Source organism: Falco rusticolus, chromosome 3 (assembly GCF_015220075.1).
Source record: "Falco rusticolus isolate bFalRus1 chromosome 3, bFalRus1.pri, whole genome shotgun sequence".
NCBI lineage: Eukaryota > Metazoa > Chordata > Aves > Falconiformes > Falconidae > Falco > Falco rusticolus.
This window is the reverse complement of record NC_051189.1, coordinates 90,290,845-90,579,202: the sequence shown is the minus strand read 5'-3', so window position 1 is coordinate 90,579,202 and position 288,358 is coordinate 90,290,845. Positions and strand designations below refer to the sequence as shown.

General features: G+C 41.8%; 8 protein-coding genes across 11 annotated transcripts; 1 reads left to right on the top strand and 7 right to left on the bottom strand.

Annotated features, from left to right (window-relative positions):
• Positions 1–87,075: 87,075 nt before the first annotated feature.
• MYLK4 (myosin light chain kinase family member 4) lies at positions 87,076–111,524 on the bottom strand. Its single transcript, XM_037380023.1, has 12 exons — positions 111,267–111,524; positions 99,677–99,743; positions 98,724–99,180; positions 97,879–97,898; positions 94,967–95,072; positions 94,044–94,137; positions 92,813–92,922; positions 91,549–91,690; positions 89,080–89,150; positions 88,206–88,334; positions 87,535–87,687; positions 87,076–87,181 (listed from the first exon to the last, which is right to left on the bottom strand). Exons 1-12 carry the CDS (start codon positions 111,522–111,524, stop codon positions 87,076–87,078), a joined length of 1,713 nt encoding a protein of 570 aa, XP_037235920.1.
• Positions 111,525–151,425: 39,901 nt separating this feature from the next.
• On the top strand, positions 151,426–175,973 carry WRNIP1 (WRN helicase interacting protein 1). Its single transcript, XM_037380291.1, has 7 exons — positions 151,426–152,023; positions 161,530–161,721; positions 162,756–163,000; positions 168,959–169,188; positions 173,582–173,737; positions 174,632–174,711; positions 175,197–175,973. Exons 1-7 carry the CDS (start codon positions 151,481–151,483, stop codon positions 175,470–175,472), a joined length of 1,722 nt encoding a protein of 573 aa, XP_037236188.1. The 5' UTR covers positions 151,426–151,480; the 3' UTR covers positions 175,473–175,973.
• A 9,795-nt stretch (positions 175,974–185,768) lies between these two features.
• On the bottom strand, positions 185,769–194,371 carry LOC119144670 (leukocyte elastase inhibitor-like). Of its 3 annotated transcripts, XM_037380294.1 has the most exons (8): positions 194,204–194,371; positions 192,799–192,974; positions 190,674–190,811; positions 189,763–189,880; positions 189,020–189,162; positions 188,084–188,251; positions 186,896–187,317; positions 185,769–186,624 (listed from the first exon to the last, which is right to left on the bottom strand). In XM_037380294.1, exons 2-7 carry the CDS (start codon positions 192,964–192,966, stop codon positions 186,916–186,918), a joined length of 1,137 nt encoding a protein of 378 aa, XP_037236191.1. In that variant the 5' UTR covers positions 192,967–192,974; positions 194,204–194,371; the 3' UTR covers positions 185,769–186,624; positions 186,896–186,915. The 3 variants fall into 3 exon arrangements, with proteins under 3 accessions (XP_037236191.1, XP_037236193.1, XP_037236194.1); XM_037380296.1 differs by lacking the exon at positions 194,204–194,371 and adding an exon at positions 193,830–194,180 and having other exon boundaries at positions 185,769–187,317; XM_037380297.1 differs by lacking the exon at positions 194,204–194,371 and adding an exon at positions 193,463–193,821 and having other exon boundaries at positions 185,769–187,317.
• Positions 194,372–195,189: 818 nt separating this feature from the next.
• On the bottom strand, positions 195,190–218,977 carry LOC119144522. The gene is made up of 15 exons (XM_037380021.1): positions 218,847–218,977; positions 216,778–217,001; positions 215,669–215,746; positions 214,002–214,139; positions 211,906–212,023; positions 211,180–211,322; positions 208,455–208,622; positions 207,160–207,560; positions 204,542–204,637; positions 202,810–202,987; positions 201,645–201,782; positions 200,480–200,597; positions 200,097–200,239; positions 197,426–197,593; positions 195,190–196,526 (listed from the first exon to the last, which is right to left on the bottom strand). Exons 2-15 carry the CDS (start codon positions 216,943–216,945, stop codon positions 196,122–196,124), a joined length of 2,460 nt encoding a protein of 819 aa, XP_037235918.1. The 5' UTR covers positions 216,946–217,001; positions 218,847–218,977; the 3' UTR covers positions 195,190–196,121.
• Positions 218,978–226,830: 7,853 nt separating this feature from the next.
• On the bottom strand, positions 226,831–235,355 carry LOC119144669 (heterochromatin-associated protein MENT-like). 2 transcript variants are annotated; one of them, XM_037380293.1, is made up of 9 exons: positions 235,254–235,355; positions 233,749–233,925; positions 232,740–232,826; positions 232,198–232,335; positions 231,531–231,648; positions 230,678–230,820; positions 229,450–229,617; positions 227,961–228,379; positions 226,831–227,891 (listed from the first exon to the last, which is right to left on the bottom strand). In XM_037380293.1, exons 1-8 carry the CDS (start codon positions 235,329–235,331, stop codon positions 227,969–227,971), a joined length of 1,320 nt encoding a protein of 439 aa, XP_037236190.1. In that variant the 5' UTR covers positions 235,332–235,355; the 3' UTR covers positions 226,831–227,891; positions 227,961–227,968. The 2 variants fall into 2 exon arrangements, with proteins under 2 accessions (XP_037236190.1, XP_037236189.1); XM_037380292.1 differs by having other exon boundaries at positions 226,831–228,379.
• Positions 235,356–237,907: 2,552 nt separating this feature from the next.
• LOC119144713 (serpin B10-like) lies at positions 237,908–244,562 on the bottom strand. Its single transcript, XM_037380404.1, has 7 exons — positions 244,391–244,562; positions 243,014–243,127; positions 241,253–241,387; positions 240,731–240,848; positions 240,208–240,350; positions 239,520–239,675; positions 237,908–238,651 (listed from the first exon to the last, which is right to left on the bottom strand). The coding sequence occupies exons 1-7, from the start codon at positions 244,556–244,558 to the stop codon at positions 238,247–238,249; spliced, it is 1,239 nt and encodes a 412-aa protein (XP_037236301.1). The 5' UTR covers positions 244,559–244,562; the 3' UTR covers positions 237,908–238,246.
• Positions 244,563–256,339: 11,777 nt separating this feature from the next.
• Positions 256,340–263,593, bottom strand: LOC119144682 (ovalbumin-like). Its single transcript, XM_037380314.1, has 8 exons — positions 263,557–263,593; positions 261,732–261,914; positions 261,086–261,136; positions 260,384–260,509; positions 259,572–259,689; positions 258,221–258,363; positions 257,892–258,047; positions 256,340–256,856 (listed from the first exon to the last, which is right to left on the bottom strand). Exons 2-8 carry the CDS (start codon positions 261,897–261,899, stop codon positions 256,461–256,463), a joined length of 1,158 nt encoding a protein of 385 aa, XP_037236211.1. The 5' UTR covers positions 261,900–261,914; positions 263,557–263,593; the 3' UTR covers positions 256,340–256,460.
• Positions 263,594–277,822: 14,229 nt separating this feature from the next.
• On the bottom strand, positions 277,823–282,418 carry LOC119144683 (ovalbumin-related protein Y-like). The gene is made up of 7 exons (XM_037380315.1): positions 282,227–282,418; positions 281,518–281,568; positions 280,780–280,908; positions 279,894–280,011; positions 279,515–279,657; positions 279,029–279,184; positions 277,823–278,224 (listed from the first exon to the last, which is right to left on the bottom strand). Exons 1-7 carry the CDS (start codon positions 282,392–282,394, stop codon positions 277,823–277,825), a joined length of 1,167 nt encoding a protein of 388 aa, XP_037236212.1. The 5' UTR covers positions 282,395–282,418.
• Positions 282,419–288,358: the final 5,940 nt, after the last annotated feature.

Genomic DNA, 288,358 nt, shown 5'->3' with positions numbered 1-288,358 from the left:
GGGAGTCAGGCTCTAAGCTGTTATTAAGCTCCCCTCCCCTCCTGCCCCAACCACTTCTTTAAAATCTCCTTCAGATCTCGAATGAAACTGCTCTCTGCTGGACTGGTGGCGCTGGGGCAGGGACTGTGCCACCAGCTGAGAAAACAAATTTGAGAAAGAGAGTGTGCACTCAGGTTAACAAGCCTTGGGCAAGTGAGTCCCCCCCCTGCTTTTCCCTGTTCTCACCTCCTATTCCCCAAAGCCCCTGGAAATAGTGCGCCTTGGTAGGAGAAGTTGTTAGGCATCGAGTGGTGGATGGGCTTCAGAGCAGCGAGCAGGGAGGAGAGGGGAGATTTACAATGTTCCAGTTTTGACTTTTTGCATAATGAAAACCAGAGGTCTAATAAAACACAGCAGCAGTGACACTGCAACGGGGGGAAAAAAGGAAAACAAACTTTTAGGATAAAATAAACATTGTGTACTCAAGTAAGGAGTCTATCTCTATTTCCATCTATGGATACGGACATAAACACATGCTTCTCTACTAATTCAAACTAAGAAGATTAAAACCTGGTAAACTGAACACAAAATAGGTAGGAACATTTCCCATCAGTAAATCAGTCCTCAGCAAGCTAGCCCAGAAAGGAATGCTGGCCACAGAACTGTGTCAGTGGCCCGAAGTTGTTTTCATACCTATTTGCCACTCATCCATGTTCTGACCCTGGTTATTGAGAAAGGGGCCAAAACTGTATTTTTGAAAAATTCTTGATTCATTCAGAATGATATTGGCAGGGGAGTTATTGCATTTACAGTTATATTACTTTTTAGGAAAAAAACTTTCTCCTTCGCAGGGCTGGAGCAGAAGAAATAACAGGGCATGTGAGTACCTCAGCGGGCTGGTTTACATCCTGTGGGATGAAAATTACATCATACAATAATTTCTATCATTGGTATACATGGTGCATCTCATTTTTAAAGCAATGTGGAAACATTATGATCAGGATATATTGGCCAGTTAGAGGAGCTGACAGACCTGTGCAGTACGCAGAGCAGCTTGCAACCTTCAGAGCTGCTGTGTAGTGCATTCACTTCAGGATGCAAAGCTAAAATTTCTCTGTGGTTGTAAGTGTGGAGCAAAACTGAGGGTCGAAAGAAAGGGGTTGTGGGCTGCACCCTCTGCCCCTTCCAGCTGATCTGGGAAGTTCAATTTCTGAGTTTAATTCACAGGTTGGTTTCATTCTCAGTCTGAGAATTTTGACTTCTCCAGTAACTCATCCATAAAACAGATAGTTTTATTTGAGCTGAGAAGCTGAAGTAGCATTTCTGCTTGAATTTTTTGCAGGAAAAGTAATATAAAGAGAGAACAATTGTCTGAACAGCCGTAGCAGCAAGTCATACTTGCAAATCACAAAGGGTTTCTTTGCCATGTATTTGTTAATTCTATGCTATTTACTCGGGGTTTGGCATGATACATCCTTTGACCACATGCCATATTATTAGTGATATATTCACTGATAAAGTGACAGTGTCCTGGTGACAATGAAATACAGCACTGGAAATTCACTCGCTGTATCCTGCATCCTGTTCAAGGACCGTGAGCAGACAGGCTGACTGGCTTTCTGAGCTCCTGCTCTTAGATCACATTTGGCTAATGCCAGCCGAGCCGAAGAGCACTGGTGCTGACTTTGGGTGACCTAATATAATCTCCCAAATTTGAGAGCAAGTCTTACCATCCATGGGTTTATCATGACTTCTTAACTTCTAGCCAGCACACTAAAGAAGATGTACTGCGCTCTGCCTAATTCAGAACACACTTTGGAAAAGCAGCGAGCGCTTAAGGGACCAGCTCTGAACTCTTCTGGCCAAAATACAGATTCCCCTGAACCCTCCTCTCCCTCCTCCCCCTTCTTGAGGAATTTAATACAAAATATCATCTGTGGACAAAAGGCGGTAAAACTGTTCGGGAACACGCAACATGGAAACCTGCGTTACTACGATGTTCAGTGCCCAGACAACTGAGCTGCTGCCTTGGTACCCTGAGCTGTGCGGGGTCCTGGTCCCTCGCTGGGATGCCCTGTCACCCCAGCAAAGGCAAAACTGGAAGCCTGTGCCTGCGAGCTCTAAGGAGCTGTGGGAGCAGCCGAGTAAGCTGCTTGTCCCTTCGTGTGACCACCTCAAATACAACAGCACCCTCCGCTGCCTGCTGAGGGGTAGCGAAGGCGACAAAGCCAGCCAGCCCAGCCAGCCGAGATCATCCCAATTACGACAGATTATCCAGCGGTTTGAAGAACAAGGATTACTATAAATGATGGTAAGGAAGTGATTGGAATGCGGCCATTCGTTTGAAAAAAATTATAAAAGGGAATGACACTTCAAAAAATGCAACCCACTTCAGAGTAAAATTAAAGATGAAATTGTAATTAGTCTACTGTATATATTCTGCTATGATATCATTCCAAAGAATGCAAGATTCTTTATGGTTAGTGTTTTTCCCTTATACTGTTATTTGAAGATACTTTTTCAGTCTCAAGGAAATCCAAGTCAGATGTGCTTTCTCACAGTAACACTCAGCCATTTTAGGTTAGAGCGGCTTACAGCTAGAGAGCTCTACACATATATGAGTCACAGCTCCTGTCAGTCACAAATGCAGGACACTAAACATGACCACCAGCTACTATTTCTAGGTTAGGAAGCCTTTCTGGAACAACAGTGGCAGGAATATCTGATGAAAAAGCACTGTACAAATAGACTCATTTACTAAATTTTTTTCTTTCCCTCCCATACGTGGTTTTTTTCCTTACTTCTTTTTGTTGCACATTATGTTTCTCCTCCTTAAAACACTCCTGACTGAGTTAAGTTTGCCATTAGCATTCACTGGTGTGAATGGGTGGAACAGAATTGCCACTGCGGGAGAGTCACCTCGTAAGCAGGGAATGAGGTGCATGTACCAAAAATGTTTGCAGGGGCAAGGAGAGGGCAGGAGAATGACAGGCAACCAGTGTAGCTGGAAGAAGAGGGAAATGATGGAGATGAAGGATACAGTAAGGAAAGCACAGGTTCCTCCTCCAGCTCTGTGGACAGTCTCTATCTCCTCCTGTCAGACCTGTAAGCTGCCCTTTCGGTTCCTGCGGCACTGCAACCATGTACTCCATTTCTTGTGCCACACATGCTGCAAACCAGCAGTACCTCAGTAGCTTCTCAGTCCATGTGGCCAAGGAGTGGGAGCATAACAAAGGTATTACAGCTTGGCCTGAATGCCCTCAGATGTTGCCTGACTTTCAGCACAAAGCATCAGTTCCCAGGAAGGCAGATATATCTCACTGGGGAGACTTCCTGCACCAGCGGCAGGGAAATAGAGGGAAAAGTCTGTACTGCCACACCTAGAAAATTGGTGCAGAGCCCAAATTAAAGAAGATTGTCCTGACTTGCTAGCTTCACTCACCGTGCCCGCCGTCACCCCCCCGCCGCCACCCCCCCCCCGCCCCCAAGGTGGCACTGCTGGAGCTGGTGACAGGAGCATGAAGAGGTAAAAGCAGGGATGTTGTTGAAGGTGGCAGACAAGGCAAAAGGAAGGGTCCGGTGGGCACAAAGAAAAGGAGGAGGAAGATGAGGCAGCAGTGGTGAGGCTTACTCCAAGAGGTTTGGTGGTCTGGACCAACCTTTCCCAACAGCAGAGAGCAGTGAGCCTCTTTGGGGAGCGGGTGCTTTGCTTGGGGGCTCTTGCTCCAGAAGGGTCATACCAACAGCTCCTTACAGCTGAGACATTGCTTTGCTCGCAGACTTTGGGAATGACTCTGGGAACAATTTCAGCTCTTTGCAAAGCAGAGCAAGAGGCAAGGTATGGTTGGGGTGGATGGGAGGGTAACAGCTCTTTGGCAGCCTTCCAGGAAAAGACCTGCTGCAGATGTAGCAAGTGTATGCAGGAGAACCTCTTTCCATAGCTCGGTGATCACTCATCTTGGTCCGCAGGGCTGGTGAATGAAGTTTGATTCCAGGGTAGGAGCAGCATAACTGTGACAGCCTCTAAGGATGCAGGGAGACACCTGACAGCAAGGGTGTGTGGCCATGGCAGGAGAACCAAGCAACTAAAAGCATATTCCTCCCCCCAGCTTGCCTTCATGAACTCTTGCTTGACGTGTGCTGCAGCCACTGGTATACTGGAGCATGCTGCAGAGAAACTGGGGCTGCTTTAGGGACTGACAGCTCTTCAGCTGTGCAACATATGGTTTTGTATGGTTGCTTTGTACCAGTGTGGTCAGAAGAGAAAGGGACTCTTAGTTCATGCCTCTGCGGTGACAATGCTTGGTTACTACTGATACTAAGGAGAAATAGCACATCCCTACACCAGACCACACTGTTTGCTCTTTATTTAGATTTCAGGATTGTTGTTTAAATGTCCATCATACACCCCATTTGTGATTAGAATTGGAATTACCAAAGGAAATCCAGCTCCCATGGAAAGCAGGAGAGAGTTGGGAATACAGTTCTGCTAAGCTCCTTCCAAAACCTTCAGCAAAAAGAATAAAGTGCCTCAATTAATATTCCAGAAGCTTTTAACAGAAACATGCATAAAGCATCCAAAATTTATTTCCTGCCGCACAAAAAGCAAAATACAGAACCAAGAAAACCCCGTGCTCAGCCTGAGTTTTCAAAATGCCATTGTGCAAATCTTTGGCAAGGTTTTATCCAGCTCAAGGCACCCACATTCAAGAATAAATTTATTCAGACTGGGACAGTTGAGGAAGACTTCAGGCTCAGGGTAAGAAAAGCTGTCTTTCTGGATGAGATAAAAAAAAAAAAAAAAGCCTGTCTTGTTTAGTCTAGCAAAAAGAAGGTTGAAATGTGTTCATTTTTTATAAATACATCAAGGCAGTAGACACCAGGAGGGCTGATGAGCTATTTAAGCTAAAGAATGATGTTGTAAGAGGAACAAATAGCAATATACTGGCCTTGAATACATTCCCACTGGAAATTATGACAGGTTTTCTAGCAGAAAGGGCAGCAGATTTCTGGTAAAACATTTGTAGTAGTTGAAACGTGAAGCTCGATCCGTTTATGAGAGAGGTTATGTGACACAATTGCCTATGTTAACAAGGGACTGAGTCAAAGATGACTACTCAGGAGGTCCTTTCCAGCCCAGGCTCCTCAGCTGGCCAGTGATTTGGATGCCTTCCTCATTAGGTTTCTATACTCAGATCTACTGGAAGAACATGGTTTCCAGAAAGTGTGGAGACTTCCTGATTATTTTGCCTGTATCAGCCTTAAAGACACACCCCAAAAAAGTCAATACCATGACTTAAAAATACCTCGTTTTTTACACACACACACACAAAATCTTTTCTTGAGAGCTATTCTTTGATCACAGACTCAGGATCAACATTCTCAGGTAGACAGTTGCTTGAAAGAGGAGTACCGGAGACACTATTAAGTAGATGTTGACTTGTTAACAGCAGTATGTTCTGGTGCTCATACCCTAAGGCTAATTTAATTGTCCTTCACGGTTAATTAACACCAGATACTATCTGATGGAAAGGGTAGTAATGAAACACTCCATTGCCTTGAGGAATATGAGAAGGGTCATTCAACTAGGTGAGGTAAGACATATTACAGAAGTATTTAGGTAGATTACAGTGATCAGTATAAATTCTGTGTTTCCTCTGGTCTACAATACCCAAAACCTATGAGAAGACAGCAATTTGCCTAAATATTTACAGACACTTGAGTGTGTGCACACATCATACACTGTGATTACTACACAGATCATTACAAAAAGCAAGACAGGCAATTTTCTTGCTAAAGGCAAGAAGTCTGACTTAGCTGTCTGAACACCACACACTATTAAATTTTCTCTCCAAACCAGCAGTATCAAAATACAATTTACAAAGTGAAGGATCTGCGGAAGAATCAATGAATAACCCAGCTGTTTGCAAGAACTGTATCAGTCTCAACAATATTAGTCAGCTACATATATTGATCTTGACATTCAAGAAGGAAGTTCCCCCCATGTAAGCATTCATCTTTATACTGGTTGCAGCATTAATTCGTACAGGAAAGCAACTGGTGAAGGTTGCCTATTAACTACGGGCAGCCTGGTAGTTATAAGGCACTAGAGACTTTTGGTAGGTTATGAGGCCCTGCAGTCAAGAGTTCAAGTATGGATGTGTTGTTAACCAGTACTGTGCAGTGATTTGCTCACTAAGAAACACATATGCAGAAATAGCATTAATTTTCAGTTATCACTTAGTAGCTTTGTCTGGAACAAAGCGAAATATAAAAGCATTTCCCGAACATGTAAATATTTGGGGACTTTATTTTCTTTTCAGAGTATTGTAGTTGAAATTTAATTAGCATCCAACTTAGGATCAACAAGGATAGGGTAATTAAATAAAAATATTTGCACCAGCATGAAAACCCTTTGGGCAGGTGGTATTCCTAGGGGAGCTGTTTAGATGGGGTTTATAACTTCCAGAAAAGCAGGCAGCTATCTTTCAAGTGATAGCTGCGTTGTTTCACCAAGTTGCTGCCCTAGCGGTGGTCACTGTGGCTCTGCGTTGTAGAAATGCTATGGTATCTTCTGTGTTGTTTTCATGCCATCTCTTTAAAAACTAAAAGTGAATCCAAGCAGGAGAGGGCGGGTCATTTTTTTCCCAGGTGTGGGAAAGACAACACCAAAATAAATAATGTACAGAAGAAGAAAGTAAGAAACCCCCACCCACCCCACCCCCCAAACCCCCCCCCCCACAACCCCCCAAAATATGCAGCCCGTGTAAATGAGCCACAGCTTCAACTGGTCATTTGGAAGGCCTTCCTCCATGGTCTGTATTTCAAGTGTCAATCCTACTCCAGTGAAGATGGTTGAATCAGGTGAGCTGCCAAAATGGAACTCCTCTGGGGCCTGTGGTGTGTCTGTCATTACATTTTGAAGGCAAGATAAAATGTCCCATCTTTTGAAAGGGTTTGACTTGCTGTCAAGTTGTCATTTTTATCTGTGGGAGGACTGATTAAACGGTCTCAGCTGAAGCCTATGCACAGCCAATGGATCCAAAGGGCTCATGTTTATATTAGTGCTGTCCTTTCCAACCCCCGTTTACCAGGTCTCTCCTCACCTGCCAAGATATGCAAGCATTCAGCAGCACAATAAATTCTCACTTTTCAGTCTTGAGAAAGATTCCGTAAGTCCAGCGCCGCATCATTCACTTGGAAAAAAGTAACCAAAGAAAAATAATTTGCATCCAGAAACAAAAATTAGATCACTGTAAAACCTAAACTATGTCTGAAGTTTTACGAACAGAGGGACTGGATTTGCTGTGAAAAAAAGACAGTGAAACTCCACTTCCATGTAAAAAAAAAAAATAAAAAATTTGGCAAGTCTGTGCTAAAACTGCCTTGACTTTACATATATTATGCTGCTTTCCTCAGAATGGTGGCTCGAACCAGATCAAAGCACAAAACAAGGTAGTCAGCAACCTAGGCTGGGCTCCAGCAACAATTTCTCTTGGCTGTTTTGCCCAACAGTGGACCTGTCCCTTCTTTAAGCTATTAGCATATCTCAAGAGTTAACATGAACAGGCAGTGGGATCATGTTCCCTGTGGTCTGCAGACCTAACATCAGGCATCAGCTCCATTTTTTCACATTTCATTTATTGTTTTCCTTGGTTATGGCTTCAATAATATTTAGAAAAAATAGGTTTAAAAGTGTATTTAAAAGGAGCATTTTGATTTCAGCTTTCCCTCAGGTGTGGGAATCAAAGCATCCAGAGCTTCCTAGAGTACAAGATTCAAGGTCATTTTTCCTTTATAATGATGGCTTTTATTCCTTCACTTTAAAAAAAGATACTGACTAGACAACGATCATAATCCTCAGTTTGTGCAATCTGAGGAAGCATATGACTTTCCCAATCTCTCTTGTGGAAAATGAGGGACCACACACTCAGTTTTACCTTTTTTCACTAAGTCATTTATTTCCCCCATGGTCTTTTATAACCCTTTTAGCTGACCACATAAAGACAAGATGATGTGGCAGAGTTCTCATAATGGAAAGTGCTGTGGAACAGATTTAAAGCTGCCTTGGTGATGGAGAGGGGCACAGCCTCGCCACTGAAGGCCAAGTTCAGGGCCAGCATTGGCACAGGGGCTTGTGCTGATGGCTTTAGAGCCGTGCCTGCTTTCTGGATTTGGCCCAGAGTCTCTTTGGCTAGGGAGTCAAACATCGAACGAAAACCCAGTGGTTATGAAACGGCGCAGTTATTACCGCCTCTAAGAACTCAGCTTGTAATGTATTATAGTTGTAACACACACACAAAAAAATAAAATAAAGATTTGCAATCTTTGCCTAAATTACTTCACTTGTTTGACAGCTGATTCCCATTAAGGGTTTGTATGGATCATACCAGTAATCTTGATAAACCTCTGATAAGGTGTCCAGATGTCCTGGTTTTGCCAGTTTCTAATTAGCAATCCTGGGGTCCTGTCAATTTAAGTTGGTGTTTGCTGCCCAGGGCCATAAAGTGAAAAGTTCTCTGCATCTGATGTCAATTCTTCAAAGAAGGACCCCCTCCTTACCGTTGGATATTGAGTCCCAGTTGGAGAGACTGCAAATTTGATCAGCCTAACAGAAATTACAAGCAAGCCTGGAAACAATATTCTTATGTGTATGTCCTAAGAAAGTGCCATTCTTCCTCCACGGTTTGCCTGTGCCGATGGACAGATGTGCCTCAGCCTTTCTAGAGAAAGACAGGGCTTCCTCTTGTCCTCTGCCCTGCACAGACAAAATCCCATGCCACTTCTCTCTATGTGATGCCAAGGGTTGTGTCTCAAATGTGACCAAAGGAGAAAAAAATAAAAATACCAAATCCTGGCTAGATAGGGCTCATTTCCTCACAGGTATTCAAGGGGAGCCAGAAACAAATGTGAATGGGGGGGGTAAACCTGTGTGTGAGGTTCTTCTGAAAGCCTCGTGTCCAAACAGTCCAAGTGACTCAGCTCTGAACTGCTGCTCCAAGGATGGCATTTTCTAGTCAAGGACAGGAAGCACAAGCCGTCTCCCAAGGAACTCGTGCTTTAGGGAAGCTTGGGGCTCTATATTTAGGCATGCTGCTGTCTCTTTTTTTTTTTGGCAATACGACAAGTTATGGAAACATGTGGCTAAAGAGGACTCCACCAGAGGAGAAAAAGTCCTCAGGTATCTCAAGTGAAAGAAACTGGTAGCTGATTTCTTGTCCCTTCCCTAGCACTGTTTCAGTAATGAATATTGCATGCTGCTAAGAACTTACACCAGGGGACAAAAACCTCCCCACCTTTGTCTTGCTGAAAGGCAGCCACTGGGGAAGAGGTAGAAGTTGAGGGGGCAGCCAAGTATTTAAAAAGTGAAAACCTGAAGGGTGGAAAGAGCAAGCAGTAGGTGTGCAGATAGAGTTGGTCTGATTAGTCCTTCAATAGTGTGAGTTACAGCATTTTGCTCCCTGCTGAAAAGTACCATTTATTTATACCCAGAAGGGTGAAGCAACACCAGCCACTTCCCTACCTACATGGATCTCAAGATAAAACCCCCTAAAAAGTGGAACCATGTAAATTTAAAAGTCCCCGGCCAAATAGATCCAGTTTAAAGACTGAAATGAAAAGTGCAGGTCATCTGCCACCTTTCAGACCAGTGCTGGGAAAGGGAATTATGTGTGACAGTTCTGGCAGCAAATTCAGCCAGATCTTTCTTTTCCTCTCAATGCCCTTTGACCCTGTAAAACCCTCATCCTTTTCTTCCGTAGATCCAAAGGATATCATTTCAAGAACAAGCAAACCATGAGGTGCTGGGGTGGGAGGCAATCTAAATGTTGCCATAGAAGTTAAAATATTGAGTTTAGCTTAAGATATTGAGATCTCTCAGTTTCTGTAATAAGAGAGGTAGAAAGCAGTGAATACAATCTTTTTCATGATGCACAACCGTGTAACACCACTGTTTTAGTGTCACCATTTGCTCATTCTCCAGTGCCTTTATTTTTTATCTCTTTTCTCCTGCCATTACATGTGTACGCACATTGGAGTTGCAAATTACAGGGCCACTAGAGTCTTCAGAAAATAAAAAAGCAGCTACAGAATCCTAAAAATATCAGCTCAGGCACTGCCTGTTCATCTGTATTCAGGAGGAGAGAGCTTTTTGCTGACAGTCCCCCTGTGTTTTCCATGTTAGGGGAAGGCGTGACCCCAGGAATCTGCCAGAGCAGTTCCACTGCCACCTTCTCCACCCTCTTTCCTTTTTACTCGTGGCTGCAAAAGAAAAACAGATATTAGAGAGCAGAGAGTCATCGCCGAGATTGTCAAGGGTCCACCCACGAAAGATTTCCCAGCCAAGGCCTTAACAAGGGTATTGCATTTTCGCGGTGAGAGGTAAATCCAGGCGCAGCAAAAGCTGTGCTGGGAGCCCGGACGGCCCGCAAGAGAGGAGCCGCCGCGGTGGCACAGGCATCGGCCGCTGCCGCGAGCACAGGCACAGCACTAGATACAGAGGCGCTCAGCTCAGGGGTTTGGTATGCTTCCCCGGTAGACCAGAGCTGTCCCTGTTTAGTTTCAGTGAAAACTCATCCAGCCGGCTCCACAGAGGAGAGCCTTCAATACGAAACGCAGCTTGCCAGGAAAGTTAGCCGGTCATGTGAAATCTCAAAAGGAAAATGAGGAACCCCATTTGTCAGAATTATAAACTGATGAAATTGGAACCTTGCCTCTTAAATAATATTAATGGTAAATAAAATGCAGCTTTTCACTGAGCAGACAAGCTAAGCAAAAAATAAAACAATTAAAGTAAGACTTCTGGATGTCAGTCCCATCACTGGCTCTGTGAAACATGTTGATGCAGGAAGCAGAAGCCCTGCTTTGTAGAGATGCAGTTTTTCACTCAGTGCCCACTAGACTTTATGCCCTTTATGTATACTTTATGCAGTGCCGGGACCTCACTGAGCAATTTCCACTCAAGCTGCTCCTGCCCGGTATCAACCTTGCCACAAGCTTTGCATTCTTGTTTCCTTTAAGTGCTGTGAACTATGGTAGTTAGACCACAAAAGGCTATTGTTAGATGTGTTAGAAAAAGAAGGATTTATATGCTGTGCCTTTTTTTTCTTTCAACAGATAAACACTAACACCAAAATTATAGCACAAACCCTTAAAGTCCAATAATTTAAAAAAAAAGAAGGTTAGTCCCTATGGCAAGAGGTAGTAAGGTCTGGAAGATGTCCTTCAAATTGAAACTGACTATGTAGCTCACAAATAATGAGGATACAAATTAGCTATATTGATCATCCGCTTCTGTTTATTCAAAGCATATTCTTTTCTTGTGATTTTTTTCATACATTGCATTTACAGTGTAAATGACCCACACATACCTACTGTTTACCATCCAGTATTTCACTTGGGGAAGGTGGCAATTAATGTTTTGGTTTAAATTCAAGAAAATCTTCCCTCCTTTCTGCGACCCAGTGGCTGGTTTGACTCTTAGGACAACTACAACTGCTTACCTTAGAGTGAAACAGAAAGAAACATCTATAAAACACAGTGCTTCTCTCCAAAAATATAATGCCCACTGAAGAGGAGCTACAAAAATTCACTAATGCAGTGCTGGAACAAAATCAATCATAGAAAGACTAAAACATGTATTTCAAAAATTTGTCCAGTGAACTGTCTCCTTTTGATATACAATAAGGCTACCCATCAAACAAGTCCCTGAGAAAATTTCTTGTACTTCCTGATTTCAACAACATGAGAAATAATTTTTTTCTAGCCATTTCTGAAGACGTAATTCATAATTCTAACAAAATGCTAAGGACCAGCCCAGCCCCTGGACAGGTTTACTTTTGCTGTGCTTTTGATGAGTTGCCCTCATGGTATATTAGTATTTTTATGTCACATCCTTGATGGAGTCAGGGAGCAGAGAGTAACAGCAGTTACCGAAAAGAGCTAAACAAAACCCAAGCAGGATCAACAAGTCTTTTGCAGAGTCCACAAGCATCTGAGTTTGGACTGTGCTGCATTCGTGGGGGAAGATTCTTGCTGATTTTTTTCTTGGCTGAACCCCCTTCCCAGTGTCTCTGGTCTGCAGGACGGCGTGGCGCACATACCAGGGCAGTCCAGTGCCTTGGCAGAGATTTCCATCGCTGGCAGCTGGAGCTCACACCCTGGCCAAGGTCAAAAGGGAGAGTGACGGTGGTGGTCTAGACCTATCCCCCAGAGGAATTTTGTCCACGTCATTCGCACGCACGCAAATATAGCCCCCACCATACATGTTGGGAAGTCAGGGCTTCAGAAAGCCCCCGAGCACTCCCCGCAGTGCTGGCGTGGCAGGGCTGCCGCCGGTCGGGGTGGTGTCACGTTAGCAGGGCTGCGTGGGAGGCTGGCACGCTCCCTGCTGATGCTCTGCCTGGTTTGGAGCCAGCCTGCGAGCCCCTCCTTTTCGCTAGCATTACTCGACCACAGAAGATTTTGCCATAATGAGACGTTTTGGCAAAGGCCCCCAGAAAGGTCCCCAGTCCCTTAGCGACAACAGGGAGATCGTGCGGAGGAGGTTCTCACCCAGGCGCCAGCAGCGGAGCTGCGCAGTGCAGGGATGGCAGCTCACAGGGAGCACCAGGCACCGAAAGCCCTCCCATCCATTACCACTTCTGTCTGATCCAACTCGTTCCCAAGGAGTCTTTCCCAGGGAAACACACTTAACACACTCGTACATATACACACCGGTTCTTCACGATTCCCTGTCTGCTAACAGCAAAATAAACGTGGCTGGTCTGCAAGGCCAACAGGGGTGCACTGAGCCCTGCAGTCACGTAGCTCCTGCAGAAGCATATGTCCCACTGCTGAGGGAATCAGACACCCCAGCTAAGATCCCTAACTTTCTCTAGCCCCCTTCATTCCCACCCTTTCCTCTTCCCCCTCCCCCAGATTTTATTTTTTCCCCTAAACATTCCCCTAAACAGCCAGGGCTTCTTTGGTCTGATTTCCCTCAGGAGCGCTACCAGCCCCATCTCCTTTATGAGCTACTGGACCTTGGCACCCCTCCAGCACTACAGAGTTAAGAAAGACATTTTCTATTCAGCAGTTCTGACTCCATCACATATGTCTCTGTAGAGTAGGTCAGAAGGCAAAGCCTGCAGAGTGCAATAATATTTGTACTGCTGTCTAATCCTAGAGGGAAATTCGTAGGAGGGAAGCAGAACCAGTTAAGAGAATGCCAAGTATCTCCAAACCGCAGGGCTCTGCAATAAAAGGGGAACAAAGAGAGATGGCTCTAACAATACCCACAGTGTTTCTTAATCTAATTATATTTTTACTCTTGAGTTTGTCATTGTAAGAATTGCCCTTCACAGGCTTTTGTTATTTTTTCCTCTTTCATAGGTAAAGTTGCTCACCTGGTTAAATAGGAAGCTGCCAGTAAAACAGTACAAATATATAGCAGATGCATAAGCATACCTTGAGAAATGATTGCTGAAGACGTAAAATCTGAGGTTTCCCCCCCTACACCCCATAGTTCTTTACTTTTCTTGCTCCTGCGGTGAAAATGCACCTTTCTCAGAAATGTCCCTGTTTTCTCTTGGACTGAGGCATGGTGGTCCTGCTTCAGGCTTGAATTATAGCATCACAGAAAGTATTTAAACTTACATTTTTAATGAGACAAGTATAATACAAAGGAGTGCTTTTCCTTGCTCCATGGAAGAAGCTTTGCCTTTTCCAATGCCCTGGGTGAGGAGACTTAACAACACGGCTCCCTTACCTATTAGAAATATCTCAGTTGACAAACTGTACTCTATTAAAAGGTTCAAAGTAGAGGAATGAGCCCCAGCCATCAACAACACCTCTACTACTACCTGTAGCTTTCTGTTCTTCCATATGAAGCTTAAAATCCTTTTGAATTCTTTCCAGGAGGATAAAAGTATCACCTCTAAGTAACAAAGATCCTGTGTTACAATGATCACTTTAATTATGTTGGTTTAAGGGAAGAGAATCCTGCAAGGAAGAAATAATACAAAACAATCTCTCTTGTGAGAAATTTCTGTAATCACTGCAAAAATGCTTACAACAAGGTATTGTCAGTAGTACCACCTCAGTTTAGAGTCGGTAAGCATACATGACATCGACTGTTGTCCTTCCATTACTCTTCCTTGGGAAAAGCAGTCAGAAATGCTGAAATGACACCTCTTTACTCTTCTTATTTCCTCCATAGAATTATTCTTTCAGTTGATCTGAGTAAGTCTTTTCCATCTAGAAAGAGCAGAGAAAGCTAGTTACCTTTCTTCCCCAAAACCAGTATGTAGTTTCCCATTTTCACTGGTTCTGATGAGGTGAAATACCCTGGGCTCAGCTCAGCTGCCAGAAAGTCTGCTGTTTGAGATGCCGCTGAGCATCCCGCTCAGCCTCCTGCTGCTGGAGGTCTCAGCCATGCTTTGGAGCTGTGTAGTTGCTTAAACTCTCTAATCCACTCAGCAGGGTCAAAAACCCTTGGGGCAGATTGCCAGTCCTGAACTATTGAAAATAGAACCTGTCATCCTTGGCTACCAACAGCACCAGAATCACACAACACTGTTCAAGAAAGGACAACCTTGACATGGTGGCAGATCTCTCAGGCTTTGTAGACAAAATGGCCTAAGTACTTGCGTACTTCATTTCTGCCTTTAATAATTACAGGAGGGCTACTGTTGGGTTACCTTTTGGGTCTTTCTTCAATAGATACAGCTTTATGGAACAAGACAAGAGGTCAGTTTTCACGGTGGATGCTGAAAATTAGCCACTGAAGTAGCAAGAATCATTGAAGTAACCATTTGGAGAAGCAGCTCCACCCCCTCCAGAGACGAGTACTTTATTTCAGAAATGCAGAGACATAAAAATTTTCCCCTCAGATCTGAGTCATTTCAAGTGTGCTTTGAGACACACAAAATAAGAGCAGGGAGAAAAATGCTATGCAACTAAAATTAAAACATCTTTTTCCCTTTCCTCCCCACTTTGTCTTTAACAAAATGCTCGATCTCAACACTTCTTAGGAAAATTACACTATCCTCTGCCTGTCATTAGAAAATGCTTGCGGGCTGGCCGAGAAAAAGTACCAAGACATGAAAAGTATGAGGGGTAAGAATACACAAAACAAACTGGGAGACAGAATCATCACCATTTCTTAATTAAAGAAAGGAGGGATGAAAGAACTGACTTATCATCTCCCTACTGAGGGTGAAAAGCTGGATACCCTGATCTGAGATTGTATTACTCTGGTGCCTGTGGCGATACGGGGGAGACAGGTACCAAGCTAGATGGTCCGTTAGGGTGCAATATGGGAAGAAACAATTTGGTCTGAAGATAATATGCAAAATAGAGCTGTGGTGAAATAAAGGGGGTTTTTTTGAGGATGGAGGTGAAAAAGAAATAAAATATTTGTAATTAATACATTTGCTTGCTTTTTCAAATGAATCTGTGAAGACTAGTTGTAAACTTTCCTCTCCTGCCAGTTCTGAGGAAGCTTGGCTTCCAAGAAAAAGAAGAAGAGGAAAAATAACACAGTAGACAACATTCTTTATGAAAGATGGGGATCAGGATGCCACGTCTTAACACTCGTTTGTAATGTCATTTGCATTCAAATGTAGCTTCATTTTTTATAAAACCCTGTTCTACTTTTATTGGTGCTGGCAGATTATGTGATATGAGATGTGCTGCCCCAGCCTGACAGATGGAGTGGAAAGCTTTTTACTGCTTGAAAATCAATCAAAATAGTAAATGTAAAACTTGTGGTGGATAGAAAAAAAATATTTTTTTTTTGTTTGTGGTTAGATACAGATCCAAGGCAGGTATCATACCTGTCCCACTGCAGGGTTTGTTCCTCAGCAGTATTCATGCTCTCCAGGGTTGCCCTTCCTTTTTGCTTGATGACAGTTTGACTAGAGACCTTTGACCACATGCCAGGGGAAAACTGACAGCTCAGAGCCATCCTAGTCTTGGTCAGATCTCTCCCAACAAGAGAAAGAATCTGCTTTCTTCTCGAGCCAGAAGAAGGAGGCTGCTCCCTGCTGCCTCCCTGACTTGGACCAGGAAAACGCTGTTGCAGGTGCCTTCTCAGCGCTCCACACAGCTCACGGAGTGCCAGCACAGCCAAAATAGCAAGCAGAATTTGTCACCAAAGGGAAATCTACGTGAGGATGGAGGACAGCTGTTGCCATGCTGTAACACAGCAGAGTTAAGGAATGAAGTCAGAGCTCTGCCCATCTACGCTGCTTTAGACTGAGCCAGACTCTGGGCTGCAGCCTGCCCTGTGGTGACCGCATAGAGAATTTCAGCTTGAGTTTTGGCCTGGTTCCAGGCAAGATCAATGGGACTAATTATTGACAGGCTTTTGCAATACTTCTAGGATTCAAGTATACAATTATGTCACAAGTCACCTAGGTCTTCTCAACTGATTTGATTTTCATGATTTTCTGATTAAATGTTAAGAAGGCTGGGTGCATGTATGGTTTGAGTTTTCAGAAGCGCTCTGTTTCTTACAAAAGAATTGCCCATAAAGCTAGAATAAACACAGAAGGAATAGCAGGCAAGAGAAAAGAGCCATCTTCGAGCTAGGAATTACAACACACAGCAATCAAACACAGCACGGGATGATTTAACGAGGTTTTCAGATGTGCTAGAGTGGCTACGCTTTGGAAAGTCCTCGCTATTTTTAGTGACCTGCTAGAACATCAGTATCACCACATAGGCTAGCACACTCCTTTCTCCTAAGAATAAACTCGTTTCCTACAGGTCTCAGGAAGACCTTTTCCTCCTGAGCGCTGTATCACGTGAGGGGTTGGGGTATTCACCATCTCTGCAGCAGGGTGCCAAGTAATACTTCTTTGCTGAGTCACTTCAGAGGGTTACACAGGAGGATTTTGCTCTGCTCTGCTAATGTCTGTGATCTCATTAGCTCTGCCCCTTTGCAAGCATCTCGTCCCCTCACAAAAGATGTACATGCAATCTAGTCATTATCCCATTGCAGTTGCCTGGGTTTTAAGCTCTGCTCCGTTCCTAGTTGTTCTGTGATGGGATCAGGCATAAAACAAATCTGCTCCTGATTCTTCCTGTCAACAAATGAACTAAAGGCTATAAACTATCCTCTTCCTAATCTACTATTTCAGCATATTAGCTAACATAAACCTGTTCCAGTGACCCATGTAATAGCCACACTGACATTTTATGCTTGGTTGCTCAGTCCCATGTGTGTATGATTAAAAACTACAAGGGATTTCTTTATACAAATCTATTAATAGCTTGGGGATTTTTTTGTTAGTTTTTAGGGTAACGTATTTGGAGTTTGAAGTGCGGCGTGCATAGCAGCGGCTGGCGTCAGAAGCCACTGCAATATACATTTCAGTTTCCTTCAGCCAGCCGCAGCAAGAAAATTGATGGCCTGTTCTCTGGGGCTCATGTGTTCTTCCTTGGCTGCTGTCTCCCACGCTGCTGGTGTATTACTCTGTTTTCACTGGAAAAGAATGCAGGACATTCAAGTTATTCCAAGCAGCATCCTTGATGTCTGGATTTCATGGGAATGTTTCACACCGCAGTTATTGCTAACTGTTAACTTTCATACCTCGGACTGTTTTTTTTGGCAACTCCCCCTGTTTTGCTAGCTGGACAGACATAAGCAGCCTTTGCTGCAAACACGAGGTGCATCACCATCTATCATATTGTTGCCAACAGGGAGACCCAGCTGATGGCACCCTCCTATGTGGAAAAAAAAAAAAAAAGGAGGGAAAGAAAAAGAAATAGAAAAGGACTTTAAAAAAAAAAATGAATCCACTTTTACCCTGATGTCCGGGAAAGGCTTTCAACTCATTCCATGGAATAACTTGGAATTGCAGCATCTTAGTGCAGTTAACGGGTATTTAGGCAAACGTGTCTGCATGTACAGGAGCAGGGAGACAGTGGTTGTGTCTGAGAAATTCTGCCCGTCTTCAAGATCTTCTCCATGTTATTGAAAATCTTTTTAAAGCAATTACTCTCTGAGGAATGACTGGGAAGGCTTGGAGGAGGTAGGGGGACCGTAATGCATATCTCACCATTTCTATCACTTGCACATCTCTTCTGTCACTAGTGCTGTTGGCTGTTAGGAGGTCACAAGCCAGGCTGGGTTAACCATTCTTTATGGTCTTACAGCTGGCAGCATGTCAAAACATCCTCGGCACTGGCTTGACATTGCAGGAATGAAGAAGGGGCATGGGAAGAGAGGGATTATGTTTGAAGCTGTTCCTGTAGTTGATTTGATTGATACCAGAGAGATAATACAAAGCTTGGACTCAGACCCAGAGTCTGTCAGAGTTCATGTGTCTTCAGATGGAGAGCTTGGTTCAACCCTTCAAGTTAGGGGCTAAAAAAAGTTCAGATGCCGATCTGGTTTGCAATTTTCCTCATGTAGAGTATGAAAAATTAGTGCTTTGGACTGAGTTCACATACCACACAAAGAATAAACTATTGTTTATGTCACTATGAAAAAACAGGGTAATTATTATTAGGAAGCTGGGGCTACGTACTACTGAAAAACTCTGAAAATCCCACAGACTGTGGTGAGTAAAAAAACAGAGCAAGACAGGAGTCTTTCATCAGATTATTGAACAGGCTTTTTATGCTGTTTTTCTTTTCACTTGGAGGGCTTCTCTATAGAGAGCTGGTTGCAAAGTGTCATAGAAAAATCTGCTAAGCACAAAGCATTTCCTCGAAGCATCTCGAACTCAACAGCAGTGCTGGGAGAGGGGAACCTGCCTCAAGCTCTGGCAGGTCCACTGCAGCCACAAGCCACTCGTCTGCCTTCCTCCCGTCAGGATTTGGAGAGCTGTCATCCTCATCTCCCTTGGCAGTCACTGGAGATAGGAGTGCACACTTCCAGAAGGCAAGACGGATGTTCGGCTCTGTCGGAGAGCGGTTCAGCACACAGTACTAACAGTTGGATTCAGAGGGTGTTTGCATTCCTTAGGAACTCAGTAAAGGCACCCCAAATGAAACACCATTGTTGTTCTGTTAAAACTGAATGGATTAGGCATCTTTGTTAGCTAACAATCGGTGTTAAGCCAAAGAATATCAAGCTGTAAGGAAACTAAAGATTTGAGAGGGAAAAAAAAAAAAAAAAAGAAAAAAGAATTGGGTTCAGTCCAGTTTAGATCTTTCCTGCTAGTATAATCATCATCTTACTGACAGAGAAGAAAAACACAAAGGCATTAATGGTTTGTTTGAGGCCACACAGGAAGCCTGAGAGAGGGATGGAAACTGAGACTGTATCTTCAGCATCCAAATCCTTAACCACAAGGCCATCCTCCTTTTCATAGCTGTCTGTCTTGGGGAAGAGAAATAGAGTAATTCTGAATCCCAGAGGCCAATAAATTATATTACCATGACATGCAGAATCAGTGCTTTGTGCTGGCGTATTCTTTGCTGCATGCAATTACCTTACCAGGGATCACTGGGCTGCATTTATTGGAAGACCAGTACATAATTTCGTGTAGATAATATGTCTTACTGTTTTGTTAGACCTATAAATGAGCTCGGTGGTGTCTAAATCTATTGTCCAGTGAGTAATGGCCCATATTGCAAAATCCCTCCACAATTTATCATCATCTGCAATAATACATTTTGAATCAACTTCTGACTGGAAAAGCAAAGGCTGCTGCAGATGAGGCTGGATGGTACTAGAGGAAGCTCAGACATAGTGCCCATATGTCTATCTGGCAATACTTCTGCATGTTTCTTATCACTCCTTGTGCTTTTAAAGATTATGATGGGGGGAAGAAAGGAGTGAGGTTTTAGTCATTTTTAAAAAACATGGTGAAACAAGGCTGGTAGAGAGAGGCAGTGCATTATTTTAAGCACAAAAAATAAAAACCTCTACCTTAAGAAAAGATACTAGCTCTGCCCTGTAGGCTGGCTGGAGGTCAGTAACAGAGTGCTGCTCTGGTGTGGCATACCGCCTTCGCTCGCTGGTGTTGCAGTCATGCACACACCGCTTCACAAAACTGGCCCTTGCACAGCTCAGAGATGGAAATAAATAGCTTACTGTTTCCTTCACTCTTAACAGAAAATATTGAGCCTTCCTGTGTAAGATGTCTGAGATGTTAAAGTGAATCAATGTGCTGTGAAGGGAGGATACAGAACAAAGAGATCATGTGTCTTACTCTGGACTTTTAAGTGGTGGAGATTTGGGAATTGCTCTTCATGGCAAAGAGCAGGAATGGCCATTTAAAAGTTGCTCCATCATTCAAAAGTAGTAGATGTAAGAGGAGATGGGAGGGAAAGAACACAGTACTTCATTATTATGAATGGGAGCCACAGTGGGTTTTAGTATGGGTGATCTTCCTTTCCTTTCCAGAGGACAAATGACCAGGTGGTTTGCACTCTTCTGAAGGGGCTTCAATGGGAGAACAGTAACATCCCCTCGCTCAGGGCATGCCCCTTGCAGTTTTTCCACAAGTGCAGGATGAACCAGGTGAGGCAGCTGCAACTGGGCTCCTCATGCCACTACAAGAGCTGCTTACAAACAGCAGAGGGTCTGAGTCCACTCCTTTCCACAGGTGCCAATTCCACCAAGACATTGTTGACTAAGCCTGGGTATAGTCATCCTGCCAAGCTGCTCCATGCAACCCAACAGACCATAGTATAATGAATAAAGGAAGGAAGTCAACCTTGGGAGCAATTTAGGATACCAGAAAATGTTAATTACCTTGCTACCCTGACTCAGTCCTTCCCCTGTGGCTCCCACAGCAATCCTACAGCGTTTTGGAAAGCAGTGCTGTGGCTAAATGGATATTCTCAGAAAAGGCAGGGTGAAGCCCTATCCACACATTTCAACACATAGGTCGAGACGTGGAATTTCATCAGCCTGTACTGAAAACTAAGCATGTCAGCACCACTCATGAGAATGGTATCCCTTCTTCAACACCCACCTGTGGAGTCTGAGGTCTTGCAAGGCATTGTCCCCCAGTTTTAGACAGGGACACATACTGATGAGGTGCTGTCCAGATACCCTTTCCTATTAGCTCATGACCTTGACCTACAGTAATGCATAGGCATATCAGAACCTTCTGAAAATTGTAGAGTTGCTGAGACTAGTTTTCATGCAAACACATGTGACTCTTGGAGACCACATGTTGATATTGGGCTAGCTGATAGCTTACGACTGTGTCTGCTTACCGGTGAGAGAGAAAATAATTTAACTCCATCATAAACCCTTCCTCTATGTTTGAAGCACTATAGGAAACCACGTTAATGCAATGAGAGAGACAGTGTCAAACTTCACACACAGGAAGCATCTTATACTCATTTTAGAGTCAAAAAGCTGACCTTCATATCTTCCGAGGCATGCAGGGGGTGTACTCAATTTTTGTAGCCTTCACCTCTCTGCTCTTATGCCTGTTTCAGGCTCAGGCTTCAAAGCTGCTCAGGAAGGACATGGCCAGATGCAAAGATTATTTGCTAAACATCCTGAAAATATGCAGGTTTGTGAAAGTTGTGCCTGGCAGCTACTTCCACACTCCCTCGCCAATGGAAAACAAATCTAGGTGCCAGAGGCTGTTCAGTAAAAGTTCACTTATAAACTCTGAACTGCATGTTATAGGTATTCTTGTTAGCCAGTGTGTGTTATGTTTGGCTGTAGAAGTACCTCAGCTTTCATTTTATGCAAATGAACCAGTCAGAGACATCTGACAAAATCTTGGATGGCCGGGCTGTATGGCTTTCTGGACTCTGCTGCACTCTGGAGAGAGGGAGCATGCATATATACCCAAAGTAAATTAAGCAGAGGTTGGTTTCTCTGCTGACGTGAGCTTCATGGAAATGGAAGGCTCCTCCATGTAGGCTCCCAGAAAGGAGACACAATGACACCTGCTCTGCTCCCAGGTTAAGAACGTGTAAAGTTAAAGAGAAGCCACCTCACTGCCAGCCTACTGCAAGTTTAACATCCATATTTCCCATTAACTGTATGATATTGAGGAAAACCTTATAAATCTGAAGCAATCTATAAAGGGACGGTGCCTTAAATAGTTGTAAAATTTACATCAGCATAAAAAACCTTAATCCAGATGTTTGTGACTGGATTAATTACTTGTAAGTGTTCAGGCAGTGCAAGTCAACAATTTCTGGCTTGTAAGTTGTTCACAAGGGAACTACTTTCTTCATGCACCATTTCTGCTGTGTAATTCATCACTTAGGCCCCATAATCATATTTCTGATTCCTGGCTGAGTAGCTAAACGCTTTTAGTCCTGTGGACACATTTAAACAGGAGCATAACGAAGAAACAAGTGAATAAGTAGTGAACAGACAAAAAACACTTCTCGAACACACTAACATCCTAAGTTAAAACAGTTGTGGCCCAGATATTTAATGCAAATAAAGTCTTTGTGCAATCATTGACATCTGTGTCATCAGTTAATTACAAGTTTGATGGAGCTAGACAGGAACACAAAGAAATTGGTTGCAAATGCCAGTCTTACTAAAATCAACACACCCGGGTGTCAAACTTATACTACTTCAGCACAGGACGGTCAGCATAGATATCTTTAGGCAAAGAGAGAGAATAAAATCATTGCCTTTCTCCTGTGTAATTCTCTCTCCCATTAGACTGAGGCAGTTTTTGTTACGTTGATTGAAAGGTGTACTTAAGAAAGGTACTGCTTAGGTCTTGTTTCACTATAAAAAGTCCCTGGCATAAGACTAGCTATAACTCTTCTAAACTATCCATTTTGAATGACTGTCATTAGGAAAGAATTTAGTGGCTTTGCGTTTCATATAAGGTAATAGTTTCTAGAGGATTTTGGGGCAGCAAATAATAACTTTAAACGGTCTCAGGAGAAGTCTGGATGACGTACAGCATTCAAAGCACCTGAGAGAGTCTGTCTTTTACCACCAAGTTTAAAGCATCTATTACTTACCTTCTTGTTCTTGTCTAAAGCAGCTCCTCCAATATAGGTAGGAACAACTCTACCGTTGCCCTCTCAGTTACAGCTCATACTAATCCTACCCAATTTACCACCTAAGAGATGTAGGAGCTGCAAAGCGATATAGTAGACACTCTTGTAGAAGTCCAGGGGACATTCTGAAAGAAAGCCAATTTTCTTTATAGTATTACATCTTCAGTGGACCCCTCATGAATCAGCTGCTGTGGTGAACAGAGGGAACACTGTCAGATTTGAATCCTGCTCTTGTGATGATGTAAATCAGGATAGATCCATCCACTGCCAGTTTACACAGCCCGTAGACTTGCCCCATAGTCTCCTGTTGAGGAAAAAAAATACTTCATGCTGCATGCTGCTAATGGAAGTGCTGCATAGCTTTATTGCATGCTACCATTGGGCATTTGTAGAGAGATTACAGAAGCATCCAGTGCTCTGCACATATGGGCACGTGCGGCTTTCCTTGAATCAATGGAAATCACATTTAGATGAAAGCTCCTGGGAATAAAATCTTGTCAACTCAAGAAGATTTGAGTTTTCTAGATTAGTTCAGTTTTTCCCTTGAGACAGAAGGAAAGAAAGGCAAGGGGCAGTAGACAGGTTTAAGGGGCCAAGTTCTGTAGCATTCAGCTCCAGCAAGTCTGTGTAGGTTGAAAGTGAGGGCAGAATTTGTCGCATGGATGAAATCTCGGTAGTACTTCCATCATTTCACAGCTCTGGACACAATGAAGCAAGTAGGAAGCACTGAGGATCTTTCTTCACTTTGCATTGCTTGAATTGTTTGTAGTAGAGAAAACTCATGATAAGGCAGCAGATTTTTAGCGTTTCCAGGTTGGCTAAGCAAGTTTCTTCTTTGGGACAGACAGAGGAATGAGGAGTGAAATAAAAAATAAGAAAAGAAAAGAAAAGTAAAAGCTTATGTTCAAAAACTCTCTATACAAAACCACTTAATCTTAGTTGTACTTGGAAGATGGATAAAAATAAGGAAGAAAATAACTGGGTTTGGAAGTGCTAACATGTTATTTTACTAGTTTTCAGTTACTTTAACTAACATAACTGGATTCCAAAAGCACTCTAGCGCAGGCCACAAAACCAGAATAGGCTACACACAGTTTCTACTTAGAGACAGATAAATAGATCCTGCTATAGTACACACTAGAATTTTGATGAAAACAGTATCTCCCCCTCACTCCATTGTGAGAGTCACAGCCAGAATAAGTCTGCTCATTCTGTATTTTTATGATTCGATCATGTAAATCCTCATACAACATGGAGTAGCTTCAAGAGGACAAGACAAGGAAAGGAAGACTGGAATTCAATGTAACATTTCTCAAGGAAGAAAGTCTGCTCTCAATCAGGTAAAGACATGATATGAACTTCGTTCCTCTCAATTCCCTGATAAGTAACCACGGCCCATTCTGTAGGACATAGATTACAACTCAAGTTTCTACTTTCTGTTTTGCCAACAATTCCAAAAATGCACATTCATTTTTAGGTCAGCCCAAGATCATTTATTTCTTTTTCTCCAGTTGGCCAGCACACCAAACCCTCCAAACCTCAAATTATTTATATTTTCCTCGTTCCAACACTGTATCCCACCAGAGTGAGCAATACATCTCTTGGGATTACACTGTTGCAGTGACTTGATCTTCACCCATGCTTTATCTAACAGAGTTCAGGAGAGCAATTTCTAAGAGAAATAAATTTTAGGTCCTACCAAATTATTTTAAAGGGAACTTGAATGCAAAATCAAAGTATTTATCATACCCAAGAAGCTCCAAAATAACCAGAATCACTTTAAATATGGCTATTTCTATTGTGTTTTTTATTAAACTGGATCATAAAAGTGGAAGAGAAGGAATAAACAATGAAGTCAGCAAGGGGGGAGGTAAGGAAGCTTTTCACTAATGATACCATCTGTGTTTGAACTGCCTGCAAAGGAGGCTTTAAAGTAGAGGGAAGATGCGTAGGGGAAGAGGAGAGGAGCAGATGACAAGAACAGGCAGCTGTGGATAGAAAAATGCTTTTGATATGGTTTTCTTCTCATTCTTGGCCACAGACCTCTCAGGTGATTCAAGATGGCTCTAGAGCTCCATAAGGTAATATGCTGTTGTACTAGGGATAACATAGTTATGGTTGAACAGGTAGGGTTTTTTTTACCCTTGGAGATGTTCTACTCTATTTCCCCTTGACTAAAGTTTTCTCTATCTTGCTTTGAAACTCAGAATGTGGTTTAGAAATTTGATTTGACCTGGTATGGTTTTGCTTTTGCTTTTGCTCCAAAATCTTCAGCTTGCTGCCTGTTTTGGGTCCAATTTTAACAAAGCACAGAAACACATACTTCAGTACAGCTGAGATGAAAGCAAGCTATTTAAAGACATTTTGCCACTTAAGGGCTTTGTTGATTGAGGCCATAAGCATATATACCATTAACAGAACCATGCCATGTGCATAGTTGAAGAAGAAACAAGAAAGACTGAAATTAAAAAATCATTGTAAAGAAAGAAAAAAAAAAAAAAGCTGTACTTATTCTAAGTAACTGTACTTCAGAGCAAAAAGCTACTCTTAGCATTGCAGAAGACAGATTTGCACACCAATGCCATGTGCCTGAAGCTCTTCATCAGCAGGTGTGCGTTCCATCCCCAGAGGAGATTCCTTTCCAAAGTGTCCCTCAGTCCCCCAGCTTGAAGAGGACCAACACTCCTAACTCAGAGGATTTTTCACACTTCAGGGTGTCTCCCCATGATTGCACTTACTTTGCACTGCTTTCAGGGTTCATGAACCATCTTTGCAGCAATTTTTCAACCGGATGGTTGTCCTCAAATACTATCGCTGAATGGCACACTCAGGAGTTCACCACAGAATATGTACTGCATGTATAAACTTAACATGAGGAACGGCTAGGGATGGAGCCAGAAGGAAGCAATACTGCAGCTGAAGGGGACGGTCCCACTTCAAAACCTCATTTCTTCCCCCTCCCTACCTCCATTTCAAGGGGTGAGAAAGAAACTTAAATATGGAGACAGAATGTTAATCTTTATGTGAAGCACTTATTATTTTTTATTATTATTTTAAAGTTCAATCCTCTAGACTGTAGCCAACTCTTGTTAATTTTTATTTGTAACGAAATTCATATATGACAGAATAAATAAAAAAAAAATGGAAAGCTATGAAGATGTGAATAATTACAGCTGAGTCTTACTGACATCATAAATCATGAAAGACCCTAGAAGTACTTGTAACTATGTCACCCTAAATTTCCCTTTGGGTATTCTGTGCATTATTACACACGCTCTCTCTATAAAGGCAGATTTAAAAACCCCATGAGTTTCAAATGGCACTTTATTATGGAGCATTTAAGTCATTTCTGAGAGCAAGATCAATTTAAGCATGCAGAATTTTTATTAGTAGCACAAAAGAGGAGTCCAGCTGTTCCTATGGAGCAAACGTGTGTGAACCAGGCTTCAGAGCAATTTCTGCTTTGCCAGCCACAGTGTTAAATGTTGGCCAAGAGGGACTTCCGCAGAACAGAGTGAACTGAGTCTGCAGCACAGCTGAGGCAACACTGCCCCACATTTTGCATTTCTTACTAGAATGACCTAGTCCCTGATTCACTCAAACAAGCCTGTCAGAGATCTTGATCTCACAGCAGCAGGCGCCGTGCAAAACAACGTAAGGAGCAACTCAGGCTCTCAGAATATGAGAGAAAGGGAAGGGGGTTGGAAGGTGTCAAGTCTAAAATATTTGTCCATCTAAGATCATCATCTACGTTCTGGGAACCAATGAGTTTGGCCATTGCAGCCGTATTATAAATGGGCACATTACCTGTTTTAAACAAAGATGTAAACATTGGATTAAGTTGATTCTCTCAGTCAAACTCATGAGCTCACTTTTAACCACTAGCAAGATATCTCCTAATTTGGGACTCACTGTCACAGTATAGGTAGCTACTAGTACAAGTCACCACAGGGCACCCACTGGAGCTACTAGACTTTACACCACTTATGAATTTATCTACCTCTGGAGCCGTTTTTTATTTCCAATAGAGCACTCTTCTGCCAATGAAGTATATGTCTTTTTAAACACATAAGTAACATTTACCAGAATAATTGATCTTTTTTCTCTGAATGCTTAAAAAAAAAAAAAAAAGTCAGACAGAAAAATGAACTAGGTCTGCCCCAGTTGGCCCCTGATGGCAATTGCAGAGAGAAATGTTTTAATTGCCAAAAAAAGTCCCTTTTGCCAAAAATCATGTCTTTATGGAGCTTGTCAGAAGTTTTCGGTTTCTGTCCAAAAAGCTGCCAGACTGAAATCCAATCATTAATGACAGCAGGATTAAAAGCGCACAGACTGGCTGGCTGAATAGCAGTTTATAATAGAACAAAAATGTTGTGGATTTTACACAGTTGATTCACAGCAAACTTTTTGAGAGGACATAGATTTTAATATCAAATGCCTATCATTTTATTCTGTGGCATTTCTTGAATACATAGAACACATTGGACTGGAATAGTGAAAAACAGAAGTATTACTTAAAGCACATTCCCTTTTCTCTAGTGACAATTGAACAGTTAATAAAATTAATTAGAAGTGGGTACTATTGGAAATACAACGATGTTTGAATCCTTCCCAGTCTGGAATACTGACTGTGATTTATACATTTACCAAGAATTCTTTACACTGTAAAGGGGCTTTCTCTGCAATAGGGGAACAACGCAAAAGGACTGCAGCAGTGCCCCACCATACATTAGCCCACGCCTCTAACCACTGGATGGATTTGCGGTGGCAACTCAAAGTAATTAGTTAAGTATTGTATGATATTAGCTTACAGCATTTAAAAGTGGAATGCGCTGTATGAAGAATTCATAAATATGATCTATAGGAGGTGGTATGGACAGCAAATAGGAGCTTTGTTTCTTGCATCTTTAAACCCAGGCGTCTGTGACCAGCAGAGGAATTGAGATTTTGAGCATGTGAAAGAAATCTACACCTCAACAGAGTATTAAACCTTCTCCCTCTCTTTGATCACTAGATTAGCTTGAGTTAACTAGACTCAGGTTACCAGTACACCTGTCTGTGCAGCATTTATACCCAGTCCACCGCACATGCATGTACATGTGTGCACACAAACGCTCTGAGCAGCTTTTAGCTCCCTGGCCCTTCAGCACGAACACTTGGGGCCAGGAAGAGCACCCATGCAAGCTTTGGAAAAAAGATGTGAACCCTTCACTACTGTTAGAAGCTGATCAGTTAAGAAAAGCGCTATTTCAGAATCTGGGTCAGAGCTGTCAGGAAATGGGGAAGAATAAATTCCAACCTGAACCACTGTAATAGAACTGCCCTCAGATAAATCAGGACCAGTCAGGTGCATTTTGACATTTTATAAACTCACAGCTTAATGCAAGAATGTAAATCGCATGTCTCCTTCATTCATCTACTGAGCAGTGTATTTAGCTGCATGTACACTGAAGTCAACTATTTGGCTGAAATACAAGATTAATTTTAGCCATCATTTTAATTCTTATTGTAATACACAACTCAAGTATGAGACTGCCCTGAAGAGAGAAAGCTATACTGTAAGATGGTAGTACATCAAAGAGTTTGGGAATGAAAACATCTGCTCTTCATCTGTTTTACTGAAATCATTTGATGCTTATCTTGTCCCAGTCAAATCAGAGTTAACACCTACGGATTTTATTAAATTTATTCCTTTCATGTGAATATTCAGATCACACTTTTGGGATGTCTCATTGTATATTATATATGCATATAATACAATGAGACACAGAGACTATTATTTTGTATTTATACAAGAACAATGGGAAAAAGCTCCTGAAGTAGCTACACTGTCCCTTAACACTCTTGGGAGTGTTTTATGTCTTTAATGATGCATTTGTGTTCTCTATAACCCTAGATTAAAGAAAAGCACAGTTTGAATAGACATAGCAGTGGTTTTGCCATAGAAGTATTAAAAACTAAGAACTAGAATGAAAAATTCTGCAATTAGTACATTTGGACCTCATTATGCCTGCATTTATTAAGCATCCTACTTTCGATGAAACATTAAGCAGAGAAGATTGGCAAGCTTCCCCCCCTCCCCACCCCCCACCCCTGATATAGATAGTAAAATTATGAGGATCAGAAATAAGACCCATTTGGTGCAGAACAGCAAGAAAATCACTAAACCCAAGAATATTAATAAGGCCTTATCTTCAAAAACAAACAAACATCTCCCCCCCTCCACCCCAAACCCAACAACCAAGAGCTCCGTTTTCCTCAGAAGCAGATTTTGGAGAGATAACATTGATTAGTGTGGGAAATAATTGCATAGGTTGATGAAGCTCTATATAAACATAAAAGGTCCTCTGGGCTCGATTAAGAAGAATCTTAGCTGCTATGGAAAGTTAAAAAGAAAAAAAAGACAAAGCTCTGGCTCCCTTCAAGTCAATTGGACTGGACTTACAGCACAAAAAGCTATGATGTGCTATACTGTGGGGACACCAGAGCTTTGGGCCCTGGATTTCAAAGCACAGAAGACAACAAGGAAAAATAGTCTTCCTAAAGGCTGAAAGAATATATTCTTTTAAAACTACAAAGAGATGGAGGGTAACTTTAAATTTCTCCAAGGGAGATATATAAGTACCAAGCAACAGCGACAACACTCTTACAGTACTTTCACTTTTTTTTGAAATTTGTATCCAGCAGCTGAGCTGTTTCCAACCCAGTAGGCAGTTTCGTCTTTTGTCTGTGTTTATTACTGTGATTACTGCAAAGGAAAAGACAGAGGTTCCTTATTTTTGTTTTTAAATGGGAAAAAAGTCATCACAGAGATTTCACGTAAGAATCTCCAGCGCCTTAAGAACTGAGGTGGTTTTAAGTAAATAATCGATATTAAATAGTAACATTTTAAATAAATTAGAAGAACACTCCACCCCACCACCACTACCACCACCCCAAATTTGCAACACCCAGTAAATTCAATTTAGATGTGTGATACAAATCCTTTTTTTTTTAGATTTATCTGGTCTAAACGAGCACCATATACTTTCAATACAGGACTTTGGTTTTTCCCTCACTCATGTACTACTTGTTTTAATGACAAATACCCATTCCACCTCAGTGCAAACCTCGGTGAATGATGATTTTGCTTAAAAGTGCCATAATGCCAACGTCCTATGCTCTTTAGGTGATGGTTGCTGTTACTTCTTGTTATTTTACATTATACTTCTCAAAATAATTTGGCCAATCACACACCTTCTTGTGCAGGCTTGTTCAGTCTAATAATACTGGGTGAATAATTACTGTCAATAGATTTCTTTTTCTAGGCCTGTCAAATGAGTCAGTTGATTGGTTTTGGGACTTGCCAAATACATGATTTATGTTCCTTGGTTTGGGGAAAAGTGATTAAAAAAAATAGAAGTGACAACGTGATCTAGTTACTTTGCTGTTATAAAAGAACAGGTAATAATAATTCTTAACAGAACTTGCTCCCAGCAATCCTGTTCAAGTGAAGCATTTTCTATTCATCTCCTTATTTCAATACCATGAAAGAATAACGCGATACATGAGAGTCATCATGCATAAACAGTACTGCTCTTCTGCATGTCTCTTAGATTGTTGATGTCTCAACTCTACTACTTTTTTGATGGAAAACACCTTCCTTCTCCACCTTTCAAGGATGCATACTAGAAATGAAGACCAAATAATAAGTATTGTTTTAAAAATACAAATGAAAGCCCATCAACACAAGATTTTAAGCATTTACCAAAGACTGATCTTCTTAAAACCAAGTGTGTAGGGCAGTGCAAAAGACAACATTACCTTGATTCAGCGAAGAATTTAATTGTTTTCTTACGTTGAAGTGGCTGGCTGTCATTATTGGCTGATTAGCCATTAGCTTAGCTGTTATTAGATGATTAGCATCTTCTAACTCCTCTCTTCCAAAACTATTCAGAGCTGTTTAATTAAAAATTCCTGGTTTATACATCTGAACTGCCCCAAAATTACTCATAGGAAAAACTATTCCTGGAAGTATGTAGTTGAAAATATCTTTCTTCCCTTGCCCCTTATCCCACCCCCTTTACTTAGGGGGATTTAAGTCCCACTTTAGTCAACATGAGCTTTGGCATAGGCCTTGGTGGACCGAGAATTTCACCCCTAAAGGGTCAGGAAAGGAAACTAAAGAATATTAACCTCATAATTCTTATTCTGAAAGACAGCCAAGAAAATAGACTGATGGATTCTCAGTTTGCAATATACCAAGATAACATATTAAGCAAAAAGAGAGACAATTATGTGCATAGTATTTTACATTACTAGTCAAAAGATGAACCACCATATGAAAATCAGTGCAAATTTAAGTTAAAGGGGAGAAAAAAGAACAACATTGAATTTAGTTTAGTTATTATCCTTTATCCATTGAGGAAAGGTATTGGTAAGTTTATTTCAGTCTGGGCTATTTATTCCTTGCCCTCTCAGTTTTTCTTCACAGGGCTTATCCTTACAATTACAACTCATACATAAAGCAGAAAAAAATCATAGTGATTGTACCAAATCTTATTGCCTTATTTTTTCACATCTCATTCAGTTCTCTTGCCCATTTTCTCCCATTCTGTACTATGCCTTTGTGGTTTTCCTCACAGCACATTTGAAGATAAAAGTAATTGGAAAGGTAACATTCTTTTTTTTTCCTCTCTGTGAAGTTCTCTGAAGTGTATGGGAAACCATCTTTGCTAGCTACAAATTTAGTTATTTCTGTATCTAGGGAAAATCCCAAAGCAAATTCTCAGAATGTTTCTAAAAGGATTTAGAAATAAGCATAATGAACAGTCTAATTGGCATTTCACTTGCAGAATTAGTAATGTGCTATAGACTCAAACCTGCCAAACCCTCACTGATTAAAAATAATACTTCTCATTCAAACTAGCAGAGAAAGCTCTTGAAAGGGTGGACCGTTTGTTAGTACTTAAACAAATCCGGTTGATTTTCAGACTCTGCTGTACCTAATGGCAATTAAAAAGACCAATCAGTCTCTTGTCATTCAGTGACTGACCCTTTGCAGGCACAAAACATTTAGCTATTTGTAATATTTTCAGGGGACTCATCAAGGTAAAAAGAGATGACTTTATAAAAGGCTTCTTCTCCGTAATATGACTCTCAAGGATGCACAAATTCACTAAAGAAAAATGGTACTAGGAACAACAGGCATTTTAGAAGGGAATGCATCAGTCTCCACTTCTTTTCTATGACAGTGGAAACATTATCAGAGATATGTAATCATGTCTGCCACGTCATTCTATCAAGACCAAACAATCTTCTTTTCTAAGGACATAAATCCAGCTCCTCACAGTACTCCAGTCAAGTGCAAGTCATGCAGTTCATCACAAGAAGTTTCCTTTACTACAGCCAGCACACAACTTCTTCCAGCAGACTCCACCACAGACCTATAGATTTACACTGGTCTCTTTCCTATGGCAACGACCTCGATACCTCATCAGCATAACTATGCACACTTTCAGTCTTGCTACATCCATTACTACAGCTGAGGAACAGATGGTCTCTCTATTTATTTTTTAAGGATGTGATAGACCCCTTCTAAATTCAAGGCACTTCAAATGAACTAAGGTAGTACTGATGCACAGAGTGGGTTAACACCTTCATTAAGGCTTTGCAACATGAAGAATACAGAGCCACAAGAGTCATTCAGGTAGAAAGCAAATGTTTATCCCAGGTAAACCGGTTCTTCTGCTGTACTCCACTGACTGTATTGATGAGCTCTCCCCTATTTTAGTTTACACAGCTACATGCAGAAACCTTAATTTGTGTTTTAACATGGAGCTGGATCCCACACAGTTTCCATCCTGAGGTAGCTGAGCACCACTTCAGCTGTGCACTGCAGTGACCAAATCCCTCTCTTGCCTCCCCACGCAGGCCAGGTCCTCAGCACATCCCTCCTATACCTTTCCAGGGAAGGGCTGGCACAGGGCCTCCTGGCTTATCAAACCCAAGCTCTGGTTGAGCAAGTGTCACATCCAAGCCCCAGGGGCTCTAGGAGTACCGCAGCTGGCAGTTATGGTTGCAGCAGTGTTGTGCAAGGGTAAGGATAATCACAGGCAGACAGTCTGGTTGCAAGCCAGGCGTACCTCTTTCCTGAAAATGCTTGAGCAGTCTCTAAGGCACTGAGCAGTATTTCAGTAGGCCCTCAACATGATCTAGTGCTCAGTAAACGTGTTGCCACCTTTTTCACGATGTTCTCAACACCTGACCACTGTGAAAAGCCAGTTCTCTCCGTCACACATGAGCTAGATCCTCCTGGAGTCAGCCATCATCGCTGCATCCAAGCACAAGATATTTCAGGAGACCTTTTGAGATGACAATCCCTTTGGGCGTTTGTACTACTATTTGGCATAACAGCACTGTTTAAGTGAGAGACAGGTCAGAACAGCCTGGAGACCAGACCTTGGACTGCATGATAAATAACATCATGATGCCAAGGGAAAAAGGATGACACCAATAAGTCTCAGTAGACCTAAGCACCAATGTGTAGCAGCTTAAGGGACTGATCATCCTGTATACCCCAAGCCTTACAAAAAGCAAGGGCCTGCTGTCATGGCGGTGATGCAGCCCACATGGAGCAACGGATCTGAAATCACCCGGTTCATATTTCATTGCTTTTGGTGCAATATACAGTCATCTAGCTTGCTCCGTCACGCCACTCATCATACCCTGAAATAGGGTCCTTGTTGAGCTTTTTTTGGTTTCAGCTGTTTCATTGCAATAATATGACCCTATGAGACATTTTTTAAAAATGTTTTCATATATGAACCATATTTTTTCATTTCTGCTTTCAGTCTCCAAACAAAGAATGGTTATTCTGTAATATAATAAGAGCTATTTACTGGTATTGAAACCACAGACTTACTGTAAGTTTTACAGCATTCAAAATCCAGTGTAATTCTTCTCCTTTTCTTAAGCTCATAATAATTTATTGTCATAATCACATCAGCACTGTCTCACTGTTTATAAAAAAAAAAGTTCATTGAAAAGCAGACTGTGAAATACTTGTATGTTACTATTTAAATTGCTATTTAAGAGATCAACAACAAGCTAGTGGCTACAAGCAACTTAAGTCTGACTAGCAGTCTAATTTTGCTTTTCTTTTTTACTGCTCTCTTTACCTTCTCTCTTCTGGCTCAGGTTCCCCCAAACACACATACACAGCACTCTTGCTGGTTCACATGATGGTACTGACTGCTGAAGCTCAAAACTTCGGCTCCGTACCTTGACTGCAGCAAGAGGCACGGTCCTTCTTTTTCTCCCACTTCTGTTTAGAAAGTTTACCCACCTGGCTTTCCCTTGTGCAGTGATGTAAGGTTTGGGAAGTAAAAAACAACAACCACACAACAACAACAAAAGAGAAAAAATAATCCTCACACCCCAAAGAAACCCAAGAAAACCCAGATCTCAAAATCCAAACCATTCAATTCCTAAGCACAAAGGAGGCATACTTATTGCCTGGGCATGCTGTTCTCTAGGTAGGACTAAATGAGACAAACTTTGTTTTACAGTACATACCTGAAGCCTGATCCAAAGCTCTTTAATATCCATGGGTTCACCCCCACTGCCAGTCTCACCAGGATTTGAACCAAAGCTTTGCTGTGCTTCCCAAGCCAATCTTGTACAAGCCAATCTTGCTGGCTCCATCTGGACCCAAACCTGTACAGTTTAGCCCACCCTCTGCAGCTCTGTAGATGCCACTGGGGGAACCTGACTCCTTTAAATAAAATTTGTTTAACATCTTGAAAACCTGATCTGGGGTCATAATTTGGTCTGATAGACACATCTCCAAATTGGCAATTTGCTGTAGGACCCCACATTGCTCCCTGTGCCACTTATTCAGGAGTGACGGAAGATTAAGGAGACTTATTTATACCACTCAAGTTACACACCGTACCCACCCCAAAGTCTCTGCATTACGCAAGAAGTGATATCCAGAGATGCATATTGGTATAGAGGCCCTCCTGTCTGGCACAAATTACTGTTCTTTAATTATGATGCAGGAGGCAGGCTGGTGATTATCAATCTACTCATCGCAGAAGTCAGCATTGGTCATTAAAGCATTTAGCAATTTAAAACAAATAATCTGGGTATAACACTGAACCAACATGACAGAGAAATTAACTTTGAATGTCACTCTGTATCATTTACTTAGTTTTAAATTTACCTGGCCTTACTGTTGAAGTAGTGTTTTTTGCGCATGTTGTGTGACAGGATCAGAGGACAGAAATTTATTTTTATTTATTTTACACTACAAAGGGGATGCTTTTCATATATTCATCAGCCCAACCTCTTTCAACATATTTGACACAAGAAGATCCTAAGGAAACTGGGATTTCCAGAAGTGAATAGAGTCTCCTAAAGAAGACTTACTGACAGAGAACACTTCAAGTCAGTTAGTTGCTAATGTATTTTAGAGTTTATTTTCCTCCAACAATTAATTTCAGCTTCTTTTCTCCCTTCTTACCTTATTCCTTCCCTCTCTCCCCCAAAGTTCCCATCCTCTCAGTTGCAGCAAATGTTAAGCCAATTGTTTGAGTGACTGCACACTAAGGGAGGAGAAAGTATCTAGGGAAGGCTGATACAAGGGAGAAGGGATGTTGGCAGTGGGGGAGAAAAAGAGAGTGGAACTTCTCAATGTGATTCTAAAGAGTTACATTTATTGCCTGTGAAACTAATCTATGATTTTTTTAAAAAATAGATACACATAACAGGATCAAACAAACTGAGTTTAAACTAATTGTAACCAGTCAGATTTTGTTCCCTTTATGTGGCTTGTTTTGGTTAGGACATGTACATATAAGACTGAATTTGCATTTTTCACACTGGAATTTTCAAGAAATGTCTTTGTTCAGTCTCTAAACTTGCAATATTCTGATGGCATGGTAGGGACTGTCTTTTATAGTTTGTTGTTGCGCAATCAGAAAAGTTTCCAGTTATCCTTCAGTTTTACACTGTAGAATGTAAAGTCCCTTTAGGATCCTTGATTTTTCCACCACCTAACACCTTGGCGAGCATTCCACATTTTCTTGAAAGCTATTTCCTTTCTGAAGCAGTCAACCTAAATTTAGTAAAAGTTGGGATGCTGATGACCTCTACTCTTATTTATCCACAATTAGGTCATTCCACAATCACTCTCAGGGCTCTTTCACCAAGTTATTTGTCTTGGTGTCACTGTGTTATACACTGAGAATGAACTGTTGTGTGCTTGACTACCCAGATCTTATTTGGAAGAACAGACCTATCAGACCTTTTAACATCAACATTATTCAATCCTGAGTCAGACAAGCTGGCTATTAGAAAGAGGCCTTACAACATTTTAACCTCATAACGTGAGCACAGTTTGATTTTGAGATGGTTCAACCTTTTTTCCCACCCAACTCTCTTTTTCCTCAATATATAAACACAGACCCCAGAATTTGGCACCGCAGTGCTCAACCAAAAGCCAGAAAGATTTTGCTACACCTATTGCTATAGTCACATCATAACAGACATAGCGATCATGGGGGAAAAAATAAAAGAAATCAAGAAAAAATTGAAGTAAATGAGGGGAAAAAAAGAAATCAGAAGAGGAGTCTTTATAATGGATATGGCTTTCTTATTTAACTCCTTTCCTCAGCTTAAGCAAAGGGAATTTTCACCATAATCCTTTCTTTCTCTGATTTTTAGGCTTATAGGAATAAAATTTCTTTTAGAGGACAGGACTTCACCTTTAATTCTTTCCTTACGATGAGTCAGTTTGACAGCCCTGCCTATTGTTTTGTGTTGGTGGCAAAGCCTGGCCAAGTCCATAGGGCAGCTGGAGGCAGAGACACATTTCAGAGCCTCAGCCCTATCCTGACCTGAATTAAATCAACCTTGGCAGCTTTATTTCAGCCCACACATCGCGTGCCACATGACTCCTACTAGCATTTCACATCTATTGCTGTAGGAGATACACAACAGTGTTTTTAAACTTTCATTCTCAAACCTGGGGTTCTTCTTTGGCATCTCCCCTGGGGCAGGATTGGCAGGGTGGCAGCTCAGAAAGTCATAGGTGAAGAACTAGCACAAAATGAGGGGAAATCATGCAGAAGCACACAGATAGACATGTGAAGCACCTACCCTCAGGAGAGGATGGGCAGAGCCACTGCAACCTCAGCCCTTCCTGCAAGGAAGCGAAACTGGGGAAAGCTGAAGGAGGAAGGAGGGAGAAATGTAAAGGGAACTTTCTTTCCTGAAATGAACCTAGAGGGTTTAATTTTTTAGCGTGTGCAGGCTTAAAACCGTTTGACTCTAATGCAGTTTTGTCCAAGAGGACTTCAGGACTTGACTGTACAGTCTGAGAGCAGAGAAGCTGTCTAAGGGAGAATTTGTAAACTATACTCAAGACACACAAATATGATGGTGATGCACATTCTACCCTAACATTACAGATCACAGCTGCCAAATATGTATCTTGTAGGACTGGTATATTCTACACCAGTGATTCTCAGTGGTTTGGTAATACAAGGCAGCCAAAATGCACCAATTGCTTGACTATTAATTTCCAGCAAGGATTTCTACCAACCTTGAAGATTACACTCCTGAAATGTTCTTTAGAGCAAGAAATAGATATTTTAACTTCACAGGATCTCCAGAATCGATCACATCAGTATCATAATAAAGAGCATATAAAATGGCACAGCAGACAACATTCATGTGATTTATCCAAATGGAGCTTACAGTCAATTGATATTGATGCCTAGAAAGACCACCAAAAAATGCATAGGAATCTCATTCTGCTGGGAACAGAGAGAAGAGCTTCCATTTAGATTTTATGGCTGAAAATACAGTAATGGAAAACTAGTTGCATTTATTGTACTGATGTTTTAGTGAAGTTGCTATGTTTTCTCTTTAGCTGGGAAATAGTTTTCAGTCCACCTAGATACACACAATCCATCCCTTTTGGGAAGGACTCCAGGTTCTGAACGAGTTCAAATGTAAGTTTTATTTACCCTGCAGGACATATAAGCAGTAAAATAAATTACATGAACCCTTCATTTCCAAAGCCAAGTGAAGCCAGTGGAGTCTTTGACTTCATATCAACAGCCTCTGCTCTTCTTTCCCTTGACATTTCTCAGCCCAACAGGGGTTATATGCTACCCTCAATAGGGCTTCAGGGATCCTGGTCTTCACCAGAGGCTCATGACTCTATCAGGTATCAAGTGACAGAAGCGAAAGCTTGTGCCCAGTGTAGCGACATGTGACAACAGACAGGTGGCTTCAGAATAAAGGGGATTATTTCAGCAGTGGAAGATGACTGATGAAAGTAGAAAGTCTTAAAGAGCAGCCAGGTGGGGAAAACCCTAAACGCTGAAACTTTCTTCTGCACCAGTTATATTTACAAACAAGTACGTGCCCACACTAGCCATTTAAAATTGGACTGTTAAGTATTTAAAGCTAAATTAACCTTTGCTTGGCTGAAACAGAGGTACAAGGAGCTCAACAGCAGCCGCTTCTGCTCAATGCCCTGTTGCAATGACCACAAAAAACCTGCTAATGCCTCTTTCCTACACCCCCAACAGTCAAAGTGCTGGACATGGAGTGGGGCAGGGGGACCACAGGCCCCTCAAACCCACCTGTGCCAAACACTGCTTGGCTGCCCCTGTCCCCCAGCAGTTGTTTGAAGGGCTCCAGTTCCCCAGGAGGCCCAAAGACCCCTTATTCTGGGTAAAGGAAAAAGCCAAAATAAAACAGACTCTTGATTGCCAGCTGAGCACAAGGGCTTGCTGCAGGAGGAATGGAAATAATTCCTTGTCAAGTTGCTTCTAACAGGGAGGTGGCTGAGAAATAACACTTGGGTGTACTGTACTCAGTTCCTGGAGCTGGGCTCCCTTGGGAAGCTATAACTATTGCACCCACACTTGAAGCATCCAAAGCTTTGAATCTGTTACTAGTGTAAAGCTCACTGTAAGTTGTAAAATTGCAACAGACATTTTGAGAGGTCTACGCTGACCCATGTACTTGTATGAATGGGATTTCCAAAAGCAGTCAACACCCAGAGCTCTCATGCAATCTTTCCTTACAAAAGTGCCTCAGCACCTTGTTATCCTTAAAAAGAGAAATGTTCGTATAATAGCCCTACATAGAATTGCTGAGTGGCAAGGAGAAACACAGGAAGATTAAGGACAAAATCCAGAGACGGGGCAGTGGAGGGAAATTTCACCGTGTAAGAACATAAAGAAACAACCTTGCCTGGAAAGAAATGCTGATGGTGCCTACCTCAGGAGAAGGCTCCAGGCGGCAGCTCCAAAGCAGGTTAAGGCACCTCCAGTGCCCAGGAGAACGGAGCAGGGCTGAAGGGCTGACCCCACTCCATCTCAGACCCTACCAGCCAGCTGCAGGCATTTCTCTGCTCATCAGGGGGTGAGAGGAAGGGGGAATGAACTCCTTTTGGAAGGGCCATACTGTTCCCACACACCAGATTGGGAGCACTGGTTCCTAATATACCATTCTGGACTTCACTTTTGCCAAAAGCTAAGCTTTTCAGCACCTGACTTTCAGACACTTAGGTAGTTTTTTGGATCTATCTTTACAAGGTCTGCCAAAGATTGCATAGGAAGCCTGCAGCAGTCCAAGGTCTTGAACATGTGGTCTCCTGTAGTCCATATTGAGGCGTTAATCACTGTGTCATTCTTCCTCCCCAGCAGGTTCTTTTTAAGAGTTACAGTCACTGAAAGAGAGGAGAGTTATATCCCATTATAAAATACACGTCCAATCATATAGCTCAAATTTAATGCATAGCAGCCACTTACATCAGCCTGCCAGCAAGCTTGTGACAAAGAATTATTCACGAAATGGCAACTGGCCCAAACTGGCAAATGCTTTTGAAAACAGAAGCTGTCATTACACATAGCTTGGTTTGGGATAATTAGCTAAATACCAGTCTCTTCTTGGAGAGGTACTTTCCAGCAAACAGTGTATCTGACCTAAACAACAACTATGAAACACAGTAGAACACAGAAAAATTGTGGCCTCTCCTCTTCTTCCTGCACCCAGCTCTCAGCTCCAGCCCTTGCCCTGCACTGGGGAGGACAGCAGCGATCCTGCCTGGCTCCATACATACATTGCCGTCCTGCCTGGCTCCATACATATACATTGCCATCCTGCCTGGCTCCATACATATACATTGCCGTCCTGCCTGGCTCCATACATATACATTGCCATCCTGCCTGGCTCCATACATATACATTGCCATCCTGCCTGGCTCCATACATACATCGCCATCCTGCCTGGCTCCATACATACATTGCCATCCCGCCTGGCTCCATACATACATTGCCGTCCTGCCTGGCTCCATACATATACATTGCCATCCTGCCTGGTTCCATACATACATTGTCGTCCTGCCTGGCTCCGTACATACATTGCCATCCTGCCTGGTTCCATACATACATTGCCATCCTGCCTGGCTCCATACATATACATTGCCATCCTGCCTGGCTCCATACATACATTGCCATCCCGCCTGGCTCCATACATACATTGCCGTCCTGCCTGGCTCCATACATACATTGCCATCCTGCGGCCACATTCTGCCATCACAAGTGACTGCTGAAAGGAGGCGAAAATGACTGCAGCGACCCGAGTGCTGCTACTTCTGCAGAAGCAAGGTACCACATAGCCCAAGTAGAGCAGGGCTTTATAGTAGTCGTGGGCTGGAGCTAGAAAATGCAAATCCAGCCACGTTTTTGAACCTTTGCTGTTCAAGCTGCAGCTGGATTTATGATTCTGCGGACTGTTGAAAAGTATCTGAATAATATTGTGATGCAGGTAAGGAGAAAAGGAGCTTGAGAGAGAGGTGAAGGGAACATCAGGCTTTGAAATCTGCAGGAAAACCAAAAGTTTTTTGGACACCTATGACTTGAGCCGCACGTGGAGCATCAGGGAACAAAAACTGACCGGGAAGTGTATACAGAAAGGAAAAGCCTCGACATGACAGATGACCCAAAAGCCTCTGGATACTTGACCCCCCTACCAAGAGGCAGTCGGAAGGAGGGCATGACTTGATTAGGGTGAGTGGTAGGAGAAAGAAAGCAGAAGCTGGGTGGGAGCCTGAGGGTTGCTGGCCCAGTTCAGAACGTTGCCCTGAATGTTGTACCCGTGGTCAAGGCAAGGGGGACGTGCAATTCTAGTAAGGCTGTGTTTTGGTTGCCTAATTCTTTTGGCCTCCATGAAGGAGGCAATATTCCCCTGGCAACTGCTTAGGAAGGCAAAAGGAAAATGTTGATTAGCACTTTGCAGAGGAAGTGGCTTATTTGGCCTGATTATAATCATGGGAACTTTGTTCTCTCTGCTCCAGTGACCACATTGGTAGTGTTAACTGGAAAGCCAAGTAACTGGTAAAGAAATTGCTGAATCAAGCTTAGTCTTATACTGCTTGCATAATTTTCCTTGAACAGACATACAAAGAACCTTAAATTTCTTCATATATTGGGCCCTTGGTGGCTTTCTCCCCAAAAAGCCATATCACAGCTCCTTATTGGGTCAAAATCTGCCTCTTTTTCCCCTGGGTGGCTGCTTGGGCAGTGATAAAGTTTCAACAGGGATACCAGAGAGCAAAATCTGGGCCTGGGATGTACTGTAGCTATCAGTCTATCACTGTTAAATATGCTGAACCTGAGAATTATGTCTTGAGAGCCTTTTCTAGGCAAGGGTTTTTCATGTGTGTGTTTAAAACAGAATTTTACAGTGCCACAGACATTCATTTCAATTCAGGGTCATGCAGGTCAGAAGGAATAATGAAAAGGTATTTTCATAACAGACATATTTTATGGTTGTACTATTAAGTGCTGGAAAGCCAAAGTGAGATTTTCCTTAGTTCTGTTAAATTAACAGCTTAAGTCAATGTATTTATCAATTAATAGGCATTCATCTCAGCACAGGCTGGAAAGCCTTCAACACAGGCAGGCATCTAGAGCTTTTCCAGGGCCTGCTTACATATCAGTGTAGAACTGCCCAAAAACTGGTTTAGGTCACACTTTACACTTCATTCTATTGCATTTTAGCTATGCTGCCTCCCTGCCTCACCATGTGGCATCTCCCCCAGGCTAGCACATGCCCTGTGAGACCCCTGAGGCTGGGTCTCTGTGGGCCATAGAGGATGTCTGGTGTGGGCAATTCCCCAGTTTCTGAGATCTTACTAGTTTTCAGATTATTAGGTTATTAGGCCCACTGGATCCGAACACCAAAAGCAAAACCCAGGAGAAAGACTGGATTTCCCTTTCATAACAGAGCATTGCTGTTATCCTGCGTGACTGCAGAATACGTTTCTTTTTTCCCTGTTGCCCTCAAAGGCAAAGCAAGAAGAAGAAAGGTACAATTCAGCAATTTTTAACTAACAGAACAAGCAAAAAAAAAAAAAAAGAAGAAATCTTGTGACATAATTTTCAAGGCCTGTTTTGCACAGTGGAGACTACTAAAGCTTATTAGAACACCATGTGGGAAAATGATTTTGTTTGGAAGATGCAAATAGAAAAGAATAATTAAAAGGTAACAGAAGACTGGTCCACTTAGTGCTGAAACAGACACCCTGGGCTTAGAAGCACCAAATAAAATTACCCTGAAAAATATCCACATAATCCTCCCATCTTCTCTTTCTCTTTAGATAAGAGCGGGGCAGAATATTCCAGGGATTTAAGGCATCATTTGTTTACATGGTCATATTTTAATCATCTGCAAGAAGCTAAGGTTACACAACCCCAGCGTTCAAATGATCCCCTACCTTGCTGTTTATAAGAAGTGGGGCCTGACATTCATAACGTTCCCGGGCTGCTCCGAGGGGACAGGAGGAGAAGGATGGGGAGGGAGGAGGAGGAGGGAAGAGAGGAGAGAAAGGTCAGCTCCCTTTTTAAGCGTTTCTGAGCTTGCTGGAAGCTTTCAGCGTGTGGGTGGTAGGTGTATCGGCTGACACGGGGAAGTGTAAGCGTGAAGCTGGCCACCCAAGACCTCAGGGTCACTGCTGACACTCCAGATCTCTGAGCTGGGGAAGGCACCTGCTCCCTTGCCAAAACAAACCATCTCCTGCTATGGGCATACTTGAAAAGACCTGCTTTTGTCAGCCTGGGGGAAGAGGGAAGGGGAGGGGGCGAGGGGGGAGGAATTAGAGGGATGTGGGGGCTTTTGGTTTTACTTAAACAGTCTCAAATAACCAGTTTACAATGCAGCGATGTTCTTCAGAATTTATTAAAGGGGGAGGAAAAAAAGGAGCCGAGGAGACTTGACTCCAGATCTGGTGAGCATTAATATGCATCGTGCTAGAATTTCATGAGGCAAGCGAGTTTTGTAGCCCTTGCTCTGGTGGTCCTCTGCTGACAGGATCTCAAGCCGCTATTTGTTATCTTTAGGCCTGATAAGTACATCTGGTTTTGATTCAGGTGGCCGCGAGCTTGTCTCAGAGTTGAAAAGAGTGCTTTGCTCAAATTGAATTTTCTCACAAATTTCAAACTGGGATGAGAACCAGAAGAAGCTGGGCCCTGTCACACAAAACTCCCGTTTTGCTTGCTCGGCCCTTGGGCTCGTAAAAACCTGGCACAAATCAGTTTCACCTGTTTGGCTAAGTGAGTACATGCTAAAAGTAATAAAGCTATTAGTGCAATCAGATATTTCTCCACATGTGTTCTGATGTAGAAAGAAAAAGAAAAAAAAAAAGAAAAGAGAAAGAGAGCGGGGAGGTGAACTCTTCTCAACCCTGCCTGTCACATATCTTCCTGTGTCCCTGTAAATTAGTTGCAGAGAGGCTGCTGCTGCTGCTCCACGCCTTTTTGCCTGCATTGTAGGCTGGCAAGGATGCCTGGCTGCACAGAGCTATTTAACTCCCTCGCCCTCCTTAGAAAAGCAACCTAAGTCACTGTCCGAGGTGAAGGGGGGGAGGGATTATTTTTGTCATTCACCATCTCATGCGTTCCAGCTCTCTTTGTACCAGACTTGCCCCCACTTTTAGACAGCAAAGCCCCACCTGGCTCTCCAGCAAGGACTGCTTCAGCGCCTGAGCAACCCAAGTCCTCCTGCTCCAGATACAGTCACTTCCAGTGGCAGGACAGCCCTGGCTGATTAGCTCCTAGGATGCTATGAAGCTGGAACCAACACATGCTTCTGACACCATTTCCCGGCGCAGTGTATCATGTCCTCACAGCCAGCATCTTTTGTGGCTTATGAGAAAGACTCTTGGGCGAACACAGAAGTGAAAGAACTTAAGAGGCTTCTGGCCCCAAACGAAGACACCAGTGACATCTCTAATTAACTCCACTCTGTCCACACATTTTATGACCGATAAATTCGTGGCATTCCAGTGGTGTCTTCTGCTCATGCGAAATGCTCTGTAAAACGCTCTAGGAACCTGCTGGGCAGAAGATACCATAAAAATGTACTCTGTCACTTTTCACCCTGTCATTTGCCTATGCTCTGCTTGAGGAACCTTTAGGACAAAACATGGAGCATTTTCTTTTTGATCTGTTACATGTTTTCCACGTCCCTTTTTTCCATTGCGTTATATTTTGCTTTGTTGTGCATTTTTCCTTGCAGTGGCTTCTCTTGTGTCTCATAAGAAGCTTCACCTGCTATGGAGATTAAGAAATCATATTTGTGATACATACTTGTCATACCATCTAAATGTATATAGTCTTTACCTTAACAAAATGAATAAAACAAGCCCCTTTGTATACAATAATAATCCTCACAGAGATATTTGAAAATTGCATCAAAGCAGACTCTCTAACCTAGTTCTGACTGAAGGAATAAAAAGAATGATACCATTGGCATTTTTCATAAGTATTTCTCCATATTTTCCAAAACTAAAATGCTGTAAAAATATAAAACATCTGTATAGCTTCTTGCAGACAAGGGTGTCATTCTCGAGGAAAAAATGACTGAATTTCCCTTAGAATGTTTTATATGTTAACATCTTCTAAAAAAAAATTTGACTGGCTGTACCAGTTCCCTCTCCTAAACCTGCAATGTAAGAAAACTAGCTGCTTTCTGATAGGAAAGATCAAGAAAGTGCAAAAAGCTATGTGATACCCATTTCCTCCAATATTTAATAGCCAATATTGAACACGTTAATTCATGCAGTCTTTGGGGTCTTCAGAAAAGGTACCCTATTTGCATGCTCCATCTGTGTACCAGTCTGAGAGGAATTTATTATTCAAAATTGTCCTCACAATTTATCATGGTCCCTTTTATTTAAAGTACTAGGTAATGGAGATATCATACCTTGCTATTATGGGTGCTCCCATGGGGCGAGCATTTCTGCATAGCACACAAATGACGCAGTTTCCAGTTGCATGGCTGAGCTCTGAACAAAGAAGAGATGGGAAGGATGCTGAAGGGACCACAGGCCATAAACTAAAGGAAGTTTATGCTAGAGACAAAGTATTTCTATCCATCAAGACCAATCTTATCTGGAGACAATTTTTGTGAATGTCACATTAGACAGACTGATGGAGATGGAAAGCCGTGGAATATTTGGGTGTCTCCTTCAGCCTATTCTAGGCCCTCCAGGTGCTTGAGAACCTTCATGATTGTCGTCATGGCTGTATGGGGTTTCCTACAACAGCTTTCTACCAGATGGAGACTCTGCCATCTTTGTGGGATCCCCAGCCTCATGAATGCAATACATGCAATACATGCAAGACATCTTTGTTGGCATTTGGGGAGGACTGTGGAAATTAATTTCTGTGACTGTTCTGATATGAGTAGGAAGGTCAGTGACCTATTCATTCACACAAACACAGAGAGCTTTCAATGTCTGCTCCATCTCTTCAGGCTCTAGCTTTCCTTTAAAAAAACCCCTAAAGCTGCTCTTAGCCATTTATCTATTTATATTGCTGGGGCTGTCACTTGGAGCCTGTTATCAGGCTGACTGAGTCCATGGCATTATGCAGGTCATGGTTCTCCTCCACTCACCTTCATTTACTTGGCAGAGTCACCAGGTCTGGGACACAGAGGCAACACGTGGGTGATTGCATGCCCACAGCACACACACTTAGGAAGTGGTTCTGGCATCCCTCTTCACACCGGTCTGCGCTTCTAGCAGCTCATCACTCGCATTTCCTACAGATGGGAGTAAGGCACTGGTCACCATAATGGCAAGAGTCACAACAGCAGCCTTCATGACTGGGTGCTACAAAACCAATTGCTGATTTCCATGCTTGCTACCTTGAATGCCTCTGCCTAATTGTTCCTCAAACTGCCAGTCCGACTTTCCCAAACTCTAAGCGAATGTGACTTCTTATCATAGAATCATAAAATCATACAATGGGTTGGGTTGGGTTGGGTTGGGAGGGGCCTTAAAGAGCATCTAGTTCCAGCCCCCCGGCCATGGGCAGGGACACCTTCCACTCGACCAAGTTGTCCAAAGCCCCATCCAGCCTGGCCTTGAGCACTTCCAGGGATGGGGTAGCCGCAGCTTCTCTGGACAATCTGTTACAGTACTTTGCCACCCTCACAGTAAAGGATTTCTTCCTAATATCTAACATCTAATATCTTTCTTCCACTTCTTCCACATCTGACATCCTGCCTTGCCTTTGCACCCGACCTACCAAAATTCTCCTCATTCTTGCGGTGTTTCTCTAGGCTACGAATCACAGAAAAGAATGGGAACAATCAAAAAAGAAAACACGCTTAATTTCTACCGGTGGGATGCTTCCCTCCACCCACCCCAGCCTTCTTTAGGTGGCTGTGCACATAGCATGGCCCTTTCTAAGCTGACAAAGTTCATGCAAGGGCAGCAAAGCCAGCTCACCACTAGGTCACCATCAAATTAACATCTTCAGTGTTTCTTGGCCCCTCCATAAGGTCTTAAGGGAAGACAAATCAAAGGGAAATCCATTGAGTTCAGCGATTTGTGCCTTTTAAGTCAGGGGGACAAAATATCACTGGCTGAAGAGCAGAAGTGCCAACACCAGAGCGTCATTCACAGCGGGCAGGCTGAGGAAACAAGGAAAGGGTAAAGCCCTGGAAGCAAGCTGATGTCCCTATGCCTGCAGGAGCTGGGGACCACGGTAGCAGAGTAACATGAGGTGGCTCATTTGTTCTTTGTACTGCAGCTGACACAACTCCACCAACCACAATTTGTCACCTGCCCTCTCCCAAAACCCACCCTAACGCTCACACCAGTTCAGAATAATTTTTCCTAGCTCCTTTCTATTCTCTCAGCTAAAATATAAGAAGGCAGAATTCATTTAAAACCCAAAATCTCAGTACTTTGTTGTTTTTTCAGTAAGCTATTTTACAATGATGTATGCTTTTCCTCTTTACCTTTCTCATCTTTCTTTCCACCAAATATTTTCCAACAGCCGCAGCCTAACAATAAAAGCAAAATATTTAAAGTACCAAGAAAAAAAAAAAAAAAGATTTAAACTAGTTGAAATAGATCACAGCCACAGAAAGCACACAGAAGCAGCAAGAATGTCAAAACTTCAGAAGAAACATACTTTAAAAATGAAGTTGAACAAAACAGGTTGAAATACGTGGGTTTTTTTAGAGGTCCTGGTTTCTAGGTTTTCTCTCTACAAAATCTTGTGTTGCTTGTCTTCTGCTCTTTATATATCACACAATTATTATGTGGAATTCTGTGAATTAGAGCTATAAATATATATCTTATATTCTGTAACATTTTTTTGTTTAATAACATAAAAAATAGGTAAAGGAAAAATTTGGTTTAATTCAGTATGTTAGGTGCTGGAAATGGCAGGATACATGATAAGAGCAGAAAAGACAAACATATTTACTTATTCTGTGGAGGGATACATGTAGTCAATAGTATTATACTGATGGTTTTTTATGAGTTTTAATTCCAGAAAGTGCTTAGAAAATTTACTTTAATTCTGCTCCCACCCCCCTTCCCCAGCCCCCAACCCACAGGGGTTTTACTTTTCTTCATTTTTTCAAAGTAGATCTTTAAAGGTAACCACAAACATAATTACTTTTTGAAATAGGATTAGTGTTTGAGTAATTTGTAATACTTGAAAGACATGAAATAAATCAGAAGTGATTTTGGGAAGAAATTACCCATTTGTACAACTCTAGATATCCAGAAAGTCAAAATATAGTCAACCTTTGTTTATCACATCTCTTTCTGTAGCAAAAGGGCAATGGGTAATTTAATATTTCTAAGTTAGAGAACAATATTACAACTTTTTTGCAAAGTCAACAGATTTTAAGTTGTGAAAGAGAAGAAAATGTAGAAAGAAATGGATTTCAAAATTTGTTTCTTCAAGGATGAGTGTTCTTGGTGCAATCTTGAGATCTTAGGAATTTCAGCTTCTATCTTTCAGTTTAATTTTCTATATCCTTTTCTCAGCCTACAAATAACCCATACACAGACTGTGATTCAGTATGTATTTTGTTCACTGATTGTAGTAGAAAATACCGTCTTATCACTTCTAGAGTTTATTTATTATAGTTATTTATAGTTATTTATTATAATGTATATCCTTCTTTCCTCAACAACAGTTGATTTTCACTAACGTTTCATTCTCTCCATTGACTTGGATAAACTGCAAAACCAAACAGCAACCTCGTTCTCCTGGTTATGTGGGAACATGCTCAGAAACAGCTGTTTCGTTGTAGAGCTCTGTGAAACAATTGTGCAGATTATCCAAGAATTTAACTGCTTTATCCATATGAATATATTAAATCAGACTATGTTTGGGTGAGATACTGAGCTATTTATCTCCATTTTGCAGGAAGGGAAACAGCCTCATCGGCAGCCCCCTGAGACACGCAGACGGGAGTGAAACCAGAGCATCCCAACCTCACCTACATTCTTTGTGAACGGTACAGGAAAGATGTGCAATAGATGAACAAATTTTATTTCATTCCTAACCCTTACCCAAGGTTCAGACCATTCTTCTTGTTGCTTTGACTTAAAAAAACATATATGTATGTATTTTTTTTCCTTACCTTTTCCTTTGCATCCCCTCTCTCCTACCTGTGCTGAGGTTTTACGTGAAAGCACCAAACAAAAACTAGGCTTTCTCTTTGAGTACTCCCAGCTTGCCTGGAGTTACCTACTACTGGGTATTGTGTAAGTGATTTTTTTGCACACTCAGGGATGGGTACCACTCAGAGAAACTGTCAAGGAACACCTATATATTTACCCTGCAGGCTACACCTGAAAATTTCGTTAGCCTTGGGGCTCTGATTTATGAAGGGCTGGCACGGCTGTTGCAGCTGAGTAGTCCCTGCATGTATTCCCCATCCTATGTGTGGGGTGGTTCATCTTCATGTGAGCAAACCCCTGCAATTTCTATAGAGGCATTGAAAGGCAAAGTGAGATTGGTGAGGGTTTACCTTAAAATACCGTGTAGTAAAGCTCGCCTGTTCAGCAGCTCCTCCACAAGCAGCTTAGCAATCTGCACAGTAAAGGGCAAATGGGGGCTGCAGCATCTCCAGCCCAACAAATCCCACCTGCACTTTGTGAACTGGAGCACAGACACATCTATACATCACAGATTTTAAAGCCAGAAGGGAACACTATTGCCATTTTAGCATGACCTCCTATGTGCATTATAAGGCAACCTGACCTGGCAGTCTCATTACAATTAAATAATGACTTTTTTTCATTACTTCTCACTTTCCCCCACAGAAGAAAGTCAGGCACACTGGAAAAGCTGCTGCTCCCACATACACTGAGGTCATGGGCTGCAGTGCAGTACGGGCTGGGGCAGGATATTGATGCAGGAGTTTCTTATTATTCCTATAGTCAAACAAAAACAATTTGCTGATGTTTTTTTATGGTGCTGAGCTCTTTCTATTGTCATATTTGCATCGTCAAAATGCTACAAAAATTAAGTATAGAAAGACCTATAACGAAAAGAGTGTAGGAGGTACATAATTTGAAGCAATAAAGAGGTCCTTAATGTTAGTGGCCGTTGTGGCCTCCGTGTGCCCAAAGGCAGGGCATTTGAGGGGTTAAGGTTAAAACCTTTGGTCCTAAGAAAGTTTGGAAGATTTTAAATCCAAACCAGTTCCAACCAGTTCCCCACTAACCAGTTCTTTCAGGAGGTGTGCAGGAACCTGACTGTCATTTTGGGGCGGCCGGAAGAGAAGCAGTGGAACAGTATAACTTGCGCACTATAAACCTGTCTGGGTATTTCTGGCATTATTGTTAAATTAAAGTTATATTAAAATGAAACACTTCACTATTTAGCTTTCTGTCTGCCTGGCAGGTTTTGCTACATAAATCTAGTTGGAGAAAATTGGCCCATTTGAATTGGACATTGGATATGGCATTCCTGCACCATCAAGAAAATGGCTGCACATTTTTTTAATTGTTTCCCTCACATATGATTTTTAAGCAGCCTTATAAAAATGTTTTCCTTGTTTCACTCCCCGCTGAATTAAGAATGCACGTGAATAGTTGCCAGTTGGCCTATGCGATAGTCATTCCAGCAGGCAGCAATGAGCAAGTATGAAGTGGGTTTTGGAAGAACTATCTTTCTTTGCAAAATGCACTAGACTTTGCATAGCTTGAAAGAGATGCCTTTTATTCCCTGCAGACCACTTCCTTCAGCTTGAGAAGAAAGAAGAATTTCCTAACCAGTGAACATAAAGGATAAGCACAAGAAGTCTTGCGTGTACTACTTGCAGTCTGCTTTGCAAGGAAACAAACTTTTGCTATTTCATTGAAATTTAAGTGACTTATATCATCCAAAGATCTTGACTGTGTGCTAAGACAGAAGTTCTCTCGCTGCTGTATGCCCGTTCTCTCCCTGTCCCCTCCAAATTCTGCCTGCCTTTCTCACCAACACACATTTGCATACATATCCATTAACAAACTGACGATTGCTATGTAGTTGCTCAGCTATAGTTCTTTTTTAGGAGGTTGGAGGGGAGTCACAGTAACCTGGAAAACACTGGCATGCTGACATACAAAATGACATTTGAGAGGTATGGAAAGTAAGGGCACCGACCAAAATATTTTGTGCCGCCAGCTTATCAGCCAAAAGCCATATGAAAAGGTGCAAGTGGTGCTTCTGTTCTGTTGCTGGAAGAGAAAGAGAAGTAAATTCCCACTAGGGCCACACTTACCCCCGATGTTTCTAGAGCTGTTCAAAGTGAATAGATAAGAAGACAGTTATTTGATTTTATTGTATTAAAACCAAAAGTCAAACAGTTTTCAAAAGCAAAGTAAAAAAAGAAAAAAAAAAGAAAAAGAAAAAAAAGAGGAAAAAAAGGAAAAAAGAGAAAAAAGAAAAAAAAAGGAAAAAAAAAAAAAGGGAAAAAAGAGAGGTTGATTAGAAATGAGCGCAGGCAGGATGGTTACATGGTGTGACTGAAGGCACCAGCATTAGCCCAGGCTGCAGGAGCTCCCTGCCCTGCTGCACGGACCCCTGCCTGGGGGGCACGGAGGCTCCCCGGAGCCCCCAGGGCCACCAAACAATCGCTGGCTTGTTACAGGGACTGGCTGCCCAGGGCCGCCAGGCCCAGCTGGAACAACACTCTCTGCTCCCAGACTGGCCTGGGGAGCTCCTCCGCCGGGTAACACCAGGCAAACCTGCAGGAAGCATGAATAATTGAAGGGTTTTAGGGGAAAAAAAAAAAAAAAAAAAGCCTTACAACTGATTTTCCACTCCGGCGCTCGCTTGATGCTTTCAGCTCTTGGGTAGTTGCAAAAGACATTCACATCCTGGGACCAAAGCTTGCTCCCAGCCCCAGCAGAAGAGCAGGGACCTCAAACTGATTTTTTGAATCCCTACCCCGTAAAAGCATCTCCCTGCTCTGCCCAGCTCCTTACCCAGTGGAGCAGATTTACTTGTGAGCACCAGGACAGGGCGAACGCAGCACCTGCAGGGCTTTGCTTGGGAGCTCCCATACAGGCGCTGCCATTTCGCTCTATCTCCCATGAAGCTCCGCATGGCAGTTGCAATAGCTCCCAGAGAACTGCAAGGGAAGCCTGGAAAAGACACCTTTTATAATGATCTTTTCTCGTTTCTGCTCATGAGGATTTGGTTTCTTTCAGCGTGCTCTGGACTGTGTCATCTGGCAAGAGCTGGCTTTATCTAGATCTAATTGTTTTCTCAATTAAGCCTAGAGAGACAGATTTTCCCTCTTGGATTACTAGGCTCATTTTAAGAAGATCATTTAGTGGCTTAATTTAGTGACATTAAAATTAAATTTTAACTTCAGTTTTTCCCTCCATGCTGAGGCATGTAATGAATAGGTTGCCTCCTGGGGGGGGGGTAAATCTCTCTCCTGTTTTTGCTTAGAGAAGAAGACACTGGGGAGGAAGGAAGTAAGAGGTGAGTCAAGAAAAATTAATCTTTTCATGTTTGGATCCTAATTCAGAGAATTAAAACAAGGCTAAGAAAAATACAGGTTAATCTTGACACCCCAGCATGTAATCACAAGCAAGATCTGCCTGCTCCCACCAGGATGCTTCTACCCAGATCAAGTTGTGAGGAATGAAACAAATGTTGAAGCTATCTCTTACCAGTTTGGGGAACACAGCACCCTGTGCCCTCCTGTAGCATTAAGTTGGGTAGACAGAGGCATGGGTAGGACATTCCCCTCTTTCCTGGCTTCACCTGTGAAGGTAATGGGGTTGTGAAAGGCCAGGTGGATCTACTTGTTCCCTGCCACACCAATGGCCTCCAAAAGCAGAAGAATAACACTGGTTAGCTGACTTGGGCTAGTTAATTTTACCTCTGCTGTCTTTAGGTCCTGTCTCCTGTTCTCCCTTCACCAAATTTTTCCTCCATCCCTTTCCACCACCCTCTGCCCTGCCAGCTCCCCAGCAAGCCTCCATGCAGCAGACAATAGAGAGGTCCCAGCCCCACCGTCCCCCCCAGCCCAGAGGAATCCTGTGGGTAACGGATCATCCTTGTATAAATCCTGCTCCTCCAGACAGTCCTGGTCACTAATCATTTGAAGTTAGCAATTTCACTGGGATGTGCACAATGTCCTGGAAGTTTCCAGTCTGGAGGTGCTGCTGAGTGCCCAAATCTTGTGCTAATTTCTGCTGTGATTAATGTTTTTAATGTCTTTGAAAATCAGGGTCTGTGGGGCAGGGCACAGGTGTGGAGGAGCAAGCAAAGAGAGCAGTGAAGCCAGCCATCCACTGCTTCTTCACAGAAAGACTGGAGTTTTAAGGGGATTTATACTATGATAAGTTACTTTTCTGGATCCTATTCAGATCCTCTTTCTTATACTTTGCAGAGACAAATCTGTTGGCTGCAGCTGAGGTCAATGTGAACTTTGTCTCACAAGGATGTTAGGAACACTGAATAGAGCCTTTCGTTCCCATACTAATTTTTGTTTTTCAAAACATACAGTGATACTTCGTAAGTAAATGATAATACAGCTTTAGAAAAAGCTGATGAAGGATTAATGTGCCAAAAAAAACTGTTAAAATCTGTTAAAGAATGGCTATTACATTAGAAAAACCAGCACCTGAGAGTTGAAATTAAGTGATGTGGTTCTACTAATACTGCTATCAAAGGACTGGAAAACACTGAAGTGGCAGCTGTATTATAAAGCATATATATTGATCTCCAAATTTGTAAACTAGAAGATTTAAGTTTGTTGGACAAGGATTTATTTTTTTTTTTAAATGCAATTCAGAAAGCGTAGATGATACATTCCCTTCCTTACCTCAGTCTTTATACATATTTTCAAAATATTAATGCCACTACTAGCACCCGCCTTACAGAATTACTAGGCATTTGTCTTCCTAGGAAACTTTACTTTTTAAACATGTTCCTCATCTCATATCCTTTTATTTTTCTCTCCCCATTGTACACAAAAGTTCCTTTTCACACCTCACCTCTCCCACACACAACCCCTAGCTTGTACCTCACACATCAATGTAAAGAACAACAGAGAAATAGCAAAGCAGGCTTTTTCTTGATGTCAAGGGTAAAAACATTTTTTAAATTCTCACTAAAGAATGTGATTCATTTGATCATTTAAATGTCCTAATATTTTAGAAATAAAGGCATTTAAATTACTCACATTTAAGCACAAACCCTATTTCATATTTGAGTACTGACTGAAATTATTAATGTTTTCTAGAGAACTCGAATGCGGATAATTCACAATGAAACCTTTCAGTAGTTAATCAGGAGGGGGGGTTTACTAAGAAAAAAAAGTAGTTGCCTCAAGAAAAATCTGTAAGACTATTCCTTCATAATTCTGTTTGTCAATCTTGCCTGACCCTACTTAGGACCAGTTGTACCTTATCTCTAGGCGTGCTTCTAGAAATGATACCCAGAAACATAAAAGCTAGACTTGAAAATTGAAAGTGTAATGCTCTCTGCTAATTGCAGACTTCACTGCGTAGGCTAAGCCCATTTCGCGTTGAGTGCTGCAGAAAACTCCTCTCTGGTGTGACCCTTCAGAGGAGCCCCCGGGATGACTCTGCCCCGTAAGCATGGCTGTTGGATCAGTAGTGGTGGATTCAGAGGTGCCGTGAGGCCTCTGAAATGCTTTTCAAATATTTTTACAAGAAACGGAGAGATTTTGTCCTTGAGACTTCCATGTGCCTTGCAGAAGGCTCATAAATAAACAGCTTTCAGGATAATGTTTCACACTTCAGCAAACTCAAGAAAGGAGAATATGTTACTCCAACGATTTCTAAGGAAAAGAGTTCCTCACAGAGCCTCATAAAATACAGACGTGCTCTCTGTCAAGCTTTGCTTCCATATGGCTGTGTTTCCTTCAGTGTGAATTAATTACCTATATTCTTTGGCCTCTTAAATTGGCCTAGTTCATGTATGTACCTATGATTTTATTACCGAGTTTTCAGTGTTTGCCGGTTCCACCCTCACCCCCTTCCCAAAGTGTTTCTCAAAACCCTCAAAGCTTTTCTGGTTTTTGCTAGGTTTGGGTTTTGTTGGGGTTGGGGATTGCATTTTTTTTTGGAACATTTCCTGTTTCTCTCAATTTTGAATTTGCAGCTCCATCAGAACAGCAGAGCATGCATTGTAGTCACAGATCACACATACGTCTGTCCTCACTGAGCATGAACAGGAATATACGGAGCAAAAAGGTCCCTTCCCATGAACTTACAGTTTAAGCAACAGTTACAGGGAACACTACAGAAAATCCCTACTGCAATAACTTCTGATTGCCCGCTTAGGCTTTAATTTTGTCCAAGCTATTTGATCTATCTTGTTACAAGAGAAAAAGGTTTTACATCTCACCTTTGCTATTTAAATTAAGAAACCTCTGTGCCACACGTCGCGATCCCTTCCAGTGTACTGTGGGTCTTTGCTCAGGGGTCTGAGCTACAGCTTCCAAGCGACTTCTATCCACTGTATCAGATTCTAAACCAGGCTGAAGTTATGAGCACTGTGTTTTTCTTTGCTGCATACTGCTGCTTCTAGTGGGGTTTCTTGACAGCTTCTCAGCTCCTAATTCAGGCTACCTGTGAAATGCAGAAGTGTGCTGTATGGATCAACTGGCCACTCTTTTTCCCTAGGATGAAAATTAGCAAAACACATGAAGATTTCTCACTGAAACCAAATGTTTCATCTAAGAATAAGAAAAGTCCAGGGCAAATAAATGTGACATTGTGTTGTTTTGTCTTGCTCCCTTCTCTTCTGCTGCTTCCAGTTTTACTTCCCAGAAATTTAAAATCTATTCAAACGATGTTGTCCCATTCCTGTGCCTGTGTCATAGGATGATAACTGCATACTACAAGCAGTAACGTCACTTCTTTACATTATGGTATAAATTGTTGATTCATGTCTATGTTAGTGCAGATATCGCAATCCTAATTAATGTGTAACCATAAAACTATTTGATTTTTCAGGTCATTGGTAAAAACATAATATTTATTTCATCATTTTCACCTCATCCCACAAATAATATTTTTCCACCCTATTGAGATAAAAATTTTGTTGTGAACCAAATATTTTATTCGAGACATTTCATTTCCTAGATTGTCTCATCAATTAAAATTTGATTTCAGTAAATTAATCTTGAAATATTTTTATTTTCAGAAGACAAACTGAACTGGTTTAGTTTGAGAGTGTCGAATCAGTATGGGGAAGCTCCCTCACGTTCTGTGGAGGGTATTTTTTTCCTGGTCAAGATCCTTTGCTAACATCAGGAAACAGAACACCAAGGATGTAGACAATGGCCACAGCAAATACTTTTAAGCTGTAGTTAAATCTTTCTGCAGGATTTTTTGAACTACCCTTGCCCTTACAATTTTTAGTGCAGGTGAGCTAAAAGAGCGATATTTAATGGAAAAAAATGTCAAATTGAAGAACAAAATTGACAAAACCAGTGGCATCTCATAGGGACAGAGCAGGGTTTTGCAAGGGTGATCCCAATGACAGTGATGTTTGAAAGAGAAATGTGGTTTTTCAGTAACTTGTCAGCTTGCCCAGCTGTTTTCTAAATGATGGCTATATCCCTATGCTGTTTTGCAGGGGGGCATAGGGTGGCTTACAAACATGAGCCCACAGGAAAATTTGGAAAACCCACCTGAAGCTCCTTTTCTCCCTGAACCCACAGCTGGGACACAAGAGAGGGAGAGGGGTGACGGGGGCTGTCGTGGTGGGAGATGTCACCGTCCTTTCACCCAAGGCTGGGCAAAGAACCGTCGGTGCGGTGGTGGCCTCAGCTGGCTGGCTGACCTCCCCCTGACTTGGGGCAGGCAGAAACAGAAAGATTTTGTGCTCCGGCAAAGCTGGGCCTTCCCGTGACCCGGGCGAAACCCTCCAGCCGCTTTCCCACAACGCCGCACCGAAGCCTGGCTGCAGCTCTCCGTTTATTTTTTCAGGTGAGTAAAGGCTGTATCAAGTACTGGTTTCTCAGTTGCTTTTAATTAGGCTTCTGGAAGCCGCTCTTTCATCTTGGGCGAAGCCTGCGTCACTTCACTCCAGCTATTTTCAGTCCTAAAGCCACGGGTTTGCTTTCATGCGGCTAATTGAAGGCACACGGGAAAGCAGAAAAGGGCTAATCCCAACGATTTGAGATATTTTACGGTTAGGGTAAAACCACACGTTTTTTAGCTGCAAAGAACCACTTTCTAAATTTTAACCTCACAACCGCTTCCCTGAGGGGAGCAGGGTAGCTCATGGGAGCAATGGGCTGTAATGACACGAGACCCCCATGGGGTCCCACGCACTGTATGGGAAGGTCGAGCAGGTGATGGAGACCTGATGGGATATAATAGACTATTTTTGGTTTTAAACTCCGGCCCTTCTGGTCAGCTCCTCCTTATCTCCCAGGTAAGCAGGTGAAGAAAGCCAAGGGAAGTCCAACTAAACTTTCAAGCACTGTTGTAGGGATGTTCAAGGCATATGAGTGCCATTAACATCAGCTGGACTCCTGCAATGGGAATTGCCTTTTGGGGTTTGAAAATGAAGCAATAAAAGGCATTTCACCAGCTTAAAGGCGACATTCATAGTTACTGTCCAGATTTTCAGCTATAACGGCTGTGCCATGTGTGGCCTTGGCATCCGTCAGTCTGTCCTGGTCAAATCTGCCTCATGACCATGTCATCTCGATGTGCAGCAGGACATCAGCAGTGTGCTGCTGGGTGCGCTGCCTGCGTGTTGCACGTTGCTGGTGCTCCCACGCACACGCCTGCCTGCTCCCTCAGGCAGACACACGCATCTGTGCTGCGGCTCAGCTGCGCATGGCACAGCTTATGGGCAGTCGTCATTAACAAGATGTGTTATCACCCCCGTGTTTCTCAACACATGAAGAAATCACTGTAATGACAGCTTTGGAGCTATGCTTACAGACACATGCACTTTAGAGGCAACTGGGTGAAAGCTGGTGATGCAAATTTACTGAAAATGCGTGAGTTCCTATCTGTTGTGAACTCAGCCTGTGGTCCATAAACCTGAAACACCTTCTCATACCACCTGTTTTCTGTCAGTCTGTCGCCCCATAGTCGCTCATTTTCTCAGTAGTGCCACCGAAGTGCAAGGGTTTCTCCTGTAACATCAGTGCCTGACACTTAATAACTGGCATTTCTTATTGAACTTTGAGGTAAATAACCCAGAGCAATGCTCTTGTACTGAATTTTAAACACACACACATATGTATATTAATATACACGCATACATACCTGTATATATAAATATATATACCAGTTTGCAGCCATCTGTTCCTGAATGTGTAGCAGTATGTTTTAGGTAGTGGTTGAATGAATAGCACAAGCAGTTAGGAGCAGAAATACCTCCACCTCAAAATGTGACAGTGCTGCAAATTGCCAGAAAAGGCCCACAAAATGTTGAAGAAACAGACGTTGTCTGCCCTGGCTGTTCCACAGGCCTGTGATAGCTTCTGTCTTTTATGTTGTTGGATTCATATTTTCTTTATCTGGCTAGCCAGTGTACTGCGCAACACATCAAGCATGTGAGCATCAGTGAAGAAGTGTGATGAACCTGGGATCAGGGTTAGTATAGGGATGCTGAGCACATGAAAGTTTGAGCACTTCCTCTGGCATTTCAGAGACCCTTAGAAATTCAGGAAAGATCCAGGTTTATGCTCACTGCACTTTGATTAAGTTATCTAGGTGAGTGAACAAAGTTTTGCTGCTGTTTAATTCATCCCTGCACTCCCTACGTACCATGAGACAAACTTTTCCTCTCCAGAACATGGATGCAAACTCTTGACTCAGTGCTGTATGCCTGTAGCTGGGGGAAAACCTGCTCTCGGTTCGGGCATTGGTGGTGGGAATAACCAGAGTGATGGCTATGCTCCAGGTTATCATAACCAGCATAAGCCCAAAGGCCTGTGATTCAAAGGATGTAAATGGGTGGGTGGTGCAGGATAGAAAGATCATAAGGAGGCAGAGGGGTCAGAGTAATAGCAGCAAACACAGGGCTTTATTTTTGGTCTTTTCTTTCTTCTGCTGAACAATAAATTAGCTAAAAAAAATGCATTTCTGGGACAAGAATTTTTGCAAATTTGGAGCAAAAAATAACATGCTTATGGGAAGATTTTAAATTGTTGAAGGAGTTTGTCCTGATAGCCTTATAAAGCAGTAAGTTTCCGGAAACCGCACCTCTCTGTTTGAAGGCTGAAGTGACACCATGACTTTTCACTCTGAAATGAAGTTTTTCACTTCACAGGCAATCTACAGCTTCTAAAGCATTTTAAAAGGATTAAGTAATTTGAAACAGAAAATAAATAATTCCTGTCTTTTACATTTCAAGAAAATCTGAAAAAAATCTGCTTTGGTTTAAACCAAATGTTTTTTCCTCTGATAATTCTGCTCAGCAACTGAACTGAAAACCCACTATTCATCCAGTCACTACATAGGTAATTGCAGCTTGAAAATGGGAAAGGTTACATAAATTATTCTCAACAGTCTTTCTACTTCATTATTTGCTGGCTATTTTCTTGTAGCTTCAAAGCACAAGTGGCTCTCAAAAGTAGGATTTGAACGATGTAAGGGTACTAGCTTACAGTGGTTATGGGTTCATATTTTGCATATGGAGCCATTATTCCGACTAATAGATCACCACCAAGAGAAGCCATTTAAAATATCTTTATAGCCTATATCCTGACAGGGAAGGAGTTGTAAAAAGGTCATAAACTGTGCCAAGAACCATAAAAAGAAGTTGGTGTTCTGCATTACAAGAAATGCAAGATAAGGTACTTGCACGTTCCAGGCATGGTGGGTGGGTGGGCAGGGGGCCTAACAATATCCAGATGGGCCCCGGAGCATGGGCTGGAGGTAGGCTCTGGAGAGCCGACCCCTTTTGTCTGCCGTTTCTTATCCACATCACTACCACCTCACCCCTGAGCTGCAGCCTTTGCCTTGTGTAGCCTGCCCGCTCTTCAGCCCTTGCTGGGCTTGCTGCCTTGTGTCCCTGCAACCTCCTTCCTTCAGTGCCTGGGCTTCTCCCTTGGATTCCCAGCTAGACAGGAGGCTGTACCTTCCAGAGCTTTGCTCCTCCTGCCATGCTTTGCTATGAAGGAGATCACAAGCCCTCTCCTCAGCCCCTGCCAGAGCAGGTGCCTGCTGTCTCAGGGGTTGCGTCAGGACTGGTGTAGGGGTAGAGGGAGCCAAATGGGTGAGCTGGTTCTGCAGGAGTTTCCAGTTGCTGGTCTTGTCCCCTGACAGTAGTGAGGTTGGAAATTCAGTAACTGTCGAAATCCTGCGCCTACATCCTCTCCCAGATTCCCCAGGGAGCTTTTAATGAAAACACTGTGGTGGCTGGTGGCTGCATGGGGTTTGTCTACTTTTGCAGCACCAGAGATTTCCAGGCAGAACACACTTATGTCCCCACAGGATTTAACCCTTATGCATACTGCCTTGTGCATTCCTGCTTTGGATTTTGCTCCCTCTCTTTCAAGCAGAATCTGAATTTTGAGTTTCTGAGCTGACTAATATTTGGATGTTTTGAGAAAGCTCCAGTGCCCTTAAAATGATTTGGTTTTTGCCTGAAGGAATATGCTTTTCCCAGTCTTCTTAACTAAATCTATCAATGGAAACTGCAAAAGGACAGATCCCCATTTATGCTAGGACTGTTTTACCTTATGCTGCCAGTTTAGATGGACCATATGCCGAGTAAGTTGGGTCCCAGGCTCTTTTCAGATATCACAACTTTGCAAAAGAACATTAGTGTAAATAAGAAACAGGCTGTAATGACCGAACGTTTGGGTATTAATTCAGTCTTTACTTTGGCAAAAGTCTCCCATTGCCTTCAATGAGAATTTCCATACATGAGAACACAGCAAATGCTATACGCTAGTTTTCATAACCTTTGTACATGCTTGCGGGCACTTATGCAGATGCTTAGTCACACTGGGATAAATTTGGTGAGTAGCTGCTCACCTATCTTGCTGTAGGTTGCACAGTCCACTTCTGAGTAAAACCCATGAAAACTTTTGACTCAGAAGGAACAACATATCTATGCTTGGGACACTCAGGGCTTCCCTGTCAAATTCAATCTTCTATAGATAGCAACAGCAAAAGTCTGATTATAGCTGTGCTTGCATAACTCCTGCAACTGAGATTCACTGAATCCAAAGTGGGAGAGTCAGCGTTATGCCATGATTTGCTGGCATATCGCATGTTAACCCTCTGCTGCAGACACTCACCAACCTACTGGCACTAATCAATCGCTCCTTTCAATCTCTTCACTTGCACTGCTCTGTGCCAGATCCCAGTAGAGGTGCCTTAGCCAGCACCAAACTCTGCAGGAGAGTGTGAGTCTCAATACCTACATTTGTTTCTGACAGACCTCATCCAACATGCCTCTCTTCTTCCAGCAAGAGGGAAAAAACATACTTTTACCATTTCTAGCTCTGCTCCCTGCTATGCCGTCTTATGACCAATATATTATACAGGTATCATACTTATGTAATGACTCTACTGAAGCCAGGGCCAGAGGAAGCTAATCCAGGGATTTAGGTTCGTTATGGTATGAGATCACCTGGAGCTTCTCCTTCCACTTGCAGTAGAGATGGCCAGAAAACTCCCTTACTCTAGTAAAGGCAGGCATTGTAGCCAGTAACACACTCTTTCCAAATGCACACTGAGCACCGAGGAAACGTGTGTGGGACTGGAGAAGAGGGTGGACTCATTTTGGATAGCACTGGAATTGCAGCTGGCAATGAGGATTTAGCTTTGCATGATAAAGCCTCTGGTGAAATCCTGGGGCTCAATCTCCAAAGGCTTTGCCTGAGGAAAACACACTGGTCTCAATTTCAAAAGGCTCCAGAGGCTTAAATAACCCAAGAGTGCCTAAAGCCCTTGCTAAGCTACCCCTGATTCTAGAGGTGTGTGAAGTCCCTCATCACATGTGTTTACAACACTGCCATCTTCTACCCACCTAAAGCTCAGGCTGTTAGTCTCAGCATCGTTTATCTCTCATTTATCGCTCCCGGTTGCAAAGCAAGTCCTCCGCACCTGCGGTTTGCCATGATCCACAAAAATCTTGTCCTTTGCCCATTTCACTTGTGAAGTTGATCTTGGATACTCCAACTGGATTGGTGCCTACAGAAAACACAGCCATGGAAGGTGGTCCCCCCTCACCGACTTCCCCCAAGGGCTGAAAGGTTAAAGCATTCCCCGAGGAGCTGGGAGACCCTGGTTCGGATCTTTCCTCTGTCTGCAGTAATTTGAACCTGCATAAATAGCCAGTGTGCCAGAGAGAAAGTGAGTGATGATGTCACGGGCCACACACAAAGCCTCCCCTTGGGATGAATGACACACATCTCCCTATTCCCACATAAATGCCCTGACCTCTCTACCTCACCTTCTTCAGTCTGGTGAAGAGTTATTACCAACACAGTGACATAGCTTCAGTGCTGGGAAAGGCCAGCAATGGAAGAGCTCATACAGCCTGATCATGGCTCACATGCACCTTCAGTGGAAGCAGAAGACATGCATTCAGATCCTCTCAAACAGAATCAAGAATTAAGACCTGACACACTGCAGAGTACTTTCCAGTGATCCCATCTGTGCCTCAAGGCCATGGTTAGTAGACTCGTCAGAACTTCTAGTGTTAAGGATGGTTGTAAGTGCCCTGTAGGAAATGCCCTAGCACCTTACAGACAAGTGCACTTACTACCCAACAAGCAAGCAGGTACTGCCACCCTCACCAGCGTTTTTCTTAAAAAAACCCTATGGTCATGAAAAATATATGATTATGGTCAGAGCTCCAAATCCCCTTCTCTGAAAGTGCATGAAATGTAAATGTCACTGTCCTGAACACTATGGCAATGAAATATTTTTTGAGGATCCTTTGGGTGTGCTGGGGCAAGAGAGGCAAAATCAGTTTCTGCAATGGCCTCTTATGGGACAGGAATGATGAAACAGAAGGATGGAGCCATGCAAATTTCCAATCTGCTTCAAATTTTCCTCTTTTGTATCTGCGATGCTAGGATCACTGTTCGCACAGTCTGAGTCTGCCGGGCATGCCTACGCACAGGTCCTCACGCAGGCTTGTTGCGTCCCTTGTAGATACATCTAGCTACACCCATATTGTGTGAACATCCAGCACCTCCTGGTGAGGGTCAGACACAGTTAAAGTCCTTCTTGATTATGAAGAAAACTCTGTAGTTCAAAGGGTTTTGTGCATTAATGAAGATATAGACAAACTCTTTTAAAAGTATAATCCCTTTGCAGATGGATGTTCTTCTGCTGACCAGTGCGTTGTGAGGACAGCTAATGCTCAAATGATACTAAAGGGGACAGTCTTTTTTTCATTTTTGGACCATGGTGGGTGATAGATTTTGACCTTAATGCTTAAAGTTCTGTGTGTTGGGTTTTTTGTATGATATCATTTCACAGACTAATGTAAAATGACAACCAAATCTGCATGGCAGAAAAGCTAACCAGGGGTGAACTACTTCATCAAACTGAAATCCTGTGGCTTGGGTTTTACATGTAATGTTGCTCCTAATGAGCTTTTGTGTTTTCTGTGTTCACTGCCTCTGGTAAATTAGGTAGCTCACAGCAAATAGGAAAGGTTCATGGCTTCCCTGGACTAATCACCAGCTGTGAGTTTTAACCTGAGAATCCTTCATTTTCTTCTAATTTAACCATGGTATCTTCAGAGCAAGAAGACTATGCCAGCAAGAGAACTGAAACTTCATTTTCTACCCCTCATCTACTTACCCAGCCTTCTAAAGAACTGATTTTTAGGCAAGACTCCCTGGAACACGGCCCCAGAGACTGTAGTCAGTGAAAAAAGAGATCAAGCAAACGTTAAGAATGACCTTCAGGAATAATCCATTGAGTCACAAGACACAGTTGTATCAGTGACTACATTTGTGCTCTCCAGGTGAAAGTACACTCCTTTGCAGCAAGATGTGGAAGGGAAAAAAGGAACCAGGTCTTTGTCCCTGCCTTCATACATGCACGATTCTTGAAGAGGGTGTCTATGCCAAGTACATACGTAAAAAAGCACCCTAATATACGGTATTGCTAAAGCAGCACAGTCAGAGCCCTGGGAAGTTAGATTGTGGATGAGCAGTAACAGTATGTTAAACTGCTTTTGGACATGGAGAGTTAATCTAATGTCTCATCAATAATTTGTGACTACTTTCTATTCCTGATAATATTCCCAAGATGTCGTGCACCTCCAGAAGAGTGACCTACAGTCTATTCCAGTTCTTACATGAGCAACAGAATTTCTAAGTTCAGGCAAAAAGACCAAACTGCTCCTTCAGTTATACCTGAAACTGGAGGACATGACAGAAAACAGAGTGCAGGGTCTGATTTTCAGAATCTTTATTATTAATAATGTCTCAGAAGCCAGCAAGAGCTTAGTTTGATTTTTTTAGATCCAGTGGTGAAGCTAGAGCAAATTAGTTTCCTATTTGTTAATCAGTATGTTTAATTCCGCATTTATTTCAGTTTTTAGAGTACAAGGGCATGTCCTATTTTTCACAATAAATTGTGCTGTCCAAATTGTTAGAAAAGTGCTTTTCTTCTACTGTCACTACAGTCCATTAAGTAACAGTTTGCAGGCAGAGAGCATGCCATAAAATCTAGCATTCTGTTCTGCTAAATACTTCGGTGATTATCTCAGATCTAACAGCAGCATCAGCTTTGACCTTTGGTTATAGACTTCTGTGTTGTAGAAGCATAATTTGCCCTGTTCCCTTGAAAAACAGTTTTCTACATTTTTTTCCCCTTGCATTTTGATTTTTTGTTACAGAGTTAGCAGAAATGACTGAGGAAGGAACATTTCTTAAGAACTTCTTGTGTGATAGACTGGGAAAATAAGCATTCACATGCTGGCAAGATTGGAAAGTAAGGAGAGAAAGGGCATGTTTTGGGCAAGCTTGTTTGGCAGGATGGGGATATTTTGTGGTAAACTCTCATTCTAATCTGAGGTATTTAAAACCAGACAACTACAGCTGCTGTCAAAGAGAAAAGCTCCTCATTTCTGCTGATCTTGCAACTTTGGATAACATGTGTATTTGCTGCTGCCAGTAAAACAAAGGGTTCTTCCAGAGGGCACTGCTGATCTAGAGGGCAAAGCTATATATAATATTTTTTGGTATACCATGATATGTTGGTCCTAAGGGAACTCAAGCATCCAGGAAGGATTGAAGTTAGAAATGTGGGTGGAAGCTTTGCAGCCCACAGATATTTTCTAAATCCAAATGACATCCTGAGGAAGTGAGTCTGGAAAGGGACTTTCTCATGCTGTATTCTTTCCCAGCTATTAACAGCTTTACAGCACCATTCATGCACCAGAAATGCAAGCGCTTATCAGAGATGAAGGCTATTTCATCTACGAAGAAATTCAGCCTTCGGGTTAATGCATGGCATGCTGCTGATACTCCCTCTCCAAACATAATGTATTGCAGCCATAAATGGTGAAATTAGGCATGACAGATTGAGACGTGCAGCCTAACTGCCTGCCAGGCGGGTTGGAGCTTTGCATAGCCACCCCCACTGAGAAGAGCGTCCTTGGCCCCTCAGATGTTTTAGGTACAGTTGAAGCAGTCAAATCTTTAATGAAGAAGTCTATTTGCCAGACGTACTGGTCGAATCTGGCACTTATAGTGAGATATGTAAATGTATAAGGAAGATGGTTCCGCAGTGTCCTGTGCATGCACTGCATGTACTTATTTTTTGAAATTATGACCCAAGCCTACATTACTAGCAATTGGGCGGCCCAAAATACATGATAGGAACCTAGTTGCAGTAGTAACGTTTTCTTCATTTGAGTCTTGGTGACAATTTCTTTGGGACTCGTTCTTTAGACCACACCTGTCTATCAAAATGACAATGTCTCTGTTCCATATATCCTAAAAATGAGGCAGTTTACAGTTTCTGTACGTTAGTGTCTCATCTCTTTTCCCACCAGGGAGACAAATGAACAGTTGAAAGAAGCAACATGACAGAAAAAGCAAAACCAGCAGCTGCAGCAAAATGAGTGATGAAAAATACATAGGTTTTTAATGCTTCGTTGAAAGAGCTTTACAGTAATGCAATTTGAGTCTACAAAGGACTGGACTGCTGGGAAGGTCATGGCTTTATAATCTGACGTCAACTCTGTCATGGGAGGCATCACACAGAAGCGCAGGTATGCACGCGTGCATATTCACACATCCTGCGGCACGGCTGGCATTACCTGGCACTGTGGGAACACCATGGCTAGCATGCATTTTACCTGAAGTCTTGGAATGATTTCGTATGGCCTTTTCTTGAATTTATGTCACCCTTACAACACAGGATTAGTTCTGTTTACAGATTAAGAGATTCAGAACAAACAAGATTTGTGAATAAGGGGCAGGTTAGAAGCAAAGGGATAGGCTGATAGGGACAAATATGGAAAGGTACTTAGGCAACTACAAAGAAACTGAATCTTTTTGGAGCCTAGATAACACCTAACTGTCATAATTCACCGTTGAAAGCCTTATCAAAAAGGCTAAGGACTTCAGAAATGTGGAAAATAAATTTTTCTTCCCCCGTTTTAGAGATCTCCAAAGCTGAGATGAAGTCCCTTGGAAGGACAGATGTTTATACTACTATGTGTGCTTTGTTAAGATTTGTTCAGTACTTACATTTTTTACAACAGGCATGTATCTTCAAGGAAAGGACCACTATCTATCTGCAAATGACTTAGTGGCCTGTAAAAAAAAAAAAAAAAAAAAGTATTGTAGAAAGTCTTACAGGAATGGTACCAGTTCTGACACTGCAAAGAGAAACTGCTTTTGAACAATGTCTTGTGATTACAGATCTTATATGATATACTGCTCGCTTGGCTGCTACAGATGTCAAAATGTTCTGAGCAATTATGTATCTTTTGAAAGGCTATCTGGTGCATTAATCCTTTACATTCCTTTAGCTGCATTGATATACTGCCTATTGCAGTCCTTCTCCATCTTCCTGTTATGCTATGGTAACATCTGCTGGTGAAGTCTCTACTACAGTAAATGACCCTCAAATACCCAACAATCACTAAGCAACTTCTAGAGTCAGTTTAACAACCTTCTTTAAAAAAACAGTTTAGGAAATACTTTTGGGTGGTGTAGATTTCAAATAAGAAATCAGTTCAGATCATACAAATAAACAAGAAAGTAGGAAGGTCAATATGTTCCGGCAGAGGAGCAGAATTTATTTGCCAGCCTCAAAGTTAACAATAATATTCAGTGTTCCAGAGATTCTTCTGATCAAATATTAAAACTTTGCTTTCTACAAAGCAAGGCTGGCAAATGATTGTATTTTATACAGGAGTGAGGCCGGAGAGCTGGGACAACAGAGTGACATTGACATGGTAGCACTGGAGTTGGGTAGCAGGCAAAGAAAATTCATTTTTACTGGGACACCTGGTTTACTCTTTCTTACAAATGTGCTATTCTAGAAGGGGACACTCATAGAAACCAGTCTGTGGATATAGGGGTGTCAGTATGAAATCCAGATTTCTTACATCTAAACTTTAGAGGTCTGCCCAACTTAGGACATGAAGTGCTGTGTTCAGGTTAGGCACCTATAGGGCAAGCTGAACAACCATGGATACATTAAAATATACAAAAATTCGGGGATTATGAAGCTTCCTTCACCAGACTTTGTGCCAAGCAAATGAGCGTGCTTAGGATCAAACCGTGATTTCTGGCTGGTAGGTAGACTCCTTCGTTAGGCATGGGGTCGCTGGGCTAGAGACCTGCCTCTCCCGCTTGTCTTTCCTCAGGCTTTTCTGGCAGCAAGGTTGATGTGTTGTCAAAGGTCTCCTTCATACATCAGCACCTGCAACTCTTAATGTGATGAGGATTAGTTCTTTTCTTCCCCTCTGGATCAGACCCTCCAAGCCTCTGGTGCATCCTGAAGTCCCCAGCAGATTGTTTCTCACTGTCTCCCTGCAGCTTTTGAATGAGACGGAAAAAAGAAGGAAAACAGTCTTCTCTGTTGCAGAAATGACAAAGGAAACAGGTTTCATATGTGCCCAGGGGCTCAGATTGTAAAGACTGGTTTGGTGCTATCTCCCAGTCACAGGTGTGGGTGGGTTTTTAGCAGAGAGGTGAGGCAGGGGGAACTCAACAAACTCATCTGAGTTTCTTTAGTGTACAAGCATTTCTTGTCAGGACTTAGGGGAAAAAAATATTAAAAGAGCAAAAGCAGGAAAGGGCTGTTTGGCTTATCTTGTTCACTTCCTGAAATCCAAACAAACTTTCAAAAAAATCCGTATCACACCCTATCCATTCACCCTGTTTCCCTGCACCGAGGATGGGAGAGTCTAGACAAATCTGGGCTTTGGGAAACCTTTGGAACTTTTTCTGAAAATAGGTTCCAAATATTTTGTTAAAGGCTTCGAACACATTTGAAAACACTAGCTGGGGGGCTGAGGGAGGTTTTTTTGGTTTTATTTATTTGTTTTCTCTCTAGGCACCATTGCCAAGAGCACAGGAGAGACAGGCTGGGAGGTCTGCGCCAGCGAGCAATTACTCACACGAGGCAGTCTCTGTGACTTCCTTGGGACACCATTTGCCAGCAGTGACTCAGGCAGTATCACCAAAAGTCAAGAACCGGCCCTGACTGGATTCGACACCACACCAGGTGCCTTGGGAGATCTCCTGCCTTTATACCCCTCACTCCAGGTGCAGGAGCATGGTTGTCCAGGGTTTACCCACCCGGCCTTTCTCCAGCCGTGTCCTGTGGCTCCTCGTTCGCTGTGAAGTTCAGCTGTGTGGCTTCTCTCTTGGGCAGATTTCTGGCCCCTGGGGTGAGACACAGCTCCCTTCCCCAGCGCCGGTGCCCGCTTTGCACCGCCTGGAAGCCAGGTCTGCAGGCGTCTGCAGGTACTTCATTTCAAGTGAGGTGCCTACAAGCGTGTGTGCATCTGGGTTTTGCTCTCTGTTGACCCAGAGTGTATTTTAACTAGTGGCTGGCAGTTTCTAGGCCAGTGAAAATCCAATTCTTCTTCACAAGTCAGATTTTAAAAAAAAACAAACAACAAAAAAAAGCCAAAAAACCAAAGAGAAGACGGTGGAGAGATATCCACCGCAATACTGGAGATGGGAATTCCCTCAGAGCGTACACTCACCTCCTTTCCCTGCTCCCTCCTCTGCTGTGGTTGCCAGCTAATAAATATATTCCCCTTTTCTTGAATCCCACCCTTCACAAATATCTGTTCTTTCTCATCTCCTGATGGAAGAAATGCTCCAGAAGTGAGCCAGTCTTGCTGGGTGTCCTGGAAATCATACACTGCCAACTTTTATGCCATAAAATAGGAGCAAGCAGGGCAGTTTCCTCAGTCTATGGAGATTTAACTGACAATTCACTGAGCTAAGTGATGAAAGTTGGGAACCTTCAACATAGATTTGGTTTAATGTCTTAAGCCTTTCTTGTAAGAACAAGGGAATGAGCATGTTCAGTCCTAGCTGGTTTAAGTGCCTTATCTAATCAACCTATTTGCTTAAATGCAACAAAAATATATAGGAGGATTTCAGAACACTTTTACTACTTGTGTCGGCTTTTTAGTTTTATTTTAAACAGTCTGCAAATCCCGATGCTGTAGAACATTTTTATACCAGCTCCATAAGGCAATTAACAACTTTCAAAAAGCTGTCAGGAAAAAACCATGAGGCAACGCTTCTGGGAGACAGCAAAGGATTTAAGGGAAAGTGTCACCAGAAGGGTACTGTGAAGGAAGTTTTGACCAATTTCCAGTTAATATGAAAATCAACAATCATAGTGCCACATTGTGAGAACCTGAAGTAGCCCGACTCCTTCTTTTATGCTATTTAGCAAAGACTGGATGGCTTTGGGAAAGAGTTAGCTCACATGTTCCCCTGGAATACAGGCTGGTCTTTGGGAAAGTGTGGGAAATGCATGTAAATGTTTTTCACACACTTCAGCATATCTTACATAGAGAAGTGGAAGAAGAGAGAGTGAAAGCGGGGAGGGGGTGAATAGGTTTTGGTGGATCTGCACTTCTCAGATATCCGAAACCAAGGCATCCTGGGGAACTTATAAGGAATCTCTTTCTCCAGTGAAACAAGGACCAATTTCTAGTTTCTCCATGCAAAGTAACAAGTTTGGCTAATTGCCTGAAAGTTTGGATTAAATTGTTAATAAATTAAGCCTAAGGAGCAGCCAAAAATCACATCTTGCTGCTAAAATCGGTATTTGATTGGAAAATCCTGTGCTTTGAGAAAGAAAGGAATGTGGTGCCAGTTTTATGTTGTTCTTTGGATCAGCACTTAAAATCATCTCTTCAGGATGAGGCTTTTCTGTGACCTGCCCTGTGATAGGGCAGAGAGGAGGGGGGAGCACAGAACCCCCTGTCCTGCCCCCCAGCCCCTCACCTGGCTCATGCCCTGCCACTTCCATGAGCAAGCTACAGGGCCCACATGGACCATGCCTCATTTCAGAGAGAGGAAGACAAAACCGAGGCTCCCAGCCAGCATCTAGGGATTAATGGGCATAAATAGTCCTGGAAATACCTGGAACTCAATTGACTCCTAAGAAGGGCGGGGGGGAATCAAAGCTCCAACCCATCCTGTAAATTGTAGCACTAGCACAGAACTTACTCAAAATTTCAAATGTGTGGTCCTTGTGTTTAAAAAGAGGTCTTTTGCTCAGCAAAAAATATAGGAGATGTTTTTCACATCTTGTATTCTTGACAGAAACAGAGATAGGATTATAAAAGGGAGCAGTCCAATACAAACTGCGGTCTCCAAAAAAACGAATCCCCAAATGTCGCGCCATGGGCCTTTCCACTTTCCTGGCCAGCAATCCCTTTAGATGGATTAGCTTCTGAATGCCCTTCATCTGGTAACAGAGGTTCGATCAGGCAAATCTCACTGAATACCACAGAGACGGAGGTGCCTTTTGATAGTTAAAAAGGGGGGGTGGGGGGGAAGGCACAAAACTGGTTTCTGAAAGCTGGCAGAGGCGATCTGCCCCCTCTTGTAGGCTACCGCTTCTCACATCTGAGTCGATCCTGTGGCACTAATATGACCAACCAAAAAAGGTGAGGCTGGCAGAGCCTTAACTTTGGGGTAAAGGGAGACACTGGTGTTATGCTTTGCTGTTTTCTTTGGTTTCTTTGTTGAGAGGGTAGGTTTTCTTTTTCGTTCCTCCTAGGCTGAGCTCCAGTGATCCATCCATCTCTAAATGTTGAGACTTTAACTCAATACAAATCCTGCTGCCTAGCTTTCTGTCTTTCCCATTTTCAGTTCAGGTTTCCCTCGTGGACTTGCAATTCACTCTCAGATCATTAATTTCCTTCGCTGGCAAATCCCTCTTGATGTACGGAGCAAGAGCGCTTGCTGCCGACTGATCTTCCTTCACCTCTTACTTCCAATGAGGAATGTAACCTCAGCTGCCTTTTGACATTTCCGGCTCCTATTTTTCTACCCCTATCGTTCCCAGTTGCATAATGGCCACTTTACCTCGGTTATCAAGGCTCTTTATTCCTGTTCACCCATCGCTGATGTTTGCCTGTAACCTCACTTTTCTAGAGGGTTGGCAGACAGGAGGTAAGACGGACTCAGGCAGCTGAGCACGGGCTTTTCTGACTATCCGGGATGTGGCATAAGCCAAGAAAGTTCCCCCTCCTTCTGAAGAAACAGAAGTTCCCTGAAGGACAAGGGGAAAAAAAAAAAAAAAAAAAAAAGAAGCAGCAATCAAGTCTCAAGACCAATTTAAGCAGAATGAATGGCTCTTTGTTCTCTAGGGCAGGGTTTGCATTTATATTTGCTGTGTTAGCCACGGTCATGATTTAATTGCATATCCTAATGACTTTTGGTGTTTCCCTTAAAGACCCAGAAGCTGGAATCTAGTGAGTCCATAAGGCCCTTTGCATTCATTCAGAGCAAAAGGTAAACCTTTACTTTTGCAACAAAGAGGAAGCAAATTCTCCCCAAAAGGCTCCACAACCCAAAGGAAAATAAAAGGAAATTGACATTTGTTGTTTTTAAGAAGTCTCAGGATCTTTAAGCCACTCTCAGGATTTTGGAAGGCGTGATGCTTTGATGCTCAAAATTGACAATGCTGCCTTTATGTTGAGTGTACCACCATGCACAAGTTTGCTCAAGAAACTAAGAGTAAGGACTCCCTCCCTCTGCCTCATCAGCCCTTTCAGCTTGTTTCTTACCCTCCTGGTTCAAGTGGAGGCAAAGGGAGAAGACATTGCTCATCTCAACTTCGCTGCCTTTAGAGATTGCCCATCCCTCGTGCCTTTGCTAGCTGGACACTTGTGACATCTTACTGCTTCCAAGAAAGCTAGTGACAGCACCCCTTGTGCAGCGTGGAGCCTTTCTGTGATTTAAATGGGAACAAACGAACACGGCGTTGGGGTTCACAGGAGTATGAGACCAAAGGCTGACCTCTCACTGCCCTGGGGTGAGATCCTTCCCTGCAAACCAGGGCAGCCACAGGCCCTGACCCTGCCTAGCAAACCCACCAGTAACATTGCCATAACTCCCATGGTGATCACCATGGCAGGCAACACTGTAAGCAGGATGCTCTTGTGTCCTCCACCTTCTGCTATCTGGTTTTGCCTATTTGCAATGAACTCCTTTCTGCAGCCTTTTGCTCTCCTTAACCCATTTCATCCTCTGATAGATTCATCTTTGACTGACTGGGTTGCTGGGGCTCACCTTCGCTTTTTTTTCCAAGGGAGCTAGCCCCATTCCCTGTCTGTGCCAGGGATCTATGCAGGCAGCACGAGCTGCAGCTGGGATAAGCACCAGAGGCTTGAGTTGAAGTTCTTCCACAGAACATGCTGGACAACAGGACTGGTCCCCCAGGCTGCAGCCGAGCTGGCTGCGGACATGAGGAGTTTCACCCCACTCCCGGCTGTTTGTTATCTTCCCTCTGCCGGAGCTGCTGCCAGAGTTGCTTTTCGAGTGTTTATTAGCTGCTCTCTGTCAGCATGAGCTGGGTTAGCAATGATCTACTGCCTGAGCTCAGTTTTTGCTTGGGAAAGGTGAACAAAATCAGAGAAGAAGTAAGGTTTTAATATTATTTTTTTTAATGTGCTATAGTTCAAAAAGAAATTAATTGGGGGATGTCTTATGTGGGCTAAGGCACTGAAGATCAGAAAGGCCATCTTCTCTGAGTATATATTTCCTGGTTCTATTTAATGAACAATCATTCAGCTTCCATACTAATAGAGAAAGAGATAATATATAGAACTTGAGATTTCCACTCTTGCTTTTTCTCTCAGGACAGCAACAGGACTTCTATGCACAGCACAAAGACATAGTAAGTGCTTTAGCTCATGAAGGACCAGCCCTAGTAGTTGTCGCCTAATGCTCTCACACCCCCTGGAGCCAGCTGAGGAGTACTCATCATCTCACTGGATGTGTTTAACTTCTTACAGAATATCTTTCTCAACACACAAACCATATGGTGTAGAAATTTCTATTTATAACAGGAGTGTGCAAGTTTCTTCATGCTTTTCTACCCGTGTCAGCTGATTTACACGCAAATCCTAAATCACATCTGTTTTCTGTTCACGTTCTGCAGAGGACCTAAAGCAGCGCTATTGCTAAAGGGAGAATGGTGTAAAACGGCAGTAAGTAAGAAGCACTCCCAGCTCCACCATCCATTGCCCCACATTCGCCTTGGCGTTGCACAAACCCTCTGATCCTTTTCTGATATCACACCTCAGGCACTTCCCTGGGTCCTTCTGCTTGGTGTGCTAAGAACAGGCTTGGGGTGGGGAGAGATTAAAAGCTGTATTTAGTGCAGTTGGTGCCTGAAAATAAATACTGTTATAACTATATAATAGCGATAACAATAATAAATATCATGTATAAAATATCAGAGATATTTTAAAGGTCACCTGTCTCCACATGCGTGGGCTGCCATGGTGGCCCCTAACTGAGGTCTGGGAGTGCCGTAGCACTACGTATACCCGGTATACAACATACCCAGGCGTACGTATACTACATAGCCAGGTGGCACTGGCAGCTCCGTTTGTAACTCGGTTCCAAAGCCGCCCCCCGCGGAGGTGGCACCCTGTTACTGAATACGAAACAGCAATGCTGACCTCTGGTGGCCATACCAGCCCTTTGCAGCAAGGTACCGCGAGGGGCATCTGCGCATCAGCTGTATACAGCTGCCAGGCTCTACTGGGTACCAGTACGGCTGAGGCTCCCTGGCCCTGGGGACGAGGCGCAAAGGGAACTGGCACCTGACCCACACGCCGTTCCTTGAGGTGCTCCTTATAATGGGGACATCACCTTCTCATCACTACCAGCTCCACCTCAGTGGTAGTGACTGACTGTTAATTTTGGCCGCAGCTCAGGAAGGCGCCCATGGTCAGGACCAAGCTTGCTGTTATTGCACAGAAACCACACTGGCTGCCCTCGTGTGCTTGCCTCTGCACAGTGACCGGGCTGGAGGAGAGCGATTAGTGAGCACTGGGCACGACCAAGTGCTGCTGAAGTGCATGCACAATGGCAATGCAACAATAATAATAAAAAAAACATTGGGACAAGTTATAACAGTATAAAATTCTACCATGAATTGGTGTAAAATACACTACTGAAAATTTTTTTGGGCATTGGCCAAACAACAGATGACACCTTTCTGTGACATTCCACATTTTTAATTTGCTGCTGAACTTTGCTTTTTTCCTCTGCCTGCTAATGTCTGTGGGACTAAGTCTAACATTCCAGGCCCTCTGAATAGCTCTTAGACAGCACTTTCACTGGGTGGGGGAAAAAAAAAAAAAAAAAAAAAAAAAAGACCTCCTGCAATTAGAAAGCTTCTTTCAGTCCCTGAAACGTGGACATCTGCAGAGATTAGGAACAGAAGAGATGAAAGCTCCTCGCAATGGCTATCTCTTAAGTCTGCACAAGTGAACCATAACAAAAAATCAAGTTACAAGCAAAATGAAGAAACCGAGCAAATGTCGGTGCCAGGTAAAAACCTTTCAGCAGTCTGGTGTTTTGACTTACTCAAGTGCTGACCATCAAGTGAGCTGTGTGGGTGAGGGATCAGAACCCACCATGAGCCACCTGACAAAGCAGAGGGGTCCCAAGTGGCAGGTGACACAGCGCTGCAGCAGGAATGCTCAGGTGCCACATCGAGGCCATCGCATTTTAACAAGGGCAACACCCCACCCACCGCCTGTCTCTAAACCATCTCCAACCCCTGAGACCACACGGTCTGAAATGGGCTTGATACATTCGAGGTCCAGAGCGAGGGTCTTGGTACTCTCTCTGTGAAAGTGCTCATGTTTCTGGAGGACCGAGGTCACCTCCAAGGTCACTTGCCATGTCCTGTTTCCAGGCGTCAGATGTCACACCTACCTATGTTATGGAGACAGCCAAAGGTAGGAGTTTATGAAACAGTGACCAGACACCCAAAGCAAAGAGGGGATGTGCATTTAAATCAGCTGCTGAGGAGCGGATGGCTCTGGAAAAGGACAGCTTTCACCTTCCTCTTCCTCATCTCTGCCACGGTCACAGCCCTGTGTCCCCAACAGACAACAGTGTGGCGTGCCCTGATTGTTGGTGGCAGTGAAAGTGTTCGCTGTGCACCCGTTGGTGACGGGTGCAAACTGGGAGCCTGAGGTCAAACATGGCCAGCTCAGCACCGGAGCGGGGCTGCTGGGGCTCGCAGCCCTCGATGCTGAACCCAGAAAAGCCCCAAAACTGCCACTCATGGAGCAAACCCTCCAGCACTGCCTCCCGCTGCAGTCACCTGCGGCGGGGGCAGACCCCCATGCACCGCAGTCCCTGCCAAGGCTTTCATTGATTCAGGAACTGGTCCAAAGGGGGTAGAAGGTGCTCTGCGCTCTCTGCAAGCTTTACAGCAGGCCCTCAGATGGCGCAGCCTGGAGCTCCGAGAGCTGGGTCCTTCTCCCTGCAGTCACCCAGAGCCGAGGGGCGTCTGGCCCCTCACCCCCACACACATCGCCAGCCCGCAGGACGGCTTAGCTCCCAGATGAATACCTGCTGTATGCAAGAGATGTGAGTCACCCTTGATGAAGTGATTATTTTTTTTTTTTAACCCCCCTTTTTTCAGATGAGGAGGCTTCAAGAGAGGAATTTGGAAATCTCCAGTCCCTTTCCAAAAGCTTTCATTAAAACAGCCCATAAAAGCGGTCTCTGGAAACTTTAGGAGGCCTTTAAGAAAAAAAATTAAAATTAAAATTCAGTTTTATTGAACGAATGGGCAGCACTGAAAATATTCAGAAAATTAAAATTAATTTGAAAATAATTAAAAATAAAAGAAGCTTAGTATATGTTTCCAAGTTCTGGGTAATATTAAAGTAGCATTAAAAAATTGCAAAGGAAATTTACTGTGAGCAGGTGTTTGAAATAATTGGGGGAGAAAAAGGGTTGACTATTAATTAATGAAGAATTATGAATGTCCCTTGTTGGATTTTTTTCCTGTAGTCAACATATTTTTAACCACATGAACTTAGCAAACACATTTTAAAAGTGTGGAGTTGCTTTACAGACACATACAGGGAGTTGAGTGTTATTTTATCCTTTATTTTATTTTCACCAGTGGCATGCATTTAGCAGGAGCTGTTGAGGGGACCAAGGAACTATGACAAAGTCTTCCTCATCAGCTCTAAAGCACAGGCACAAGGACTGTCAAGACAAAAACTGCTTTGCCAGGGTCAAAGGCACTGAAAACTACAACACGACTGGCTTCAAGAAAGGCAAATGAAGAGCAAACGTATGAGGCTTGGTCACACACAGGAACTCGCTCTGGGGTTTCATCCTACGAGATTTTTGGACACCTACTGAAGTCACCAGTGTCCTGTGCGGGCATATGCTGGAGCCTGAGCACGGGATGAAGATGTGTCTGGCACCGCGACGTTCCCAGCAGCGCAGCGTCACTGCCAGCGCTGGTCGCCTTCCGGACCCTGCTAGAAGGCATTTTTAGGAGAAAGGGGAAACAAAGCCTTTGTGTGAAGGCTATACAGCCTACTAGTTTGGAAGGGAAGCCTCTTGCCTGCTTGCATAGGAAGACCAAGAAAGAGGCTTTGCCTGGGCTAAGCAGCACAGTGCTGTTGGAACGATTGATGGTCTTGGGCTGCCCTGAGCTGGTGTGAAGGGGCAGCAGCTGGACATCCCGTGCTCAGCTGTTGTAAAATTGTTCTCTAGTCCCTTCACTGCCACCAGCCCCCAAGCTCTGCCAGTCGGACTCCGATAGCTTTGTTCCATGTAGGCCAGAGGCACTGAACTCCCAGCGGGATGAGTGCAACCCTTTGGTTGATTTAATTCACAGCTTAATCATGAGGGTGTCTTGTACGCTTAGGTCTTGATGCCTGCACAGCTCAGGCTCAGCAAATACAGGCTGATGTTAAATGTGAGCCTTCCAGTCTAAGAAGCCAAAGCCTTCCAGTCTAAGAAGCCAAAGCTGCTCCTCAAGCATGGGGAGTATCTCAAGTGCTGCAACCACAGCTGTGGATAAACAACACAGAAAAAGTGCTACTTACTGAATATAGACCAGTGCCAGTCAGAGGTTTACTCCTGCTTTCTCACCCTGTAACTTTTTTCTCAATTTTTGCTCTTGCTCTTCATTTTTTCATTAGCCAGCCCAATTTAAGGTTGATTTAACTCTGCATGAAACATTCCTCCTGATTTCAGGCTGTTTTATTAGTCAGTGACTCCTAGATGGGGTAAGGTTAAAGTGTGTTCTTCAGATAGCAATACTGAGTAACAAGTTAACGGTCCGAGCATGACAATTTAGGGAGAAAAGAGTGACTCCGGGTCCCTTGAGGGACCAAGCACCAGAAATGTCAGTAATCTCCTCTCTCCTCCCTAGTGACCTGGTCTAAGGACTTGCAGCAAGACTGCAGCTGAGAGCACCTCAAGTCCTAGCTATTCGCAGAAACACAAGGCTTTTTACAAAGGGTGAGAACAAACTGTGAGCCTGAGCGAACCTTTGATTTAGGTATATTTGTTTCAATGGAAATTACTCTTCTTTTACCTTCATGTATCTAAAGACAGTCGTTGGGAAAAAGACCATGTTTCTTTCTCTTACTTACTAGTATAAACGACAGGCACATTAAATACAGCAAACAAAAACCCTGGAGTAAACAAAATCAGCATTTATTCCTCAGTCATCTTTTTACAAGATTGCTTCATGTTTTTCACAGAAGAACACATATCAGAGATACATGAGTTAATCTACAAAGCCAGATGTGCAAGCCAAAGTGATAAGGTACCTGAAAATCCACGTGCTTCATAATTTAGTTCCCACATGCCTGTCATCTAAATTTAAGAGAAGTCGCTATGGGTTACATTAAAATTATTCTGCCACACCAAAATGTGATAACTCTATGAAAACAGCTAACCGACATATTTACAAAGTGTTATCTCTACCAGTCTTCATCTAAGATTTGAAACAGGTAGGTATTTGTTCAGCTACCAAGCCTTCATGGAAGGTGAAACAGCCTAATGTCCCTAAGTGGATTCATGCAGTGTTTAATTTTATTCACACAAGACACAAGGACAAGTATTTATCGGTGAAGATCAAAGTAGTCTGTGAAGATGTGGCATCCTCCTGGACGGAGTTTAGAGCATCAGTGCTCATTCACTCATCACTGCTGTGGGTTTGACTCTAAGCAAAACTTCAGTCATTACCACATACTAAAAATCCACATGCTAACTGCCCTGCTCACTGGTGGGGCCAGGGGAAGGGGGTGAGATGTTTTCAGGTCCCCATTAGCAGAGAAGAGCTGACGAACACCTGCTTTTCTCACAGTTCTTGCTGGTGGGGGCCACTTTGCCTAAAGAGGCTGTCAGTGATTTGTAACGTCAGCATTAAACTGAAGATGCTGAAATACCCTGATTCTTACTGCAGCAGTTTAACCACCGCAGAAAAACTGCATCTTGACTGAGAGTCCTTAACTGTTAAAATATAAAGTTATTTTTATTTTTACTGATCTTAATTGGTGCAATGTAGATTTTTTTGGCAGGGAGGATGGGATTAAACAGGGCTCTTGTGCTACTCACATCACAAAAGGTGGACCAAGCACTTCCCTTTTTTAATTCTGTGGAGCTCACTGTTATTCCTGTTGGAATCAAGTTATAGCAGAATTTATCTTAGGCTTTAACTTTATTCAGCTTCTGACATTGGAAGGAATATGAAAAAGAAATTAAGAAGTAGTTTCTGTTGTAATCTCCAGAGTGGATATCACAGAGTGGATTATCACAGATTGCCAGCTGCTTATGCTGTGCGGGTACTCAGGGGAGCGACTGGCTGCAGGTGCTTACAAACACAGACACAACAGTATGGACACTTTCCTGTGGCAAAGGCTTTCATAGCCTCAAGGATACTCAACATGTAAAAAGAGTTGGAAAGCCACTACTGTGCCACCTTGAGTCAAAAAAATTTGCTTCTAATCCTGATGCTAATGTTACACTACTCTAGTACATCTTGGGCAAAACTCTCTGAGATTTTCTCTAGCCGAATCTCTCTGCTGCAGCTATAGAAATGGGAATAACAGCATCCTAATTCTTACAAGCTCCAGGTGATAGATCTCTTTCAGTGCCTGACAAGTCAAGTCGTGCTTTTCTGAGTACAGTTACATCTGAGACCCTGGGAAAATCCGTCAGTTAGAGTGCCTTCAACTTCCAGTGACTTCCCACAGGTCACTCCTGCAGAACAGCCCCTATGTAACATTGCTGCTGAAGCTGCCTTTCCAGACAGAAAGCCCACTGCCCTTTTGCAGTCCAGCAGGGAGTCTGTATGCAAACCTGGGGGTCAAATCATCACCTAGTATAAAACACTACGTTCCCATGATATGGCCTTTAATTTGGACATGTCAGGAAGAATACAATGGTGTACACAGACCAAATACTGCATCTTGATACCTTATCCCTGCCACCATCACTGATGTTTCTATATCGCTCTTGTAGTACCTGCAGCCATCTCTGGTTGTTTGTGGGTATGCAGGTAAGTGGAGTAACAACAGCTAGTACAGTGTCTTTCACACCCAAACCTGTTCTCAAGCACAGCAATCCAGTTTCCAAATGCAATCAGTTAAACCAATACACAACAAAAAAGATAAGCAAACTCACACAGATGTAGTTGACTTATTATTATTACCTAGTAGAAAATAAATAATGATGTGTCAAAACAATAATTTAGTATAACAGCTTCTAGCTATTAGTCATTACAGAACATATTTAAATCATAGAATCATAGAATCATAGAATAGTTTGGGTCGGAAGGGACCTTTAAAGGTCATCTAGTCTGCCCCCCCTGCAATGAGCGGGGACACCTTCCACTAGATCACGTTGCTCAGAGCCCTGTCCAACCTGGCCTTGAACGTTTCCAGGGATGGGGCAAAAGAAAACAGAACCAAACCCAAACTTGTATGCACACACGCACACAGAAAACAGCATACTGCTCAAAGTGCAATGAGTCAGAATTAGAAACCCACTAAAAAGAAGCTGTGTCAAGTTATTATTTAACTACAATTATAACAGCCAGAAAAGATACAGACGGACACCTCTGGAGACCTTTTTCTCAGGCCCGTCACTACTCACATCAGTCATAATTACATAGCAGTATACTTTTTTTACCCTTAATAATGATAATGATCTTTGTAACATGCCTCCCTTTTGACTCGGTGCTGCAGTTCTAGTCTATGGGGCAGTAACATGAAGTATGTTTGGGATTTTTTCCTTCTCCACTGGACACCTGCAGGCCCACACTTACACTTAACCCTGGGCACCAAATGGCACCTTCAGTCACTGTAGAGACTCGTTCAGTCCAGCCTCCCCCAACTGTCTCCACCTCAACCTCACCCCTCACTACAGGAGCTGTTCTAAGGATGAAAGAGTGGGGCAGTTAAGACTCAAGAGTGTGATCGTCACTATTTACGTTAGTAAGAATGAAAGTTAAATCCCTTGAGTATATTAGCATACTGCCCTGTTTAGCTGGTGAGGTGCCCCCTCTTCAACTCATGCCTTGTAAAAGGGCCTAACTTCACACGGTGGGTGAGATACATCAAGCTCTTCTACCCGCCCTAGTAATTCATGTGTGTGTATTTCTGACGGAGTGCTGTATGGATGAACTATGTGGATAACAGACCACGTTCTCTTGGGGCTGCTGGAGGATTTGTGGCTGACAGTGCAACACACTCTAAGACAGGGCTGATCTTTATGGCACTAAGCTCTTAATTACTACTCAGATGTATATATCCACAAATGACAAATCCTCTTACTTCAACTGAGCAACAAAGCAGGTAAGACCATAGTCACAACTTTTATTTTAGTATAGTTAGTAAGATTCAAAATGACATGCTATTTATTCATACCCATGTAAAATCTACCACAGGAAAAGCAAAACTCCCAACCCAAACCTACAACACTGGCACTAAAGTACATAATGAGAGATCTTGTCATTCCAAAGTGGTTTGCTGCATTATAGTCTGATCATTGAGTTGTTTACTATACAAAAAGCTACAATATCTTGAAGGCAGTTAGAACAGGAGTAGGAACGCCAGCTCTAACAGAACAGTAGATTTTCTATTTGTTTTGCACAAGCAAATATAAATGGTGACTAAAAGTAGGCAGCCTGATTTCTGTTTAAGAGTCATACGCTCATCTTCTTGCTTTGAGACTGCTTAATCTTTCCCCAAAGAAACTTCCATTTCTGCTAGTCAAAGTTTGCTTTAATTAAGACTACAGATAAGGATTTGAAGGTGGCAGTGCTCTACATGGTACCATAGTTGCGTGGTGAGTCACTGTGTGATAGTAGTGGGTCTCATATATTTGCAACCACTAGTACAACACATCGGTATTTCTTAGATTTCACCGTAGAAAGCCCTAATCATGTACAGGAGCAGTCATAAGACATCTACTACAACAGCTTTAAAACACTGGATCAAACTGGATGTAGAGAATGTCATGGCTGTGATACCCCATTAATGGGCCCCTTTCATTTCAATATGAATGCTATCCAGAATGGACAAAGGTATGAAAAACAATTCATTGGGTGGTGATGAATAATACTGTTTTGTCTTCATGTTGATCCCCTTTAAAAAAAGACATAATTTAAATATAAATACATATGAAATGTATAGATAAATATCTAGAGATAGCTACATTAATATTTGATCAGAACCAGTAATTTGATCAGAACCAGATTAATCAAAGACAATCTAAAGGCACCACAATGAGTCAGCATCACTGAATAAAATATTCACTAGCTTTTGCATTTATGTAGTTCTGAAACCAAGCAGTCAGAAAGCCATATACAGCAGGGAATAAATCTCATTATTTTAACTTCGCAGCCTAGGCAACTAAGACTCAGATTCACTTAACGATGAGTCATACTCAAACAATCTCAGGTAAAGCATTCAGCTGTTCTGACTCCCAGTTTTTTATCTAGTTAAGAATCAGAAAGGCTTGGCAGCAAGATTAGAAAAGAAAACTTTAGAAAAACAGAGGATTTTCATCTGGGCCTGTACCCAGAGGTTATAATGAGCAGAGGACTGACTCTCCTTTTTGCCAATGGTCTTAATCAGTCCTATTAGCATTAAACAAATTAGCTAGTATAAAATCACCCTCTGTTAAAATAACTCTGAATTATACTTGCATATTGGAGAACAGAGCCTGCATGGGTACAAGTGAATAGTGCCTTGTTCTCTTCCTTGTTTAATTAATCCAAGTGTATTTAAAGTGAACAGTAATTCACCAGGCTAAAGAATCCTAAAATGTATCATATCATGGTTGCATCGAGTTTACCTATGTGCAAGGAAAGCCTCATTTCTCACTTCCCCTGGTGTTACATTAACATGGCTTTGCCTTTGGTTGAGCTAATCCTTAGCTCATTTTAGTGCGACAGGAAAAACAAACCTCAAATCTTCTACATCAGGCAGCTTTAAATTGGCTGCCTTTTTTTTTTTTTTTTATAATTATTTGACTTCAGTGTCAAATCAGCCTTGGCTGCAGACATAACACAGTGACAGACTGCCTTCTGGGATGAGATGTGGAACAGCCAATTTAACCTGATAATTTGAACCTTAAGGAGCCTTTGATAAGTAAATGAGGATGTAAGACAAGATAGAGAGAAGTTCGTTATGAGTCCAAGCTAACGTAGCACTCCCAGATATGGAGAACATGGTGCTCCAGAAGAAACACCTTTCTGCAACCTGGAGAAATACTTTCCTTCTTTCAACAGCTGAATAGAGAAGCAGCAGCTCAGCAATGCTGGGACTTGTCCTGCAGCTAAAGTGCTGTTGGTCCATTTAGTAGGAGTCTCGGTCACGGCAGGGGGGTAAAGCACCAAGACTGCTGATATTTTCAACTCTCTTAGCAGCAGTAACCACACAGCAGCTTTTCTGCAAAATAAACAAAACAAGAATCCAGTTAATTCAGCAGTATACTTTTTTATTCGGTTAAGCGTTCTAGGACAACCACACGGTGGTTTCTTTGTGCATAAAGAAAAGAAAGCAGCACTGAAGCGTCCTGCTTACAAAGGGGTTTTGCGGCCACCTTATTTGTGAGATGTTTTATACAATACTAAAAAGAAAAAGCCCCTTTGTTAAGTGGAGAAATGGTCCTGGAGGTCTCTCTTGAAATGCAGCTATTCTGCTTTTTTGCTTCCCTTGTCCTACAGATCATAGCATGAAAAGGCATGCTGCAAACCTCTCCATTTATTTGTGTTACCACTGCAAGCATTTATAATGCCAGTTCTAAATCAACTGGCACTTCAGTGTATTATTTTGGGTTAAATGTGGTAACCATACTACTTGCCTGATAAAAATAGCTAAAGGGATTCTTTAAAAACAAAGCACTGCTATGACTTTAGATCCACTCATTAAGTAAACTCAAATAAACTCCAAAAAGAAAACACACGCAGAGGAAATAACACTGCAAAAGCCAAAACCAGGTTTTCCTGCAAGTTAGATCATGGGTAGGTTACTATGTTACAAAGCTATAAAAAGTTTATTTAAAAATAATTCTGACTGCTGTTGGACAGTCTATTTATCTCAAAGTTGATTTTGGTTGTAATAGAAAATCGTGTAATACAGTGCTTCCTGCATTAGAGAGGGAGAATTTTCACCATTTGGTTGCTGTGCAGCTAGTGGCTTGAAATGAGAAACCCAGATAAAAACACTAGTACTGTAACTAGGTAGGTCAGGAAAACCTGCTCAGAAAGATGCTGTGCATACAGGCGAGTGGACCAAAGCTCCGTGTAACCTGTCCCAGCATCAGTGAAGTGGGGATGAATGCTGAGGATCACAAAGATGTATTAATTCCCACTGGATCCCCACTACAGAAGTTGATGTTCAGACATTACTGTATCAGGAAATTATGTGGCTTCAAGAGCAAGTAGGATATAATAATGGTACCTTAGTCCTCACTGACCCCCAGTGTACCACGGAAAGGCAGCTTCAAGTCCCCAAGACGGCTCATTTAAAGATCGTTAACTTCTGAGTTACTACACTACACTATATAATACCTGTTCTAATCTTAGTCAAAACAGAACAAAAATTTCAACCTCTTACAATACTCTCTGTTTTACGAGTTTATGGACAAAACCTGTTGCAAACAAAACCCAGTACATCACTTGTCCTACCAAACAGATGATGGATGATGGCAGCACTAAAAACTTGCTTGTGATGAAAAGTGGACTGCTTTTATTTTGGCATCCTGGTTATTACTCATGACGCACAACTAAAAGGAAGTGGTTTTACAGTGTGTGTGTTCTCAGCCTCATTCACATCTTGACCCTCCACTGAGTTTTGCCCAGAGATGCCCCGAGAGCCTTTGAGTTGTTCCCATGGTCCTTCAACAGAGGCACCAACTCCTGTGGTAGTTGGTAAAAGTGGCTGTGGGAATTGGTGTGTTGGTTTATGGGGATACTGTACCGCCTGAGGTAGCCTGATCTCAAAGTGGCTGAGTGAGTACACTTGGGTCAAAGACCAGAGACAGAACATGAGAGCAGACTTGAGTCTCCCTCATCCCCAAGGGAGGCAACCAAACCAGCTGAGAACCACTAATGAAGTGGTTTTTAATGAAAGGGCAAAGACAGGGAGCCAGAAAAAAGGACAGAGAGAGATGGTCTGTCAAAATTGTTTGGGTTGCTACAGGCTCAAAGGGCACAGAAGTCCCCTGTCAGAATAGGGTCCTCAAAAGTGGGGAGCAGCTTCTTTCAGGGGACACCTTGCTTTCATTTCGCTATAGTTAGTGGAGCTGCCCTGAGGGTCTGGCCCGTGCCTCTGCTAAAAAGTAATTACTTTTCATATTTCTACCCTTTTTAAACCATACTCCTAACCACAGCATGAAAACCTGAAAGCTTTCAACACTGAAAAATTATTGGGTGAAATCCTGCCCCATGAGAGCCAGTGGGAGCATAACCATTCCCTCTAAAACGGCCAGGGTTTGCAGCACATATGGCTTCCTAGATATGAATTTTTTTGCACATTGCTGTGACTTGGTATAAGTGATAGAGCCAATTTACATTTTGAAGGCTTTCCAGACAACAGCAGGGATGGTGAATACAGTTTGGACCACGCGCTTTGCACTATGCAAGGTTTTCGGCTGCCCACTGATCCCTTCTGCAGGGGATACAGTATTTATGTCTAAAGAAACACTTGGGACCTGAAACAAACCTTCTGTTTGGCAGCTCTTTCAGAAAGGTTATTGAGCCGGGGGTGCCTGGGACACACAGTCATCTTTAGCCTTCTTCTAGGGGAAAATAAAAACAAACAAAAAAAAAGAAAAACGCCATTATTGGAGCATTAATTGAAGATCAATCAGATCTTACTTCTAGTTAAGATAATGGCAGAACACTGCAACATCAGCATGTTTAGTGAGGCTATTTTGCAAAGCACAAGTATGAACAAAAAATACCAGGGGAGGAGCTACGAAGGACAACATGACTTGTAAAGTTTCTATTAGGGTAGGGTTTCCCGAGAAGAAAATTGGTGATAGGAAGCAGCACAGCAGGTAAGCAGCCTGTGTTCTTGCAGCATTTGAAAAGACAGCCTCTTCCCCAGGTTGCAGGAATCGGAGCTTCACTGGAGCCCAAATAAGGAGTCAAAGTGTATCCTACGAAACCCTCTGAGGAGGTACTTAACAGTGACAAACTCTCTTGTTTTTACCGTGTACTGACACTTGTAAATCTTCTAATAATAAATTCTTCTAAAGATAAAATCTTACAGGCATTGCTGTTCTGGGAGATTATAATGAAAACTGAATTTCAATGCAAATGACAATAATTTATTTGATTGATACTATTTCTCATTTTGTCCTACTTCTTTTTATCCTCACTCTGTATAACAGGAACATCTTGCAAGATGGAGTTGTCAGGACACTGCTTGGTCCATCCTGCCCAGAACCCACACCATCTCATCAGCAAAGCTACTGCTCTTTATTATCATCACAATCTTTGCTCTTATTTTAACAAGATTATTTTGATAATGAATAATACGGTCTCTTAATTCTTAATGATGGTTCTAGTTCAAGAGGCACCTTGACACGTACATCCTAGGCAATACAGTTGTCATTTTATTTAACATAGATGTGCTTTGCTTGCAAAGGGGGAAGTGAATATTGAGCCTCAAATGCTGTAAAAATCCTGAAACCATAAAATTATCCCCTCCCAAACCACTGAACCACAGAATGGACTTAGAATCAGCCAGCAGCAAGCTCATCAACAGTGTGAATCTCCCCAACTCACTGACTACTTAACAGAGGAATAATCAAAATGCTTTAAAATCTTGTTGATTCTCCAACTCAGCCCAGCTGAATTGTTTGTGTGAATAAAAAACTGCTTCTTTTGTGTTGCCCACTAAACTGGCTCCCTTGAAAGGCAGGAATGTGCTTAAGTACGAAGATATGTACTGGGTGAGGTTCCAAGCTCTTTTGGGAAAGGTATCCCTTGGGAAGAGGTAGGATGAAATCTAGCAGCACTCATAGGGAACTTCAAGAGAGCCTGAAAGGGTTTTCAAAGCAAGAACCAGAATCATTCTCAGCTGAAAAAGTCTTTTCATATGGTAATTCAGTGCTCATTTTGCAAATAGTCTCATTTTGCTAAGAAAATGGATTCACTCAGCAACACACAGCAATTGCATGATGTTACATTTCTTCCCAGACGTGCAAGAACTGATTAGCAAGTATGAGCATGCAAATTACAACAGCTAAAAAAAAGCAGTAAGACACATGTGGCTCACAGTGGCAAGAGATGCAGCAGCAAGGAAGACTCAAAAACAGTTAAGAAAAAGGTCAAAGCAAATAGTGATGTGGCAACAGAAGAAGACAACAGCAGATCTACAATGCACAAGAATATTTAAATTTAGGGACCTGGAGTCTGCAGTGGAGCTTGTGGTCTGATAACCATGGGTGTTTTAAGGCAGCAGTTGCACTTATTCTCCAGCTAAAGGAAAACCAGAATGCTATTAAGTGTTTTTCCCAGAATCTTACAATTCAAGAATTATCTCCTACAGGTCATGTGTTCTGCCATCATGCAATGCTGTCATTTCAGGACACTGCGCCAGATGGCAGCTAATCCATGAAGTAAGTTTTGCTTCACAGCAAAAATGTATTCAGATAACTCCAGAGCATTTTATGGACACAATGAACAGCATCTATGAAGTGGCATTATAATATTCTACGTGGACATAAAAAACTTAGATAATTCATGATAGTTCTGCAATGGAGCAGCACAAGTGACACAACTATGACATGATAGCATGGAACACACGTTTCAAAGATACAGGGATTATATACCATTTTTCCTTGATGAGAAGCTTTGAGATGAAATCTTTGGCCTGGTCAGAAACACCTCGAAATTCCTCATCTTCAAAATCCCAGCTACAGGACAGGATATTGTTGAGAGTCTCATTGTCATCATCACCCAAAAAAGGAGACAATCCACTGAGGCTAAAATAAAAAGAAGTATGTTCAATCGTCCTGTCTTTTCCCTTTCCTGTACATGATCTCCAATGTGCCACCTATGATCATTTAGTCACTCTTGGCTTATCTTGCAATATGTTACTGTCTAGGAAAGTCTCCAGACCATTCCCATTCTCTCTTCTACTTGCAGGTTTAAATAATCACCCTTCTTCCCTAACAGACCAAGCATTACTGTCTTTCATGGTAGGTTATATTTTCTAGACCTCTGACAACTCTTGCACATACCAACTGGGAACTTACCAAGCAGTCTATATTCCTCTGGAAGTGTGATGCTCACTCATGAGAGGTGTGCAATGAAACAAGGAAGAAAAAAATCATGGTGATTGGAAAAGAGGAGAGATTACTGAATGTGGAATTTGGAAAGAACCCTACATTTCATATTTTGGGTACAGATTTTGTCAATCTTCCACTATAACAACAAATCTGGATGACTGACAGAGTTCAACCTAGAAACAGCTTACAAAGCAGATACTGAAATTACTTACAGCATATAAGCGATGACTCCTACGCTCCACATGTCTGTAGGAAAGGAGACAAACTCATAATTCACAACTTCAGGAGCAAGAAATTCTGGAGTCCCAAAGTTAACTCGAAGTTTTTCCCTGGGTTTATATCTAGGAAATAAAAACATTAACAGAGGACATCAATTACAACCCTAATTAAAGTTGCATGATAAGTTGTCTAGCACTTAGAGGGATTTTAGAAGCATACAGGGAATTCAGTAGGAAAACAAGGACAGACAGAGGTACAAAGTAAAAATAAATATACCCATATATCGAATGAAAAATGTTTGCAAGCTTTATGTCATAGCTAAGGGCAAAACCCAACTGCTATACAAAGGAAGAAATTCAGATTTCAAGGGCTTCTCAGAGCAGCTGTTATTATCCTTTTGGGATTTCTCCATATCATAGGCATGGGATTTTTAACCAGTAAATCCTTCACTGAAGTTATGGTACCTAATTAAACTAGGAGGTGATAGAGCATGGGATATATGGTAACAGCCCTTGATGGTCTCTTACACTCTCTTTTGAAGATTCTTGTAATGTTGGAGCCAAGACCAGACAAGAAGTACCACCCATTTTGTCCATTTTATCTGTTGCAAGATACTTATGTGCATGCTTAGTTAGAATCAGCCCTCTCTAAACCTTCTACCTGAAAAAACGTTTCAGAACAAATCTTTTTTACTCAGCTCCCAACATTCCTTATAAAAAGAGAACCCTGGTTAAAAGAGTCACATTAAATCTGTCCTAAGAACAGTAGGAGACCATTAGGTATCAAATAGGACACTGAAGAGACATAATACTCTTTTTTTCACTGTTTCCCCATTCATTTACTATTAGCAAGAACACATGCATGTACCTTCTCGCCAATCCAAAATCAATAATTTTTATTTGATTTGCTGCTCGGTTCACACACAGGATATTCTCAGGCTGCCAAGAGAAATAAAAAAAACACTTCAGTGAGAAACAAGTATGAAAACTGGGCTTTTACCAAACTGTAGGGAGAAAAACGTTAAAAACACAGCAAACATCTCATAAGCACCTTTTGCTTTACTCCTTGTTCAGATTTCTCTGCACGGGTACACCCCCTGCTATCGCACAGCAGCTGGGGTCATGTGTTTTGTGCCTTGCAACTGCTTTTTCTTCTCCTTGACTTTTCAATTTGACGTAAGGCAGCAGTTTAGATAAAGAACTCATTAAGGAGAGGGGGACAGAGAATGCAGGCTTCTAAAATGGGGTTTCAGGATGCTGGCACTGTGATTTTACAGACCTTAATAAGCTGACCCAGATTTTTTTATTAAAAGAAAAACAAAACAACAACAACAAAAAAAAAAACCAAAACAAAAAAACCAAACCTACTTTGTTGGGCTTTGAAGTTTATCCTACAGCTTTAAGTTTCTGAGTTCATTAATGTTCTGGCAGTAACTGATTGAACAGTGATATATTAAGCTAATCACATCAACTTCATGCTTTTCTCAGATATTTTAGCAAAAGGTAGGATTCACAGGTTAAATCCTTCTGGATTTTCATAGGGCCAAATGCTGTTCTTCACTTCCCTGGCAGGAATCCATTAACCTCCTAGAATTACTCATATTCATACAGAAGGGACTGAGAACAGAATTTGGCCAATTGTCTTTGAAATGTAAATACCTAAAATACAGTCTCATATTCACTGCCAGCAGTTTTATAGCTACTCCGTCTTGTTGCTCATTGAGTCCTCTTTGAAACAAAACAGCCCTCAACACTTAAAACATTAGCTAACCTTTGTCACCATTACTAATTCATTTTACATGTAGGACTTTAAACACCATATGTCCATAGTTTCTGAGGTCCTGGATTATTATGGTCAACATGATTTTCTTTCAGTTTCAAGCTTTCTTCCTGAAACTCATTTGTTACTGACAGCAATCTATGAACAAGCAAAACAGGAGGGAGAAGGCATAGCTGGCAAGCACATGAAAAGAGCTATTTGGGAAGAATTTCTTGGATTGTATATGTATCTTTTTGTCAGCAGTTTGACTTATTAAAACTGTGCCATCTCCAAGAACATAATTAATGTGTTCCAAAGAACCGTGTGAACTTCTGCTTGACAGGTTTCTAGGTAACTGGATGTTTTATAAAGAGAAAAGTGAGTCTGGTCATTGATTAGTGACTGAAGCAGGTCCTAACAAGCATCTGCTCATTTGCTTAACCACTGCAATAACGTATACGCTAACAACATTAAAGATGTATTATATTAACTCAGTTATTACAAGCCAAAAAAAGCAGCCATAATAAAAATCTCACCAAAGAGAAAACCATCTTGCGTACTTTTTGTTTCTTTTTGCCTTGTTGCAAAGCTCAGGGATCACTAGGAAGCTTTATAGCCAGTCATAAATCTAAAGACATCATCCTATTTTATTTGGGCACTAAACAGTGGTAAGAAATAAGTCTCTTATTTGATAAAATTTGGGTTAAGAGAGAAAGAGCCAACTCACATGTACAGTCTAATAAAAATACCTTTACAACAAATGTTTTCTAAGGGGTGACAGTTAACCATTAGCAGTCAGCCAGAGTAGGTATGTGAAATTGGTGGATTTGTTTTTAAAAAGAAGTGAAGGGATTGTGTATATAGTTGAACAGTTCAGATAACTAACAAGCACATGGTACAAAATCTGCTACCCTTCTCTGAGCTTTCAGTCACACTAATTGCCTAACCTGACACAGACATATTGTATCTGTTACATTAGCCACTGATCATTTTTATTCCTTTAATTTTAGAAAGTACATTTTAATGTATTTTCCCTTAAGCTGGCTATCTATTGAAGCCTTGTCACGACTACGACAGTGTAGCATATGCCTCAAAAAGATGTGCAGGGTTTCCACTGATACTGAATGACCCTTGAATTTAGTTCTACTCACTCATGCCTTGGTTTCTGCATGGTAAAAAATGGGGATAATTGCTACTCCACAGCTGATGTGTAAAATGGAGATCTTGTGCCATTGAGTTAAATAATATTTGCACAGTATCTTGAGATCCAAATATCAAAATTGAAAATAGGAAGGTACTTGTAGCCAGCTGCTGGCTTTCTGTAAAATCAGTCTGTGGAAAATTCAAGTGCTGTGGGGCTTGATGACATATGCCCACAATTCTCATCTAATTTACTTACTCCTGTAGTAATTTAACTGATCTCATTGTGGTTAAATTAAATACACATTGATCTGAGGAAAGCAGAATAATGCCCTTTGTTGTTTCTGACATGGGAATCTCTTAAACTGTATGGCCTACCATTAAGAATAAGAATTTCCACAGCTGTCATTGCACAAAACATACATCTCAGTTCTCTACCTTGAGATCCAAATGAAGAATGTACATTTGGTGCATGTACTGAATTCCCTCGCAGATCTGTTTTATGAACAAGATAGTATCCATCTCTGTCAAATTGCAGTTTTCATCAATAATTCGGTCAAATAACTCTCCTCCTTCCACACTGATGAAAGAAAGACAATAAAGTGGTGACTAAGTCCAAATCCAATCCCATGCAGTTAGAGTAATACAGAATTTATGCTATTGACTATTTTAATCATTCACAGTCAAGTTCAGTAAGGTGGGTCTACAATATGAGCTTGTAGTCTGATCCGAACTTCCCAAGAACTGGGTTCTGATGCATACTGGCCTGAATTTCTACCAGGTCTGACAGTCCAGTCTCTCATCCACTGATAAATATGAAAGTCTTGAAATTTGAACCTTATGCTGTCTTAAGTCATCATTTTGTACCAATGAAATTAATGAATTCACATGGAAAACCAAGACAACATGATGGAGAATCTGTATTTAAATCTGCAGTCTACTCCCTCAGAGTTTAAGAGGGACAGGACCCAAAATTTCAATTTGAAACTATCTAAAGTCAACAAAAATGATTTAACTTCTCACATTTCAGAATGCCTCCAGCTCACCCATTCATAGCTACACAGACATTTCCCTTTTGTGATATGCTAATCATGTAGACCAAATTTAGAGGAGTATTTGAGAATGTCCAAAATAGCCAGACTCATGTAACTTTGAACCTTCTGCCATGCCTCTCAATGTTCAAGTTATACCCTTTTTGGTTTCCTTAAGACAACATCTGCTTAACTTGACTTTAAGGCAGGTGCCTAATTAACCTGATAACACAGCATAAAAAACAGGTTTATACATTCAGGCACCCAGTATAATGATTAGGCACAACACCTATAGCTGGCTCCTCTTCAGTGTAAGATGTCTTCTCATTTGCCTCACAGAACAGAGGATATTCTGAGAGGTCTGTTTCTTAGCTGATACAAATCAGAATTTGAAATTAGAGAGCTGATATATAATACAGCTCTAGCCTCAAATGAAGCTGTGGCTTTACAGCACCAGGAAAGTGGTACATCACTGGAAAAAATGCATAAATGGCTGGATGGGAAAACTTTTCCCTTAAATTCCATTTCTTTTGTTGTTCCTGAGAACATCTTTACATGTTCTTTCCACCGGTAAGAAGCTCTATTTATAATTTCAGGGGAAAGTAAGAAGGAAATGGACAATTCTAGCAAAAGTGGTAAAGACAGAAAGGGAAAGAAAAAAAAACACTCACTATTCCATGACTAGTACAATGTCATTTTTAGATTCAAAGGCATCATATAGCTGGATGAGATTGACGTGATTCAGCTGGTTCATGACATTGATTTCATTCTTTACTTCATCCTGTAAAAAGTCATGAGTATTGTTTCAGAAGATTTTTCTCTAAGAAAGCTACATGAAACAGGACATAGTTTGAACCAGACATCTACATTATCTTCATGTTTTCACTTGTGTCAACCAAACACAGGGTTTTCCTTTGCTGCTGCAGTGGTGGATTTCAAGGCTATAGGAGCTACTAGACTGAACTCGGAGCTCGGGTGGGGGACAGCTTCAGTAATAAGCTATCTGGGGCAAAAAGGAAGGCGAGAGCTCACAAGGACAAGTGGTGGGTTCACAGGGATGTAAAGAAAAGAGTGAAGCAGAACAGGACTTGGTTCGACCAGCTGTAGTTGTACCAAATTAAGCTGTGTAAGAAAAGTCCAGGACAGTCCTCAAAACCTCCCTTTGCAGCCAGGGGAGAGAGACTGGTACTTCCATTCAGCCCAGCTATTTCAGATGCGCAGTTTAGGATGGGCTGAATCATTCTCTGGTGATGCCAGTCTTTCTCCATTGAATACAAGGGGATTCTTGGTGATCAGCCTGGCTGCAGCTGTATTTTAGTAACCCCAGTTAGCTGAGACAAATTCCACCCTTGAATGCCATTAATGACACCGCTGTCACACAAAGGGTGCTATGCATGTCTTTCCTGTGGAAGCAAGTCCCAGATGGCCATGAGATTTGCAAAACAGGCCAGACTAATTCCTCTCATCTGTATTTGTGTTAATGTCAGAAGCCCAGATCATGCCTGTTATCAGAATGTGACATCAAGTCATTTCAACAAAGGCTACAGTGTGCTTGGGAATATGCTGTGTCACAGACCTGACAAAAGCTTTTACCACTAAAGCAAACACCAACAGAATTAACAGCAGAAAGCAAAAAAGGAAAGCCAAATAAACATGAAGAGCAGAAAAGAAAATTGGAAAAATTAAGATTTAAAAAAACTAACAGAGGAAACCCCAAAAGAGGACCTTGATGAGTTACTAGAAGTTCTAGAGGAGAAGGGAAATAGAACTAGAGCCAATGGTAATCCAGCAAGTCCTATGAGCATGGTGGCTTGTGAGCCACTTGGCCAAGGTCTGTTGTGTAGCTGAAGAACACGGTGGAATCCACTGGGGAACAAAAGACTAATATCATGCTCTACCAACCTTCTGTTTAGGACCTTTTGCTTTTATAATTTTGGCTGCTAGTTTGAGACCTGTTGCCTTCTCTTCACATTTGTGCACTTGACCAAATCGCCCTCTAGGAGAAAAAAGGAGAAAAAATGTTATCAACCAATGGTACTAGTGTAAGCCCTGAATTATAAACAACAGACATTATCTTCTCCCTGCTGGGTTCCATTTCAGTTGCTCTATTGCTGCCGTTTTGTTGTGTAGAATAGACTTGCTGCTCCTCATTTAGGTACACCAAAATCACACGCTGCTCTACTTGATATTATCCCACTTGAATGATTCACTACACTCACCTCGCAACATGCAATGACTAATCCCAGGGAAGTCGACAAACCGTAAGGATAACAACTCACTCACATGCACAATCTTCCCCTCTCCATCTCATCATTCTTCTCCAAGAGAGGGTTGTGTTTTCATGATGAAACAAACCCATACCCAAGACCATGCTGCCATCAAAAATGACAATATCACTCTCTCCTAAACAGTGTCAGCATGAGAGATCAAGTAACCTCATGATCTATCTAAACACATGCATGTGTTTTCAGAGGTCGGACCCACTGAGAGAAAGAAGGCTACAACATGTTGCTACATCTGCTGGCTGCGATGTGAGGTAAAGTATTACAGCATCCTAGGAGCCACGTCATAAAACCTGAGGGCAGCTGGCTGACCTAGAACAATACCAACTACAAGCCAAGTCTGCTGGTGCCAAAGCTTAAGTCAAAGTTCACTCACACAGTAAAATCAGCCTCCTGTTTTCAGCCCTCTCTAAAGCACTGTTAGAGCTTAAGACTTTCATGACTTCAGCTCTAGTGAGGTACGTTGCTTCCATTCACCTCCCAGGGTGCTTGGCTGTAAATTTGTGCCTTGCTTTCCATGTTGACTGGTTTCACCTGACTTACCCTCCCAGGATTTCATTCTCGCTGACATTATAATAACTGCTGATCCCCACCCTTTTGGCTGAGACAATCCGGTGATCAAACGGTGCTGGTGGAGTAGGACTACCATCTATAAAAGACAAAACAGACAGATAGCATATGAGTGGTCACATGCAGCGCTTGTCTATCTTATATTTTAGTCCCTCTTTTCCCCAGATAAGCTCATTTAAGAACTGAATACACCTACTGTTAAGTTCTATAGACAGGTCTTTCTCTGTTATTTAAGAAGAGTTTTATTCCAGGAGCTCTGGCTCAGAAAACAGGGTGTTGTTGGGGAGCTCCACTACTAAGACAAGGGTTTCTTTATTAAGTTAGCATTTCCACCCAACAGTAGCAAGAGGCAAAGTGAATACCACTAGACTAAACCAATATAACTTCATGCCCACAAAGGGCCTCAGCAATTTGTTTCAAAGGAATTCAGCTTTTTCTCCACCTCCCACCCCACCCCACCCCTGGACTATTAATAGATGAGTATGTACTGTAACTCTCCTGTGGGGTAGGAAGAGAGGCTGAGCTTTCCTCTAGGCCCAGCTAAAAGAGGTTATTTCCCACCTTTTGCAGTTCGTAGTGAAGAATCCCCTTCTCTACCGATTGACACAATGTGTCATTCCCTACAGTGTGGCCATCGCTTTTAAAGATCACATTTAGAGCTTGTGCACATGAGGGAGTTCCACCCTGGCCAGTAGCACCTGTGACTTCCAGTACGGCTTAGGACCTAGTGTGGTAGGATATATGGTAACTGTCATGTGCTGCTCTAGAAAATTTCCGTCCTTAAAAAAAGGATAGCAGATAAAAGGTAAAGAGGGGCACAGAGAAGAGATGGGTTTCCAGCATCCCACTGCAGCGGCTATGGAGCTTCAGCACAAATGCAGGTCTCTGGTATTACAGTCTGGACCTCCACATGCTGGACCATTCTGCCATCATGATGTCAAAATCCCTGCTGGAGACCAGCCCTGCGTGCCTAATTTCTCTTTGGATTTTTCTGCAGGGTGTTGAGACTTCAATTTCATACCCACATTGTTTTTCATTTGATTGATATTCCTGAGAGTGACCTTTGGCTGACCAAGGTGAGAAATACTTCTTCAACTGGTTAGGAGGGCTAGAGCCCCAGCATTTCAACATGAGCTCTCTGGTTTGGAATGCCGGCTCCCTTTCGTGTGATGCTTGTTGAACAATTTTAAAACCATTCATTACTCAAGTGAAAATGATTAAAAACATAAACAACAAAAAAAAAACAACATGACAGCATGTAGCTGGCAGCAATACTTTGGTCATTAATGTAGCAGTAGATTGTCCTTATTCACAGTGAATGTCCATTTTTCCAGGACACCAGCTGTGCACCTAGATATTTTTTTTGACAGTGTTAATAACTTACATGGTCAGGAAGTTAGTTCATGGTCAAGGAATTGTGAAAAGCTGGGGCTTCTGGAAGTTTGCCACCTACTTGGGATTCTGCAGTGTCTGAATTGCACGCCCTTAAGTATGGGCCTTTGCTTGTTACCAAGACCCACAAAATGCCAAGAAAACCTCTATCCTAAAGGCAGAATTTGACTCTTAACAACTTAAAGTCCAAGGCTCCCCAGCATGTAAGTGACAGAAGAAAATGTCATTCTGAAAGCTCAGCTCCCAAATGCTACCAAACTTTGGCCAAGGAAGAGTTCTTTTGAAGAGACCAGAGTGCCACTTTAAAACTATGCCCAAGGTTTAGCCTTCAAGATTTTCCCAGTGACAGACCCTCTTTTTTCTTTTCATGCACACCAGAGGGGATTTCTCCCTATTCTAGAACAACATCCCATAACAGATCAAAGAAGCTCCAAGAAAGACAGTCTATCCTTAATGTCATCCCCAACAATCTGCCAGAGCTCAGGGCAGGTTACAGAGTTTAACGTTTTGGTAGGCTATCTCCTGTTTCCTGCTACAAAAGACTAGCACAAACATTTAATAACTGTTTCACTTTCTCACTCCTCCCCCATCCCCAAAGCAAATAAATTTATTCTGAATCCTATGCATGCACATGCACACACATACATCTTGAAATCCTTCAGGCCATCCTCTCCATGTGGCATCACTTCATATACAGGGATAGGCACTGAAATTCTCAAGCTGGAGCTCTAATATTAGAAATGAGCACTCATGAACACTGCTCCAGAGTTCAGTGCATGAGTACCATTTATCAGGCTGCTCAACATCATCAGTCAGGCTTCCACACAAAAACGGGCATTTATTTTATAGGCTGCAGTCGTTCTCAATTCACATCACAATGGTGTGAATATGAGCAAGCTGGTTTTGCAGGCTACATCCAAAGCACTGCAAATTCTGTGTTAACACGTGTTCTCAGCACTTCCATAGATCAACCAATTTTGCCACACATGGTATAATTTCTCCCACTACTCTGTACTTGGGAGTTTTAGCTCTGTTGTTAAAAGAAGAGGGAAAGGGGACAGTATTAGCGGAGTAGCTGTGGCAGAAGCAAATTAGTTGTGTCTAATTTCTGCCAGGGCAGAAGCCTCTAAGATGGAAGCAAACAGAACCGTGTTGTTTCCCAGCAGCTTAGGATGTGGCCCATGAACAACTGCTTCCCGTCAGAGCTACCATGCACACCTTTTTCCCCTACTAATTACAATCATGAAATCATTTTCTTCTACAGATGTCTCTGATTGTCACTGTAATACCAGTGGAATCGAATGCTTTGCCTTTAGGAATACTTCCTGTAGGAGCTTTTTTTAGTTTTACGTATGTCATCAACACTTTCTGCATCTACCCTTTCTTTTTGTTGTCATCTTTCATTAGGCCTTCATCATTCACTCGAGGCTTACTGCTACCACTATGCTCAAATTGGCAGGTCTGCTCAGTAATTGAGCTATAATGTCCTGTACCTTTTTCGCAGCCTTTACACCTGCAAGGACAAAATATGGCATTAGAGCAGGGTACACTTAAAGCAGAGCAAATTTAGAAACATAGGTGAAAAATGCCTACACAATTATTGCATTCAAATAGCATTAGGTTATTTTGCTTCATGGTGTAAAATAAACTGTTCTAACATTCATCTTGAGAAATAAAAATGACCTCTGAGTTAATCATGACAGCAAAATGTTTCTCCGTTACTGAAATCCTCACCTGAGTTCTTCTGATTTAACATTTGACCATCAATCTCACCTTTAAAGCACAGGGAAAGCAGTGGGATTTCAGTCTGTTCATATAGGTTCCTGAGAGCTTAGACTGGTTTATCCCTGAAGGGCCATATATCAGTGCAGCAAAGAAAGAATTACAGTAAAAAAAAAATATCTGTTTAATTGCCTCAGCAAAGTTTCACAGTTATATATTATCACTTACGTTACTACATTTTGCAGTAACTTAATTCCCAGTTGGTATATGGCCTAATCCAACCTTACTTTGCTCATAGGTTATGTGAAGCTGCAGTATATAAGCATAACAATGCAAGAATTCTCCTCAAAGATGAATAGCCTAATATAATTCCCATGTTCCTAAGCTATTTCCAAGCAAATAACCTACACTGCTAGGACCATATCTGGTAGATTGTCTGCCTGTCTTTTTTAAGGGTATAATTTCAGCTTAGAGCTCAGATGAGAGAGACAAACTCATTTTACACTTTTGTATTGGGCTGAATTTTCACCAGTATTTATATTAACCAGCCACTTTGACTTGGAACTTGAACTACACATGTGTCTTAAGAATGTGCAGCCTGAGCTTCCGACCTTACCTTCCGTCTGGTGCCTCTTGATCATGGCTTTGTCCTGCCTCATCTTCATTTTGGGAAGGAGCTGGTGGTTCCTCAACTTTTTCACTCCTACCAGCATTTCCTTCCCTTTCATTCTCCTGCTCCTCTTGTCTTTCATTTCCAGACACCCAATGTTCCTCCTTCCTCTCCCCGTCTGTTAGGGACTCACTCTCTATCTCCTGCCCAGTTACCCTCTGACAAGCGTTATCACCAGCATCATCTTGCTGCTTTACTGTAGTGAAGGATTTCTGAACAGAGCTTCTCCTGTACTTGTAACAGCTTTTGAAAGCCAAACTTTCTTCTTTCTCCACTGGCCTTTCAGTATGAAATTTGGGTAGATCCATTTCAAGCAGAACAGAACTTTCATTCTTGGCATTTTCCTTGTTCAGCTTATCAACTTCTTCCTGAGAGCAGGACTGGCTCTTCTGGATGGCTCCCTCTGTAAGCGGACAAATTACCAATGCATCTGTCAGTAATTCTCTGATAGTCAGTAACAATATTAAAGTAGGGTTGTGCACTTAGCATAACTTCTGTTATACTTTGAACTAAGCATTTGCTTTCCTCTCCTACTTTCAAGGTCGGTGTAGATGTCTCCTAAGCAAGAGCAGACTACTCCTTTAAAACAGGGATGCCATGGGGCAGAAACTCTTCCCTTCGTACAGAGCACTGGAAAACATTTTTCTCACGCAAATGTATTGTCAGCCAAGTCAGGGTTAATAATCTCCTCATGCAAGGCACTTTTTTGAGCAGTTTGCCACCACCTGCACAGGCGCATGAAAAGTAGGTTGATGTTGCTTGAAGAATTCTCACTCCTGCTGATGAGCATACATGTAACCCAAGCAACTTCACTGGAGCTGCTCAAGAGAGTGATGGCTATTTTTGTACGGTTGTAGGCTTAGGAGCTAGAAACTGATTAGAAAAAAAAATATTCTAACCTGTTGAATCTGGTGGCTTCTTCTCTTTTGTTCCCGTCTCATTCAAATGTGACTTTTCTTTGATGGCCTGTGGAGAGGGCAATTGATGTATTAGTCAGTGTATACAGTGTTCATGTTGTATTGTTCCTCATGAAATTGCAGATCGACTTTTTTGGTCACATCCAAGTACTCTGTGTTCTAATTCATGCTTTTCCTATAAATTATGGCCCTTATTTTAATCTCTACTAAGATGATCAGATTGGTACCAGTGTAAAGCAGGAGAAACTATCTCAGCTGTATTAACATCAGTGTTGGCATAAACACAGCCCAGAAAAGATCAGGACTGAGCCTCAGGGACTAAAAGAAAAAAAACATCCAGAAATGAGCTGCTGCCCTGCACACTAGCTTTTGCTGTTAAAAACTAGGTTAGTTAAACCAAAGCTAGGAATATTTAATATTCTAGTAAAATGTTCAGTAACAGTCTTACTGATAGATTTCAAAAAGTTTTTTGCTGTTAATCAACATCTGGTAACGGCATCTTTAATGATCCAGTAATTTATTACAGGCTGACCAAAACAGTTACCAGGAATCAGAGTATAAAACCCATAATGTCAGCTTTGTAGCTCTCTCTTACATACATTTTACAATATTACAGTGACATCTAGAGGCACTTCATACCAAGCCAGCTCCTCATAAACACTCTGCTATTACTTTTATAGCTATTTACTTATATTCCTATGCAGTTTGCTCAGTGTGTTTTTTCATTGGCTGCTCCTAGACTTGCAGTAGGATGGTGACCACAGTAAACCACGGTATCTCCTGTTGCTTGGTGCTCCTTTTCCACCTGCCTTCTTCCTCTCACAGTGCTATGAAACTGGTGCTATTATTATTAGTAACAGGTCCACAGGGTGTGAAAAAATGCATATACCTCCAACCATTTTCCAGAGGGACTACTTTCGGTCTTTGAGCTACCAGCTGAAGCAGTGTAATACATATACAGGGCCAGGCACTTAATTTCAGTGTCTTAATCATGCAAGCAGTCCCATGGCTTATTCATATTGTACTCAGGGCATAAATCAGTCCTATTACTAAACATTTGTTCTGGTATACCCTCCGCATCTTTTATAATTTTTTGTTTGTTTTAATTTCATCAGGCTATATAGAAAATAGGCATGAAATTAAAGCAATATGTATCTGTTATAAACGTAGAGTTCAAGGGAAAGGAAACTCCATGAGAAGCAAGAGGAGTTGAAAAAAAGTTGATGAAACTGCATGAAAGGATTTCAGCAGGACTTGTTCAGAAAATCATGATCTGCAAGGGACAAAGAAACAGTAATATGAGCATAAGAACTGAGACTGACAACTATTTTGGATGCAGTTGGTCCCAGGAAGTTGCAAGCTGCAAAATGAAAAAGGCCTAAATACAACTAGGTAAGTACCCTTGAAATATAAATTGGACCCTTGTTCACACAGAACTGAAATACAAACGTAACGATTCCAGATGGATCACAGGGAACCAATCAATTCTGCTTTTTTTAATGGTGAAAAGCACTATAAGAAGCAGGGAAAAGTCTCAGACTTATTCCTTCTGCAATGCGACCACAATTAGTAATGCACTCTGATTCCTGTATCCCAACCTCACCGTACCACTGAGGACATCAGCTCTGATCGAATACAGTCAGCTGAGCAAATAACCAGAGAAATGGCCTCCAAGCTCTTTGATGCATGGGCCAGATTTCACTTCTGCATTCAGAATTAATTGCAGGCACACAGCACTTCCTATTAAACATTGCTGTAGTTTGCAGGTGTGAAATACAGAAGCCAGCTTTTGAAAATTCATCTGCTGGAAGGAACAGCAGACGATGTCAAACATCTGAAACTGCCAGGGTGTTACATAAATTACTACAGTGTTTACTCAAGCATCATTTCTGATCTTTTACATTTTAACAGCAGATGAGAGATCATACTAATTTAAATGAGAAAAAAAAATACAAGTGAAACATTTACTGGTACCCTTTAGAATCAATAAATGTATCTATTTGCAAAAAATATAGAGTCAATAGTGCACTAGAATAAGAAATATAAATATAAGGACTAGATATTGGACTATCTGTAGACACGACACATGAGTAGTCTACACATGAGCATTCCACTCTTCTCCATTTTTTACTATTTGTAGAACATGTGACATTATCTTGTCAAATCCTGACCCGGCAATAAAACCATGAAATTCTGTTCATTATTGCTTCCCCGTAAAGGGTGTGGTTGCACCAGGTTCTCTGGAGCTGACAGAAGTCAGCATGTCCCTCCCAGCCCAGACACGGGAAGTACAAAGCCCCCATTTGTAGTCTGTCAGGGGCATGTGCCCCCGTGACGTCTGACCCCAGGCAGCTGGGCCAGCCACCCCGAGAGCCCAGGTCTGAGCACCCAGGGCCATCACGATCTTCTGAAAATCTCATTTGAAAAGTGTGGTGGTTTGTTAATGACATCCATCCCACCCAACTTCTCTTCACAACACTCCTTTCACTCTGTTAGCAATGCGTTCTTAAGCATCTTTTTAACTTAATCCCTAATGGGATCTTATTTATTTGTGTATTATTCTTCCTGAACCTCGGTGACGTGACTTTTTCCAGTCTGTAATTTCTAAAATTGTAGGAATCAATATTCCTTAGTGGAAATTACATGTCCACCTTATTTTTTCCCCTTTCTTTAATGACTTGAATATGCATAGTGAGGTTAATGGCACTACAGTAATTTTCCCTATTCATGCAAGCCAAAAGCTTTCAGTGAAAGTTTTCATTTTAATTCCACAAAAGCTGAAACATGAAATGTTGCATTGTGACCCTGTGAAATATACCAAAGCAAAAAAGGTGTCTGTCCCTACACAAGTTGGGATTGTGTCTTCAAATATACATTTTCCAGACTTAAAACATATTCTTTCATACGAAGTATTGCTAGACCCTAAGTGATAGAGACAGAATAAAAGCCCACGTGATGATAACAGAATAATGTGAGATACTCCAGAGGCTGAAACTTCAGTATAGACCAATGGAAAAAAAAACACTTTCAGAAATTATTTAAATTGATATTAGGAACCAGCAGAAATTAAGCAATAAGCAATTATATATATAAATATAATATATTTTAACAGAAATTTTAAATGCAGCATGAAATTAATGTTTTTTATAGACATCTGACTCCTTTTTAATGAGCTGTACTTAGTTAAATTCCTTCTTTATACTGTAGCAGTCCTACCCTTGGAATGTTTTCCTAGCTAACTTTCAAATTTTTTTATTCACCTAATAAAACTCTTTTTTTTTTTTTTTTCCGACTGCAAAGTTTTTGTAATGAATGGCCTCACCAAGCAGCCCCAACCATTCAGAGGTCCTTTATCATCCCATCACATTTTATCTGATGTCAAGACATTATTCTCCAATCAGCCGATACTGAGACACAAAACTTTGCATATGCCTAAACCACATTTCTTACTCAGTGTCTCTTTCTCATGTTCTTAAGATACTTTGCAGAGCTTTATTATGGCAAGTTATTCTGGTTGCGTGCAGGACCTGATCACCATCCATTTATCATCATGATTAAGTTGCTTGTTCTTTGCAATCAATTCATATCACTAACAGCCAGAAATGAGCCACCTGAGCATGGTACTGTGGATGCTCACATTATCTCCGCATTGGTACAAAGGAGAATGCATCGCATATGACAGAGGTATTAGGGCAACTGCATGTGTGGTGATGCCCCCCAAAGCTGGAATCTGCTATCCCCCAAAGCTGGAACCCTTCCCTTTCGTGTTCCTCTTCAATACACACCCCTCCCCGCACTCCCCAACCCCTGCTAATGTCAAATATTCAGCAAATATATTTTTGATATAAACTTACTAATTACAAATGTACAAATGATACAAAACGTACACATGGGAATTCTCCTTTTACTGGCAGGCAGTAGATCTGCTTCCATGCCATTATTTTTTGCTATACTACACAATTTTCTGGCACCTTCAGGCAAAGTTTTTGACTCTTCCGTGATCTTTGCAGAGCTTCTTGAACTAGATAAATCATTATCTAGATTTATTATATAAATATCTAGATATATTATATAATATATCTAGATATATTATTATCTAGATTATTATATAAACCAAACTCAAGTGACAAGCACCTTTTAATTACACACAAAAATAACCTCTGAGCCATAAGAATGGTGATTCCCCCAAGAGGAAATATAAGAGAATTTCTATGTGACCTGCTGCCTTGAAAATACACTGGTAACGAGCTAGCAACCTCTGCATGAAGACACATGCTAAATACTGAAAAATCCCTTGGAATAACACCATCCTAGGTGAGAAGCTGAAGATCAGTGAAGCCAAAGCCTTGTCCATTCCCCACTTCAGTCTGACTTCCCACCTGCTGCACTGGAGAAGCAGTGGCTGTCCTGTTTTAAATGGATGCTTCCTCCTGCCAAGCTGTTCTTCTCAAAACAGGGAACCTTACACTGACGAGTAGAAAAAGCTTTAATGCAACCAGGCTCCTGACAGAGCCCATGGTCTCAAGTGTGTCACTGGCTACAGTGCAGACACTGTGTACTGCACTGAGTAACTGATTGCTTTTAAACATCTTTACACTTTCCTTAAGTTCTAGTCACTGTTGTTTCACTGAGTCAGCATCGGGCATAAGAAAGTGCTTTGGAGGCAGATTTTTTAACTCCAATTGATTGGTATAATTTTAATGTCTCTGGACTACATGGAGGCCTGTAATAATGACCAACAAGTCTGAGGCTACCAACCCATCTCCTAAGACCACAGCATTCAGCATTATCTGGCTTTGACACACGACCTTTCACTGCATCTGGGAAATCAAATCAACCTGTCGCTATCACTTTTGGGTTTCTCACCTGTATAAGTTGTGGGCAACATAAGGCAAGCACAACCACTGGAGACTCTGGCTGCTTGTCCTACCAACATACTGGACAGCCTCACACCTACCCCTTCTCTGTAACGCTCAGTGCCCTCCCATGTGTGATGACTGACGGTCCCATACGCTTCACAGGTGCACATGTGCTCATATGCATCTGTGCCATAATCCCAAAATTTTCTAGGTGTTATTCTCCACATTTTCCTCATTACCATTAAATGGCTCAGCCTCAAAAGTGGGCTACACCATTGTCCCAGTGTGAGAAAGGAGGAAAAAAATCCAGTTTGAAAGCCGAATCAATGGCAGATGGAGGAAAAAAATCCAGCTTGAAAGCCGAATCAATGGCAGATCTTTATAACTGTGGGCATAAACCACCCAACTGTCAAACTCCTCAGGCTATTTTTTGCTACAATACCAGTTAAGTAGCCTCATTGTGAAGAGAGTATTTCTCACTTTCCTGACTCTGAGCTAAGCATGCAATGATATGAATGTCAAACACCTTCAGACTTCTTGAACCGCCCTTCCTAAGCTGCTTTCAGGAAATCGCACTGTTGGGAGATTTCCAAAGGGTTACGAGCTTCAGAAATCACATCCTACAGTTTTGATGACTCATTTTGAAATGGCATTCAGAAACACGGGTTTCCTAATAACGCACTTAATTTAACAACAAAGGGGGGGTGTGGGGGGGAGGGGTGGAGGGGAAAAACCTGAGATCTCTTTATTTCCCCTTCATAGAGACCTTCTCCTGTAGCACCTCACCACGCAAGCAGCATCCAGCGAATGGCATGTGGTGGGGCTGCTGCCCAGCCACCCATCACCGCTCCTCCTCAATGGTGCACACGTGTACAGAACCCAGGGTGCTGCCAGGATGGCACCAAATTAATTGCATTCCAGAGTGGCTACCCTTGTCATCAGAAGTCAGTGTGGTGGAGACCCGGCATTTAGTTGCAATTGGCACTCTGCCACCAGAGGAGGCATTCAAGCATGGTACCCTTACTACTGACAGATGTATCTGACTTCTGTTGGGGTTGAGAGGACTCCTCACCTGAAAATGGACTAAATGGCTAGGATATCTGATAACAAAAGGTGGATTTTAGATGACTGCAGTGGGTGAAGACCTCTTGCCCGAGCAAATCTCTCCTACCACTGTCTCACCTCTTTGATGAACTTTCTGCTTTTACAGGACTGCTCTCTGATGACCTGCCTTGTCTTGCTCTCCTGCACTTACCAGTTATCTCTTCATTTTCATCAGGAGGTCTCCCTAATTTGCAAAGGAGTTATAATGGATACCTAAAATGGTCACTGTAACACATAGGTGTTAATGTCATGCCCATAAGCCATCCGAGCTGGTGTACTGGTATTTAGAAATCAGCTGTGCCTGCTTTGATTCCACACATTCCTCAGAGTTCTAGAGAGAGCAAAGCCACAACAACAGTGCCCGGCGCAGGATCCTACCCAGTGAACACTGTAGAGCAGACAGCAAATTCTGAGGCTAAATGAAAGCAAAATTAAACAGCATTCTGAATTGACAGGGCATGAAAAACCTCCTATGGCTCTCAGTAAGGGAGAGAACAGGGCAAAACAAGATGAAAATGTCATTTGGACAAAACATACCAATTTTATAGACAGAGAATTATAACTCTAATATATTACAGCTCACTCAAAAACTGGAATACTTCTACCCAGAACATATTTAGGTAAAGGCATCAGTTCTGAGAGGAAGAGGAGCATTGCAGAGCATAACGGCAGCTGAAGGCGCTGACTGGCTGCATTACTCAAGTAGTGGACAACATATCTGCTGAGATTCCGCAGAAAGCCTCTACCCTCAAACCCACCAAGGACAGCAGAAACTCTTGCAAACAGATGAAAAAAGAAAATGAAACAATTCCCGCCTACTTGGCTGGAATATCAAAAATACACAGAACACAGCCAATCTGGAGAGAATTTAAATAATGCATAAGGGACCCATTAGCATTTGTAGTCAAAATGAAGGAATCAGAATGGTTATAGACTGAGGCTGAATAGACATTAAAACACACGTGGTAAACAGCCGTTTCATAGCAGGCTCCTACTAAAGCAGCGAGTGAGTTACAAGTGCAGTGTGATACCTGCACAGGAAGGACAGAGGGTTCAAACAGAAAACACAGCTCCCCACTCCTGGGGTGGTTTTAATGTAGGAAACAGCCTCAAACTGCTAATAGTCATTTAGTCCTATGGCAAAGCCTGTAGAAATGGTAGGAGACTGAAGCTACAGCAACCTGCAGAGAACTGCAGAAAGCTCAACACTGCTTTATGATGGCAACAAAAGAGACTTTCTGACTCTCCAGGTGAGTATTCGCAGGTTAATAGTATAGAATCGCTAAACTGTTTAATTTGGAGGAAATAAGTGAATTATTATTTTACCTCCTTTCTTCATAAGTGGAAGAAATAGGACTGAAAATGGAGTTACAGAATCATTTCACAACAGGATTATCACAGACTACTTAAAAAGGTGAACTTGAGGAAAACCTCAAGACTTTTAAAAACCCTTACTGGAGAACTTATGATTTCCCTGGGTGGTAGTAGTGAGAAAATAACTTAGAACGACAAGTAATACATGCTACTCGTCTCAGCCATGTGGTGATAGGGTCACGCTGCACTCGGTGGAAAACTGCTAGGAGACATTTGGCAGCACCAACAAAGCACGAAGTGTCTGCAGGCTACACAATATTATAACTCCAACCCAAAACAGAAATAAACTAACTCCTGTACAAGGCAGTGGAGGTATTTCAGGATGGCAGTAAAAGGCAGGAAAGCAGAAAATTTGCTTCAGAGGAGAGCGATCTCTATATTTTGCAAGAGCAGAGAAAGTCCCTGTGGAGCCTGTGATCTGGAAAGTGTTCCAGCTGCTGCTGAAGCCAGAAGAGAGATTACACACCCCAGCTCCTTATCACCCCCCTTCTTTACCTCTCTCCCATTCCCCTCTACTCCCTCCCCGTTGTTCTGCCACTGCTTTCTGCTTAATCTCATCCTGTAAAATAAGCCCGTTAAGAAAAATTAAAAAACAATCCCACAATTAATAAAGCAAACAGCAGCACCTCTCTAGAGAGGGAAGGATGTGAAGGTAGGTGATTCAGCAGTATGTAAACACAACCCATTGCCTTATCTAGATATATCCATGGCCACCTATTGCACCACCTACTCATAATTAAGAATTATTGGATTGTTTTGCAGAACCAGACTGGGGACAGACAAGTATTTGTCAGACAGCTCAGCTGTTAGAACTAACAGGTGGCATTTGCTCGTAGCTGAGTAGGGTGGATGAAAAATAGGCACATCATCCAAAACATCTGACCATCTCCAGCAATGCACAGAAGTGGGTACTGTCCTTCCAAACTAACTGTAGTGAATGGATCACCTTATTCACAGCTGTAAGGAAACAGGCTAAGACTGTGTATGTCTAAAGTGATTGAAGGGTTGCTCAGTGTTGCCATATGGAGTCCACCTAGGATAAAAGAGATGTTGGTCTTACTGCCTGGTGGCCTGCACTTCTGCAGGGTCAGCATTGTTCAAAATTGTCGTCAGGTGGGGACTAGAGAAAGTGATAATGATTGCATTTATGCAGAAATCAACCCTTGCATCTGTTAACGCAATCCTTATCACTTTCTCTAGTCCCCACCTGATGATTAAAATCAGGTAGGTTTGTTCATTGCTACACCACCAGCTATCAGGGGGACATTTCAGTTGTAAAACTCTGCAGGGGTGAGATCCCCTGTTTCTCTATTCCTTTGCTTTTCTTTTTGCTTTTATAACAACAATTTAAAACCTCATTTGTAGATCCAGTTTGAATACATGACAGGCAGAGGCACAATCAACCAACTTCACAGTGTCTCATGGACCAGTCTTTTCCCTAACTTGCACAGAGATGCTGTTCCTACCCCCTCACAGAGGAGAGTCTGTTTGCCTGGAACACTGGTAAATACTGGCTCCTACTAAGCTGACAGCCAAGCTCAGCAGTCTCTGCTGAAGGATATCATACCATGTAACATTATTCTTAATGCAGGGCTGAATTCAAGTCTGCTTTTACTTAAACCCAAGATGACCAAGTGTTCACTAAAGCCAGCTGTTGTTCACAGGATAGCTCGATAATTTTATGATGGTCCTTTACTAATAAATCAAACGCACAGAGAGGAAGGTAGTGACAAGCTAACATATGTATGCTATCTCATAAAACAAACAAAATATTAACAATGTAATAGTATCACCAGCATGATTCCAGACATGCTCGTGCTGCCTTTCCTAAGCTCTTATGCTAAACAAGCTCCTACCAAGTGTATTCAACATCACTGAGAATCTGCCTAAACAAAAATGAATCAGTGAGGGGATTACAAATGGAGCTGCTGTTGAAGAAAAACCCAGAGATTCTGCTCGCCCCTCTCCTCTCTGGGTCCTTGTCAGTAGCCAGCCTCTGCTTCCATCATGATCAAGCATCCTACCTCCACTTCCAGGCCCTTCGTAGCTCTGAACTTTCCACTGGGCACCTGCATCTGCCATCCTGGCTCCCCTCTGGCCTGCCAGGAGCACAACCTCCTCCTCTGTCCTCCCTCTTCCACTACACCCACCAGCTCCCACAAACTCATCAGGCAAAGTCTGCATGGTCCCCTCCTTTCTCTTACCCTGCATGTCTAGCACAGAGAGCCTTGCACCTATTCGGGCCTCCAGGAGCTGCCACTTCATTAACATCCCAGGCCTGATTCAGCTTATATTTATAAATAGTTTAGATGAATACATAACTTCACGGAGAGAGGTGGAGCACTACCATGCATTGCAGTGACCGCAGCATTACACAGATGATCTGTGGGTCTCATTACAACAGAGCTTTTACAACAAATGTTTTCATTTCAAAGAAAAAGAAGCACTAAACTCAGATGCTACAAATAAGTAATCTTTTCTCATCAAAGTAGTGGTACAAAACAAGAAAACTTCTTTGTTGAAACTCTTTTACCGAAACTAGTCCAGTGTTCAAGAAGAACCTGCAAAAATCACTTTTGTTGTCGGTCTTTGGCACAACAGAAACTTTTCCCTTCAGTTAATGATGCTCTGGAAACAAGGCTGCACGTTTTATATCGTTACATAGTGGCAGATCAGCCAGTTCAGCTGGCAGAGCTTTACTGATGCTGCTCTGCTGCTACTCAGCACTGACTGCTATTTTTATAGCTTCCTATGATGGGTCAAGAGCCTCTTGTCTACCTGAGAAGTGAGGCTGCCTGAGAGCAACCAAGCTGAAAAGCAATCTGGTTTGCTGACCAGACCAGTGTGAGTAATATTGGGTGCTTCTTTTTTAAAGGAATGCCATTTCCAGCAATACCTTCACATGATGTTTTTCCAGCTCAAAAACTTCAGAAAAACAAACTCAAGAATTATTCATTAAATGAATCAAAGAGTAAAGCCTGTATGTGACTTTTTTTTTTTTTTTTGGGGGGGGGGCAGGGGGAAGTAAAGCAAAGCAGAAAAAAATCTGAAAGACAACCTCTTTGTTTCACTGTTGGTTAATTAAATACCAACATACTTTGTCAGAAGAAATTCCTTAATTTTCTAATACTACTTGGCTTCTTTACCAAACAAAGAATAGTCAAACTGCCTCACAAAAGCCTGTTATAGTCAATGGAGCCTTTCAAGAGATCTTTGTGGTCTTTTAATCTGACCCGTAAAGAACACTACGGAACTCCATTACGGTGACACAGGCATTTCCCCCCCACCCCAAGGAAGTTTACACAAGCCACAGCTCCAGTTACAGTAACTCTATCTCAGATCCCAGTTTAGAAGTCCCCCCCTCCCCACCAATGTCAGCAGAAATACCAGATTGGAACAGCACACTTAAGATGTTCTTTGAAATAAAGGACATACACATACACATGCCCTGACCCAAGAAGGATTTTTACCGGTTTCACTAAGCTCTAGACCCACGGCATATAACATGACTGCTGCAACTTGAGTCTCCCAGATAATTACAAACCCAGAGAAGATCATAGTAAAATATATGGCCAGGACCCAAGCCTCCCGAAGTCTGTGTCAATCTTTGTCACCCATGTCAGTCACCCCTACTTACATTTTACAACTGTAAAAAAAAATTAGAAAAAAATGAAAGTATTTATCACTCAGTAGATTTTCTATATCCTTTCTGCTGAAATTTGCTCAGCTTGTTCTAATACTTTTCATTTTTAGAGCATATTGGTTGTTCTTTCTTAAATGTTAATGAAACAAAAAAACTAAGCATTTATCAGAACATATCCGTAGCTTGCAATGATTCCTGAAAAGAGGAAACACAAACCTGGGCTCACCTTTTCACTCTTCTTCTTGAGCAGGGCATCAGCTGTTCTCTCCGAGAAAATTTGCATCCTAAAAACATGTCCAGCTCCTTTAGTATAGCCACCTGCCTTGCAGAGTTTATGTTTTTGAACATGGTGTTTTACACTTAAATTATGAATTACTAATGTTTTAACCTTCTCAACCAGAGGCCCTACAAGCTTCTGTAGTCCAGAAACACTTTGTTCCAGTCCATCTAGTCTTCTAACCTGCTGCTCTGCATTTCTGTTTATATCAGAAAGAGATTTTTCCATTTTAAGGCAAAGTGTCTTCATTTCATCACTTCCCAGATTTTTGTTTCTTTCCATCCTTGATCCAGGTTCCGTTGTTTCTGCCTTTACAATCTCAGTGTCTTTTTCAATGCAACAGATTTCTTGGGAAACGCTGTTAAGCTTCTTAAGGACATTGTCTTGCAGAGTCAACAGCTTATCTATTTTCTGTTCAAGGGAGGCAAACTTCATGTCCATGATGTTAAAACTTTCAGATGTGCTGACATCACTGCTTGCAACATGAAGAATTTGGGGGGGCTCCATTCCATTATCAGGCCCTTGGTTTTGCAAAGCATTTGGATCAAATATTTTGGCCAAGTTGTTGACCATAGACGTAGAAGAGCTCTGCCTGCTGGATGTGGTCATTTTGCTGGTTTGGGTAGGGGAAGGAAATGCTCTGATGATCAGCTGCTTGAGGACAATATCAGTTGCAAAGGCTTCCCATCCAGACTGCTCAGGTATACAGCCAAGTTTGGCAACTCCAGCTCAACTAATTTATAAACTACTCTCACATATTTGACTAAAACAGAGAAAAGAGACACCCAGATTATTTAGGAAGGAAAACGTCTTTGATCCATTCTTTTTTTACATATATATGTATCTATCTGTTTCCAAGTTAAGTGAATATAGAGATGCACATCCTAAATGCACTCGGTTTAGTGACATCAGCCCTAGCAAGGACTGAACTATTTGCACTCCAATGGAATTTGACAGCAAAAAGGCTACGCGATATGTGAGATGTCTCTAAGGGTAGAGACACTTTGGCAGTGGTGTTGTTGCTTTTCAAAAGCCCAGTATGTAATGTGATCCCTGCTCTGAAGAGAATAAGGGTCCTTACAGGGACCTTAAATGTGGCTGCTTGAAATTACTGTGTTTTAAGGTGAGCTTTTCAGATGAAAACCTCTACTGCTTGAAAAGCCTGTTATGTCAGGCAGGAAGTCAACAGAGTTGTTAAAAAACAAATACATTAAAGAAAGTAAAAGAAGAAAGAGACACTGGAATGCAGATATTTGAAAAAATCAGAGCCCCTTTCTCTACCCTATATTTCAGCTACCACATAGCTAGCTCTTTATAGACAAACAATTCTCTTCATAGCCAATATCTTAATTTAGTTCTGTATTTACAGACTGTACTAATTTGCCACAAATTAAGAGGCTCTTGCATTTTACCATGATCCGCTCATACAAATTCCAAAATACAAATATTGATAGACTCAGTTCTTTGCTTTTTTTGCCTGCCAGTAAATGCCTCAAAACCAGTGATTAGTATTCGTAACTCAAACACTTTGTTTAAATTTTGCTTTTGCAAAAGGCCTTAATTTCTTTCAGAAAGACAACACTGGGCAAAGAAGAAATGTCATGACAGGGAACAGGATTCCCCCAGACATAGGTCTATATTGATGAACATTTTTCATGCTGGTTAGAAAAATAAGAACAGAAATAAAAAGAAGGAATAAAACCAGAACTTCTCATTTCAAGTCAGCTATATTCCACGTAAGCAAGAAGCAAATCAGTATGGATCACCTTGATGGAGATGGTTGCCTCTGAAATACCAAGAAAAGGCTACCTTGGACAAATGACTGTCACAGATTGACCACACCTAAGTCAGTCTGCACTTGTGCCATACCTCTTATAGAAATCAACAAGTAAAGTCAGACAGCTGGCTGAAAACAGGCAGACTGCTGCTCTACTCAAAGGACCAAGAGTTTTTGTGATCTGGGTGAATCATTTGTTTTGCCAACCTCAGTTTCTCCATCCTTTAAATGGGGACCATAAGAGATAATTAGGTGAAGCTCATAGCCAGTTCTGAATATCTAACACACTGAACAGCCTTTCAAAATTGTATCTGTTCACTACATGAAGAATAAGAAAGGTCTGCTCTTTAATTTTAGGTGCCAAAGATGTCTTTCAGAGTAAATCACAGCTGAAGTTTTCAAAAGTTTCCAAAGGCATTCTTCCACAGTCATTTATGACTGAACATGTAGTCAGTGTTGATAAGCTAATTCAGGAGCTTGTTCTCTTGTTACCACAGGTTAATACAGGAAAAAAGTTCCTAGGTACATTTGTCACCTTCTGAGAGCAGCATGTTACCATGAGTGAAAGGTGAACTGTGTCCATGCATGACCCTAAAACACAGATTGAAATCTCTTCTTTACATAACAAGACACTACCAAGAAGTGACCACCATGTGTTACTGTGCATAGCATATTCACTGAGCGGACCGGGAAGGTTAAATGATTTTAAAATAGGAAACAGGATAGTGGATGGGGCGGGGCAGAAAGGGAAGACGGGGAGTTTAGGGATCCCTGTTTCATGGAAAGAATAACATACAGGACAGCAGTTATAAAAAGAAAAGAATACTGAAGGAAAGAACATCACGTTGGCTCCAGCAGAGAGCAGTTATGTTTGAACCCCTTTGCCTTCTTCTGTTCATCTCTGTTAGAAACATATACTGAACCCTCCTGACAGTTTCACATCTGCAAAAGCCCCTGTTAGATGCAAACTTCCAGGAGAGGTGTTCGCATGTCTGTAAAATGGTCAGGTTTGAAGAGCCATTTATCTTGGATGAAACATCCCTGCAGGATTTCACAGTGAGCTTCCCCCCTGTCCCCCCCACAACCCCTGCACAAGACAAAGGTTAAAGGTTTATTTGACCTTGCCACCCTTCCAGCCAGGACTCCTGCTCTGCGGGATTTGATAGGTAAAGCCTGTCAGCCACAAGGATCCCTTCCAAAAGGAACATTATTTTGCAAAAGTAAGGAAATTATTTAAAAAAAAAAAAAAAGACACACAGATAGGAATGGTAAAATCATGTGTTATATTAGTGCACACAGCCACATATGTTAAACATTTAAATCTCTCCTAACAGTTGCCCAGGGAAATGTTATGTGAAATACCTCAAACCAATACTATAAACACTAATAAAAATTTTAAGCTTTGTGAGGTAAGATCATATTATCAAGTATCATCTGTAAAGTCCTATTGATTTAAGACTATGCTATAGCATACAAAAATGCCAGACACTTAAAATGTGAACAGCAAACTATAAAAATGCTTCATTAAAAACTCATCAGTATGTATTGGTAGCTCCGTCTGAAGCTGAAGTGAACTGGAAGACAGAACTGCTGTGTAGTGGCTAGAAATGAGGAATAAATGAAAGAAAGCTAACAGCAGCTTGCTTTCTGGGCTCAGAAAGCTCTTGCCAGTAGCTTCTTCACAGATGGGAATCTGTGGTCCCTGCCTCTTGCTCTGAAAACAAGAAATAATCTCACATATCCAGACACCTTTCAAGAGTTCAGTGAGAATGAGTTACTTAAGGGATAGTCTTCTATAAAAAATAGTATTATTTAAAGTATCTGAACATTTCTTTCTTTGTGCAGTGGATTATTACTGCAGCAACTTTATGAATAAGTCCAGTAATATTATATGCAAATAAGCAGAGGTATTTTTAATAACCAAATACCTGAATGAACTTTTCCTAGTCACTGAAAGAATCTCTTAGCAACTGTACCTATCATTAACACACAAAATAAGTGCAAATAACAGCTTTCTTATTTTCACCTCACAGATTTTAGCGATGACTGGACACTGGATTTTCCCAGTACCAAAACTGCTAAAAAGGCTGTTGGAAATTAAGGGTACAAGCTGCATCAATGTTTACTCTTCATTAAATGAAGAAACAACTGATCAAAATAGTGTAGAAAGAAAACAATTCCCCTAGTTTTGAAGATGACACAATTCCCCATATGCCTAACACTGCCTAATATTGCTTTTCAGAATATTAACACTTGGCCAATGCACCATGGCAGTGACAATATCAGCCCAAAGCCTGACACTGAACCCTGAGAATTTTTGCACACAGGTGCAACACCTGCACTATATAATACAGTGCTAATCAACTGTGAAAATTAATGGTATTTCATAATCTGCCAAAAGAGTTTTATTCCTTCCACACAATTGTTGCTCCATTGATATTGAATTCTTTTAAGTGGCTTTTAAATAAAAAATTAACCCATATTTTTTTCTTATTTCAAGTTCAGTTGAAAAAAGCCTTAAAGCAGCATGTGGAATTTTCGAGGTATAGAAGTATCTACAATTTGGAAGAAGTAGCAATGGACAAGTTGCTGCTACTGTGACTTTCACATTTTCAACATGTCTGCAGACATTAAACAAGGAGTCTGTAAGAGATGTGATAAAACTCCATACTTTGTATAGACATAGATGAAGGGGCTAAAGGTGAAGACTGGACAGGCTAGAGAAGTAAAGTCTTCCTTTTGCTTTCTCTCTCGAACTCAGACACCAGTCAGCGTTATTTCCTCGGCACACACAAATAGGGAAAGCTGGCTAGCATTAGGAAGTTATCGAAGTGCTACCCCAGCTCTGTTAGTTGTCTTCTTCTGAAGAGTGAGCCTCTGGTTCAGAGATTCCCAGACCGAGGTTTTAGCATGTTCTGACCCAAAGCCTGTGAAGGACTGAAGGACCTCACGTTCCACAGCATTTGCATGTCAGTCTCATAGGTGCTAGAGAAAAGCATCTCAAAAAAAAAGTTATCATAGCCCCAACCACCCAAACAGCCTTTAATCAGTAAAAAGAGATAATACTTGCTTTTTCTAATTTCAGTGACAACTTACTAGTGCAAAGAAAGCCTGCCTTCTGTTTAACAAAGTTGTTCGCTCAGTTTTCACCAACTCTTGATCCTCTGTTTGTACTACTGAGTTGTTAACTGCCCTGCCTTACCTTATCTTCTTGTACTGGACCCACGTTAAAAGGAGTTTTCCTCCTGCTCCCCACTTTTTTAGCCTGACTCTTTTCAATTTACTGTTGTGGAGGCTTGGGGTGGTTTCCCCCCAGAAATAACATGGGGCCACCTGCCATGCATGAGTTTGCAGCACGTGTATGATGCACGCTCCACATTCCAGCCATTGCTCACTCATATGTGCAAACAGCATATGTTCTCCTGACATTTCTGTACCTAGATCGTGGCAAGGATCAGGTTTGCATAGGGTATATATTAAAGGGTGGGGTGGGGAGGAAGTGTGAACAATTAGCTCTGACTTACAAGTAGGATTTATATCAGGCCACTGTCACCTCCACCTTTGGAAGAAAAGACATTATAAAAAACCCTCCCTTGATCACTCAGGAAGGCATTATATGAAATTTTATGCAATTAGAGTGTATAGGGCATGATATATTTCAAGTTATATCTATACTGAATCTTCCTGCACATTTATAACTAAAATAGTAGGAAATTCAGCAGTCTTTATGCAGCTAAAAGACAATGTGGAGCAAATCTAGTACTTGAACTTGTATAAAAGTTTATCTCATACATTAAGCATGTTCTTAAAACCTTCCAGTGCTGGAGCTTCTATAACTTCTCTAAGCATGCTGGCGCAGTGCTGACAACTTTCTCTGTTAGAGGGTTTTCCTAAAGCATTATCTAAGTTTCCCTCAGTGCAACTGAAATTGTTTTATTTTTTCTTTTCCATGGAGAGCAAGAAAAGTTCTTCTCTTCTCTTTTGAACATACCTTTTACATATTCAAAGTTTATTATTGTATCTCCCTCTCAGTATTCCCTCAAGTATATAGTTATATTGCACACAAAAATGTATTACATTTTTCTAGAAGTGATCAGTACTGAGAAAAAAGGGGAATTTTTTTCTTGAATATTTTTCTGAAGAAGTTGCCTTCCTATATGAAAAGAAACTGAAAATACTCTATGCGTGTCTGTGGACATAAAATAAATTCCTTTGTGTAAATGGTACAAGTCAACATGTTACGCTGTCTCTCCTAGAAAACAATGCAAGATTTGGCTTTCATTTGGACATATTCATAGAATCATACAATCGCAGAACAGTTTGGATTGGAGGGGACCTTAAAGATCATCCAGTTCCAACTCACCTGCCATGGGCAGGGACACCTTCCACTAGACCAGGTTGCCCAAAGCCCCATCCAGCCTGGCCTTGAGCATTTCCAGGGATGGGGCAGCCGCAGCTTCTCTGGGCAACCTGCTCCAGTGGCTCACTACCCTCATAGTAAAGAATGTCTTCCTAATATCTAATCTAAATCTACCCACTTTCATTTCAAAGCCACTCCCCCTTGTCCAACCACTGCATGCCCTTGTAAGAAGTCCCTCTCTGACTTTCTTGCTGGGCCCCTTTAAGTATGGGAAGCCTGCTATAAGGTCTCCCCAGAGCCTTCTCCAGGCTCAGCAACCCCAACTCTCTCAGCCTGTTTTCATAGGAGAGGTGCTCCAGCCCTCTGACCACCTTTGTGACCCTCCTCTAGACTTGTTCCAACAGGTCCATGTCCTTCTTATGTTGGGGATCCAGAGCTGAATGCATATTGGTATCCTCTTTGTCTAAAAAATTTGCTCAAATCCCTCAAATAAAATCTCTCATAAACATAAAGGAGTCAAATTTTCAGAAGCTCACATAATAACATTATCTAGGTTTATATTTTAATGACTTTATTTAAGACCTTTGTAAGATTATTCTTACCTACCACTCTCTCACTTCTACGCTTAATTTTCATTTACTTTTACTCCTTTCAGTGTCTATTTCATGCCCTATATATCTGGAACTTCCATGTTCCTCTTCCTTCCTTAAAAAGTAATTCACTCTAGCAATCTTGGCCACCTTCTCTCTTCAGCATTTATCCTACGAGGAAAGTGTATTCATCCACTTAATGAAAACTCAGCCATAAACTAAGAAAGGGTAGGGAACAAATTAGCCTACTTTTATGATGTTCTAGTTCAAATTCATCATTCTAATGCTGTATATTACACAAATAAGTTGTTCTGAAACTATGATTAAGAGAGATACAGATTTTATTCTTAGATTGGCCATAGAGATGCACATTTTGTGGTTGGACTGGCCATAGGACCTAGCAACGAAGTTCTAGTAGTATCTTTTATATCTAAATCATCAGTTGTGTCTTACAGATAAATCATATCTTTGTATTTTTTCCCCATTGTGATGGTGGCCGAAAAATGCAGACATCCCTAGCAGAGAAGGCTGCCTTCTTTAATCATTTGCAAACAAGGTGCTTTGAAGAAGACCTTTGTATCCTTTACAGAGTATTTCTGTAGAAATCTCAGTAATATTCAAATCTCAATAAGCTTCAAAGGAGGAATAACTTTAGACTTCGGGGAACAGGAAAGTCACTATCTGAAATATTCAAGGGTTGCTACATACTAGTCATGAAGGAAAGTACTGTACACAGTAGTGCCCAAGCAAGAGCTAAAGGATGCCTGCTCTTTCTCTAGTACACAACAGCTCCCCGAGAAACATTATAAGCTTACAGCTGCTCAGCTCTGAAACAGATTAGAAAGCAAGCATGAAAGCTATACACCAGATCCAGAAAGTCATGCCATTTCCAGAAAGTTCACATATGTCCGTGATGGTAGAACAGAAAAACCATTCTCTTCCTCCTCCCCTCCTCCCTCCCACCCTTCCCAACCAAAAAAAGATACATCTGCATGGATCAGGGAATTTACCCAAAACGATACATTTCTACAATCAGCAGTCATGTTGGACTCTTTCACTGTGGGGGCTGAAATAACTGTATGCCTAAGATTAAGTGACATACTGTGTCATAAGTGATATACCTTTATGGCTCCCCTGGGGTCTGCCCAAAACACTAGTCTGGAACTCTGCTTAAGGTCAGAAAAGGAAATAGCTTTATAAAGGGCAGGAGCATGCAGCAAGAAATGTCTGGCACTGAACTTCATGAGGTAGGACTAGGGAATTTACTGCTCCACAGGGCTCTCTGCATACAACTACTCTACGACCTGTTAATTAATTATGAATTCTGACTTCCTTTACTATAGTGACCCTGGTAACTAAGTATCCTGGAGATACCCTAGTGCTAAATAATGAAAACAAGTCGCTGAAACAAACTACAGAGAGATCCCAGTCACAGTTCAGTGATCAATCTGCAGATGCCAGTACTGGCCTTTTAGATATACTACCACTTTCAAACTTCGAGCACCTTTGTAAGAGTTCACGTGATCACTTTTTGGGTTAAAAAAAAAAAAAAAAGTTACTTGAACTGTATATATCTCTGTAGAAAAATCTAGATCTTTGAAGATGAAAATCATAATGGAAGATACCATCCATGTTCTGGGGCTGGTACTCCTCATACTCTGAAGCTCTGCAGATGTCTTTTATGTGGAAAAGCATTTGCACATGAGAGGTAATCCACTGCAAGTTGCATAGTGCAGCATTTAGTCAGGTCAAGAACAACCCACTCACACATGGTGTCCCACTGTTAATGGGTTGCTTTGGGTGAATAAGAACTGCACAGCACATAAAAAAGCCACCATAATCAGCATCTGTCTGCTTAACAGCTGAAGCTGGAGTTCAAAGCACTTCACCATCAAAGTCCATGATGTTCTTTCACTGAGGGTTGGCCTCCACTATCATCATCTCCTGCTGTCAAGATAGCACACCAAGAGTCTCACCTCTGCTTAGCTGTCCCTAATTTACTATACTAAAAACAAAACAAACCTCAAAACCCAGAGTTTCTTCAGGCTGAAAAATACTGTGTAATAAATTACCCATTAATAGCCTAAAACTCTATTTCCAGGAAGCCTGTTTAAAGGAAAATTCCTGACTTTCTGAGGCTAAAGCAGAGGTGTCATAACTCTGAAACAGAGCAATGAAAGAAGTACTGTCTCCAGGTGCAGCAGGAGCTGTACCTCATTTCATCTGCTGGGTAGACTGGTTAAAATCTTTGGTTGCAATCCAAAACTTTCTGGCAGCTAGCATCCTGTATTAAAATTTATAAACCACGAAAGGCCTTTTCTTACAAAAAAGTTAATTCAGGATGGATAGGCTGAAAAGACTTGAAAGGTACAGTCATCAGAAGTGGTTATATGGAAAATTGGATGTAAGTAACACCTTTTGCTCCATCAGAACATACTAAAAATACAGTAAATGTAATTTCAGTGAAAAAGGGAAACTGTATTGATTAAAAGATCTTTAGAAGACCTGTGGAGAAGAGCCCCGAAGCTGCCTGGCCTATTGGGAGGTAGAAGTTTTACAAAGGATCTATGATCTTCTCCAGAAGAAATATACTGATAACTAAGCTTCCTTCAATCTGCAAAATTTACCTGCTGTCCAGCCCAAAATATCAGAGTCCTGGTCAGAAATAGTGGACAACTGCTGTGGTGGCTGCCCACTCAACAGGCAGTATCAAAAGAGCAGTCGAGATCCATGCGTGTCTTGGGCTGTCACTCTGCAATCAGCTAGCTTTATGGAACTAACCTTTAAAAAGCATTCATTATGAGTTAACCTATTTTCTCTGCTGTAAGAACACTGCAAAGATAACAACACCCAGGCTAGTGAAGGTCCTAGCATGGCAAAGAGGGGAATGTAGTGCTCTTCTGCTGAATTACTACTGATTCATTTCCACTTGTGGTGTTTTTTTCCCTGCTGCCTTCGACTGTGAGACCAACAGACTGACTACGGGAGCGCAGAAGTGGGAAGGAAGGTTTGGGGATTTTTGCTTGTTTGTTTTTTTCAAATACTAGTAAACACTCTCCGCAACTACTATTAGCCTATTTCTGCATCATATAGTCACTAAGATATTATTTTATCCTGTCCACTGCTAAGGCACTGCACCAAAACCAGGAATCCACACATTCCTTAGGTGAGCGAGGGCACTGGTTATTTATCCAGGCAGGCTCTGCTGAAGCAAACATTTTTTTACCAGCATGCAACCAGAGCTGGAATTAAACAGACTTTAACTAGGTAAATCAGCACAAAAAGCTGCGTGCAGAAAATACCTTGATCCATCCCTTCTTCTTCTTGAAAGTCTAGTGTAAAAAAAAATGAAATAAATGGCACATTCATATTCAGCATGAATGTCAGAATCTAGGACTGTGTAGAAGAAAGGAAAGCACCATAAGGTGCATATACTGGAGACCAGTGCTTTTAGGGAAGGGGTAATTCGAACTGATGTTATTTGCAGGACTGGCTAATTCTGGTGAATATTTGTTGATATTTTAATAGATTGTAACTTGCACCTGGCAAATTTGCATAGCCTACCTTTATGCTTCAGGGATGAAGAATTCAAAGGAAGGGTGTTACATAAAATTTAACTTCTTAGCTATATTAAAAAGCCCTAAAATCCTGGGAATATTACAGGTTTTCTCCCCTTTTATCTGTTTGTTTCATACTAATACAAACAGCTCATTCTGCTCAATTTCATATGACAGAATGAATGGACACAAGGTCAATAAAGGTCACAGAAATCTTCCCCCTGTCTTTCTATCCTGCCCAGAGTGCACGTGCTAATACCATTTTGTGCTGGTTGATATTCTCAGCAACAGAAATGCCTTTTAGCTATATGGTTTTTGTAGCTCTTTTCTTCCCCTAGAGTGTTCATTCCAAAATTAAACATGGCAAGTTCTCAGCCTTATAGCTGAACTTTGAAAGCTATCACAATCCCCCCCCTATTTTTGTCTCCTTTAGCCCCTACATATTTCAACTAAATGCTCATTCCAGGTGCCTGGCCACATGGCTGTAAAGATTAGCCACATTCAGTGCCCAACTAAAGACATTCTGGAAATGAACAGTATCAACAGCCATTATGAAGATCCTGCATGGCACTTCTTCAATCTTCAACTACCTGATGAGATCTAAACGGTGCTATGGTAGCTGACAGGACACTAATATATAAAACAAGCTGAGATTCAGCAAATACCTTCTATAATAAAGCCTTTTTGTTTAAATTTGTCAAGCTTTAATGGTTCAAATTGAAACTTCCAAAAAATGAACATCAGTCCTGGCCTTAATGTTGTGAGAAATTTCAAATTAAATTACTTCCAAGAAAAACAAAAGAAACTTAGAAAGACGTTTAGTGTGTGCTAAATGTATTATCACCACTTACACAAAAGCTGGGGAGAATACTCTTGCTGACAGTTACCTGCCTTTGCTAACTGAATAAAAAAAGTCAGACTTTACCAGCTTCTAAGGCTCTTACGCCAGAGATTTCATAGAGTCTTTTCATAGCTACATGGAAGCTGCATGGAACTAGCTTTCCTGGAGGCCATGGAGTCAAGGGAGGACTTTCCTTGCAGATACAGGGAGTCTGCGCAGGATTTACTTTGCAGATACTTCTCTTGTCTTCCAGAGGCTGCAGTGGCACTGGCAGATCCACACCTGCACACTGACACCTTTCCTCCAATGCTTTCACTTGTCTCTATCACACCCTTCAGGCAGCCTAGAACAGGTAAAGAACCTGTTTAAATGGAGCAGAGTGAGTAACACAAGGAAGTACGCACTGAATAGGAAGAAACAAAAGTCCTGAGAATTGAGTTGTTGTGAACAGGCTCCCATCTACTTTCCAGGAAAGTCCCCCCCAAAGTAGTATGCAACCAGAGGTTAGAACAGTCCACGAGAACTGGGGATGCAACTCTGAGGCTGCACATTTTCCATTTTTTAACTTCTCAGGGCTTTTCTGGGGAAGCAGTGTCCTTTAAGGCAGGGCAGAAGTAAAATAACAGCTGCATCATTCAGTAAAGAAGATGAGAAAAGTTTGTATTTCATAGAAATGCTGCAGGAAAACTGCTTTCAGAGGTCAGTTTGGGCATCTGGGGAGCACAATGACCCAAAAGACACACAGCTGGATTACAGCACCTATAACTGAAATACTATTTCCCTACCTTAAAGTGAAGGCTAAGTAAAATCTTGTAAGATTTAAAGTGCTTGGCCTTTGGGCCAATTGGCTAAGCAAAAAGAGAGCTTCCTTTGGCCAGCTATAGCTTCTCACAGACAGAAGTTTCTTTTCACAGAAATTTTATCAACACATAAGGCTGGGTAAGTCTCCAGTTTGAATAAACAATAAAGTACACCAGTGTTACAGAAGTTGGCTAAATAAAACAGTCTGGCATTACTGATTCATTAAGTATTCCACTGCTGAAACAGTGTGTTTCAGGCTGTAAATGCTGAGGATTTTATTTATTTATTTATTTATTTTTAGAAAGAAAAAAAAAAATGCCTGCCTGCTGGGAAGCCTCACCTCCCTACCACATTGTATCACTTAAACAATTGCAGTCCTACCTCTTAAGCCCCTGATTTTATGCAACTACCAGAGTTTTCTTTTTTTTTTTTTTTTTAGCTTCCAGAAAGTGTGAGGCTGTCTTTCATTAGGCTTGGAAGAACTCTAGTATTCAGCATTATTAAACCAGAGTCCAGAATGAGCCTTCTGTTAACACAATGGCTTAAGAATAGCTTAAACTAGCTCACAAGTATCTAAAGCCAGATTATTTTTTCCCAGCAAGTACAGAAGAACCAAAGCAATGGACTCGATCTTTTTACTCGAGCTCAGCAGTTGTACCATTTTTTTGACAACATGCACACATTGAGCCTTCCTGTTGTCACCTGCCCCAGATTAAAATTCGGTTACAGTGCATATCTGCAGGCTACTGAAGAGCAGGCTTTAAGCCTTTGCTAAGTCCATTTTGCAGGATTCAGTGTTAGTTTTATGAGCATGATTTTAAGCGAAAGACACCAGAACTGAAGTATGATCCATTTAGGGAGAAACTTTCACACAGGTGGCCAGAACAGGTGCAAGGCAATCTTTGATGCGAGTAGTCATGTTTCACTGTGCTTCACCATCTGATATCATTATGTGCATCCAGAAATGTTTCTGACCACTCCTTGAAAAGTCTTTGAGGAAAAGTCTTGCCTGCTGTTTGTACTTACTTGTGACTTTCTGAAATGCCTGCTTGAGTATTCAGGCAAAACCAACTGTGCTGCTGTGTTATAGAAGTGGGAACCCTGAACAACTCATGCAGGATGCCAACTATATGCACTCGTAGACAGGCCTAGTTTCTTGGTGAATCAAGTGGTCTGAGCAAGCACTGTTGTGGGGAAAGCCTCAGTGCTCTCCTAGAAACTCGTCCAAAAACGAAGACAGGTGAAGAGTTTGTACCCTTACCTTTCTCACTTCTCCCATTTGCTAACTGGATTTCTTATCCTACTGGAGAATGGAAAAGGGGATGACAATGTTTAGCCACCATTGTCTGCTTTCACCTGTAACTTCCCTGTGCTTCTGCATAAGAGGGACTATAGACCACCTATAACTTTACGTTGTTAAAATGCAAAGAAACAGGGAACAGAAATGTTAAGACTTGCTGCATTGCAAAGCTGATCACAGTGAACATCCTGTGTTATGCAGTAGTATAGCATTTAATAAAACCTCATAGATAGGAAAGTGACTTGAAAAAACAGCAGGATCAAGAAAATTTATAGCTATGCAATGTAAGAAAACTAACATTGCCTATGAGCCAGATCTTTTCCATTTTTTGATGTTACCTATTTTTTGTATTTTAAAAAAGTAAACATAGTATTGCTTAGAATAAGTTTGTTGTGTTTATGTTAATGAAAGATCAGATCTGAATTCCTGAGTGTCTAGTGACTCTGTTTCTGGGACAGGGAAACACGAGAAGAGCAGCCTTGTTATGAAACAAACTCTCCTCTTACCTCAAAAGCCCTTTCCCCTCTTCCCCTGACCTATCCTCATCTGCTCACTTCTTCTATTTACAGAAGTCCATTAACGTTACTTACTCTAATTTGATCACAAGTTTTTGGGCTCCATACAGAAACCACCTGGCCAATTTCCAAGGTCTCTGTCCTGTGGAAGGGCAGAACAGAAGATCAAAATGGTCCCTTCTCACTTCACACAGCTGGTGGAAGCTTATGTCATAAGCCTTTTTTTCTTTTAAACTCTGTAATATCTTTGGGATCACAGATACAAGTCACACCCTTTTCCTCGTTCCCATATCAAGGGAAAGCATAGGCAGACAAAGCCCTACTGATACTCCTGTCTTTCCTCCCCTCCTCAGTAGGATAGCCAGTGATTAGTACTGTTACGCTGGTTAAAGCTGGACAGAGATGCAAGGAAAATGAAGTTACAGAACCTCTAAAACTCATATATCTAACTCCAGTCATCTAAAAGATGTTTAGCCTAAGGTAAACATCTCTCTCAAGGGAGAGAAAAAGTGAGTGATGTCTACAAGACAGTTCAACACCACGTTACAACGGAGAACAAATGGGCAGAAGTGTCCCAGTGGAACTGCTCTCTCTCCTGACCAAAGGGGGAGATCAGGTTTGATTAGACACCTAAATTTTCAAGAGCTATAGGCAGAGAAGACTAATCTTACCTTTTGCTCCCACTTTGGAAATGGTTACAACTATTCTTAGAAAACAGTCTGTCATCATCACAGAAACTTGAAATACGGCTTTCAGCATTGTTTAAAGTATGTCTCCCCTTGGCCTGGGCAAGAGCCAGTCCTGTCCCTGCTCTTTCTGCACTGTCAGAGTAGGCTCTAATGAGAGAGAATAATAAAACAGCCTATTCTCATCTCAAAACATTAAGTAGTGGGTCTGAGATTGTGAGAAGACTTGGCAGATAGTATTTTTGTCATGACTCCTATCAACGTCTCTCTCATGAATGTTGCTTGGAGAAACGGCATCAGCAGGAATCATGGATTAGACCTTGTCCTAAGGGTATGAAATATATAAGGACTGATCAGAAATCACAAATTACTTTCTCACTCTGCCCACACAACACAGATGACCATTGCAAACAGGATTATTCCTCTCAAAATATCTGACTTCCATTCTTTACAAAGTCAATTTGAACCAGCTGGAAAAAAATCCACACTCTTTGGAAAAGTAGGGCAATTTCACACAGCAGTCTCACTTTGTGATTAAGCCATGCTGTTCGATTTCTTGTTGGTCTGCTCAGCTGGTTTTATGGTCTCAAAATAGTTCATTTCTCTCTCTCTCTCACTTGCTCTCTCCTTTCTTTTTTGTATTTTTAAAAAGAAATATGCTGTTTCTAACTTATGCTTTTGCCTTAATCTCAGTACTCACTGAAAAGTCACACATATGCCTGTAAACAGTATCATGGCTCTAGAAAACCACGAATGCTGTGACAAGATGAATGGGGAATGACTGACTGCCATTTCTCCCAGTGCAAGAGGATGCAGACAACACAAGTATTGCACAGAGGTTTCAAATGAGAAACCACAGATTCTAACACTGATTACTTGTTGTGGAGCTTACTGCCACAGGATATTGTAGGGGTGATGGGGTAAATGGAAAATAAAAAGGCATTGGACAAAATTACAAAGGATAGCTTCATTAGTGGCAATAGTGAAGATGTAACTTCTGGCCATGGGCTGCTGTCTGACTGTCTGAAGCTAAGAGGGTCTCAGCGGGAAAGAATCTCACTTCATGTTCCTTGATTTTAGATACTGCTACTAGCCACCTGCAGCTGGGATGCTGGACGACCTCTAAATCCAGAATATTCATATGAAATCCCCTCTTTAATTGCTTGTAATCCTTTCTTTCCACCACTAGAACATAGTGAAGATACTCACTACTTCTAGGTCACTCCTACCTAACAGCATGGAAGATTTCAGGCTCTTTGACTTCTCTCCCATCCTGCTTGCACCTAGAAACATTTGGAAGCCTTGCCATAACCTCACTCACTTTTCTGCCTGTGAAATTCAATTTTGTGACCACTGCATTTTTATTTTTACCTAAATTTTTCACCTGACGCAATGGAAAATGAATTGTGATTACCAGGAACACAAGTCTATTCCCTGACCAATTCATATGATCCAGCATGAGAATTAAAAATAGTTGTCACTGGAGCTAACCAAAGAGTCTTGAAACAAAACACTGGAATGTGTTGGAAAACAATGGCTCATGAAAACAGAAGACTCAGATGGACACATGAGGACGTGCTACCTCCAAATAAAATTAACTGGGGAAGAAGGCAAAGCAATTCTTGCATGTCTGTTTTTCATTTCAGTGCAGTTTTGATTATTGCAGGGGCACAAAATGATTACAATAAAACTGAAAGCCTTATGAAATAAGCCAGACCATAAATTTCTTTGCAAACTAATTTTAATCAGCTTGCTTGGTCAAAGGCTTTGTTAGCTTCCGGAAACCTACTGACCAAACTTACTGTGAAACAGAATCAACTAAATTTGACATAAAAAGATTATTTTATGTGAAGCTGGAGGTAGCTATTTTTGGTTTTGTTTTAAATGCTAGTATGTGCTGAACACATCATACAGAGCGCTAAGGCAGACCATGAAGCTCTGACAACAGATGTAACTGTTGCGATCTGCATAGATTTTTTTTAATATTTCTTCTTTCTCTTCTCCTTTTACCCCTACACTACTACTTCTTGCTATTTTCCTTAAAAGATATGGTTTCCTAACATCATCTTTCAGCCACAGTACCTGCAGAGTACAGCCAAATCCTTCTATCCTTCATTTTTGCTGTACTAGCTGTTTCAAATTTACTTTCATTGGTAAACATGCCACAATGGGGAACATCACCACATATCAAGTAGCTGTGATCAGGCAGATCAGGTACCAGTAATTTTCCTAATGGAGATCCAGTGTCAGAGATCAAGCACAAAAGATCAGATGTCTGCATTGCCACCTTCCAGAATTAAGTGTCATGGATCAGGGCTGTAACTGCGAGGAATGAAGCCTCACATGTGGCAGAGCAGGGAGCAGATATTGCCCTGGACCTCAGTGAGGGGACTGTGTCTCTGTAGCTTCACCGGTGGGTATCAAGTATTAACACAGCAAAGGCAAAGGTGGTTAAATGATTGTTCCCTTTGCCAAACATTGATTTGGTCCTATAGGCATGTCTCTGGGCAAGCAGTACCTGTGATATCGTGTGTGCAGTTAAGTTCTCTTGACATTGCTAGTCATGCATTTGACTTCCTGCTCAACATAAATACTTATATGTTTTTTAAGGAATACACCCTGAATGCATGTAGTGACAAGGGAACATCTCAAACTTGCCCAGCCGTGCTCCTGAAGGGAGCTGAAGAGGCATGATTTCTTGAAACGGTCCAATCTGAATCTCAAGAACCTGTCAGTGCACACTGCTCCTCTTGAACACATTATCAACATGCCCAGTGCTTTCAGACTTAGCTGAAACAGAGAACAGTAGCAGAACATGAAGAAAAAGAATTGGAAGAAAAAAATCTAGGTTTTGCTTTCAATAGTAAAAAAAAAAAAAATATTCTCATTTGGCTCATATTTCAAGGTTCTGAGATCAAGGGAAAATATCAGGGAATGAAGGTAAAGTCTCTGCTCAGTACCCATTTGCTGTGCATCCCCTTAAGCAAGTTGTGTTCTCTGACTCAGTTTCTCCATTTTTCAAACAGGAATAATAATACAGCAGTATATCATTCAGAGGAGTCATCAGATGTTGAGACCTTTGAGATTGAAAGGAGTCATCAGGCCATGGAAATGAAAAGAACTGTTATGTTGAAAGCAATTGATAGAAGCATCTGTAACTGTCATGGACATAACCAGAGCTGGAGTGGCTATGCATCACAACAAAAGAACAATCATGCCTCTTTTGAGTGATGACAGTTAAAGTAAGCAATCTATTTTAACCCTTACACTTTCTGAAGGAGTGCTCAGGATTGCTTACTGCTATAGGAAAAATAATCTATAGGCACAAAGTCATGAGTAAGCTGAAGGGACATGATTTTTTTTAAAAATAGTCCAACTTGAATATCAAGGACCTGTCAGCCATTTGCTTCCCTTGAACACATTATTGCTGTGCTCAGTTCACTGTTCAGAAGCATTTTGTGCAAAGCTATTTCATTCTTGTAACCTGGGCGTTTAGACGTGACAGAACACCCACTGGCAGCATCCTCCCTCCCTCACGGTAACTCCACACACAGCATCTCCTAGGCCCTTAAATTATGAAGAAACTTTCAAAGAAGAATCGTTGACTTAATCCATGTGCTCATATTGTACATGTGAAGATTAAGTAGGGAGCTGCTGGTAGGCTCTAAATTCATGTCATTTCAGTGCACTAATATGCATGCACGTGCTTGAACAGACTAATCCCAATCAAGGAAAATTTTCACTGGACAAGGGACAGTGACAAGCATTACACACAACCAATTTACATGAACCTTGCATACCTTATTCCATTGTGGGGTACAGTAACTTACATGTCCCAAAAAGAGACTTAGAGGTGTGTTTTAATATGAATAAACAATGCAATTTGCTTTTTTGAGGTTTCTCAGGCTTTCAGGGCTCATTAGAAATTGCAGAGACAGAGTTAAACCTGATTGCAAAGTAAAAGTTTTCAGTCTGCTTCATTAGTGGTGCAGTCCACAGCACTGCAAGTTAGTCTGCTCAAGCTCAGGACAGACTGTTTGAGTACAATTTTTTTAAAACAGTTTGTTTTTAAAATACTCAACAGAAGAATCTGAGCCAAATACAAATCTGAACAAAATACAAAGGAGAAAAAAGCAGTTAGATTGAAAGAAAAATTAAAAAAAATAATAATTCAGTTCTTCCACCCTCCCCTTTCTTCCCACCTTACCTACCTCCACAGTCTATAGGCAGATGTAATTATCATTTGAAACATGAAACCCTGCAAATGTCTTTAAACTGGAAAGTGTTTCTGTAGCTTGCATCCTGGCTTTCCTTCATCCAAGGCAGGATAAAGTCTCTAAGGAAGGCATCAGAAGTGCCTTATACAGTGATATCGTTCACTCCTTATCTAGACAATGGTCATCTGGATGCACAAATCCTGTTTCTGCCCTGCTTCATCTATCTTAAGCTGGGAAATAAGGTTGGTAGATTCAAGCAGCTTTATTTTTTTTTTTTTATGTTAGTACACAGAGTCACAGATCTGTAGATTTTAGGATGGAATGAGCACTTTACAATCATATATTCTAATTAGCTTGCATTAGTTCCTAAAGACTATCTTGTGATTCTCAAAAATTCCTCAGATGCCTACCACTGCTGAACCAAAAAAGGAAACACCACTGTCCTGAGGAAGCACTCCTGGAAAGTACTGAGAACATCCAAAACTATGGTTTGAAGCTACGACACATTTTGATAGTGCTTGGTATTAAGTACTTGGTATATGAGCCATCTGTAAATTCCATCTATTATTAGGAGGGATAAAGGAACATGCCTGGAGCCATTTAAGGAGCAGAAACAATTGGAGAGAGGTGGACTTGTTATAGTTATCATTCATATCACTGAACACCATGTTCAGAAAGTCTCCTAAGCCCACAAGACTCATCACCATCTGCAGGTACTTCAGTTTCCAGCTAGCTTTGATATAAATGGGTTTATCAGCCAGAACAGAGGAGCCAGCTACAGCTGTTGCACCATTACATTTCGCGTCACAGGTCTGAACCTTTGTCACTCCAACACCTGCTGTGTTGCTGACAACCACAGTCTTCTAACTTTTCAAGCTGCTCTGACATCATCAGCATCTCTTCAGAGGTCCACAGCCTCTCAAAGAGGCATGAAACTTGATATCTGTGTTCCACTGCCCAGAGATTACTAGTAAAACCTTACAGGGTGAGCAGCGCGTACCTGTGACTGCAGCACCAGCCGTGACTACGTATATCACCAATTCTTCACCTCAGCTCCAACATGAGCCCTGTTTTTTTGTTGGCCTGGGAAGTCAAACGAATGGACTATTCTTATACGTGTTTATTCCACAGCTATTAGAAATCAGCACTCAATTTCCAGGCGTTTGCAGGGTTCACAAGGAGCAGGCTATTGAGAGACTCCAAGGAAGTTAACTGGCTCCTTGCCAGCATGGCATCCAAGCTCCCTATTTTCTCACAACTTGAATATTCCCATTTACAAGCACAGATGCCCCCAGCAAGGAAAGCAGAAACGTGGTCAAGAAGGGCAACACCCCCTTTTCTTTCATAAAGGCAACAGGATCTTTCACTCCCTGGCACTGTAGTTGTGGCAGAGGTACAGAAAGCCTCTCTAAAGGAAAGGCAACAGCACCCAACTGATCTCTTTGGGAAGGATTTATGACAGTCAGTCCAAGCACAGTCTGAAGAACAATGTTTCACGCCTTATCTTTCAGTGGGCTGCTCTGCTGTATTGATTAATTGCTTAGTTTGTTTTTCAAATTTTAGCCTGTCTCAAACAAGATGAACTACTCCATTTTGGCAGTCTCTCAAATACCATCCCAAAGAAAGTCCATGAGAATTAAGGACCCATTATAATTAGCAAAACCTGGTTCAGAAAGTCAGCAAAGATGACTTCTTTTTCAAATTCTGAAACCTGATCTTCATACCTGATTTTTCTGTTTCTCTATCTAGATATTTCCAGGAAAAGACAACTCCCATTACAAGCTTGTTGGCAACTCAGAATATGCCCACTCAAGTCTCGCACATGTGAATTTACATTCAGAGCAGCTGGCTTAAGTCTGATGATTTCTGATCCCTGGCATGTGTACCACAGAGCACATTTACTTAGTATACAAAGTGTAAAAGAATGAAAATCATCTGGGAAAGGCAAGTGATTCCTGTATCATATTAAACCCCCAAAATTTCCTCCCCTCCCCTACAAAACCACGAACAACCTGACATCTCAACTGTTCTTTGTAGAATTCAGCTCCATTTTCATTCCTGAAGATAGCTCTCTATTTTCTGCAGGGAAAGGTCAGTAATTCTAAGAAATGAAATAAAGAACTGACAGCAATCAGGCTAATCTTTGCTGCCCACAGTACAGAAGTCAGCATAGGCAAAGACAAGTATTCTACTATTAAAATTGCTATGAAGAACTCAAAAACATAAAGGCATATTCTGCCTTGTAGAATATGGGAACATCTTCCCTCCACCCCCAGTGGCATATTCCAGCATCACCAATTCCAAAAATTTATCCTTTCATACTATTTGTGGGGTCTGGGCTAGCCAGATGGCTAAACCATTGCAGAATCAACCCTTAACACAGAACACTGGAGAAGCCAGCTTAAGTGAAATGGAAGGAGTCCTCAATGAACAACATATGAGAGACTTTGTAAATATATGGGAAAGCCAGAAAAGCAGATGTGGAAAGAGCTGAAAGAAATTGTGAGCATTGAGGAGACCACAGAATATAAGATTTCTGAGGGAAGGAAGACCAGAACTGATCTCATGCTATTATACCAGGAAACATATAATTAGCAAAGCCTCATACAGCACATATAAAATATGACTCCAGTATGGCTACTGTCAAGTATTGTCAATTTAAAAAGCAAGAAGATCCTGAAAGGAGAAAGTGCAGAAAGGAGAAAAACCCAAGATTTTTTTAAAAAACAACAGAAACAAGATACAAAACATGATAAATAAATCTGAATGTAATATGTTTTATAGGACTAAAATCTGCATCACTTAAACCCTCTGAGGAATGACTTTCAGATAAAATTGGGATATTAGCCATGCCATTCTTCCAAAAGGGTTTTTCACCACTGGAGGTCACTGTAAACTGTAGCTGCTCTTTATCAGCCCCTCAAAAGAAAAAAATACACTGTAGGCAAGTTATCTAGGATGTGCTTTTTGAGGTGAGACAGAACTGAAATATCATTTGCAGCGTATTTGAAAAACACACGTAGCTAATCAGTGAGGACTCCTTATTGCTGGAAACAGACTTATTCTTGTTCCAACTTATTCCAAGCAGAGCAATTGGCAGACTGCTGAGAATTCAGACATTATACACAGGGTCCAGTTTTGCATGTCAGCCTGCCCATTTTACCTGTCTACTCTTCCTGAACACCAGTGAGCTAACAACAGGTAAGGTGATGGGGACACAATGGGAGACCTACTATTGCAGCTCATAAAAATCAGGGTTTGCTTTTTTTCGTTTTGGTTTTGGTTTTTTTTCTTTTTAAGAAAATGAATATAGGATTATCTACATTAGGATCTCTAAAAAAAGACAAATGTTTGGCAACAGCTCCTAACAAAAACATAAGTCTGCTAGGTTTGAAGGTTTATATCCTACATAATCCATGGATCACAGTTCATCTGAACGCAATTTTCTTCTCTTTTCATTGCACCCAGATGACTTACTGGGAACAATCTTTCAAACAACACCTAGCCCGCCCATTCAATCAGATAGCAGTGCGTATATACTACATACATTACAGATTTTAAACTGATGCTTAGACGTTAAAGGGATGTTAGTCCAAGGTCCTGTCTCCTATATTATAGAGCCCTACTGATAGGAGTATCAGATGGAACAGCTGATCTTCACAAAACAGAGATGCTGGGTCACTTTCAGGGAAAATAAGTATGAAAGCATTAGAAAAGAATAAAGAGAAATGAGTCCAGCTAGTTCCCAATAGGCTAAAAAAATAATTTTAAAAATCCAGCTTCATAAACCAAAGAATTTACATTTCAGGAATAAAACTGGAACTCCCATTTGACTGCAGTTCTGACAATGAATCAGTGGCAGCTGGGCAAGTTTTCTCTGAAATGCACATTTTATGTACTGAAATTCCACTTTCTGGCAGGAGAGGGAATCATCCTAATGCAGGTTTCTTTATTTTCTGCTCTAGTGAAACACAGTAGACTGATTCTTGGCCTGTGTAAACCAGAATAACTCCAAAGGAGTTTGGCCTGGTTTGATCTAAATGGAGAACTTCTGTAAAAGAGAAACAATCTGGGTCTCTGACAATTTAAAAGAAATTAAAAAGGGGCCAGCTTTTCTTTGCTCCTCAGATTTATCTTTTACCTTTCCCTTTATTCTTTTGCCTATTTCAAGGAATCAACAACAGAAGGCTTATCACACAATCCATGGTACAGCAAAATCCTAACAAAAACCAAACCCTGGACAATGAAGCCTGAAAAAATCCTCTGATGTAATTAAAGCATTATACTGGTTATGCAAAGGCAAGCACCAAGGACAAGTTCACTGAACAATAACTTCATTTCTTTGTTGTGTTATTCTCCTTTTGTTTTTATTTACACATAGAATATGAGCTCATTGAAAGAGTAATGATCTTTTTACTGGATGTATGCTCAGACAACCTCAATGTCAATAAATACCTAACACCTAACAAACCTGATTTAACAAAGCATTTCAGCACATGCGTAACTTCAAGCATTTGAACACAGTCACTGTAAATAACGTGTAATCCAAGACCACCCACGTGGTGAAGCATCTCCAGCCATATCCTTTAGCATGTCATTTTAGCTCACTGGAAGGTAGAAAATCTCAGTTTTCCACTGGAACAAACAGTACTTGCTTTTTTGCAGTTATAATTAACCAACAGATAACAATACCTTAAATGTCTAACATAGTTCTGAAAGCTACACTTTAGTGTCATCTAGTTCTAACACTGAATGACACTTTTGCACTACAGTGGAGTACCACAAAGACAAAAGGAAGCATGCCTTTACAAGCTGAGAAGAAAAAAAAAAAAACAGGACAGATATTGAACAACAGATAAACAGATGTTCCAAAGCAATGTTTCAGGTTGGGGCATTTTTTCTATAAAATGTTTATTTGGCATAAACTTCAGTGTTTCATTTTACACACAAATAAGTTCTCATCCCAAATTCATGCTGATGAAACTTGCATATAACACTAGAGATATGCACTTCTCTTCTTGACCTTCCTTGCATTGCTGGGTCCCTATAAATTATGATGATTTCCATGGTAAAACACAAAACACAGTTTCTAAAGTCAAATGTAAGCGAAAGATAATGTGTGTGTGTGTGGGGGGGGTGTACTTGTAAGAGCCTGATTTTTAATTTGGTGTGTGCTGAAGATTTTGGAAAACCATTCATAGTTCCAGACACTGCATACATTAAGGGTATGATTCCAGATGCATGAGATCCTGAAACTATAGGAGACTTGGCAGATCTGGAAAAGGAGGTTAAATCATTATTGTCAACCCATATTCTTTCAGTTAAGCATTCCACTGATTTTGGAACCCAGAGGTAGCTAAGAAGCCAATTTTCTCTACCACAGTCACATGATGCTGAAATGGAGAATCTGTGGGGGGAAAAAAAAGAGATCTCCCACATACTGGTCAAATGCTAGCAATAACATGAGGGCTTTCATACAACGTGTGTCAGAGAATGCAATTCCAGATATAAGAGACAGGTGTGATAATGAAAACATTTCTTTCATTGCAAGGGGGTCACGCTGCAGTAGCAGCATGACTCAGGCCCCAGTCTGGAAGTCAGAAAGTCTGGCTTATAGCCCTGCTTCTGTCACAGATCTGCTGGGTGACCTTGCATGCTTCTTTCTATCCCTCTGAGCCCCTGCTTCTCCATACAGTTCTGTAACAGCCTGCCTACTTAGGCTGTCAGGTCTCTGATGTGACAAATGTCACTCATAGTGTCCATAAATAATCTCTAATGCAGGGAAATTTTGTATTGCCTGAGGACATAAGAAGCAAATGCTCATCCTGAGCTGGCCTCCTGAAATATCTAACCATAGATGAAATTACTGCTAATGAAGCAGGAGGACCATGTATAGCACAGGCGTGAGCCAGGAATAGCGCAAACAGGCATCATACAAGCGTTCTTTACAAGTCCCATGCCAGTCCTCACATACATTTTGAATCAATCTGTTGGCAATCGATAGCAGACAGAAAATATTTCATAGAGAATTAGGAATTCCAACCATGAATTCCTAGCTAAAGATTTTCATGCTTGTTCTTCAGAGTAGCTGCCTGATACACATAAGTAATTTTTTAGTGAGTGACTTACAGTTGAATTGAAATCTCGTATTTGTTGTACAACCTTACTATAAATATTTGTAATACAGATTTTATTGTGCAGCATATGTGTACAAGGCGTTCTCCTTACAGCAAGGAAAGTGCTGTAAATATTGCATTCAATGAACCTGGCAACTAACATAACAGAAGACACAGTAGTTGTACGTGGAATCAGGACAACGAAGGGAAAATGCCTTCAAAGTCCTGGGCAATTTCAGTATTTGGATAAATCCACATCTTTGCATATTTTAACAGATGATGAGTTATTCTACACCTAAAAATGAAGCACGCATGCAACAGAGTTTAAAGATACAGCTCTTGGATGTAGCGCTGGAAAGCTGCAATGGGGAGAGAGAACCTCATTTTATCAGCTAGAATACTGTCTTGAAAGAAGGACAGCTTAGAGGATTAGAAGTGACAAAAACACCTCTTTATAGAATAGTTAATAGTTTTAGTCAATTTTCCCGATTCATTTGTCCTAATCATCTGAATTTTTTCATTCTTCCTTTTTAGTGTTGCTATATGGACTTATATTTAGACCCTCCAACCCTTTAGATGCCCTCACCAGCAAGCTACATTTCCATGCCATACATTTCTATTCTTACAGAACAGAGTGTCTTATGAAACCATAATAAAGCCCTGTTAACATATGAGTTTGTCGAAATACATAGAGTAAGTATAAACAGGAGACCTAGGATGCCTCTGGGATGATCTAAAACATGCAGGACCAAGAGGCTTTAGGTAATTTCTCCAGATCTAGAACTACAAAACATAGGTCTACTACAAATTTCAGAAAACCAGCAGAAAGTGTTTGGTTTGACAAAAGCAACAATTCTCTTGGTGAACATGTCCTTTAAAATGTAATGAAGATATTAAGGGCTGTGGCATCGTCAAAGGTCAACAGAAAATCATCCTACACCTTGTTGTCTCACTGCCAGTAGTTAAGATAAAAGGCTGTAATTTTCTCCTATCATCTTCAACTACAGTCACTATTTAAGATATGAGGTCAACTAGACAGGCTTAGAACTAGATAGGTTTAATTTCAGCTATGACCCTATCTGCCCATGCATCTTCTCCATCACTATTTAGTCCAGGCATGGAGTTACGGAGATCCTGTGTACTAGTATGTCAGCTTAGTTAGCCTTGAAGACAGGGAACTATAGAAAAATATCCTCTCTTCTCTTTTTAGTATGAATAACAAATTCCTTTACATGTATTATAACAACATCCTGTGAGTGCTTTCTTTAGCATAAGGTCGTATTATAGAGCCTCATTTTCATTTCCTTCAGGAATTTAATTTGTAAATGTCAATCAAGCACTTAAAAGTACTTGATTGTACTTTTTAAGTACATAGTACTTAAAAAAAATCCTCTCTTATATACTATACAATGCATGCCTAACAGTTACATTTTCAACATAACAATTAGGGGATTTCACTCAGGAGTGAAAAAATGAACCATTTTCAGCAAACACTGAAGGACCAAACACCACGAATTATGATTGTCCATATAAGGGGAAAAATTAAGATACTCAGCTCCTCAAAATGCTCATTACATGTGAGGTTTCCATTCAAGGTGATAGAAATGCAACCCCTACTATGCAAGGGTCCTTGTTTGGAATCCTCACACTGCACTCAGCACTGGAAAGTCACTTTTACTGCACCGTGACTTCTGCTAAACGTGTCCACTAGACATTGCACAAGAGTGCCAGAAGAGAAAGGTCACAGGGACAGCCTGGATGTATCTCCCTGCACCTTGGTGTACATTACAAATTGGCTGGGTAGGTAACCTGTAACAAGACACCTTTGGATGATCATGGCCAAAAGAATTCTTTGCTAAGCCATGCATCTAAGGTCAAAGAGTTTTTAAGGGAAAACAGACAAGATTCAACATTTTTTACACTGAAATAACAACCATGTTTTTACTGTATCAAAACTGATCTAATTTTCCTATGTTTTCACAGTCACATATTCCAAAGTCTATCATAAACCTCTCACCACAGTATTCATACAATCTAAATAAAACCCAAGAAGAATGAACTGGGGGAGGAAGGAGCGAATTGGATGTAAATGAACACCAGAAAAATAAAGAAAACATCTAGAAGCTGCTACAGATTTTTGACATTTTAGATCCTGGACCAAATGGTGTGCAGGACCTTTGCAGAGTAATCAGCATTCATGAAATGGCTGGGATCCAGTAGGCTGAGGGTTTGGAGGCATGCCTCCCCTCAGATCTCAGCATATAGCTATCTAAAGAGGATACTAGACAGGGTCAGCAATTTAATTTCCATATTACAGATGTCTCTGTATGAATGTCACTGACTGAGAGCATGACCTGAGGAGACTCTTCATCCATCTCTGTACCTGCTTCTCACTTTACTTCTCCCTTATCCAGCTGTTCAGATAATGAATGCTGTGGAGTGGATCCAACCTGTACTGTGCCTCACACAATCTCAGCAGGGGTCTATCCTTTCTTGTAACAACACATATGATTATTACCAAAGGCCGTTTACAGATACAGGCTTACCAAAAGTACAGTTGCCTGCCACGGGCAGTAGTATTCTGCTGTAGTATCACATAGAGAAAGAAAATGGATTTATTTAAATTACTTGTTATACCTCTAAATTTCCTATCTCGATCAACATTCCTCTGAGGAAGGAGCATCATGACCAAAGGACAGCACTGCTCCCTCACGCTCCCTTAGGAAGCCAAACTCACATTTTCTCCAGAACCACAGAAAAGTGAGCAAGACCCATAGAGCTCTTTAGATCCCATCCCCTTTCTTTCCTCACTTCAGGAGTTCAAGGAACTACTATTCTCAAATATGAACACTGGTAGACTTCACCAGCCTTTCTCATCAAACCAGCCATGTATCCAAACCTTCAGAGGTCTGAGAGCCACAGGACACAGATCAGCATGCAGAGGAACAAAGAAGCTCTAGGAACAGTTCACTTGCAGTTGACAACAATACTACTCTAAAAAGAGAGGAGGAAGGATAAATCTGGAATGGACATGCCATGGGGTCCTGAGATGACAGAGCAATCTTGGTCTCAGGCTACTGTTGGCTCATTTCCTCCCAAAGCTAAGGATTCAGATTATCCTGGAGTTCCTGCACAAGCACAGTCCTAGTGCCATTCCCTGGCAAGAACACTTGCTCTGCTCTTGAAATACTTCTGAGTCCATGCCACCTTTCTGTGTATGAGGACTTACAAGATAGCCTGAGAAACCTGCACTTCAGGAGATGCCTTTTAACTTAAAGAACAAACGTAACTTACATGCAGAGCAATCAAAAAACAAATGTCTGTCAGACGTTACCACTCTGAATTTCAAAAGCGAGTTCATGACATGTGCAGCAAAACTGGCAAAGAGCTCTGACAGTCACTGACTTCTACAAAATTCAGGAAAAAAATACTTCAGTGCAGACAAGTACGAGAAAGCAATCTTTGGTAGTCTTAACAGAGGGTATTTTAAAATCTGTTTTCTTCACAATGCAATGGATACAGTTTTCTTGCTAATAAATACTATTTAATACACTGGCTTTAGGTCTTTAAAGCTTGAAAAATAAATTGACAGTAGCAAAACAGTATAAGTGCAATAAAAATAGGACAGTGGAAAGAAGTGAACTTATTTTTCTTTAAAATCTACAATTCACCCAATAAAAAATGCAAAATTTTAGTGAGCTAAACATAAACAAAAAAGATCTTTTTTCAAGCTCATCTCTGAGTGCAGTAACAGCTTCAGACTGCATGAGAGATAAAATGCAAACCACCAACTGCAGACCTGATGTTTTTTATTTGCCCATGAATCTACAGAAAACACTTTCTATAAAGAAAGGTGTCAGTGTGTTTTTTAGATATCTACTAAATTATCTTCTCTTTACAACTCCTGTTTGACTGTCTTGCATGAAACACAATTCTACAGTATTAGCAGTTTCAGTAGTTGAATGTGACTGAACTTTAGATCCAACAGAGCTGCATATTAGGGACAACATTCTTGACAGAATGGTACTGAACAGCTAGCCTTCATCTACTATCAAGCTGGCCCAAGAACAGACTTAAAGATCATTATTTAAAGGGAATGTTTCACAAAAATAATCTTTCAGTAATTGATACTACCAAATTAATTAACAACATGGATAAAGACATTTCTAATGTATTTTTACTTCCTGAGTACCCCCTTAGTTTTTCCTTTCTTTCTATTTATCTATGCATATTTCCTGTTAAGAATTCTTCTAAAAGCTTTTTAGTTAAAACATGATGGGTCATCACTGCACTGTATTACTTTCTGGGAAATCACTGCAAACATATATATTATCTTTGACTGCAACATCTAGTTGATATAATTAGTGATACTACTTTTTGGGGGAAATAACGCTACACTCACTTGACAACAACAGGAAAATAACAAGCATGGCATGGATCGAGTCCCACAACGAGAAGGGCTGGCAATCCTGCTCTCACGGTGGCCAAAGAGGGTGGGTAACCTTGAGGCAGTCCCTTGTCCTGCACCCAGCAGAGGTCACTAGAGGATGCATCACGTTTTAATAGCGAGCCAAAGCACTCTGACAGCAACGGGAGAGATGCACCTTCCTGAAAAGCACATCAACCGTCTAGGATTTACTGCCGGATAGACTTTCAAGAGAGAGGAACACGTGCCGCTGCACGAAAGAACACACAGGTTTACCTGGCTACATTCAGAAACAAGCAACATTCATCCAGTTAAACGATACCAATACTGATCAGTAAAATACATCTAACTTATTAGAAGTGTATCTACTACCTGTGCATTCCCAGATGCAGGGATCCCTTTCTTTCTTCCACAGTTTAAGACAGTCCACAAGGTGTGCCAGAGATAGGAAGCCAAAAGGTAGAAACTACCTGCAATCCAGGCAGCATTTCTTTGCAGGGGTAGATCCATCTCTTTATTTTTAACCAACTGATTAATTTAGTTCTCCTGCTCAAGCAGATGCAGTTGGCAGGCACCCTCAAAACCCTCCCCAGCTCTGTAAGTTACCAAGGCTCAGACACACAGCAGGATCCCATCTCACACTTCAACACATTCCCTGAACCTATAAGGAAGTGATGGTCCACTGACAAGTGTGAAACAGGTGCAGGGATCTACACATGACGTGTATTGCATGGACTTGAAAGGCAATTACTCTGACATCCCAGAACTTCTCAAATGAAAGCAAACTGTTAATGCAATCCCTTTGCAGTTAGCAGTTCATGCCACTGGTCACCTTTGTTCCCTTTTAATAGGCGAGAAATGGAGAAAAAAAAAATACCCAAAGAGCAAAATTCAAGAGAATGACTTAAAATGTGTCATGGTGCACACACACCAGAAGGTCAGTTCGAAATGCCATGGCTTTTCACTGTCTGCAGTCCTTTCTGTTCCTGTGCTTGCCAGTTTATCTGCATTGCTTCTGTATCCAAACCACCACCATGCAGAAAGTGGGTCCTAGGTGTCTCCCCATCTCATACCCAGCATCTGCTCACCTGCCAACTACCAAGTCCTTGATCCGAAGGACGGAGGTGCCCGATCATTTCAACCACATGGATGTGAGACTTTCAATATTATTAAGGTATCTTCTTTCCCCTAAAATTTCCAGAAGGAGACAAGACTGCTTCTGCTAAATTTTCCCAAACAATTCAATGTGATTCAAGTTATGCATGGAAAGTTTTGGCTGGAGCAGCCAAAAAACCTGGGAAATTTTTGAACACTGAAAACAGGATCTTAAAGTTGGAAATGGTAAATGACTTCAATAAAAAAAATCCTGCTACCAGCTCCATTTTAAGCCTAGGGGAGCTGTTTCACTTCCAGAGATAGAAAGCTGAAAATCTGAGGCACAAAGCATGTCATGGTTTATTATCTTATCTATAAGGATATAGGGACTTGAAGGACCATTACATAAGGTCTTAGGTCTATTCATAAGGAAGGAATCCTTATATATAAGGATTATAGATAGTCATTGTAGAAGATGAAGTGGTAAGAAGAAACAGTACCATTTCTTCTCTGCTTGTGTATTTATCTGATCAGAGACGAATAAGCAAAGAAGTTAAAACGCTCCCTCTCTCTGTGGAGAAATATGAGCACCAGAAATCTCAAATACTAAAAATTCACGAATCAAACTACAAAAATCATTTGAAAAATGTCAAGACATTAAAAAAATATGACTGTTGTCCTTTCCTTAGTCAACTTCTGGGTTCTGAGACTTCAGAGCATGCTCAACTAACATTTTGAGTTATTATGTAGTTGTTAAGTTGGGGAGGGTAGGCTCAGTTGTGGGTTTTTTTCTGTCAGGAAACCTTAATACTCCTCTCTTCATTTCTGAGACAGACAGACAGACATATATTCTCAAAAGCATGGGAACTGAGAGCATTAAATAAAACAAAGCTGCCTGAAATCACAGAATCACACATATTGCCACATGGCAACACAGTGCCATGAATTTGGGACCTGAAGAGTGCACCATAGAAAGGATATTCTGTAAAGCTGTGCCAGGATGAGGTTGGCAACATGATGCCTGATGACAACATTTCAAGCAAGCTGAAAAGGAGGCTGGTAAAGAGAACTGGGCCCAAACTTGGCTGAAGTCCACTTACACTTTCTGACCATAATGAGCTTTAGAAAACTTTAGACATAGTTCTTTGATTTCAAGGCTGAAGAAAACTTTAAGAGTTTTGATCTCTTCTTCATTAGTTAAGAAGTCTCACTGCAAATGTGAGGATCCCTTGCAGGATTTTGTTAAAGAGTTGTTCTTGATTAAAACTGTAACACAAGAAATAGGTTTCTGTCAACATATTAAGATCAGTATCTTGAACAGTGTTTGGAGGCAGAGGAAAGTTATTTTGGGTTAATCATGCAACAGTGATAATCTTTTACCTTGTTCAAAATGCCACCAGGACTCTGGCTTACCCTGGAAAAAGGAACTTGCAAAGGTATTATTACCACCACAGTTGACTCCAACACAGAGGCTGCATACAAAGTAACTGCTAGAGAAATGGTGGTGAAGGGGAAGAAAGAAGGCTCAAAGGAGATAAGGCTGATCACGTTCTGACTGGAGACAAGGAATAATAGGTTAATTAGCCATCCCCAGGCCTAGCTTAACTGACCAACAAATATTGAGTATATCCAATATTCCAGTTGGGCTAAATATTTAAAAGTTAGTGCTTAAACTGTTTTCAGAATATCATTAAAGGGATACTTTTGCATGGAAAATTGTCTTTCCAACTCAAGAAACAAAATATCAATGAGAACTATTTTTTCCACCTTTGCATTAGGTAATTTAAAAAGTCAAGGAAACTAACACACCTGTCCTGAACTGAAAGCACACCAAAGATCTCCAGAACTTAAAAATTAACTGGCATAGTTGCTATGCAACTATCTATTCAAATGAACCTAGCTAGTGGGAGGTATAATCCTTATTAAATTATTGTTTCCTTAAAAGAGCAGGACTAAGAAGCCCTGAAATAGGGCAGTAAGGAAAGAGCAGCTCTGTTTCTTGCCACTTTTGTTCCTTCAAGGATGACAGCAAGGGCAGTAATGCTACCAATAGTTACTGCTTATAAACAGTAAGTTGCAAATGACAGTGTCACATTTTCTTATCAAATGTTAGGATTCACATTTATTGGGAGAAATTCTATTCTTGTACATAAGACTGTGGTTTAACTAAATCAATACAACTTATGAACTGAACTGCAGTAAATGACTAGAGTACAACTCTGCAAATGTAAGGTAAAATCACAGAGAGGCATTTACATCAATGTGTTTTACCAATGTCTTTTGTTTCCATTCTGCAGTAGACTGTAAGTGTGTCAACAACCAGTCAACACGGCTCAGTGGACAGCAAGTAATGCATTACTCACAACAGTTCAGCTGTATCTGAGCTCTAGGTAAAGGTCCTTCACAATGCTTACACTTCCAAGGGAAAGCTTGCTCGTGTACACACCCAGGGAGCATCTTTACTGTTACAGCATATTGCCCAAATGAATGTACTGGCCCCACATCCCAAATAAGTAAACCAGATGGATGGTGAGCCAAGGTAAATGCCAAACCTTATAGATGCAAAATTATAAAAACCAGAAACCTTACAGCTACACTATCGGAAAAGTAGTAGCTTCAACCACAGGAACTGCAATTGTAGCTGTAGCTCTCAAGGTTGCAAGAACTTTAAGTGCAGCGGTATTGCACTTGCAGAGAGACCCTGAATTTCAAATCTCTCTCCCTGGGTGGTCTGCCAGATTTCAGAAAGCTTTGAAGCTTGCTTAGGACTAGATTTAGCTTTTGTTGAATATTTAATAATGCTCTCCTGAAAAAGTAGTCATGTAATTATTACCCAACGTGGGTGGGTTACTTTTGTTATTAACTTGGTAAATAGGATCCTAGGAACTTCCATAGCTCTCAACGTTACTAACAGAAAGAATCAAGCTGCACATCTGAATCTTCACTGACCCTGAAGAAGATAATTTTACAGCATTTAAAACTGAACACTCATTAGGGAGAGGGAGTTTCTGTCCCAATTTCAGATAGCAATTCAAAATTGAAAACTTTAAATAGCATTCTCACATTGATCATTAACCAGATAACAGCCAGAAGGAGGAGACTGCAGGGCTGTTGACCAACAGTGTGCAGTTTCAGCTGGGCCATCAGAAGCAGCCCAGGCAGGGAACGTGTAGCTCACCGGGAGCTAATGCAGCCGGATAAATTGTGTGGTAGTTTCACAATCAATCTGCCTTTGCATAAGCTGGCGCTGTTGTCAAAAGAGGTGGTTTCACCTTCTCACACTTGCTTGCTCCTGCCATGTGCCACCCCCTCTCTTGGACCAGCACAACCCCTCGGTGTGGCTGTTCAGTGCAATGGGTTAAGGACAGATCTGGATTTTTATTCTTTTTTACTCTGGTTCTCACATACGAAAACCATTCCTATAAAACAAAACTGTCTTTCACTCATTATGTATAACTTGAAGCAAAACTTCATATTCATTCCTGAAGGCAGAATTTAGTTAAGACACAAAGGCATGTGCTGCCGACGGTACAAATGGGGGGCAAGAGGACATTCTGAACAAAACAGATGCGAAACAAGTGAAGAGCAGCTTTGTCGTGACTTGAGTCATCCTCTCCAAGAGCAGAACGGTGGCGGCGGCGAGCTGCTATGGCAAAGGGCGCCATCTAGGGGACAGCAACACCACAGCGCCTCGGCGGCACCACGGCCTAGGCTGCACTGGGAGGTCATTGTTCATAACGGATGGTCACAATTGCTGCGTTTGCTTTCCGCAGCTGTATTTTAACGGCTCTGAAAGTAATTTTTTTTAGGTTAGGTTTTTGTTTTTACAATAATATACTGTACTAACAGATGAAAATTGTGTTTTATAACAATTTTACTTTATAAAAAATGTTATCTAGAAAAATAGTTGTTTTGAGGAAGATGATCATTTTCTTCTTTAATTATAATCAGTTAGTTTCAGACCGCATTATTTCTTCCAGCAACTACACACTTTGACCACTCTCTTCTAGATGGTCTCTCGAGTTGTAATCCACTTCCATTGGAGTGAATAGAACTGAAGTCAATAAAAGTGAGGACTTCATCCACAGAAATTACATACATATGCCCACAAGCATACACATGTAAATACATACACCTGAGCAAAGTTTACTGTATTTCCTGCACACAATCTTCTTTGCTTCCTTTCCTGATCAGTACAGTAAAAATGCTCATCAGGCAAGCAGACCAAGCTAAGACCTTTCAAACGATGATCTTGGTTTTCCTTTCATCAACAGCACAGCTAGGGCCCATTTCTATATCTTATTGAGAAATTCCTAAGAAAAAAATCAGTAAAAATTAAGTTTTAAAAGCTTAGGAGAAATATAACTAATGTTAATGTATCTGGAAACCTCACTACAGTGAGGTATATTACCAGAGTTCAATTGGACTGCCTTTCACCTTTGAAGTCTTGTTCCCAGGAGACTGATGAGCTAAAACGGGAATACAGAACTATCTCTCCAGCTTGCAACTAGCCACCAGCTGTTCATCTTCCAAATGTATTTCTTTCTCCCCTACTGCACCTCTAAACTCTCCCTGCCTTTCCTTACTGCATTCTTAACAAAGAGACAGTTCCAACCATTAGACTGGAGAAGCAAGCATCAAGGCAACGGGTTTGAGACTTTGCAGCAAAAAACGGGGGGAAATCCCACCACCTCAGCTACAATCTGCAATTCATCATCAAATTCAGATGCATTAACCCAGGCAAAGCAGCTCTCAGCCTTTTTCCTAACCCTAAAGAGACAAAACTCAGAGGAAGAGCTACATGGCATTGCAGCCATTTTTACTTTCTCACTTGTGGAAGTTGTGATTTTCACATTAGAATAGACCTATCCTAAAAGAGCAATTAACATCCTCCAAACTCAGACCACCTCATTTTATTTTAACTCTCATTTTCACTGTAACACTAAATGAAACTCTCAAAAATAAACACATTCTACCTACATGAGACGTGCTTTGTTTTAATATACAGATCATTTTCCTTCTCTACAAAATAAAAAAATACAGTCGCTTACTGAAGGCTGGAATAATTTCATACAAGACTGACCCAGCAGATTAAGAAATATAAAAAATTCAGGTTCTTGAGTTGTGAATACAAATGAAAACATCATGAAATTTACTTTACACCAATTCTCCAGGGTATCATCACAAAAATATTCAGAATAGTTGAAAAACTGCTCTACCATATCAGCACAGTCAACACACAGCCACAGCACAGACTTTTCATGTCTTTTCACAAAGTGGTGTCTAAAATTAATTTCTCCTTGCCCTATTGCAAGCAGATTTCCTCAGTTCTTGTGGAAATTATGTGTCAATGAAAAAAAAAAATGGTTCCTCTAGGCTTTCCCACAGAAAAAGCATGTACACATTTTGGCTGATCACAGAGTCATTTTCCTGCCAGAGACCCCGCACTAGGATGCCCAACAGCATTCTTGCTGGAACAGGTGCAGCCCAGAGCTACACTGGGCTACATTGATCCCTGCAAGCATGGCACACAGCGTGTAACCGTGCCCTGCTCCCCAGTTAATGGGGAGCAAAGGACAAAGCTACCTTAGCTCCTCTGGGAAATCTGCTCTTTGCATGTGATTTATTCAGCCCCCACTAACTCCAGAGATGTTAGATAGAACAAATGCTTTTGAAACATGAATCTAACAAAAATGCATGTTTATCTTCTGACTTTGAAAAGCTGCAAACCCACACAACTTCTTTACAACTTCTGAATGTAAGTCCAGCTGTAAATAAACCCCAGAATAAAAACATACGTGCTTGCTTCTATGAATCCAAAAGATTGAAAGATGCTGACCAGTCTCTCACAGCTGCAATACATTTTCACAGATGATAATGAAAAATTCAACTCTACTGGGAAACACACATAGTAAACTCTTCAAGTAGCTGAAAGAAGAAAGGGACAGTGCTTTGGGAAGGCAAAATTAATTACACAGTTAGTTACCTTTTCAACTTCTGTTCCAGGATCTGTTTCACTGAATTTTTCTTCCTGAAAACTTCTAGTTGTCTCCCTTTTTTCCATGCTCTGAAAAAAGGCTGTTTTTTCCAGTCTGCTGTGGTTGTATCGCGTATTGATCTCTTCCAGCCTGTTAATCTTGAGTAGCTTCATACTATGCCCAGTTAATATACTGTCCGTTTTCCTCTCCAGCTTAGATTCATAAACCAGTGAACACTTGTAATTTGTGATTTCTCCTCCTTCTTGGCTGTACAACAGAGAGACAGATAAGAAGCATCAGTGTTATTTATGCATTTTGGCTTAGAAAACTGCTGTTGCTGCAATATTTCGAGCCTCTCTTCTTACACTTTCTGAACCAATACACAAAACACAGAGTTAATAGAACTAGCTGTTCACAGAAGCCATTCTACCTACTCACCGACATTCAACACCAGATAATTCAAGCAGGCTACAAGACCAATGCAATTTCATTTGTTTATAGAAATTACTTCACTCTATCAATTCAAGACATACTGCTGTTGCTTGCAGACCTTGCTTATAGATCACTCCCCACTTTTTTAACTACTTCAGTGGCTCCCTGTTGTTCAATGCAGTCTCCCTCTCTCTGTGCTGCAGTTCCAGCAAGGTGACACACAAAGACCCTGTTATCATAGAATCATGGAATGGTTTGGGTTGGGAGGGACCCTGAAAGGTCATCTAGTCCAACTCCCCTGTAATGAGTAGGTACATCTTCAACTAGACCATGTTGCTCAGAGATCTGCTCTGTTTATTCAGACTAATTTAAATTTCCCAGACTGTTAAGTCTATTAAGATTTTTGATATTAAACAACGTTGTTTAGGCCCGAACACAGTCCTTCCCTCTCTTACCATTATCCTATAAGCACGGAAATAAGTAATTGCCAAAATGGTGGTGATTTCAGGCCCGCTGCTGAAGGTTGCAGAAAAGCATAGTCCTCAGCTGGGTTCCTTCCCACTGTAGACCGCCACTACGTGCCTAATACTTATATGTTATAAAATCATTGAAGCTTGTCTAATAGTAATACTGGCTGGAAAGTTACTGCAACTCAAGCTGTTAGTTTTGAGTAATTCTCTGTAGAAGGACTTTTATTCCACAGCAAGGTGGTGGGTTCCCTCTACCAAGTAATCACTTGGTTACACTTGGAAAATAGGTCCTTTTCCACAACTAATTCTAAAACAGTAAGAGAAACTACGCTAAAATTTCACTTAGCAACCCTGTGCAGAACCAGGAAATGGAGGACAGAAACATTTTAATTGTTATTACTGCAGCCCTTCCTTCGCTGTACTGGAAACCCAGCTACAAAAGCACAGCACTAATGCTTTCGCTCTAGAAAGCTGAATCTGGTCAACCTCATTACACAGCTCATAGTGTTCATTTTAACTTGCATAAATACCATAAACTATATGGCATAATTAAGAATGTATATAGAACCTTACAGTCATTAGCAGCACCGAGAAACAGCTTTCAGTGTACAACCAGAGACCCAATTAAATCCGTTAATTTTATCCTAACACCTTCTAACAGAAAATGTTCTGCACTGTGTTTTGACGCCACATCTGTGCACATGCAACAGATTAGATGTATACCTACATCAGCTAACTGCACTGCCCAGAGTTAGCCCTCCAAACTCTTCTCAGGTGCAAAAGATGCCATGTGACACAGGAGGCTTGCTAGCTGTGACAGTTATAGAAGATGGACAGCAAAGGACCATGCAAGCTTGCAAATGAGCCTTCCAGAGAGATTCCTGCTACCATGTTATTACAGGCTAGACACACTGATAATATGTGAGATGCAGGGACACCATGGGACAGAAGAAGTTGTGCACCCGGTATGTAAAAATGCCAGGTCTGCTGCTTCAAGCCTTCACCAGCAGCTTTTAAGGCTCTGACATCCCTTTCCATTCCCTTCAGGTAAGAGGAGACTTTTCTCCCCCCATTTCTCAAGAGCAGGTTCTCAGGTTTTCCTAAATGCACGGACAATTGCAGGTGACATATCTCAAGGGCTCAGCCACTCAACCTAAACTTCAAGCCATTATTCTGCAGACCCTTTGATCTACTCCTCACCAAGGGGTGATGTAACGTACTCCAGAGCTGTCAGAAAAAAAGGTGATGTTTCCAGATGCCCTCCCGCTGTCTTCATGCCTCCAGCTACTCAAATTCCACAGTGTTCTAGAAAGACCTGGCTGTGAAAACTACTATGGGCCTGAGGTGACTGCAACCAAGGAAAGCTGATTCAGGCTCTCCATAGCTCTTCCAAGAGCACATCATCCTCTAAGTTATGGTTACCAGATGTGGCCATCCATCTAAGGAGAATGACATGTCCTACTGAAAGGACATGTTGTTCTTTCAAGCTGACCAATGGGTCAGCTATCTGGGAAAATATTAATTGGATGGCAAGCCCAAAGTTATTACCAGGTTCTGTTACCAAGCAGAGACTGGGACTGAGTCCAAACATGATTGCCCTCTCTGCCATTATTACCTTAATATATCCCTGAAACAATAAGCTAAACAACATAAAGTTTCTGAGGTGCGCACAGAGAAGTTTGTTTGCAAGTACCTCCTCCATTGTCCCAGGGAAGCAATCCCACCCTGGTAATGTGCCACTAAGCAATGGGAGGTTATGGCCTCCTACCCTATTAAAAGGAAAATGAAAAAAACCCAATATTCGAATGAGTGTTGAGTTTTGTTTCCCTCAAAGAAGAATGAAAACCTTTCCCCCATCACTCTCATTCCCCAACTTTGGCCTGAGAGATGCTTTCTTCTGGGTCATCTTCAGCAAGCCAATCTCTCACTTGAAGCAAAATAGCTTGACTCATGAACACACCTTCGCTTACACACTCTGAAACCACATACACATCATAAAAATACAGAAAGTTGCCTAGTTGTATGCAAAGGGGGTATACACATACAGTCCTACTGCTTTTTCTGCCCAATAGCAGAAAATAAATATATTTGCGCAATAAAAACGCAAACAATACAGTAAATGTTTCTAAAACTGGTCATAAATAGAAATGGGCAGGCAAATAGCTACCAGCCAGAACGAACCCACAACCAACCCCTTTTTCTTTCACCACCTGGTTTTAGATCGTAGCCCCTTCAGCTAGGACTAGGTTTACATGACATGCTGTAAAGCACTTTGCTCAAAATCCAGTCCTTTGGCCTCCATCTTCAGTTCAAATAAAACTATTACTGACCTGCTGGCCGCTTGCAAACCCTCTACTTTCAAAATTTAAGCCTGGGAACAGGCACCGTTAGCTGGTAGCCAGACTTGTTTACCTCCTAATACATCTTGACATTAGACTGACCTGAATTTTACAAGCTGGGAATGATTACATAACAGTATATAATTAAACCTAAATATATAATTTAAGAAAGAAAACAAGATGTAATGTGGAAAGAATTACCAGTGGGTCAAGTTCAGGTGGTAAATTAGGATGCGACTGGTACAGCTTACTATACTTTTCTTTCAAGTACAACCTGCCCTGCATTCTGTGTAACATGAGAGATGTATTTTCTTTATTAAAAAAAAAATAATAAATCATTGGTAGCTCTTCAACTGACAGTTTTCACATATTTCAGCGAATGACCAGGCAGACCCCAAAGTACACATACCTTGACAATATTGATCAGCGTGACCCCACGGTAGCTCCACAGCACTTTGGGATGTTTGAACAGGGCTAGTGTGGCCTTCCCCATCTCCCACCATTTCCCCCAGCTTGTCATCCCACCCCGCATGCTGGTGGGACCTGTGCCCCGCCAAGCCAACAGCAACAGCCCTATACTGCCCTGGAATCACAGCGTGAGACACCACAGAGACACGGCATATCCCAAATAGACTTCTCAATATCTTATGTCAAGGTAGAACAGCAGCACGGGTTACAGACACATAGAAGGGTGGGCCAGCTCCTGCCTCTGGGGGATCTGCCCCACAGCGCGCTGGGAGCCAGGGGCAGAAGGTGGGCTCCCTCGGGACGCCATGTTGCGGCCTCCCTGCTCCCGCCGGCAGCCTCCGCAGCGCGGGGAGCGCTGAGGGCTCGCTGGGGACGTGGTCCCGCACCTCCCCTCGAAGCCAGCGGGGCGGGAAAACGGCGCCCGCTTCGCCCCGCTGCTCGGGGCGGGGAGCAGGGCCGGGCGGACTACAGCTCCCGACGGGCTGCGGGCGCCGAGGGCCGGCGGCCCCGCTTCCTGCCTCGGCCTCGCGTCGCCTCACGGGCCGCCCGTGGCGGGAGCCGATGGCGGGCACCGAGGAGCCGCCGGTGCAGTGCCCCGTGTGCCAGCGGGAGCTGCCGGGCGCGCACATCAACGCGCACCTGGACCTGTGCCTGCAGGCCGGGGAGGGCGAGGCGCAGCTGGGCTCGTCGCCCCCCTGCAAACGGCCGCGCCTGGCCGCCGCCGCGCCGGGGAGCCAGGCGGAGGGGGAGCTGAAGGAGGCCCACCTGGCCGCCGCGCCCCCCGTCTCGTCCTTCTTCTACAAGGGCCTCGGCGGCGGGCAGAGCCCGGGAGCCCCCGGCAGGAGGAGCGGGACGGGGCGGGAGGAGGCCGCCGTGAGGCCGGCGGACGGAGGCTCGGTGGCGGGCAGCGGGGCGGCGCTGCGAGGGACGAGCCTGGGGCAGAAGCTGGAGGGGAAGCCCCTGGCCGAGCGGCTACGGCCGGACACGCTGGGGGAGTACGTGGGGCAGGAGCGGGTGCTGGGAGCGCAGACCCTGCTGCGGTCCCTGCTGGAGTCCCACGAAATCCCCTCGCTCATCCTGTGGGGGCCGCCGGGCTGCGGCAAGGTGAGTGCGCCGCCGGGCCCCGCCAGCGCGGCCTGCGGGCGGCTGTGCCACCGCTCCGCTCCCCCGGCCCGGCGCCCGGCCCTTCTCCGCTTCGCGTGGCTTGCGAGCCTGGCGACCTGTTTTATTTTCCATCTTGCTCTTTTCTCCCTGTCTTCTCGGTTTCTTCTCTAATGTCTTTATGTTGGCCGATATGGATTACAAAATCACAACCTGCTTCCTGGATAAAAGTGGTTCACCCCCACCAAAAGTAGGTTCACCTACCTACCCCTTCCCTGCAGCTTGCAGTTCGGTTACACAAGGCCCTGCTGATTTTGGGGTAATTCAGATTTTGTAAACTCCAAAGCCATTACCTAAAACACCAGCTAGGTTTTAGGTAATGGCTGAGAAGTTTAAGAACAGCAGCAAAATAGAATCCGCAAAAATGTTTAGGAAATGGGGTGAGGTACCAGCAGATTACTACAGCAGGTTTTGCTTTAGCCTGCCGATACCTGGCCCCTGACAGAAGGGAGCTGGCGTTGCGACCAGGCGCTTGTCCAGACTTGCCCACCTTCAAACAGATGCTCTGAAACTGATGGGGCTTTACAGGATCTGACTACTGCACGTTCTTCTGCCTCTTCTAAGATACCAGAAGCAGATTGTGGTGAAAAGGCACAGTAACCACAGCACAGCAGTGAAAGAATCCACAGCTGTAGCGAGGGAAGGACCAAATCGTTGTCTCACGTGCAGTTAGGAGGGAATACTCGAAGTTCTCACTTTCATCTTGTCCTTTTCCTCAGTATTGGGAGGGGGGTGGGCGGGGGAAAACTAAGCAAGCAAAATACACAATTATCTCTGTCAGTCTAATGTGTGTGCAGTGCTAAGTTTTGTGTATTGCATACATAGATAGATGGCTGCGTGCAAGAGCACATTGGGAAATCGGATAGGGAAAATAATGGCCAGTGAATTAATAGTAGCAGAGAAGTTAAGGACAGAACAGCACCTTGCTGTTCTTAGCAAGTCTCCTTTTACTTTCAAGTATGCCATGTGTTGTATTTGGATAATAATGCCAGTTAATCACAGGTAGTAAGGGGCAAGTATGAAAACAATTGATAGATGAATACTGTTAGCAATGATGCAACAAGCTGTTTAGATTAGATAACATGCACCGAAAAGGAAGCAGCTGGTGAATTTAATTGCCACTTCCTTTAAAATAACAAGGTAATATCAGAAAGATCAGAGGAGATGAAGTGAAGAAGGGCTATTTGTAACAACTTGTTAAAGGGGAGGTGGATTGATTGAAGCAAGATGGCTGGAGAGAGGAGTAGAGTTGAATTCTTTAATTATTGAATGAGTTACACATTCAGGGGCCAGGTTTTATATTTATTCATGCACTTCTGCCTTTGGCTTCTTGTTGCCTGTGTCAACAGTGTGTGCTTGCTCTTTCTTGAAGCCTTTTTTCCTTAGAAAAATACACTGTTATAAATAAAGTGGTAACAAAGCAAAGGCTGCATACAGTCTCTGAAAATTAGAACTGAATGGGGAGGCCTTTGGGTTGTGATCTGATGAGCCCACCTTTTTCTGGCTGTGGAAATGTTTTTCCTTGAGCTTGTGACAACTTATGCTTGTGTATTAGGTCATCTTTATGAACGTTCTGTGGTACTAAGACTGTCATGGAATAACAGGTGATCTTTTTTTATGCCTGTAATAATGCAGCCTTCACTCTTTTCATGACTCATCTTTCTCACCCACATGCCTTATGTGGAGTTGCATTTAGTAAGCTTGCTTCTCACAGTTTGAATTATGCTGCTAATCAGTCATGTGACTTGCATCAAGACTGCCTTTTGCCCCATCAAGGAATGGTTCCACAATTTATCTGTTTACGCTTTCTTTCTCCAAGTACTTCAGCTGTTGGGTACCTCCTCTACTTTCTAGGTTGCTCCTTCTAAGGAAATGGTTTTGAGGCTACATGCTTTGAGCTAGCTCTTGATGGACCATCCATCACTGGCTAAACCAGAAATTCCTACTGCAAAAAGTTGAACTTTTCCCTTCACCTATGCTTGTCAGTATTTGTAGGGTGGTACTGGCGTGTAGTTTCATCTCTGGCTGTCTTCCCCATAAATCATATTGTCTTGTGTCGGATAAATCTCAGGTAAATGGCTGAAAGTTCTATCCTTTACTTGGATGTTTTTTACTAAATTCCTGTCCTTACAGATTTAACATGCAAGGCAAAATAGTCTCCCTAAAGATGGAAAAAGAAGTCTGTGGTTGCCTGCCTGCCTCATTCACTTACTGTTTGGGTGGTACGAATATAACATGACTAGGAAAACATTTTATGAGGAAGTAACCTGAAACAGGTCGAGGACAAAGGGATGAAAAGGAAGCCTATTTTGCTTTTTATGTCAAGAATCACATAACTTAGTGCTTGAAACTTGAAAGATCTTGTGGAGGAGAAATAAGTATTCTCTCTGCCTCGGAACCTGGTTGAACTGATAGTCAAAACCTACTGTTAAGTATAGTCTTTTTCAGTGGGAAAAGTACTAAGAAATAATTGCATGTTAAATAGCTTCAAATGTAACAAGCCCACATGCTAAGCTCTTCCCATCAAAGAAAATAGCCTTACATTAGAGGGTAGGTGCTAAAATAGGAGTGCTATGTAGATTCCTTAAACCTCTTCACGCCTCTGCTACCCATGGAATTTGGTTATTGCAACCCATCTATACCTTTTTCCATTTCTAGAGCCAAATGCCACACTAACCAATGCTTCATTTGAAAAGGGTAGAGCAGGACTAAGTAAAAAAAATAAGATAAAAATAAATGTTGATTTTTTTTTTTTAACTGAAAATGCATGATGTCTTTTACAGTAGCAAAGAGTGAAATTCCAGAGCAACTCAGAAAAGTGGGTTTGTCTCTGCGTTGCAAAGTAAAAAAAAAAATAACTGTAGATGGAATTAAACCTTGGGTCCAAATTTCAAATTAATTTATGTATTATTTATCGGTTTGGACCTTTATGAGAAGTAGTCATTCAACAGACTTTTTCTAAGCAAGAAGAGAATAACATTGTCTATTAAATAAACTGTTATAAATGCAGTATTTTGCGGTCAAGAGTACTTTTGGAGAACTTTTATCATGAAAGTAATAAAGCTAGGTACCTGAGTAAAAATACATGTTCTGCCCAAGTTGATTTCAGCCTCAGTTGCGCTTTAATATTGAAGGAAGCATAATCAAACTTGAAAAGTCAATATCAGGGTACTTCAGTTGTGAGTTTGTTTTCTTTTGAGTTTCCTTCTGTATTGAGTCTTCTTATTTTAAGGCAGTGTGAGCGTTGTGCTTTTGTCATCCTAACTTCTTAGGAAGCCAAGGTACTCTAGGTAAGGCTTTGACTTGGGTATTTTTCACTTTTGTCACTGTTGAGTATTGAACACAAGAGCATAGTTTATGTTTTTAAGGAGCTGACCAGACAACAGGCCAGAAGAAGAAACTCTGCCTCAAAGAGATGTCATGTTATTAACTTAGGAGCAGTTAGCATAGTCGTACTGACTATGCAAATTTTTAAAAGCCTGTATGAATCCGAGTGTAATCCGAGTAAACCATACTGTGATTTCTGACACCTTAATGCAGGGATTTAGATTGTTGCTTGTCTGCCATGGGGCACCAATTTTAGTAAAGAGTTAGTGGGGACACACAGCGTAACTTGAGCACTGAATAATTTTGCTGCCACAGATATGATTTAAGCCTTATAAACCTGAACATTCTGTATTTAAATACGGTAAACATTCCCTCTTACGTTTGCTGTTTAACAAGAAAAACTGTAGGCAGCAAGTGCCTGCAACCAGCTCCCTAGAAAAGATAAGACAACATTCATGTGTGATTTTTCTTGGGGTCCATATCTGCAATCTAATAATAAGGTAGAATGTCCCATGTTGATATGAGTGCAAAACATTACAAGCCACAGTTAGTGGTTTTTGAAGTTTCTGTCAAATCTCTACTGAGTTTGTATTGTGTTTCTGGGACTCTCATGTATTTATTTTCTTTGCTTTTATTCAAGACTTTGCTGTAAGACACATTGAAACAGCAAGTCCAACTTCCGTATTTTGCTCCCCACATATTTATTGTCCTTTCCCTCCAGCATTTTCTGTTTTGCTAATTCAAGTGATTACCTAAATGGCTACTTGATTACTTAAGTGTATTTCATCTTCTCTTATTCATACTGCTTGGGGCCTGATTTGAACTGTTTTAAGTAATGAGTTCTTCTGATTGATTAGCATGATGTTTTTAACTGAAAATGCATGATGTCTTTTACAGTAGCATAGAGTGAAAGTCCAGAGCAACTCTGAAAAGTGGGTTTGTCTCTGCAGTTGCCTGTGAGAAGTCTTCAAATACAGTGTGCTTGATTTTGCTTATGCCAGTCTAAATCAGGAAAAACTTAGGGTAGCTCTCTAGGAAGAGAAAACTGGAAGAGAAAATACAATTGTATTTGTAAAGCAGTTGGAAAATTAGGAGACAATTCTGGATGCAGCAAATGGAGGCACAGCACCATTTCAGTAAACATTAGGCAATGACCTTGCATCTGTTTATGCTTGGTCCGACTTGGATTCTGGAAGTGCTGTAAACCACATGCTGTGACTGTTGTGCAGTGACACCTTACTCCTGCAGCAGTCCCACAGTGGGCTATTTGGGGTGTGAGGAACCAAACAAGATGGGTAAGAATAGCATCTGCCCTTATATAAATGCCAACTGCTGCCACTTTTGATTGTGTTTATCTCTATAGACAGTGTCCCTAGGCCATGTTCATCTGCTTTCCTGCCAGTTTCCTTTAGACACAGCCGGTTCATCTGCTGTGATGCAGTGTGGTAGCTTGGGGTCAGCGCAGCGGTGTTGGGTAGGACCCCCCAGCTTTTAAGCTGTATCCCAGGGAATTGCTCCCCTGGCTGGCATGCAAGGATGCTGGCACTGTTGGTGTCTCAGTCAAGGCAGTGAAACAGAGTGTGGCCTTTCCTGACTGGTTGTCAACCACATTATGGCTCTGCTGCCCTCAAAGAGAGGGTCGAGGGTGAGGAGACGCCTTTGATGGCAACACCATGTAAGCAAAAATATGGAAATCCTGGGCAGAATAAAGGAAGAAGCAAAAATCCAGGGAAGGTCATGGTCAGAGGAGAGCAGAAAAAAGCAGGATGCCAGTTCAGAGCTGTCATAATGTAGTTTAGACCCTGCAGGCCTATAGGTGTAGCTAGCCTTGTTGGGCTTGCGTTTTGCACTAGGCTGTCAGCCTTTTGTCATTCCTACCGCAAACATAATTCACACTGTGGTTTGCTCTGGCACAAACCAGCAAGGTCACTTGGTGGGGAAGCCAAGATGCCAACTAGATTATCCCTGCTCAGGAATAATCCATGCTGTGTTGCAGTCTATACGCTAGTGCAGATCTCTGCCAGATCTGCTTTGGTCACTTAAAGCATGGCCTAGCAGACCATACAACCTTCCAGACTTCTTGGGAGAAGCATTTATGTTGGAACAGCCCATCCAGGTGCAAGGAGAGTTCTTGCAGTGTGTTCCCATAAAGTGTGATATGCGCGTCTGCTCCTTATGAAAAAACTGTGAGGCTGGAACAGCACAACTGTGGGCTGTTCTTGCACACCTTGCAGGAGCTCTCTGACATGACACCTGAACACAGTATAGATGCAACCTGAGAGACTGTGTCAGTGACTGACACCTACAATGGCTGTTTTGATAAATGTATGCAATTTAAGAATGAATAAGGAAGGTCTCCATGATCATGTAGTCATAGGCAGTTCCCTAAACAAGGTCTGCCTGGTCTTCCATATGAGGTAAGAATGACCTTAGGTTTCACAGTCAACATCTTGACTGAAGCTGTCTTGACTATGATGTGACCATATACATTATTCTCTTCCAGATTTTTTCAGTTGCACTTTCTGGAGAGTGCTAGGCAGTATCACTGGATATTCTTGGAAGGGGCTTTGGTGAGCTAATGCAGTGGGCATTTTTTAATGGCCTGGTATAAAGGTGCAAAAATTAAAAGACCAGCTTACTTCTAAGCGGGTAATGTTACTCATTGAACATCAGCATCAATAGGACAGGTTTAATTTGTACTTGCTTTTTACAGTTTTCTTCCAGCTGTGGGTATGAGGTTGCTTTGACTAGTGGTGGTGCAGAGAACAGGGAAATAGGTTACACTCAGAGGGAGTTGTGCAGTCAAGGAGACCTGTGGATATACAGAATATTCTTGTCTCCTATTATGAACATCCAACTAACCAAACCAGCAAATCTGATTGACATATCTGCTGTGGCAGTGAGAGATGTGTGGAGCCAGGCAGACTTTGAGGGTTACTTTTTATTTCGTCTGTAACATCTAGCCTGGAACAACTGGTAGCATAGTTGCTGGGAGTGGGGTGGTTTGGTTATTTTTTTGTTTGGTTGGTGGATTTTCTTAAGTTTTGGATGGTTGCAGCCTTTGGGAAAGTGTATCGTTACTTGGGCTGATGTGAAGAAGTTTGCAGGATGTGGAGGAGAGTTTCGGGAGTGATGTGTTCTGTGTGTAATGGATCAAGAAATAAGTGACCACAAGCTTAAGTTGGAAGTGTTATTCATTGGTGAGTAATGGTTCATGAGTTTCTTGGTGGAAATGTTTCTGTGTTCAGAATAGCTCTTTATGATGGCACTTCTTTAGCTTGTCTAAACAGGTAGTCAGTAAAATCTTCCAATTCTCAGCATAAAACTTGGGACAATAGGTATGAGTTTGGACAGTTCGGTGTGATAATGCAAGAGAACTGAGAATGGTTTCTGGAAGGAGCAAGGATATTACACTGAGCTTTGTAAGGTGTAATTTTTAGTGAAGTTAGCAAAAGGTTAGTTTGCAGGATCACTTCTCATTTATATAAATACCGCTTAATTTATGGAAAACAATACTTATGTTCCTTCCCATAAGGAGAAATCATGATCTAAAGAAGCAACACCTGTATAATAAAAGGAGCAGAATATCAACTTGTTTAGATTTCCTCTTGCTGCTCGTAATACTGCTTCTGATATGGATGTATTCATACGTATTAAATTGCAACATCAGTGTTACTATTTTAAAAGACTTTTTTCCTAGTGTGACAATGAAATTACTTCAAAATTTATTTCAGATGATGAAGGGTATTCAGAGTGTTTGATCTGGAATAAGGCAGAAGAAGATTTGTAATTTTCTTCATATCACTCAGATACAGTGCCCTTGAATTTAGTGAGAGAAACTAGAGGCATGGCATACTAGTTGCAGTTTGTCTGTGCTAGTGCCTTCATACTTAGGCTACCCTGCTTAACTTAAGTCTCCACTGGGTTATATGTTTCCTAGCTTGTAACCTGATAGTAAGAAAGTAACTCTAGCATATTACTGACTTTTGCTTGAGATGGTAGGAGAAAAAGCAGCATTAAAAAATAGAGCTTATAGGAAATAATAGGCTTTCAGAGGAGTCGGGGAAGTTTGACCTGTATGTGATGGGCAGTTTGACTTGCTAAATGATTGATTGTGCAGAACAGAAGGAAGAGGCCATGAACCTGCCTGTCCATGTCGAGCGCTGCTTTTGAAAGGCAGTGTACGTTATTCTTATTACAACCTTTGTTGACCCAGAAGTTGGCAGAGCAGGAGATGTATGTGCTGACTGAGACTGTGCAGCAGTTTTCAAGTAGATTCTTGGTCTAATACTAACTTTCAAACAAATCTCTTTGTGATTTTTTTTTTTTTCCCCCCATAAATTAGGAGTGGAAATGTGGAGTCCTGTGCATGTGTTTAAAAAAAAATTCCTTGTTGCTTTTTTTTAAACAACAAAACTAACTGTGACCTGGTGAATGAGGACCAGGATGCAGTATGAGCTACCGGTTCAAGTGGAGCTACAAGAAAAACAGCCACTTGATTCCATCTCCCCTCACCCCACCCCTTTTGAGAGAAGGAAGAGGTACATTTTTCCTTTTTCATCCTCAGATTTGATGTATTGGGGGTTTCCATGCTTTCAGTATTTTTTTTTAAGGCATGGGTACATTCTGAATTCAGGCCCTTTTGTAAGGAAACACCAACTTTGGTTTTATTTTGTTAGCTTAGTTTTGACAATAGTTTTGTTTATTGTTTTCCTGGATCTTCCTAGTTTCTGTAGGGTTTACTGCAAGCACTTTTCAATGTGTCTTTCCAGTCTTGTCTTCTGCAGCAATACAAGGAGGGAGGGGGCTGGTGCTTTGAGCTCCAGTGGGTGAGAGAGGATCTGACAGGGGATGCAAGTCTTGTATCAGGACATGAAATGACACCTCTTCTGAAGACAATCAGGAAGCCCTTACTAAAACTGAAGCAAGGGTAAATACTGATACATCCTCCCCTTTCCCATCTTGGGCTGGTTGCCATTTCAGGGACAAGTAGATCTGTTAAAGAGACAGAGCAGTGCTGCAACACCACTGGCAGCCATGTGGCAGGTGGTTGCTTCTGCAGCCTCCCTGCAAGAGGATCAGGTTGGCAGTGCATGCTGCTTTAACCTCAGTACTTGGAAGTATCTTCTGAAGTAGTTTTGTCAGCACCTGTCCCACTCCTCATCTGCTGAGGCTCTCCTGTCTTCAGTCTCCTTGGGCTCCTTCTCTAATAGAAAAGTGACCTGATGGGAAAGTCACCTGATTTTCTCTAGCAATACTTTCAAACAGAGATACACTTGCTTATACTAAGGGTTGCGAAGGAAAGTGTTCAGGTATAGTAAATCTGCCTGGGGGCTAGTACCGTAGGTTGCTTCTGTCCTTTGGTAGGCTCAGTGAAATTCTCTATAAATAAATTTGATTTGAATGAGTTGTCTATTAAGGAAAGTAAACCAACATGGCTGCTTACAAAAACCAGCTCCCTAAACCTGAACAGTTTGTTCAGTCAGCTGTCTTTTACTTCACTGGCCCAGCATTTGATTACTGTTGACTATTTAAGGTTAGAGAGTTACATTTTCTTAAGTACACATGTTAATCTTCAGTACTAACATTGTCCTGCTTTTGTAGAGGATGGATTAATTTCATTTTTATGTGTGTTGGAAATAGAAGAGGCTTTAATTAACAACACTGTAGCTTTTTATTTCTTAAATGTGGTTGCACTGTAAACTCTTCTGCAGGTGTCTTGCGGTAGTCCAGCTCTTTATCCATTAACATGCTCTACAAAATAACTGCACAGCAAATTGCAGTCAGGCAGTCTTCTGTGACAGAAATGTATTTAGCGAGGAGTTCTTCAGCGGTAAAGGAGACAGCTGTCATTGCTGGCCTTTTCAGTATTGAGACTGAGTAGGTCTGGTAGGTAAAAGTGCAGGCATTAGAAATGCAGCAGTGGAATTGACAGCTACCTCTAGCAGGAAGTTTTGAAGTCTTCGATGCGCTAGAATAGCATGAACTGAAATACTTCCTAAACTGTCAACACTGTCCCTATGTCCAGAAGATATAAAGTTTTTTTGTGCGCATTTCCTTCAAAGGAGTATTGTTTGTGTCCAAAACAATTTTTACAAAGCTTTCCTCTATTGCTGTTTCAGACTACACTGGCACACATCATAGCCAACAGCAGCAAAAAGAATGGTACGAGGTTTGTGACGCTGTCAGCCACAAGTGCCAAGACAAACGATGTTCGAGATGTCATCAGCCAAGCCCAGAATGAAAAAAGACTCTTCAAGAGAAAAACCATCCTCTTTATTGATGAGATCCATCGTTTCAATAAGTCTCAGCAGGTATTGTACTACACTGCTTTTTGAAAAAAGCCGTTGTCAGCACTTCTGTAAAACTTCCCATTTTGCCTTAAGATGGTAACTTTGGCTTTTTTGATTTTAATGTTTTTAGTAGATGAATATGAGAGAAACATAAAAACTAAATTCTGTAACTCACTTGCGACCAGTGTTTAATTATTATGATTTAAAGATTTAAATAAAAGGCTGAGCTATACTAGTAGTTGACTTATGTGCTTGTATGACATTTTTCTGAAATACTATTTCTGCAAAGTCATGTTAGTAATGTTTGCTGCACAAATCTTCATTTCAGCCTCTACCCTGGAAGCAGCATTCTGCATTACCTTTAAAAAGGTCTGGAATGTGAGTGTGCCTAGGGGGTGTGTGTGTTCTAATGTTGTGCCCTGTTCTCTTCGAGAAAAGAGAAAAATAAAGCATGGCATGGTACTTTGGGATAACACATTGCTACAGCCATCACTGGGCATTTTTTTTTCTTTTTCCTTTCCTAGCTATAGGTTTTTTCTTTAGTCATACCATGGAAAGCTTGAATTCTGTACTACAAGTTACAGTTTTTATATTGAACCATACTGCAATCTTCCTATAGATTTTTGAGCAATCCTATATAATTACGTAGGGAATTGTGGCCCTAAAGGTTGATTCAAAGGGTATTTAGAAGTAGCCTCATTATTTTATATATTTGATTAGGCAATTTTGTGATATTTTATGTTTGCCAAGCAATAAACCAAAGTCACATAAATAAACTAAAAATTTGCATTTTTTGACAGTTAATTTTCAGCTGCTAGGATCATTCTCAGTGCAAGCGTGAGTTATTAAAGTGAACAGCCCATAACGTGCTGTGCGTATGAGATTAAATCATTTAGATAGCTGAGCAGATGAGCTGCCTTGTCAGTGAGGTTATTTGTCATATCAACAGGGAACCCAAACACTCACAAGATGCGTAAAATGTAGCCTACTCACATGGGATGTTTCAGGTTGTCATTGATAGAGATCAGCTTTTTCTGCTTCCCTCCCATCCTCAGGACACTTTCCTTCCTCACGTCGAGTGTGGGACAGTGACCCTGATAGGAGCGACCACAGAAAATCCTTCCTTCCAAGTCAATGCTGCTCTTCTGAGCCGATGCCGGGTGATTGTCCTGGAGAAGCTCTCGGTTGAAGCAATGGAAGCGATTCTGATGCGGGCCGTCAGGTCCTTAGGGGTCCAGGTTTTGGTCCAGGGCGACCAGCACAGCAGCTCTGCAACTGGCAGCAGCAGTGAGAGCTCAGAGTGAGTACTTTATGGGCTGCAGGGTGTTAACGCACACGGCCTGAGGAATTGACTGCTTGCCAGGGAGAGAATGAAGCAGTTGGGGGGTGGGAAGAGAAACCCTAGCCACTTCTGATAGTAAAGAAAAGAAGTGGCAGCATATGGCAGGGGCGGGGGTGTGTGTGTGTGTGTGTGTGTGACAGGAGAGAGAGAATTCAAAGCACTGGCTGTCTCCATCCAAAACATAATCTCACCGTCTGGATTAGGAGAGAGTTTTATACTTGGATCTGTAGCTCCTGACTCACCCTCCCAGGATATTTAAATCTGTTCTTCTGCTGAGGATTTGCTATGGAAGCCCGAAACTGGTCTTTGTCATGTCCTAATGTGTGTTACTTCTTGCTGTTGGTTGTGAAAGCATCATGTTACTATTAAGTGGTGGATGAGACATCCCCTCTTAAATTAATTAGGAAATGCCCAACAAAAGTTTGTTGTTTTCTGAGAATTTTTTTTTTTAATAAGATCAAGGAGGGTACTTCTATCTCTTGGTCACAGGATAACTGCTGTGGTATGTTTTATGGTATGCTGTCGGGCGAGGGGGCTGTTGCTGTGAGGTGTTAATAGATTGTTTTTAGAGAGACTTTGTTTTTCTTTGTTTCTTGTTGTCCAAGCCAGATAGTCATGTTAAACATTTCAGAGAATTTTGCAAAGACAAGGTCCAGATTTGTCTCTAAGGGATGTTATATGCCTTCTGAAATGGCTAGCAAATAAGAATAATGCTTGGTACTGTGCTGCTTTCATGCAAGTTACTACAATTTCTTTGCGTTGATGCTTGTCTCTACTTCTGCTAATTGACCGTGTATTGATGTGGTAATTGGGCAGGCACTCCATATGAAATAAATAAGAGGGAATCCACTTCGTCCTTTAGTTTTATCACAGAATGCAAGCAGTACAAATTGCTAACCTGAATGCTGAGGTCAGGGCAGAGAAGGGAAGCTATTCCCTTCTTGTTTTTAGGGTACCCTGGCTCATGGTTTTCTGATCTGTAGCTTTTACATATTGTAGTAATGTGAATTTTAGAAGAGAGGGTAGTACTGCGTGTCAGCCTTAATGTAATGGCACAGCTGTGGTTGTGGCTACACCCTGACTAGGGTACAGAGACTTTCCTTGCTGTATGAGATTAAAGTACATGGCATAGTTTCAGCTGCAGTTGTTTGGGTTTGGGTTTCGCCAGACTCTCTGTATCTATAACCTTCCGTTAGCTATGGATGATTTAAACAGCACAGTGTGGTGCTTCATCAAACTGAAAGAAGTCTGGCAGGCAGAGTGTTAGACAAGCAGTTTCAGAAATCTATCCGTGGAGAGAGAGGGCCCCGCTCCAACAGCTAACGTGAGAGCCAGGCATTCAAAAATAAAAACAGGGTTCAGAATTTAAGAGCGTTTGTTGCAGTTGTGTGCTAAGTCTTTCTTCCCTTTCCTGCTGCTGTCTGGTTCTGGTCTGTGGTTGATACATAGTGTTGTGGATGAGTTTGTTTTTCTATAAGCCATCCTGTCCTTACTGCAATTCTGGTTTTGGTCTCCTTGTTAATTCCTTCCTTCTTGCTCCACTGTCCATACCATTTCTGCTCCTTCATTTCCTCTCCTTCTGCTGCTCTGCAGGAGCACAGCTGTGTCTCACCTTTTACCTGTTCACCTCCCTGTCTTTTTGAAACAGGGCTGTCATCAGATGCAGACAGGTAACAGTGTTCATGCTGTCCTGAGGAATAAGTGAAAGCCAACAACTATGATTACGTTTGTTGTTCACTGTACTTACCTTTGTTCCAGAGTTGGAAAAGGAGCTGTAAGGCAACATGTCCTCAAATGTGCGGCATTCCCACTTTGAAAATGCTGCAGAGATCTAGCCAGAAGGCACAAGAGATGAATTTTGGATTTCGTTTCCCATGTGAGTCTCCCTTCCCAAACCACAGAAGTGTAGTATGAAGTCCTGCACGTACTGCGTGGCATCAGTTTATCAGATGGTCTTGGTATCAGATCACTTGACTGACGCAGATGAGATTTTGAAGAAAAGGATGATTCTTTGTGTTCTTTCCTATCACCTTGAGGAATAAGGTGAGGGTTAATCTTCCTTAGTCGCTACAGGCATCCTCTGTGCTCAACGAGAATGCAGCCATCACTTCTGCATCCCACACATGGGCAGCAGTTATCATAAGGAAAGTGTGCTCTACCCTAGTCTGTTTCCTTAAATTTTCTTGGTGTTTTTTTCTTATCTTGCTTCTAGTGTTGCGGCAGTTTTCTGATGAGTTTAGGTCACCTGGCTTCTCCACCCCACTGTAACCTTTTCTTACTGTAAAGCTAAAACAGAAGTAGCAGGAGATGTTACCTACTTTGGTATCTTTTTCTTTGTTATGTCATCACACTCATAAAACTTCTTTGGCAGTTTTAATATTACTGATTTCCTTTAGGATAAGATCTACTTTGTTTTAGATTTTCATCAGCTTTACTGCCATCAAATTGTGCCTCTTAAAGCCTGCACTAAATTAAGCTGGAAGATGGGGGAATATGAAAGAAAGAAAGATAGTCATGAAAAAGAAAAGCAAGGAGTCGTCAATGTTAAAGATGCTTTATTTTGCTGAAACTTTGCATGGGCTTTCTGAAGTTTACCCTGTCTCAGTAATAACTACAAACTGTTGCAGGTGTACACTGATAGACTAGACTTGTACTGTGTCAATGATGGAGCAAATCAAATTCGTCTTTTCGTGGCTTTTTATTTTTGTCATTCAAGTGCTGCCTTCAGAGTGTTATCTAATCGAAATCAGATGGTAAACTGGATGGTGGATTAATGTATTTGAAGTTAGGTAGCACAGAAGGCGCACAGCTGAGGGAAATGAAAGGATCCACAGTTTCCTGTTGGCAAGCCTGGACATCATGCGGTTCAGCTTGTTAGTGGCTGTATTACAAGTACTGACAGGTTTTGAATTCACTGGTTTGTAAATCACAATGTTGAAGACTGGCTTCCTTTGGGTCTTCAGTGTTCAAGACCTTTTTGAAAACTATTCCCTTTTTAGAACACCCATCCAATTTCCTTGCAGGAAATAGAGTTGCTGAGATGAGAGGCAACATTCAAAGACAATGCTGTAAGGCAGTGAGCAGTGGATATCATACTGCAGTATTTCAGATGAAGAACTGTATTTGCCTGTAAAAGTGTTTCAGTCTGTCAAGGAGGAAATGTAGTGAGAATAATTGCACTGAGAAAGTAAGAAGTTACTGACTTATGTGTGAAGGAAGCAATGGGTACTTTATCTCATGTTCTGCTCAATTATTTTTAAATCTTTCGTCACACAGGTTCTCCTTGCTTGAACTTCCTGATGTTTACTTCTGATATTGCTTACACCCTTGTGTTATTGGATCAAATGCCACAGTGTTGTACAGGTTTTATGGGTAGTTCATCACATGTTTCATGTTGGTTCTTGGCACAAACTGTCTTGACGGTATGGAGATAAGGAGGAATTGGAAGAAGGATTTATTGTCCTGTAGCGGTAGTTTTCCATTCCTTTAGCTAATATATCACCGTCAGCTCAGTGAGTGATGGATCCTGGGGTGTCCCTTTTGGCTTGTTTATGTTTTTGTCTCCAAGTATCATGGGTTACAAGGTACCAACATTGAACATTGGCACTGAGTGGGTGTTTGATGTTAATTTTGGAGGGTAAAAAAAAAATGAGATTGCCTATCTGCAAGAGGATCAAGAGCTTGGGAAGAGGTCAGAAAGCATGGAAGTTATTCTGCCTTGCAGTTCTAGGGTGTGCAGAAGTCAAGTAAAGTGGAAAGATGTAGGGTACTTGAACTTCTGAAGACAGGATGGGCTTAAAATTGTAAAATACAGCAAATGTCTTTTGGAAGCCAAGATATTAAAATAATTGTCATTCTCATTTTGAAATCAGGCTCCTGCCTAGTAAAATTTAAAATCTTAAATACCATTTTTTTAAATTATTTATTCCTCAGAAAAAATAACTGAGTTCAATCAGTCTGAGTATAAAATATTATTTTGAAATACTGAGTGTTAATAGAGCTGAGATTATGGAACAGGGAAGCACTATATTATTTCCAGTCAGTGATTCTCATCAGTACACTATGCAAACAGCTTGATGTGGAAATTTTCTCCATTTATTCTTGTTCTTTATTATGTCCTGTATGCTGTGCTATTGTTGTAGACATGGACTGGATCAGTCTAATACATAATACATTATTTGGAGCAGAATTTCCATTACCAGTATGTTGTAACTTGGATTTCACCATGGAAGTGGACAAGACCTTTGCCTGTAACCAGATTTTCCATAGTTCCTTGTGCATATTTGTTTCAATTCCTGTAATACTAATTGTTTGTATTGAGTCAACAGGGCACTTAAAAGACCTGTAGTGAAACTGAAGAAACAGGAATACAACTCGGCATTCTTGCCCAGCTTCTAATTAGCAAATAAATGGCAAAAGTGCTCTGAGGTCTCAACTTCGTTTGGGACAGACTGTTCTTGGCTTCTTGCAAGTGTAGTACCTGCCTTTTAGTGCTCTCAGCACTTCCCCTCCACTTGCCATCACTGAGTGGAGTTGTAAGTATTGGTGTGAGGAGGCCTCAAGTGCATGGCGTTCTCTGCAAACAGCAGGCAAAGAGCTTAGTCCACGCAGGTAAAACCTTCTCTTAAGTCTGTCCTGCTGGTGTATCCAAAGTGTTTGCTCAGTGTGCAGCATATTTGGTTTTGTTGCATGTTGATGGAGGTATTAGCAGCAGGATGTCTGTGTGTAGTGCCTGGTGGATTTTTAAAAATAGCTCTTGCTTTCTTTGCTGGCTTCTTTCATTGAATATAGAAGAATCTGGTGCCCATCTGTAGTGCTGAGAGGGGAACATTGCTCCCTGATTTTCAAGGGATTTGATGCATGAAGTACTTGACTGAATAAGTCCCTGTGCTGTTACATTCTTCTGCTTCCCTGTTCAGACACAAATATAGTGTTTGAAACACCTTGGAGAAAGTGCAGTTACTTTGGTGTGCCACTGTGTGTGCCTGTTATTTTTTTTTTTTTCTAGCTTGATCAAATACATGAGAAATAAGGAGATAAAAATATGACAAGATGTGTATGTGTATATAGATAGATCTCTTTTGCCCACAGGATGTGATTCCAGCTGCCTGCTCTCTGCAGCATGGATTATGGCCCTAGAGGACATCTGTCAGCCTTCGCTTGCAGTGGTGTGGCTTAAGATTGCAGCACTTCAAGCTTTTCCCTCTGATGTGTGGGCCTGAGAGGGCTGTTGAAGTTTTTCCAGCACCTACTGTCTTTTTTTGTGTGACAAGTGCAAAGTGGGTTTGCGAGGAGGAGGAGGAGGCGAGTAGTGAAGATCAGTGGATACATGTGTCTGGGAACCCTGGCATTGTCTTTTTGTACACCACTGGTAATAACAGTAATAAATCTTTCTGGCGAATGAAGTGCAGGGCTGTTGTGAATCTTTAATTATTTGGCACACAGGAGCTTCATAAGAAATTGCCTCTCATGCCAGTCATTTGGACAGCTTCCTACCTTTGCAATTGTCTTTCCACCAAGGAATTTGAAGTGCTAGCTGTGAAATGCTGATGGAGTAAAACCTTGTAAAGTTCAACTCGCTGTGCCAGAATTGTGCTCTGGAAAAAACCCTGACTGTATTTTCCCTTGAACTTAATGAGAGGAGGAAAAATTAAGGGGGTTAAATAGATGAGGGCACCTGCCCTACCTTTTTCATGTGCAATTGTATGTAACATGCATTGGGGCAGGAGGAAGATTGGTCGGATCCCACAGTGTTCTCCCAGGCTCTGCAATGCTTAATCATGACAAAATGAGTTAAGAACAGAACTTAAACTCAGCTGTCTCTCAACAGTGTTTGTAAAGAAATGGCATCTCTGGCACAATATGCAAGGAGAGGATAGCGATGGGGGCTAGCAGTTTATGATTATTCTGTTGCAGATTCCCGGTGTACATAGAGGAGAAAGCTCTAAATACCCTAGCCTACCTTTGTGATGGTGATGCAAGAACTGGACTGAATGGACTCCAGTTAGCAGTGCAGGCCAGATTAGCAGCGGGGAAGACCACTCCTTTGAATATTACCAAAGGTGGTTCTGCAGATGGCATTCTGATAACAGAAGAGCATGTAAAGGAAGGGCTACAGCGATCTCACATCCTGTATGACCGAGCAGGTAAGTACCTGATACAGTTCCTGAAATACAACGTTCTCAAGAGCTGCCAGCCTCTGTAATTGCTGTTTCTGCTCCCCATTTCATACCAGCTGCTCTGGTGAAACAGTACTGAAATTTGGCCTAAAAATTACTTTTCCTTTACAGTGTAGCAGGCTCCCCAGAAATCCCTTCTAGAAAGGGTGTCCTCTTGCCACTTAGGAAGTGTAGGTTAGCTGAAAGGACATATTTGCTGCCCTGCGAATAGTTGCATGGTGAAATTTTTTGTTCTTTAAGGCTATTAGAATATAGTCTTCAAAGAGGGTTGCCATGTAGAGAGGGAGAAGTAATTTGATGAGGAGGTAGGTTCTGGAAGGGTTGGAAGTCTTCCATTGCACTTTACTCCTTTGAAAGTCTTGGAAGTGCTCACATTCACAACACGTTATGTGAAAACCTAAGCGGTTTGCTTTATTTTTAGAGTTGCTTTTTAAGGTAATGAATTTTGTAGCTTGCTTAGGGCAGGTCACATAAATCTAATTGCATTTAAGGCTTCCTAATGTGATAACTGCACAAATTTGTGATTTGGCAATGTTGGGCATCACAGTAGTTGGCCACTATACCATTGTATGTGGGAGGGTTAAAAATCAGAGAGTGAATGTTACAGGTTAGGTGAATCCCCTTGAATGCATTGTGCTAGTTCTTCAGCAATACTTGAATCACCAGGTAGTATAGTATCAAATGTTTATGCCAAGCAGTATTGGGAGAACTGATTTATTTTTTTGTTTGTTTTGCCACTCTGTCTGATATGCTCAATTAACTGTCACTACTCAAAATGCATGATGAGAGATTTCTCGAGGTTGTTTGTAATGTATGTGCCTGCTTGTAGCCTTCTTACTACAAAGAGGAAATAACGATTTATTGTCAGGAAAAAGTCACCTGGGCAGATACTGATATGATGGCAGCTGAGAAGTTGAGGGTAGGCAGTGGGAGGGAAAAGAAGAAAGTCATGATAAGGAGGAAGCGGAAAATCTGACAGGTTTGCTGTGTGCCATGTATGTCCGTTGTGTGTTTGCTGTCGCCTTGTGGCCACTGTCACACGGAACTCTTGGCTGCATTCATTGCTCCCTGCCCTCCTATGCCTGTTTGCTCTGTTAGAGATGGCACGGAGTGCCTCTTCATGAGGCTTGCATCAAGTCTAGGTAGCATGTGTCAGCCCATTTCTCCATGACAGAAATCCTTCAAGCTCTGTGTAGGGTTGTTGTACTTTTTTTTCTTTCTTTTTTTTTTTTTTTTTGTCAGAGATTTTCAGAGAGGGATGAGAGCAGTGAAAATTCTGGGATTTTTGACTGTATGAATGCCAAAGAGCCTGCCACAGATAGTGTCACAGTAGCAGATTGCCTGAGTGCATGCCTTTACAAAATCTCTGTCTTCTGTGGAGTAATCTGTGTCTCAGCTGACAACTTTTTTCCATAGTAGAGATAACTGTTTGTCCTTTTATGTACAGAGGGCTTCTGGATAGAGGCTACTAAAGCTATTTTTCTAGCATGTTTTAGCTAATACTTTTTGAATCACATTTGTGGTGGTAGAATCTACGATCCTCTAATATGAAGTGCTTCATTCAGCCTTATAAAGTGGAGCGACATGATGCTTTCTCATCATGACAGCAGCAGCATACATTTGAGTGTAGTGTGTTCCTGTAGAAAGCACCAGATAATCGATTAATGCTCAGTGAGAGTTATGTAATTATGGAATTTTGATTTTACATAATTATTTATTTTTGGTCACCTTCCACAAAATTTGCCAAATATGTGTGGTGGGGTGTTCTTTTATGTACTTTCACCAAGTAGTCTAGGAAGGAAATTATTCATAGCCTAGTCATTAGGCTATTGTTCTGATCTGTGTGCAGACATATAAAGACAAGATCCTCGTGCAGATAATTATACATTTTAGCTTTTTTTTTCCTATACATTTTAGGATTTTCTATGCTTTTTAGGAATTTTAGGAATTCTATGCATTTTTTCAGTCCTTTATTGATGAGCAGTTGATGTTTACCTTTGGCTAAGACAGAAAATAATGTGAGATGAGGACTGTGATTTTACTTTTGCCCACTACCTTATAAAGAGGTGTTTAAGAAGTCCAGATATTTATTATGGTCCATGAATGAGGCCTTTTCCCTGTCTTCTACCAATAAGACTTTAAATATTTTAATCAGATTAGCTGGAAAATATTTCATGAGCACATAAAGCAATTTAGGGACATAAATCAACAAGATTTATATATCTGTAAACACCAGACACTAGCATACCCTGTCCTCCACAAAGCCTGTTGTATAGTGTCTTGTTTCACTTCAGAAAGGTGTTTGCCTTTGTGGGAACTGCATAAAGCAAAAATATTTTGATTCCAAAAGCTCTTTAGAGTTTTGACTTCAAGAGGCATTCGGGATGCAGAACAGCCGTCATAGATAAGCTGGCATGTGTCTGTCTCTCATCTGAATTGAGGAGGGCAAGATCTGTATGTTGGCTAACCAGCCTGAGAGAGCAAATAAAGGTCTGGAAAAAATTCTGTCCAGTTTTTTTAAACTGCTTCTGGTATCTCATATAGCATTTATATAAACTGTATTTTTTAGAAAGAAAAATAAAACCTCTTTGTCCAATGCATGTAGCAGTATTTTGCCTTTAATTGAAACTGCATTTTAAAGTACAACTGCACCGTTTTTCTGAAGTCCAAATCTGGTGTGTAAATATTGTTCTTATGTTAATGACTTGGTCACCAGAATTAACTTTATAAGGAAGGAGATAAAGGGATAAAGCTGTCCCCTTTCCCAGCCTTCGTTCTTTGAAGTCCCCTGCAGGTATATATCTCTAGTCCCAACCTATCCGCTGGATTCCTTCTGCCTCTCCAGCTGGTATCCCCAAGTATGACACTTCACATTAGCCCAAACTGTATAAAAACACTCCAGCAAAAAAATCTGGGCGAGTGCAACTTCTGAGATATTTAAAGGCCATCTTCCTTACTTTTAAGAGACCAAGAGACGCCTCTTGCAAGAGGACAACGCGAGTTCAGCTGCTTGGGTTTATTGCTACTGACTCAAATGTTGTGACGGAGCATAGACATGCTGTTTGTGTTGGCACGCACGATGACTGCATACCGCAGGGCTCTTTGTGTGGAGTCCTAGCAAAAATAGCTGTCTGCTGGCCTGCATATGCCAGCAGTGCATGTTGAATTCCCCACAGATCTGCCCTGTGGCGTGAACAGCGGCGCAGGAAGAGGAACCCATTTTCTGACCTGGGAGGTGTAGGTCTTACTGGCTATGAAAGGAGCAATTGCAGCCATATGGGGGCTTTCATTTTCAAACTCATGCGTGCAGCATTTTATTTTGTAGGGCCTACAAGCAGTTCTGATATGGCCCTCGGGCTGTAAATCCTTTCAGCCATAGGAAGAAGAGAAATACTAACAGATGGCTGTGCATGCAGCCAGTTGCCTTTATAATACACACCTAGCTGTGAGCCAAGGAATGCCAGGCACTTTAAAAAATAAAAAAGGCAGATTGTGTGGAAAGCTTCACAACAATATTACAGCACCGTCGGTTTTTAACATTAAAAAAAATCCTTTTAATTCATTCATTCTTCCCTCTCCTTATTTAGCAGTCTGGCATTTCAGGTTTTGTTGGTGGGTTTTTTTTTTGTTTCAGCTGCTTACAGTTTTCAGACCCTTCCAGTAGTGCAAGTGTCCACAACTGAATGCAACATTTCTTTGGGGTTTGCTGGGGGTTTGTTCTGTGGTCCTGTTTCCTCCAGATTGTGTAATGTGCCATCATTGAATATCCACAGCAGTGTTTCCTTTTCCCCCTATATAATACAGCAAACTCATGTTTGATTTACTGCATGCTTTATCTTCAAGCTACAGTTGATGTGAAATGTCTTTTTCTAAAATAGCACTAGTGTATAGTAGTGGATTTCTCGAATTCTTTTGTTTTCTTAGAGCTGTGGGCATGTCCAAAAGCAACTGTCAGTGGTTTGTACATGCTCAGACTTTACTCTTTGTCAGTTAGGAGATATTTATATAGAGTCTTCTTCCTAACTGCTTAAAATATCTGTAATATTTCTCTTTTGAAGGAAAGGTCATTAGAGTACCAAAACCACATTGTTTACCTTGCAGTCTTTAAAATACCACCCTCCTTTTTATCTGCAGTTGTTCTGTTATGCTTATGTAGTTAGTGGAATGATCCATGTGGCAAAGCGTGAAGGTGTTGAACAGATTAATGAATGCCCTAATCATCTATACATAAAAAGAACTTGAAAAAGCAGGTTATGTTTACTGGCTGTGATCTAGTAAAATATATTGTGTTCCTTTAAATGCATTTTACTTAATTTCCTCCTAAGAGCTTTGTGTACCACTTCTCCCCCATTCTAAATAGGAGAAGAACATTACAATTGCATCTCTGCCCTGCATAAGTCTATGAGAGGCTCAGATGAAAACGCTTCCCTTTACTGGCTTGCTCGAATGCTTGAAGGTGGTGAGGATCCGCTCTATGTGGCGAGAAGGCTGGTGAGGTTTGCCAGTGAAGATATAGGTCAGTATTTGCAGTATTTCATGTTGGAATACGAAGTTGAATGAAGATCTGCCAGCCTTCTGGTTTCCAGAAATTGGCACTTGAGGAAAAAAAAAACAACCAAAGCTGCTATATGCAAAATAGGTACAAAATACTGAAATGCTCCACATCCAGCAAAAGCTTCGTGTATGCATACAGAGACCTACCTACATGTGGTGTCATTGTGATGATGATTATCTGTTGCAGGAGAAACAAGTATTTTTGAGGTCAGGTTTTGGCAGTGTGTTAATATAGGATTCTTTTAAACTCTGGTGATTGTAGGTCACCAGTAAGCTTGTGTCACAGAGAATGTGTATTTCAGGGATGTCTGGTTTTTTAATGACTCGGGAACATGAATGTCTACCCTGACTTGCAAACCTCAGATTTGATGGCTGGCTCCCTAGTTGTAAGGCATCTTGATTGACTTACCCTAAGTAACAGATGCAACAACATTTTTAGCACATATGTGATGGGTGAAGAGTTATGAGATCTGGGGAAGCTACGCCTGTATAGCGATATCACCCCATTTCCTTCTTAATTCCAAAAAGTGAGTGAATCATACATGGGCAGCTGCTGCTCAGGCTGCCACCGTGTGTGGCAATAGATTCAGTCTGTAAATCATACCCATGACTTAGACCTTTCATTTGTGGGGGGAAGGAAAAGAAAGGCAGTGGATGGAGGGAGTATATCTTACGTTCTGCAAAGTATTGTACCAGAAGTTCCAACGTCTGAGAAAGCAACTTTGAAATGTGCATGGATAACCTTCCATCTTACGGGGGGCAGGGTGGCGAAGCAGGGAGAAAACAAAAAACCAACCAGTAACTACAGTAAACTGACTTTGACTTTAACCTGCTTTTATCTGATCCCTTTTTGTAGGGCTGGCAGATCCTCTGGCGTTAACACAAGCAGTTGCTGCTTATCAAGGCTGTCACTTCATTGGAATGCCAGAATGTGAGGTAAAGGCTTCATTAATTCACTGATTTGAAAGTACTACAAACTGTAAAACCTGTCTGGAATTATGAAGAGAAACAGAGATTGCAAGGACAGGGCAAATGTAGTTACGTGTTCATTCAGCACTCCCCTTCTTTGACAAGTAAGAGAACATCATAGCTCTTAAAATAGATGTAGTTTGAAATAAAATTCACTGCATATTTATTGTTAAAATGTGGTATGTGAACTAACGCCATTTTTCTCTGTCCATTGTTTTCTCTCTGTTGTAAATAAAAGAATATATTCTGATCTTCTAAGGTAGCTATTCTTTTCTAGTGGAAATCATGAAGGTCTTGGTGTTGTTAAGTGATAATGTTCATACTATAGTAGCAGGCAGAGATCAGTTTGGAGACATAATCCCCGTCACGCTACACAAACAATCTGAATAACAGAACTTTCCCCAAAGAGCTTAAAAGAAGTCATTTAACATTTTTCCTTTTCTTGTTTCCAGGTGATTCTAGCACAGTGTGTAGTATACTTTGCCAGAGCACCAAAGTCTATAGAGGTATATAGGGCTTATAGCAATGTCAAAGAATGTCTGAGAATGCACACAGGACCTCTGCCACCTGTTCCGCTGCACCTGAGAAATGCTCCCACAAGGCTCATGAAGAACTTGGGCTATGGTAAAGGCTATAAATATAACCCCATGTACAAGGAACCTGTAGAGCAGGACTATCTACCAGAAGAGCTGAAAGGAACAGACTTCTTCAAGGAACAAAAAACCTAACCAGCCTTGCTGGCAACAGGTTTTGATTTTATGAATCAAAGCATTTCTGCTGGGATAGAAATTCCCCTTACAGTTTCAGCCGTCTGTTACTATGGTTGAAAGTATTAAGCCACTGAGCCTTTCAGGTAGTTTCTTACCCTTCTGGTTATGCTGCTGTTATTCTGAAGGTGTTGTGTAAAGAATTGCTGTTAGGCAATATAGAAATGCAAAAATAAGCTTTATCAATATAGTGCTGTCACCCCCTGGTTCAAATGAAATGGAGAAAAAATGAGAGACTTGTATTTCTTTTGCTGTGAGACAAGGAATATTACTGTGCTGCTGTTTAAGATCAGTATCTAATTCAGATTTTGGGAATGTTTATTTTCCAGAAAAATAGTAAATTGTATCTCCTCTGCTTAAAATACTGTAACAAACTGTTAGTGTAATTTTTGCTCTTACCATGTTCCGGGGAAGAATTTTGTACAACAACATTTATTAAACCAATAAAGGTGTTAAAAATAGTGTCTGTGCATTTGTTTAGATATTTTTAGATCAGCATTGTGGTTTTGAAAGTTTGAGGTTTCTTTATCATCCCTACTTTCCAGAGCAAGTTTAAAGCATTTTGGAAGTAGAATAGTCATGAAAATAGCTGAATTATGTTAGTTTCTGAAGTTGTATCATGTAAAATTTTTATTGTGTGATGGCATTTTGGAATTACTTTTGGAAAGGAGATTCCTGCTAGTGAAACACGTTTGTGTGTCTCCAGTTGTGCATCGGGAATTCCATTAGCTTTGAGTTGGAAAGCCGAGAGACAAATCGACAGTGCTGTTGTAACAGTTTGGCTTCCCCTTCCTGCTGAAAACATAACCGCATCCAAGATTGCTGTTGACTGAACATTCCAGTAAGCGGAGGGTATGGCCATGGCAGTGCCCCTGATGTTGACAACATTCCTTCACTTAAGCGCTGATTATTTTTCTTCTCCTCAATCCTTCTTAAGTATGCAGTGGTCCAGTGTGCTGAAAAGCCGGCAACTGCTAAAAGCGTGTGTGACTGTGCTAACTAGCAGTTGGGTAGCAGGAGAGGACCGTGTTTGGATAGGATTACAGCAGGTAATTAGCAAAGAAGATTTTCATTACTGAAGTGCTGAGCAGCCACTGGGGCAACTGTCCACACTTGTTAAAGTGCTGTGGAGTAAACTGGCCACCAGTGAGGAGGCTGTGTCTTGGCTGAAAATTACCAGCCGCACAGTAGCGCAGTGCTATTATGGCTGGATTTGCTTGGTAACTACTCAAGATTTGCTTGCTGCATGCCCTGTATGCCTTTGTCACTGGGTCTGTACTGGTTACCTGCTGGACTTCAAGGATTTTGGTCCTGATCCTGCTTAGTTTATGAAATGTCATGAGATCAAAACTTAAAACGCTTTATGTATAGTTTTTGATCTGCTGCTGCTGTTCAACTAAGCATGCCAGGTCTCTGCTAAAAGGAGGAGGATGGCTCTGCTGACTTCCCTGAGCGGTATCAGAACGTTACCAACTCTCCTCCATAAGGACTATTATGTACCACAGATTTTTTATTATTTTTTTTTAATGCTATTGAATCATCTGGGGTTTTTTTTTTCTGATGTGTTACCTTGCTGAACAATGAATGGTGCTACATTTCACATTTACAGTATCACATTTCAACACTTTTTAAAAACTTCTATTCAGCTACCGCATTCAGCTTGTAAATAAATGCTTCATTCTTTGGCGAAGGAAGGTCTGTGTTGCGCTGGAGCCGTGTTGAGCTCCTTGCGCCTGTCAAGCTGTACCTGTGACACAGGGCAGCCACGGGCTGTTGGCTGCCTGGTGTACACAAATTGCAGGTGGGTATTTCCCGACAGCAGAGGTACTTGGTGCTGTGCGGAGCTTAGGTCAGAGGGGTTGCCACAACTGCGCATCTGGAGTTCATTCAAAGCTGCTTTTGCAGATCAGGAGGTCTGTGGTCTGAGGATGCAGTTCCAAGTCAGGAAGCCAACTTTTAACTTTCCTGTGGCAGGAAATTCGGCTGACTACTCTTAGGTTTCAGGATTGCTGGAACTTGGCCTTGATCAATATACAACCTGCAAACATTTCATTACTGTCTTCCCTTGACCGAAGGGTGTTTGTATTGGAGATTAATTTTGTATTGAGGCTTCTAGCTTGGTACTCTTCATATGAAGTTCTTCTGCATGACAAAAACATGGGATTTAAGCCAAGGGTCATGGTATAACTGAAATATTTCCGAAATTAAACCAATGGCATGAGTGTTACTTCTGGAGAAACGGTTTGAGTCAGATTCCTTAAATGTTTCTATGTGTTCTCCTTCCACAAAAAAGTACCCCTGTTCTTCACAGGAGAGCGCTTTAGCAGGGTAGGAGCTACTTCTCCTGATGCTTTAGCAGGGTAGGAGTTTGTGTCTGCCTTTCCAAGATACATAGAAAGATGGGAACAGGGGTGAAACCATGGGATTATATTAATCCAAAATACTCATGGCAAAATTACGGCCAATGTTCACTTTAATTCTTAAGACAGAGAGTTGATGTAACTATTTCTTTAAATGGCCCGTGATTTGCAAGCCTGGACCCCAGCTTGATAAACAAATCCATTCAATGGATTGGTAAACTTAAATAGGTTTTTCTGTCTTACAGGTGTACGAGGTTGGTGTGCTTCCCTTCGATACAACTGGCAGTTACAAGTGTTGGACTAATGCAGTCTGAGGTATTTTTCTATTCTTGTTTTCTTCTATTAGCAAGAAGAATGGGATAACCTCACCAGATTTTCTTAACTTTGCTAGTACCTACTAATGCTCAAATCTAATTCAACATAAAATTTTACCCAAGGGAAACCCCAGACCGCAGTTTCTTGCCTGGGGTTGACAGAAATCTGTACTCAAAAGCCTTATCTTTCTATTTACAGTGCTTCAACTTAAGGCTTGATCAGACTTCCCTTGTTAAAACAAATTGTGTACAACAAACAGATGTTACAGCGATAGTTGCACAGAATTTTTGCAGAATGCTAATCATGCATTTTGTCCCACATACCTCTCTGACACTCCCTGTTCTGAGCAGCTTGGTGTATTTGAGGTGCACCTGGTGAAAGTCCTCTGTGGTGGTCTGCACTCAGCAAAGACTTGGTGGAGTTCAGCAGGTAAGAGTCTCTATCAGCCAAAAAAAGTCTGTGGCAATAGAGGCTACAGCCAGTCCAGCTGTGCAGAGATCATTATTTTCTCTGCAGTGTCTCTGAGTTGCTTGCAGGCCACTGCAAAATTGCTAAGAGAAACAATCTCTTCTGTTCTTAGTGCTCCTGTGATGGTCCTGCCACTGTCCTGTAAGGAAAGCTTATGGCTGAAATGAGGAAAGACAACATAAGCTGCTGCATGGAGGGAATCGAAGTGAGGTCCTAAGAAAGCCTGCAAGTAAGGCAAAGTAATTTAAAAGTAATTATTGACTGCAGCTGTTTTTCCCCTTAAATGTGACAGAAAAGTTTCTGCATCAATAGAAACAAGAGCTGGAGGTGACAGGAAACTGCAACAACACCGTGTAGTTTGTGCCCCAAATACCTTGGGCTTCCAGTGGAAGGTGGTGTAGGTGTGATACGCATTCTCTGTAATTGACACAAATTGTCATTCAAGCAAATAGATTTTCCTGCCCTTGTCTGAATAAACTGTGGGTTCTCCCTTCATAAATACTTGGTCTGTGCTCCTTTTTCCCACCCTCAGCCTCTAAGCACTTGTGTGTTATCCGTACAGTGCTATACTGCAAGTTTTCTCCGACTTGGCAGCCCTCCTTCTGTTGTTTGGAAGAAGGCGAAGACCCACAGCCCTATGCAGAGCCTGGGTCTTTTCCTCATCTACTGACTAACACCTCCATCTACTGTGTGTGACATGACACATAAATCTTACAACGTGCTGTGATGTTAAGGGAAAAGGATATGGGATCCATTCACGCTCCCCTACTGATGAGGAGGATACGCCTGTTCATGGACCAAATTGCGATTTCTCTAAAAACTGCGGGGAAAAAATGTTTAGGTCACCTATATTATGAAGGTAATAAATGAAGTATTCTGTACTAATAGATAAGGTATGACTTAAATGGATATGTGGGGATGGAGATGTCGGCATTGTCTTTCCTGTAATTTTACAGATGAGTTATGGAACAATAGAAGCTGCAGAATTAAGTACCAACAAAGGATTGTTCCTTATTCCTCATATTACAGAGAAAATACCGTAACTGTAAACCGTAAACTGTTAAGTCGCTCAGCTGTCTAGCAGGGTCATTGTATTTTGTCTGGTAAAAAGCAACTGAGATTTCTGGCTGAAAACAGAATAAGACTAATTTTTGTTTTAAATTAATAATTACAGTGTCTGTCCCATAATAAGACTTTTGAATAAAGCAGATGAGGATCTTCAGGGCAGTACTAGAATGATAAAATACGTAACACCAAAAATTGTGCTTGAAGGGAAAGAATTTTTCACTTTGTAAAACTTTTCCACAACCTTTCATGATCCAGTGCAATAGCCAGAAGATGATTACTCTTGGAGCTCTGAGATTAAATGCAAAGTGACTGACCAGGGTCATACATGTGTAGTAATGCAAGAAGTAAGGCTTTCCGTATCTGTGAGGGCTTAGATACTACCATTTGCACTCTGTGGCATGCATATGAGAAGTCATTGCCTAAAACAGAGGATATATTGGTTAGTTATAACCCACTAGTTGGCTATAATTGTTTTTTCTAACTCAAGATTTAGTTACTAACACTAAAGACAGTAACAAAAAAACATGGGTTTATTTTGCTTTGCTGGGCTAGTATTGGGAGGACATAAAGTGTTGCTATTTGGGTCAGATATTAGAGGACATTCCTGGTACATGCTTATCGAGTGTGCAAGAAAGGGGATTTAGTGACGAAGAATACCAGCAAAGTGTGAAGACGGGTTTAGTATTACTAGCGAGACATTTCAGATTCTTATTCTTAGTGATGTTAGCTTTTATATATTGCACGAAATTGAAACTACTAGGGTAATTCAGCTGTAGAATATGTCACAACTATTCTTTTCTGGGGTTGGACACGCATTGCTAAAGGTTTTGGTCAACAGCTGCCCTGTCTTGTCTAAACAGTGGGTTATAAAACTGGCAGTAGGCTTGGTATCCCTCCATGGCATCTACTGCAACCCAGAAGCTGATAATACTGATAGTTTTTGGAAGCTTTGAGCAAAGTGTCTTTCTAAATATAAGTGAGTCTTTTGACAAGCTTCATTTATGTAAATTTGCATGGGGTTTTTTAATCCCAGATTCACTGGTTTTTGTTGTTTGGTTGGAACTTTCTTGTTCCTTGAATTAATGCAGTAGTCTAATTAGATTAGTATTTTTACCCTGCTAGTCCTCTGAAAGGCATATGGAGAAATAAGGCAAGATGTGATCATGATAGGGTCACTCTGAAGTTAATGGACTTTGATTCTGTATGAGTGCAGGTTAGGGAAAGTTTTTGTAACCTGTAGATTTGAGCCAGGGATCTTGTCTGGTGCTCACTTGGGAACTTTTGAGTGCTGGGAAGAAACATGTGGGTTGAGGTGAAAGTAGGGGTAGAGGACTCCTGGTTGTACAAATATAGCTGAATCTACACAGAGGAATAATGGCGTGAGGAGGTCCCTCTGAAACACTGGTTCAGAATAATCCAAGCAGCCAAGACTGCTGTGATCAGCACCAGCCACGAGGCTGAAATCACAGAAATGGGACGGGAGCTTTGAGACCAGCCCCCACAAAGCAGCTCTTTCAGGAGCAGAACAGCGGTGGTAAGTCTTCTCTCCCTGGTCCCCATACCTACCACTGAGACGACACCAGCTGAGCAGGTGTAGCATGGAGTGAGACAGAGTCCTGGGTTTCCCGGAAGAGGGGAGGGAGGTTTGATTAAGTTGTTCTTGGGTTGGTCACAATTGCTGTTTCCATGTATATGGTGTTTCCCGTGGTTCTTTGTACTGTTTCCCATTTCTCCCTACCAAAAGGAAACAGAAAGACACAAGTAGAACCTGCTGACCTTACTGTGGAGACTTCATTAATAATTTTCCAGTGGCAAAAATGGTCTGGCTAAGAACCTAGGTCAGTTTTATTCATCATACAGATGAACTCCCCAGGGGGGGCTGGTCTCTCCCATCAGCAGAAGACTGTGCAGGATGGCTGGTGCTCTGCAGGTTTTCTCTCATAAAGGGATTTCAGTGCGTGCCCTGGGGTGGTTAACACACAGGACACGTGAGCCTGCAAGTGTCTTAGGCCAGGGGATATTGCTAAGTTAAGCCAATAACTAATATTTTTGCCTGTGATTGAGCTTGCTGCGTATCCTGGGTAGGGTGCCTTGTACTCCTCTCCTTCCCCTGCTCCTCCTTTCCCTTGGAAACTAGCAGTTGTCTCCTCCCATGTCCCAGGTTCAGAGCAGCCTTACTCCCGGTCTCTCCCGGTGCTGGAGTAAATCAGAGCAGCGTGCGCTCGCCTTCAGAGGGCAGCACAGCCTGGCAAAACGTCCAGAGGCGCCTTTCCGTTCCTCAGCCCCAGCTGGGTTTTTCGCAGTCCTGCATGAAAAAAAATTGTGCCCCTCAGGACAGCTCCAGCAGACGGTGCAGTCTCGCGGGCTACTAAAATGTTGGCAACACACAGGTTGAAGTTTCAAAGCCATCGTGCCTCATGGTCTCTTTCCAAGCAAAGTGTTAACGTACCTTTTCCCTTCCTCCCGGTGGCAGTTGCAAGGTGCTACGCTGGAAACAAGGCTGCTGCTCCCTGCTCTCTCCCTCCCGCTGATTGATGTGCATCTCTTTTATATCCCCTTTAAAGAGGGTCGGTCATCTCCGCTACTCCGTGCCCAATTAAAAAGTGCACCGTGCCAGACGCGCTCAGACATGGACGCTTCACCCCGCACCATTTGCTGTCCCTCTGAAACAGCCCCAAGGCAAAAAGGGCAGTTTCCTCTCAGGATGATGTGTAAAGTCCCCCATAGGGTTGGCAATGCTGCTTTCAACAAGCAGAAACCAATCTCCTGGTGAAATTGCTTCAGAAGCACAAGATGAGCTAATGAAATTTAAAAATAGTGAAGTAATGTTTCTTTGTTTTCTGGCCTTGAGTCCCCGGGGCTTACATTTTCATGCTCACTTAAGGGCAAGAATGGTCTCTTCTTAAGAACCACATGTTGATACAGTGGTGTATTTATCTTCAGAGTTTAGAGCTTTAAGGAAATACCAAATATTGCAGTGGCACCAAAAAATGAGGGATGAGATTTGGATCCTGTCAGGTGGCAGTTGCTTCCACTGTAAAGACCACCATGAAAATCCACCATGCCACGATCTCTTTTTCTTTTATTTAAGTTGTTCCACTCAGAAGTAATGCAGGCCATGAGAAAGGCCATGACATAGCCCATGATGGTGAATTCAATACACGAGAAACATCTTGAACTGTTACCAGTTGTTTCTCCCAATGGGAACATACCAATGTCATAGATACGGATAGCAGGACCAGAAACATCAGTTAAGTAATGCCCCCAATGAATTCCATTGCAGTTTTTAAAAAGTTATCTAATGAATACTGTTTCCATTATTTAGCTAGTTTGACTCTCGGAGATAAAACAACTGGACGATATAGCTGGTAAGGAGTTGTCCAGGCTTTTATACTAAATATTTATATGAAATCATGAGTTCTATTTTAAATTTCTCGTGCTGTTTTCCATGCACAGAGTTTAAATCCTCAGTTAACCTCTGGGCTGCATTTTCTTCCCTTTTCTGTGAGTGCTTTCTCTCATGTCAGGAGAAGTTCTTGGCCAAAATGACTGTCATTTTCCATGATACGACTTAAAAATAAAAGTGATTATACAAGCTCGTTGTTTGAAGTTCTATTTGACCTGAAGATACAGCATTCTCTGGCTGACGTGATGAATTAGTCTGAAGTGCCAGCAGCCGCTGCGCATGTTCAGCGTGCTTCCAGGCAGGCTACGCTTTCCAGGATTTTGGCTGTGGGTTTTGTCTTCTATTGTTATTAAGTAGTCGACGATTGCATAGGCCCCTTAACAAATACGGATAAGAATATGTATTTAGATGGTACCATAAGATGACATGACAGAGCTAGACAGGTTTGTTACAGTCAAAAAAAAAAAAAAAAGAAAAAAAACCCCAACCCCCCCAAAAAAACCAAAAACCCCAAAACAACCAAAACCCCAAACATCCAAAAGCCAGTTTCTTATTTTGATTGCACCTTTTTATCTCAGCAGGTTCAAGTGAATTGCACTGGTATTATACCTGTCTGACACCATATATAAAAAATCAAGACAAATATCTGTCTCTAAGACATCTGAGGACTTGATCAGGTTTATGTACTTTACCAGGATTTTGGTCGTATATAAATAACTGAAAGCATTTAACAGTTAAAAGTATTACTAAACATGCTCTTGAGTTAACTCATTTGTGTGAATTTATCTCTAGGATAAGGTGACTTAAAACCCAGAGATAACTGTCCTCCTTATCCACACGATTATACATATTTTCTAGGAAGAGCAACTTACACAGTATGAATCAGACAAAAAGCAGCCAAATGGTGGTGGTGGTTGGTGGTTTTTTCTTTTTAAATTACTGAAATCAGAGGGCTATCATAAAAAGTCTGTGTAAGCAGCAGTACAAAGTCTGGCTTACTCATCACATCACAGTAAATATTGCTCTGAGTTTTGGATCGTTATAAAGTTTGGTCTGCTTAGGAGAGGCCAAAGTGGAGCATGAACTCCACCTGCTGTAATCTCTCTTCCACTGGAAGAAACACAGGTGTTGTGTTCGCAAACCCACAGCCTGTTGCAAATTGGTTTTGAACAGGGAAATTCATGCTGAAGTACTTACCAGTCTCCTCCTAGAAGATTTAACGGTAGTGAGCCTGACTTTATAATGTTGTGGTCTCTTGGGTTAATATAAACCAAACTTTTTTATATGGAAAGTATTTTTTTTTATATTGTGGGTGTGGAATTATGACTGCTACTTAGCTAAGACCAAGGTTAAGTGTCCTGATTTTCTATTGAGACTTCTGTTGTAACATTCTCTCGTCTTGTATAGTGTATCTTTAATTCATTAAAATCACATTTTCTCCCTTTTTCCACAGTTAAAGCATCTCATACTGAAAATTACCATGCTTTGAACTCAGTGAGACCTGTGTTCATGCAGTAGTTCTAAAAATAAAGCCCTTCACATAAGCTAGTCAAAGCACCGTTTCATTTTTTGAACTGTGAATACAGCTGGAATTTCAGTTTTCCCTGTTGGAGTCAGCCCTTGTCAATCACTTGTTCTGAGAGGGGCACAGGAAAAAAAGGAGTATTAAGGAAAAACACTCACAACTGTCCAACTGTCTTACTGTGGGATATGAATTATGAGAGAGGAATATCTGCCAGTAGGCTTGCTGTTCATTTTTTTAAATGGTTGAATATGAAACTAACTTTATTGAGGTTCCTATTACTGAGATTTTATTTTGTGCCTCCTGTCTGTAGAAAGACAAATTTGTCTCAATATAATAGTTCAGTTAGTTAATGAACACTGAGACCAAAGTAATAAAGAAATACATGAGCCTCTTCATAAAGCTACACTGATTTGTTCTATTATGCAAGGTTTTATCTTTCTTCTGATCTCCTGGGAATTACAGCATCGTGTGTCTTGCATTTAAGCATATGAAGATAAGGATGTAATTACAATGGAGTTTTTGAGCTTTACTTGGTCAAAACCCCTCTGTGGCAGTGGAAGCTTTTGTTTGCTTAAAGGCTGAAGATGAAGGCCTAGAAACCCAGAACTGTTGCAGCGTCAAACCACTACAAATTTTCTCATGGATTCTGTGCTAATGTTTTTCTCACTTATTTACAGAGCCTCGGGTTTTCAAAGCATTTAGCACAGAAGGGGTTACGTTCACATCTGCCCTCTGCAATACACACTCTCCTTAACAAATTTACCAGAGCCTTTGCAACTGAGGTGTTGCTAACACATGGAAGTATTTACTAATGTACAGACCAAGAACTTGTGTCATTTCATGTAAACTGTTACTCTCTCCCTCTGTTCCCTGTAGATGCCAGCAGCTGGGGCCATTACACCAGGGAAACTGATGGCTCACACAATCATCTTTTCTACCGAGTAATTTGTTTTTCAGTATTTTCACCTACTCCAAACAGGCCGAGGCCTTTATACAGCTGACCACATCTGGCGCACCAGTGGTTTTCTCTGCAGCTAGCCTTCAGGTAGACAGTTACTTTTATACTCAGAAGTTTCCATTTTGAACACAGTTTAAGAAATAAAGACTATTATTTGTTGTTTGAAGAAAGACAAAAAGCATATACAGCTTTTAATTCAACAAATTATTGTGGCCCACTTCAAACTAAGGTTGTACAGGTAAACATTACGGTACCCAAGACATACACGATACAAGCAAATAACCTCCAGAAATAAACACAGAACACTACCAGTATGTAATTACAGTGGCTCCCAGGCATATGGCTGTTGTATAGTTGTGTTACAGTTGTAAAACTCAATGGAAGTCAGCTCAATAAATGTCGAATCCTTGTAGATAAAGAGACGTATCAGACATTTACTGCAGATTATACACAGTCATCCTCTGCAAAGCTGTGTGGCCAGCATCTAGTGTTGTATTGAAAGCTCCTGAACATGCAGAAAGGCACCCATTAGCTTCTAGCACCCAAAACCTCTTAAGCCCCGACACATTTTCACGTTTTCAGTAACTAAAATGGCACCACACTATACATTTTAAAAATCTCTTTAAGCATGTCACCTGAAGTTGTTACTCATTTATCCTCCTCATTCAAAAGCTGTGTTGCAAGTTTTTTGGCTAATAACTGCAAGGGGTTAGTTTTGTTTAAATAGCTTAATCCTTTCTCTATTAATAGATGTCTCTAAACAAATGTTATCTGACCTTCTATTTCACGACAGAACTGGGTAAACTCAGCTGTTCAGGAACATGCCTTTTGGTGCCTGGGAGTATTTTGTTCAGGTATTTTTGAAAAGCAAGACTTCAGGGGAGGAATAGCTTTGCAAGAACATCCTAGTATACGTGCACAAGAAATGACTGGATTATTTTAAGTTACTGCAACATGGGGCTGTCAACACACAGAAACCCATGCAAGGATGCATGCAGGGTGGTCCTGTGCTTTGAAAGACAAAGATCCTTCCAAGAGTATTTCTAGTCAAATTTCAAAAGATTTCTTCTGCTGCAGCTAAGATTTTCCTAGTTATTAAAGATGGTGTCAATCTCAAGAAAGAAAAATAAAATACCCCTCACTTTCTCTGGGATTGTATTAACGGGAAAGGCAGAATTTCAGTCAAAGTTACTAGGAACAGGAGCATTAACTTTCTACATACAAACTTTCTACATCCAACCCATTCAGGAGCAAAGCTTTTATTAACTACAGAAGGAACTGGTCTGCAAATGCTAAGTTCTCTTTTATGGAGAAGTATATCTGCCAAAGAAAAGTATGCTTTGCGTTGGGTTGTGGCGAATAAAGAAAAGGAAAGGATGGTCAGCATTGAAATCTTCTTCCATCACCATGCAGAGCATAGCAATGCCAGCAGTAGCAGCTGCAGCTTCCGTGCCTTCCTCATTCACTTCTACAAAAGCCTTGTGGACAATTTTAGAGAGAAAGAGGTCACGTGCCCCTGACATTCCAGACAAGTTAGCCTTGCCACTGTCAAATACATCCAACAGGCCCATAGCAGCTAAATCTGATGTAAGGTCATAGCTTTCCTCTAGCTTAAACTTTGGCAAACGCACATGAACGTCAGTGGAATATAGATGCTCTGGACATGTCCATTCCTGGAGTTTCTCTAAGGTAAGCTGCTTTTCCAGCTAGAATTAAAAAGACAGAATTCATTACCTATCACCAGTGTAGAAATATTTCTACGTATATTTCCATTTATATATTTCTACAATATTTCAGTAACATTTACAAGGCTTTACAGAGCACTATGCAACTATATAAAAATGACTATACCCTTATCTTTGATGGCTCCATATAGATCAAACAAATGCTACTAAAATAAAGCAGAATCAGTGCAGTTTTTACTTTACAAAACAATGCAGACACTTGCTTCTTGCTGCAATGTACAGAAGGGAAAAACATGCACAGACTGCACCCAAAACCAGTCATTCTTACGGTTTAACCTAACTAAATGGAATTATATAATTAAAAAGAAGTAACAAAAATCATCATCAGAGAGCTCAGAGAAGCTGATGTTTTCCTGGTCATTTCATGGAAAACTATCTCACTACTTCAAGGCTAAGAAAATAAAGATTTTTAAAGGTAATGAAAGAAAAGCTCTGTCATGAAAAAAACAAGCAAGGCAAGTTAATTCTCATGGTCAACTTTGTTTTCACAGTCTGCCTCATGGTTCAGTTCAGCAAGCTGAAGGACACATGAACACAACTTACAAACCGTAACACAACTTCTCTTCCTGATGCAGCACCTGCGCATACACCTTATTGCAGTGCTAGTAGAGCACTGTCTAAAAATATGCTTGCAGATACTGGCTCTGAGAGCATGGGTTCATTAAAGCTTTAATTTGGAATGGCTGAACTTATCCATTAAATAACTGCATTAGCCTAGATGGGTCACCTTCTGCAGTCCAGTGGAGTCATCTTCAATGTCATCAGGTAACAGGATGATCATGCTAAGTTCTCTTCCATCATAAGGCAGCTCTAAAACACGGATCTTAACTTCAGGGATGTACCCAAAACAAAATTTATTTTTCTGATACATCATTTTCACTGTCTTTCTTTCATTCTGGATGGATAAAAGGTACCAAAGTAACAGTTAGGAAAATACTAATTTAAAGAACTGATAGAAAACAAGTTAAAAACTGCATTCCTGCAAAACCTCTTGCTCCATTATATCAGGTGATTATAAAACTGCCTTTGTCAGACTTCTGCCTGCCTGTTTAATAACAGTTTTTTCTGAAAGCATAATGAGTTTGTATCACATTTGGTTCTCCTTTGGCTTCTACAGCACAGTCCTTGCAGAAAGCAAAACAATTTCTTCAAGTTGCTGTTCCTTTCTATTGCTCTAGCCCCAGAAATTTCATCAAAAGTCAACAAATATCAACTCTGTTCAACATAAAGCAGGTGACTATATACAGTATCTTGTAAAGCTGTTAACACAGGCAGAACACAGAACAAGAAAATGGGGCTTAAGCAAAATGTGCTATAATTTTAGTACTGCTTACCTAGCATCACAAACAGGCACAGTTCATAGCAGCTGAAACTGTTAGATGACACAACTCTGCTAGGCACGGGCAGGGTCCTAATCTATAAGTGAGAATTGTCTCTGATACTACTCCAGTAAGTGAGACAACAAATAGCTTGCTGAAAACAGAAAAATACTAAAATCCATTTAAAACCCTCTTTCAGGTGATCTGAAAACATTCATTAAAGATGTTCTACTTGGTTTTTTTTCATTATTTTATGTGTAAGCAACGCTTCACTTTAGCACATTATTTAGTACATTATTTGACCTTTTTGTTAGATAAGTACTACCAAGGTGTATCTGTATTACCTTATTTAAGCGAAATGGCATGTCAGTGGTGTCAGCTTCTCTAAATTTCTCTGCCCAGCTTCCTTTGAAATAAATAGCATTCACCAGTATGAGCCTGGTCGTGTTATCAACTGAGCCTTCAGACAGCAGATTAGGGATTTTACCTGCAGAGGGGGCAGAAAAAAAAATGTCACAACACAATCTTGTAATAATTTGATGGCATATAAAACATACACGAAGAAACTCATGCCACAGAAATACTACAAATATAAAACTCCAGTCCATTCCTGCAATAAAGCATCTTTCAGTACCTGTTCTCTACTTCACCATACTTTTTAATAGTACACACTACTATAACTTTTGATATACAGTACTTTGATGAAAATGTAATATTTTTAGCTTAAATTATCATATGACTCATCATACAAAAACTAGAACACACCCACATTTAGAATTACTGGATTTAGAAATGTGTATACAACATGGGCTGGGATGGTCTAAAACAAGTTCTTGAACTCATGAGTATAAATCTATGTTTAGGCATCTCTCCTGCACTCATGGGCCTGAACACAAAGAATGGAAAAGTCTCAGGACTTATGGAACTATTGAAATGTCTTGCTTAGGTATTTTCTGGTTCTGTCAACGTATCGAGTGAATATCCCAGGACAAAATTAAACAGTTCTAAAGGCGGCACAAAACAAAAACTATTCCTGCTCCCCAAGGATGAAACACTGCCAATTACTTTATTAACTAAAGTCATTTACCTTCAGTTTTCTCCTCTACCCACTTGTTAACTTCTTTCCTGGCTTCATCACAAGCATGAAGGAAGTCAACTGCAGCCAAATCAGCTCCATATAATTTCTGAGTATTAGTCAGGAAACTCTAGATTTTGAAATGATAAGAACAGCTTTCATTTCATGCAGATAAGAAAACATCTCTTTATGATGTAGATAAGGTGCACTTCAAACAGATTACCACTTGCTCTGAGGTGGGGCTCTAACAGTGCACTGCCTGGGGGGTTCTGAGGCTGGGTGGTTTTTTTCACCTCTCATAGTACATCTGCCACGTATACAGCTGATGGGGTGCTTACTGCAGGTGTTGCAATATTTATCTGTCATTCTTCTGAAAGAGGCTCAAGGGCAGCTAGGATAAAACAAAACTCTCTGAAAAAGCTGAAGAGGGATAAAAATAGCAGTCTAGGTGCACACAAAGGTATAATTCACTGGTGAAGAGGCATGTTGTTTAGACATGTTGGGCATCCCCTCCCAAATAAATACAGTGTTTTCAAAAATATTTAAGTAATGTGGTACTAGACCAATGAAAATCCTAAAAAGCTGATTGCAACAGACACAGAGCTACTTGCATCTTAAAAAGCTGGTTGCAACAGAGTGGGATGTTACAATAGTTACTAAGAACCTAGACGAGTGATTTTTCTCTTGAGCCCAAGAGCAGCAGAACAGAACAAGGAATGAAAAGGGGTTGCTATGTAACACCCTTTAGGTGAGATGCACAGATGCCTACAGATACGGAATGCATATGCATGTCTGCAACACTTCTGTCAACTGCCCAGCAACATTTAGAAAGAGGCCTAGAAATATTTCTACTTCATAGTAACTCAAATAGCTACATTTTCCCACCAGGTTCCACCACACCATCATGATCTGCACCAACGTACCGGCAAGAAGCTGTAGGACTTCTCTCCAAAAAGCCGATTGGCAAGCCGTAAGAGATAGGGAGCATTGCTCCTGTTTATATCCGTAGTCAGAGCGTGAAATCTCGAGTGAATATCTTCAACTTTGTCAAAATGAAGCGTCTGAAATAAAAGTGAACTAGCTGCTGCTAATGCTGTCTTAAAAGAACATACAGTATATCTATAGGGTGGGTCTGATCCAACAGGTAGGTAGGTTGAGGAGAGGAGGACAGGAGGAGGCTGGAAGCCACTTAGAGACTTCTGTAATACTCAAAGAATGAATGAATTTGTTTCTTGGTGCTACACTGCCTGTGTCAGTCATTTGTATTAAGCTCCTGGTTTATACGGAGTCACAGCTGAAGCTGCTGATCACAACCCCGAGTCCCATCTGTGTGACAGCTGCATGCCTCCCCTCTGTGGACTACCGGCTCCCAGGTGGGGACTGAAGAGAGACGATGCCATAGAGACACCTTTCTTGCTTCCCCTTTTGGCCCAAGGGAACCTGAGGTTTTGCTTTTCAGAACATACAATCAAAACTAGCACAGGTGAGGTCTTAAGAAAACTTAGAACAATTACTTTTTATGGTTTTATGAAAATATAACTGCTTATATATACAAAAAAACTGTATCATCTTAAAAAATCAAATGCATTACTGCTGTTTCTCTTTACCAGGGCCTCCTTTCCCAGAGGCAAGCCGGCTAGTCAAGGCTTACAGATACAACAGCAGAAGCTGCTTGACCTCACTGACAGGGAATGACCAAAGCAGGGATGTTCACACTCAAACCACATATTTCTCGGCAGGGAAGACTGCTGTGGAACAGCCGCTGGATTCAAAGGAAAGCCCTCATTTTATCTCACTGGGATTTTGGACAGGCCTTGCTGCCCACATTTATACACATATAAAAATACACAGTGTTGTACATACGAATAGCTGAGATAACACATCACAGAGGCAACTGACAATAGGAATACGATCACAGAAACAAATTTCTATATGCTTGCAAATGGCTCTTGACAGCCACCAGTCAGTGCCTCCATAATTAGCTGTTTTCATAAGTAAACTATTGTGGTCCTGGAACATGCATTATTGAAGGTGACTGTGTCGAAACATGGTTTGGTTTTTTTACCCTCCCCCCAAGTTCCTTTTGCATGATTTCTGCTGTCAGTAAGTTTATCCTAGGCGGGGCTGTCAGTTTGATTGCATGGAATACATGTTCAAAGTCTGTCTGTGCAAGTAGTGAGAAAATAATTTTATTGTCTTACTGAGTAAGCACAGAACCACTCAACAATATAGAACAGTTCCTCGTAAGCCCAGAATACAAAGGTGAAATTATTCACAGGCAAATACATGATGGTGACTGCAATGACAAGTCTCACACGCCCTTTTGCGCTAGCAAGCGTTAGCCTGAAAAAGGGGAAAAATAAGAGTGACCAAGTCCCTTCTGTGCAGGAGGCCTCAAAAGAAACTGGCACACTCCTACATACATAGTTTTTGCAATTTATAATGAGTTCTTTTAAAACTATCCTACCTGACCTATGGTAAGAACAAGCACGTGGGCTCAGCTCCTCAGAGATACCCGAGTGCCTGGCTGTTACTAAGATACTGATACTTAGGTAGCATTGCCAGGTATTATCATAGTTGTTACGCTTTAAATATAAAACTATTACCATTGTGTTTCTAACAAAATACACAGTATTATTAGCAATAAGGGTACCATTGGTGACCTTGTATTACAAAGCAATAGTTCTTTGTCAATATGTCTCATGAAAACTACTAAGGCCTTGCTGCTGGAAACACCAATCAATTTACATGGAGACTGATTAATCAATGTAATTAGTTTCCTACTTCAGGAATTAACAAGTGAAATTAAATGAGAAACAAGGGCCATAGCAAATACGGACAGAGGGCCCTGGAGCAGGGCAGGCAGGATGCAATGGGAGAAAAGAGCCTGAGGAAGACTCAGTGAGCATGACAGGATTCTTGTGCTGAGCACATAAAAATAATAAATACCCTCATTTCGTTTTCCCTCCTCTAAAACACATCAATTTTTAATGTAAATAAAATATAAAGCAAAAGAGAATTATTTTTTAATTATTTTTTTTTACTAACCTTCAGCACCTGGGCCTCTGTATTACCTTTGGCCCCTAGAAGGACCATGGCCAAAGCAGCAGAGACACTGACAGGAGAGAAGAAAATGTTTCCTGTTGGGTTGGTCTCATTAAACCTTCTGAGCAGATCAAGTGCGAATCTGCTGTTGGCATTACGCAGGTTCTCCATGGTCGTAGCTGAAAAATAAGAGACTCAGTAAGGACTCTGGGAAACACTCTTCAAAAATCTAACCTAACCTCGTGTGACTTACAGAGTAAACGTTGGATTGACATGGTTGCAGCTGGGTATAGAAACAAGTTTCATTGTCAATGCATCTTCCTTAAAAACCCCAAACCAGTCACATTGAAAAAGCGGGGGTTTTCCATGTAAATTGTATATCCCAACCTTCCCTTTCACACTAACTTTAAATACATTGTGTACAAAAAAAGCCTTCTAACTTGAAATTGGAAGTATGTGTGCTGGCAGGATTGCAAGTTACAGCCCCGGCATGCCTGAGAGCTCACCCATGCAGCCTTCCACCGCTCTTCTACCTGAACGCTGCACAGACGTTCACAGTAACCGCACAGGGAGATAAACACACCTTTCAGCACGCTGCCCGTCTTCCCAGCACAAACCACACCACAAAAAGGTGCCGATCTCGCCCAAAGCTCAGATGCATGCTTACCTTCAGCAGCGTAAAGCACCGCTATCTTCACCAGCCTGCGCTGTGGAGAACAAGTGAGCTACCTGCACACTGCATCCAGGTGCAAACACCCCCGGTCCCAGCAGGGATGGGTGGCCCTAAATGCAGGCGCAGGGAGCCCGGGGTTTGTTAGCTGAAGGCGGTGTACCAGCTAGCGAAGGCAGAAACACAGCGCAGGACAAAGCTTCAGGGCTGACACCGCAGAGCCCGAGCGGTGATTCATTTGGGTGAGATGCTCCCCAGGAGGCCCTTGGAGCGGGGTGGAAGGTGCAAGGGCTGGGTCAGGTGCAGGCACCCACCCAAAGGCCAGCGGCCGTACCGCTTGGTGTTGCAAAACCTGCCTGCTCACCCAGCTCAGTCCTGCTTCCTTTTGCTCGCTTGCAGCAGGACTTTTGGATTTGGCAGCTCCTAGCTTGTTTCCTCAAGGAGTTTCAGATACAGGCACTCGTGCATCTGCCCTCAGCAACCAGGGCAGCAGCCCAGCAGTGGTGTTACAAACACTGCGCAGACACAAAACATGGAGGAGTTTACACCAGAGCTTGCGTGTTTCCAGCGCGGCCCTTCTACAGGAATTGCAAGATAACACTATCTGCTTCCACCGCCAGACGGACAAACGCCCCGCATCCCTGCTGTGCGGTTTTACCGAGCTCTCCGCTAAACGAACAAACCAACCCAAACGAAAATACCCAAACCCAAACGACTACTTTTACTTTCATTACTTACACCGCCGCCCCGTGCCAGCGCGCCACCGAAACCGGCCGTCCCGCGGCCCCCGCCCACAGGCTGCCGGAGGAGCCCCCGCCGCCGCGCAGGGGGGCACGGGCAGGGGGGGCCGGAAACCTCCGCCCTTCGTCCCGCCGCCGCCGCCACCGCGCTGCCCATCCCCAGGGCAGCCCCCGCCGCTCGCCTTGCCTGCCGGGGCGGGGCCGGGGCGGGCTGGGGGCGGCCGGGCTTCCCGGGGGGGCAGCGGGGTCGGTGGGCAATTGAAACCCCAAACCCCACGGCGCCAGCGGTGCAGCTTTGGGGTTCCTTTGCCTGGTGGGACGAGTGCACTGGGGTAGCACATCTCTGCCTTCCCATCACGTGCTCCAGTCACCCTCCACTTCGAGGTCACAGTTGTCTTTACTTTTCTAAGGTAAAGCAAGTAACAGCGCGCAGGGCTCCCTTTGGCATAACCCCCAGTTTTTTCTCCAGCAGCCCCAGGAACACACCTCACCCGCCCCAGCTTCGGGTGCCCAGCAGCAGGCCCGTACCCAGAGCGCACAACATGCACGCAGGTGACTACACTCCCCCCACCTTCAAATGATGCTTTTATGTTCCTCACCTGAGACAGCCGAGTTACACTGTTCACAAAATGAAGCACAGAGCAACCTAGCACCATTTAGATGATGGCCACCAAGCCCTGGTTGGGAGTAGAGCACAAAAAGAAGAGGCGGCGCTGCAGTCCTGCCCAGAAACAAACATGGGGCTCGGGACCCCCGTGCTGCAAAGGCTCTTTGCTGCAGACCCCAGCAAGGCCAACCCCAAAGCCCCTGGTGACCCAAGGGAGCACCTGAGGTTTGCAGTATTCAGAAAACACCACGTTTAACAATCAGTTCCCAAAAAGCTACATAGAAGCTGGTTATACTCTGTCAAGAAATAATTGTTTTCTTCATACTACAGATTTTTTAAAAAATGCGTAATGTATGGCTGTGGAAACAAAAGAGGCCTACAGCACTTAAGAGTTCTTTTATTATTTCAGGAAAAGAAACAGCAAAACAGATCACTCTATTAGGAAAGCTATTTCAGCTATGTCTTAGTTTAACTGTTCCATACCAAAAATGTTTAAGAAACTATGAATAGGAAAAATATATAACAATACAGAAAATTAAAGCTTTGCCATTTGAATACTGCATAGGCACCGTTAAGTTTTTTCATTACATTCTTCGTTAAATGACTAGAATGAGGTGATAGGTAATAAACCCAGGAGTCCTGTGGTGACAAAACAATGATCACCACCCCATGAACACTCTATAAGGACACCTGGTGTAAAGACATAATTTATTCCCATTCCTGCCTAAGGGCTTATTCAGTTATTATCCAAAAAACCACCTGTCTAGTCAGGGTGCTTAGCAACACTTGGAACAGGCTGCCAAAGACTCCTTTCATCTCTAGGGAATGTGTCAAGACATTACATGGAGGCATCTGGAGGACAAAAAAAAGGAAAAAAAAAAAAAAAAAAAGGATGGTGGTGGGAGGAAAAAGGAGGAGGGGAGCTAAAGATGTGCTCCAGCCTCATCAGAAACAAAATTAACTTCCGTTCCTACAAGGTGTCACTGCCTGACAGCCACCAGAAGTGAAGGTGTAATGGGAAGTGCAAGGACAGATGAAGCATTCACTCAGCAAGTGGGAGGTTTCTGCTGTCAGCAAGAACTTAAAGACACCTCTGTGCTCAGGTGCACAGAGGCAGGAGTCGTTTTACATGGCAGTCGCTGTGTATGGCTAAAGTGGCTCTGTTACTCTAACCAAGCCTGAGATGAAGACCACAGAATTAGATTCAGACAGAGGTGAAAGAGACAATTAGTGCAAAAAGAGTAGCCCTGTTCTAAAGGAACAGAAAGTTACTGTGTAATGGTGGCTCTTCTACACAGACACCTCCTTTTTAGGGAGAGCAAAATCTACCGCAGAACAAAATGCTGGAAGTTTTGTTGTGCCGGATGAAGAAGAGGAACGGATGATCAGCAGTGAATTCTGGAACAATCATTGCACAGCGCAATGCTACCACTGCTGCTGTGGCAGCTGCCGCTTCAGTGCCTTCTTCATTGACTTCCACAAAGGCCTTGTGAACCACTTCAGAGAGCGCCAGCTCGTTTCCAGCTGAGATTCCCGAGAAGTCAGCCTTCCCCAAGTCAAATGCGTCAGGCATTCCCATGCTTCTCAGAAGGGGTTTCAGATCATAATCTTCTTCCAGTCTAAATCTGGGTAAAGACACCCTCACCTCCGTACAGTCCATCATTTCAGGATTGATCCAATCTATCAGCTTCTCATACGTAAGTTCTCTTTCCAGCTGAAGAAAACCCCAAAATTAATATAATTAAAATGAGAAGAGATTCAGTTTTACACAGCCAAAAGTCAAGATTACTGTGTTGACACAATGCATAACATGCGTATTTGTTCCAGGGTTTAGAGTGTCTCAAGCCAAAAGTGCAAGCTACACTTTCCACCAATCACTACAGCTCCAGCTGACATCAATCCCATATGCCTTTTAGTAGATACAATAAGGATCAGGGTCCCTTCTGCATAGTTTACTTTGATAAAACATGTTACATTGGGCTTTTTCTTACACACGGGAAGCAAAGGCACAGCTGAACTGATGACAAGGTCCCAAAGAAACTGAACCCAGTTCTTCTGATTCTAAACCAAAAGATCCTCCTTCAGGTTGACCGGCTGATGAAAAAAGTGTGCTCACAATGCTCTCTGCAGTCAGTGTTAGAAAACCTTATTAATAAATCCCTTGTCCAGAGCATGAAACAGCCAAAACTTGCATATCTCCACCACAGAAGAAATCCTACACTTCCCCGTGAGCCTGTTTCCAGGCAGTGGGCCAGAGACAATCTGCCAACTGTTCAGAACAAATCTACAGGACAAGCTAGAGGACTTCCTAAGAGCTCCCCCAAATCCCCCTGACCTATACTATGCCTTCACCATAACCACAGCTAAACTCTGCTCCTGAGGAAGGTCAGGGCTTCTTCCAGAGCTTCTGGCTAAGGGAACGGCACACAGCTTGACCAGCAGTGATACAAGGCAGGCCAACCACTCTGGGGGCAGGGACATGTGGAACATTTCAGCTGGTGCTGAGCACCAATGATGTACAGCTTTGGAACTGAACTGCTAGTCTATGTGCAACATCAAACTTCCTTCCCTGGAAGGATACAGACTGTCTCTGCATTTAGCTCAACAACTTACGCTTTCCAAGCCAGTGGATTCATCCTGGATTGCATCAGGGAGCAGGATGATCATGCTGAGTTCATTACCAACATAAGGGAGCTCAAGGATTTTGGTCTGGAACTCCCCAATATAGGTCATATTAAAGCGATCCTTCTTGAACATCATCTGCACAGGTTTGGTCTCTTTCTAAAAATAAAGAGATGTCAACAGTTAGTACTGAGCTAGTATGCTGGTCTCAAAATAGGAAGCAGGCATCCAATTACTCAGGGCATTTTAGAATTTGACTCAAGAGAACTAAACACACCACAGTGTACAGCCCACCACTGTCTTCTGTAAAGCGAGAGGTAAGGATCTGAGATTTGCTTTTTGATTACTGATGTGGAAGTGTCTGTGTGAGGTTTCCTTTCAGGCAAAGGGGAAAGACATATTTGCTCATTTAAGAACTACTGACAAGCACTGAACAGAGCTGGTAAGAAGCAGGGCCTGTGTTCCTCTCTTTAAATGAACACAAAGTAATTTCAATGTACTTATTTTCATTTTAGTCCATGCAGCTCCAAGTGCTGTAACAAAGAGGAATTAAAATATTTAAAAGTTACCCTAAAAACACTAAGAAAGTGAGAGTTTTAATTTTAAATTTAATTTTCAAATTATTTTGAATTCTTAAAAGTCACATGGATGGTGAAGAGGGGAAAGATTTTTCTTCCCAATTTCATTCTCTGCTATCTCCTTCCATTTTCACATGGAGCATCAGCTACTATTGTTTACATCATTATTTTCCTCCTTTTTAGTTAATTCTCCCTTAACTTCAGGAGATAACCACACAAGTAGGTTTTTGTCTTTAAAGCCCATTAAAACAATGCCCACAGAAAATACAGCAGAAATTAATTTGCCGCAGCAATGACACATAAAAAGGATGGATAAGCAAAGAAAAGTCCACACAGCATGTGTAAATCATCCAGTGAGTCATAAGAAGGGCAAGAGTCACAGAAATAATGTCACAGGATGCTGGAAATGCTCCTGGAATGTTAAAGCAATTCTTTGCTACTGAACAGACTGCAAAATAACTAGCTTAGAACTTCAGGTTACACCTGGGATTTCCAATTGCTCATTTGATCCCACTCACAGACTTCTGCAGCTCATCCGTGGCTAGTCATTAGTGGGATGAAAACACAAACTTAAGTAATTCAGTTTTACAAGGAGAGAGATTCGCAGTTGCTTGCCTATCTGAAAGTGAGTTCCTTGGGTAAGCCAAGAAGGCAGCATTCCCCAACCCTACAGACAACTTTCTCCAATATCTGGATCCCAAAGACTCTTAGATAAAAGAAAAAAAAAAAAGAAAAAAACCCCAACCCACCCCCGCCTCCAAACACTATATTTACAAAGAAAAAGGTAATCTCAGAGCTAGCCTGGGCCTTATTCCAGGAACATTAAGATTTAGGTCGTAAGCTCACCACAGCACAGCATCCAATACAGAAACATCGCTGAATTTGCCTCCCCAGGGGGAGGGAAAGGAAAGAGTCCTACGCAAATCTGTAAGCTTGGGCTTTCTGACATCACCACAGTAAACTGATACCAAACCTTCCCGGCGTGGTAGCACTACAAAATATTCTATCACACGTCAAAAGGCAGATTATTTGTCAGTACTACATGCTGTTGGTGTTGTATCTTAAAAGACGGGCCCCAGGTTTGCATTGGTCCAAGAAAAAGAAAATGGAATAGTCTATCTGGATACTCTGCTAGCTTTTTTCAGTGTTTCAACAGTGAGGGGGCAAGGTGTCAGGAACCAAGTCAGTCCAGTGATTTCTGAAGCGCTGTAGTAGGTAGTACGGGGTGAGCAGTAACATTCCCTATTTGAAAATGGTTACGAGCACTTTCAAGCATACTTGGGATATATTTCACCACTGCGGGACAGACAATTTGAAGTCAGGCATGAGGGCTTCAGTTTTGCATAATGTTTGTTCTAAGCAGGTGAGTTAAGGAAGTCATGTTACCAGTTCTTGTTAATGACATCTGGAAGCATACCCCGAGTTTGAGGTGATCCTGAGGGGCAGCCATGGCCTGCTAGTAGCCAACTCTTCCTCAATAGCACTGATCTACTTCTAAAAGCGAGAAAGTATAGCATGGAGGTCTTCATAGGAGATTTTCCCCTCCTCCCCATTTATTCTGTATCAGTTTAATGGTAGAAATGCAGCCAAAAAAAAGCACATTGACTGAAGAAGACTGAAATTTAGAAGTTTCTGCAGATGTACAAGTGCTCCTTTTCTGCCTGCATTCTAAAGGAAAATTTCTTTTCTTATCCACACCAGTTTTATGCTGAAATAATCCAGTTCACCAACTTCTGTGAAATCGTTTACAACTCTCAAATAGCCTCACAGCTTCATGTGACTGTTCTCTTCTGTTCCATTTTAAATTCTGTAACTATGTAGAGGGTTTACCTCTCTCAAACAAAAGGACAGAATAAAACAAATATGTGTTATTCTGGTTTCTAGTAATTTGATGAAACTTAACAGTTTCTTTTAACAGGAACTAAACAGAGTGTTCATGTTAAAAGGGAGAGGGTATAAGGAATTTCATACAATCTACCCAAGGTAATCTGCTTGAGTGATTATTTTTTTATTCAGAGTTAAATGTATTAATTTCCAAGTACTTCAGAGTAACAGCGTATTGTCAGCATTCTAGCACATCATACCTTGTTAATTTGAAACGGCACTTCTGCTGTTCTCTCTTTGCTGAACTGCTTTTCCCAGTTGCCTTTGAAATAGATGGCATTCACCAACACAAGTTTTGTCAGGGAACTGAGAATCCCCTTTGCCAACAGGTTCTGAATTTTACCTTTATGATAGATAGAAAAAAAACACCTCTATTTTTTAACAGTTTGACATGTGTCTACTTATTATCTAATATGGTATCTACTCTGTAATTAATATGCAATAGGTAAGAGAATTACGTACCAAACAGAGCAAGAGTTCAATGTTTGGGACTTTTGAATTGACAACGTTGTATCTTGAAATAGCTGTTTACCCAAGCCATGGCTGTCATTAAATACAACAGGGCATTTTGCAAAACACTCACCTTCAGTTCTTTCCTCTACCCAGCCATTTATTTGTTTTCTGGAATCTTCCCAAGCATGCATGAAGTCTGTTTGTTCTAGTCCAGCATTGTAGAATTTCTGACTCAGCTCTATAAACGACTAACACAGACATTCAGAACAGCTTTTCAGCAATATATTTTACTCTCATTTAGCCACAGATGATTCTTAAATACACTGAGAAAATCTGCCCGCTTTCCTCCTCCAGCTTCATATACAGCCATTAAAGTCTGACATGTTCCTTTAGGTTTTATACCACCTATTTGAACTAGGAATGGTTCACTGTATGTTATTAAGTCAAAGGGCTTCTTTACTATGCTACAAAGTTCTATGTGACTTAATTGAAAAAGGATGCAGCTAGTTTTGGGTTTGGGTTTTTTTTTGCTTCAGTGAGAGAACATGATTTTGTAAGCTTCTCTCGACATAAACTTCATTGTTAAACCTCTCAGACTAATAGAAAACTTTTAGTTCAGAATTTTTCTTAGGGAGGAAAACCCCCCAACTACTCTCTCATTTAATAGAGTTAGAACTTTATTACACAGATGCAAAGTTTTAGGAGTACAAGCCATGTAATTTTTTTATCTACTAGACAAATGAAACACTAGCATTCTTCATAAAAAGAACCACTGTAAATCACTCCCAGGGAAAAAAGAAAAATAGTCTTACATATTCTTGCTTCTAGCAAAGCATCTAAAGGAACATGTATAACACAATACCTATTACCCTTAGTTAGATATTCTGATAAGGAAAATCTTAAGTCATGTACTTCTCACAGCATGATCTCTGGATGACTTACGTAACAGAGAAAAACTACAAAATACTGCCTCTGCTGAAGAGCAATAACAATTCTTTGTTATCATATTTACATATAATCAAGAGGAAAAAAAAAGATGCATCATGGAACGCTCAAAATTTACACTCCGTGGATTTTATAGTGCTTTGCACCAGCTGTGCATTCAGATCACAGGTTATCTAAAAGGAGCTTCTCCATCCAGTTCAGATACCAGGCTTTGATATAATCTATTACATTGGTAGGTCTCAGCCTAGAAAATCTGGAAAGTAAAACCCAAAGCTTGCCTGTTATCTCCAAAGTAAATAGGTAGGAAGTACCTTATACTAAAAACCACCACAAACTTAATGGTTACTTACTGAGAGAAACTCAAATGTCTTTTCTCCGTAAAGTCGGTTAGCCGTTCTCAGTATATATTTGGTGTCTGGATTGTTAATTTCAGAGAGAAGTGATTGATACTCATTATGAGCATCTTTGGCTTTGTTCAGAGAAAGCACCTGTAGAAAGACAAACATCCTCAGGGGAGTCCATGCCTTCTCTAAACACACATGCTTCAGCACAGCTGTGGGTTTTTAAATGACTCTTGGATTTAAAAACTGTGACTTGAAGCCAAAAGATTTTTCATCACACCTCCAATCTGGAGCTTATCATGCAAGTCACATATGATGCACCCAGCCAGATGATGTACAAATAATAAATTAGAGAGCAGAAGAGTCAGCAGTATTTAGTTTCCTTCACAAGCACCAGAGGATCACAGAGTAGCAGAGGTTGGAAGGGACCTCTGGAGCTCATCTGACAAAGGCCCCCTGCTCAAGCAAAGCCAACTGCAGCTGGCAGCCCCGGATTATATCCAGATGGCTTTTGAGTATCTCCAAGTATGGCAATAATATAATACAGTTTTGGAGAAACTTTTATAGATTTAAATGAAAACAAAATGTGTTTATATCCCTCTTCAACTCTGCCAGAGTCAAACAACATAACAAAACCGACTGATTATTAATTTAATACTGTCAATTGCGTATGTAAAAACTATGCCAAGCTGCATTTGCCACCTGATCAAGTTTTAAAAGCCAAGCTGCAGCTACTATTTTCACATACATACAGGGTGGATTTTTTAATATTTTTTTTTTTTTTAAATGTGCATGGCTAGATTTTCTAAACATGTATAGTCTGATATTAAGCCCAGAGAAGATAGTAGAAGAAAATATTTTCTGTAGCTAGAGATTCATCAAACCTACAAAAAGAATCCCAGGTGCATCTTAATGAAGATCTTTCTGTCCCAAAAACCCTGAACCACAAAAAACCCTACAAAACAAAACACAGGAACCTCTTCATACCAAAGGAAGCTCCCGTACACAAACAATAAAAATATACTGCTTACATATATACGAAAGGAAGATCTCTACTCTCTGAGACCACAATGACAATAATGGTTTAGCATAAGTGCAGGTCACAGACTATAATACAAATGTATTATTCATGTGGCCCTATCGAATTCAATACACTAAATTTGTTTAGACATACCTTTGCTACTTGAGCTTCAGTGTTACCTCTTGAACCCAGCAAAATCATAGACAAAGCAGAAGAAATACTAAAAGGAGAAAAGAACAGATTCTGCCCACTTCTGTTCTCAAACAGCTTTCTTAAGAGATCAAGTGCAAAAGTGGTATTTGCTGCACAGAGGCTATCCATGGTACAGAACCTGGGACATAAAACACAAAACAAGAATGACTCAAATTTATTTGAATACAAACTGGTAAGTAATTTCTGTCTTTTACATTTTCCAGTTTAAACTATGCAGCAAATGTCATAATTAGGTTGGAAAATTATCAACCCAATGAAAAACTGGTTTGGTGGAACAAGTACCTTAAACCCCATATTAAGCACTTAGGTTATTTTAGAAATGTATTGTTTGCTTTTGTATTTCAATCTTATATGTTAAAGAGACAGCAGCTCCCACTGGTGTCATTAAAACTTTCCATAAATAATACTACATCTTTTGAGACTATCAGATACAAGAGTACTTTTGGTTAGGACTTAATAAAACAAGTCTCTTTTGAGTTCACAAGGAAAATTATTTGCTGTTATAGGAAAACCAGAGCACGAAGTTAGGTATCAGAATGGCAGAATTACAAACCCTTACCTTCTTTCAGTCTATATATCTTCAGTATTACCTTCAGTTTACTTATGTGTGTGCACACTGTGTTTTAAACCTAACAGTCCGGCTGGCAGAAGTCAGAAGAATGACTCCACCTACAAGATTAAAAAAAAAGAAAAAAACCCCACACAACCCACCCACAAAACAGTTATTTGGTCAGCATGACAGATGACTAATTTCCTGCTGTAGTACAAAGCAAAAAAATCAAAGTCCATTTCAGTTCCATTTTATTGCCTGCAACACAGAAATAGAATAAAAAAACCTGCTTATAGATAACTTCATGGTACATGAACACTTCAACATGTGTAACGTAGAGTAACATACTCTACGTGCATCAGCTGTGTAGATAACTAACTGAGATTAAACCATGCATGTATAAAAGGAGCAATAAAGACTAGAATGCTAAGGTAATTACAGATAAGTATCACCGTCATAAGATATTAGCCAGCAGTAAAAGTTTCTGTGTTTTGTTCTTTCCTTAAGGTGGTGCCTAGTGTGAATATGTTGCTACAAAATACAAAACCAACCCCAAATTCATACTACTGATTCATTATCTTAAATAAGTGGAAAGGACAGGTTTCTGCATGCCTGATTTCCTACCTAAGGAAATTTCTTGCTAGTAGTTTTGCTATAAACAGTAGGAACTTCTCTGTTTCTCTTCTCCCATAACTGTGGAGGGACAGGGGGACACAAGGGACACATGGGTCAGGGATGGGGCGAAGCACAGGCTTAGATGGAAACAATCCTCCAACTCTGTCTGAAACAAGTACTTTACAGCACAAGTAGGAGGAATAGGAGGCACTTAGCATTTTCAGTTCATGTTGGTTACAGTGAAGACCAGAAATTTCCTATTGTCCTGACAGCTGCAGATTGGTAGCAATGAAGTTTTTTGACCTGGAAGTCAAAATACAGGGGAATAGCGACAGCAGCAAGCAGTTATTATCTAGAAAGGTTTTGAAGGGCTTCCACGACAGGCAAGAATTTACAAACAAAAGGACACAACTCACACTATTTGCCTACCTGAAAATCAGTGCATTTACCCAAACTGAAAGTTGTATTTCACCAGCTGGGACACAAGGCTAGGAATTGTATCTGTACAGTGATTTGTGCTTTCTCTGCAGCTCAGGAATACCAACGTAACTACCGATAACCTTCTCGTCTGAGCAGTTCTGGAGATGACACACAATGACCACACTTTAAGGAACAAAACCCGTATAATTCAGGCACGTATTTATCAGTCAATCGTAAGCTGTTTGCTGCAAAACCCTCAGCTAACCAAAGAGCTCACTGATAGCAACTCAGTCCTCGCTCTAGTCCCCCTGTGGGCTCTGAAGGTCTGTGGGAAGGCACCTGTGTGGAGGTTTCTGGATGCCCTGAGCCTGTGCATTCCTACCCCAATGAATTTGAAGCATATATTCTCAGCAGTAGACACTTACGCCTTAGGACAGTTTATGGACAGAAATGCTGTATCTAGATTAAGTAGCAGTTAAGACATCTCGCCCAGCTACCGGTTTTGCTATGGGTGAAGCCTGGCCAGAGCAGGGTGCAGCTCTCCTCCAGGCTGTGGCCCAGCTGGCACATCCCACCAAGACTATGACATGGATTAGCTGCCGGTAGATGCAGATGCCTCGGGGGAGTCACAAGCCACCTGTTTCAAATACAGCCAGAGGGGGAACTCTGGGTGAGGAACATGAAGGTGGTGTCCACCTCCACAGAGGAAGCTGCGTCTGTGGCACAGGCGCCCGTTTCCCCATCCTCTGAACCAAAGCAAGCTCTGTGAGGGGAAAAGAGCTTCATTTAGCGTTTGGGGAGTTGCAAGTGAGGTTAAAACACCTGCAGGGTAACACCGCCGACCGCTCCAGGTGACGGCTCCTCAGGGGCAGGCGGGACAGGGGGTAACGCGACCCCTGCGCCTCAGCGGGGGCGGGGGGCAGCCCCCAACGTCTGGCGCCGTCCCAGCAAGCCCAGGACCCTCCTCCGCACCGGCCTTGGCACAGTAAAAGACGTTCAAACTCAACGTTTCCGCGGTGCAACTCGTACACATAAAAAGCGTTCCCTTACACACCGCTGCGACGCCAGCTGACGAATAGCAAAAACCACGTCACGGAAGGGGGGGGGGTTGGAATTAAAAAGCCATACAGCCTCTACTTTAAAAACACAGAAGTGCAAGGTTCCCAGAGAAAACGACACCTCCCAGACAACGGAGCCGCCGCACTCACCCTACGGGGCGCCGCGCTAGGCTCCTGCCGGGGCCCTTCGCTCTCCCCGGAAGCATTGCGGGGCTGCGGGAGGGCGGCAGCGGCCCCGCCCCAGCCTCGGCCCCGGCCCCGGGCGGCGGCGGCAGCCCTGCCCGCGGGGGAGCGCCGCGCCCCGCCCCGCAAAATGGCCGCCGCCCAGCGCAGCGGGCAGCCTTCGCGCTCTGCCCCGGCCCTTGGTGTTTCTGCACGCCTCGGCCCGCCGCAGCCGGTGGTTTCCCGCCTCTGCCTCCCTCTCGTGGCGGAGCTGGCAGAGAACACCCTCAGTCCAAGCGAGGTTGTTATTCATATTAATCGTTTTTGAAGCGGGGGTTATTTTGAACAAAGTGAGCTGTTGCTGTAGGCGGAAACCGTATGGACTTGGCCCTCCTCGCATAACTGAGGGTCTGAGTGAGGCAAATAGCCCTTACAGAGTAAGTGTTTTCTTTTTTTAAAAAAGGGAATCTGGAGTAGCATGTGAAGCTAATTTGAGGTTAACTGGAGATGAAGGGAGTTGGGATGTGGAAGCAAGGCAAGGGGATGGCACGGGCGGTGGGTGTTGTTACAGTTGAATTTGAAATAACTAGAGTCCTAAATAAATTGACTAAGTATTTATTAAGACAGGAAAGCAAAAACAGTGCGCTGGGCGGCTGGGGAGTCGCAGCTCCATCCAGGCTCGCAAATTCCAACAAGTAACACAGCCCTTTTATTCTCAACTTCAAGGCCGGTTTAAGCAAATGGTTATGCTCTCAGCCCTGTAGCAAGAAGCTGTATATTACAAAACTAAACTTTTTACACTAAAGTCTAGACGAAGACAAAGGCTGTCATAGTAACATGAGATTATGGTTTAGCATTGGCCTTGAGAAGGTACATCTCCAACCTCATGGTTAACAGTTAACTCTTTTCTCGCCAGACAAAACGTTCTCAAATCTGTCGCAGCTAGATCATTCCTATTGTTAAAACCCCCTTTGAGCAGCAAATTACCCTTAGTTACTTATTACAGGTGTGGAGGGGCTGCCTCCAGCTGTAAGGCAAGGGCCTCCTCGGGGCCGCGGTTGGCGTTACGTGCTGAGGCCACATCTGGGTCAGGGGCTCTGGTCACGGAGGTGGGGGAGGGACTGTGTTAGCACGCATTTGTACACGCTGCCGTGGGGGGAAGGGGTAGAAATGCAGTAGGTAATAGCGGTTAGGACAGAGCTACCCTTGATGGCCATCATGGTCTGCATGACAACCAGGATTGCTCAGTGGATGCAAGGCACTGTGCACTCCCATGGCACGGCTGTGGTTGTCCCTTCAGGGTAGAAGGGAGGCAAGGAGGAGCTGTGCCTTGGGCTGTCAGGCGTGTGGTCTGATGGAGAAAGGGTTAAGGTCCTGCTCCCTGCGCCCCCCCCCCAGCTGCAGTAGGAGTTTCCGGTTTTGGTGTCTGCCTCAGTGCTGGCAAGCGAGCATCTCCTATTCTGCAGGGCGAGGAGTTACACTGACTAGGGTGAGCAGAGTCTGCCAAAGAAGAGGATGGTTTGTGATTTGTTGTGTTTGATGAAGAAGAGAAAAGGGTGGTCAGCTTTAAAAGTCATTGTTGGTGCTTTTGATCTCAGCACCAGGGAACCTGTGGCAGCTGCTGCCTCAGTACCTTCTTCATTGACCTCCATAAAAGCTTTGTGAATAACTTTTGAGATGAAAAAATCCTTTTTAACTGACATCCCTGTGAAATCAGCCTGAACTGGGTCAAAAGCGTTTCGTACCCCCATGCTGCTCAAGGTGGATTTAAGGTCGTAATTCTCTTCTAGGTTCAACTTGGGCAGATAGAGATCCACTTCAGCTTTCATCATATTGGCTGATTTGGTCCATTCAGACAATTTCTCATAGGTCAGCTCTCTTTCCACCTGAAATGAGTTGAGGAAGAAAATGGTTAGAATGCAAAGGACAGAGACAAAAAATGTGTACGTACCAGTGTCTTAACACTCATCAAGAACATGTAAAACAAAGCCCAGCTACCAGCGATGGGTACAGCTGGAACATGTGCCATACTCATAGGGCATGATCCTGCAAAGTGCTGAGTGGGTTACACTCTTGTTTATTTTCTTAAGGGTGGTAAGGTATAGGCCTGAAGTAGTTCATCTTTTTTTTTTTTTTTTTTTTTTTGTGGTATGAAGAATATTGCTTTTTTGCAATATGTGACTCATAATGATATTAATAGGCGTTAGCTATGTGTGTATATGGCTAACTTTTCTCTTAGTAGTGTTAAATAAGTGGAATGCATGAGAGCTCAGGTACAAATAAAAAGGTGCTTGCCCTGATCTGTTTCGAGTCAGAGACTGATACTGGCATGGTCATGTTGATACCTTCTGGGTCAGGGTAGTCAGCACTTAGTTTGAGAAACCACACCACAAAATATCAGGTGCAAATCCAGACTGCAAATGACAAAAATGAATGAACACAGTTCTCAGGAGAAGATAACTGTAAGGCACGGTGGTTCAGATTTGATCCTTGCTTTTTTTGTTGTTCTGTTCTGTCAATAGAAAGGACACAAAATAGGCTAAGACAGTTGTGTGGATGTAGTTTTTAGATGTATCCCTAAGTAAAATACTGTGTTTTCAATATTATGAGATGCCCTGAATCCTAAGCTGAGAAATCATGGTGTTACAGTTTATGAAACGAAGTATGCACACATCAGAACCTATGCTACCCTGATTTTGAAGCTTGTTCTTCCGCACTCTTTTAATCTGTTTCTGTTACTGTCTTATAGTGTATGTGATGCAACAGTAGGTCAGTTTTACCAGCTCCAGACCAGTAGTGTTATCATTGATGTCATCTGGTAGGAGAACAAACATGCTGAGTTCATTTTCCACATACGGCAACTCAATGATTTTGAATTTCATGGTGGTTTCACGGAGTATCAAAAATTTATCTCTCAGAAACATCATCTGTACTGGTTTAGTCCTGGTCTGTGAAAAAAATCAGACATAAAGTATAGTGTTACTTCATTCCTTAAAATGGTTGATAAAGTTTATTTGCTTCATTGAACTGAAAGCAAAAATTTGTAAACAAGTACAAGATTCTGCGGTATTTGGACACTGAGTACCCTTTCCTTTGGATAGTATCATATATACCTCCTTTTCAAAGTCACTGGGATCTTTAAAAAGAATAGATACATATGCTATCTACTTGCTAACTGAATCATATATATTTCTTATTTTAAATTAAAGGAGTTAGTTCTGATAAGTGAGTAACTACTGCGTTTCATGTTTTCTCCCAAAGGTTCAATTTTTGGAGTAAGGGCTTTGATGGGGGGAGGCAGGAAATGTTGACTTTCTTCCCCCATCAACTCTTTTGCCTGCTTTATCCTTCCGGGTAATACCGATTGTCTCACTCTTCCTCTGAACCATATTTTTTTCTGTGACCTTTGCTGGCTTGTCCTCTTCCCCAAACCATAGAGGACCAGACTACAAAATGGAATTGGATTACCCAATAGTCTTCTGAACTCCTGTGCTGTATTATGTCCCCAGAGCTTTTACTAATATATCCACTCTTTCCTTTACATTGTTATATTTGAGCGCAAAAATTTGATTGTGGGATTTGCTGTCAGGTATCCTATGAACTAAACCCTCTGTGTGCACCAATGTCTTGGATTTGCATGGCAAGCTTTTGGTAGCAGGGAGCTGTAGGGGTGAGTTCTTAGAGGAGACACCAGAAGCTGCCTCCATGTCAGGCAGAGCCAGTTCCAGCCATCTCTGGGACAGACTTGCTACTGGACAAACCTGAGATAATCAGTGATGTTGGTTGTGCCCCTGTGATAAAATATTTGAGAAAACATAAAAACGGCTGCGCAACAGCAGCTGGGAGAGAGGAGTCAGAAAATGTAAGAGAAATACCTCTGCAGACACCAAAGTCAGTGCAGAAGGCGGTGGAGGCAGTGCTCCAGGTGCCAAGGCAGAGATTCCCCTGCAGCCCATGGTGAAGACCATGGTGGTGCAGGTATCCACCCTGCAGCTCACAGAGGACCTTGTGCTGGAACAGGTGGATGTGCCCTGAAGGAAGCTGCAGCCCATGGATAGCCCATGCTGGAGCAGGCTCCTGGCAGAGCCTGTGATCCTGTGTGGAGGAGCACACTCAGAAGAAGGTTTTCTGGCAGGACCTGTGACCCCATGGGGACCCACACTGGAGCAGTCCGTTCCTGAAGGGCTACACCCCATGGAAAGGACACGTGCTGGAACAGTTCGTGAAGAACTGCTGCCCATGGGAAGGACCCATGTTGGATGGGAAGGACTGTATTCCATGGGTGGAACTCTGCACTTGAGCAGGGGAAAAGTGTGAGGAGGAAGGAGTGACAGAGACAACGTGTGATGAACTGACTGCAACCCCCATTCCCCATCCACCTGCACTGCTCTGGGGAACAGGTAGAAGAGTTGGGAGTGAAGCTGAACCTGGGAAGCAGGGAGGGGTGGGGGTAAGGTGTTTTATATTTGATGTTCTTTCTTATTAACTTACTCTGATTAGTTGGCAATAAGTTAAATTAATTTTCCTAAGTCTGTTTTGCCCATGACAGTAATTGGTAAATGATCTCCCTGTCCTTATCTTGACCCATGAGCTTTTCATCATATTTTTCCCCCTGTCCTGTTGAGGAGGGCAAGTGATAGAGCAGCTTGGTGTGCACCTGGCAGCCAGCCAGGGTCAACCCACCACAACCATGTAACCATGACGGATCCTAAACCCGCCTGTTTAAGGCGTAGTAGGTTTCGGATACAGTCACATTGATGACACAATCGCTTCACACTGCCTGGCATACAAAAGGTGTTTGCACTTGTAATCTATGTCAAACAAGATACATGCTTCCACTGACAAATATTTTTGCTTGTCTTTGGCACAGCCCAAAAATACGCATGCAGTCAGCTACTGTGAGGCATCAGTGCGTGATCCTTTAAATACTCAATAATATGCCCTCGGTGCATACTGAATACGTCACCTTCACACACTCAGCAAAAATGACAAACCCCTATGAAAATTCCCTCTGAAGTTTCATGCAACACCCAGGGTGCATGAAGAAAGACCAGCTGGTTAAGTTTCCTTGGACTCACAGTATAGACTGTCTCAAAAGCAGAAAAGAGCTGCGGGTGTGTAAGCATTGCTCTCAAAAGCAATGCAGTCCTGTTTGAAAATTGGACCTTGGTGCTTATGGACATTTCCTCTTGTCCTTAAGCTACTTAACCACAGTGTTTTCAACTGGTTTGATACTGAAGAGCTATTAATTAAAAATCGTATTCTCATTAACATTTATAAATAAGATAATGCTGACTTGTTTTCACAGTTGCTGTTCTCACGGAGTTTATACGATGTGCCCAGCTATGAGAACTGTTTCCATGGCATATGAAATGCTGGTCAGCTGCTGTTGGGTAGCGGCTTTATTTTAGAGGTTTATGGGTTGCAGCTTTATTTAGAGGTGTTTTGCTCTTCAGTAACAGACATATTGACATAGGACAATAGACATATAGACAAGGAATTTACCTTGCTCAGTCTGAAGGGCATCTCAGAAGTATTTTTCTCCAGAAATTTCTTTTCCCAGTTTCCTCTGAAATAAATGGCATTTACTAAGACCAACACAGTGCGAGAGTTGAGAGATCCTGCAGGCAGCAGATCCTGTATTTTCCCTTCAAAATCAGACAAATAGGACTGTTACTCCAGCGTGACTGTGTAACTTGCCAATTTTAGTTGTGCCTTGTTTGTGCCTACCTGTCTAGCAAAAATGTTGGCTTTGGGGATGTTTTTTTACTGTACATTTTTCATGGTGTACATGTGGTAAAACTGGATTTTGAAGTACCTCTAAATCTTTTTTTAAAAATTTATTTATTGCAATTTCATTAGTAAATGGCATTGGAAAGTGGATAAAGTGGAATAGCTTGTATGTTCTGTGGAGCTGGTTGCAAACAGCTGAAGAATGCAGAAGTAAACCCCTCAGTAATCAGCGTGGAGCCACTCAGTATCTACCTGTGCCTCCCTTTGAACAGAAATGATTCAGAAGAGGCTATGGCATGAAGAATCCAGGGAAGGACCTCGTAAGGAGCATCAGCTGGGTTTGCAGAGAGGCATTCTTCAAGCTATTTAACTGCACTTTGCTCATCACCTCCCCTGAGTTTCCATCTTTCATAGAACCTTGGCTGCAAGAGCAATAAATATGGAAATACAAATGATTTGAGAGTGACACAAGAAAAAGGCCATCAGAGTAGTACTTACTCTCAGTTTCATTTTCAACCCACAGATTGATCTGTGCTCTGGCTTGTTCTGCAGCTGTCTTAAAGTTTACAGCTTGTGGCTTTGCATTGTAATAGCTTGTAATGAGCTGTAAGAATTTCTGAAAGATAAAATGGGAAAATGTACGCTTACTTCATTAAAATTGAGTTATAAAAATGTTACAAATAATCACTTCAACAGATTATACCATCTGCTAATACATAACTGAAGAAAATATAATTTGTTTTAAATGGGATAACCCTGAAAATAATGTCTGAGACATGCTATACTAATATTAAGTAAGGACTGATCAAACTTCAGCCTCAAGGAAGCTGATGCTTCAAATTTGTGTGTTTGAAATCCAAGGTGCAAATTTGTAATTTGAAATATCCATAAAACAATCTTCATAATTTTTAACAGTTTCTCAAAATGACATTTTTATATAATTTAAATACTTTTTTCCTGCTTTATGATGTAGAGTTCAGTACAAAAGGGAAGAACAGTCTCATATAAAGTTGAAACAAGGCTCTTTTGTTGCAGAGGTGAGAAACCTGACGAGAGTTTGTGAGGACAGTGGAGGATCAGGTATAAAGGGAATGTTCTGGTAGAATAAGGTAATGGCAGAAAAGCAAAATTAACATTTGCATTGCTGTTGCTGTGAAACAGTTCATGGAGATTCCCAGCAGGAAATTCTCTAGGTTCTCTGTAAAGCATATGTGCGTGACATTATGGAGAAGATGAACAACGAACATGCAGAACAAATTACTAATTACTCAGGAGACCAAACAAGCTCCAAGATCAAAGAACAGTAACATCATTTAGAATCACCTTCCAAGACACTGGAAAATGATTTATACAACGTCAGTTCTTGAAAAGATTTCCAAGATACAGGTAATTACAAACTCATGAGTCTGTACGGGGCAAATGAATAGATTAGGTGAAGTGGGCGTATGGATGAGCATGATGTATTGGAGGAGTGTCAACAGCATTTTGTAATGGGAAGTCTTGAATCACAAGTTTGTTGGAGTTTTTTGGAGGTGTCAGGAAGCATATGGCTAACAAGGCTGAGCCATTACAGTCTATTTGGATTACCAAAAAGCATTTCATAAGGCTTCCCACCAAAGGCTGAGCATCCATGGGACTACACAAATATGTCTGGTTTGTTTAAAACACTGGAAACCAAGAGTAGGAGGAAATAGTGTTCATGTTCATGGTGAAGGGTTATTACTACTAGAGTACCACAAGGGTATGTGCTGGGATCTGTGCTAAAGTATTTATTCTATAAAACCAAGATTTACATGTTTACATTAAAATATAAATATTAAAATATTTATACATGATCCAGTGAAGTGTAAGGTATAGAAAGTGCTTATTACTGTTTAGGAATGAGGTATTGAAGCTATAATGGACAGCTGCATGAAAAATTATCTGCCCAATAGCAGCCAAAAAGGTGAATACAAATTGAAGAGTTACAAAGAAAGGAGTAGGGAACAAAAGAGAAAGTATTAGAATGGCGCGGTATGAGCCATGGTGTGCCTGTGGTCTGAGTTCTCTATGCAGCTCTGGCCTCCCCAGTCTCAGAAATGCTGGAAGATGAAAGATACAGAGACAGGGGACAAGGATGATCAGAGATATGGAGAAGTGGCCTTTAGAGGAAAAACCAACCAATAACGATGCCAACAGGCAGCAGGCTCAAAAGGCACAGGCACTTCCTACAGTGTATAGTTCAGCTGTGGAACTCCTGGTGCTAAGGGTTGCAGTAGATTCAAAAGGCAAAGAATGTGAAAGAACAGCTCATCAAGGTCTATTAAGTACACACGCCCTCTGGTTCAGGAAGTCCCTGAGCTGCAGATCACTTGGTGACCACAGCAGATTCTGGAGAAGCACCACTACACAGCATGCCCTGTCCTCGTGCACTTCCTAAACTGTTGCCCACTGTTGGAGACCAAGGGACTTCTTGCCTGTCCAAGGCTAGCTTCGTATGGCTGTCCTCATGTTCTGACTGAAACCACAGTGCTATCATTTGGAATTTTTTTATCATCTCTATTGATAATCCCTCTTAATGTCAAAATATTCTCAAATACAGATGTTCAACTCACAGGCAGTAACGGGTAGGTCTTTTCCTCATACAGTCGGTTGGCACTCTTCAGCGTGTAGGTGTTTCTGGGCTTGTTGATGGCAGACAGGAGCCCTTTGAAGCCAGAGTGGATGTTTTCAGCTTGCTTACGCTCAGGATCCTTGGAAAGAAACACTAATTAGCATGGAATATTTTTTTTCTGGCTGAAGTCTTGTACCTGCTGTGGTTATTTAAAATGTCCAGGTTGTTTTAATTAACAAGGAGTTTCAGGGGATGGAGATCTTTTTTCAGTATGTTGCATATTTGCAGCACTATGTATAACCAGACAAATTGTTTTCTGTCTGTAGGGCAATGATCTGTTTCTGCAGTGCTGTGTAGGCCTTTGGGCATCAGCTGATAGTGCACCCAGGAAGTTGAATCTCCTCATTTCAGTCATGGTCAGGACTAATTTTCACTTTCACAAGCAGCTTTTGAGGAGTTGCTTTGTTCTGACAGACACTAATGTCAGGGCACGGACTTAGCAACTGTTCAAATTTTCTCTGTTTCACACGGATTTTGCTGTTGCTGTTTGGATTTTGGAGGGAGCGTGTCAGTGTTGATGGTTTTAGGGAGCATGAGCTTGCTTGCCAGTTGTTTCCAGCTGTTGCTTTGCTAACAGAGGAATAAGCTGCTACCTGTGAGCTGCTCCCCGCCATCCACCACCTCTGTGGTATATACTGGGCCTTGCATGTGAGACACTGAGAGTCTGTGCCACTGACTCATGATGACTTGTCATAAGGTTGGTCAGGTGGCATTCCTTGCTCTGGTCTTCCCACCTAGGAAAGAATTTGGTAGCCAGAGGACGCAGGATAGCAGAAGCTGCGTTTTGCAATGGGATGGGAACAGACTGAAGAGATAATAGAGGGAAATACCTGAAGGACCAGATTAGGCAGACTTTGCTACTACTCAGAAAGTCAGTGAGTTTCTAAAATGAGTGTGGATGTCATGATTCATCCCCCACCATCTAGGGAGAAGGGAGAGAATGATATAACCCCCTTCCCCTTTTTATTTCCAATTTGTCTAATCTAGTTTCTTTGAGCGTTCTTTTAGTTTCTGTGCTAAAGAAATGTGGTTTGTTTGAGTTTACAAGCGTTTTGGTGCTTAGGGAGTTCATTTGATGAAAAAGATCTGGGCAGTTCCTCTTGGTGGCAAGTCTCTGAAGAGCTGATGAACAAGGGTGAATCAGCATGTGCTAGCTTAAAGGGGAGTTTCATTTGCCTGATGTGTCCATGCATGAGAAAGGTGGAAGGGAGTTTATTAGGTAGCATTGGAGTCAGGTGTGCATGAAGTAGTTGTTTTTCACTAAAAAAAACCACCACCCCTGAAGCGATAGGATCATCCTAAGCATATTAGGACAATTGACTTGTTGATATTTCCACAGACCAGCTAAAACCAAGAAAGACAGTATTGGGGCCAATCAAAATGCTGTTTAGTGTCTCAGTTCCGCTTTTGAAGGCCTAAGTTCATGAGCTTTACAGTAACATTACCTGCTTTTTCACTTTTTCTCTTTCTGTGTATAGTTCTTACTGAAGTGAGAGAGTAGATAGAGCCTGAAGACAAGCAGATGTTAGACGGCTAAAGCAGTAGCTGTGTTGAACTATCCCATTCTCAGAGATTTTTTTTCTCTGAGCTTTTTGTTGTAATAAATACCATCTTTCTCTTCCTTGGTCTTCCCAGAGAAGGTCTTGCCTCAGATGAACCTTCTGCAGTCAGGTTAAAATGAAGAACCTGTGATGATGATAAATATTCGTAAAGGCAGCTTGGTTTTTGAAGATAAATGTGCCCAAGGGTTATGTGTGTTAGTCTTCTACAGTAATTCACCAGTCATGCCCAATGTTAGTCTATTAAAGTTATTGAGGACAAGTCCTTACTCTCGATTTAGTCTCTATAGCTGTATCATTACTATATAGATTTTAGTCACATTTACTGCTTAATAATAGATCAATAGTATGGCTCAAACAATTTATTTAGATAAATGGCCAGTTCATGCTTAGCTGCACAGATTTCATTTGCAGATCATGACCAAGCTTAACAAAGAGCATAGTGTACTTCAGGGTCTTACTACTGGGACACAAATGGTGTAAAACTGCATTTAATGTGTTTAAGTGTGTATTAGCTAAGAGTACAAAGATCAAAAAATTCTGAAAAAGTGGGCTTAAGTGAAATCATATTCAAGCACTGGTATGTCTCCATTATTTGTGGGGAGATTACCTTATTTATGGACCAACTGTGTCACAAGCAAAGATACTTGTACTGCTCCTGTGCAGCCAGAGGTGTTCACAAGACCTTACTAACTTCAGGATGCAGGATGAGAAGGCAGATAACACTGTTTCCAGAACAGCTGGGCTCTAGAATCAGTGATGTTATCTCCAGCTTTCCTTTTTCTAGCATATCTTAGCTCCATATTAATTTTTTTAATTAGAGTTGTCTCTTCATTACTACTGGGGCACTAACTATATCAGGTGAGTTATTCTGTTCAAAGGGCAATTAAAATGGAAGGTAGAGTTCCAAGCAAGACCAGCAGTAGTCTCTGTCAGTAACTTCCCTGTGGCAGAGCACTTGCAATGATCTGGGAACTGTAAATGTAAGCTAGATGTAGGGAGTGCAGAACAGGGAGATCTTGGAAATAGAGTGGAAGAACAGTGACCTGCAGCACTGTTCTCCCATGTTGTTCCTTTCTGTTCCCTATAGGCAGAAGAATAATGTCAATTATGTGGGATCCACCTGTAAGGTGACATTCTGCTAACTTCAGAGCTTACCTCAGCCATCTGGGTTGCAGTGTCACCTTTTGCACCTAGGTAGACCATGGCGAGAGCAGTTGCAATACTCCAAGGAGAAAAGAAAATGTTTTGTCCTTTGGAAGTTTCATTTAGCTTTCTGTAAAGGTCCAAAGTGAAGCTGTTGGTTGACACTGAGAGAGATTCCATTGATACAGCCTGAGACAAATGAGTGTCAGAGAGACGTGATGACTACTTCTTCACTTCTAAAAAATAAAAAGCTACTAGTGGGAAATTGCCTGCACCCTCTCCAATACAGTATGAGGGTGTCCCTGTAATAGGTAAGATATTGCACAGAGACCAAGTACAGTCAGCTAATATGTCTCTTTTAAAGACCTGCATTATTTCTCCCTTCCATTACTTCTCAATGTCTTCAGTTTTGTTTTTTTTTATTCTTCATCAGATGAGCACAATTTTAGCTAGAAATGTTTTCAAAACCCAAACTTGTTTCAAAAATCATTTGCTTAAGTTTTATAGAATTATTCTTTGATTCTGAGGGAGTGAAACTGAATCATTGCTCACTGTGCTGCTTCAAGCTTTTTTCTATTACTTTAAACTTCCTGCATTGATATTTTCTGCTGAAAAAAGCACAGTGAATTCATGCAATTTACTATATGTATCCTGAATGCTACTAGAGATCTGTAGAGTTTTGTATGTTCTTGATGTAGATAAACCCACATTTGGAAGTTATAGCTGGATTTGTTAATTACTGTTTTTCAGGTAAACTCTTCTATCTTACATACAACCCCAAATAGTTCCCGTTTGAAACAACAAGAAATTTTCTCTGTTTTTCCAGTGGCTTATCAGAACCTGCAGATTTTCTGTCTTTGTTCTGCTTCTTTTTATAAGTATATTTTTTACAGGACAAACCCAAAGCAAACAAAAAAACCAACACCAGGACAAAACTGATTTTCCATATGTAGATCCAGAACAAACCTGTGCTTCTTATTAGCCTATTTTAGATCAATCTAATACTGTTGACAACTATTAGGATAAATTGAGAAATTTCCATTGTCTTCACCAGCATAAGGACTACTAAAATGTGCTAAAGTCAGTGTAAGATGGCATCAGGCGAAACGTTAAGCATTAGTACAGCAGCAACTGGATATTTAAATCTACCTTCACTGACATTTTACATGCTTAAATCAAAACCTACCGTCCTCAAAGCCAGCTGCCATGCAGTGTTAAAGATGCTAGGAATCTCTGGGATCCTCACGTTTTGATTTCAAAGCTTCTCAGGGCTCCACAACTGCTTTGAAGCATTCTCGGGAGTGCTTCAGAGGTGAATGCCCTGCAGCCTGGCTCATACCTAAGCATTTTTAGGACCTTCAAATCAGATAGGTCTTACTGTTGTGCCTGGAGATGCTGATACTCCCAGAGCGTATCTAGGGAACAGAGCTGAGGTATGTATACATATTTGCCTGAAGAATTTCAAACTGACATCTCCATCTCCTCCCATACTCCATACTCCCAAAGAGTACCTGAACTGAATCTGCATGGAGTAATCAAACTTTTCTCAGACTTGAAAGAACATGTGTGTTTCTGTGAGGTTCTCTGGTCTACTAGCCACTTCAGTAATCTGGGAAAGGAACAGTTTGGATGCCCAATCCAGTATTATTTGATATTAATAAAGTAAAGGCTTGAACCAGTACACGTAATGCTGAGCATCCAAAACACCATGCTACAGACTCATGCTCTCTTGTGTGTTCAATTCCAGGATCAGTAGGAGGCTGTTCTGCCCTGCAGCCTGTGTTCAGTCATCTAATCCTAAATTGACTGGTAGCCTGATTAAGGCTCTCTTCCTTAAGTAAGGAAAGTTTATGCCCTCCCAGGCTATGTTGTTTTTGCCCAACCTGGGCTTGTGTTCTGACCACTGCACCTTGGCGCAGGGCTTTCCTAAGGGCTACACTTTGTACTAAAAAATGAGCACTCCCTTCCCTGTGTGGCTTTTACACCACCATCATTTAACCATTCAGTTCCAAAGAATTTAACCTCAATTTTTAAGACTGCCGAAGTAAAGCTAGTTATTTTGATATGAATATTTACACTACCTGAAATCCTGAGGGAGAGAAGAATTAAGATCTGTCTTCATTCAGGTTGTGTGATGATCTGTGAGGCAATGAATACATTTGGAAATGTAGAAGTGTTTGCACCTCCCTCTTCTGTTCCACATCCTCTTCTTGTATTATTGTGCATGTTCCTTCATTTATTCCTACTTCTATCACCTGCTTTCAGTACATAGAGAGAGCGAGACTTCCTCAATTCAAGGCCACTGTTAGTGAGTATATGTTCTGAAATGTGAAGGCCAGTACGCCTTTCTCCCACAGGTACCCTCTACAACCTTGGGATTCATCCTCCAAAAATGTAGGAATTGCAGAAAATAATTCAACCACATTGTGTTGGCAAGGGACATGCTGAAATAATTTTACAGCTTGCTTTTCTTTTTACTCTATGAACTGGGGAAATGAATAGAAACTAATCTCAAAGATATGCCTAAAAGGCAATATTGAAATAGGCTGTTAGTCTCATTCATCCTGCGGTTAAATTTGAGAGGGGAAGGATTTCAAAACATGTTGCCCTCAGGTCACATAAAGCCCTTATTTTGTGATATTTTACATTTTTGCTCTTCTGTTTCAGAAAGCATATCACAAAAGAAGCTCAGTAGGTATTTACACAGTGACCTAAAATAAGTGAAGAAATAAGAGTGAACACAGGGCTCATTTGAACTGGTGGATTTTTTTTAAGGGACCGCTGCTCCTAGCAGAGGAGGTGAAGGCGCTTTAGATACCTACAGGCTGTACACTGTACCAAGCTTACTATTCCTCTGTGATGGGTTGAGGGAGTTTGGATCATCCACCAAAAGCTGAAAAACTGCTTGGAAGCTCTGCCTATAATGATTTCTTTTATTGAAACTGTTCTTTTGTATGGCAGTAGAGACCCAAAAGAACAGAATGTGTAGAATTGGATATCAGCACAGGTGTAATGCAAAAGAATTGTGTGTACACAAATGTTTTGCTTTTAACCAGTGTAATTAGCCATTCTGCTGTTATCTGTGTGATTAGATTAAGCTTCGTTGACAAATTTCCTTTGTGATCATTTTATGTCTTTCTGCTACATTTGTGGTTAGGAGTGGCCTCTGCCTATTAGACACACGCAGAATAAACCCAGTTACCTGCATGCAGTCAACTTATATGGAAAAAGCATCAGTATAAAGTGTACAAGTCCCTGTTTTGAACTAGAATTACATTTTTGTGCTTATATTCACTTTGAATCTGACTGGTACATATGCCATACAAGGTTTCAAGAGTGTTATATGTGCCTTTTTTCCCCACACATTTTGTTTTTAAGTGCATGCAGGTTTTTTTGCCTGGAATAGCCATCTTATTTTCTTGCTTCAGAAATGTATTAGACATTATCATGTTTAGTTATGTGCTTAAGAAATGTTTCTGCTATGCATCTGAAACTGCTGATGTCTATTTTTTAGCTAAATGAATAGGAGAAGAAAAAACCCAACAAACAACAGTTAGTGGTACTACAAGTTTCAAAGATTGGCCAAAAATACAGGAAAATTAAGAAAGGGTACCCAAACTGTGTAGACACTCTTTGTGGTATATTCTAGCTGCTGCAAGATCCTGTTTAGTAAGAGAGAGTGGAGTTTCAAACGGGAGCAAATTGCCAAAGAAGAGGTGCTCTTGGTTTTTCTGTGCCAGGTGGAAATAGTGAGAGGAAAGAGTGAACTGCTGCAACCGGAATGGTAGAAACAAGGTTTCACAGCATCACAGTGCCTGAGCTGTTGACCTCAAGTGGATTGACCTCTGACAAATGGCCATAAAAAGTCTTTTGCTAAAACCTGTCATTTTCCTCTGGCATATTGATGATGTCATTTCGGCTTTTTTTGAAGCCATCTTTCATCCCCATCTTGCTCAGCATGGATGTGAGGTGGTATCTTTCTGCCTGTTTGATTGTTGTACACCCATACCTGTTCTCTGTAAATGGTCCACTCGGAGTAAAAAGCAGCACAATTTAAAATCAGTGCTAGGCTAAGTCCAATTACAGATTTTTACTCTGTAGGAAATTCCGCTCAGCTATATCCCCCCAGAAAGAAAATGAGACCAAGTTCACATCTGTTGCAATAGAACTCTAAAGGAGTGGACTATAAATAACATTCAAAGAGAAATCTCCTTGTGCCTGTTACTGATGGCAAAATAAAACCTTTAAAAATTTGAATGTATTTGCATTTCAGTTGTAAAGCAGGGGGGTTTATGTGTCCTTGTCTTGAATACTAACACTACACCGTCACTATAAACTTTCTTGTTTCCTTATTGTGTGCTGTCTGCTGGTTCTGTTTGTCATGAAGTCAGTCTGCCACAGGGGTGCCAGGGATCATTTTATAAAGCTGAGATTTGCCCCGTATTTCATTGTAGGATAAACTCAAAACATGTTAATATACTGTGTTTTGACACGCATGGAATCACTAAGTGACAGGCAGTCCATGCTCACAACATGTTTGTATTGAGGCTTGTCTCAGCAGTTTCCCATAGATACTTCTTTCTTCAGTTTTCAAAGGCCTAGGACCTTTTAAAGAGGAATTCATGGACCTGGAGTTACAAATTTGGATGATACAGGACATACCCAGGACTTCTTGAAAGTATTATTTGGAAATGAAGTCATGTAGCACCTATTACTTGGCTACCTTAGAGTATTTTATAAAGATGATTAAATAGCATTTCCCCAGTATGGAAGAATAAAATGGAACTGTCTTTCAAAAGCATCAAGCTACCCTTTGTGGCAGACAGGAAAGAAAGGACAGTGCTTGGGAGAGCCCTTGCTGAAAGGAGCATTGGAACACCATGACCTGTTCATGGTGTAGGAGCTGCTCTGCCCCACATCTGTTTTCTCTTTCCTTTCCCTGTTCCAGCCTGTCACCTCCAGGAGCCCCCAAGCCTTTTGGAACAACAGCAAACATGGTTAGCACATTGCACTGGAAATTCAAATTCCCAGGACTGCCTCCCTTGCTATACCCAAGTGTGGCATCCCAGCCTAACGGGGATTAGGGACTTGTGAAGCCATGGAAACTAAAAGGCTTGCAACTCTTAACTTTCAGTACCGGCAGATGCACCTTCTAGATCTCAAAGGGCGTTAACGAGTGCGAGGAGTGAAAGTAACTGCAGGAGACTGGGCCCACATCTGTTGACCTGATTTGTCACCTGGGTAGAGTTGCTGCTTGCTAGGGGCATGCGTTTGGGATGTTGTAGAGAGGCTACTGAGGCTCATCTGTCCCTTCCCCTGCTGCTCTTATATGTAGGCACCAATGATAGTGCCAGGGGTGACCTGGGAAGTACAAAGCATGATCATAGGGCTCTAAGGGGAGTGGTCAAGGGCATGGGGGTCCAGGTGATGATCTCCTCAAGCCTGCTGGTGAGGTGGATGGGCCTGAGGAGGACTGGACAGTTAGCAGTTCACTGCACTGCTGTTGCCAGCAGCAGGGATTCAGTTTCTGTGGCCATGGGACCTCTCTGCTGCTTGGAAGAGAAGGGATCCGCCTGACTGGACAGGGAAAAATATCTTTGTCAACAGGCTGGTCAACCTAGTAAGGAGAGCTTTAAACTAGAAATGGGAATCATTCCTCAACAAACAAGGAGGTTGTGAATGTGGTAGGCATGCCAAGGGCCTGGGGTGATGGAAACAGGAAGGACATAGCAATCAACAAAGCAGCTAAAATGGAATCATTTCAAGCATAGACACGTAAATAATGAAGTACCTGCAGAAAAGCCTTAAGGGAAAACCCCTTAAGCCTGTACAGGGGAATCACTTGGATGCCTCTCTGAAATGCTGCTACACTCATGCAGGCAGCACGGGCAGCAAAGAGGAGTAGGTAGAAGGTTTTATGTGGTTACAAGGCTATTACCTCATTGGGATCATGGAGATATGGTGGGATAGGTCACAGGAATTGAGTGCTGCAGTGGAGGGATACAGGTTTTTCAGGAAGGACAGGCTGGGAGGGCAAGGACAGGGAGTTGCCCTTTGCATGAGAGAGCAGCTGGAATGCACAGGGCTCTGCCTTGGCTCAGTTTGGGAGCTGGTCAAGAGCTTATGGGTCAAGATTAGGGGGCAGGCCAACACAGGTGCTGTTGCAGTGGGCATCTGCTGTAGACTTCCTGATAAGGCAGTAGATGAGACCTTCTTCAAACAACCGAAAGAAGCCTGGTCCTTATGGGGGACCACCCTGATATCTGCTGGAAGAACAGTATATTAGGCCTCAAGCAACCTAAGGAGTTTCTAGAGTGCATTCATGACTTCCTGGCACAAATAATTGAGAAACCAACAAGGAATGATGCTTTGCTGGACCTGATACTGAGAAATAAAGAAGAATGGGTCATGGATGTGAAAGCTGGAAGCAGCCTTAGCTGCAGTGACCATGCAATGATGGAGCTCAGGATCCTACGAGGAGGGAGCAGGGCAAAAAGCAGGACTACAGGCCTGGATTTCAGAAGATCTTCAGAGATCTGCTTGAAAGAATTCCATAGGATATATCCCTGGAGAGAAGAGAGTTCCAGGAGAGCTGGTTGATATTCAAGGATCACCTCTTCCAAGGTCAAGATGGTCCATTCTGTTGAGTAGGAAATCCAGCAAATGTGGCAGGAGGCCTGCATGAATGAGCAAGGAGCTCCTAACTGAACTCGGACATAAAAAGGAGATGTATAAGATGTGGAAGCAGGGGAGGTGACCCAGAAGGAGTATAGAGTTGCCATCTAATCTTGCAGAAATAGGATTAGGAAAGTCAAGGTCGACCTGGTATTGAACCTGGCAAAGGATATGAAGAGCAGAAGGAAAAGAGTCTACAAGTACAAGACAAAAAATCTAGGGAAATCACGGGCCCACTGTGAATAGTGCAGGGGAAACCCTGACACAGGACATGGATGGAAAAGGCCAAGGTACTTGAAGCCTTCTGTACCTCAGTCTTCACTGGTAAGACTGCCCTGCAGAAATGCTTGACACTTGAGCAAAAAGTCTGGAAAGGTGAAGACTTACTCTTGGCAGAGGAAGACCAGGTTCAGGAGTGTTTAAACAAATAGAACATATACAAGTCCATGGGGCCTCATGACTTGTACACACAAGTGCTGAGGGAGGTGGCTGATATCATTGTGAGGCTTCTCTCAATTGTCTTTGAAAGGCCATAGTGACTGGAGAAATTTCCTGAAGACTGGAAGAGGGCAGATGTCACAACTGACTTCAAAAGATTCAGGGAACTACAGCCTGTCAGCCTCACTTCAGTCCCTGGGAAGGTGATGGAGAAATTCCTCATGGAAACCATTTCCAGACACATGAAGGACAAGAAGTTGATTGAGACTAGTCAGCATGGATTTATGAAGATGCTTAATCAACCTGACAGCCTTCTACAGGGAGTTAACTAGCTTCATGTATGAGGGCAGAACAGTGAATGGTTTACCTTAACTTTAGTACAGCTTTTGACACTGTCTCCCATAACATCCTCATGGACAAGCTGACAACATATGAGTTTGTGAATTGAGCCCATCCAGGCCCAGAGGTTTTTGATCAGTGGCACAAAGTCCAGTTGGAGTCAAGTCAGTAGTGGTGTACCCTGGGGGTCTGATACTGGGGCCAGTACTGTTTAACATCTTCATTAATGGCCAGGATGCTGGGACAGAGGGCACCCTCAGCACATTTACAGACAATAGAAAACTGGAAAGAGTGGCTGATACACCAGAGGGTTGTGCCATTCAGAAGGACCTGGACACAGTGGAAAATTGGGAGGAGAGGAATCTGTGAAGTTCAGTAAGGGGAAATGCAAAGTTCTGCCTCTGGGGAGGAATAGCCCTAGGCATCTGTACACATTGGGGACTGACTGCCTGGAAAGCAACTCTGCAGAGAAGGACCTTGGGGTCCTGGTGAACAACAAGCTGACCATGAGCCAGCAGTGCACCCTCACAGCAAAGGAGACCAACAGCATTGTGGGACTGCATGAGAGTGAGTGATGCGAGCAGATCGAGGGAGGTCCCTCTCTGCTTAGCCCTAATGAGACCATGGTGGGAATACTGTGTCCAGCTCTGGGCTTCTCAGTATAGGAAAGATACGGTTCTCTATATCTTCCCCCTGAACAGGGCCACAAAGATGATTAAAGGAGTGGAGCTTCTTTCATATGAGGAGAGGCTGAAAGAGCTGAGACTTACAGCCTTGAGAGAAGAAAACTCAGGGCATCTTACCTATGTTCATAAAGACCTTATGGGATGCAATGAAGAAGAAGGAACAAGACTCTCCTTGGTGCCCAGTGAGAGGAAAAGAGGAAATTCAATCTGAGCACAGGAAAAACCTGTTTTCCTGTGAGGAAGGGCAAACATTGGCATAGGTTGCCTGGGGAGGTTGTGTAGTCTCCATTGGTAGAAGCAGACACTCAAAATCCAACATGGTCCTGTGCCACCTGCACTAGATGACCTTGTTTGCATAGGGGGTTGGACTAGATGATCTCAAGGGGTCAATTCTAACCTGAGCAAGTCTGTTATTCTGTAAGATGTAGCCTGTGTTGAAAGCCAAATGCTGGTTACCATGAAAATAGTATGGGGAGACACAAATGAAGCCGCTTTCAGTGTTTTTGCAGCAGATGAGCTCTGAAGGGTGTTTTCCCCTGGATGGGTTCCTTTCCATGTCTTTCATCCTTTTCACCTGCACCCCAAGTACGTCTTATACTGGAAGGCGTGCTTGTTGACATCATCTCCCAAACAAAGATGAGACTGGGAGTAGCTTGGTACCAAAATCAGCCTGTTTGACCCTTTGCACCTCTTACCAGCTGGTGGACACCATGCTGTAGTTCCTCAGGGAGCCTCAGAGATACTGCTTTGCAGAGCCCTTCAGTGTGGTATGAGTAAGGAGATGCACAAAAATTAGCATGGGAAGACCTTTCATTTGGTTTCGCATGGAACTCTTCTCACCTCTTTGGGCAATTTTTGCTCTTACATGAAGTGACTGTTCAAACCGGGTATACACAATTAAGGAGTTCCCAGTTATTACTTACTGTTGGATAGACACAACAGAAAGACGGGATTAACATGCTACAAGGCTAAGAATTAACATGCTTACCACCCTGATGAGTGTTTGCTGGCCAGGTGTCACTCAAGTGGAGGAGGGCTGGTCTTTGTTGCCCTCTAGAAGAGGCTCAGCCTCCATATTGCTGTTTTTTGCTTCTAATTCTTCTTTTTTAAAAAAGAATAATTGAGTTTTTATACCTCCTCGTGCAAGTGTTTGTCCTCCTGAAGCCTTGCTGTGCTGACTGTTCCATCCTAACAACTTCTTTGTTTTTGCTTTTCTTATTTTGCACAGCCCTCTCTTGACTGCTTTTCCACACCGAAACAACAAACTCCTTAGTAAAGCTGAGTCGATAGCATAGAACTGGGCTGCACCAAGGGAGGTCCTGGATGACAGACAGCTGAACCCTGAGCTGAGGGTTACAGGCAAGGGAGGGCACTGATTTTAGAAGCAGCATTTTGTACAGAGAAGATGCAGGTATACTTTGCTGGGAGGGGATGTATTTCCAAATAGAATACCCTTTGTGGAGGGGGAGTGAGTTGCAATTACAGGTGGAATTTTGCTTAGAGTAAATTTTTTTACATTACCTCTCTCCTGCATTCAGATCTTGTTTTAGATAATATTCTCTGACGTGGTTAGAGCACCACAGTGGCTACAAAACTTTTATGCTATTCCTTATAGCCACAGGAAAGCACAACTGCTGCCCTCCCAAGCCAACAGAGGGAACTGGTGTTCTGGGCTAGAGGCTTTAGTCAGACTTTTAATTTCTAGTGTGTTGTGACAGGTATGTTTAGTAAATACCTAGGATAGCATGCTGAATAACAGTGCGTTTGGGGCTGTTTGAAGCCTAGTGGAACTAAGACACCAGTGCATTAAAGTGTCTCATCTTTGTCCATCAGGATGATGTGGTGATTGACTTGGAATGGCAAGAATGGAAACATACTGCAGCCATGTACCTTACCGGGTGCTCTAAGAGAACTGGGTAACTCAGTGTTTTGAATAATACAAACACAACTCCAAGTAAATTTATTGTATTAAATGCAGGTCATGGTAAAATTATGAAGTAAAACATCAATCAAAATCTCACTGGTGTTTCTGTCAATACCATGACTATACTCGCTGCGATGCACTCATTGGTCAATAATGCAGGTAGCAAGGAAGCTGGGCAGATGCTAGCTGTGAAACAGGTATAATTAGGCAAAATGAAAAAGAGGAAGCAGATCTGAATTCTGAAGGTCTTAGATTGCATATCAATAAGAGGCAGCAAGAAGGCATGTTACTTATAGTTTTCTAAGCATTTTTGCTGGTTGGACCTCTTAGCAACATTAAACTACAAAGTTTAGAAAAATTAGGAAAAAAAGCAAGGTGATTAGAAGTCACCAATTAAATGTTAAGGACTGGACCATTTTCCCTTGCTGCAAGCTGCAAGGACAGGAGAGAAGGAATGTAATGTGTCTATATACACATGGTGAGACAGGGGAAGGTAAGGGTCATTTTGAGATTATTCTGGGTTTGTATTAAATTCTGTTAATTTTCAACAGCCTTTAAATCTGAAATGAACATAAGGAAACTGCATTGCAATGCAAATGCAGGTTTCCCAGTGAGGAAAAGAGAGCTTACAGATTTCTGCAAGTTTGGGGTTTTTTTTCTTTCAGAGATTTTTTTTCATCTCTGGGAGATTCAAGACAATGAATGCATTTCACCTGAAGTCAGCATTTGGCATAGGGCTAGAGGATGGCCTGTGTGCAGACAGCTTTTATGGCTCCACCTTACTCTCCAACAACAAAGCCAGAAGAGCAGGTTTGATGCAAGGGAGCAAAATTCTGCACTCTGTTTTATGTGGAGGGCTGTCTCAGTAGGACAATGGAAAGGAGCAGCAGATGGGTGGTCTTTGAGGTACAGGGTGGCTTTTAGGTACTGCCTTACTTGAGGGGGCAAGAAAAAGGACATACACTTTTGGTATGTATGGCTACATGGCTTAAGGCTTAAGCTTTTAACACTGCAGTTCACATTTTTCCATTGAACAGTGAACCCTGCATGCTGTGTGGGAGCAAATAAAAACTCATTCTAGGGGAGAGCATTTTTCCATTGAACAGTGAACCCTGCATGCTGTGTGGGAGCAAATAAAAACTCATTCTAGGGGAGAGCAGAATCTGCCAAAAAAGAGGATGCTTTTGGATTTGTTGTGTCTGATGAAGAAAAGAAAAGGGTGGTCAGCTTTAAATTTCAGAGCATGGCTAACAGGTGGGCTTGTTACACTTGTATTTACAGTAGCAGCAGCTGCCTCAGTGCCATTCTCATCAACTGCAACAAAAGACTTGTGAAGAACTCTGGAGATCTGCACATCGCCCTTCTTAGCCATTCCGCTGAAATCAGCATCGCTGCCAAAGGCACTGTGCATTCCCATGCTGTTCAGCTTATCAGTGAGGTCATATCTCTCCTCTATTGAGAACTTAGGTAGATGCAGATCCACAAGAGTTGAGGTCATCTTCTCGGAATCAATCCATTCAGACAGCTTCTCATACGTCAGTTCTCTTTCCAGCTATCATTTAAGAAAGAGAAGGAATTTTGTTTGCCATGAAAAAACAGTTAACAACCTATTAATTAATCAATTTTATGGCAGTGTAATGAATTAAACCATTTTTAAATGGCAAATTTAATATTAAGCTGAAAGCATGAACTATAAATTGGTTTTACTGATGACCAGAGGCAGAGTGTGCAACAAATACTTGAGACTTAATGCCACCAAGTTTTGAGCACCACCCCTGCCAAACTCATTGTAAAAGAAAGACAGGGCACTCAACAGCCCCCATTTTCTGAAGTAGTTCTTTCCTCTCTTTTAATTCAGTCTTGATGTGAAGGAAGTTGCTGGGAGATTGCTGGCTGTACAGCAGTTGGTTTAGCCCAGTTTCCTAGAAACAGATTTTAATATTGCAGGTATCTCCTTGGCAATTTTAAAACAAACTGCTTCCAGCAAAGCCTTACACTGCTGTCTGTGTCCTGGGCACTATGTCACCAGGGTTCAGCTCAGATCAAATGGAGGAGAGCAATGAATAGTATTCTTGACATGATAGATGCCAAGAATTTAACAATCTTGCAACCGTAGTAACTACAGCAATTATAGTAACTACTAAATTATTGCAGCAAATGTAGTCTCGTCAAAATCCTTGCTTTTCAGATAGCAAATGCATGTTGGGGCAAACAAAATGAGACTAAGATGGTGCATAAACTTCCAGGCCACGGAGAAGAGGTGTCTGTTTTCTCAGGAGGCTGTGACTACTTGTGCGGTACTGTCCCTCCTGAATGTCCAGTGAAGGGAGATTCTACCCTTACAAATCATGTAAGATTGGGTGTCAGTCTTGGCACTGTTGAAGAGCTAAGCATCGGATTATGCACAGTGTTGGCTGTCATCAGTTCTTACCAGACTAAGGGCACTCGGTGTGGAGGAACTTTCATGGGATTAGATAAGTATTAGAGGAAATGAATTCAGCTAGCGGAGGAGATCAAACAGCATGTCCTCAGAGGGGGAGATATGGTTGCCAGCCTGTCTGGGTTTGGGTTTTTTTTAACGACTGAATGGTTGTACGAAATGGATGTAGCATACTTTTTTACCTGTTCGAGACCTGTAGTGGTGTCTTTGATGTCATCAGGAAGGAGGATGAACATACTGAGTTCATGTTTCTCATATGGCAACTCGATCATTTTGGAATTCATTGTTTCCATGGTGAGAACTGGAAAGGTATGTCTCCTGTGCATCATCTTCACAGGCTTGGTCTTGTTCTGTAAAGTATTTATTTATAAGTAAGAAATCATTCCTTGGAAAGATGACAATGACTCAGTGCAGTGGAGGGAAACTTTTGTAAGCTGCTTTTACAACAGTGATTTGTCATTAATTTCCCCAAGTTTTTCTTGAGTGGACAATATTGCTTATCTTGGTGTTTGTCTCAGAGAATTTTGTTGGGGGCTGAACTGACCAATTTCTTCTCCCCAAAACATGCATAACAGCCCACAGAGGAGGAGGAAAAGAGTTAGAAACATCTGGAAGGATTAGAAGAATGGGGTAGGTATGGGATATGGGCTTACAACCCTACGGCAGAGAAACAGCTATGCTTTAAGAGGGTGAGTGTTGTGCAGTTTTTCTGCAGTCTCCTCTCTGGCAGTAAAAAGTGACTAGCTGATTGCCCTTTATGTCACAACCCCTAACAGAAGATAACACTAATGTCTGAGCAAAGGGGCTTATGATGATGGGAGTTTCTGGCAAGCAGTTGCCTTTGCAGAAGTATGCAACCTCTCTTTAACATTCAGGTAAGCAGCCGATGTCTACAAGCTAATCAGAAGGCAGAAGCTGCAGTTGGTGGAAATTGCACATCTTTCGATGTGAATTCATGCCTCTGGATACATGCCATTAACATTTTTTCTAGTCTCACCCAACTGCGCACCCATTCAGGGTACCCTGTTGCAGCTGTATCTGAGCGGGTACGTCTGTGCCTAGCTAGGCTACACACCACAGGTACCATACTCGCCCATGACATGGCATGTGGTTGCCGTCCATCAAGCCTGGACTCTCAAAGTCATGTTTTTATAATCTAGCCCTTTTAGCACTGTTTTACAAAATGATCTTAAGTGATTCTAGTGCTTTTGGAAACGGTAGCTGTTATCTGGATCTCTCTAACATTTACCTCAGCAGTATCTTAATGTTGTGGTGAGCTGAGCACTGCAACCAGCTTTTCACAGTCTAGTTACCACAGGGATACCTAAAAGACTTATGAAATCAAAAGATTGCAGCAGTAGGTGTTGTCATCAGGCTGTTTATGGTAAGAAGGATCGTGGAGGATCTTACCTTGCTCATTCGGAAGGGTTGCAGATCTGTAAATTCTTCCAGAAATTTCACTTTCCATTCTGCCTTGAAGTAAATGGCATTTACCAGGATCAGCTTGGTGTGCTTTGCCACATCTGGTGAATTCAGCAAATTCTTGATTTTGCCTTTTGAAATCAGAAGAGTCAGGTTTCATTCCAGTGCAGCACAGTGAGGGCATGTTTTAATTCTTTTTTCTCTTGGTTCAACTCCTTAGTAAAAAAGTCCATGCCTCAGTGCCATACTCCCTAAAATACTCCTGTGACATAAACCATTAGTTTGTTTACAGTTTCCAAAGCTGTTTTCTGCCTGGTTCTCCTGACTAGCTGACAGGGATCAACTCCTTCGCCAAAAAATGTCACAGCTTCGTGACAAGCAGCTAGAAGCAGAAAGCCATATACTGCCTCACCAGATGGTTATGCCAAGTAAAAGGCCAGCACCTCAGGGCAGCACAGGATGGTACAGCTAGGTAGTCATCCCCACCTGCCTTGGAGCACACTGGTAGGCAGAGGTGCTTCTTCCCTCTATATCCTCTGCCTGTGGTGCATGGGTGCAGCACCAGGGCAGCAGCTGTGCTTGAGGACCAGCTGACACAAAGCATGGCAGAGTTGATGGGAGCCTCCTCAGGGAGCTCGCAGAGGTCTGGATCTGGTCTTTGAAGCTGTTTAAGTGTGCTGTTCTTTCTCTGTCCTCCCCCTGCATCTCTGCTCACTGTCCACATTGGAAGACAGTACCTGGCTGCTGCAGTAGCACGTGGGGAAGCAAGGCCGCCTGCCCAAAGGCAATGGCAGGCTAACACAATAGGAGAGGAAAGATGCTGGGGTTGAGCTCAGCTTACCATCAGTTTGTTTTTCAACCCAAGCATTGATTTCCTTTCTGGATTGTTCTGGTGCTGTCTTAAAGTTGACCTTCTGTGGCTCTGCTTTGTAGTAGTTCTTACTGAGCTGTAGATATATCTGAAAAATAACCAAACCAAACAGAACCAAAAAAAAAAAAAAAAAAAGTTCTATACTATACCAGATATTTCAGTCCCAAAGGGCAGTTCTTAACTCTTGGACTTCTTGATAGCTTCTTGGGCCTAGAAGAGGACTGCAGGATCTTGCTTGTTACTCTCTGTTGGACTGAGTTAACAGTTAAGAAATAACCAAAGGACAGAAAATTCCCCTCTTTGGTCCCCACTTTCATTTGGAGAAGTGGGGAAGGCTGTGCACATCCCATGGATGTGCCTATTTTAATGTCTCATTTCCCAGTTCCAATTATTAAGGTTCCAATGATAAAGCCGTATTGCACAAAAAGGAATCCCTACACTACAGTCAAAGGGCAATGCAACCTGAAATTGTGTGAGCAGACTGACTGGTATATTCCAGTTAAGTTTGTCACTGGAATCCAGGGCTCTTATTTGCAGTATCCAGAGTCAGATTCAAACCTGTTCTATTCATGGCAGGCAATTAAAGTGAGAAATTTTTTTTGCACATTTTCATACTCCTCTCTGAGATTTAACTTACGGGCAGTAATGAGAAGGTTTTCTCCACATAAATACGGTTAGCACTTCTCAGTGAGTAGGCGGTTCTGGGTTTGTTGATGGCAGTCAGGAGTTCTTTGAAGCCAGAATGGATAGCTTCAGCTTGCCTGTGCTCAGGATCCTTGGGAAGAGAAATCATACATTCAGCAATTGTATTTTTGCATGAAGTTTTCAAAGTCATGCTAAGTCATTTGTGTGGGAGAGGGATTTGGTTCCACTCTCTTACCACTCTCGTGCTTATATTTTTCCAAATTTACCATCACTGCAATTTGCAGGGATCTGTTTATGACTGGATTAACTGATTTGCCATATAGCAAACCTTCCAGAGTATCACAGTGACTTGTCCTTCCATGTTTCTCAGAGTCTGAGTGAGTGAAAGGAACTGAACTTGAACCTGTTGTGAAGTATGTTGGGGTTTGTACTTTAAAAAGGGGTGCAGACAGGAAATACTGGACCCCTAAAGCTGTATCTGGACATTTTGATTCTGGAGATTCTTTATCTTGGGATTTCAGTTCTAATAGATACCATTTTTCTTCTCTTTGGTCTCCCCCGAGAAGGTCTGGCCACAGAAGAAGAGCTTTCAGTGCCTGCTGCTTGAGTGAAATGAAGAGCCTGCAAGCAGAGTTTCCAAAGGTAAGAAATAGGCATGAAGGAACTGGTGTGACTTAAAGCCGAATGGGAATCCAACGGTTGTCTTGTTTTGATCCTTATGATAACTCACTGTGCTGTCTGCTGCTTAGATGACTAATCAAAGGGATGCTGAAGCTGTAGTATAGGTAAATCCCATAGAGAAACAATGAGGAGCACTGTCCCCCTCCCAGAGCGCTGATGCAGTGCTCCTGTCTGCATGCTGCAAGGCTGAACTCCCTTCCACCGTTGTTGCTGTCAGCAACAGCAACGTGTCTGTGCAAACCCGAGTGGTTCTCCCATAATAATGGTACAAAGTGTCTGCATGAGAGTGCGGTGACACAGAGAGTGCTGGCCAGTACTAAGCACCACAGCTCCCTCTGAGCCAGCAGTGTGCCCATGTGGCATTAGGAAGGGTTGGGTCAAGGGATGTGGAGATACCAAAGCCCATCCTGCTGGATTGTCAGGCAGCTGTTGAGGAAACCATAAATCTAGATAGAAAGATGCATGCTGGCCAGGGGAGAGAGGGAGGTTGCTGGGATCTGCAAGCCTCCTGCCAATTAGTTAGGAGCTACTGGCATCGGCTGTTTGCTTCTCAAAGGGAATATCCTATCTGTGACAGAATCATAGAATTACAGGATAAATTAGAAGGTGTAGAATAATTTAGAAGAAGTCAGGTTCAGAGAACCTCTGTGCCTAGTGTGTGATACCCACAGGGCACTTGCTCTTAAGGGAGATGTGGGGGATCTGCTATGAAATGAGTAAAATTTGCCATTCACGTTTCATTCTCTGGTCTGCCTTGGTTCCTTGTCATTGTGGTGGCAAGTTTTTCTATCTAATACTAAATTTTGCAGCCATTAGAGGAGCCAGGTATTGTATGGGGTGTATGCTTCACAGAGCAGCCTACCTCTGCCATCTCTGTTGCTGTATTCCCTTTTGCACCCAGGTACATCAGAGCTAGAGCAGATGATATGCTCCAAGGGGAAAAGAAAATGTTTTTGCCCTTGTTGGTCTCATCCAGCTTGTTAAAAATATCAACTGTAAACTTGCCAACTGATGTTGAGACCAGTTCCATGGCTACAACCTGGAAAGAGGCAAAAGGCAGAATTATATTATTTGAATGTTTAAAATTATGTACACAGTGTATATTAGTAAGAAATGTTACATGTTCAACTCAGTGCATTGGCACCCGATAAAACTAAGTTGTATGTTTTATCTTCCACACAGATACTGTTTGCTACCCAGACAAAGTCTTCCTATAATTGTACATAAGTCTTCTTTTATACAGCTGCAGTTTTCTTTGTGTTTCTTTCTGCCTTTGGTTTTCAAAAATGTGCAGATTTGTAAGCTGCATATTTTTCTTCTTTTTTGTCTTTAACTAATGATTTATCAAAGTAATGTTCCCAGGGGAATTTAAATGCAGGTTTAGTACATAGGTTCACAACACTCCTGGGTTTCTCCTGGGTTTAAATGGTTTAAAATTTACTTAATTTTGGATCTGTATAGAATTGAGAGCTGATACTGAGAAGGAATTTAGGCATATTTCTTAGCTCATGTGCTTTTCCTGGGAAGCCACCTGTTCTGAGTAGTATCATGAATAACTATAAAATAATAAACCTATTATTTGCCTTTATGCTGATGGAGTTTTATTCATGATGTGTACCTCCCATCCCTTCTGTATGTTCCAGCAATTTTATTTTCCCCAGAAACTGGCAGATCCCTTGAGGTTATGAGTATCGCAGACTTTAAGATATCTGCCCAGTGGTACCTGCCTCATGTTGTTTTTCAGTTAAGAGACCAGAAATGTTGTTGATGTTATTGCTGTTATTGTTGTTGTTGTTATTAAAATTTATATTTACGGAATGGAAAAACAGCAACTGTGGAGCAATCTCTGAAGTCTACAGGTATTTGTCAAGTGTTCAGTTGCCAAACCCCTACAGTTCTTCTGTCAGTCAGCGTGCTGTCAGTACCAAATCTGTAACACAGAGTGATTTTCTTTCCTTGGGGAACACAAGCAAGAGAGCATCAGGATGGAAATTTCTCTGTTTTCCGCTAATGAATACTTGCCTGAGTCCCTGCCTGATAACATGCAGTGCTGTGCCTTTGCAGAATGGAAATAGCCTTTGCTTCACCTGAAGTATAGGACTCTTTTATCAAACTGAAGATTTTAATTTATAAGCCTGTTACTGCCCTAAGAAAACTTTCCTTTTTGTGATCAGTTCTGCCCCAAATTAGCAGTTTTCTTTAGCCTCACAGATTTATTTTCTCTAAGGGTTGGCATCTAGAGAAACATGAGGCAAGAATAAGGCACTATAACACTGGTATATTACAATTTCCTATACAGTCATGCAAGCCACAGATAGCTGTTTTTAAAGCATCAGAGAAGTTACTTAAATTTGTTGAAGTATTTACCTTTAATCCTGTGGGAGAGAAGACTTCGGTCCTGTCCTCGGTCAGGTTCTGTGTTTGTGTGTTAAGCAATGAATACATTTAGAAATACAGTGCAGTAGCTTGCACCTCCCTTTCCTTTTCCCCTACACCCAGGTTGTTTCTGCCTACCCAAAGATCCTTTCTAACACATCCCCAAAAGGTCTTGTGTAATTTTGTCCTCTTTGTTGACCTTGTCACTTTTCAGTTTTAAACTTTTCAAAAGGACAATGGAATTAAAATCTCAGCTCTGCTGTTACACCACAATGTTCTACTGACAGGATAGCAGAACAATTCACCTATTCCAATGGTCTTCTGGTTTTGTGGAGACAACTGCTCTGTTGTTTAAAATAAATGACTAGTAAAAAGGTTACACAACTAGAATGCTTGGGTTTGGTTTCTGGATGTAAGCAGATATTGTAAGCCTGATTCTCCTCTCTGGCTTTGTACAGCTGTGACTCCTGAGTTTCAAATGGGGTACGTCAGCATAAAATGTCAAGTTTAGTGATTGAATTAGACACTGTGGGTCCAGCTTGAGACTGACGATCATTTGGAGCATAGGCAGAGGCAAAGCCATGAGGGACCTTTCAGGGTAAGGGGTGGACACCCCACTGGTTGTGTGGGTGAAGGAATCTCACTGCAGCCATGGCTGGGAACCATGTGAGAGAAACACTGCAAACACTGAGTGCGCAGTACTTGCATGTAGTGAAGGAGAACAAGGACTGAAACAACCCTGGGAGGACTTGAGCAAGGATGGAGTGAAAAAATACAACAAGGGCAAAAATGGCACAGTAGTTATCACTCTGCAGTCCCAGAAGAGAACAAGGCTGCTGTTGGGTGATGGAAGAAGGTGGTGGCAACAACTGTAAGACCCTGGGGAACAGGGGAAGGGGAATGGAGGAAAGGAAGGAAACTACTGTGTGCTAAGCATTTTGCTGCAAGCCTGATTACAGGAACAGAGTGGGTCAAGTTTTCTAAAAAGTGGTAGAAATCAATGTTGTGCAAGGCAATGAAGAAACGCCAGAAATCAAGTAAGTGTTGGTTTTAGTATGATGAGTAAGTCCTTAAGAAATCAGGAGAGCAGAAAGGTCAGCTGAATGGTTAGGTGGTGGGAAAACCCAAGCCAGGAGACTCCAAGTCCCAAAGAAGTATGCCAAGAGTGAGCAAACTAGCTCCCCTTGCTGATCAGGATGCAAGGATGCCAGGCAGGATGAGAAAGGGAGGTGGCAAGGCAGAATGGCTGTTAACAAGAGAGAGAAAATCACGTAGTTTAATTGAAAGGGACATCCAGGTTTCACCCTCCTGCTTGGAGCAGGGCCATCAGTAGATAAGGTCAGCCACAGCCCTTCCAAGGACGGAGATTCCCCAGCCTTTCTGGGCAACCTTCTCCAGTGCTGTGCTGCTCACCCTGGGAAAAGGTTGTTCCCTAATGTGCAACTCACCCTTCAAGTGTTGTGGCCATTGCCACTTGGTAATTACCTGGCACTGCCAAAGGGACATTAACTCTGTCATCTTTGCAGTCATGCTCAGAATAGTTGAAGGGGAGAGAAAAGGTGACTCACTTTTCCATTGACTTTAAAGCTCTGTGAGTGGGTTTGGGTGCATGCTGCCATGGTTTTGTTCCTGCTCAGCCCTCTAGGTGTGGCTTTCCTGTCTTTATTCCTGAGGCACATCAGGAAGTGCTTAAGAGATTTGGCCATGGGGACATGAAGCCCTTGCATTAGGTGAAGCAGAGGATGGCAGAATTGCACCTGAACACAGAGGGATCCTGTGTCATGTTTCCCAGCTGAGACAGACAGAAGGCAGTGCTGTTGATGTTGTATGGGGACAGAATAAAGAACTTGCTTCACAACACTTTCCTATGCTCCTTGTCATTTGGGAAGCAGAGCCAGAAGGGACTTTGGCATCAGCTGGCCTCATGGAAGAAAATGGACTCAGTGACAGTCAGCAGTCTCCTCTCTGTCAAAAAAAGGGAGGCCTGCCATCCCCAGAAGAGCTGCTTCTAGTAAGATGCTGTTGGTGTGTGCAAGTGTGGTAAGACATTAGTCCTTTGCTCTCTATTGTGAATTCAGAGAGTTAGGAGCATCCCCTGCAAACATGCATGACTGACTAGGACACTCTTAGGAGAAAGAGTTGTGACAGAAGTACATGTGTACTGGGAGATTTGTGTGTAACCTTTCAGAAAGCGCTTAGGGACTTAGTAGTACAGGCTTGATTCTCCAATTTGATCTTGCCTCAAGCCAGTGAAATAAGTGGCAAAGGAAAATGAGAGTAGAGCAGTGCAGTGCTGGGCTGGCAACAGTGCTGAGTGCATGGAAAGGTACAAACAAGAAGATTTCATGGCATATGTTTTCTCTTCCTCCAGTTCTATAGTGCTGTTGGATATTATCCAGTCGCTGTGGGACAGAGATTAGAATGTACACCTGTTATTCCCTTTGCATGCAAGAAAGAAGCACCAGTATCAGCAACAGAGAGGATTCTGCAGGTTTATTTCATTACCAGCTGTGCCAAGCTGCAAACCTGGTACAGAACTGACAAGAATGTGGATGAGGTAGCCCTCCTGGGATGACCAGCTTAGTGAGCTGAAACTGACGGAGATGCAGCAGCATTCTGCAGAAAGGAGTTTTTCCTGGTTTTTTCTTCTTACATACCAAAGCAAGTGCGTTGGGACTTACTGGTTTAGATCAACTTAGTCTGTTTTGCATTGTGGCAGTTCTGGTTCAGAAAGCACTGAAAAAATGCATCAATGTTGTTTTGTGTACAGTTTGGTGCTTATAGCATCATGCTACCACTTTCAGGTTCTTTGGTCAGGAAAATGAGCCAGAGGTGTGAATTCCGGGTTATTTTTAACATGTACTTTCTGAGAGATTTGAAAAAAGTGCAGGAAAATTAAGAAGTGCACAGACTGTTCAGATGCTCTTCATGGTATTTTGTTCATTATTGTTGTTGCAAGAGCCTGTTTAGTAATGGTCATGTTTCTAGGGGGAAGAGAACCTTCCCAAGAAGAGGATACTCTTGGTCTTGTTGTGCCTGATAAAGAAGAGGAAAGGATGATCTGCCACAAAAATAACAGCAGCACCAAGACTTCGTGATGCCAGTGCTGCTGAGCTGGCAGCTGCTGCCTCTGTGCCTTCTTCATTGACTTCCAGATAACACTTGTGAAAAGCTTGTGACAAAAACAAATCATTGTTCTCTGATATTCCTGTGAAATCAGCTTGACCTTCAGTGAAGGCATCTTGCATCCCCATCCTGCTCAAAGTAGATTTGAGGTCATATTTCTCTTCTAACGAGAACCTGGGTAGATAAACTTCCATTTTTATTTTCTCCATTAGTTCTGGGCTGGTCCATGCAGACAAGTTTTCAAAACTCAATTCTCTTTCTAGCTGCAGTTGGTAAAAGAAAATCAGAAAATTAGACTCTTTAAAAACCTGTGCCCTAAGAGCTTTTTCTTCTCTTTTCCTAAACGGGGAACATTTCAAGCTGTTGTAAGAGTACCTGAAAAACAGGAGTGTAAGACCAGTTTGGAGATCTTTTTGACTAAAGGAGTATGTTGCTCTAAGGTAGGTCAATGCAGTATTTGAACTGTTCTCAGTAACTTTCAGGAATATAGCAGGATTAAATAGTTGTAGAAGAAAAACATCCGTGTCAAGTAACAATAGTCTGGTTGATTTGCTGTTCACATTTCTGTCTTCCCTACATTTTAGAATTTAATGAAAAAAGCTTTTTTTCTACAGCACACCCACTAACACAATGGTGAGAATTTAGTGTTTATTATCAAAAGGCAAAATCAGTCTCTTTACAGAAGGTGGCAGTGTCCATATGTATTAGCTCTGGACATGCTGGAAAATAATGGAAGCTGCCCAATTTGTGGTGGTTATTTTTCATTTTTTGGAATGAAATCATATCTATCTGAATCAGTATGGACAGTGGATCTCAGCAGGGCTGGCTTTCCGGCCTCCTTTTTGTTCAGCTGGAAGAAGGCCAGTCTTGTGTGGTTTGGGTTACCTGCTTCCAGGACTGATCACTGGGAACCACAGAAGTGCCAGCTGCCAAGAATAAGAAATCTAGTCTGAGCTCCAAGAGGTTCAAGTTCACAGTGCTAGAACAAGTTTGGGATTTGCTTTTCCTTGAGCCTGATCAGTACCCTCCTTCCTAGAAGCATGACTGCAGCAAAGTCTTTTACCTCACACATGCATAAAATAATTACACCCTTGGTTTTTTTCAGATTATTTATGTTCTCAGTTGCTTTACCTTTCGTAGACTGGTGATGTCGCTTGGTAGCAGGATAAACATGCTGAGGTCATTATTAACGTATGGAAGCTCAAGAACATCAGTCTGGACGGATTCTATGTAGGTCCAGTTAAATTTATCACTCAGGTACATCATGGGCACTGGTTTAGTCGTATGCTGCAACAAATCAAATTACATGTTTGCCATTTGTACTCTGACTGAACAGCAAAGGACTGAGGTAAAGTAGCACAGTGGAGGCTTATAGTATTTAGCCTACAAGCTGCCCAGCGTGTCTGAAACATCGTTATGGCTCCAAGTGGTAGGACACAGGGTCTGCAGAGGACCCCATATTTTCTGGAAAGGCACTTGGAGTCTAGGCAGGCTGTCTTAAGCTGTCTCAGAGGACACCCATCATAGGAAGCTGTATTCTGCTCTGATTTGTCACGCGGATAGAAATGAAAATGTAAAGAACTAACCCATACAGTTTTGTTCACCGTTTTGTTTTTTCCTGCCTTCGGAGAATGGAAGGTTGTTTCAGGTCAGCCTCTGACAATTTTACTTGCTAGTATGTGTGCGCTGAAGATGTGGTGAAGAAAATATACTGAATGCTTTACATGCAGTAACTTGAATGCTGCATGGATTTAAAGATCGACAGGAATTTCTCTCCCCTATCTTTTTCAGTAGGATACAGGGCAGGATATTCCCATACCGTGTTTATTCTGAAAGGCCTTTGCCTTGTTGCTTCAGCTTCAAACTTTGTTGCCCAGTTTCCTTTGAAGTACAGTGCATTTATCAGGACTAGCCGGGTGAGTGAATCTATGGATCCAGGAGGCAGTAGATTCTGAATTTTGCCTAGAGAAAACAGAAGGACATTTACACATTTATACAGTTTTACTGTTTTGATGTAAGTGTTGGCACAGTTTCTGAAGAGATAAGCCAGGGAAATTGTAAGTGCCGATATGGCATGTGCCTAGCTTGAGATTATTCACAAATAGGTGGTTACTGAAGTAATCTTGATTTGCAAAGAAGAGTAAGCCACATTCCTCCCACATTCTGATGGAAGACACTGATTTTAGTAAGAGCTAGGCAGTAGATGACTACTTTAGGAAAACTGATCTGATTTACCTTTCTGAGGTGAATTGTTTACCTGCCTTGGGCCCCTTGGGTACAGAGACTTTGTTCAGTGCTGAAATGCTTCTTTCTGAATTGGGAGAGGAGAGGCTGGAGCTTACCTTCAGTGTGGTGTTCAACCTTGGAATTGATCTCTCTCCTGATTTCATCTGCTGCTCCCACAAAGTCAACTGATTGTGGCTCTGAATTGTAATATCTCTTGGCTAACTGTAAGTATTCCTGCAGATGCAAAAGAGACACCTGTCTTATGTTACCTACCAATATGAATGCTAATAAATGACTACAGCCAAACAGAGGGAAGACACAGTAAAAATTACACAGACTACAAGCACAGCATTTTGTCAAAGGAACAAAGTATTTTTTAGTGGAAATACTCAATTTACATATTCTCACCTAACTACATCTGCAAATCACTCCGAAATTAGATGAACATCCCATAAAACTAAAATTTTAGTGCCCAGCATCTCAGGAAAATTCTCATACAAAACATTTGTGTTAAGGATAACAGCAGGATTTGCAGATGTAATGAAAATATTTAGAAGTATATGGTTTATGGTATGTTGTCATAGATAGATCATAAAGGTTAAATGGCAAGGCATAATCTGAATAAATGGCCTACCTACCTTGTTGAAAGGCAATGATTTTTCTCCATATAACTGGTTGACACTTTTAAGCATGTAATTTTTAGTGGGTTGGTTGATTTCAAAGTTGAGTGCTTTAAAACCAGTATGGATATTATCCGATTTGCCCATTTCTGTCTTGGAGAAAAGGAAAACAAGATGTTATTAATCTGTTGTGTAAATTAGTTCAAAATTTCTAATTTTTTCCTTCGCACAGCTCCAAGTAAAGTGTTTCTATTCAGGTGATCTGTTACCTCTATTAGCACACAAGAGGTGTTCAAAACTGGGCAGTTATTAAAAGGAGCATTTGAAAGTATTAAAATTTGCAGATGTGATATAGACACTGCAAGTCTTTCAGAATGCAAGCATTAAGAGCCTGAAGTATGTAAAACACTTAAGGGTTTGTAAGTAGAGGTTGTGAAACTAAGTATGTCCAGAGAATGAGGGACAGACTGTAACTGCTAAACAATGCATGAAGATCTGGCTGCATGATTCCTTTCATTTATGGAAGTCGGCTGTGTTACATGGAAATTTTGCCCCTGCATTTCCTAATCTTGCTTTTAATGTTAATATTTTGTGATTTTTTTAAATGTTGCAGTAATTGCAGTACATTCTTTATATTGAAGTAGCAGGATTAAGTGAATGTGGGCTTAAACTCATCAATGACCTTGAGGAAATTAAGCTGTGAATTAGTAAACTAAAAATCTGGACCTGTGTTCTATTCATCTTGTCATTACGTCAGAATCAGAGGCCTGAACAGACACTTAAATTTCTGAACTATTAGAAAGATCCCTTTGTCCTATCCACAGCACTCTGTAATTCTTACAATTTGGACAAACATCACTCACGAAGAACAGTCCCTCTCCTGTTCATGGTGTGCAAATGGGTTGTTGACATAGCCCCTAAAATAAATCTTCCCACCATGGGAAGAGGGATTTGGCTATGGGGATGTAGATCCAAGTGCCCATTCATCAGAACTTGTGGCTACTGGGGCTTTGCGGGCAGATTGCAGTCCCACAAAAAATAAGGATGATGGGAAAGAGCAGGGAGGAATTGTCAACAGGGACAAACAGCCTTTACTGACTCAGAGGGATTACATTTGTTTTTCCATATTTTTCTATGTTAAATTACATATACTTTGGTATAAGACGCCTGCCAGTATGTCAAAGAAGTATCTTGGGAATATAATGATTTCCATTTCTCTAAGATTTTTTGCAAGCAACTGATCTACCTTAGGAAATTCCAACATGTCAATTTGCTTTGTTAACTACTCAACTGAAATGGAAACTGATTTCTGAAACATCAGACACGGACGGGTAGCCTGTAAAAGTTAATGTTCTAGTTTTTGTTGTCTTGATGCTGCAATCAAATGTGCGGAAGGGCAGCTTTGTCCTTGCGATTAGCTCTCTGAGGTAGGAACTGTGCCTGTTCAAAGAACACGTTGATAAATAGCTAGCTACGGGTAATAATTTGACAAAGAAATCTCTCCTCAAACTAAAGGAAAAAGATCAAGACCTCTATTGACAGAGAATGGTAACTTTAAATTTTACAGATTTGAGGTTAGCTTTTGTAATTCTGCCTAAAAAGGGGAAGCATGTAGTAAGTATTGCATTAGGTGAAGGTATCACAGGATGCGGTACCAATTCATTGTGGACACTGCATCTGAGGAAGGCAACCATAAGCAAATGCAAATGTGGAAGGAAGATACAAGCAAGAGAAGATGTGACCATGCCCATAGCTTGATCACTAGACTTGGTGAAATACCTTCTGGAAACAAGCAGATCGATTTGATAGATGCTCTTCCGCTCTATAATAGACTTGCATTTTTATGGTTGTGGTGACATTTCTGGCTCCTTCAACTTTGTTAAAGTGAAGTACCTATAGTGGAAAAAGCAATAATAAACGCGGCGATAGATTAGTGATGTCATGAGACTGGTGATGAAGAGAGTCAAACTCAGACTTTATTCTTGTGCCCAGTCCTGACTGAGTAATGTAGTCTTTGGTTAGGTCTTGAGGCCCATGTGTACAAATTGGCTTGTGCATGCCAAGCTGAGGGCTGCAGAGCAAAACTCTCATGTACCTACCCTTTCTAGAGGAATCTGCCTGCTTTGAGTTATGCCCTGAGCTGGCCAGTTAATACCTGGGAAGAGCCAATTATCTCCAGATGGAGACTCCCAAAGTCTAAATGAAGCGCTGCCTTGTGTCAGAAAGCATGAAAATGATGCAAGCCGTTTCGTGCCTTAGATCCCTTGCTCTGGGCATGTGCACCTTACCTGGGCTACCAAGGGTGTGTCCAGCCTTGGAATGTTTTTCAGAAGAGCTATGCCTTTTTGTTTCTTTGTTTTCCTGTCTTTCTAGCAGAAGATCATTCCTTTCTTTCTTACCCTACTAGCCCTCTTCTGTCCTGTCAATCAAGAGTTAAATCACTGCCTTAGCAGGTGGGACAACTGCCTTAGCAGGCGAACACTGACAAAGTTCACCTCCTGCAACAGGAGCTGGGTAACCGTGCACTGGGCTGTGCTCACTGCCACCTGCTGAAGCTGGGAACTTTGCACAAATACAACTTAGGGATTTCAGTAAGTGATTTTCCCTGTAAAATACATACCCCAAAGAAATGTTTGTAATCTCACCGTGTTTCTTCTCCGATATTCTTAATGTGGATTTATGTTTAGCAAAGTGCAAAACTTACAGTAATTATAGGGGAGAGTCATTTTTTGGGGGGGGGCATTTCCAAAGAGACGAGACATAAGATGGAAACTGTGGCAGAGCAGAAGGAGAATCCAGGTCTCCCACTCCCTGCTGAGTGCTCAGGTTATGGAGCTTTGGGATAAAGATCGCTTATTTCTTCTGGTGAGGTTTAAAAGGAGACAGTGCCACCAGTGCCACTTTTCTCATTTGCTGGGGGCCTGTTTCCAGAGGCTAGAGTAAACTATTTCCTTGGCCTGCACAAGCAGAGGACCAGTCAGTTCATTGCAGTGCACGTCAGGAGAAACGGGAGCTAGCATATGTGTATAGAGTTTTGATGAGTAATTTTTCTGCTTATGGCTTTCCTCTGTTCCATCACAGTAAATTTCTTGCATAAAGGCTGTTATTCCAAAAGATCAACCCTTTCAGACAGTACCTTTTGAAGCCTAGACTCACCTTTGCCATCTGATCTGCAGTGTCACCTTTGGCTCCCAAATAAACAGTAGCCAGGGCAGATGAAATACTCAAAGGGGAGAACAAAATGTTCTTGTCGCCCACTTCTTGACACTCATGTTTGAAAAAGTCAAGAGCAAAGCTTGTGTTTGCTTTACTCAAAGCTTCCATTGTAACAAACCTGCACAGAAAGGGAGAAAAGATGCTATTAGTGAACCACTATAGTTCACATATATATAGCTATGTGTCTGCAAGTTTCTCTTCAGTTTTTGAACTTTCTTTTGTGATTTAAAAGCTTTCTAAAAGTATTTATCCATATGAAGAATGAGGAGGATTGACTATTATAAAGTCATATGAGGTTTAGCACGTCCCGTTTCACTGATGACACTAGCTATCATTTAAGTTAGAGGAAAAGCAGTCTCCAAGCTTGTTTTGTGTTTGTTCACCAGGACATACATTGCACTGTCCTTTACAGCATCTTGAAGTGACAGTTGTTAAAGTTACTTATCAGAAGTTACTTATCAGTGCCTGGGCTAGAGGATACTGAGAGACTGTCCCTTATAACAACTTTTATGCTTCAGTTTGTGCAAGCACCTTGTGATGCTCAATTCTGTAGTGAACAAATACTCTAGTAATAGTAACGGTCAAACTGTTCCTTTAGGACAGGACAAAATACTGCTTCCAATGCTTGGGCAAGCAGCACCCCAACTATTGCATGCTAAGCACCCTGAATTCCCTTTTGGACTTTCAAAAATGTCCTGAAACTGTCTTGCAGGGCTAGCCCAGATCCTATCTTCCCAGTTCTTCTGCAGGACGAGGTTTCCATATTCAGTAGACCACAAATGCTGCTATTTGTCATTTGCATTTTAGTTTTAGCTGAGAGCTCTAGGCAGGGCCTAGGAGCTAGTCTGGTTGGTATAGCATGGCCTTAGAATAAAGACAGTTTGTATCCTGCGTAGCTTGCAAACCAGAAGCTGACCTGATGTTCATAAGAACTGAAGAGCACAAGAACAAATTAGCTGACTTACGCAAACACAGTGGTTCTTACTCTGCTGATATATATGCTGGCCAGTGAACTCTAGAAATCAGAGCACTCTGTACAATAAATTACTCTTCCTGTACATTTTTAAGACTTCTACCTTCTAGACCATGGCCTGTGCAATCCTAGTAAATTACGTTCCCAAGCATTTGTTTCCAGTTCACATCCCTGCTTCCTTTTTCTCTATGCATTTGTCAACAAAGCAACATCATCCAAGAGTATATGAGATAAATAATCTCTAGAAATCATTACAGTACCTTGTTTTGTGCAGGGAAGAACACTGCTGCTCCGCGTGTCTCCAAGATTTCTGCAGTTCACATGAAAGGTAGGGTGAATTTATAGTGTGTCTGGCCAGTTCTGCAAAGGTTCTTATGACTCATGACTGTGCAATTTATTATGCCCTGAAGGCCACATCCCTGTGGAAGAACTGAATCATCTCAAAGTAGGATGTGAAGTGGAGAATGATACTATACAAAAACCTTACAAAACTGACTGCAGAAATATTTCTATAAATACTTTTCGTGGCAACAGGCTAGTAACAGCTTGAACCCACACTTTAAACAACCTTCCTTTTGTGGTTTGGAGGGTTTTAAAAAAAGCAGTTGCTGACCCACTTCTTTTATGATTTGTCTAATAGAAATTATTTCTGAGGAACAGACAGAGAAAAGACAGTGATTTCTGATGTGTGTTTTTCTATTGTCCGTTTCCTACTGGAAAAATATTTGTTAGTCCTAGTGGGTTTCTGTTTTAAAAATTTAATTTTGTTAATCTTGGAGTATTCTAGGACTGTGCAACCAGGGAAATGTCACTGTGAGATAGTGAAGGCTGAGAAACAGGCACCAGACCCTTGCTCTTGTTATCAGTGGTGACGTCACTAGCACCTGTTATGGATCTTAGATTAGACTTCATTTTTCTGCTTCTGTTTCCTCACCCTAATCTGAAAGCTGCTTTTTGACCAGTGTAGCACTTCAGAGGGCTATTTTCCATTAAAGAAATTCATATTCTGTCAAATCCTTTTTTTCTTCTTGCCTTGGCTACTAAAATACCTCCTTCCCTGGTTTTTCTTGCAGTCATGCTGTCCCTTCTGTGTCCTCTTTATGACTGTCCACCCCCACTTTGACGTCCAACTGAAACACCCTGTGCCATCCTACCGTTGCCCTTTATTTCATTCTTCACCTCTCTGCGCTGTCAATAACACCACCTTGAAAACCTGGATAGAAGCTGTTGTGTCTCCAGGGCTGTCTCCTTGACCCCAGAGCAGGACTCACTCACAAGGTCAACTGCCTTGCCAGAGTTTTCTTCTGACCTGCTGTACACGAGCCTACATTTAACATGTACTTACGCTGTACGTCAGTGGCTGTCACAAAGGATCCTGTGATGAAGAAAGACTCACGGGAGTACCTGCAAAATTTGGTATAGGGGATAGGAGGGCACAGCTGCCAAGGGTCGCTTGCCAGTGGTGAACCTTCTGCATCAAAATAACTTGGGAACCAAAAGCTTTGTTAAAGCCGCTTGCCTGTTTGTGAGGAACCACATGACTTTAATCAGATGTTTTCCTACCCCTTGGGTCTCTTGAAGTTGTAGCTACACAAAACCAGCATGTTTCAGTGTGAGTTGTAATTAGATGCATCTGTTACATTTTCCAAAGAGTGGCATAGCACAGGAGAGGTGTTCACTGCAGAGTTGATTGCTTCCATTGCTCCTGGGAAAGTTGTAATCTGTTTACATTGGCCCTAAGTGATTTCCAAAGCCTAAATGATTTGAGTAATCTTTGCAAATTTAGCCATGTTGTCAAGCAAGTCATAGATACACTGGATAGACTCCATCCGTTAGAGCAATTACTGTGGATTTTCTGGTTTTAAAGCAGGGGTGAATTTAATTTGCTGACTTGTAATATTGCTTGCTGCTTTACAAGGAGTGGCTGATGAGTTCTGTTTACACAGAAATGCTGGGTTAGACTGAATGAGAAGCTTGTGCCTTTGTGCAAGGTTTTAAAGCTACCTTTTTAAAACACCTCTTGAATGCCATGGCTGGTCATTAGTGGGAAAAAAAAAAAAAGAGCATACCAAGTAATTAAAATTATATTCATCTCAAAGGACAACATATGCTAAATCAACATGATGGATTGATAACTTTTTCCAATATCCTTTTAAATTAGCACCACCAGAGGACATGGCCCAATGGGTGGTGCTACTGCTGACTCAGTAGCGGTGGTACCCTCACTCCCACTCTATACTAAGTCAACACAGCAACACACTAGAAGACTTATATTTGAATTAATAGTGTCCTTCCTGTGGGAAGCAAACCTGTGGGCTCTTTCACTGTAGTCATTCATGTTTCCATTTAGTCAGGACAAATATTGGCAGGACATCAGTGCCCTGGCCAGATCTCAGCTATATAGATGCATTTTGTTTTCCTCCAGTTTCAGTGTAACTTAGCACAAGTCATTATGACTTTCCTACACAGTGTGCTGCTCTGTTCAGTAGCACCTGGGTTCAGGAGCAGGTGAAATGCTTGATGTCTGAATAGACCGTTATGAAGTGCTCTATAAAGGCTCTTGAGGGTCATGAGAGAAAGACTTTCTATCACAGAAAAACGGTAGCTTCTGCTTTCACACTGTATTTTAGATCACAACTTCCCATGGCTAGTTTTCATGGTCCTTGTATTTTTTATCATGTTTCATGTTATTTTAGTTATTAACACCATATAACTCTTGGAAAACTGATTTCATTCAAAACTAACATGTTGTATATTTCAGGTAGATCAAAAGAAAAAGTGCTGTTTGAAGGAAAACTGTTCTGTTTCCCTGACATCTTCAAATATTTTTTTACCGGTATAAGCACTGTTTATTTACTTGGGAGGGAAGAATTTCTAGTTCAGCCAGCAGAGCACTGTATTCAAGTTTTTGGCTCAGCCAGAGCAGGCCAATAGGTTTTAAACATGAAAGAATTTTAAATGGTCCCAAATCTTTAAAAGGACTTCAGGACTGTCCTGGTTTCAGCTGGGACAGAGTTCATTTTCTTCTTAGTAGCTGGTACAATGCTGTGTTTTAGATTTAATATGAGAAAAGAAGCATAGGTTTTGAAATCTGAGACTATTTTAATTCCTTTGGAGGTCTGATATAATTTTTAAAAAATCTCTGTGTGATTTAAAGTTAAAAACTGTAAGGAGGACACGGGCACAGAAACTTAGAAAATAGTAAGGGTGCTGAGTGACTAGATACATGAACTTTTCCGTGTTAAGGAGGACTCTTTTCTGGGTGATGCCTCTGTCATAGTATAATTGAGAGCATGGCATGAGCGTTTCCTAACCCTGCCAACTAAAAAAAAAAAAGAATTTATGTGCATCACCTAAACTGGTTATAACAAATTTTGCTTTGTGCTATAAGAGATTTTTATGTAGGATAAGTTTGTCTGAAATCTTAAATGGTTTTTAAATTTAAGAGGGATTAGTTCTTTGGGTATCTTTTTTTCCTTGTAAAGCTTTGATTGAGGATACACCTGCCTTTATTTTGAAACATAGTAGATATCTGTCTGTTGTGTACCTCCTACGAAGAAGTTTGCAAACCTTCCCTTGCCAAGCCATCCTTGCTGACATACTCTAACAGTATTTAAAACCTTATGAGCTGCCAGAGGGTGTGGTAAGGCTCCTGTATAAGTATTACTGAGACATTTTGCTCCACACCTGCAGAAAACAAAGGTGTGGTGAAATTTGACAGTACTGGCACAATTCATTGTATTTTACTATTACTTCTACGTGCTTTGGCTTAGACACTGTAATTAGTAAAGGTAGTGTTCTGAGAAATGCAACTCTGTTAAGAAGTGCAACACGTGAGAAAGGACTGATCTATATATCTGAAAAGATATAGCTTATCTGTTAATGAACATGCACGCTGTTTTCACGTATGCAAGGGTGCAGTTTTCCTTTGAATGACTCAGGGGGTGAGCATTTTTGAAGTATCCCAGGTAGCAGTTAACGTCAAAAATATGAACAGTGGCCAGAATTTCTTAGTCATGATACACAGTACTGCATTATGAGTAATGATGTATGTGTGGTTTGTATGCACTTTAGCCGAAACTTGTCATTTTTCCGAAAAAATCTCTCGAAGGGTGTAACTGTATGTCAGCTGCACAACTACTGAATCAGAAAGCTGATCTCTGCTTTGTGTTAATGGGAGTTTCCCAGGCTGAAGTGCTATAGTGCAAGATGTACTGTGTTGTGGGATGAAGAATGTGAATATCAAGCCAATGTATCTTCAAAACACATTCTAAACAAGAGTGCCTCCTACACAGGAGCCTTGTGCTGATGTGCAAGAGCAGTGTACAGAAGAAGGGCTGTCTTTTAAGAAACCCATGTAACCGTTTGCTATTTTTTCACACAGCTCAACTGCACATATTCTTGCCTGGTGGAATGACCAGGGGTTTCACAAGGCAGTTGGTATTTTCAGAAGTTTAATCAGGAGAATTTCCCCTATACTCACTTGTGGAAGCATACTGGAAATCTCAGCTATTCACTGCTTGGTACCTGCTGGCTCCTCATAGTGTCATGATTTTTAGGCTACCCTTGGGACCGATCTGAACTACCTGGTTAAGTGCGCATACAAAGGCAGTAAGCGTTTGTCCTGGAAGAGGGCAAGCCCAAAAGGGGGCTTGGGATGGAATTTCCACCTCAGGCTTACAAGGACCTTGGGTAAGCTGGAGTGTTGTTAGAGTCATTTGAACATGTCTTACCAATTTGTCATTGGTCTTACCAGTGTCTTTGCTAGGTCATCATGTCTTACCTTTGTCCTTGCAAGATTCTTCCACCTTTCCATCTCTCACGTTCTCTGTCTATTGCACAAAGAAACTGTCTTTTGAGAGCTGACATCCTTTTATGTGGTTTAAGTCAGCAAGCTTTTCATAACAGTGACCAAGTAGAAATTAATGACATGATACACAACCAGTAAGACAGGGTGATCTCATGACCCTTTCTGCTTTCAGACAAAATGAGATGGACAGTTTTGATTCTGTTCCTCAATTTTTTGTGAGAGATGCAAAAGCATGAACTTTCAGGGTATTGCACTGAGAACCTTATTTTAAAATATCCTGATGATCATCTGCTCTTCTTTACCAAAGCATTTCCAAGCACTTTGGAGCTGCCCTTTCCAGCTGTGATTCAGCTGTATGCAGACCTTTGTGGTGCCATTATCTTTTGTACTGGCTCTTTTAGCGCTTTCAAAGCCAAAAGCAGAAGTCTCTTTCTGTAATTCAAAACTAGTGTGATTGTCCCTTTCAGCTGCTTTAGACTTCTTTCTTCTTGGTCAGTCTCTCTTCATTTTCTAGAGATTTGGCTTTACCTTCTGAGGCTTTCTTAATATCCCTTGCTTCTGTGGCTGCTGATTCCTTGTCTGGGAACATAGACAGACCAAGCCACAGATAGACCAAGAATAATTTGAATTTAGTGGTACAGAGGCAACATCAGGCTAAGGAAACTTAGCAGAGTACGTGTAAGGAGAGGCAGAGTACCTGCTTTCTGTGGCTAGAGAGGAATGGGCCCCCACCCCACCTCCTGCAGATACAGTTGAGATGCAGCTTGGACTCGGTAGCTGATGCAGCCTTACTACACGGCAGATGATTCCTCTAGGCAGTAGGAGTGGCAATGTTTCCTCCCACTTTCTTCCCTCGTCCCAAACCTTCCTCTCCCTGACATTTCTCCTCTTAGTAATGAGGCTTGACCCCAGCCCTGCCCTCTTCCCTCACTGCCGCGAGAAGCAGATAGAGATCGCTGAAGGGCAAGGAAGATAAAGGGGGACAGGGTGACGGTGATGGTGGGGATAGTGAAGGCCTTGGGCATGGCTGGATAGCAATGAACAATGCCCAAGGGAAATGAGGCAAAACGAAAGAGAGAAGAGGGGTGAGGAAAGAGGAACTGCTCTTACACACAGCCCTGTGAAGTCTGATGATTCCTTCTCTGTCCCCTTTGTTCAGCTTCAATTCCTGTATCTCTGCTTTCCTTACACGAACTCATCTGACACCTCACTATTCTCCCACTCCATACTGATCTCTTATCAGAGCCGCAACACTGGAATTTTACCTGTGTTACTAACCAGTCAGTCTTCCACCGGGAGGATTGGCTCACCTCCAGGATCCTTCTCCTGTCATCTGTAAGGTGCCGCTAATAGAAGTTTATTGTTTGCCTGCGTTGGTTTTAGACTGTGGAATGCTATTGCTAACATTTAGAAAAAATAGGAAAGTACTGTATGAGTTGAAAAAATAAAAGCTCAGATTAGTCTGGAATCTTTTTTTCCTGAGAGCAGCAGGCAATTGCGAGTGTTTGCTCATGTCACAAGACACTTAGACTGTATGGTATTAAAGTCTTTATCTTGTGATGTTTAAGAGTATAACAGTGAGGAAAAGGAAGTCGGATACAAATGATAGCCCATTGATATCCACATATAATAACGTGGAAGTGAAGTATAGATTATGCTACTGGGACAAAAAATGAGTAGTATGAAGCTATGTATTATCTCACCTTTATTCCTAAGCGTTGTTAACCATCCTAGGAATTTGCTTTTCATGGAGTGACTAAGCATTGCTTGGGATTTACAGAAATATTCTGTAGACTTTGGCTCCAAGAGGGTTAAAAGTTAGGAAAGACAGTGAGAGCTTTGTGGGCTGACCATGAGAGAATCATAACGAAGGAACTGGCGGGGCTCGTTCCCACATGTGGCCAACTCTCATTTGGTGAGAGAAGGCTAAGCTGGCTGGCTGGCTTACACTATTTCTACATCAGTGAGATTTGGATTTATATTTAAAATGAAATTAATCAGAACATTGTGGGTTCTCCTACCTTGAAGATATGCAACATTTGATTGGGAAGGACCCTGAGCAAGCTGGTGTATCTTTGAAGTTAGGACCAGATGAATGTCAGCTGCCCATTCCAAACCAAGTTACTCTCTCACTCTGTGAACTTTAGGAGACCAATTTTTGCAAATAACTGACTCTGTTCAACTGAGCAGTATTACTTACATTCTTATGTATTTGAAGAATTAGGACTAGAATAAACAGTAGGGCCCCAGGGTCAGATTCTGTCATCGCTATGGAAATTCATTACGTGAATTACCTCCCATTGTAAAGCTGCAGGCAAACAAGCAAGTGTGGTCTTGTATCTACGTAACTCACTAATCCTTTGAATTAATTGTGTCTCTTTGCATGTGTGAAATTACATATATATATGGGGCGTGCTGGTGCAGCAGTAAAAGCCTCTTGTGATGGGTCTTAAAACTGTGAGTCAGCCTTCTTCTATACTTGTGCTGAAAGAAATACGGGGGGTAAAAGAGAGGGTAACCCACCTGTACTTTATGACATAGCAGAGAGCCAGAGTCTCTGGGACACGGTGCTGACTTATTTTGCCTCTTTGGGGATGGAGACAAAAATCTGTGGCCTCCTCTGTTGGCACAAAGTAGACGACTTGTTCCATGCTGGGTGATGGAGGTCTGATAACTGTCACCTGTCTTGTGGCTACATGCAGGCCTGTCCTTTAGAGGCCTGTTCTTTAGGTGCCTGTTATTACGGAAGCTACAGTCCCTCAAGTGTGGAAGGCTGCTGAAGTTTTTAGCCATTAGACAAATATTTCTCTGCCTGAGATCTGAGGACTCCAGCATCCATTCCTTCGTGGGTATATGATTTGCCAAGCCCCAAAATGGTTTCAAAGTTTTAAGTCTCTGAAAACATAGGGCTGGGAATGCATGTATATATTTTTTTTCATCTGTGTATTGGAGATGGGCGGACTGCATGACTGGTTAAGGAAGTGACTACTGAGGACAGGAATATGACTGCTTGTTGCTGTGCTAGCTGGAGAAGTCAGCAGGAATCACAAGGCAGCACTGCATCTGTTTGTCTACATACAGGAGCAGGTGTACTTCTTTGGGTCTTCCATTTGCAAAAAAGTATGTTTGTAGGTATGATAAGAACTACAATGGCCTAGAAATAGTGCAGTTTTAGAACAAATCTGCTGAAAATTAAGTGTCCCGAGGATTTTAGGTGCCCTAGTTCCATGACCAGATGAACAGAAACACCAGGACAATAGTAAACACATTGTTAGCTCTCTTGCAATATATTTCCCCATTTGTTATCTCCTGAGCAGCAATTGGCTAAGATACAGGAAAGTGAAGAAAAATATTTGAACTATTTATACACCAGTGAAGGTGGTGTCACATTATCTTCCTTTTGCAAGATCATGTTTGCTACCAGCAAGTTATGCCCTCCTAGGTCCTATCAAAGTCTGTGTTATCTTGGGGGATGGAGGAGGGGAAAGCCAAAACAAGTAGAAAAAGCAAAATGCTGTGTGGTGGAAATGTAAAAACATTCCATCACAGACCACCCAGCACTGGTGCCATGCTGTGTGTACTGGAGTCAGGAAAGAGCATAGCTTTCTTGCAGTAACTTCGCCCTCCAAAACCTTTCACTCTTCTGGTACTCCTCTGTGACAGTTCAGTACAGGTCTGTTTACTTTCTTGCTTCAGTGACAAAGGGAAGAATAATTCATTCCAGAAAGAAACTACCACTTACCATAGACATTACTTCTCTTAGCATGATTATTCTCTTTAGTGACAAAATAAGAGCCTACAAAGCTTTATAAATACACCACAAAGATAATTAGAAAACACCTTCCCATTTCCCATGTATTCTTCGGGGCAGTGCTGTCTCAGTGGGATGTAGAGTCTGCACATACCCAGCTGCCTTCCAAACCACTTATCAACTCCTGCTTCAGAGAGACTAGATGAATCATGGTTTGTGCTGAAGTGTTGTATCTGACCAGTTTGAGTTGCATTCATGAGGGATTATGGGTCATGCTGGTCCCTTTCTGGCAGAAAACTAGTTTCAATATTGTATTTTAGCCCAGAGTTAGGAAAAACTGTCATCCCTCATCTCTCTGTAAGCAATGAACCAACTCTGATCAAAGAATTACAGAATCATAGAACACCTCAAGTTGGAAGGGACTCATAAGGATCATTAAGTCCAACTCCCTGCTCCCTGCAGGACTGCCTAAACCAAACCCAAACGACTAAAATCATTGTCCAGATGCTTCTTGCACTCAGACAGGATTGGTGCTGTGACCACTTCCCTGGGGAGCCTGTTCCAGTGACCCACCACCTTCTCAGTGAAGAACCTTCTCCTAATGTCCCATAGGAACTTCCCCTGACACAGCTTCATTCCATTTCCTGCTGTCCTGTCACTGGTGGGCCAGAGAGAGCAGATCAGCACCTCCCCCTCCACAGCCCCCTGCCCTGAGGAAGTTGTAGGCTGCCATGAGGTCACCTCTCAGCCTTCTCTTCTCCCAGCTGAACCAGCCAGGTGACCCCAGCTGCTCCTCGTAAGTCTTGCCCTTGAGGCCTGTCCACCATGCTTGTTGCCCTCCTCTGGACACACTCTCACAATCTGATGTCCTTCTCATACTGAGGTGCCCAAACCCCCCTAGTACGTGAGGTGGGACCGCACCAGCACAGTGTGGAATGGGACAGTCACCTCCCCTGACGGGCTGGCTGTGCTGTGCTTGGTGCGCCGCAGGGCACTGCTGTCCATGCTGGCTGCCAGTGCTGCCCTGTAGCCAGTCCCGTGCCCGTGCAGCGCCAATTCACACTCCGAGTTGAGGTGTTCATGTGTTGGGTGTCTGCACAGAGATAGGTGCTAGGCAGTAAATCCATACAGTGAGCACATCTCTTCACACATACTACAACATTTTAAATATTTTGAATAATTGTTGACAATTACATTTAGTCACACAGTTCTTATTGGTTCTTGCAAGCCTCATCTCCGTTTGAAGGTACAGTGTTTGGTTTTTTCACCTTACATGTTCTGTGGGGAGGGGGCGTTGTTAGTAGTGGGCTTCCTTTCCTCGAGGCTGGATCTAGTTAGGATGGTTCACACATAGTTCAAGTAATTTTCTGATTAGTCTCATTAACCATTTGGTTCACTTTGAGCTTATCTTGTTACTTATTAGCTTAAGTATTTATGCTGTCTATTCTCCCAAAGCCATGTTTTGTTAACTGTTCATAAGCATTAATTAACACCCTCTGTTTTTCAAACTCTTTTTTTTGTTTTTCACTATAGATATTTACATATTTTGTCTAAATTTCAAGTTAAATAACAGACTTCTATTAATCACATATCTGCCAGCCAGTCAACTATACCAGGGCACACTGTTGACTCATATTCAACTTGTCATCAACCCAAACCCCCAGATCCTGTTCTGTGGGGCTGCTCTCCAGCCTCTTGTCCCCCAGTTTGTATGTATAACCAGGATTAGCCTGTCACAGGTACACTTAAAATACTCCAAATGAAATATATTTGCTTAAACATGTTTTTATTATGATTAAAGGAGCAAAAAGGTACCTCTGCAAGACCCATTACATATGGATACATGGAAAACAATTTCATTAATAACATGTCATGATGATTGAGACAAAAAGACTTAAGGAGAAGTATGAATTACAATATTTCTATAATACGTCTTTAGAAAGTGAGGAAGAGCTTTGCAGTATCAGGAGCACAAAGAAAAAACAATTGCCTTGTCAGTGTAGGAATGGTTGGTGACAGTTTAGAGTTTAATCTGGGAGCTTTCAAGTGACTATCTGCACAGGAGTCACCACAAAGCTTAGCTGTTAGAGAAACGTGACTTAATAAGAAGGCTGCATTTTTTTGCATAAAACTTCTGCTGATATATGGGGTTGTATTTTTTCAGTGTGATGATTTGGCCCTATTATTGTTAACTTGCGCCAGGAACATCTCTGTTCACAGTAATGTTTTATTTGGGTCCAATTTTTATTCTCTTAACACTTCATCTATGATTAAATAACATTACTGTGCAGGAAAGAAAAGCAAATGGCTTTGTTATGACATGAATAATGTCTCTCACTAAACTTTTTTTTTAATAAACCCTTCCGGTTCTAGAAAATACCGATGAAAGAGGGGATATGTGTTTCTTTTTACCCTTGATATTGCAGTGCTTTGGGTCTTGCTGTGAGGGACAGAAATTTTTTCAGCTTTCTTCTTTTTAAGGGGAAAAGCATCTGCCAAAGAAGAGAATGCTGTTGGTTGGGTTGTGCTTGATCAAGAAAAGGAAAGGGTGGTCAGCCTTAAACTCTTCAGAGACACTTGTAACTTCTGTCCCAGCTTCTGTTGAGCCTACCACCTCACTGCCTGCTTCAGAGATTTCCACAAATGCCTCATGGACAGCTTCAGACACCTTCAGCTTCTCTGCTGAAGAGATGCCAGAGAGATTGGCTGAAGAGCTGAACAGGTCGGTCATACCCAAGGCCATCAAGACACTTGTGAGGTTATATTTTTCCTCAATCTTCATGTGGGGGAAGTACACTTTAATTTTCTTCTCTTCCATAATACTAGAACTGGTCCATTCCATGAGTTTTTCAGAGGTGATTGAAGCTTCAAGCTGCAAGAAGACAAGCAAATGAGATCTCTGGGATGAGAACACAGCTTCCTTTGTGGCAATGCAACACTGTAAGTTTGGTGTGTTGCGTTTTTTTTTTCTTTTAAACTGTTCTTGGCATGGCATTTTTTTCTAGGTATATACAGATTAATGTATCGTGGAAAGGAAAACAAACTATGACTCTTTCTTCTCTGCTCTGTCCTGCTTTCTGTTTGTTTAATAGGGTTACTGCCAATTAATTTTCTGAAAGAGATGGCTACTTGGGAAATTGCACCTAAAGCTCTTCCCTATTGTCTTCTTTGCTTGGGAAATATATTTCAAAAATTATTCTATGTTTTTGAATTGTAAGCTCTATCTACATTTAAGACCTCCGAGTAACCAGGTGTTAATGGTAACCAATTACTAACACCTGAACTATCAGTTATTACTGAGGAAATTTGGCTGTGTTCAAATGCCTCTTCATTTTTATAGGTTAGATTATTTCAGTTAGCATATAAACATTTCAATGAACTCACATTTGTTACATGACTTTTCCTATTCAGACTAACTACAGTCCTGCTAATGACAATATCCTATGCCTGTATTCTGTTCATATCAACAATAGTATGTTATGTACATTTTATTTTCTGAAATTCCTTTAACCATTCCAGTACCCCTTATTTTCAGTTTTTAGACAGTTTAATTTTTGAAGGTATGAAGGAAGCATGTTGAGCACTGCCAAATCAAACAATAACTACAACTAGTAAAGCTAACATGAACTTCCCAGGAAGCTCCTCAGTGTGCAGGAATGAAGATACAAAACCTCTGGAGTTCAGGCTGCTGGAGTAACAGCTGGTTAGCTGAGAAGAATCTGTTCTTCAGTGACCAGTATTTAACCCACCAAAGCAGTTCCTGTGCTTCTATACAACAATCCCATGTTGCCGGTGTTCAGCTCTGTGCTGGTGAAGTGTTTTAGGATAACTCTATTGTGACAGGCTTTGCAGCACCTAAATTTCATTGTGTTTATGGTTTTCTGAAACTCAAATGCCACAGCCATACCTGCTCCAGGCCAGAGACATCATCAGGCAACACAACCACCATGCTCAACTGTCCGCTGGCATATGGAAGCTCCAGGATCTTAATTTTGTCAGAAGCCATCACTGCCACTTTAAATGAACCAACCTGATACATCATCTGCACAGGTTTGCTTTCTTGCTGCAAAAACAAGATAATATAGTTTTCACAAGAATTATTCTTATAGTGTAGAAATGTCTACTTAGGGTTAAAACTATTGATTGCCCTTCTTGAAGAAGATTGTAAAACAACTTGTATACTCTATTCATAAATTCTAGGAGATTACACCTTTAAGGTGGTATATGCTCATGTACCTCAGTCATTCTGAAAGGCACTGTCTGGGTGTCTTCATCCTTAAATGCTTTCTCCCACATTCCTTTGAAGTAAATTGCATTGACAAGGACCATTTCAGTCTCGAGATCCACAGCGCCCGGCTGAAGGATGTTTTTGATCATTCCTTTAAGAATGCATAGGAAAAGAGAACACATGTATATATACTTCTGTGTATAACCCATCTTAGTGGGCAATCACAATGTTAAATGAAGGGTATAGGATTTGTGGGGAGGAGGGTGTAGGGCAGGGACATTGTTTTGTTTTTGCAACTGTAATCTTGTGTTTCCAAGGTTGATTTGCTCACTGCTGTTGGTAATAGCTGTTGTTTCCCTCTCTGTAAAGAAGTGTAATGAGAGATATAAGACCCAGAGATTTACTTATTACAAAATAAGTAACAAATAAGTTTACAAAATAAACCTGTATATGTTATGACAATGGGAAGAACCATTGCAACCTTTTATCTCAGGATGGTCTCCAACCCAAACAGTAAGCATAAATACTTCTTGCTTGAAACCGATGTTGAAAGGAGATGTCTATATAAAGAAGGTAGCAGGAAAGGAAACCAGAATTTTACTCTGCTTTCTTGTTATACTTTGTTTTTTTTTTATTCAGCAGTCCTCATGCACATAGCAAGCTCATCCCTTAGTTCTTTCCCACCAGTAGCTTTATCATGGCCTGGTTTTCTCCTTCAAAGTATGACACCACGCCAGAAGTTGTGTGACTGTGAATATTTTCATTTAGGTTAAAATTCAACATCTTTTATCTGTGTTTACTGTTCAGGCTATATGTTTCGTGCATGAAGGAAAGGAGTATTTTGAGGTGTCCAGGAAGAAACTGGAAGAATGGAGGCACCACATGGAGATGCAGTGGAGTAAAAATCCCAATTGTGATGTACCTATTTCTATGCATTTCATACACATCTGTGGTTTTCCATTGTCCTTTACATGTTAAGATTTCTCAAGTACCTTATGACTGTATGCCCTACTCAATAGACACACAAAAATTCTGGGGAGCTTGAGGGCAAAGTGCACTGGTCAAAGGATATCCAGATTCTTAATATTAGTGTCAGACCCCTTGTCAATGTGTACAGAGCATATTCTAGTGCTGTCTCTTTACATACCTGCAAAGCCCCTACAGATATAGAGGTCTTCTAAAAGGAACGTGTCTGAGGAAAAATGGTAGTTTCATATCTGGTAACTGATCTACTACCCAAGAGAAAGAATAGAGGGAGAGGTTTGGGGTTTTTTTGTCTCCTGACTTAAGCATTCTCTTATGCTGTCTGCATGGTGGCAGAAGGGAAAATATTTATGCTGATATTTGGCTTGCTCTTACCATTTGTCTGACTTTCAACCCAGGAATTTATGAGGTCTCTGGCTTGATCTGCAGCTGTTTGAAAGCTGATAGTTTCCAAGCCTCCTTTATACAGTTCCTTCACACATTGTAAGTATTCCTGCAAACGAAGAGTATGCAGTTTTCAGATCAGCATGCCAAAGAATTTTGTACATGTGAAATGCAAGACTGAAATTAAGAGATATTAATATTATGCTTGTTAAGACTAATTGGTAAGCCATGGGTTTAGATTATAAGCATCTTAAGATTTGATATTCATTGCTACAAGCAAGAGTATATGCTCACATTTTAAAAAATATTTTCCAAACTGAGTTTGATCCACAAATGGCATTCAATTCCATTGAAGTATGGTGTGTTTTTTTTTTAATTTGCCCAATTTTAACTTTATTTTGCAATGATATTTTTCCTTTAATTTCAAATTAAATATTCCTTTCAATGGGAAAACTTGGAATATTTTTGAGAACCTGAAGTTATTTTTCAGGTTTGTTTTACAAGTTGAGAAAACAGTTGGAGTTAACCGTTGTTTTGTTTTCTGACAAAAGTTATCTTTACTAATTATACCTTGACATGATCGGATCATGATTGTACTTTGCACAAATATCTTTTTGGATAGGCACATTTTTTCTCAAGACTGTAGAGGGTTAGGGCTGTAACAGACAGAAGTCATGAATCCTTTCTTCTATATGGAAGAAAACTTCTTTAGCAGAACCTAGACTTCTGACAGTGCTTTTGCATTACAGAATGGTACAGCTTTGACACAGAATACACTCAGATCAAATTTTAGAGCAACTCACCGGTAGGATTGAGTATGCCTCTTCAGCATAAAGTCTACTGGCAAAGCTGAGTGAATAATTGTCACTTGGTTTGGTGATTTGGGTGAACATGTCTTTAAGTGAGTGGATGCTTGCAGATGTGACACACTGAGTACAAATAAAAAGGTAGATGATGTTATGCTTGGTTTAGTATTTAGTAGGTTTTTCACAACATATGAGAAGACTAGAGTAGTTCAGACACTTCTGCTTACAAAACTGTTGTTCATCCTGTATGTTTTGTTGCTATAACTACACTGATGTAGTAATTTTATAATATATACAATTATGTGCCATTTTTCTACTGTAATTTCCTCATACCTCTCTCAAGGGGACTCTTAATTACCTGCTACAGTAATCTAGCACAAGCAGATCAGGTAGGTTTTCCATTCCCAACCAGTCCCATTTAACAAGTAACTTTCAGCTACCTTACTTAAGCATACAAATATCTATTTTTTTCCCTATTTGCCCGATTTTATGGTGCTGGGTTTCATCTTATACTTGTTCTGAATCCTCTATTACCTCCCTTCTCTTTCTATTCTTATGAACAAAGTGTTTCCCAAACTGCTGGATACAGAGCACTAACTGCTCGTCAGAGAGGGGTCAGATCTACCAAGAGATTGCTTTATCTGCTAGATTGTGCTCCCATGAGAAAGTGACATAGAGAAGGAGATGAAATTTCTGTACCTGAGATTCAATAGCCTCTCCAAAGCCTGCAATTTTATCAAAGTGAACAACCTGTAATTGAAAACAGCAATAGTTGAAATAACAGATATGACAAGAAGACATTATGCAACTGAGATTAACATGTTTGAAATAAAACCGTTGGCTAACTGAGAATCTGGATGTCACTAAAAGGTGCAAGCCATCTGTACCATCTGTGAATAGCTGTGCCTACTCTTGCCTGCTTAAATGATCTCTTTTTCTATTGAACATCTAGTAATCAGCTCCAGTGTGTGCTATTAACCATGCTAACTTTCTTCCAGGTAAGAAGCCAGCTACTCTTTATGAAGGAAGTGAGAGCTTTAGGAAACTTGTGAAACATTTTGCAGTCTGGAGACATGTTTTGGCTCTTTACCTGGAGATTTCATCTACTTCCCTTCCTCTAAATAAAGGACCACTGAAATGTATTGCTTTGTTTAAGAATCCTACTGCTACCAATGATAAAATTAAAACTGAAATCCAGTATCAAGATTTCTGGCTGATGCATTTGTTTAACCCTATGGGAGTTTAAGATGGCTGGAGCTTTTGATAACCCTGAACCCAGATGTTTTAAAAGTGCTGTGGCTCTGTTGAGCAGCAGGAAGGTTTAAATTCTTAACTGTAGCCTCACCTTATCTATCTGAGCTTTGGTATTTTCTCTTGCACCTAGGTAGACCATGGACAGAGCTGAAATGATGCTCAGGGGAGAGTAGAAGATGTTCTCGTTGACATGCTGAACTTTCAGCTCCTTGAATACATCAAAACAAAATTCCACACTTGCTGCACCGATGGAGCCCATTGTGAAACCAATTGTCTAGAGCAAACAGCAGAAGTACAATGACAATGACTGAATATTGTACAAACACAGCACAATGCACTTTAATTGTAATTTTTAGGCAGTGAAATATAAACAACTAGTTTCTCATTCAGTGGTAACATGCCTATTACTATGCTCACCTCTCATGCATGTCAGAAACTCTATATTCATCAATCTATTTCCTTCTGCATTTGTATTCAGTTGCCTTTTTGGCAGTACAGTTCCTCAGGGGTCTTAAATCTGTATGTGATTTCCGTTTACCTTTTCAAAACAGTCAAACAACAATTACCTGTACTTATTTTCATTCAGTGAAGGCTAGAATTCCTTGGTACTTGATAGGACTTTTGATGAAAACAAGAAAATATGATCTGTCTTTGATAAACTTGCAAAGCTGGAAATTTAAAGTGCAAATTTTAGTAGACTTGCTCTAGGTTGCACAGATGTAAGTAAAAGCAGAGGCTGGCTGACTATTTTTATTTCATAAAAATAAACAAGCGCAGTAAAGTATTTGTTACACAATACTCACTGTCAGTAGATCATCAAAGGCTTGTATCTTTACACTAGTTTTAGTAATAGAAGCATGAATAGGCAATATAATTTGCCTGAGGTCACCTAGTCTAGGAGAGAGACTGATGCACAAAATTCATATTCTACTTTCAGATATAGCTTGCCTTGCTTAAATGTATCTATATATACTACACCATAACCTTTCTGAGAAATTAAATTGTTAGAGACATTCAGACAGAATAGAAATGCAAACATGATAAAATAGCACTATCTACCATAATGCATCACTGTTAAATTAATATTTGTTTGTGGCAAAAAACAGTATAAGATTTATACTTGTTTTTGTCTGAGGCTGCTATACAGTGCTGGACAGTGTAAGTCCTCTGTAGTCACTGTGCCTATATAAAACACAACTCTTGAGGTCAACGTAAATCTAGTTTCCTTCCTGTGATTTATAGAAATTCTGTAAATTTGTCTTCCAAAATCCAGCCTTTTATGTAGGTGCTTAATGCTGGGATCTCAAGTTTGTCTTCAGAGTATTAAACTTCACCAGGATGACCATGTTTGAAGGTATATACATACACTCACACACACATTTCTCTCACTTTCCTTTCTGCACACAAGTTCACTTTTATAGATTATTGTAAAAATATAAGTCCGAATGCCCACACACCTTTTTATCTTGTGTAGTGTTCACCAGCTGTATTTTCCAGGGATGAAACTGTTAGAGAAATTTCACACTAAAATAAACCTAGCAAATTCACTGAATGCCATGGTTTTGCTCTCAGTGCACTCTGTTGAACCGGAGGTCAATGAGACAAACTTATTCTTTGGCTGCCAAAATCAAACTTAAAAGATACTGAATGAGAGGATAAGCTGCTCTGAAACAAGATCATATTTTAAGCACAAAGAATAACCTTTTTAAAAGTCTCCTGAAAACAAATACTCAGGTTTTGCACATAATAAAATAGCATATACATACACAAAGATGAGAAGATTTGTGGAGAATATCACGTAAATATTCTGTCTTTAAACATATCAAACAAAATACAATAATTTCTCTCTCTTTAAGTTTAGGCATAAACAAGAAATAATACAGCAAGAAGGTAAATTTTCCCAGAGAAATGCTTACCTTTTGAGCTTCAGCACCAAAGGCAATACAGCTTTCCAGCTGTATGTGGACAGACTGGCTGAGCCCTTAGGAATTTATACAGTCTGAATTGTGACCCACCTGCCGCTGCCCTTCAGAAGATTGACCTTTGACACCATAAAAATAATTTAATGGGATTAGCTGAGATTTTAATTTCAATGGGTCCACTTTTGACTTAAAGAGCAAATATTGGTTTTTCATTCTGTATAACAAAGTGTTTTCTACTAGTACATCATGGTTGTTGGACTGGAGAAAAGATTGTGAAATAATGCTCATGTTCCTTTAACCCTCATTTGCAACTAGATACTGGGATGTTAGTAAAAACAAAAAATGTAAAAACCTTACTGATGGAGAACATAATTAGCAGTTATTAGTCAATCTGTCAATAATTAGTCAATTTGTTACTATGGTTGTAGTAGAAGACCAGAACTGTCTTTTAACTGATCCTTTTTAAATGTACAAAAGGCAGCTATGCCATGCTAGACAGAAGATAAGTAAGAACAGGACTTGGCCTATTATTCTGCTAACAAAACTGGGGAAATAAAGAAGGGTGCATGTCAGAAAACCAGTTGAGGTGAAATTCAGAAGCAGACACATTTTCTTTGAGCAGCTAGGATGTTTAAAAAAGATCTTTTGATGAGTGTGAAGGTTTTATAGCAAACTATTCTAGGGAACAAAACATAGCCCCAGACAAAGTAAAAAGTGGTCAATTCCAAATGTGCTTGTAGTATGCACTTGCCATGTATCTCTCAGTGCTTAAATCAGTAACTTAATGGTCTGGCAGATGACAGAGGTACTGTGAAATACAGCTAAAGTATTGTTCATGGTCTGTGGGACAATCATAATATACAATAGCAACTATATTTCAGTTATAAAAGCATTTAAGTCATGAAAGCTATTGTTCTGTATTGAAATAATAGAATGGACAAACAGTAAAGAAACCATTCTGACCTCTGTAAAGCACTATGTGATTTTTAAAAAGATGTGGGGGGAAATCCCAAAGTCAGTATGACATAATTCTTTAAAACATGTATGGACATGACTGTGATCTCTGTTAAGGAGGAGAGGCACTGCTGTCAAAAGTTTAGACAGTGCAGTTTTCTGTGCCTCAGTCTGCTTCCTTTTGTGAAAATAAGTGTGCCATAGCGATCTACATTCTCCTTGCTGAGCTGTTGTCACCAAGGCAGTCTGAGGACTTAAGCAAGGCAAGATTGTAGTGGAAGTGTTATTTTTTATTAGATCTCTACTCCACAGGTATCAGCCAAGTGTTTTGGTTTGGTTTTTTTGTTTTCCCACAGTCTTATGTAACTATACTTAAGCACAGAATAATTATTCTCACTTGTTTTTTAATGCAGGGCTACTGCTTCTGTTTCAGCCTTTAAGTAAGCCTAAAAATTTGCCTGTTTTTTCTGATGATATAAGCACTTCTCAAAAAACATTATCTCTACCTATAAAATATGTATTAGTATGTTGATGGAGAAAAGGACTGGAGAATGAGTCTCCCAGGCACATTGTTAATCAAAAATCTCCACCATCTGGTCAAACACCAGTAACAAATTTTGTACATATATTCTACTTAGCTCTTCATATCTACTTGTTAATATACAGATCAATGTAGACCAGGTGGTTCTGCCACACTGAAATATCCTGATGAAATAACAAGGAAAAGGACAGTTTTACCTCTCACTGAGGCAAAGAACTGTTTACCAGCCAGCCAGGTACTAGGGAAGACAGTCAGCCTCAAAGGGATGCTTCCATCATTAAGACAGTGCCACCATGGCTGAGAAGAGCAGTCGAAGACCTCCTTGAGAGGGAGGCAGTTTTAGTAGGAAAATTCCAGTCTTTCTACAGCCCTGGTCTGAGAGCATGTCACATGGATACAGCCAGGGGACTGGGAAGCTCAGCTAGTACCTCAGCTCCTAGCTCACCCTCCCCTGCATTCAAAGGGAGGGCAGCGGTAAGGGGGAGCAAGCCTCATGAGTCTAATAGAATATTGTGCTTTTTTAATGGAAATTTTCTGGGAGAAGCTGTATCCTTACTCAGTTGCCAGATGGAGGATCCTGAGTAATTTCTGTCTTATAAGAGTCTCCACTAAAGAGAGGGAGTGAGTTATCCACTATGGCCAAAACTGTCAGCCATTTTGTCTGAGCAGACACCAGGTTAAATCAGTAAGGTCAAGGTCTTTCCAAAGTAACCCTAGCATATTAAGCTTTTCCTTTTATTCTTTTTCTTTTTTTAAAAATTACTTACATTTTTATGAATATAGTTCAGTGTGTTGCCTCTTTGGAATGTTATAAACAAAGGCTTTTATTCACACTTCACTATAACCTGTCTTAAGAGTGGTGAGTAACAACAGGGTGTTTCTCACCCAACAGTTTGGTGTACCAGTGGGCCAAGGCACTGAACACTTCAACAAGTACCCATATTCCCTCTTTTGTGTCCACTGGCAGAGTGGGCCCACATTTTGTTTGCATAGCTCAGGAGGTGAAGTGATACCTTAGGACTTAAGGAGAGGCAGAAGTGCTTTCTAGCGCTAGGTGGCCAGAAGAATATCTGGCATGTAATAAAATACTGGGTGGTGTGCCTGGATTCTGAGAGTCGTAGGTAGTGTATCATACCTTGTTTTGCTTTTAAGCTTCCTGTCCACAGCATAATAGTTATCAGGAGTCCTTCAAAGCTGAAGACAAAAAGGCTGAAGAGAACAGGCCAAAGTGCGCATATGGTGGTGATACTAAACTAGGAGGAGGTATGGACTCCCTCGAGGGTAGAGAGGCCTTACAGAGATGTGGATAGGCTAGAGAGCTGGGCAATCACCAACTGCATGAAATTTAACACGAGCCACTGCTGGGTTGTCCACCTGGCATGTAGTAATCCTGGCTGTACATACAAATGGGGGACAAGAAGCAGGAGAGCAGTCCCATAGCATGCCCTGCAAGCCAGCACGGACAGCAGTGCCCTGCGGCACACCAAGCACAGCACAGCCAGCCCGTCAGGGGAGGTGACTGTCCCATTCCACACTGTGCTGGTGCGGTCCCACCTCACGTACTAGGGGGGTTTGGGCACCTCAGTATGAGAAGGACATCAGATTGTGAGAGTGTGTCCAGAGGAGGGCAACAAGCATGGTGGACAGGCCTCAAGGGCAAGACTTACGAGGAGCAGCTGGGGTCACCTGGCTGGTTCAGCTGGGAGAAGAGAAGGCTGAGAGGTGACCTCATGGCAGCCTACAACTTCCTCAGGGCAGGGGGCTGTGGAGGGGGAGGTGCTGATCTGCTCTCTCTGGCCCACCAGTGACAGGACAGCAGGAAATGGAACGAAGCTGTGTCAGGGGAAGCTCCTATGGGACATTAGGAGAAGGTTCTTCACTGAGAAGGTGGTGGGTCACTGGAACAGGCTCCCCAGGGAAGTGGTCACAGCACCAATCCTGTCCGAGTGCAAGGAGCATCTGGACAATGATTTTAGTCATTTGGGTTTGGTTTAGGCAGTCCTGCAGGGAGCAGGGAGTTGGACTTAATGATCCTTATGAGTCCCTTCCAACTTGAGGTGTTCTATGATTCTGTAATTCTATGTGTCTACACCTGTTAAGCTGCTTTTTCACACTCTTTATAGTAAACCACCTCAGAACTGTGCCACTATTTTCACTCATCATCCCTTTTTTATTCAGGGCCACTTTGTGCTCACAGGGGTTTATTTCTATTTCTACCACACTAGTCTTCCATTACTGCACATAAGACTTGGCCAGTACATTTAACTCAGTCAACTCTGCCTTCAAGTGTCCCTCAAGGCTCTCTCCTAAACAACCATGATTCCCCTTCCCTTAATCTGGTTTATCACACATTAATTATATGTGTCCAGACATGTGCCACAGGCCCAGCTCATCACAAATGGCCTGTATTTTAGGACCTACAAACATATCTAAGAAGCAGCTGTAGTTTTGTTAGTGATCATTTTTTTCACACCATCACACTGCAAGTATCGAATAAAAAAGATCCCAGAGGTATTTTTTATACCTGGTGAATTTCACTTCTTTGTAGTGTCCTAGTTCCAGACCTGTACAAGTTTTGTATGTGTTTGATGCAGAGCTTTGCTTCGTAAGTTATACAAAAGCCATGTTTTCTCTTCCAGAACTCAGGTTTCAGATTTAGAACACACCTACAGTAAGCAAAGACATGGAGGCTGAGAAGTTCAGCTTTGATAATGTATGAGAAAGACATGATGCACTCTTTCCTAGAAATCTGTTTGGGTTTTCTGTGCTCAAACTGACAGTTAATGCCAAACCAGTTGTAAGCAACAGAATCTGTCCATGAGCAAATGAAGAACTGGATCAGAACAGGCCATCAGCATAGCATCTTCATACAAAAGGTCTTGTATAGTCAGCTTGACATGGGGTCTAGAGAGAGTAAGCAAATCTTCCTGCAGTTGAGAGGCTGCCTGGGACAATTGGTAGTGGACTGCCCTGTCCAGCACAGCTGTGCAAAGCAGTACAAACAGTTCCGCCACACATCCTTGTTTGACAATGCTTGTCCCAAGAAAGAGGTCAGCTAAGGCTCTGCTGCCCTTTCCTCTGCCAGGCCTTTCATTGTGGAGCTGTCCCTAAACCAATAAACTCTTGAGTACCTGAGCCTTGGACACATAAGAGTATAAAAGGCACTTTTTATCCAAAAGGATATGAAGTCCAGGTCATCTCACAGACCAAAGCCTCTCATCCAATCACAAAAACCTACACAGAACTCAAAAGAGTTTTTTCTCCTTCTTGTTCCTGTTCTTTTGCCAGCAGGAAGGAGCATATTAATTATTTTGTGTTTGTCTTCACTCGACATTGTGAATCTGGAAGATGTCTTTTGATGAGGGACAGAAGCAACCACTCACAGACAGAAATCATTTTACCCAGAATGATTACAGCTGACTTTCCAACTGCTTGTCACTGCAGACTTGGTGCTGTAGCTATCAATGATGGTTTCTCTCTCAGTTGTTCCGTGGGACTGTGTTTTTTCCCCAGTGCAAAGAAAATGAGGTGTTGGTCACACTCCTTCAGACAGGAGCTCATAGCCCGGCTGGCACCTTTCTGCAGCAGCATTGTGTCATTCAGAAGAGACAGACATTGTTGCCTGCAGTGCTGCCTTGGTCTCTAGCAGACTATGACAGGGGCATCTGGCAATGCTCTTGTCATTGTGACATCCCATATTGGACATCTTACATTCATTTTAACCTGGTATGGGCTCAGTCTTCATTGTACAACTGATAATTTCTTAATGCTCCCCCGTGGACATTAGATCTGACATAGGTTGATGTGACGTTCATGGCATAACTTACAGTGATCATTGCATCCCACACACCAGGAACAGGTTGGAAGTGAGTATTTGACCCAGAACCTGAAGATCATCCTCACTGTGGCTGAATGAGTTTCAGCCTCACCTACATGTAAAGCCTTTCACTTGCTCCTATGCATGCCACATTGTCTTGCTGCTGAAGCAATATACAGGCTGTCTCTGACGATGAAGGTGCCTTCATTCTGACTGAGCTCAAAGGCAAAAAGTGTATGAGAGTTGGAAGCAAGGAGAATACACCAGGAAGGAGTATAGAAGCTTTCCCTGTACATGAAAGGATGGAATTCAAAAAGCAAAAAATCTGCTGGAGGGAAAACTGACAAGGGCAGTAAAAAAGGCTTCTTTAGGTAGAACAGCAAAAAGAAGACTAAGGAAAAGTCAGGATGCTCAGGGAAGGTTCCTGATGATTTGGAAAAGTGACTAATTTTCAGAAAGGAAAAGAAGGAGAATTCAGGAGTTTACAGGTGCTGCAGTCAGTGAGAAGGTGTAAGCAAGCACTGCAAGGCAGTAAGGCTAGTGTTCATTATGATCTGCATTAAGAAAGGCACTCAGACTCTGTAAGATATTGCTAAAATACCATTTATTGCAGCTCATGTTAAAAGGAAAAAGAGGATAGTATAGATAATCTCAATTCCCTCAGATGCAGGGAACCCCAAGTTGTGCAGCATTGGACAGACCACCAGTCAAGGAATGGCATGCAGTGCAGGTCCCATCCATGAAGACAGATGTTCCCTGCCACTTTGGCTTTTAGAGCTCTCACAGGATTTTCCAAAGAAGAAAACAACTAAATTAATTTCTACTCTGAAACAAAAGGATGTTCACATGAAAACATGCTGCCTCACTTTATGGTAAATAAAAGGACACAGATGGCGCAATCGCCTATGCCAAGTGGGAGCTACCTACACATCCTCTCCTTCTGACTGGCACACAAAGTTTACCCTGCAGCCCAGGGGTATGTGCAGCACAGCACAGGATGGGAAGCCAACCTATAGGCTAGGCACAGCACCGGCCTGTGCTTTCTTGTGTCAGTTGTTATGTGTATCACTAATTCCTTGACGTACAATTGTATTTGAGTTTGAATCACTACGGAACACTTCAAAGCAAAGCCTCCTGGGAGCATTTCAAGACACATGAAGGAATAAAACATGATGGAAAAAGCCAGCACAGATTTACCAAGGGCAAATCTCTCCTGACCATCCTCATTTTTAGAATGGGATGGCTTGTTCTGCAGACAGGGGGAGAGCAGAGGATATTGTACACCCTGACTTTACTAAGGCCTTCAGAATGATCTCCCAGAATATCCTTGTAGTCAGATTGGAGAGCTATAAACTAAGCAGACAATACTGTGGGTAGACTGCCAGGAGCAGCAGGAGCAGGGCTGCTCCATGAGGACAGCAAGACTGGCCAAGGGTCACCTCCAAGGTGGGCAGTGCCTTCACCAGCCGGTGCCACACCACAAGATCTGGCCATAAGGAGGCAGAACCAAATGCCAGGAACAGGGTCCATCAACATCCATGGACACAGCAAGAGAAGTACCAGGGCCAAAGTCCATCTACAGAGCCCAAGGTTAGGGAGCTGTGAGAACTAGCTGCTCCCTGTGGGATGGGAGATTCACTGACCAGGAACAGCCTCATGGCACCTGAGCAAGGGAAGCAGGACAGACCCTGAAATGGTGGCAGGTCCAACCAAGTCTTCAGATCATAAGGCAGTATAGTGACATGGCAGGTCCAAAAGCAAGCCAGAAAGTCAATCTACAAGTGAGAGCTGGGATCAGGTACAGTCAGCACCAGTTTCCTGGGTCCTCCTTCTTGCCCTTTTCGAAGACTGGAGTGACCTTGGCCTTCCTCTCCAGTCCTCAAGCACCTCTCCTGTTCTCTGGGCCCTCTGCTGGGCAGAAAATGTTCAGAGAGATACAAGCAAAGATCTCTGACAAAGAGATGCTAGCAGCATAAAAGGGGGTTTTTGAGCTTCTTCAGAAGTTGCTGGTACAGAAGCATAGCTCCTCTTGGCACCACACTTGCCTGTGCTACATCAGACCTTCAAACTCCTCTACACATCACGTGACCAGCACTACACGGAGTAAGTGGGTAGCGTTGATCACACAATGGGCTCCTCTGGGGAAACCCAGCCACCCAGGAACCCTGGAAGAGACCATGGACTGGCCAGAAGACAGAGATTTTGGAACATTGCCTGAGGAGGTGGCTTGTGCCCAAGCAGGGTCACCTTCTAATGAGTTATCAGAAGGTGAAAGGCTGTTTACCGATGGATCCTGTTGCATTGTAGGAAACTGTCAGAAGTGGAAAGCTGCTGTGTGGAGTCCCACATGACAAGTCATCTAAGCCACTGAAGGGGAAGGTAAGTCAAGTCACTTTGCAGAGGCAAAAGCCATCCAACTAGTCCTAGAGATTGCTGAAGGAGAAAAGTGGCCAGTAATTTCTATACTGACTCCTGGATGGTGGTTAATGCCCCATGGGGGAGGCACTGGTGAGCTATTTGTAGCTTGATGGGCCCACGAAACATAGGGAAGTCTAAGGAGAGATGCCATATGCAGATGGGCTGGTGATCAAGAGGTGGACCTGACCATGGAGGCTGTCACACAGGTCCCTCATGAATGTGAAGCAGGTATGGCAATCAAGCAAGCCACATGAGTAAAGTCTCTCTGAAACAGAGGGCGGTGGCTGAGTTTTTGCTATGGTGGGGCCTTTCAAATTGAGTATATATCGGAGCACTGCCACGAACATGCCAGGACAAATGCCCCGTGCCCATACCATCCCGCTTCATTGCTGAAAGGCTCAGGGAGCAGGCCACTGGCCACCAAATGCTGCTGCCAACCATCTCCACCAGTTACAGCCCGTGGGTCTGCAAGGGGCGGCAAAGCCCTGACCCTGTAGCGGCTGCTGCCTCCCTTTGCCATGCAGGAGCAGAGATGGCATCTCAGCTGGGCCAGGGGAGGCCTGAGCTCACTGCCAGGGAGCAGCAAGGCCCAGCTTTTCCCCAAGGAAAGACAAACCAGGAGGCAAGGGGGATCCCACAGCCAGCCGGACAGCAGCCTTACAAGCCAGGGCTGCATCCTACAGGACCTGAGCAGAGCAGGCCCAGAGATCAAGGGCAGCTCCAACCAGGAGTCCAGATCATAAGGGAATGTCATGCCTATGAGGCAGGTCCAAAGACAAACCAGAAAGCTAGTTCACGTGTTAGAGCTAGGCTCAGGTTCAGTGATCACAAGGCAGGGCCAAGGTCACACTAGAAGTTCTTGGCCAGTCATGGACACAGCTGTGTTTGAACTGGAAACTGGCACACCTCTAATGTAGCACAGAGAAGGACTGAAGATCCAGGGCATAGCTTATTGCTTCTGGGCCCATAGGTGTGGGTAGAGGCTCCCAGGTGTGCTTGGTCAGGACCATTAAAGGCTTATTAGTGCATTCAGAGCCCTGACACCTAGTAATGAGGAAAAGAGATGGGCCTGGAGACAAGGCTACAAAGCTTGTGTCTGAGGTCCAGGCCTGGAAACAAGCACCTACGGTGGATTTCAGGCAGTGACTGGAGTTCCAGGGCTCAGCTGAAATGGACTTCTGTTGTGGGCAACAGTCTTGACTTGGGGAGTTTCACATAATTTCTTACTGATTAACATAAAATTTGTGTTGTTGATTCAAGTATTGACAAAAACCAATGTCACAAACTACACACTTAGACCTTTCATCCTGCTTCCCCACACTCAGCTTCAGTCCAAAAAGTCTCCTTCTCTGCTTCCTAGTTTTAGCTTTCTTGTTACACTCAGTGCTCCCCAGTCCCTTTGGTAATGCAAGGGAATGCAAGAGGCTGGGGCTGATGTGTAACTCTTTCTATCTGCCAGTTGTTGCTGCCCACTTTTTTCCTGTAGTCTAGTCTCCTTGTTCCAGTGTTGGTCACCTGTGGGCTGCAGTCCCTCTTAGGTGTCACTGCTCTGGCATGGGTTACCTGTGGCTGCAGTCCCTCAGGGGTGCCTCCTCTGGCATGGAGCACCTCCTCCCAAGAGCATGCCTTCCACTGTGCTCTCAATAACATCTCCTGTTAAGTCTCTCCTCTGTTTTGTTTCTCTAAACATACCTCTTGCATTTCTCCCACAACCCTTTCTTAATTATGCTCGAGGAGAGATGCCATATGCTCCTCTGACTGTCTGAAGATTTGTAATACAAGTTCTTTTCATTCATTACAGGGCTAGCTGCAACTGGCTGTGACTGGCCAAGGACAGTTCATGTCCTCCTCCCACAAAGAACACCCCTAGTATTAAAATGGTGCCAGTGCCCTGTACAGGCTCCTGAACGCATGCACAGAGCGTGTGGGGGAAAGCTCCTGCTGAGGTTGGTCATGCTGTCAGGGTCTTAACAAAAGCTATTTTCAGTCCTGAGACTTCAATAGCTGGTAGTATTTTCTGTAATTTTATTACCTCTCAATGAATTTATCTTCCACAGTTTTGTTCAATCTCCATTTAAAATCATGTAAATTTTTATCATCTCCAGCATCCTTTGACCATGAGGTCTATCATTCAGCTACCTCTATTTGTTTCTTTTGTATCTGCTTCCTACTAACTTCTTATAATACCCTTATGTTCCTGTGTCAGAAGAGATACTAAAAAGTCAATCTCTGTCATTGTCTCCATATCATCCAGGACTTCAGAAACCTCTGCTCTTGACATCATCCCTTTCTTAGGAGTCTGGCTGCCTGGTCTCAGGCCCATCTGAAGCAACTGCCCTCCCTTGAATCAGAGCACTGTTTGTGATAGAGCTGTGAGATGCCTCCATGGGTGTCTACACCCCCTCACCGGAGAGAAGAATTTAAATTGAGTCTCTTGATTATGGCCCTTGCTACCTTGCATCCCTGTGCCTGGCCATTAACCCCACTGAGATGGACCCTGTAATGTACCATTGCAAGTGTTCATTTTGGACACTACTATGAAACTGATTAAAATGCATTTTATTGGAAGTAACATGAGAGGGAAAAAGGAGAGAGCACAGATAATTTCATGTCCCTTCAGATGGTGGGAACCCCAAGCTGTGCAGCATTGGATAGATCTTTATGCAGGGCACAGCACACTTCGCATATCCCCTACATGCAGAGGTTCATTGGTGGTGTGACCTTTACAAATTTTATAGGTATGTTCTTAGAAGTAAACAACTCTGTTTATTATTTCTACTGTGGAAGAAAAGTACATTTATATAGAACTATACTGCTTCACTTCAAGATAAAGACAAGGATGTGCTAGCAGCAGCATCACCAGGTGTCAGTTTGGGACCATCTACGAGCTCCTCCATTACGATTAGCAGGTGGAGTTTATCCCACAGCTATGAGGTATGTTCAGCACAGTGTAGGCCTGGAGGCCAAGAGATATGTGCAGCACAGCATAGCACACCATAGCACAACACGTGCCTGTGCCTGATCAGGTCAATTTTTTTGTGGGTCACTAACTCCTTGATGTGTAACAGTTTTCTGGTTAGGACTACTAAACCCTGATGTGTGGACATAAATTCCAGGCTTGGTATTTGACCTACCTCATTGCTACAGACTTCTTTGGGAATCGCTGGACTGTAGTGGTAGTATTGGGAACTAAAGCATTGAACATCTTAGCAGGGAAGCCCCTGCCCTGCTGGCCTTACTGTCTGCCACCTGCTGCCCAGGGTCTCCTTCCCTGGCAGAGCAGTCTCACCATTGCTGCTCCTTGACAATCCCCTCTCTGCTGTCTCTTTTCCAGACTGAAGACTCCTAGCTCACTAGCCACAAGAAACAGAAAACTGGACCACTGCTCTGTATCAAAGCCAAAGTGGATATGTAGTTTTCAGTTTGATTGAGCATGCTGTGCTTTCTCAAATATTTTTGGGGAGCCCAGGACAGCTTTTCCTCTGGAGTCCAGGAGGTTCTCTGAGTGCTTTTCCTCTGGTGGCTATGATTAGAGCATACTGCCTGTAAAGTTCTGTGCCTTCAGCCATGGGTTTGGCTTGCTTAGGAGAAGGTAGGCCTTTCTTTAGACAATTACATTCCCCAAAGGGCAGAGAAGATGTGTCAGCTCTAACCCTTCCCCAAATGACATGAAAAGGAAAGGCACACTTAGTCCACAGAGCAATTCTAATGCTGTCCTATGCAGCATTGAAAAGAATGTGTTTGCATGTGGCTGTTTTTGTTCCTCAGACCTCTAGCAGTACTGTGTATCCAAAATAACACAGTACTCTAGTGAAAATAGAGTGTAGCGGATGAACAGATGGCAATTTATTGAGGTACTAATTTCAATCATACTGCCAGGGAACAAAAGGGCTACGGGACAATACCTAGACTTTGTGGGAACTGTGGTACATGTTTTTAAGCTCTTGTTGGACTTCAGAGCTCGGAAGGCAGTCTTTGCTCCCTTCATGGATGCTCTTCCCTCATACTTTTGCAATATCCCCCATGCTGCTCTTTGCAGAATTGCTTCCCACGGGAGCTGCAGCACCCACATTCCCCATGGCAATGCCTTTACAGCAAGTCCTGCTGGCTCAGACCAGCAATGCACAGGCACAGTTCTGGGCCCAGCTGTTGATAAGGGGGTATAGACTTTATTCGACTTTGCTGAATCTGCACTTCTGACTCTCATTTTATCCTCTTCAGAGGACATTTTCTCCTTCATAAACCAATTAGCTCTATCTCTTCTACAGTATTTGACTGTGACAGTATTTTTTCATTCAGGGCACAGACATCTTAAAATGCCTCTGGATTTTCACCAAATAATATTTCTGTCTTTTTCTTCAAAAATCACTGGGTTCCAAGAACAGAGCCACTGGTCTACATTTTCAGTATATCGATCAGGATCATCTCCTTACACAAAAGTTAGCATAACAACAAAATTGGAACCTACACTAAGCTCCCAAACCTAGTTTTCAAGTAGATATCTCTGTTTCGGAAAACTGATAGACATCACTTTGTATGCCTAGTGACACCTAATGGCCCAGTTTAGAAAGAGCCAAATGGGTGTGCTTCACAGCGAGAACATCACGTGGACTTGGTACCTTGAAAACCTCTCTCATGCACTTTTAGGAAGCCACTTACCATTTCAGCCTTGATTTTCTCAATTTCTTTGCTTTAAAATAACTGTCAAACAAAAGAACGATTAAACAAGGGAATAGCTATTTTTTCTTCATTATGTAATAAATACCTCCATAATAAATGTTCATAATTTTATAGCCATTGCACCTAGAAAGTGCAGAGTGACAGACATCCTCATTTCAGTTTAGTAACAGTTTCATAATACACTCTGCTCCTTAGGACAGTATTTTACCAATCCTGATTTGTAAATTTTTTTAGTTGCAGCAAAACGCTGTTGACTGCTTTTGGGTATAAGAAAAACAGAACATAATGTACATGGTAAACCTTGAAATGTCGTATCTCTTGAAACAATTTTTTCTTGAATACTTATATTAACCGTAGCTAATCGTTTATGAATGTCTCCAGAAAACCAGTATTTGCAGCTCTCCCATAGACTTCATAGCATCTATGAAAATGTGCTTCCCTGCTGCCAGCATCATCATTTCAAGTTATATTTAATGCTGACTTCACAAATGGTTGAGGCAGCTCCAAATACCATCATGTGTCCCCTTTTTTTAGCCTTTTTCAAGTACTGAATTTGCAGTTCTGTATGTGCATCTCAGCAGAAGGAAGATTGCTTAACTCAGCAGTTAACACTAATAATCCTTTTAACTGGATAAACTGAAACCTTGCCTCTAGAGACTGTGAAATAGGAAGTAACATCTCTGGAGAATTATTACATCAAGAGGCAGTAAGAAAGATGTCGTTGTATGATTCTTGTGGGTGTTAGAGAGCTGAAGCTGTACACCTTTTAAGACAAACACTGTTCTCATGTTTTTGAAGCTCTATCTTTTAGGCATGACCTTGATATATTTACTGAGGACATTTAGAGGAAATATTTTAAAAAAATCTGGAATTACAATAGCAAATTAAAAAAAAAAAGTTTAGCTACTTGATATACCATATGGAGATAAGCTCAAGGTAGGAACAGGAACTGTAGGGTTTACTTTACTTAAGCTCAAAATAAAAAAAAAAGTTCTTAATCTGTTTAGTAACTTCACATAGGAGTACAATTGGTTTTGAAAATAGGATCCAAATCCTAGACTAAACACTTGTGTCAATAATCACTACCAACTATATCATATGTTTCAGGTTATGTGGTGCAGTAACACAGATGTAATGACATGTTTAGTTTGCAATGCTTTTATTAGAATAAATAGAGGGACCACCAATTAACATTCACAAAATCAATGATATGTCACTGGAATGAAGATGGGAAATCGTATCAGTCAGGAAGATGTTGTGCTTGGAGGTGATGATTTATGAAGAAATGGTAGACATTCTGCATGCTCCCTCAGAGCAAAAGACATAGCCGTATCGTATGTGCAGGACAAAGAAGCCCAAATGCATTCTTGGAAGAAGAATGCTTTGCTGAAGTTTAGAATTTCATCTGCAGGTTGTCCAGGCATTAATTCAAGGATGGTTACCCAGCAAGTTGAACAGAAAGGAACAGGATTATTCTGAAAGGTATGTTTATTTCACAGAACTGCTACAGAGAAACCAGATTCTCAATAATAGTGGCAGGATTTCTCACAAAAATCAAACCAATTGTCCTGTCTTTCAAAGTTGTTCAATTACAATGGGAAATATTCTGAACTACTTGCTGAAATTCTCACTCAATCCTGGATATGAATCCTGCATACAAGTTGTGTGAGCAGAAATACCTGCACCTAGAGATCTGAAAAGTCACACCCTTCTTCAAGAATATCTCCCTAGATATTTAAGGCTTTCCTCTTGGAGAAAATAGTGAAGAGATGAGATTATACTACAATACTAAAGTAAAAGGGGTCTTATTCTGAGGGGAAGGTAAGCATTATTTCCATCTCTTTTTCTCCTCACGGAGAATAATATTTACCAAAGAAGAGGATGATGTTGGTTGGGTTGTGTTTGATTAAGAAAAGGAATGGGTGGTCAGCCCTAAACTCTTCAGACTCAGAGGACTGTTCAATGTCTCCCATCACACCCTCCGAGCCTGCTGTCTCGGTGCCCTCTTCACTGACTTCCATGTACGCCTCGTGGACGGCCTCAGACACCTTCAGGCTCTCTGCTGAAGAGATGCCAGAGAGATTGGCTGAAGGGCTGAACAGGTCGGTCATACCCAAGGCTGTCAAGACACTTGTGAGGTTATATTTTTCCTCAATCTTCATGCGTGGGAGGTACACTTTCACTCTCTTCTTTTCCATCACATTGGGACTGGTCCATTCTATGAGTTTGTCAAAGCTGATTTTGTTCTCAAGCTGCAAAGAGAGGCAAGGAATGAAATGCCTAAAACAAGATTGCAATGGCCTTAACAGCTGTATTTATACCATTTGTTACTATTTTTTTCCATCTGCTTTGTGTACACAGTAGTACTTACATATAATCTTAAATGGATTTGTTTACCTTATATGCTTCTTCCTGACTACAGCCTATATCTCATCTGTCTTGAAGATGTTCTCCAAAACTTTGTCATCTGAAAATTTCTTTATCAGATCAAGGCTTTTTTTGTGAAAACAGCATTCTTGAAAACATCAAATCAAATTGGCCCCAAAACTGTTCCACCTGGAACTTACTTTATTGATCTCTTCCCTCATCTTAGTTGCTTTCTAATGCTACTTTTCCCATTTTTTCTCTTAGTCAGCTCTTGGAATGCTTTCCTCATCACACCTGTTTTAATTTCCCCTTTGATAAAATTTTCTTGTTTAACAAACTATTGAGTGCTCTCCTGGAAGGCTGAAATCACTTGAAATGAAAAAACATCCTGTAGCATGTCTGTTTCTGGTGCCTGATGGAGATCGGTATGTATAGCAACATCCTATTTTGCAGGGCTACAGCAGCACTATGGTCCTTTACGTTCATTTTACTAGACTGAGCCCAGGGCCCTCCTAAGGGGCCAGTCTCTGCCTGAACACCTGGTGGCACCTGGGGGGCTTTGGTACTCCCCTGCCTGCCTGGCACAGCCGTGCTGTGGGCAGCCGGCATGTAAATGGACAGCAAAAGGGATGATGGCAGCCAAGTCCCACTCAAATGACAACTCTTCTGCTTCCCGGCCAGGGCCATACCTGCTCCAGGCCAGAGATGTCATCAGGCAACAGCACCAACATGCTCAGCTCTCCGCCTGCATACGGAAGCTCCAGGATCTTCACTTTCTCTGCAGCCACCGCTGCCACTTTGAAGGTGCTGTTCTGGCTCATCATTTGCACAGGTCTGCTTTCTTGCTGCAGAGAGAGAAATGTGAGACTACGTGACTGGGGAGCAATTTTTTCCTTAAGCAGGCAAATGCATAAGGGACAGGACTCAATCTTCAAGCATGTTGCTTTTGAAGAAGAGCTGTGTCTCCATTCCCCCCTTGTCTGTTGGTGTTCCCTGGAAGCCTGGTCAGACACAGCTCTTGCAAACACTTCTTGGCCTTAGGCTCAGGTTCTGACAATGAGGAACCCGTCTAAATACCCGACCTGTGACAGCAGCAGGTTGTATGTGGAGCATCCAGCCTGCTGGCTGTGAGCCAACAGCTGTCTTGGCCAGAAGCTGTGTCCATGCCCTCCTACCTCTGTCACATTGAAGGGCACTTCCTGAGTGTTGTCTTCTTTAAACGCTGTCTTCCATATCCCTTTGAAGTAAATGGCATTCACAAGGACCAGTGCAGTATCAAGATCAACAGAGCCTGACACAAGGAAATCTTGAATCCGTCCTTTAAGAAAGAGGCAGGCAGAAGCATGGTAAGATACACCTCCTCCGGTGTGTGCACATACCTTCAATGAAGGGTACAGGGCTGAGGGTGCTGCTCTCTGGAGTTGTTTTCATAGCAAGAAGCAACCTGCTCTTGCTTGACCCACTTTTTCTAGACATTATGAGGAAAGGAAAAGAAGGGTATAGATTATGGTAGGTAGGGGGGGAAATATCTGCTACTAATTTTTCAGTCCTTACCATTTGTCTCTTTCTCCACCCAGGAATTAATGAGCTGTCTTGCTTCCTCTGTAGCTGTTTTGAAGTCAACTTCTTCCAGTCCCGCTCTGTAGAATTTCTTCGCACACTCTAAGTATTCCTGTGAACAGGATTACTGTTGTCAGACTGATGAGAACTTGAAAATTTAGGAATGTGAGATGCAAGATTGTGACATGAAGCTGAATGGTTAAAAGAACAGTGAACATTTACCCCTGTGTTCGAGTATGTCAGTCGCAGCTGTCCTCTGGTAACAGAATCTTAAAGCTCAACAAGAAAGACTACTTCACACATTTAGATCTGGCACTTTCTTTTTCAGATAGGATTCTAAGTTAAAATTTTGAAATAATTTTATTTGTTTTACCAAAACACTTTCAGTGTAATGAGCATTTTTAAGGACAATGTTTGTTTCCTTCTCTTTGTGTGCACCTTTTATTTTGAATATTGTGTTCTTACATTCTTAGATTTCAAAAACAAAGCTACTTTTCAGTGGGAAGATTTGGTATTTGGCTTTGAAAAAATCCAAATTTGACAATTTCAGTCTTCATGCTTTCAGGTCATAAAATGTATTTAATTTCCCTGAAAAGTTACATTTTTAATTAAAAGCCATTTTCTAGCAAATGAACAGCAATCTTAATTATTCCCTGTGACCGTTGCAACATGGGCATATTTTATGCCACTGTACTTTTGCCTGGCCTCCACCTGACAACAACAGGAAGGTTCAAACTTGTTCTGAACCAGTTCTCGTCATGGCTCACAACGACCTCTTCACCAGCAGACACTGGGCTGTTGCTGGTGGTGCTTCTCTAGGGTAGAGTCACGGGGGCCTGTATGGGAAATCCCACTGAAGTCAGGTTGCAGCACTACTCACCGGCAGAACAGGGTATGTTTTTTCAATATAGATTCTGTCAGCGATGTTGAGTGAGTGTGTAGCATTTGGCATTGTGATGCCTGAGAGAAGATCCTTGAATGACTTCTGGATGTATTCAGAAATGCCACACTGGGGTGCAAACATGAAAATAAGAAGATACATTGCATTAGCTTCTTTTTATCTAAGAAATAAGACCCTGAAGGATTGTCTTTAGTAGTTAGTCATGCTGCAGTGCAGCTGTCACTTTTGGGACAGCAGGTGCTTTGGTGATGGTGCATTAAGCCAACAAGTTCATCCTTCTCAAGGTAAATTCCCTGAAATGTGCTTTTTGTACGAGTGCAATTGTGTTCCTGACACTGAGACTTCTGGGTTCTTTTCTGCCCAGCATCTTCCTGCCCCTCTTTGGATGTCTCAGCTACAATTCTGACTGCTGTACCCTGGCTCTAGGTGCTGAGCCCCTTTCACATGCTGTCCCCCAGCAGCACTTGCCCGGGAAGGCACCCTGGTGCCCAAAGCATCCTGCCTCACACCATCACTTGCTCTGGTGCAGGATGTGCAACCTGCCTTCTTTCCCTGGTTTTTAACAAATAAGTTACACCCTCCTTTCTTCCCTCCACAGGACTGCTTGGTTTGAGAGTGTTACCATAGTTTTGGACAGGGTCTGAAACTGCCAGGAGGAGAGGCAGAAGAGTTCTAGTTTTGTTCTGAGGAGGAAAGCAGATCAAGTTGTTTCTCTACCTGGGGATCAGTAGTGTCTCCAACTCCTGTAACGTTATCAAAGTGAAGAACCTGCAAGAGAAAATGCCCATGGTAGAAATGACAAGCATGACCAAATGATGTGAATTTGAGATTTACACGCAATGCTTGAGGTAAAGCTATTGGCTCAGGAAAAAAAAGTGCTAACTGAGAATAAAGATAAACTAAAAATTTACTAGTGAGCTTGCAACTGGTTTATGCCCTCTGTGGCCTTCTTGGAAACTGTAAATAACACTCTCTGCTTAGATACTTTTTTCTAGTGAACGTCTAGAAATTAACTGAGTTACATATTATGTGCTGCTAATAATATTCTGTCTTCCTTTCTACCTGGGATCTATCTTTTTTATACATTAAAAAAAAATCTGATCACATTATCTAGAAGATGTCAGCATTTAGGGAAAAAAAATCATATAACCAAATTTTCTGACTAGAAATCCATTTTGTTATTGTCCTTGAGATATTTTTTTCTAAGTCAAAATTAACTGCCCCCTATGGTAAAAATATATTCTTTTTTTTTAGTATTTTCTCTAAATAACTCTCAGTTCAGTTCTCCATTTTCTGACTTTGGCTTACTTCTTGTGCATTAAAACAGGTGAGAACCTTGTCAGTGGTTAATATATTTCAGTGATGTTACTTAGAAAGAACAACAAGGAGAAGTAGAGGTCACTTCACACCTGTGTAAGTAACTTACCTTCTCCATCTGAGACTGAGTGTTACCTCTTGCTCCCAGATAGACCATGGCCAGAGCTGAAATGATGCTTAGGGGGGAATAGAAGATGTTGTCGTTGGCATGGTGGACTTTCAGCTCTTTGAATACATCAAAACAAAACTCTGCATTTGCTGCACTGATGGAGCCCATTGTGAAGTCGGTGTTGTCTAAAGCAAACAGAAAGAGTCTGACTTGTTATGATGAAATATATTAATTGCAATGCAAGAAAGTCACTGCACTCAAACCCCTGAACTTGGTGTACAAGGTCTTTTTTTCAGCAAACAGAATCCAGTGGTGTGGATTTAAAAGGCAGACATGCTTTTGGATTCATGAGCAATCAAAATGCTGGATAGCTACAAGTCATGCATAGGCTGGTCATTTTTTATTTGAAACTTGAGTTCCCCTTCTCTGTACATATATACCATATTGTTGAAAATGTTGCAAAGAATATTAGTTACCTTGAAAGAAGCTTACTAACAGGCTTTTCTCATCTCTTAAGGAAAATAAAAAAAACATAGATTTGGTCTCAGAATCTTCATTTTTTTTTTGACCTCCAAACCAGGTTCTTGGCTATAGTTTTTTAACATCACTTCTAAGATCAGTTAACAGATCAGCCCACTATGATCCAAACTAAAGTTAATTCCAGTATACAATGTGCAAACCTGAAGCAACAGCATGAGTTTTGCTAGCTTTACTCTAATTTTAGTCTAGTGTAAATGGAAGCTAGGTTGTTACACCACCTGCTTTATCAGAGGTCTCAAATGTTAGCAACATTACTTTCATTTTTTTATATAGGATAATGAAGGCACAGCAATGGAGACTGCAAATTAATTACCAAATTCATAGAGTTTATGACAAACATATATAACTAGTATGTTCCATTCATTGTTTAATTATATCTCATTCTGTTTTTAAAGTGTTTTTTAATATTTTTATCACCTTTTCCATAAAATCCACCTTTTAATAAGACAGTGCTTGCTTAGCCTTGTGTTTAATTTGCAGAGATCTTCACATCTTCAATATTTAAAATTTCATTCTGTCCTTTTTCTGACATTCTTGTAAAATTCTCCTTGTAGTTTCAGCACCTAGCATTTCATCTAACACTGAAGGGAAGGATTTTTTGTAAAGAAGGCAACACAGAGTATAAAATACAATACTGTGAAATGTAATGCAGCAGTATATTGTTTATACCACTTATAACTTCCACATGTTGACACAAGCAAAGAGAACCTTGCTAGGGTGGAATTTCCCCTAGCTCTTGGGGATCTTCACGCAGTGTAATCTTTAATTTGTTTCCTTCTGTGGCTGTTAGAGGACAAAATCCAGGATACTCTGCCATATGTATCACAGTCTCTATGGAATCAATGCATTCATGTGACAGTCATCTCCTAATGTGGGATAATTTGAACAACAGTGCATCTAGCTGCTCCCCTGCTGGAATGGATGGTCAATCTCTCTGTAAATTGAACCACTTATATAGGTGATATAAGGTAGATTTTTTCATTTTTTACCAATTCTACTAGCTATTACATTTTAGGCTTTAAGCTCCATTTATGGTCTTGGTAAAGAAACTTATTTGTGAAGCAAATGTTTTGTTGGTGGTGTTTGGTTTTTTTTTTTTAAATCTTAGAAATGTAGCTGTTAAAGATAACACAGAGATATGTCACCTGAACATGCTGCATTCCTGAATTTCATTCAGACAGTATCTTCCATAAACCCTGCAACTGAGCTTTAGTTGTATCTGCTGGTATTTAAACAGATTCAATTTTTCCTTTTAATTCTAAGTGAAAAATTACAGTGATAGAGGAAGAAGGAAGAAAGTTTGTCATAACATATCACCAGCTTTTTGATGTGGAAAAGTTAATAAACAAAGTCTTAGTTCATACAAACAAATACTTTTACTTTATGCATGGCAGAATGAGAAACAGTAAAATAATGCAGAACACACATGTGAAGGTGAGATGATGTTTCTGTGGAAGGAATCCTTTAATCATTTGTTTCTTCAACTGATATTGAAGATCATAATCATGAGATTACATCAATCTTTTTGTAAGTTTTGTAAAAGATTTTTTTTTAATTGCAGAGAAAACTTAAATTGTATTTGAAAGAAATGTTTGAAATGCTTACCTTATCAGCTTCACCTGCGAAGGTAATAGTACAGCTTCTCAGCTGTACTTGGGGCAGACTTGCCAAACTCCTTCAAATATATCTTGTGTAATTTTTTGACACGCCCCACGCTGCCTGTTCTGTGTTTACCAAATACAGTGATGGATGGAGCTCAATGTCAAGTAAACTTTTACCTGGAATAATTCGATTCTTTAATTAAAAAGAAAAAAGCCTGAATGAAAGGATTTTATCCTAAAATCTCCAAAATGGAAGATTCATTCATCATAGCATGTAAAACCTTCCAGAAAAGGAAGGAGCATATTGAAATGGCTGAAGTAAAAATAGTGATAAAAGCTATTCATTGGAACTTGAAGAGTAATTACGATTTGTTGTGGCAGCAAATAATCTGGCATAGCTCATGAAAATAAAACAAAAAAAGTGAGAAATTCAGTATCGCAGAATATCTCTAAGGAATTTTGAGTTAATTTCCATATTATTCTTCTGTAATAAGCACTGACAGGCCAGATCCCTCTCAGAGTCACCATTCTGTGAACTCAAAAAAATTTGGTAAAACCAATATATGCCGGACTGCTTGCTATGGCATGCCCACACTGTATCTATTACAACTTTTCTCCCTCCTGTTGTTGGCTGGACTACCAATATCACTAGTCTTTCTTCCCATCAGAATTCATAGATCTTGCTGAGGAATAGAGAACCTTCTGCTACCAAGGCACTTCAGAAACAGCACATCCTTCAATTGTTAGTTGCCAAATTTAATAATATTGAAATAGATTCTTTTGCAAAAACTTTTATGTAATTGCCCAGTACTGCTTACAGCCTGCATTGTGAAAGGCCACACACACAGTGTTTCACAGAGCACAGTTTTTCATTCTAGAGCAATCTAGCTCAGGGAGCTCAGACGCAGTCACAGTCTGCACAGCACATCAGTGGAACAAAACCTTCAGTGAGCATATTGTGGGAATGCAAATTAATTTCAAAAGCAATATTGAGAGCATCTGTATAGAGGAGCATTACAGAGCTGAAGAAAGATGTGTTGAGGAAAGAGGGGTTGAGCAGAGAAGAAAGGCAAGGCTTCTGTTGCTTTTTAAATTTGGGCATCAGGATATTTAGCTCCCAGTCAGATGTTCCCAGAAAAAGTTTTGAACTTGCTGCTAAAATTTTGAAGAGCAGTTTAAGTTGAGTTGCTCTTTTCTTTTCCCACAGGTCTCAGCACCAGATGCTAGGTTCAAAGTATGCCTTTTGTACATACAGAGACCATTCTTACAGATCTTCCACAAGTAGCTTCACGGCACATCAGGTGAACAAACCAGCTGAAGAAACATTCATGGTCTGCAGGACAGTCATAATGTACAATAGCAAGCAGAAAGCAGTCACATAATTCCTTTGAAATAAAAGAATGAACAGACAATAAAAGAAACAGCTCTGACCTCTCTAAATGCCATGTGATTTTTAAACAGAAACCCAAAGTCAATACACAAAATGCCTCTGAAATTGTAGAACAAATTATGCTTCTGGAGAGAAGAGATGGGCTCTTTAACTGTTTTAATTGTCCGTGCAAGTGGAAAACCTCTGAATCATCCATACCTTTCTCCCTAGTACAGTTCTTATTAGTCTTGTTCACCTGAAGATATTAGTGCAATAATAACGGTGTAGAATTCAGTCTGGAGTGGTGCACTTGCATACCACTAGTACTTTACATAGCACGGGGTGTAGACCAGGCCGTTATGCTACAGACATTGCTACGCAGCAGCAGTGCTTTTGAGGAAAGATCTTTAGGGCTTGTCTCACATTGGTGGCTCACCACTGTGAATCTATTGTAAAGAAAGAGAATGAGCTGTTCTCTCACAAGAGCAGTACGTGAAGTGGTCAATAGCTGAAAATCATATCACTGTGCTGGTGGAAAGACAGGTTAAATGGGTGAATGTGTCTGTAGATGGTGAATACCTTTAACCACACAACTGAGAGAGCTCCCTAAACTGCAAGCTGTTCCTGTGGCTGCTGCCCCTTCTGTCTTTCCCGCTGAAGGCTGCTTTGTTTCTGTTCAAACAGGCTTTAACATTCACTGCCGTGGCCCATTGTTGTAACTTTACAGCTCAGAAGTCAAAGGATTAGCCAATATGTTTTACCCTGTCACTTCTAACTTTTGAGTAGTCCTTGAATCTTTTTTTTTTTGACAATCAAATTGTCTAGCGGTATGCTCCAGCTAACTGTATGTGAGCCACCTTGGCATTTATGCACCACCTACTCAAATCACATTCGGGTCATCGTAGACAGCCTGTAACTTAGTAGCTACAAAGACATCCAGTGAGTCAGACAGTTGTTTCATAACAGCCAATTCACAGCATTAATGTTGTCAGCAGTGGCATGGTTTTCAAAATACTTCTTAGTTCTATATATATATATATATACATCAATGAAATAATTTTTTTGTTTTGCAATAGAGAAGGGGCAGTACACTCCTCAGAAGCATGTTAATACACAACCCAGGTTACTGGTTTTGTTAGCATTTTTAATTTTTATTGGTCAAATGAATGATTAATGTAAAGCAAGTTGCAGAAGGAACAAAATCATTCCACAAGTAAAAATCTTGATCACCATCAGTCACCAGTGCAGAGTCGTAAGGATATAAGAGGTACTGCCTAGTCTACTCAGCAACTTTAGATCTGTAATGGAGTCTAGTGACGTTAAGCAAACCTTCCCGTAGGTGAAATGCTTGCTGGGCTAAAAGATAATGGATCACCCTGCCCAGCACAGCTGTGTAATGCAGCACAAACACAAAAGGATATGTTTTGCCACATGTTCTTGTTTCAACAATGCTTGTCCCAAGGAAGAGGTCAGGTAAGACTCTGCTGTCCTTTGCCAGGCCTTTCATTGTGGAGCTGTCCCTAAACTAACAGACTCTTGGACATTTGAGCCTTTCCAAAAGGATATGAAGTCCAGGTCAGCGCACAGACCAAAGCCTCTCACCCAATCACAACAGCCCACGCAGAACTCAAGATTTTTCTTTCATCCATGCTGCTGCCCTCTTGCCAGTAGGATGGAGCCTGTTGATTGTTCCGTGTTTGTCTTGCTCAGTGACTGCCAGTGATTGTTCAGTTAGTTGCCATTGCAGATCTTGGTGCTGTAGCTATCAATGATGTTTTCTTTCTCAGTTGCTCTGTGGGACTGTGTTCTTTCCCCAGTGCAAGGAAAATGAGGTGTCTGGTCAGGTTCCTTTAGACAGGAGCTCGTAGCCCACCTGGTGCCTTTCTGCAGTAGTGCTGTGTCATTGTGAAGAGATGGACATTGCTGCCTCCAGTGCTGCCTTCATTGTTTAAAGGGATATGCATACCTCAGTGCTGGCAGAGTGGATTTCTCCAGTGAAGACATCTTCAGAAGGCTTCTATGATGGCCTTGGTCACAAGTCTCTCACACTTGCTGCACTTGCTTAACAGTGCACACAGTGTACAAGGTCTCCTGCTATAAAGTTTCTGGACCAGCACACACAGCAGTCCCTTTATCAGTCACCACAGCATATGTGAAGTTCCTTATTCCTCCCTCAAGCCCTGGGGATCAGCTAACAGCCAGGGTGAGGCTGTGGATGGTCTTACCTCGCTGGGTCCTAAGGAGGCAGCATGGTAACCAGGCCCTTACACCTGGCATGCACATGGTGCAGGACAGGTGGCCACTGGTGTTGGCACAACTAGTTTACTGACTGTGCCATACGGAGCTTAATTAGCAGGGTCCCTCCCCACAGAGAAGACACTTCATGGCAGCCTGTGACTAGCAGTGCTCATGTCACCATGCCTGTCACTTTACCTCCCACTGCTCACTGGAAGGGTGCCCAGCAGGCCACTTTTCTTGGCACATGCTCCCAGGAAAAATAACATTTTTCTTTTGCATAAAACAGAATAAACTAATCTCTTGGTTTGTTTCAACACAGACAGACTTCCAGGAAGTCTTCCTCTCCTTTGACTAGTAGCCTGCTGAGATTCTTAATATTCCTTG

Bases quoted from the DNA above. Each gene is read 5' to 3' on its own strand.
- LOC119144522 (XM_037380021.1), bottom strand. From the start codon at position 216,945: ATGGAATCTCTCTCAGTGTCAACCAACAGCTTCACTTTGGACCTTTAC. The intron at 201,783-202,809 runs GTATGTCTAAAC...GTCTTTCTACAG, and splicing joins CTGAAGCTCAAGTAGCAAAG to GTGCTTTCTCTGAACAAAGC. The intron at 196,527-197,425 runs GTAAGTTGTTGA...GGTTTTCTTCAG, and splicing joins AATCCACTGGCTTGGAAAGC to CTGGAAAGAGAACTTACGTA.
- LOC119144670 (XM_037380294.1), bottom strand. From the start codon at position 192,966: ATGGAGAACCTGCGTAATGCCAACAGCAGATTCGCACTTGATCTGCTC. The intron at 190,812-192,798 runs GTTAGTAAAAAA...CTTTTATTTCAG, and splicing joins CAGAGGCCCAGGTGCTGAAG to ACGCTTCATTTTGACAAAGT. The intron at 187,318-188,083 runs GTGACCCATCTA...TTTTAATTCTAG, and splicing joins ACTCCACTGGACTGCAGAAG to CTGGAAAAGCAGCTTACCTT.
- LOC119144683 (XM_037380315.1), bottom strand. From the start codon at position 282,394: ATGGGCTCCATCAGTGCAGCAAATGCAGAGTTTTGTTTTGATGTATTC. The intron at 280,012-280,779 runs GTGAGTAGTGCT...TCCTGTTCACAG, and splicing joins AAACATACCCTGTTCTGCCG to GAATACTTAGAGTGTGCGAA. The intron at 278,225-279,028 runs GTATGGCCCTGG...CTCTCTTTGCAG, and splicing joins ACATCTCTGGCCTGGAGCAG to CTTGAGAACAAAATCAGCTT.
- LOC119144682 (XM_037380314.1), bottom strand. From the start codon at position 261,899: ATGGGCTCCATCGGTGCAGCAAGTGTGGAATTTTGTTTTGATGTATTC. The intron at 260,510-261,085 runs GTACAGAAATTT...ATTTGTACTCAG, and splicing joins GAGAGGCTATTGAATCTCAG to TGTGTCACATCTGCAAGCAT. The intron at 256,857-257,891 runs GTATGGCTGTGG...GTCTTCTTGCAG, and splicing joins ATGTCTCTGGCCTGGAGCAG to CTTGAAGCTTCAATCACCTC.
- LOC119144713 (XM_037380404.1), bottom strand. From the start codon at position 244,558: ATGGAAGCTTTGAGTAAAGCAAACACAAGCTTTGCTCTTGACTTTTTC. The intron at 243,128-244,390 runs GTGAGTCTAGGC...TTTCCACTATAG, and splicing joins CTGCAGATCAGATGGCAAAG to GTACTTCACTTTAACAAAGT. The intron at 239,676-240,207 runs GTATGGGAATAT...GATTTGTTGCAG, and splicing joins GGCCTTTCAGAATAAACACG to CATACGACTAAACCAGTGCC.
- LOC119144669 (XM_037380292.1), bottom strand. From the start codon at position 235,331: ATGTATTCATTGCTTAACACACAAACACAGAACCTGACCGAGGACAGG. The intron at 232,827-233,748 runs GTAGGCTGCTCT...CTCTGCTTGCAG, and splicing joins CAGCAACAGAGATGGCAGAG to GCTCTTCATTTCACTCAAGC. The intron at 229,618-230,677 runs GTAAGATCCTCC...AATACTTTACAG, and splicing joins AACCCTTCCGAATGAGCAAG to AACAAGACCAAGCCTGTGAA.
- WRNIP1 (XM_037380291.1), top strand. From the start codon at position 151,481: ATGGCGGGCACCGAGGAGCCGCCGGTGCAGTGCCCCGTGTGCCAGCGG. The intron at 161,722-162,755 runs GTATTGTACTAC...TCCCATCCTCAG, and splicing joins GTTTCAATAAGTCTCAGCAG to GACACTTTCCTTCCTCACGT. The intron at 163,001-168,958 runs GTGAGTACTTTA...ATTCTGTTGCAG, and splicing joins AGCAGCAGTGAGAGCTCAGA to ATTCCCGGTGTACATAGAGG.
- MYLK4 (XM_037380023.1), bottom strand. From the start codon at position 111,524: ATGGTCAACAACTTGGCCAAAATATTTGATCCAAATGCTTTGCAAAAC. The intron at 97,899-98,723 runs GTAAGGTCGGAA...TTGTCCTTGCAG, and splicing joins CAAGAGGCACCAGACGGAAG to GTGTAAAGGCTGCGAAAAAG. The intron at 91,691-92,812 runs GTGAGTGTTTTT...TTCTTTCATCAG, and splicing joins ATTGTACTAGTCATGGAATA to TGTGGAAGGAGGAGAGTTAT.